General features: G+C 38.9%; 2 protein-coding genes, 2 long non-coding RNA genes and 1 other non-coding gene across 8 annotated transcripts; 3 read left to right on the top strand and 2 right to left on the bottom strand.

Annotated features, from left to right (window-relative positions):
* Positions 1-21,722: 21,722 nt before the first annotated feature.
* LOC124161955 (zinc finger protein 593 homolog) lies at positions 21,723-22,744 on the top strand. Its single transcript, XM_046538234.1, has 3 exons — positions 21,723-21,812; positions 21,899-21,999; positions 22,079-22,744. The coding sequence occupies exons 1-3, from the start codon at positions 21,723-21,725 to the stop codon at positions 22,311-22,313; spliced, it is 426 nt and encodes a 141-aa protein (XP_046394190.1). The 3' UTR covers positions 22,314-22,744.
* A 59,781-nt stretch (positions 22,745-82,525) lies between these two features.
* On the top strand, positions 82,526-168,545 carry LOC124161954 (deoxyuridine 5'-triphosphate nucleotidohydrolase-like). Of its 4 annotated transcripts, XR_006865452.1 has the most exons (6): positions 82,526-83,618; positions 88,744-88,781; positions 108,910-109,004; positions 135,157-135,425; positions 136,016-136,067; positions 136,144-136,412. XR_006865452.1 is itself a non-coding variant. In XM_046538233.1 (4 exons), exons 1-3 carry the CDS (start codon positions 135,322-135,324, stop codon positions 136,021-136,023), a joined length of 534 nt encoding a protein of 177 aa, XP_046394189.1. In that variant the 3' UTR covers positions 136,024-136,067; positions 136,144-136,412. The 4 variants fall into 4 exon arrangements, 1 of the variants encoding a protein (XP_046394189.1); XR_006865453.1 differs by lacking the exons at positions 135,157-135,425; positions 136,016-136,067; positions 136,144-136,412 and adding exons at positions 167,988-168,069; positions 168,363-168,545; XR_006865454.1 differs by lacking the exons at positions 108,910-109,004; positions 135,157-135,425; positions 136,016-136,067; positions 136,144-136,412 and adding exons at positions 167,988-168,069; positions 168,363-168,545.
* Positions 135,338-137,819, bottom strand: LOC124161957. Its single transcript, XR_006865455.1, has 3 exons — positions 137,583-137,819; positions 136,444-136,796; positions 135,338-135,416 (listed from the first exon to the last, which is right to left on the bottom strand). It is a non-coding gene; the product is annotated as an uncharacterized LOC124161957 (long non-coding RNA).
* Positions 168,546-171,883: 3,338 nt separating the features above from the next.
* LOC124162406 lies at positions 171,884-196,509 on the top strand. Its single transcript, XR_006865553.1, has 3 exons — positions 171,884-172,134; positions 172,552-172,737; positions 196,143-196,509. It is a non-coding gene; the product is annotated as an uncharacterized LOC124162406 (long non-coding RNA).
* Positions 196,510-279,209: 82,700 nt separating this feature from the next.
* LOC124163111 lies at positions 279,210-279,316 on the bottom strand. Its single transcript, XR_006865720.1, has one exon. It is a non-coding gene; the product is annotated as a U6 spliceosomal RNA (small nuclear RNA).
* Between the last annotated feature and the right edge of the window lie 9,042 nt (positions 279,317-288,358).

Below are 288,358 nucleotides of genomic sequence, written 5' to 3' on the forward strand. Positions count from 1 at the left end.
TACCGTCAGTGCCATGACTTCTTAAATACTTCACAGTAGAAAAAAACCTCAAGTTGAAACTCCTGGTAGACAGCATGGCAGCTGGGAACTAGGCGTCAAAAACAAAAAGAAACTCGTTGCGTGCGTGCGTGTCCGCATGTGTAATAAAAGGAATATTTAAATTCAAATTTGAGCGTTCATCAATAGATTTTTAATTTCCACAGCACTAAGCTCAGATATAGCCGAAGGAACCGGAGTGTCTCCCTAATATATCATCAGCGGGTAGTCCTTGAAGTCGATATTAAAATACAGCAATTAAAAAAATCTCGGATTGATCGCCGAGCGCATCCTTGCAGCAACGCAAATTGGGTCCCTAGGGGTGCGTTCCGAATCACGCATCATGTGCATCGATGCGCATCAGGCCGTTCCGAATTAAGCATTGATGCGCATCGATGCGGCCCTGCATCGAGCATATTTCGAGGTTTCGGAAGCATCAACTCGCATCGGCTCGCATCAGAAATTCTTGATGCAGTTGATGCGAAGGCGAAAATGGGCGCAACTTTTAAAATTGTGACTGTTGTTTTGTGTTTGTATAGGGTGTTTACACGACTCTATTGTGCTTCTACGATCATAGGAAAGAGTTGAAGGAGTTATAGTTATTAGTTTTTGAAATAATATGTCCATATAAAATGGAAAATGGTGAAACCTATATCCGATGCGTTGAAGTCTTCGTGTATTTAACTTGTTTACAACCGTTATTAATTTAATTGGTGGTAAAAAATGCAAAATACGATCTATAATTTCACACATTGATATGCAGGCGTGGTAGTTTTAACCGTAATTTTGCTTCTGTACCCTAACTTGTGGAAATTTTCGACACTTTAACGTTATATTGTGAGAAGATTAGTTGAAAAGCTACATCAGGGAGTGTTTATAGCACAGAGACTGTGGTTTATAGTATTATAGTATCTTCAAAATAGCTATATAAGACTTTGTTCGTCGGAATATTAGAATTGCTTACGCTTTGCAGAATCTCACTGGTCTATCATTTGAAGGCATATATGTTGCAAATTATTGCTATTTTGCCAAACGTTTATTAGCTATTTAATATGCGAAACTATACATTCATTGCAAGTGAATTTGCTCGGTAGGTACTAAAATTATTTTCCCCTGCTAAAGAGATTAGTTCACGTTATGGTACCACAAGTAAAGGGACACTCAGGGTAGTGATGCCGTGATAAATTTAACATCATCAATTAATTTATTTACGCATTTGTGCTAGGATCATGGATGTGTGCTTGATTTACAGTGATGTGTGCTTGAAGAATCCCATCGAGTTGATTGAGTATTCAGTGCAATTATTTTTTTATAGCGTGTGATTTGGTAAGCCCGCATAAATACGTACTGCAGTTAGTTTATAAATTGGCTCCAAATACTCTTTAATCGACGCATTGATGACGCGGCCAACTTATTTTCAGTGTCCTCCTAAATGCTATCCAACTAAAGGCACACTTCTATCAATGATATCAAAAGTAATGGGTTTTCAAAATGGTTCTCGCTTGAACTTGGGTATTTGTCTTAAGAAGCTGCATCATCAAGCATTGGAAAGTAAACAAAATTATTGAAAATCGGAAATCGCCATAACTAAATATAGTGATTACCGGTTTTCAATGTTTACGTTCAATTTTCAGTCATAATTACACCATATAAAATTTTGTAAGATCAGAAGGAAATGCTAAATTCTATTTGATGAATGCCACTCCGTAAATGGCCAGTGCCCAACTATCCAATCCACAAAATGTACTTAATTTTATTGTGATTTAGGCTTGTTTATGGACTCGGAACAGTTAAATATGTACCTATGTTGAAAAATGAGACATTGACCTACACTCCAAGAACTATTTTAACATGTAGCTATTTATTCCTTAACTTTGCCATTAGGTTACAAGCACAACAACCTCCCTTCAACTAGTTGCTTCCATCAGCTACAAAATTCTATTCATTAATGCAGTTCAAATGCTTACCATTGTTAAGCCCATTTGGAAGCACATTTATATTTTAATTATTATAAAAATTAAAAGCAAATTTGCTACCGTATATTTTGGCATGTAATCAGAAAATATTTTTTCCTTTGGCAACAGAGTTTTTAACAAAATGATGTCTAACCTCTGTTCTTTGACCTTCCATCTCCACTTTGTATTTTTTACTGCAGACTGGTCATCATTGCATACATGCACCTCATCAGTACCAAGTTTTTAAATGCAGTTCTTTCCAATGATTTCTTTTATAATTCTCTGGAGATTACAGTACCATTTTTTGCTCCAGCTGCCTAACTAACATACTCGCCTTCTATTGTATACATGGCCACTGCTCAGCACTACTTTTTGTTTTCCCAAGCTACTGCTCCATGAACTAACTTGTCGTATATCCAGTACGGGACACTCAATCTATTTTGTCGATGGCAAAGTCAGCATTTGTGTATCCCTCCAAAAACTTTCTTGATTAAGAATAAGAAATAAGATACTTTATAGTTCCCTTAAGGGATTCAATTGAATTCAAATATCTTAATATACTCTTTGCATATGCCCAGTATTGCATTGTTCAATCATCAATAAACTTCTTAACTTTGACACTGCAAAGACAAGATCTGGTCTTGTACAAATCATTGCATACGTAAGACAACCAATCAAAACTAGAAATGGAACATCAGGAAATGTTTTTGGGTCACCAGGAGCTACATTAATACCTGCTTCTATGAGACAAAGGTTGATTGCAGGTCAAGTTAGTAGATGACAAGGAGATTATGTGATCTGGTAATTTTCGAGCCACTCCATTTTTTTAAAGAAAACATCTCTTCTGCTTCTCCTCCCTCGCTTCCAAACACTAACTCATTTTCTTGATTACTCTCAAAACTAGTGTCTACATTAGTTGGAACTTTGTCATTATCCTCACAACTTGATTCAGGGATGGAGTCTTCATTACTTGATATTCTGATATTCTCCTCACTACTTGGGCACCTTTGTGAGTTCAGCACTGCCATTCTCTCCACTGTCAGGTTGAGGCTAGTACCTAATTATCCCTTATCCCCCTAAGAGTCTAGGTAGAATAAAAGAGTTACCAAGAGTTTGAGGTCCCTAAACATATTTACAAAGAATACTACATCACATGCTACGATGAATCTTCCCGATATATCAGGGTCAGCCAAAAGATACCACTCCTCACAATTGCCAATACTCTTTGGATTTGGCATCCAGCATCTTTCATTGCTCTTTAGCCACATAAGCATAGAAAATACATCCAAATACTTTTAGATGTCTTCGATTAAATTTTCGTTCAGACCATCTCTCCTCAGGTAATGCATTCCCTCCTGCTTTGGATGGTACTGTTTTGAGATATACAGCTGCTCAACAAGCTTCAACCCAATAATATTTTAGTAAATTGGTGCCAGAGAGTTTGTACCTAGCTTTCTATTTGCTCAGCTAATCATTTCTGCTTGAATATTATAAGATTTTATAGTTTAATCTTTTATCGCTCATGCCCTTAACCTTCCCTGTTATGCCTGACCCATATATTCACCCCCATAATCTGTATGCAGGCATTTCATATTGTTCCCTGTCTCATTCTCCATGCTTGTCTTAAAAATTGTATAGCATTGTAGGACTAAATGAGACTCCTTACTTTTAATAAAGAAAACAAAAACCTTTCTTGTGCAGTAATCGGTGAAGGTGAGCATATATTTTACATAAATAGTAGACATATATTTTCACCTATAATACCATCAGACCACACAATTATGAGAGGGTCAGCCTTAATTTATTACATACAGCTTCCATTCTAGCACTTATCTCGAATCATTTCTTTGCTAACTTGCCATCAACATATGCTGCACAAGGCTGAAATTTATTATTAGGGGGACAATCCACACCACTGACAACCACATTATAACCTGCATGTTACTCTGTAACAAGTCTGCTACTCTTGTGCCACAGACTTAGTAAACATTCCTCTGCTACTTTGACAGTCAATCCTAAGTAACAAGTTGCATTACCTTTACTTTCTGAATTGTTTCAAATCTTGACAACATATGCCATTTTCTTCAAAACTAGTGACTAGATCACTCCTTTTACTTCCAAAGATCTGGCATCAAATAAGCTGTACCCAGATTCATTAAACAAGACAGCTGTGTCTTTTTAACTAGCTTGCTTACAGACAGTACATCGGTTGATAAATTTGTAACATTTTGATTTGGAGTATAGCACTTTACAGTGTGGGAACATGGGCACTTAGGGAGGAGGATGGGAGAGACTGGAGGTGTTTGAGATGTTGGTTAGGAGAAAGTGAAGTGGACTGAGAGAAGAAAGAAGGTCAAAGTGCGAGACATGTTGAGTGAAGAGAGGCACTGGATAGAATTCAAAGGAGACAGGAGGTATGGATTAGGCGAGTACTGAGCTGGGAGTGGATGTTGAAAACACTATTAGAGAATAGAATGTTGGGTAAACAAAGGAGAGGATAGGATTTTTAGATAGCATGAAAAGGGTGAAGCTGTTAATTCCGGAGGGAAGTCCATGAGGGCAGGGGGGACTTTTGGAATGCTCCATGCAAACCTACCTTAATACCAAAAATACTAAAATAGAAATGTCTTGGAGTTTATTTTTAAGCATTATATATGCAGTATGAAAAAGCGTTTGTGAAAATTTTACCGAGCTTTTAAGTATTTGTTCCCGGTTTTTATGAAAAAATTTGTTTTCAAGTCGTATATCTTATCGGAAAGCCATAAATTGATGTCTAGCAGCTAAATCTACGTACTATTGATCGTAAAAATCGTCTCTTCAAAACAATTTAACCCGTAAAACTCACTGATGGCTGAGATATACTATACACTACGCTTCCTTATTGACCGTTTTTCGAGTTAGCTGCACGAATTCCCGTCAATTCGCTCAGTCTATCACTATTTTAAGTAAAAATGAGTTGCAAGTTACGGCTTGGAACTTGCGAACGACCGTAATGAACATAATAAAGTATTAATATACGCATCAATAAACGTTTTTCATCATCATATGTACTATGCATATTAAATTTCGGCATATCAATCATTGTGTTATCGCTTAACCCGAACTATCTTCCAGCACTGGTGCCTGCGGGTATTTTGAACGGCGGAATACTTCCCGCTCATATCGCATCAAGCCGTTCCGAATCACGCATCAGCATCAGCGCATCAATGCCTTGATGCAATTTCGGAACGGCTGCATCAAGGTCATGCTTTGATGCGCATGATGCGTGATTCGGAACGCACCCTAGATTACCCTCCCAATGTTCATGTCGCAAATCTAATCCAACGTAGTGCAATTAGCAAATAGACCACTGTAAGGGATGAAATGCGATTTGGTGCTTTCCTAGCGAATGATGTGGGTAAACTCTTCTCGGGATTCAACGTAATTTATCCCTGAGGATGAGTAACGAGTCGGAGCTTGAAAAGTTGGCCATTATGGAAAAATTAACCCGGTGGGAATCCCGAGAAGAGTTTACTCACACAGCAAGGGATGTTGGAATTATGCTTATATCAAAGGGATGATGCCTCCTTTTTGGGCGGTATTCGCTTGGTTCCATCATAATAAAATCCTTTTTAATTTTGTGTGTATACTTTTCACTCGGAAAGGAATCGTTAATCGCAAATTTTATAACTTAAGCTGATCCTCCGACTCCGAGAGGAATGTGTTTTTTTGGGCTCGTTGAAGGAAGCTGGGTTCGTGGATGGTGCTGCCTCTAGTGCTGAGTGGTGGTCGGAGGGGGATACGGCTGGCAGGCGAGGAGCGAAGGGGGGACGCTGGGTAAAGGGCTCAAGATGACGGCAAGAATGATTCTTTTGCTTTTATTCGGAGGATGGGGCCACTCTTTCCCTTTCCCTGCAGGCGGGTGCGCGAGCCGTTAGCGCGAAAACAGGGTTTGGGAGGGGGGTGAGGGAGACGAAGGACGACGGGGTGCTGAGAAATGTTCGCTCTTCGAGGATGAATGCGCGGGAGGCCATCTTGTCGGGAGTTTGAGTGGGTAGCGGAGGGGAGGGGGGGGGGTGCGCTCGGTGAATGGACGACGAGGAGGACACTTGAGCGTCAAGAATCTGCCGTGTCATTCGTTGACGGATTTCCCGGAATCCAGTCATTATACTTTTAAGTTTTTTATTTGGATTTTGTTTTATTTCTCTCTCTTTGAAACCTATTTCGACTTTTCGGAGTAAAATGACGAACTGACGCATTAAATTGAGCAAAAATGTTTCGTTTTGTTGATTGTTTCAAATTTTCATCTTGGTACTCCACGATATGTGCATAAAAAGGAGGAAATCTCTGGAGAGTGTGGGGGCGCATGGAGGGAAGCAGCCATCTCGAGAACTCAATCGATGCAGTGTTTCCTTTTTCCGATATCGCTGAATAAGTGCGTTCCTGTGTTGCAGCCCCGCCCACAGTGATTATGGTAAATGATGATCTTCTTCCAACCCTTCTCTCTCTCATTCCCTTCCCCGGATCAACACTTTTCTCCCGGGAGCGTCGAAGGGATTGCCGCCAATCACGCTGTCTGCACCCGCCTCGGCGGAATCTTTACCGCCCACATTTCTTTCCGCTTTTTCTCTTTTTTTTATTTTGGGAATCATATGCGTATTTAGGTGGGAAGAGAGGGAGGAGAGATAAAGTAGAACCCTTCTAAACGACTCTGCCGCCTCAGCGAGTGTTTTACATTTAGGGTACATCCGGACTAATCCGTAAAGTCCGCAATTTTACGGTTTCGTATTACCGCGGCGGCGACGGCATCACTTGATTCAATTCCGATCTCTTCCCTCCTCTCGCGTTTGATGCGAGCGCCGCGCGCTTTTTTCCCTTCATGTTTTCACTTTATCGTCATCCCGCCCCTCTCCACTTGACCGCCATTGACCTTGTGTCTTCCTATTTCCTCTCCCCGTGTTCTGCAGTTTCTTGAATACGACCGCACATCCCGTCTCACATTTTTTTTTCGCCCTTAAATATTTTCAGCATTTACTGACCTCTATTCTTAGAGGACATTCCGTTACAATTGCGCGATTAAAAATATTATATTAAAAATTATTTTATATCTTCTTTCCTGTTCGATTTGAATGATATTGATTTTTTATGAGGTTTTCTTCAGTATTATATTACAAAGTTACGGTGTACATCACGCGCTTGCAAGAACGTCGTGTTGGTATTTCCAAGAGGTCATGAAAAAAAGTGTTCTGTATTTTTTGGTCGAATAATAGTGAAGTTAGGAAGTAATTGCTGTGCGAGTCGCTTCATTGTAGAAGTCTCAAAGAAAGTAGAACAGCCGTATATAGTTGGCCGAATGTGGTCTCTGTCGGAGAGAGTTGTGAAATGTAAAATAATTCTCTGATTTATAAGAGAAGGATATTGATGGCAATGCGAAAAAGAATGAAGATTTTAAGTATTGAGCTCTCTGCTCTCGGAAATGTAGGCTAATTTAATTTTTAGTCAAAACTGTGCAATCGTATTTGCAGTGCGCGCTTAACCTCTTCAGACCTGAGATCAAAGTATCGCCTAAAAAATATTATTTACTGAAATATGGCCATGCAAGGAGTACTGAAAACCAAATTTACAAAAAAATGTTTTTCACCAGCCTATTTCGGCATAATGGTAGGTCCTCATTTGTGGACCTCAGGGCTCTAATAACACAAAGAATGGTCAAAGCAAAATCATCCATTTTATTTTTTGCGTCACTTCTTTATGGTTCATTGTGAGGGTTTTTCAAATAATTACTATTTTTTAAACTGGCGTTAGATAACAATTTATTTTTTGTGATATTTTTCAAAACAATTATTTTTAACTATACACAAATACAAATGACATTTTTTGCACATCGTCCTGGTTTTAGAAGTACAGCCTGGCATTTTACATTTGGAGGCATTTTTCGCTTCTATATAAGTGGGTATATGCCCAATATTGTCCATCCGAACGTCTGGAATGGCATGCGAGACAATCTTTCTCGGTAGCTCAGCCATTGGCTCTTCTATTTCGCCGGTAGCCTCCACATTGGGTGATGGCGAGTGTGATCGTGGTCGTCCTCGACTTCGCTGGGTGTCTTCAGTTCTGTCATACAGGGTCAGTGCTCTTCCTAAATGCATTTTGTAATCTAATAACGATGTTGTTTCCTATTTTGGAGTGTCTTCCTTTTTGTAGTGCCTTTGGTTCAATATCCAACAGTTTACAGTCACCAAATCAACAAAATGGTTGAAAAGTCTCACGGGCCACTTTCTAGTGCGCACATTGCATCTATAGTACGACATGTACCTATCGCATAAATCTACACCTCCCATTTTTTCATTGTAAATTTTTACAACGTATGGCTGGGGTACCTCAATCTTTTTCTTCTCCTCCTTACTCCACCTTTTACAAGTAGAGAGTGGTTGACTACCAGCACAGGATGACAGCATTAAAACACATTAATTATCTTTCCACTTCACGAGGCAAGTGCTATCCATCTCCTCTACTAATTCGTCCCATTCTCCTCTTTTGAGTTTTTTTTCAGTTTCACTTGTTTATCACTGGTCCGATTCTGTTCCTCATTACTGTTTCTACTTGAAAGATATTATTTTTCCTGAGGTATTTGATGGATTTAATGCTGGTAAAAAATCTATCGGTGTAACGCAGTGCCTTCCATCTTGCGGTACACTTTGGGTAAGTAGCTTTACCACGGAAGATCCCAGACCCATTTCTTTCAAGTCATTTCAGTATACATATGGAAATCCAACACCAACCCATCTGAGGCTGCAAGTACAAAACACTTCAATCCGAGTGGATTCGGTTTAGAAGGGACATACTGTCGAAACAAACATCTGCCAGAAAATGGTACCATTTGTTCATCCAATGACATGTGAGCTGGCCTGGGTAAAGCTACACATTTAATTTTTACAAAATCAAAAAATGGACGCACTTTCCACATTCTATCATTGTGGTCGTGCTCACCTTGACTGTCCACAAAATGCAAATAATGTCTCAATTCAAAAAACCGGTCTCTTGACATACAATTAGATATCACTGGAACTTCGGTGCCCCGCTGCCAATACATTTTTACCTGAGGATATCCAAGACACCCCATTATTAAATGTATCCCAACAAAATGCATCAACTCCTCTGCGGTAGTCTTCACAGATCTTAGTTCTCTTTCCTGCACAGAATAGAGACACGTATTTTTTGCTGCATCTTCCCAAAACTCTAACGGCAAATACTCCAGAAAAGACGAAAATACTCCTTTCTTTTCATCATGTTCTGTGAGAAGACTTTCGTCCCCGGGAGGCACTTTCATTTGCATTCTGGGAATAAAGAAAATTTTGCAATAAGCGAAGGAGTATTGATCGGTGGAATAAGTTGAGAGAATATAGGGAAAACATATTTAGTTAATTCGTACATCCATTACTCAATTGATAACTCAAAATGAAGCCAGAGCGTTAATCAAATTTGATTTCAACTGGCAATCATTCCCATAGAACAGTTTTTGTACAAACAAAGTAGTTGTCAAATACAACTCCTGGGATTAATATTGGAAAATAAGTCTGTCAAAGGAGAGGTCATGAATCCGTAACCAAAGTAAGGGTGGAGAGGAGGACATTGGAGCAAAGAAAATGAAGGAGGAGTAAAAGGGAGAGGAAGATTAATGTTCCATTGTTACTTGGATTACCGCACCCCAAGTGAAAATAATATCTAATCAAAATCGATATAAAATTATCAGATATTGAAATCCAACCAAATTATTGCATATCATTGATATCATAACTGCGACTTGTTCTCAAATTTCAAAATTGACGGACAAATTTGTTGCTGTAAATAATAGTTGAAAATCATCTCCAATAAGTGAAAATGTGTTTAGATCTTCACGGTGGTTATTTCAAAATCTCACTCACCTTGCTCTTTTCCATAAAAGTGGTCTCTTACGCCCAGGAGGTAATGAAGGTATCTCAATTTGGACTTCCTCATGTCCTAAAAAATTGTCTTCGTCTCCATTTTCTTCCCCACTGGTACTGTTATTTATGCTATTAGATTCCATCTCATCGCCACTTGACAGATCAGCATCACTGTCGTCCTAAAATGCACGTATTTCTTTGTCAGTTTGTAACTTTCGACCTGAAACAAATCCACTTCAAAAATTAAGGATATCTCAGTTGAGACCCGAGGTCCACACATGAGGACCATTCTTTAAACAGCTGGTATGATCGTGAAAATAATTTAAACTATAAATAAGCGGTGAATATTTATTGAACATGATTCAGTTTTTAATTATAAAAATCATAAGCACCAAGACTGAATTACTTTGCTGAATAATAAGCACTTGCCACGACGAAGTCCGGAAGATGAAGCCATTTTGCACGTTGACCAGGACAAGACTGAGAGAACACGTTGTACTTTGAAAACGGTGAGCTGAATGGCACTCCGGTCTCTATTACATTGAGGAAAAAGGTTGGTCGAAGCGGAACACGCGTCAAAATTGTTACTTTGTAGCACAATGCTCGGAAGAAAAAATAGTGAAATGAGGTCCTCAAATGTGGACCTCCGGACTGAAGAGGTTAAACACCTGATAAGTACTTTTACGAAAGAAAATAATATTTGCTTGATTTGAATAGCTCAGTCCACGGATTATTACGCCACTTTGGTTGCGTAATAGGAAGAAATATAATGCCCTCGGCGCTGTCTTCTACGCTTTGATATACGGTATTTATCCTTTTCGGTATTTTTACCGCTTGCCGAAAGAATTACTAGCGTACAATCTAGCACTTCCGGGAGCAAATCGGTCTGACAGCCGGGACCTCTTGTCCCTTTTGTGTCGCCTTAAAAGTCCTTGACGTGCCTAGAATGGACGAATTTCACAGTTTTCACTCCAAAGCCAGCAGTTCTCTCGATAGATCTTTTTTTATCCCCATACTTGGGCAACGGGGTCCGCGTGAGCGATGATCGATCATCCCAGACGGACGTAATCCCTAACCGAGAGAACAGTAATATAACCCTCCCCTGCCAATCTCCCGCCGGCTGCCTTCACTCCGCCCTGCGAACCATTGTCTCGGTGGGAGCGGCGAGAATCGAAAGTGGGGTATGTGATAAGGAGGATCAGGTGAACGCGCGTAAAGCTCAGCTGGGAGAGAGGGTCATTTGGCAGTGGCTTTGTTTTTGTGTTTGACGTTTGTGTGTGCAACCATGTGATGCGCCAATATCTATCGATTTAAGGGGTATAACTTTGGTCAACAGATCCCCATTGTCTTCCTACTCCGTGAGAAATGAGTATTTCTTCCGTGGGTGGGTGGTAGGTTTGCGCACCGAGTGACCGTGAGGTGGTTATTACTGTCTGGGATATTCACACATTGCCGATTTCTTTTGCATATCACATCAGTTAATCTGGCATAAATGGGTGACCTCGATTGAATGAGGAGTGTTACCCCTTCGTGGAGGGAAGTTATTGAGGCCTCATTTCATATATTTTAGTGTCAACAACTGCCAGTATCGATCGCCGAGAACCGAGATTTGTTTAAAGTATACCGGTATACTTTAAACTAGTCTAGAGCGAACACCTATATGTGTTCTATGTCCGGGCCTGCTCTCCGGCTGTGGCGCTGTGCGCACGATTTGGACTGCTTGTGGCATCATATGCTCAGCAGTCCAGCAACACCTTGTCCGGTAGTGTCCGAAAATATCCACAGGGAAGAATGACGCCTCGGTAGCTTAACTGGCTAAAGCACTCGACCGGAAATCGGGGGATCCGGGTTCGAATCCCGGTCAAGGCGAATGATTTTTTCTCTGTGGATCTTTCGCCGAGATTTGTGTCTTAAGCGATGTTTGCAGAAGAGCTAGGGCCTGAAATCCCATTCTCCTGGGCTTGTAAATAGACCAGCTTGGACTTTTGCGGATCAGGATTTGGTAGTAACCTTTTATTAAATGAAGGTATTACCATTATCTACTTTTACCCGTCAAAGAAAAAAATCTTTCTGATTTGCTATCATTCTCCCGTCTTTTTCCTGAATGGAAGCTACTTTTTCTGATAATATGTTTTGAAATTGATTATGCGGCTTATTAAAATACTTTGTCGAACTATAATGTCCTCTTCATTACACCGGCATCAAGCAAATCAATTTTTACTCATTGCTTGGGCCAACATTTGCTTTATTTCACAGTCGTGGGATAATGAGATACAATTATAACCCTCTTTCTATGGTTTGTGGGTGGAGCGTAACACACCTTATGCGGAACTGGGGAAAAGAATGGCCATATGAGGACGGATACGGGTGGTGATTATAGGTAATCATGTGCATTGTTATCGATGTAAACCTATTTTACCCTGTATATTTTTTGAAGTAACACTGTGCACGGGTAATTAATGGAATAGATAAATAACATTTTTACTTAGAACTCGCTTCACTTGCCCTGTAACTGAACCACACCCCGCAGTAGATTTCTCGCAGGATTTCTCCCTCTCTGCTTTCCCCACCCTCCTTCTCCTCCTCCCTCCCCACAGTAATAATACTCTCCTCTCTCTGCTGTGTTTTGGGGGAGGGGGGGAGAGGGTGAAGATACTGAAGGGTTCGTAATAGGGGTTCATCTCTCACTCTCCTCCGCTATAGCCTCTCATTCGTCTTTCCCCTCGACCCCCACAGCTCCCAAATGCTTCTTAATCGCCACTTTCCTCTCTTGCCATTTGAGCCAAAAGATTTTTTTTCTGGATCACATTTTTGCCTGTATCTCTCTTTGAGTAATTTTCTCTTTTTTTCCGTTTGGCCACTCACTTATTGGTTCCCTCTCCCATCCTCGTTTGAATATCCACCGCATTCCGCCGGGGCCCGGTCGTTTTATTTGCAGAGACCGACTTCTTGGCCTTCTCTTTATCAAATTCAATTTCTCTCCTCCTATCTTTGGTCTATTATTATCGCTTCATCCACGTTCAGGGTTTTTAAATAAATCCTATTCTTGAATTATATCCATTAATGTCCTAACTTTATTTCCCTCTTGTCAATATTGTCAGGTGTAATTCGGATTTTTGTGCATTGCAATGCTTCTGTTTTAGTCTTGTTGTTTTTTCATAAATTCCTTGGGATAGATAATCCACTTACATCTCTGAGTTCCAGAAGGAGACAATTATTTAAGTCTTGTTTTCTTTACTAATCTTAATCTGCAATATTTTTCTCCCTATTAGTGCGGATGCTATTGGTCTTCACTTTCCCCAATCCATTGGGAATTGTGTGACACTTTCTTCAATGCTTTCTTGTCGTGTTACCTGTCGTTATTCTTGGTTAAATAGGCATCCGTGAGCACACCTTGATAAGCGTGGTTGACAATAAGGCGCATGGGCATCTTCGCTGCTGTTTGAGACTTCCGGAATAGTCCTCATTGAAACGAGTTGCTATACGAGAGAATAAAATGCCGAGTTTCGTGGCTTGGACTCTTCGATCGTGTGTCGTCCTTTGCGCTTTCTAGCGTGGGACTCCATGCGCTTGGCTTTATGTCCGTCACCGAACTTACTCCCCTTTGTTTGCGACGTAGCCCTTCCAACTTTCAATTCAGCGGGTTCTCGAGGTTTTCTTCACGCTGCTACTCAGACCTCTGGTCTGCCTTCCTTCTCATCTTCTCTTTCTCTCTTTTTCCCCCCTACCCGACCTCCCCCCGCCCGCATAACCCTTTCCGAGACACTCGCCTCCGTTGCTTCTTTTCACCCTTCACCTTTTCCTTTGTCCTTTTCCAGCGACCCTCTGCTTTTCGGGGCATCCTTTGGTTTTCATCTGTGGCGCAATCAACTTGTAAAAAGACAATCAGGTTCCCCATCCCCACACACACCTTCAGGTTCGATGAGAACGCCGTTGGGGTCTATTTTTCTAGTGACCCCTCCCTCTTCGAAATATGATCCCAAAGAAATAGGCCCATGTAGTCGAGTATCAATATCTTTTGGTATTTACTTCTCTTGCCTGTCATCGTTTTATTTCCAGCCCAGAAATGCTATACATACCAGCGATTTGTCGGAGGTGAAGGATTGATGGGATGGAATCTTTCACCATTTGAGTAGCCTCATGAGAAACTTTAATTCTTCAAAATTTGTTTCGATATTTATATTCTGGCTTTTTGACATGAATAGGTTCAAAGGCATTGCCATTTCACCCAGGTTTTTGGTGCAAGCTAGTGGAAAATACTCATACAAGCCATACTGTTCCATTCGCAAATTAGTGGCTCGATCAGAAGATGGTGAAATAACCTTTGCCTTTATTAATTTAAATTAAAACCTACATTTCGAGGATTCTTCCTGATTAAATAGTAATTTATGTTTTTTCACGGTGATTTCTGTTATATTTGCTTTCTAAACTTTTTATATTAGTAATTCAGTCTGTGTGTATTACACTGTTACAAGCATGGAAATTTTTCGGTACAAACTTTTTCCAATGTGTCCTAATTCAGAAATAGCGAGAGATGTCAATTTGTTCAAGCAAGGTACCATTGAGTTGAATTTATTGCTTGGCCTCAGAGAAAGCTATCTTACTCACTAGGTTATAAAACCAGTGTTGTTTTTCATAAATATTTTAACAGTGAGGTTTACAAAAGTTGATTGAATACCCATTCCACTTATCTAATTTCACGAAGTTGTTGTTCCGTCCATAGTTCGTTGATGTGTAGTTACTTTCCCTCTTTCTTTCCATACGAAGCGGTGGTCACGCTCAATCGCTTTTGACCGCACGTATCCTTCAATATCCACCGCCGTGACGTTTACTCCGTTTTATTCCCTCCTCGAAATCTTTCCTCTTTTGTTCCATTAACCATCAGAATTCCTCACTCGGATTTCCTTTTCGATTGTGTTTCTTTGCTGCATCACTCCTCTTTTTACGTATAAATGTGCTCCTCTTCCCCTCCATCGTCCAACCCTTTTCCCTCGAATCAAAACCTCCCCCTCCCCCAACAACCCTCGTCGCAGCCCTCCCTTCCTTCTCTAACCGAGCTTTAACCGTCCGTGCAGACGTTTCCTCGGAGATATTGGCTCCCTCTAATTCCCTTCTACCTCTTTACTCTCTCCTCCCCTCCCGCCCATCCACGCACGCTCACTTTCCCTCTCGACTCGGGAGGGAAGGACACCCGTATCCCGTCTCCGCCCTGCGTTTCATAGTCATCCTCCTTCATTCATCTCGTACACATTCTCGGTTAAAAAAATTAAGCAAACGAAAATTATGGATTAAACTATTTAAGTTTTCTTTAAAGTCGTACTTCAAACAAGAAAATAAGGGAAGGCACACCACCTATTTTTAGAGATTGTAAAACCATGCTCATAAAATACAAGCAGCTGAATTTAGAGAAGTGAATAAAAACAAATGAAACCATTCAGGTGGGTGTTACACCACCCTTTAAACTATCATTTTTAAAGGGTTCAATGAACTATTTCTGATGTAGAATTGGAATTCTGCCGATCCATGCTCTCATACCAGATTTTGCGGAGCAGGCGGAAATGATATGGCACTGTTTTTGTTATATTAGTGATTTGCTGCTATGGTTGTGCTTTTATTTTTTCTAATCCATTGGAAAAAACATAATCGACGTGCATACGCAGGTGATTGAAATGGAAAACCGCTGTGCTTTTTAAATCTGCACATCTTATTTTTTTACAATGACCGATATTAACTCTTAAGTTATTTTCTCGGAAAAATGTTCATTTTAACATATGCGTTCGACTTGAAAGCTGCCACGTTAGCTCTCTTTCAGCTGGTCTTTCCCCCACCCCGTCCATATCTAACATGCCACTCGAATGTGTCGTCCTCTTCCATTGTGACCGCCCCAGAATCCCGAGTGATATGAGTGTGGCCTCTCAAGCCGTATTCCACTGACCAACGCTAAGGTTTGTGTGCGAGCTTGGTGGTTTGAGGGGGCGAAGGGGCGTGGGAAGGACGAGGCCTCTAGTCTCATGGGAAGGGTGAGTCGTCCAACAATTAAATATTTATCTTCCATCCCCTTCTTGCTCCTACCCGGCCTCACCTCCTCCAGTGAGCCACCGAGGAAAGCCAGTCTGGCTTACTGTTTTCCTCTTCCTATTTCTTCGCTCTCTGGTTCACCTTAGTCTCTTTCACCTTCCACACGTTCATTCCCTTCACAACCTTGAAAAAACGGGATCGTTTGCTCCACCTGGAGTCACATATTAATGTTTTAGGACCGTTGCTTATAATTACAAGTACAATTTACCCAGCAGCAAGTTAAATTTACGTGTGATGCGACTCTTCATCCTTTATTGATCACCACCAACATACAATTTCCCTCGTTGTATTTCTTTCTCCATTCCGGTATGCCTTGCTCTCTCCCACCCTATCCCTGCTTGGTTAGTCCTCTCCCCGTTGGCACGCTTTTTTTAAGATTAATTGCAGAATTATTCTTTGAACACGACACCCCCTTTCCTCCCGATGGAGCGACGGCAATGCGGTCCGCCGTCCACCACCACATCGTCGTCATCATCATCATCGTCGTGGGGGCACTTGCATATATCCGCACTTCGGGTGCCAATGAGGGAATAATATCGTGGCGGAAGTTTTTTCGCGGCGGGAAGCAAGTCGGTGTGAAATAACCAGAGACATTCCGCTGGCCGCGGCGCCTCCGGCTGGAAGGCGTCGGCGGCACCGAGACTCCTTCGGGGACAGGAAGTAGTAGGTTTTGAAGGAGGAGGAGGAAAAAACGAAGGGGAAATGGCCAATTTTCTTTTCTCTCCCCTTCTCGGTCATTTCCACGCGGGAATGGACTCTCTCGACCATCCTAACCTCAGTCACACTGTGGGAGCAGTAGAACCGACATTCTCTGGGGCAATCTTAAGCATCTGAAAGGATTAAGTGGCCGTATATATGCTCAGACGATTGTCTTATAGGGACATTAGCTAACTTTCGGAAAGATTTTCCAGGAAAAAGGACCAAATTAAAGTAAGTAAGGGGAAAAAGTGAAGTTATATCGGAACACGAACGCACTCGGTCGGTGCTCAGCAAAATGGAGCGTGAATTGTTTATTCCTACACTCATGGAACAGAGCAAGTTGAAAATAGTCACTCCAAATAGATTGATTAGAACAGAAGAATGATTCATATGTGAGATAAATGAAAATGTTAGCTGGATTCTGAAACTATTTATCTTCTGAGAGAAACACGACTTGCATACCTAATAAAACGGATCCCACTTTTTCCGGGCATGGAGGAGAAGAAAATGACATTTTTGCAAAATCCACCTCGAATGCGCTAACTTTAGAATCAAGATTGTACCGTACACCAGTTTCACAATTACTTCAATAAAACAGGTAATTCATGTAATTTAAAGTAACGAGAGCACTTGTCTATTTAAACACTTCTTTAATACTACCGACCCAGGTTTGGGTACATGATGTCATTTTTCCCTTGAGAGTGGTTCAAGTCCGGAAATAGACAAGTGCTTTCACTGCGTTAAACATCATAGATTGGCACATAATTATTCCGGAAACTCTAGCTTTAATCCAAGTCATTCATAAAAAAAATGTCCACCAGATTTCTCACCCATACTAGTCAGAACATCTCGATCGCGTTTTCCGCAGCAAAAACTGCAATGACGATTCCCAGCCAGGCACGCATCGGCCGCCGCCTTCACCTGCGCAACCGCAATGCCGATAACTTTCACCCCACCCCTCAGTGGGCGGAATACCCAATCTAGGCGGAAAAAAATATTTTTTTCTAAATTTGGGCAAAATATGAACTATCTTCATGTTTTTGTTAATTTTTTAGTGAAAATTATTAGCCAATAATATTTTCATATATAAATTCGCTTTACTACTAATGTGGACACTTTGGGGCACTTTTACCCAGATGACGTAACCCCACCCCTAGCCATGGGTGTGACCCAACCCAACCCTCGTGGGACTCTTTGGGGCACCCACCCCCACCCCTACCGCCCCCACCCCCTCCATACCACCCCCTCCCGCCCTAAACCATCCCCCTCCCACCTTAAACCACCCCCACCCATAGGTGTGTCGTCAACCCATGGGCAAGCATTGGCCGAGGTGTGAGGCAAGGCTTTCCTCTATCGCCGCTGCTCTTTAACGTGTACGCTGAAGAGATGGTAAGGGAAGCGTGGGATGAGTTAGAAGCTGGGATAAAAGTGGGAGGAATGATTTTCAAATCAGTGAGATTCGCGGATGACCAAGCGTTGATCAGCCAGTCAGCGAGGGGGCTTCAGGCTCTAGTGGATGCGTTATACAAACGTTGCGAGGAGTATGGGATGAGGTTTAATCACAAGAAAACTAAGGTTATGCGGTTTTGTAAAGCATCACGAGCGAGGAATGTGAGACTCAAGATAAAGGTGGGTGGTGAAAAACTTGAGCAGGTTGAGCAATTCAACTATTTAGGCAGTACGTTAGAGGAAAACGGATACAGTAGTAAGGACATCAGGAAGAGAATAGCATTAGCGAAGGAGGCGTTCATGAACAGGAAGGAGCTTCTGAGAGGATCGTTGTGTAAAAGTTTAAAGAAAAGGCTGGTGAAGAGTTTGATTTGGAGTGTAGCTCTCTACGGTGCGGAAACGTGGACACTGAGGAAAGAAGACGAGAGAAGATTGGAGGCATTCGAGATGTGGGTATGGAGAAGAATGGAGAGGGTGAAATGGACGGAGAGGAAAAGGAACGACGAAGTGCTGGATATGGTTGGCGAGGAGAGGCAGCTTTTAGATGAGATACGCAGGAGACAGAAGGTATGGATGGAGTTAGTGCTTAGTGGTGAGGGGATGCTGAAAATGGTGTTGGAGGGTAGAATGTTAGGTAAACGAGGGAGGGGAAGGAAAAGAATAGGGTTTTTAGATAGATTGAAAGAGAGTAGGCCTTACAGTGAATTAAAGAAGGCAGTGCTGGAAGGAAAGGGAGGCTCCCAGATCGCTTCTCGAATACTCCATGGAAACCTACCTTAATCGGTAGAATACTATAATATATATTAATATAAATTAAACTTTTAGCCACCTTTACCACTTGTTAAAAACTATTATTTTGCTCTTCTTCGCTTATACTGAGTGAATTTTTTTAGCCTTGCTCTGCTCATATTTGTTTTTGTTTTTTCTTTGGGGAATGCTTTGAATACCTGATCGTATGCAATAAAAGCATTTACATCTCTTTTCTATATTTTACTCCTGCCTCAGTCAAAATCAACAAAATTTGGGCGGAATCGAATTTGTGGAGGCGGGTGATCACGGTAAGTTTCTTTGTTAGCCGCACGTAGGCTGTAGCATTTACTGCCATAAACTGCCTCCCCCCGCAAACAAAAGTGCCATTATTTTCTACGATTTGGAATATATATTTGGAGACGATCAAAATTCCTGGGCAAGTAAAAGGAAATACCATTATCGGATGTGCATGCAAGGTTGCCATTGTCAAACCGCTAGTTTAGGTCTAGTCCCTAAATACCGTTAAATGGTATTGAATGGCTAAAATTGAGTTTAAAGCGACTACTAATGTGGACACTTTGGGGCACTTTTACCCAGATGACGTAACCCCACCCCTAGCCATGGGTGTGACCCAACCCAACCCTCGTGGGACTCTTTGGGGCACCCACCCCCACCCCTACCGCCCCCACCCCCTCCATACCACCCCCTCCCGCCCTAAACCATCCCCCTCCCACCTTAAACCACCCCCACCCATAGGTGTGTCGTCAACCCAACCCGCGTGGGACGGTTCAGGGCACCCACCCCCAACCCACCCAGAATGGACACTTTGGGGCATATACCCACCCCCCACCCATAGGTATGTCATTGACCGTGCGTCCTTACGCCACCCGCCCACCTGTCGCCGCCCCGTCTATCCCCTATTGTCGAATAAATTTTGATATTAGAATAGAATGACTTGTAGTGGCCTCGAACTCGGGCATCACCGCTTGGCGTACCCCACGGCTTCTAAATCTCTTGGATGAGGAAAATTATGAGGTTGGTATGGGGAATCGCTGTTCCTCCCGTATTAATTTATTAAAGGCTTTAAAAGGGATGATTTCGTTGGTTGGGCGGGTTGATGATATTGGATATTGTGACAATGCGACAATTAATACAAACGTGCCGTCACACACACACACACACAGAGGATTACAGGTATGACAATGGAAATAAAGAAGGCGGTTTATTTCCTTTTATAAATTATTTTATTGCAGGTATCACCGATACAATTATATATATATCCTGTTCATGAATACAGAAATAAATAATGAATCACTCTTTGAATTTAATATACATAACAATCAAGTCTTCATCGCTCTTCACCACGATTATTCTAAACATTATCTTTTTCAGTAACTAACCAATATTGATTCACTCAATGAAAATAATATACTTAATATTTATGTCTTTGCCACTTTTCACATTGATTTTTCGTTTACAGAGTCACTATTTTGTCTTATTGTCTCTTGAAGAATATCCTTTCCGTCTCGACTATTTAGGATAGATTTAATTTCTTCCGAGAGTGCTTGCACATTCAAGGAAGGTGGCGTACTGCCAAGCTCCCTGAGGTCTATTAGGGCACTGTTTACATGTTCCCACGGTACACATTCAATTTCACCAGCTTCACATTCACGTTCGTATGCAAGGATCACAGAATTCAGGTAGAGATTCAAAAGTTTTCGCGCACACGAGGACCACTCACTTCGCTCTTCCCAGCGGAGACGAATGCATTCGGCATAGTTCAAAAGTCCGAACCACGAAGATTCAGCTAGATACACGCAGGGTGGGTCACTTTTATGATTCACTTCCTCCAGCATCACTGACTTGACGCCGTATATAGTTTTGAATTTAAGAATGCACTTGCCAACGGGGATGCTATGTGGTACGACGTCGTTCCAAAAATATGATGAAATCAGTTTTTCACTTTTCACTAGTTCGCACCAATCTACGTATTCCAGTTTCACACATGACCCACCGACCTTGCCAATTGTGATGAAAGGGAGACAACTATTTCTCACATCCACTCCGACTGTAATTCTTTTCGTGTTACTGGGGTTCACTTTGAATATGCATTCAACGATGGCAAGGGGACCAGGGTGAGATCCATGCGATGGTTGGGCCGTAGGTTTGTCCTCTTCTTCAGCGGTGCGTTCGACGGAGGGTTCGTATGCCGGGCGACGATATCTCCCACTGGTCGGCGGTCGGGGTGAATACGGCCGTGTCGTGGCTGACTTGCCGCCGGTCCTTTTGTCGGTTCTCCTCGAGGTCCGAAAGTCCTTTCCTTTCACTTCCATGGCTGTTGATGTGGTACTGGCGGCGTGAAGAGGAGCGCTTTTAAATGCTTTCCCAAAAGGTGGATGGGGGGTGAGAGGAGAGGTGAAAGGGGCGGACAAGAATTTAAAATAACTCAAATCAAATATACGGGCTCACTAACAAAATCTGGTGTGTAATAATAATTCATAGTTCTTATTTCGGTGGGAAAAACTTTTGCGTAGTGCGTTTAATAGTGCGTTATCTCGTGAGCGCAATTTTAACTATTATGCCGATCCATGATTAGAGCATAAGGTGGAGCCTAAATATTTTGAATTTGCTCCTACGATTCTCCTCATCATAATATTTCCATGGAAATATGAAGGTCAGTAATTGAGTGATAAAAACTTAGAAACGGCTAGAGCATTGGTGTATGATTTCTCCAAAAACCGGGTGATTCGGCCATTAAGATTCAAGGTAGGTGGCGTTAGCTATCAACTACCCATTTAAAAAATAGTTCCTAACACACACGTGGAAATTAAGAATTATTCTCCTGAAAATCATGCCTTATAGAAGAAAGAAGTATCATGATGGAGATACGCACTTGAAGAAACAATGGAGAACGAAAAGGAGAAGGAAAGATTTGGATGAGGTGCGTAACCTTAAATAGCAGACGAATCTTCATTTATGGGACAAAGAATATTTATTTTGTTAACTGACCAATTGTTTTCTCTTCAGATTGATGAGGATATGAAACCACAGAATGCTGAAAAGTTATTAAATCAAGTAGTAGATTTAGATAAACCTGGAGGAGCTCAGTTTTATTGTCTTCATTGCGCGTAAGTAGAGCCGTGAATGATATTTCTCGATCCTTCACTTTTATCTACTGGCGCTTGGCTTAATGTGTGTTCATTTCAGGCGTTACTTCATCGATGATCATGCATTACAAGACCATTTTAAAACTAAAGTTCATAAAAGACGCTTGAAAGCGTTAGAACTAGAACCCTACAGCATAGAAGAATCGGAAAGAGCAGCAGGGAAAGGAAATTATGAACCCATTAAGAGGAGGAGAGTAGAGACCCAGCCAACTGGTGGTATTGTCTCGGCTATGGACGCAATTGAGATGGAGAAAAAAGACGTGCTTTCGGACTGATTCCGGGTTTGTTGATTTGTTTGTGATATTGTCAAGAAAGCAGGATCGAAATGGCCCTTCGTACCATTTCCTCCGCGTTAGTAAGAACTAAAACCAGGCGTTTTGTTAAGATTTATTATGTTACACAAAGACGTTATTTAAGCTCTGCATTATTTATGACGGGAGATCAAGCGAAAAATAATTACGCATTCCTATCCCCTGTGCTAGATTTTGATAAAAAATTTCAAAATATATCCCAATTAGAGAGAAATGTGCAGCTTAGGGGCATACCTGTGAATGTGCATTCTTTGAAGAGGATGTGGGATTTCCAGGAAGGCATTCGAATGACTAGGAATAAAATTGACCAAAGGCGCTCAGAAATAACGAAATCAATTAAGGAGCTACAGAAAAGTGATGACCAAGTGGCCCGCAGTGAAGTGGAAAAGTTAATGTTACTATCTCAAAAATTACGACATGAATATAAGGTTGTGACCGCGGCACTCTGGGATATTGAGGGAAAAGTAGTTCCCAAGTGCCTATCAATTCCAAATGTTTTGCATGATCGTACTCCCGACAGCGTTGAAGAAGAGATATATAGGTTCATGGAGTCAACTGGGAGGATTCAGGAGTTAAGTCATATTGACATAGGAAGTAGTATAGGTGTGCTGAAGTGCATTGGACCTCTATGTTGTTATTTGAAAAATGAGGCAGTTGAATTTGAGAGGAAATCAATCAAGTTTTTTGGATGTTTTATGCATTCCAATGTCCTTATGAATTTCCAAGGATTTTACTGTTGAATAAATGATATGATCAACTGAAATTTGATCGCAGAACCGTTCCCTCAACAGCCAGGCACTGATCGTAAATAAAACAATCCGGGGGAGAGTGCCTGGATGATGGCGGAATGTTCCTACGATCATATTTCAGTCATCACGTTTCAACAATTTTTCTTAGCATAGAACCTACGCATTGAAACACGGTATTTCCACTGTAGTAAAAACTCTGCACATTATAATTACAAAATTTCATGGATGAGCACGTAATATGCTTGAAGTGCTAAGAAAATTACTCCTGAGGAAATCAATAGTAAATTAAATGAACTCATGTTTGAAAACTGTCGCTTAGGAATCATCCTACGCGTGAGAAAAGCACGAAAAAATCCACAGAAGTAAGAGTTCATTAAATTAAAATCACACGAGAAATTTCATTGATGAGCACTTAATATGCCGTAAATTACTGAAACACCATTCGCTTTGAAATCTTCGTTTTCAATAATTTCGATCTTCAAGAATTTCGCTTGGCATTCTACCTTGCAGGGAAAAACACTGCTTCCTCCGAAATCACACCTCCACGTTTTAAGTGCACACAAATTTCCTTGATGACCACGTAATATAATAAAAGTTATTCAAACATTCTTCAACGAGTTTTCATAATCTCATTCTTCACAACTTTCGCTAATACTCAACCAACGCGCAACAAACACAAGAAATTTCCACCGAAGTTAGAACTCTCTAAAATATACCAGCTCACCAGCTTGCAATTACGAGCATGTAATATATTTGAAGTTACTTGAACTTTCTTCCCGTGAGAGTTTCAGAGAATTTCAATGATGTACGGCTCAAAAAGTTCATTCAGCATAGAACCGTCGCATGGAAAAGCACGATATTTCCACTAAAAATAAGATCCCTCTCGAGTTTAGATAAAAACGAAATTCCATTGATGAGCACAAAAAATTAGAAGTCATTATACATACTTCCCTTTGACATCAAGAATTTTCGGTATCTCACACTTCAAAAATTTCACTTGACATAGAAACTTGGCACGAAAACACGAAATTTTCGCTATATAAGACCTCTCTTAATCACAATTACGAACCGAGTAAATGATGATGACTGCGTATTAATATATCAGAAGTTATTCAAACGTCTATCTATACGAGGTGTCTGCAAGTCGCCATCAGGGTGCGTAGAACGGGTGATTCCACACCAGGCACGCAGCACTCCATCTAGCCTTAATCAGAAACGCGTTCGCTTGCCGAGCACAGGCCAAGCACATAGGACAACGGCACACGGTCAGACCAGAAACCATGAGAATGCTAAGGACACGAACGTGCTACCATGTGAATAAAACTATTAGCTAGTAAAAGAAATCATTGGCATGGTGAGTAACAATAATCATACACGTCTCGTAAAATAAATCCGTGTCCAAAAGGAGAAAAGAAAAAGCGCATCACTATTTTAAAATTAGATGGATACTCAGTGTTTAATAGAGACTGTGATACGTCGCATAAAATATGCATTAATAATAACTTCGATGGCGCCGGGCCATATCCTCAATGAAATTTGTTGATGCTGATAGAACGATTTGATGCCTTTTGAACTCAACTGAATCTACGTCATCATTTGCTAAATTCTGGAAACACAAGGCAGAAATGTATGCTCAAGTGATTCGATGAATCTATCATGTATTCCTCCAATGAAAACTTTGGATTTAGGAAGTGGTGCTTACTTTATACTTTACTTATGAATCCTTTCAGTAACAAATTGCTGAACGCCATTGAAACCAAAAGTCGTCGGTGAAGTGACGCAAATAAAAAAATCTTCTTACCCGCTACCGCGAGGCAGAATTTTGGGATCATATTAAGGTTATCGAATTTATAATTTGCGAATAAGCATTAAACTTCGTTTCGGTTGGCGAAAAACGCGCGCTATTTTCGCGTTAAGTGGAACCAAGCCACACAAGTGAGGAATTTTTCCGATTAACATGCTTATTTCTGCTCCCGAGGAAACACTGCATACAGTTAACGGCTACGTATACACATCGCACTGTTACGATGCCACGAAAGTTTCTAGCAGAAAACGAAAAGTGTTTACGGGAAAAAAAGTGTAGCGTGTAAGCGAACTTGTCGCATTGACCAAGAGTAGGATGAGGGCGCCGAAAACATGAGTTACAGGATTATTGCGAATACACCTTGAGACGCTAAGGTTGACAACACGTATTGGCAGCAGAGAACCAGCACATGGTGAAACCACCCGAGTTTGACCATCGGGTATGAAAGAGACTTGAAGAGGGTCTACCGTTGCCTAATTAGCTGAGGACCGATGTCTTATAATAGCTTGACTGCAGTCCCATGAAGGGGGAGGCGCAGAGAAGCGAAGTTGAGGAGACAAAATTACCTCACCAACCGATAATCGCGAATTTTGAACGGAGAGACGAGGAGAAAGGGAAGAGTTTTGAATTGATAAACACGTAAATAAATATTGAGGAATAAGTTTTGATGGAATAGTGCTAAAAGGCCGGAACTTGACAAAATTGTAATGTCAATGCACCTAATATTTAGCGGAAATAATGACTCCGCCTATTTAAATCCAGAGAACCGAGGGTGAGATGGAGGGGGTATTAGTAGTCAGTAATATTACGTCAGGTAGTAGTGACTTTAAGGATGATAAAAAATTCCTCGAATGAGCCATTTTAATACATTGTTATACTTGTAATCGATATTTTCCCATTTTTCAATATTATGACACACTAATGTAACACAAAATTATTTACGTTAGCCATTACCGTCTCAAAGATACTCGTAAATCTCTAACAGAAAATAGCAATGCAGAAATTATAGCAGCTTCTCGCTAAGAAGAATTATACTACCGCCACTAATCGTGGATTTCATACATTCCCCCATTATGAATTCAAATCGTGGTGGTGCGAAATCAAACATCTCCATAGTGGTGCGATATTTACTCGTTCGCATTCCTAGCGTTTCAATCCATTGCGTACGATTTTCCATGGCGAAGTGCACTACGTATTATCCTCAGTCGTTTTACGCTGCTTGGGAGAGACATGTGAATTCCGAGCGGTAGAGCGAAACAATAATCTTTTCTCACTACTGCGACGAGACGAAACCTTACCCTACCCCTCCCGTGTTTGCAAAGCGTTTGCAAGGCTGGTAGGTCTTGGTCACTAATGAATGATCACTCGTCATATGGTGATGCCCCTCAGTTTTATTTCCCCCACTATCGTGTTTTGGTACGCCCTCCCCTTCCTCTGGAGAATGGACAATGGGACACGTCTCACTTGACGCTCGCTCGCTGGTCGGAAAATATCCATCTATGACACACAAAGATCACCATTTACTGCAAAGAATAGAAGCCAATCAGAGACTTACCCCTTTGCGGAGAAGTAACGTGAGGTTAGCATTCTGTCGTTTCTTTTCTTCCAATCAGTGTTTCTCATAAATCTTCGTTTCTGATGTTCATTCACTCCCGCAAGTCCTGAGTTTAAAATTTATGTGCCTTCATTTCAGATTCTGATAGTCGACCGTTATCGCAGGGATAATGACAACTTGGATATGGCGATTTAATAGCCCCAGCTAAAAATGAGGTACATTGGTTAACGCCCGGTATGGCAGGCAGGGAATTTCCATCTGGCTTCTGGTCACAGGATCACGAAGGGCTTACGATTCCAACTATTACGGAGGATATCAACTGTGCGGCGGAAACAGAAATTGTCAGCACTGCTCCATGAGCTGAGGCATTTTTCTCGGAATGAGTGCCGGCAGCCTAGCTAGTCTTCTACCCTCATTTGAGCTTTCAGAATCATTTCCCGGTGATAACTGTGTGAGTGTAGTCTCTGTAATAATTGTGCTAGGAATATTACGTGTGATGCTCTCGGTGACAATGCCGAAATAAATCAAAATTTCTCGGATACGTTTGAGTGCGATAAAACCAGACTCCTGGATTACCCTGAATGTAGATGTGTGCGTAACATGTGATAAATTCCTGAGCCCAATATTACGAAAAATAATTTTGAATTACAGAATTATTTTCATAGAAAGAAGCAAGTAATCCCTTAACTAAGTTTTCCTATGCAATAATTCCTGTAAATCTGGTCTCCATCTGGAATTTGGTACCAATAAATGACGATATGAAATGGCAATCCTCTAAAACTCTCACGGGAAGAAAGTTCAAGTAACTTCAAATATATTACGTGCTCGTAATTGCAAGCTGGTGAGCTGGTATATTTTAGAGAGTTCTAACTTCGGTGGAAATTTCTTGTGTTTGTTATGCGTTGGTTGAGTATTAGCGAAAGTTTTTCCCACCGAAATAAGAACTATGAATTATTATTACACACCAGATTTTGTTAGTGAGCCCGTATATTTGATTTGAGTTATTTTAAATTCTTGTCCGCCCCTTTCACCTCTCCTCTCACCCCCCATCCACCTTTTGGGAAAGCATTTAAAAGCGCTCCTCTTCACGCCGCCAGTACCACATCAACAGCCATGGAAGTGAAAGGAAAGGACTTTCGGACCTCGAGGAGAACCGACAAAAGGACCGGCGGCAAGTCAGCCACGACACGGCCGTATTCACCCCGACCGCCGACCAGTGGGAGATATCGTCGCCCGGCATACGAACCCTCCGTCGAACGCACCGCTGAAGAAGAGGACAAACCTACGGCCCAACCATCGCATGGATCTCACCCTGGTCCCCTTGCCATCGTTGAATGCATATTCAAAGTGAACCCCAGTAACACGAAAAGAATTACAGTCGGAGTGGATGTGAGAAATAGTTGTCTCCCTTTCATCACAATTGGCAAGGTCGGTGGGTCATGTGTGAAACTGGAATACGTAGATTGGTGCGAACTAGTGAAAAGTGAAAAACTGATTTCATCATATTTTTGGAACGACGTCGTACCACATAGCATCCCCGTTGGCAAGTGCATTCTTAAATTCAAAACTATATACGGCGTCAAGTCAGTGATGCTGGAGGAAGTGAATCATAAAAGTGACCCACCCTGCGTGTATCTAGCTGAATCTTCGTGGTTCGGACTTTTGAACTATGCCGAATGCATTCGTCTCCGCTGGGAAGAGCGAAGTGAGTGGTCCTCGTGTGCGCGAAAACTTTTGAATCTCTACCTGAATTCTGTGATCCTTGCATACGAACGTGAATGTGAAGCTGGTGAAATTGAATGTGTACCGTGGGAACATGTAAACAGTGCCCTAATAGACCTCAGGGAGCTTGGCAGTACGCCACCTTCCTTGAATGTGCAAGCACTCTCGGAAGAAATTAAATCTATCCTAAATAGTCGAGACGGAAAGGATATTCTTCAAGAGACAATAAGACAAAATAGTGACTCTGTAAACGAAAAATCAATGTGAAAAGTGGCAAAGACATAAATATTAAGTATATTATTTTCATTGAGTGAATCAATATTGGTTAGTTACTGAAAAAGATAATGTTTAGAATAATCGTGGTGAAGAGCGATGAAGACTTGATTGTTATGTATATTAAATTCAAAGAGTGATTCATTATTTATTTCTGTATTCATGAACAGGATATATATATAATTGTATCGGTGATACCTGCAATAAAATAATTTATAAAAGGAAATAAACCGCCTTCTTTATTTCCATTGTCATACCTGTAATCCTCTGTGTGTGTGTGTGTGACGGCACGTTTGTATTAATTGTCGCATTGTCACAATATCCAATATCATCAACCCGCCCAACCAACGAAATCATCCCTTTTAAAGCCTTTAATAAATTAATACGGGAGGAACAGCGATTCCCCATACCAACCTCATAATTTTCCTCATCCAAGAGATTTAGAAGCCGTGGGGTACGCCAAGCGGTGATGCCCGAGTTCGAGGCCACTACAAGTCATTCTATTCTAATATCAAAATTTATTCGACAATAGGGGATAGACGGGGCGGCGACAGGTGGGCGGGTGGCGTAAGGACGCACGGTCAATGACATACCTATGGGTGGGGGGTGGGTATATGCCCCAAAGTGTCCATTCTGGGTGGGTTGGGGGTGGGTGCCCTGAACCGTCCCACGCGGGTTGGGTTGACGACACACCTATGGGTGGGGGTGGTTTAAGGTGGGAGGGGGATGGTTTAGGGCGGGAGGGGGTGGTATGGAGGGGGTGGGGGCGGTAGGGGTGGGGGTGGGTGCCCCAAAGAGTCCCACGAGGGTTGGGTTGGGTCACACCCATGGCTAGGGGTGGGGTTACGTCATCTGGGTAAAAGTGCCCCAAAGTGTCCACATTAGTAGTCGCTTTAACCCATTTACGGCCAAAGGTGCGAAAACGCACCATTTTTTAATTAGTTCGTGAAAAAATATTTACTTCGTTATTTAATAGTTTTTCCACGGTAAATTACCCTTTAGATGGTAAACTTATTTTTAAAACCATTTTCTTTAATAATTTTGACTTGATTTTTTAGTTATAATTTTTCTAGTTTACTAAATTTCATGCTCATCGAGGGCTATCAAGTTAATATTTTTTTACGAAAGCACTAAGAATATTTATGAATATTATTACTAGAATTATAAGTGTACTAATAATGCTTAATTACTCAGATTTTTTTAAACCAAATAATATATTTAGAGATGTACAATTTTGACACTTGTATATAATGGTGCGTTTTCGCACCTTTGGCGTTTGGGGGTATGGCGGATTAGGACTGAGGCACCGTACCGAGAGACAAATGTAGCAAGCCTTGGTCACTACTATTGTACGCCGCCCTGTAATTATTCGGTGAATCAATTTAATCCCTGTTGGGTTTTAAATACCATAAAATGTACTTTCTTATCTTATTGGTCTCACAGCTGTCGTCTTCTAAAATGTGGCTTCTTTTAGCCTTGTGTACTAATTAGCAACTTGATTACCCGCCACGAGACCTATCGGTTTTCAGCTGTGTGTAATGTACTGTTTCTCAAACAGCGCTGGTCAATCAGAAACGGATCACTGCTATGTATAGTTCAATGGATCTTGCCTTCTAGCGCTAGAAGAAAGCTTCAAGAAGTTAGTCTCATTGGTCTATTCGCATTTGTTAGGTATGACGGGTGTAACTGGGTGATCCTACATCTTCAATATCAACGTTTCAGGCAACGTAGGAGTGAAAAAAATTATCTTTTTCATTTCATCAAATTTGCCAAGACTACTGTAGGTGGATAATAAAAGAAGGTATCTTGACCACTTTAGAGGAAACCCTGGATTCTGTGGATGACGCCACGGATGTTGTCGTAATACCGCCAGACGTTAAGAACTTGACTGATGAAGACGTCGATGATAACATTTGAACTGCGAAGCCGATTAACAGTGACATCGCGGTAACATTGCAAACGCATCGAGGCGATGGCATAGTTGAGCACCGACTGAGTGCGCAAGAAGAAGAAGGAAAGCCATCAGAGTACCAAAAAAGAAACCCAGTCGTCTGATAAAACGCACTAATTTTCCAAAATGGAAAAAGGATATTGATGCTAAGTTTTTGTGTCGTCCAATATCAAAAGAGAAGGAATATGACGAAAAAATAAGACGTGAATTTGGAGGTATGTCTCCATCTGACATTTTCCTCCGGTTTCTTGATGAAGAGGTTTGGGAGGGAATGGTATATTTTTCAAAAAAATAATATATGTTACTTATAGCAGTGCGCATCAGTTACAATTAGTATTGTTGACTTGAGAAGTGTCTTGAGATTTTGATTCTCTCTAGGTATCAAATGGAATGAAACCTCTGTTACAATTGTGGCCAGCAACAAATAGCCAATTTACCATTTGAAAGAAAAGGCATAACTATTCCCCAGCTTCTGTCATTCCAATAATCCCATAGGTGGATTATACATCACGATTATGCAAACTCGAATTATAGAATCAAAATCAGAGGGAAAAAAAGGTGGTGGCTATTGTTTACCAATTTACTGGAAAGTGTGTTAGCTAATTCATTGAAAATCTATAGGATGGCAAAAAATGTCATCAATTGATATTTCAAAGATCATATTACGCGCTAACGTCAATCAAAGGTGACCGATTCAGTTATGGCGATCACTAAGAAATACATGCAGAAGGACCATCAAATCCGAAAAAAGACAAACCTTCTCGTAATTCTTTACTAGCAGGCACTAAAAAAGATAATGCAGGTCATATTATCGAAAAAAGGTAACAAGGAAAGGTGTAGGTAATGTAATAGGCACAGTGTATGTTTTTGGGTAAAATTTAATGTGCCCTTATATTCAAATAATTTTCATTAATAAAAGGGATTTTTTATGGTATGAACACTTACTTAATGATTTTAAATACTAAATTATGCGTTTCTATGTGTTTATAAATTAAAAAGGTGGAAAAGAATAAGATTTTAGTTTTTCACGGTACATTAACCGAAGTACCCACATTCCGCCAAAGGTGCGAAAACGCATCATTATTTTTTTGGTATAAATACATTTTTTAGAGCCTCAAATTTTTCAAAACTTCTTTTCTAGCATCTATTCAGACTAAATATGATGATAAATTCAAATATTTCTACCGAATATTAGCATTGGCCGTTAATGGGTTAAACTCAATTTTAGCCATTCAATACCATTTAACGGTATTTAGGGACTAGACCTAAACTAGCGGTTTGACAATGGCAACCTTGCATGCACATCCGATAATGGTATTTCCTTTTACTTGCCCAGGAATTTTGATCGTCTCCAAATATATATTCCAAATCGTAGAAAATAATGGCACTTTTGTTTGCGGGGGGAGGCAGTTTATGGCAGTAAATGCTACAGCCTACGTGCGGCTAACAAAGAAACTTACCGTGATCACCCGCCTCCACAAATTCGATTCCGCCCAAATTTTGTTGATTTTGACTGAGGCAGGAGTAAAATATAGAAAAGAGATGTAAATGCTTTTATTGCATACGATCAGGTATTCAAAGCATTCCCCAAAGAAAAAACAAAAACAAATATGAGCAGAGCAAGGCTAAAAAAATTCACTCAGTATAAGCGAAGAAGAGCAAAATAATAGTTTTTAACAAGTGGTAAAGGTGGCTAAAAGTTTAATTTATATTAATATATATTATAGTATTCTACCGATTAAGGTAGGTTTCCATGGAGTATTCGAGAAGCGATCTGGGAGCCTCCCTTTCCTTCCAGCACTGCCTTCTTTAATTCACTGTAAGGCCTACTCTCTTTCAATCTATCTAAAAAACCCTATTCTTTTCCTTCCCCTCCCTCGTTTACCTAACATTCTACCCTCCAACACCATTTTCAGCATCCCCTCACCACTAAGCACTAACTCCATCCATACCTTCTGTCTCCTGCGTATCTCATCTAAAAGCTGCCTCTCCTCGCCAACCATATCCAGCACTTCGTCGTTCCTTTTCCTCTCCGTCCATTTCACCCTCTCCATTCTTCTCCATACCCACATCTCGAATGCCTCCAATCTTCTCTCGTCTTCTTTCCTCAGTGTCCACGTTTCCGCACCGTAGAGAGCTACACTCCAAATCAAACTCTTCACCAGCCTTTTCTTTAAACTTTTACACAACGATCCTCTCAGAAGCTCCTTCCTGTTCATGAACGCCTCCTTCGCTAATGCTATTCTCTTCCTGATGTCCTTACTACTGTATCCGTTTTCCTCTAACGTACTGCCTAAATAGTTGAATTGCTCAACCTGCTCAAGTTTTTCACCACCCACCTTTATCTTGAGTCTCACATTCCTCGCTCGTGATGCTTTACAAAACCGCATAACCTTAGTTTTCTTGTGATTAAACCTCATCCCATACTCCTCGCAACGTTTGTATAACGCATCCACTAGAGCCTGAAGCCCCCTCGCTGACTGGCTGATCAACGCTTGGTCATCCGCGAATCTCACTGATTTGAAAATCATTCCTCCCACTTTTATCCCAGCTTCTAACTCATCCCACGCTTCCCTTACCATCTCTTCAGCGTACACGTTAAAGAGCAGCGGCGATAGAGGAAAGCCTTGCCTCACACCTCGGCCAATGCTTGCCCACCCGGATTCTCCGTCCGCTATCCTCACTTGCGCAGTAGGGCGGATCGCAAAAATCGATTTTTTTGAAATCCATCTGGCCCAATGAAAAAAGTTGTGGGACCGATCAAAAATAAGGCCTGAAAAATTTTAGACCTGTACATGAACCCCTGACCCTCGCTCAAATGCAATTTAGGGGGGGAAGGTCAAAATTCGAAAAATATAATATTTTATGGTCATTCCCTAAAGATTTTACCGAGTTACTGCTCTTATAGGGCATAATTTCGTGCATTTTGACGTATCTGCTACCGTTTAGCCACAAAATGCCTAATTTGAGTCCGCGTCCGCGAAGAAAATATTCCAACGCCCACGCAGCGTCGCGGATACCAGAGCCGCAGGCCGATCCCTTCCCCTCCACGCTCGCTTCTCCCCCTCCCACGCCTCTAATACAGCAAAATTCATCCCGCGCATGCTGCTAGGAGGTCTTTTATCTTTGATAATATAAATAAGAAGATGGTAGAAGGTAAAAAACGATGCGTAGTGAGACGACTTGTCCCTTATTTGGCGCCTCGTCGGCGTTAAACAAATCGATGTTACCAACTTTTAGAGAAGTGATGAAATATTTTTAGATCTGCGCACGCAGAAAGGAGACTACGATCTATGAAGACGCCTCTCGAGTGGCTATGAAGGTTTGGGAACTTAGGTTATGCACTTCTATTCCGTTATTGTGCGACAGCTGTGACTAAATGGATGAATAAGGTTGAAGGCCGCCGGCGTACCCTCCGAACGCCCCAGATGCACCAAAATTCACACCAAGTGCGTCTTTCTTCGTTAGTCTGTTAAACTGTTCATTCCGTCATACAGGTAATATTAATATACGAGTCAAAATTTTGCTATGCATGTAATTTTCTCTGCGGCAGAATGATAATATTCACAATAATGTTATCATATTATTTGTCACTGTCTGACGTTTCGATTTCACTGCTATCATCAACCTCACTTTCTCCTGGTATGAACTCACATGGCTCTTGTAATAATTACAAAACTTCAACAGAAATACCATTACTTTTCTTTGTACTTTGTTGACGTTTGGATGAAATCAGAGGATCTGAAGAAATTAGCAACCTAATGAAGACATCCTCAATATTTGCGGAAAGAAAAATCTTCCAAGAATGCCCACTCCTAATTTTTAAAAATCCTTGTCTCTTGGCTCCTGTGCCTCTTCTGACAACTGTCCAATAGGAAGAATGGCTGATTCTATTATGGAAGCATCATGTATTACTTTTACTGGCCGGCAGAATTTAGTGGACGACGGTTGTGGATTTTTCCACAGTATCGTTTAATTCCTCCCTAGTCCCTGCATTTCGTATAATTCTAGAGGTACGATAGAGATGGCAAACACAGATGAATCATTCTGAACATCCTCATAACTTTGATAGCGCTGTTTATATACGCTTTGACCACTGCTACCATCACACCCCCATTTCAATATTAAATGCAGTTCTCTCTCAATAGTGCACTTCATGAGAACATTCTTTTGCTCTATTGCAATGCGTTCGATTGTGTGGTCCAAAAGAGCTTGTAATTTTATTTCTGCACACCTTTCTGTTACTTTTAAAGTTACCTTAGGAGGATAGCACTGCAATTGACAATTTTAACACATCATAAGACGGGTAAATGTTGCTTAATCTGTCCTTTGCTCCTGTCCTGATTCTCGTGTACTGCGCCTTTGTCAATCCAGTGTCAATCAGAAGCGCTAGCGCCTCCTCCCTAGGTATTGTGGGTTATGGGGGCGATTTGTAGGCTTTCTTTATTGTATTAGCCCTACTTAGTATTTTGGGTAACTTCTCTCACCATAGCTGCAGCGTCTCGGTTCCCAGAAGAATGGAGAGTATACTGGGCCGCGAACACGATTTCATCCTCTGCGTGCAACTTAATCAACGGCTGCACTCTAGTCCGTTTCGCTCTATTCGTGCAGTGTTCGAACACTTTTCTGGGTCTTCCCTTGGAGGTTGATGACTCAGCTTCAGCACTAAAGTTAATTCTGAGACGTTTTTCGGTCACTTATTTGGGCAGGAGCAATGGGTTTTGAAGCCACGTGTTATGTTTTGTAAGAAAATATTCATATTTTCTTCCACTTTTTTTTAAACGCCTGGCGTAATTATTTAAAAAATTCCTAATATCTACACTTATACACTGTCACTCAACTCAAATTTCTTCATTAAATAATCTGGTAATGAATCTTATGTCTCGATGTTGTCGTGAAGTAGGCTACATAGCTCTCCGTGCGTCACGACAGCGCTCTCCATGTCGCCTGAAAAAAACCCAAAACTATATTTTCGTACTTTTCCGCACCAAATCCCTTTATGGCCTCATTTTTAAATACATTCACTTGACATTTTTACTTTAATGAGCTTGACATCCCTAGAACATTTTTTATAAATCAAACCAAACATTTGGTATCACAAAAAATCAAGTATTTTTGCAATGTTTATTTAAAAAAAAAGTGAAAAATTTGAAATGATAAATGTAACAATATATATCATGAAAAACGGTAAAATATACCATAAAAAATGATAATCCAAATTCTATATAAATGCCTTGTGCACTGGTCACCTTACGGCAAGCTCTTCACTTCACTGTCAAAACACATCTGAGCCTGGTCGGAAATGCGTCTCCGTAGAAAGTGTGCCTCTAAATGGCCATAGCGGCGCTATGTGCCGAGGGTTGTGACCTTAGTGGTGAAAAAGGGTGCTCCAACTATCCCAGGATAAGGCTAACGGCAAAAATTGTCCCAACTGTAAAGTCGGTTTTTGGACTTTTTTCCGCCTAGATCCTGGATTCCGCCCACTGTGTGCACCCCTTGGACCTCTCACCCCAACCCCTCTCATCGTCTCCTTAAACAGGAGAACGTGATGTCGAGGCCATCGCGCTCCGTTCGCCGCGTTACACTATTTCCTTTCCTCTCTCCCCCACAAAATCTCCCGACGACCCCTCGGGCTCAGCCCACCAATGAAATCACGCCCGATTCTGCGAGGAGGGAAGATGATGGCGACGGCAGATATATTATGCGGGGAAGGGCGAGGGGGATGGGCTGAGGTGTGTGGCTTGCCGGGGGGGGGGGGGGGGTAGTGCGCGCCTTGTTCGGGAGGACCTTCGGTTGGACGACATAGCAGCGAAGAGGTTAATTTCATCGAAAAAATAATGATAAAAATAGCGGACTGGGAAAAACATTAAACTAAGAAAACATTGGCTTGAATTAGTGAAGAAATTTTGTTACTTTAATGGCCGATGAACCAGCGACGGAGGAAACAAGAAAGAAATAGTGTGTACAATAAAACAGGCAAACGGGCAATCAAACTATACTTAAATAGATACTAGCAATGTCTCATGATTATGGTATTTATAGTCACTAGGTTTAAAAATGCGGCTACTCACTCTTCGCACGGTGGGGCTGCGGGAGAGAGCTGGGAGGATGCTACAGGTGTTCCCCTGGATGGAGGAAATGGAGGTTTTCTTTTTAGGGGAAAGGGTAGTTGAGGCTAGACATGACGATGGAAGAACTGAATTTCACATATTTTTACGGGGGGTATGTTTGCCCCTTTTCGTTTTTCCGCAGTCAGCTGTTTTCTTGTCCGGCCTTGCGAAAAGACCATGCATTATCGCTTGAGATATCGCAATTAAATAACATATTATATTTATTATTAGTAACGGATAGAATAGACTCTTACTTCCTAATGCTCTGAAAATTCCCATTACTTTACTTTACAAATAATGATATCGGATGTAAAAACTACCTCCCGTATTTGTGCCTTCAGTGTAATGTAATTATTATATTTATCAGGAATTTAAAGAATCTCAAAAAACCTTCAGCCAATCGGACGACGCTTGAATCTTATTGTCTTGCTCGCTAAGCGGTCGATTCGGTTCTGTGTGAAAATGGGACTTTCATTGAGTAACACGCCTTGAAAATGGAAGACAAATCGTCTTCCGAAACGTCTGTCTATTTGAGACTCGAATCACTTATGGCGGCGCTCGTGTAATTTTCCAATTTGGCCGACGCACAGTGGGGCCAAATGCTTAAAAGTTGGTCATAATTATTAAATATCATGTAATTTGCTTGAAATTTGGAATATAACAGTTTTCGAGGTCGCTAATTCCGAATATGATATTGAAATATAAAGAAAATTTATATTTTGCCAAAATATTGGAATTTTTGCTAAAATAAGACAGTAATTGTTCCATATGTCCAGTAAAAAGGGGGAATATTTTTTATTATATTATATTACGAATATAAAACTGATTTTGAAAATTATATGAAATACATTTCAAAGCTTAAAGGCAACCGATAAATAATTTTACGAATTATTTTAAATGAATATCATTTTATGGCTATTTTTAATTTTCAAACATTCTAAACGAATTAATTTCGGATATTGTTACATGTATCTTATTGTTTGTACACGTTATAAGCATGTATGCATACTTATGGCTTAAAAATACATCCTGGAACATAATAAGGTAGCAAAGAAATTATAAAACATTATTATATAACAGTCAGTCTGCGTAGAATATGAATAGGCCCGCGACCACTCACTTAAAAAAATGCAAACACTAAATATAATCCGTCTCTAATTCGTCCCATGAATAATTATATAAGCCCAAAACTGCATTATTGAATAAACCCACTTATTATTTTAAATATTAAATGAAAACTAATAACTTAAATGTCTTTTTAAGAATATATAACAAGTTAACAAACACATTTACATCATACATTATTATATAGTAGGTTTTCTACGTTGAATATGAAAAGAGCTGCGCACACAGGCTTATAAACGTAAACACAAATTTCAATCAGACTTCGTTCTATCCAAAGAATTGTTTACCGATTCCGATGAAGATCCTGATTCTATCGGGTAGGATTCATACAAAATATTCATGGCTCCGGAACATAAAACTGTCGATGACTTGGACCGCATCACAATCTGACTTACAATAATCGAGTCGGAATGTAACATCAATCTCACGACCAAGTCCACTACATTTTTTTCCTCGAGCTCTTTCGGGTAAAATCTTCCCTGAATTTCCTCAACAATTTGTTGTACGCTTCCTGCGCTTCCTCTTACATTTTTCCGATTGGTAACAATAAATTTTGAATGACATTCCTTTCGTGCAACAGTATTTAGGGTAAACATTGTTGGCATGCAAAACCAGTGATATAATTCAACAATAGCCGTGCTGTTTAGATAGAATACACTTCGCAGATATCTATATTACATAATAATTTATTCTATAGCCAGAATACAGCTTGTTAAACAGTATTAAATGTCTGGATAAGCTCCAAATTGAGGCTTGTTATATTGGCGGAAATTTTAGAGTTCTCGAGCTTTTTTCTCGTCGTTATTAATACCATACACCTGCTTTGGCCGGTTAAAACTAAGCTCCTGTTTAAGTCCTTCTCCTTCTTCGGCTCCTCCACCCATTTTTTGGCGTTTGTATTGCAGATCTGCCAGGTTTTAACTTACATTCTGAAAGCCACTTGCAAGCAGCATTCGAAATTACGAATCCATGCATGCAACGTGGTACAACTACATTAGGCATATCATTCTTTACTGGACGAGATATTATAGCATTAACTTTGTACATACTTTGTCTTGAGTCTTTGTTGCGGCAATTTATTGCAAAAGAACTGATTTTGTTACGCCGATTATAAATTAAGTGCTCCCTCTTGCATGCAACGTGTCAACGAGCTGCGCGCTTCGGCGTCCATACGGTTGGAGGTTACTTACGTATTTCTTCATTAATTCAAGAAGGGGCGGGTTGGGGCGGTTAATTTTTTTTGTTTTGATAGCCGAGAGTTGTGGCTACAATAATATAACTATATAAGAGCACTACAGAGCACTGCTATATAACTTAATGATGTTCGTATTTTTATTTTTGAATAAAATTTGTGCAATTTATTGGTTAATATTTATGTTAATCATCATCATCACTGGTCAACAATCCTAGGATTGGTTTGACGCAGCTCTCCACTCAGTTCTCCTATCAGCTAATCTTTTCACTCCTCCGTATTTCTTCTCTTTCACATCTCTCTTTACTTGTTCCATATATTTTGTTCGAGGTCTTCCTTTTCCATTCTTGCCTTCCACCTGTCCTTCGACGATTGTCTTCATCAGGCCATCATGTCTCAAGATGTGGCCTATAAGGTTGTTCCGTCTTCTTATTAAGGTTTTCATGAGGCTTCTCTTCTCTCCTACTCTTCTTAGGACTTCCTCGTTACTAACTCGGTCGATCCATTTGATTTTCATCATTCTTCTGTAGCACCACATTTCAAAGGCCTCTATCCTTGCTTTCTCCGCTGCGGTCATTGTCCATGCCTCACTTCCGTATAGGAGCATACTCCAGCTGTAGGTTCTTATAAATTGTTTCTTTACATCCATATATAAGTTTCCCGCTGTAAGCAGGTCTCTCTTTTGGTGGAATGCTTTCTTCGCCTGGGCTATTCTGCTGACAATTTCTTTCTTACTTCTACCGTCACTAGTAATCTTGCTTCCCAAATAACAGAATTCATCCACCTCTATCAGTTTTTGTCTCCCTATTTAAATGTTAGTCTTGACTTCTTCTCTTCTGCTGCATACTAAGATCTTGGTTTTCTTCTTGCTTATTTTCAGTTGATATCTACCCATTACCCTACCCATATTAACCAGAATATTTTTCAAATCCTTCTCTGTTTCTGCTATAACGGCTATGTCGTCGGCAAATCTTAGCATGCTTATTTTTTCTCCATGGATATTCACTCCCAATGCCTTTTCTTTGATTTCCTTAATGGCTTTTTCAATGTAAACGTTGAAAATTACGGGTGACAATGTACAGCCTTGTCGCACTCCTTTCTTAATTCTTGCTTCTTCACAGCTGGGCCCTGATTTTATCACGGCTACTTGGTTTTTGTATAAACTGTGGATGATTCTTCTGTCATTATAAAGAACCCCAATTTCCTTTAGGATTCCAAGCATTGTGCTCCAATCCACGTTATAAAATGCTTTCTCTAAGTCCACAAACGCAACGAATGTTGGCTTGCTCTTTTCCATTCTCTTCTCTATGGGGTCTTAGGGCCAATATTGCTTCCCTTGTGCCTTTGTTTTTTCTGAATCCAAACTGGTCCTCATCCAAGAACTCTTCCGCTTTTCGTTCTATTCTTCTATGGATGATCCTTGTCAGTATCTTTGATGCATGTGTAGTAAGGCTTATGGTCCTAAAATCTTCGCACTTCTCCGCTCGTTTCTTCTTAGGAATAGGGATTATAATGATCCTCTCGAAATCCTTTGGTATCTCACCTGTCGTATACATTTCACTAATGATTTTGTATAGCTGGCTCAACGTCTTCTCTCCTGAATTTTTGATTATTTCTGCAGGAATGTCATCAATGCCAGACGCTATATTTATCCTGAGGTCTCTTACAGCCGCATCAAATTCCGATCTTAAAATTGGGGCTCCCATGTCATCCGCATCCACTTCCCTCTCGTTTTCGATAGCATTCGTTCTGAGGCGACTTCCTTTGTACAAATCTTCCAGATATTCCTTCCATCTCTTCCCTTTTTCTTCGTTTTCATCAATAGTTCTCCGTTTTTGTCCATAAGGGTATTACATCTTACGCCCGTTTCCTTAAAGTGGTTCCTCACTATCCTATAAGCGGCCTCTACTTTTCCATGTTTAAGATTGTTTTGCACGTCTTCGCAAATGCTTTTCATCCACGTTTCTCTAGCCTTCCGCGCTTTACGACATATTTCGTTCCTTATCCTCTGGTAACGATTCTGTCCTTCTTCTGTTTTCGCAGCCTTGTATTTTCTTCTTTCTTCAGTGAGATCTAATACTTCCTGCGTGATCCATGGTTTTTTCATAACGACTCTTCTTTTACCAAGAACTTCCTCAGCTGCCGCCTGCAGACCACTTCTAATGGTTTTCCAACTCTCTTCAATTAGTTTGTTTGTCGGATCCTCCCCTATTTTATTTTCTACGGCCTATTTAAAAGCCAGTTGATGCTGAACCTCCCTCAATTATTCAACCTGCCATATGTTTTTCACGGCTTTCTTCAACTTTTTAAATTTAAGGTGGCATTTCATCATAACTAGGTTATGGTCACTATCGATATCTGCCCTGGATAGCTTTTGCAGTCCTTCACCTGGTTCCTGAATCTTTGTTTCACTAGAATGTAGTCGATTTGGAATCTTCTACGGTCTCCTGGCATCTTCCACGTGTATCTTCTTCGCAGGGGATTTTTTAATAAAGTGTTGGCAACCACTAGGCTGTGCTCCGTGCAGAATTCAAGTAGCCTTTCTCCTCTTTCATTTCGGTTACCCAACCTATATTTCCCAGTTATTATTCCGTCTTGACCTTCGACGACGACAGCGTTCCAGTCACCTAAAATAATAAGATTTTCTTCCCCTCTTACCTGCTTGATAACTTCCGCTAATGTTAATGTTATGTTAATTTATGTTAATAATAATTTTAATATTGTTTCAATGTTATGGTAAACCAACATTTTTTATCTTTGCACATTGCTGCGTTGATTCTATTTTTTTAAATTTAGCCAATTGGGTAGCTGAGGAGGAGTCTAGAAGATGAGGGTATTTCGAAGCTAGAGGGAGGCGATGTATCCCAGCATCGCACATGTCACTTTGAAAGTGATTTTTACGAAGAGGTGCGCACTTACCTGCTTCATGAACTTATTTCTCAGCAGCTCAAATAAGTGTCTTCCCAACCATGTATAAAGAAATCATAACCCCAAACTTTTATTTTTCTAATTATGGCCACCTTTTATGGATTTGGCCCCACTGTGCGACGTATCGAGGATATTGTTGTGACAATAACATTGTTCTAATAAGATGAATTGCGGATCAACTGCAAAAAAATGAAGTAGAAAATGTCTAGGAAGATTTTTATAGGTCGCAAAAAGAATTTGATAGCTAGGAACAACGAAAAATAGTAATACCGATTCAGGAAGTTTTAAATCCTTAAGTTAAGTGCTGGTTTGGCTCGAACCCTGGCTTTTCAAAACGAAAATGCGATGCGGTACTACTAGGCCTAATCGGCATTAAAACAATGGGTGAAAATTTAAATTAAATTGAACGTGACCGTATTTTTAAAATTGTAAATGCTTTTTTCTCTCAGACCCGGTCGTATAGTAACAAAACCGTTCAGCAGTATTTTTACCTACGTGTCTACTTTCAAACAAAATAGGTTGCTTCTCTGTTCTAGACATCAGTTGGGCAAAGTCTCCTTGTCTGCGGCGTAACTAGGAATAGACTTTGGGGGGACTTTAGAGGTGGGGGGAAGAGGGGGATGAGTGGAGGCTACCCCCTCAGGGGTCTCAGGAAAATTTGTGAAAAATAACATGCCTGAAAATACAATTTACATCATTTCGGGACTTAAAATTTAAATTTTAGCAGATGCTGTTATTATATACTAAATCGGACAAGATTTTTAAATCATTTTTTGATTTCTCTGTGGCTTTGGGGGGGGGGGAATACGTCCCCTCATCCCCCCCATAGTAATGCTACTGATTAGACGTTTACTATGCGTAGGTAAAAAAACACTCTTTCACCTCTTGAAGCATATATTTTTCCTAAAGTAACATTTTTCCTAGCCTGCTCTATTTTGCTCCATGCCTTAGTCTTTAGATTAGACCTGAGTCTTATTGTGGTCGACATCCTGCCGAACTTTCAAACATTAATTTCTCATTACTTACTCTGTCAATACATTTTATCTTCATCATTGTTCGGTGGCACACATTTCGAATTCTTCCACTCTTGACTTCTCTGTGCTGCTGTCGACGTCCAAGCTTCGCTTCCATAGAGAAACATATTTCATGTGAATCATCTGATGAATTTTTTTCTCTCCCCTTAGGAGACTTTGGAAGATAGTTCAATTCAAATTCTCTGAGTATATTGCTGATGGGTTAAGTTTCAGAGCCAACGACAGTGGTGTACAAAAGTGAATTTAAAAAATGTTTTGAGTCATGTCTTTAATATTAAATTCTAATAAAGCTTTCCGAGGACAGTTTTTGTGTGCAATGTTAATCGTTAAAGTCCTTGAGTTTTGGTCATTACGGAATAAAGCAATATGATAGTTTCCTTAATCAAATAAAACGGAAGGCATTGATTGAGATTCGTTACCTACCATTTGTGTATTCATATTATACAAACTATTTTGTTTTAGAAATCCCAGTTTAGAGAAATTGTAATTGTCAATTTTATCCTCATTAGAAAATGGCTAGCTATTATTAACTTTTTTATTAGCTTTATTATTAAATATCATGAATATTAATTACTTTTCTATGTATGCCATTTACCGTGATATATTAATTACAATATTTGGAATTGTTGTAGTTAACCAACAGATATTTTTGCAAAAATTCGTTTAGTGAATCTTCAACGGTCTTGACCCTGGTTAACTATAAAATATTGTTCCATATTTTTTAACGTTCGGAATAATATTGCGACATTAAGGGATATTTTCCGACAGTAAAGTCACCCATATGGATCGCAAATTTTCGGCCGAACTTAGACTCCAATGAACCTTGACCTTAAAAAAGTGTGTAATAAATAACGTAAAAGAAGTGTAAAAGAACTTATCATTGACTAACCACTCCTCTTGTAACTTCTTTCTCTTCCCAAAACAAAACTTTTTGAGTCCCGGACAAAAGTCGAGAGAAAGATAAAAAGTAACATCGGGTCACTTTGGAAGAAGATATTAAAAAGAGCAGTTTATCAACATTGGAAAAAAACTTATGAAGGATTAATTGAAAGGCGCAAAATTTATGCAAGGGATAAATTTATCCCAGGGTAAAAACTTTGGACGTAAACTTCCTTAATTTTTATGCCCAAAAAACTTTCATTTTCGAACTTTTTCTCATGGATAAAGGGTTTAAAATTATGCAAATCAAACTTCTACGCCGATTTTTAAAGGAAAGAGATATATTCTTTGAAAACCAAGGAACTGATGATTTATTGTTATCCTTAATATTTCAATAAATCTTCTTGTGTTCGTCGTACACAGTCACAATAGGACGTTGAATGATATGGTATTCTGTTTTTACCGAGTTAGAATTGTCTTAAAACTCTAGAGCTTAATATTAATATTTTGGTTTAACATAAAGTCACGACCTTAATCAGTAATTTACATTAAAATCAAATAAATATGATTTCCTTAACAATCAGCGACAAAATTATTTATATTTGTTATTCCCTGCAATTAGTTAGTACGAAAATTTTACCTTTATTTTAAGATGGAACCTAATGATTTTGAAGTAGAAGCAATCGTAAGATAAGATTGGGAAATAAGACTACATAATCAATAGATATTCGATGTTTTTTTCCGCTTACAGTCACGGACCATAATGGACCTGCAGGGCTATTCAGGTACTCTTTACGCGGTCGCGAAGACGAAAGATTCCGTTTACGTGGTTACGCCGCGTAAACATTCGAAGACGCGTAATTTGCTATTCAGTAGGCTTCACGAAAACAATTTCGTGCCTTCCCCTCCGCGGTAGTGGGGAAGTCGAAGATACCCGAAGTTTTCCTGCAATACGTCACTGCGAGCCAATCAGAGAAAATCGGCATGCAATTGTCCTCGACAATCAAAAATAGAGCGAGATTCAGCTGGTAAGTGCAATGCTATTGAATTATAACGTTGATTAATGAAAAGTATGTTGTACACTTTTAAATACAAGTGAGAGCTCAACGTGTATATTAATATTGAAGGTGAGTGCGTTGGAAATATGTATGCGATTAGACACCTAAGATTACAGTGAGTAATTGGGATAAAAACTTGTAAATGAGAGGAATTTGGCGTTATTATGCATTTGCTTATGCCAGATTTGGTTATGCCTTTGCTTTGATGGACCCATTTTAATGATAATACAAGTATTTGAATTGAAGTAGTCAGTTTCGTCATATCGTTTATCGCAGAATTGGCCGGATAATTAGTTATAGGTAATGAAAATGGTAATGTAAACAGTCCTCATGAGTGTGGTAAAATGTTTTGAAAATTATTATCAACCGCAAGCGATGTCCTAAGATTAGTTTGCTTAATTATTGGAAGACTGTAGATAAGAAAGGATAATTTTACGGGATAAGAGCTGGTAACAGGGTGCTAAGAAGACGGAAAATAAGGTGAACAAAACCCCTCAAAATAGATAAAAATAAGAATCTATTTACAACGGACTGCCTATCATTACGTTGCAACCCTGAATTCAATGTTCACAATTTGTATCCTGGCATTAATATTTAAGAGTTATGGTACTGACGAAATGCACCTCAACATTTGTCGCTAACGTATATAAGTACACCTAACTTTTTAGAATAGAAGTGACATTAAGTTCATATTTTTATTGAATAAATTCAAATCTTCTTCATTTTGTAGTAGTTTCAATTTAAGAGATACCTTGGGAATTTTTAAATTATGTACAAAGTCAAGTGAAGGAGTTTCTACCTCATAATTTTGGATCTTCTTAAAAATCAATCACGCTATAATATTATATAGGTAGCAAATTTGCAGCATCTAAAGTCATCAGCACACCTAAAAATATCACTTTCTTACTACCGTTCCTAAGAAAAAGGAAGCACAGCCTGAATGGGTGGCAATTGATATGAACTGAGCTATAGTGATGACTGTTATACTTTTATCCTGAAGTACCTCACAATCAAGAAGGTTAAGAGACCCAAGCAGAGATAATTGTTAAGGGAAATATCTACCTAGTGAAAGAAATTATATGTCTTATGCAAGTAACAGAAAAATGCATGAAAAAATAATGGATGAAACATGACCCATTCGTAATATTTCTTTTCTCATTTTAGTCCATTCTGATGAGGTTGGTGGCAACTACAGGGTATCCCTTCTACGAGGGATCCCATGATTAATTTTAAGGTGGAAAACCGTAGTTTGACCACCAACAAAAGCAATGGTAGTGTATCAATTGGTGATTTACCAATGCATTAGGTAACCTGTTAATAATCGCTTGTATAATAGTTCTGGACTTGTTTAATATGCCTCTTCCAAGAATTAGGGACTCTGCAAGAGCTGGAATCTCCATAATAATCAGCCTCGTCTGGGAAGGGAAAACCAGCCCCTACACACATATTATGAAGTACAACACAAGAATAAACTATCAATCCTGATTTTATTGGTGTACACTCCAGCACTCAATGCCTCAGCAATGATATGAACCTAGAGTTAAGAACCCCCATGCACCTCTCAATAGACTTCATAATTTGCTTATGGGCTTCAGTTTAATAAGTTTCAGGGGTACCTACTTGGCCTGCCACATAGTATTCCAGTCTGGGGCCAGTGGTGGTGTGGGTTACCTAAGCCACCTATCATTCATTACACTGTTTTTAATATATTCGGTGCTCAAGGATACAGATATGATATAAAATTATTCTTTCTTTTCGATGCAAGGAGTTTACTTTTAAAAAATCAAGGTCATTACTTCCAATATATTATTAATATCATATAATGTATGCTAAATTATGTACCAGATGATTATTTTTCTAAATTTATACCAAACAACGAACACTGATATCCACTCTCCCAAGTACATTTCATTTCCCAATGCATGGCTGATTGATTCCATATGTGTATCGACATAACTGATAATCTGGAAAAATTGATGCTTGCAAATTACTGTTAAATAAAATAGGAATGACTTAGAAATGATACTCTCTTACTTTATTTCCTTTGAGCTTACCTGTAATTATTTAGTAACTATAAAGAATAGCGAAATGCAACCGTTGTTCTGGAGGTGGTATCAGTTACCACCACGTTTCAAATTGTTTAAGAGCTTGTTTCACAAGCATGTTATTAATATGCTTCTGAGTGGGTTTTCATAGCATATGGAATGAGAGTAGTTACAAGAGACATAAGCTGTGGATGTAGAATGGGTTTCATGATATAGCGAATATGAATCATTAAATTACAGGGGGTGGTGAGCTGTAATTTGGTAAAAGTTTGTAATATGAATAGAAGTGTGGCATTATCACCAAATTCTTTTCAATGCTACATTTCTGATCCCATACTAATGGAAACAGCCTAGGTAAAGTTGATGAACATCCAGAGCAACATCTCCATTAATCGGTTACTTACATCATGCCATATTATAATGCAGGAAATTTAACGAAAGGAACTGGATCCTTTATTGTGAATGCATAAATACCTATTAACTGTGTTAGGCCTATTTGTAGGAATACCTCGACTATCACCAATTAATTTGAGAAGGACTGGCATGTAAGGTAATGATGATTTAGAAACACTCAAGAGAATAGTTTTCAGAGTCAAGGTCTAATCCATGATAAATTATTAAAATAAATTACAATGTTGGTTTGATTATTCTCCAACAGTATAAATTTGTTGGAAAATGCTATGTAGACAGTAATGGGCTCATCACAATTTGTTCCAAAAATTCATGGGCATCTACATCAGCAGCAATTCATGCTTAATTTTATATTACTCTACTCTGCTCATTTTCTATTGATGGGAATTATATATCTTTGGTCAATATGGGAGGAGAATTCTATGCTTCTGTAACCTCTTCAACTTCTCTGCTGACAGAGGGATGGCCAAGTCCCAAATTATTGTCACTACCAGTAGCTGCCACGCCCATAAAATTGCAGTGCACAATATATCTAGATTTAGGTAGGTATTCCATGTACAATTTTCACTAACTTACATAAGGATAGTGGTTGATGTGGTTTAGTAATATACCTTCAAATGCATTCGTACTACAAGAGCTCTTTGAGCTGGAATCATGTGGGGACATAAAATATTTATTAGCTTCCAAGCTCAATCTTTATCCAATATTTTCCCTGAAATACTTCTTATGTTAATACAAAAGGGTCATATACAGTGAGTCCTCGTTTAACGTCACTTACCGTTCCTGAAAAATGTGACGATAAACGAAATGACGTTAATCGAAGCACATTATCCCATAAGAAACAATGTAAAAAGTGAATATCGGGTCCTGGACCTCACAATTCCTACGTGAAAAAATTTTAGCGTATCATATTTGGGCCATTTTTTACGATGGGAATGCCAAACTATGGCATAAATACGAGTCCCTGTCTTCATCGACGGCAATACCAGCAGCGACGTACATCCTTCTCCATTTTTGTATCTTCCCGCATTTGTTTTTTCGGCTTCGCTATGGTGGTCACCCGTTCGAGCGTCGCTTGGGCATCATCATCGCTGAAACATCGTCGCAGTTACAGGAACCAAGGTTATTGAGAACACGGCGAAAAAGTGACGACAAATACTCCGAGTTCTACACGGAAAAATTCCTAGAAATCACTTTTCAGGTTCCAGAAAACCGTTATGTCAAGTAAAATTTGCTAAAACTTTACTTGACATTTACGCACTTAACATTTGCGCGCCTACCCAAGAATTCATTTTGCAGAAAATTAGCTATAAACGTAATCGAAATTGACAATAAACACACCGTTTTACACTTCGTTTAGACTGACTGTATTACCGCCCACAAAACAATACGCCCGCAACGCCCGCCGCTTCGCCTTTTTTCTCGCGCGAAATTTAAAAGACCTGACCAGACCTGACGTTATCGCGAAGCGAAGGGACGATAAACGAATCACGGTCGTAAAATTTTCGTGACGTTATCGCGAAATGACGTTAAACGGGGTGACGTTGAACGAGGACTCACTGTACATTCATTAGTTCCCTCACACAAGACTGACTCTTTCATCTCTCTCCTCCTCCTAAGTATTTCTAGGGCTCTCACACCAATAATTTTCAATCAGATTCGATCGTTACATAAATTAACGATACACATTCAAATGAAAATAGGTTAGCCTCACCTCACCTTATGAGAACATTAAAATTGTAATCACCGAAACAATAAATGGTCTCAAAATGTTATATGGAACAATATATATATCTATAGCACATTAAGAAGTAATTGGCTGTCTTATTTCATAGATTTACAATGAGTCATTTCACATAAAAGCATAAATACCTTAGCTAGGGTTCTGAGTGGCTAGAATGTGGGAGTCAATTCCTTTATACAATCATGGTACTGCAGCAGGCACAAACAGGTATCTGGCTCTCAGACAATATCCTCTCACCACTATCCACAATCAATACAAATAAGATGATTGACTTGCCTCAATTCTTTAATAGGGACCATCACACTAATGGCCATTGAATAAATACTCTTGCTCTCTCTTCCATAATAATCGTAGTCATGCGATGGACTCATAGGCTTAATCGAAAGGAAACATCCTGTATGATAGATATCACAAAAACGACACTTGTCCCCAATGTATATACTAACCATTTTGAACAAAACAAATCTCTTATGCCAAGAAATACTTACAGTCATCTTTTGTCGCAAGACAGATGACACTGAAAACAGTAGTGTACTCAATGATGACTACTTGGTAAAATAATTTAAGTTGTTTCCACTATGCTATGTACATAAATAACATGCCTACAAACGTCTATCTATCATAAAAGCATCTACCTATCCACAGTTTAGACATGGATCCAGCCACAGCAGCTGCACATTTCATTTGCGAAAAGGACCTAATGTAAACACACAAAATCGATTCACCTATCAGTTATATCCTTTCAGTGCCAATATCTTGTATTTGATTAGTGAAAACAATAGCCATCACAACGTAGAGAAAAAATATACATCCACTATACGGCAATAATTGTGAATATTTACACATCGCCAGCCTGAGTAAACACATTGATCAGCAGAGGAGCTGTCTTTCTGCTAGTTATGTCCCTCCAACTTCATCATCCAAAAATGTCTTATACAACTGTATATGCAGACTGTAGAGCGCAGTATTCATTCATGTTATTTTAGCATTGATGTTGAACATGAGCCCTTTCAAACCAGAAGAAACAAAATAATCTTATGATCATACTACGAGTTGTTTACCTTCTTAGTGGTTATTAAAAGTAGCATTTGTACTTTATCCTAAGTTCTTGAATCCCGCTAAATACTCCTTTTGCATATACACTATTATTCATAGAGTAACACTGCATTCCGAAGTGGGAAAGCACTGACTAACGCCACAAAGATGACTCGCAGCAGCAAATTCATGAATGGAACACATACGTTTCCTCTTAACCAACAAATATCTTCCTAACTTTGTAACCGTCCCGGGGAAAAGTAGAACAAAGCATTTAAAATATCTACGCTCATACATCATCTACACTCATAGTGAAACAGACGACGGGAAAATGTCTTGTAAACGCGGCTTAAAAACAAGATGCTACGACACATTTTCAACTTAAGTATTCACTTTGATAAACGGTTGAAAATAAATAGAGTACCATTGAGATATGCAATTAAGCGGGCGATGACGATAAATATGAAAAATATAAAACATTTCCTCAATAACAGATAACAACACCTCCAACTCCAATAGGTATGTATTCCGAAAAGAGAATATGAGAAGCATATACAAGACAAGAATAATTTAAAATTCATGAAATTAACAGTTAAATATGCAAAAATATTACTTGCACGAAATGAAATTACGTCCACAACTACAATGAACACCGCTGTTTACATGCCCAAGCAAATACTTGACATATATTAACAGCATGTGGCCCCGTCGTCTACCGCGGTCTGCTGTTTACGCGGCGGAAACTGAGTTTTCGTTGACAACTCTCGTCGCGTAAACTGAAGCACGAAACTTACGTGGCGGAATGTTCGAAATGGCTTACAGAATAGCAACAATGTGATTTTCGCGATCCCGTCACGAAATCTTTCGTCTTCGCGACCGCGTAAACAGGTACTGAATAGCCCTGCTGGTATAGTCTATCTCTAGGATAGCTTGAGAAAAGACTTATAAATTACAAAGAAAGTAACGGTTACATCGAAATTAACTATTCTTCTTCCAACGTAAGGAGTAAAATACTAATAAAAATTTCATTTCGTAAAAAGTGATAGTTGCAAGAAATCAAATAACTTTTGCTACGGATAAAGTTATTCCAGGGTAAAAACTTTTTACATAACATTCCTCAATTTCTATGCCCAAAACACTTTCATTGTGGAAATCTTTATCTTCGATAAGAGGTAAGAAAGTTATGCAAGGATAACTTCTGCACCAAACTTATAAAGAGACGAGAAATATTCTCTGGAAATCAAGGAATAGGTATATATCATGACAAAAATCCATTGCAATTTAATATCTTTATTATTGTAGTATCGAAGGCAAGGAATAGATCAACCTAATTAAATCCTTTATTTAACCCTTAACTGCTGGCGCGGTTTTTTGAGCGGTTGGCACTGGCTTGGGGACATACCAGATTATTTTTAAATTACTTAATAACTCTTGGTATTTTGTCAAATTTTGTCGTTTTTGAAAGTTTATATTACTAAAATAAATGTTTCCTGAACAGTAAATATTTTTCTATCTATCTCACTATCCATATTTTTCCATTAAAATCACCATGTTAACCAATATTCTATTATCATTTGAAATCGACGAAATTGATTTTCTTTACAAAGAATGAGGATACAATTTACATCTGTATCACGATATCCTAAAGAGTATCCCAAAAATAACCCCACCCAATTTAAAAAAAAATCATCATATTCATAAGTCAGCGATATTAAGATTTGTGTGACGTAGCTCTCTATTCTCTCTCCTATCCGCTAGTCTTTTCATAGCGACATATCTTTTCTATTTCACCGTTTACAACTTGGTAACCAATGCACCTCATTCATTTCATCATACCTTATTCATCATTCATGCCTTGTCCTATGTAAATTATTCAAGGCCGTCCCTTGCCCTTCTTCCCTTCCACCTGTCCTTCTACGATTATCTCCATCAGGCCATCATGTCTCATAATGTGGCCAACTAAGTTGTCCCGTCTTCTGCGTAAGGTTCTTTAAAAGACTTCTTTTTTCTCCCCAATTCTTCTTAGCACTTCCTCATTACTTACTCCACGGTCGATCTGTTTTATCTCCATCATTCTTATGTATAGCACCACATTTCGAATGCTTCCACTCTTGACTTCTCTCCTACTGTCAACGTCCAAGCCTCGCTTCCATTGAGAAACATGCTCCATATCCATGGCTAAGTTTAACGACACGTATCTCAAAAATGGCAACTTTTTAGGAGAGCAAAAAAGGCAATTAATTTCATTTAATTGTACTCTCAAATTTAAAACCAAAAGTTCATAAAACTGAAAAACAAGCATTCATTTGCTAACCAAGGGTTGTTTTTTGTTGTATTTTAATTTTTTAAATGTTATTTCACTTCGTTTAATATACCTACCGCAAACCGGCCGAATTTGAGATTCGTGTTGTTAGAACTTAGCCATCGATTAGTATCATCTGATTAACTGTTTCCTTACTTCTATGATTCTATTCTCAACTGTTGGAAGGTTCTTGTTTTTGAAGAAAGGGTTCTTCAATTTTTGTTTTTTGTGTAACAAACGTGGGGCACCTTTGAAGTACTCTTCGTAGATGCTGACACATCGGTTCCAACTTTTTCTCGACTTTGCGAAACAGGGTTGATACTCGTATACCTTTCAACGTCACCTTCGATTCTATTTTCTCCAATTGGATTAAGCCAAAAGCTCAGACTGCTGTCAAAACTTAAAAGAAAATCTAAGATTTTCGTTGGGAACTGTTTGACCACACACCGTACAGTCTTTATCCTGCACCTAGCGACTACTTCCTCGTCTCCCGATTGAAACAACGGCTCGGTGGACGCCATATCGAAACCGAGGGGCAACTCTATAACGGCGATGTCTATAGGGTGGTTTCCTATTTGTATTTAATAGGGTAGTGTCCTCTATCAAAGAAATCGAAAGCCTTTGATTGCGTTTCGTTACCCACCATTAATGTACTCATTATATGCAAATTATTTGGTTTTAAAAATCCCAGTTTAGACGAATGTTCATGGTGAATTTTTAACCGCATTTGAGAAAGACCAAATTGGCGCCCATAGCTCTCAAAGCCTCGCTTTAAGGTAGCGGGAACCAGAAATACGTCACACGGACTTTTCCCATCATTCCTACTTGGCCACCGCGTTTTCGTGCCCTTTTAAATTTTCAATTTTCATTTAATCGCGAAAAATAGATGTCGTCATTCGAAAATCTAAGAGCGTGAAATTCGTAGTGAAATACATACTCCAGGAGTATAATAACCTTTCGATTTAAGCAATTAAAAATAATAGGAAACCACCCTGTTGCTTATATGGAAAGGTTATTACTCCTGGAGTACGTATTTCACGGTTTTAGATTTTTAAATTACGACATCTACTTTTAGCGGTTAAATGAAAAGTGAAAAATTTCAACCGCGCGAAAACGCGACGGCTATGTAAGAATGCTGGGAAAAGGCCGTGTGACGTCTGGCTAATGTTGTGTGAGGCCAACTGGGGGCGAAGCTATTAATGCCGCTACGATGCAGGCTGCTTGATACCGACCATGGTGGTAGCGTTGAGGACCCTGCTAGCAGGTAGTGCTTGGCTTGAATAAGGATTATAATCTAAGATTGTAAACGACAGCATCCAGTTCAGCTTCGGTTGCATAATTTATTTCTGTCGGCGTCGTTGAATTTTAAATTCTATCTCTGATTTCACCGTGTAAATCCATTTCATAGGTTATACAATCGTCGGGTAGTAGTGTATTAAGAAGTAAGTTAGCCTCTTCTTTGAGACTTGTTGTAAACTCACCATAAGGCAACCTTAGAGTGGCTGGTATGGTAGCTTTTTGTTTATATGCAATTATTTGATAAGCCCTGCCCCAGGGATCATCTTTGCAATCGTCTATTGTCTCGATCCATATTTTTCTTTCGCTATTTTAATAATTTTATTGTAAATGTTCCGTAGAGTGGCGAATTCTAGTTTTTGTTTTCGGACCATGGCAGTTTCTCCTGATTTTTTAAGTTTCCTACCAGCTTCCATTTTTTTCGCAGTCTTCTTCTCTCGCTGTCAAGGTCTTCGTTCCACCACCTGACCTTTTTTTCTTGTCCCGTTGCTTTCGGAATTGCGGACTTGTAAGCATGAGTTATCAATTCCTCTAAGTTTCTTCTTTCATTATTTTCACTTAAGGTACTTTTCACTTCCAAAAACTTTCATTTTTCAACTTTGTATCGTCTATAAAGTGTAGGAAATATATGCAAAGTGAGTTCTTCTTCCAACTGTTTAAGGGAAGATATATTTTCTTTGGAAAACAACTAATAGATGAGCTTCATTTATCTTTCACATTGATTCACAACTTTTTTTCAAGTCGTACAGGGTCATTGGTCCATTTTTATGCATTCGTGTTCAGATTATACCGTTGAAGGTATGTCATAAAGTCAAACTAACGGCATATGAAAACATTATTTTCCCTTAGTATCACCATATTAGCAGACTAAGTCTCAAATTTACTTTAATACCAGCGAAATGTGAATTCCTTGATACCCGGTTAATATTAGTGTGTGCGACACCATATCCTTCCTAATGGGATGTGTAGATCAGTGTTATGTTTTTATTAAAGTCAACATTATGGATAACATATCTTAAATTTCCATTGAAATCAATCCCATTCGTTCAAGTCCCTTACATAAAAAGGAGGTTTAATTTTATTGAAGTATACCGGGACTAGCCACGGTGATAACTTTTACGGAGTTACCCGCATTGCACAAATTGTGCGAGAAATCCACAGTGGAATAATCAATCACCATGTGCGGTATAGTCCACAAATTTCCACAGGGAATAATGACGCCTCGGTAGCTTAACTGGCTAAAGCTTTCGGCCGGAAATCGAGGGATCTGGGTTCGTATCCCGGTCAAGGCGAATGATTTTTCCTCTGTAGATTTTTCGCACAATCGAAGGCTTAAAAATATACAGTGGGTCACTTTGAAAGAAGATGCAGAAAATATGAGATTATCAGCTTTAGAAAATAGAATACGTTCGAATGATTCAAAGAATAAATATATAATGCAAGGGATGTATTTTTTCCGGGTTGAAAACTTGGAACATTACCTACCACCATTTCTTATTTAATGATGGTAATTTTTGGGTGTCAGAACTTCCATTTTTTAATCATTTTTGTTAGAAAAATAGAAGAAAATATCAAGCATTACTTTTACAAGTCCAAGTTTATCGCTGAAGCAGCTTTTTTTACCTTCTCTGTTTCAACACAAGTATTTGATTATGTCCTGTGGGGTCGTTCTGTCCCCAAAATGAGTTGTTATTCGGTTTTACCCCCTAAGGTTTGTCTGAAAATCGATAGATGTGTACATCAATGTATTTGTTTCCCCTAAATATTGTAACGGAAAAATCGCAATTTTGCTCTGAAATAAACTAAACATGACTTCCTTGACGATAATATTAACATATGTATCACCATTTACTTTAATTTGAGTTGATTAGGATTAATTGTATAATCATTTCTCTTTATCAGTAAAACAGGAAGATTACCTATGTACTTACATTAATGTGTGGATGAAAATTGTATAATTGAATTGAGTCCTTTTGGAATGACGTACGAAACAGGACAGTCTGAGAATAACTTCCGATGAATAAATGGAAAGGCGAAGATTTTATGCAAGAGATAAAGTTCTCCAGAATAAATACTTTTGGATATAACCTATCCCAATTCCTTTTTAATTTCTGCATATTTAATCCTGGTAACTTTCCAATTTAAACATTTTTATATTCGCAAAGGATGCGAGAAATTGTGAAAGGATAAACTGCCGACCAAATTTTTTAACAGGTAAACAGGTAACAGGTTTTATCACTTGGAAACTATGTGGTAATTAAATACCATAAATTATTTTCGCCAAAACATTTTAATGACAATTAAAGCCATTCAGCCGCAAAGAAGGCATGACTAATTTGATTGCATTTAATTTTCATGTGGTAAATAGTGGAATTGTTTTCATCCTCAATAAATCCTGCGAGCCACCTCTAGGGTGCTTGGCAGGGAGTGATCAATACCAATATGCAGGATGCAAATAACCACCTCTTGCACACCACATGGTAATAAAAAAGCTAGCCTTAACAACTAAAAAATACGTTCACTTTCACGAAATTGCAAAACTTGTCAACGGAGGAATTCTAAATTATATCTATGCAAGGTTATGACAATGGTAAAAGAAAAACTACGTCGTAGCGAGTGACGTAATTAATTTTATTAATAGGGTAGTTTCATTCCATCAATGAAAACTGAAGACCTTGATTGCGATTCTTTACCCAGCATCAGTGTATTCATAAAATGCAAATTATTTTGTTTTAGAAATCCCAGTTTAGACGACTGTTAATGGTGAATTTTTAACCTCATTTGAAAAAGGCTAGATTGACGCCCATGCGATGCCACTCCACGTTTCGTAGAAACGGGACATAGTTTCTATACGAGTAGATGGGATTTTTACATCGTCTGAGGTTACCAATGCATGCATGAGGCACAGAGCTCAGGGAAACATCTCTAAATAAGCCCCTATTAAAACTGCCTAAGGTCGGCCTTCGTTTGATAGGGTATTAACAATACTTATTTAATCCAAGCGCTACGTGCTACCAGGGTACTCTTCCACCTCCTAGCAGCCTGCATCAAAGCGGCGCACATATCCTCGCCCCATGGTCACCTCACATGGCGATGCCGGGAACCAAAATGACGTCACACAGGCTTTTGCCAGCATTCATACTTAGCCGTCACGTTATCGTACACTTGAAAATGTTCACTTTTCCTTAAATGGAGAAAAATAGATAACGTCATGTAAGTATTTAAAAGAAAGAAATAAGTATTCCCGAAGAAATCCTTCGATTTAGGCAGTGAAAAAAATAATAGCAAAGCACCCTCTTGTATAATAATTTCATGCACAAGAGCAGATGTGGCGTGAACTTTATAATACTCAGAATTTAATCCTTTTTGGCATCAACCTCTTTTAAAACAACTGTTTGATCACCTCACAAAACTAGCTTTCCTCCATTTTTCTTAACGAACGAAAGCTGTTCACAACAATCGGCAGCAACAATAAAATTATCGCATGGATACAGCTGAAACAGTGACAGCTGACTATAAAAGTGCTGCTTTCTGAAAAAAACAATATTTTTTTATCTGTAGAGTGCATTCTCTAAGAAGTTCTAAGGACTTATTGAACGACGTATTTGTCGAACGAGAATTAAAGATTACGAAATTGCATCTATTCCTTGGCTTACAGAAAATATTTATTTCTCTACCCTTTAAAACTTCTGAGGATAAGTCATTTATACATAAAATTTTTTTTAACCCTTTATCGATGATAAAGGGTTAAAAAATTCGAAAAGTTCGAAAATGAAAGTATTTGGGCACAAAAATGGAAGGAGGAAAGTTATGTCCAAAGTTTTTACCCTTGTATAAGTTTATCCCTTGCATTAATTTTGTGTCTTTAAATTATTCATTCTGAAGATTTTTTTGCTATAATTCGATGAAGAAGTCACCCTTACGTAACTTTGTTACACATTTTCGAAGATAAAGGTTTCCGCAAAGTTTTTTGGCCATGTAAATTAAGGCAGGTTCATCGGCATCATTGGTCAACAATCCTAGGATTGGTTTGACGCAGGTCTCCACTCTATTCTCCTATCAGGTAATCATTTCACACCTACGTATATCTTCTCTTTCACATCTCTCTTTACTTGTTCCATATATTTTGTTCGGGGTCTTCCTTTTCCATTCTTGCCTTCCACTTGTCCTTCGACGATTGTCTTCATCATGCCATCATGTCTCAAGATGTGGCCTATAAGGTTGTTCCGTCTTCTTATTAAGGTTTTCATGAGGCTTCTCTTCTCTCCTACTCTTCTCAGGACTTCCTCGTTACTAACTCGGTCGATCCATTTTATTATCATCATTATTCTGTCGCACCACATTTCGAAGGCGTTTATCCTTTCTTCCTCCGCTGCGGTCATTGTCCATGCCTCACTTCCGTATAGGAGCATACTCCAGATAATAGGTTCTTATAAATTGTTTCTTTACATCCATATTTAAATTTCCCGCTGTAATCAGGTCTCTCTTTTGGTGGAATGCTTTCTTCTCCTGGGCTATTCTGCTGATAATTTCTTTCTTACTTCTACCGTCACTAGTAATCTTGCTTCCCAAATAACAGAATTCATCCACCTCTATCAGTTTTTGCCTCCCTATTTTAATGTTAGTCTTGACTTCTTCTCTTCTGCTGCATACTAAGATCTTGGTTTTCTTCTTGCTTATTTTCAGTTGATATCTACCCATTACCCTACCCATATTAACCAGAATATTTTTCAAATCCGTCTCTGTTTCTGCTATAACGGCTATGTCATCGGCAAATCTTAGCATGCTAATTTTTTCTCCATGGATATTCACTCCCAATGCCTTTTCTTTGATTCCATTAATGGCTTTCTCAATGTAAAGATTGAAAATTACGGGCGACAATGAACAGCCTTGTCGCACTCCTTTCCTTATTCTTGCCTTTTCACAACTGTGCCCTGATTTTATCACCGCTACTTGGTTTTTGTGTATGATTGTGTGTGATTCTTCTGTCATTATAAAGAACCCCAATTTCCTTTAGGATTCCAAGCATTTTGCTCCAATCCACGCTGTCAAAAGCTTTCTAAGTCCACAAACGCAACTAACGTTGGCTTGTCCTTTTCAATTCTCTTCTCTATGGGGTCTTAGGGCCAATATTGCTTCCCTTGTGCCTTTGTTTTTTCTGAATCCAAACTGGTCCTCATCCAAGAACTCTTCCGCTTTTCGTTCTATTTTCTATGGATGATCCTTGTCAGTATCTTTGATGCATGTGTAGTAAGGCTTATGGTCCTAAAATCTTCGCACTTCTCCGCTCGTTTCTTCTTAGGAATAGGGATTATAATGTTCCTCTCGAAATCCTTTGGTATCTCACCTGTCGTATACATTTCACTAATGATTTTGTATAGCTGGCTCAACGTCTTCTCTCCTGAATTTTTGATTATTTCTGCAGGAATGTCATCAATGCCAGACGCTATATTTATCCTGAGGTCTCTTACAGCCGCATCAAATTCCGATCTTAAAATTGGGGCTCCCATGTCATCCGCATCCACTTCCCTCTCGTTTTCGATAGCATTCGTTCTGAGGCGACTTCCTTTGTACAAATCTTCCAGATATTCCTTCCATCTCTTCCCTTTTTCTTCGTTTTCATCAATAGTTCTCCGTTTTTGTCCATAAGGGTATTACATCTTACGCCCGTTTCCTTAAAGTGGTTCCTCACTATCCTATAAGCGGCCTCTACTTTTCCATGTTTAAGATTGTTTTGCACGTCTTCGCAAATGCTTTTCATCCACGTTTCTCTAGCCTTCCGTGCTTTACGACATATTTCGTTCCTTATCCTCTGGTAACGATTCTGTCCTTCTTCTGTTTTCGCAGCCTTGTATTTTCTTCTTTTTTCAATGAGGTCTAATACTTCCTACGTGATCCATGGTTTTTTCATAACGACTCTTTTTTTTACCAAGAACTTCCTCAGCTGCTGCCTGCCGACCACTTGTAATGATTTTCCAACTCTCTTCCATTGGTTTGTTGGTCGTATCATCCCCTATTTTATTTTATACAACCACTTTTAAAGCCAGTTGATGCTGAATCTCCCTCAATTTTTCAATCTACCATATGTTTCTCACGGCTTTCTTCAACTTTTAAATTTAAGGTAGCAATTCATCAAAACTAAGTTATGATCACTATCGATATTTACCCCTGGATAACTTTTGCAGTCCTTCACCTGGTTCCTGAATCTTTGTTTCACTAGAATGCAGTCGATTTGGAATCTTCCAAGGTCTCCTGGCATCTTCCACGTGTATTTTCTTCGCAGGGGATTTTTGAATGAAGTGTTGGCAACCACTAGCATGTGCTCCGTGCAGAATTCAAGTAGCCTTTCTCCTCTTTAATTTCGGTTACCTAACCCATATTTCCCAGTTATTATTCCGTCTTGACCTCCGCCGACGACGGCGTTTCAGTCGCCTAAAATAATAAGATATGCTTCCCCTCTTACCTGCTTGATAACTTCCGCTATTATTTGGTGGACATCTTCTACTTCTTCATCTTCAGTATTTGTCGTAGGAATTTAAATCTGTACCACTACAGTAGCTACGGGTTTTCACCATTATTATCCTTTCATTAAACTGTAGGTAGCTTTTATCACGCATCCCGACGCTCCATCTAAGCATTATACATACTCCAGCATTATCATTTAGCGATCCTGTGTGTATCGTTCTTTAGCTTCCACTCCTAAGGTCTCCTTCCTGGGGCCACTTCATTCCGCTAATGCCTAATACATCGAGGTTCATTCTTCGCATCTCCACCTTCAAGTTCTGTAGCTTACCGCAGGTGCGAGGCTATGAACGCTGCTACAATGCAGGCTGCTTGTGCCGAGCATGGCGGTAGCGTAGAGTACGCTGCCAGCAGGTAGCGCTTGGCTTAAATAAGGATTATTAACACCCTATCAAACAAAAAAAAATTTCCGACCATATTCAATTTTAATAGGTGTTTATTAAGAGATTTTTCCCTGATCTCTGAGCATCATGCATGCATTGGTAACCCCAGAATGTAAAAATCCTGACTACTCGTATAAAAACTAGGTCCCTGTGACGTCTCGTGGAGTGGCATTACATGGGCGCCAATCTGGACTTTTTAAAATGAGTCATTCGTCTAAACTGGGAATTCTGAAACCGAACAATTTGTATAATATGTATGCAGGAATGGTGGGTAAAGAATCGCAATCAATGACTTTCGTTTTCTTTTATGAAGAAAACCTTATTATTCAGTGCCCCGTGTAAAACGGCCGTAAGAATCGATGTCTCCTTCGAGAATTCGTCGTATAGTATGTGGTTATGGTTCCCGCAGCCGCAGGTGAGGTGACCTTGGGGCGAGGCTTTGAGCGCTGATGCGACACAGGATGCTAGCAGGTAGCAGAGTGCCCTGCTAGCTGGTAGCGCTTATCTTAAATAAGGATAATTAATACCTTATTAAAAGAAAAAAACATTCAGACCTTAATCATTTATAATGGATGATTATTAAGAGATGTTTCCCTGAGGTCTGTGCCTCATGCATGCATTGGTAATCTTTTACGATGTGAAACTCCTACCTACTCGTATTGAATCAAAACTGGGTCCCTGTGACGTCACGTGGAGTGGCATCGCATTGGTGCCAATCTGGCCTTTTTCAAATGACGATAAAAATTGACCATTGCCATTCGTCTAAACCGGTATTCCTAGAACACATCTAATTTGTATAATATGAATACATGGTGGGTAACGAATTGCAATCAATTTTATCCTCATTTGAAAAAGGCCAGATTGGCCCCCATGCGATGCCACTCCACGTGACGTCACAAGGACCCAGTTTTTATTCAATACGAGTAGGTAGGAGTTTAGCACAAACGTAAAGTATGCGGTAAAGGTAACCGTTAACTTGGATTTGTTAAAAGAATTCTCGGTAAATGCCCAAAAAAGGTGAAAGAAATAAGCTACCTGACTCCGGTGAGGCCTCACTTGGAATATGCTGCTAGCGTGTGGGACCCTTACGAGGTAGGAATAATAGGTGAAATCCATCGAGTACAGCGCAGGGCGGCCAGATTTGTGATGAGTAAGCATAGGCTTAACTTACTTAGGAAACTCGAAGAAGATATTTTCTCATACGACGTGAATCATATCCTTCGTTTACCATCGTACTATAGTAGACGCGATCATGAGAAAAAATAAAAGAAATAGACTGCAAAACAAAGAGATTTAAAATGTCATTCTTCCCTCGTACTATTAAGGATAGCAACGTTGTCTCAATTGAAAGGATTAATGGCAACGCTCGCTAGGATCACTCATTGCATGTTTTTTTTCGTAGTTTTAACTTTGCATGTATTTGCTCTGGGAATTACTAACCATTAGATTTTTTGGTATGAATAAGCATGTATATTTTTCTAGTGTGCGTAATATTTCTATGACCGTGTGGTGTGCATGTGGCGGTCCTCTTGCATGCTGCATGTTGGTGATTGGTCACCCCCTGCCAAACACCCTATAGGTGGTTCGCAGGGTATCATGTAGATGTATTGCGAGGTATTTTTCGCAATCCATGGCTTTATTTTTGACACCCACGACAGCTTATAAATGGAGTTTGTTCGACGTCCTGCGGAGGACATGTACCTCTGATTATTCGCTCATAGTAAGTTCCAGTCCCCAGTTATAGCTAATCATATGAACGTTGTTTTAATCCGATTGTAAAATTTCGAAATAGGTGACAGCGTCGTCAGCGATTGAACGTATTTCACTGCAAATTCGGGAGTAGGTAACTCATGAATACATTGGAGAAAAGGGGGCCATTATCTGTAAATAATTTTCCCGAAGGAAAACCCTCAATTTCCTCCATTGTTAGGGACTTTTTTGAAAACTAGTAAAATGTTTTCAGACGTTAAAAAAAACTTCTAATAGAGGAAAAACATTTTGCAAGAGTGTGTGTGATCGTTTATTTTAGAATTTGTCCGAAAATACCCTATTTTCAGCGTATATAAAAAACATCTGTTCGCAGGAGAATGTTTGAGTTAATCAAACGGATTGAGATGGAAAACTGTTTTGTGTCATTCTTTTCGCATGTTGTTGTGCGCCAACGTTTACGTTTTATATGCTCCTCATTCCTGAAATAAGAAACTCCGAACGAAAGATTCCTACTTTCATAAATGTGTCTCCACTTTTGCGACAACTTATCAGCGGGGAATATTTAATTGCCTCATTTAACCCTTAGGTGCATGCACCTGCAAGTATAGCGCCAGTGCACGCTAGCGGCTTTTTTGCCGCACTTTTACATTTTTGATTTTTCTAAATATACATTCAAATTTGAGGGTGTTTTAACGTATTTGGGTAACTTTTAATAAATCAAAGCACTTCAAATATTTTTTCCATTCATTTATAAACAAAAGTATGGCATAATTATATGAAAATTTCTTGATAAATACTCACAATAATTTTTTAAAGGAATTGCACACGATAATCTAGACACTATCAAGTCAAAAAACACACAAAAAAAGGAAATTGATATGCCAAATCGTTAATGCAATTATTAAAATTATAAAAATAACAAACTTTATAAAAAAATTAATTTTTTCAACCTTATTGACCATCACTGTCTCTGTAATGACATTCATGGCATTTTTTGACGCAGGTGAAATGATTATTGCATATAAATCGAAAACATTCGCATATTTGCTGTTTTATAAACTTTATATTTTCCACGTTTAAAACAATCACCCGCCCTACATTGAGTTTCACCTGTAGAAGCAGATACTTCAGGAATTTTCCCAAGTCTCATTGCTAGAAAAGCCTTTATGTCTGCTGGAAGATTACCTTTTTACCCTGGACTTCAAACGGTCATCTACAGAGCTTAACGCGAGAGCTTCCTTGAACTCCATTCTTGATCTTCGATGGATTTTTTCAATATTATTAGCTACAAAAATCACGTGGTCGCTAAGAGTAGCCATATAAAATAACCGGAGAAATTGTGATAGAGTCCACCTTCGTGTTCGTCTTGAAGGGGAGTAATTTACACACTTCTGGTCCACGGAATCGACACCTCCCTTGGTTGAGTTGTAGCTCAGGATCATTTCAGGTTTCGCAGTTTCTAGATCGATGTCCACATTGCAGTGCAACATAGAAAGCAGAATTTCACATTTGTTTGGTTTAGTGAAGTACGAAACAAGTGCAGGTATCCTGGAAACCAAGAAATGAAGTTCCAGCCTATAGAATTTTGCAGGGTAGAAACTCTCTGCGGATTTAAGTTTTTTTTTCCACGGTACCTAAGAAAGTTAGACCATTTTATAGCAAATATATAGCTAAATCAAGGCTTGAATAGTAATGTTTTGCTGTTATTTTCCCATTCGAATTCCTGTATTCCCGTAGCTAACCTGAACGCTGTTCTGCAAATCATTGGGCCTGTTCCATCTGTTTTTCTTCTCTAGCATCTGTCTAGCAACTTTTATTTATAGAGAGAGTGTTAATTCCAAATAAAGATATTATTTCTACACGGGCAGTAGTGATGCAATATCTGATTCTCGAGTACACATGAGATACCAGTTTTCCTTCAACATACAATTTGGTATTCTCGACACTTTTTTCAATCACGTTCAGTGAAATCATTTTCGGCAACAATTCGGGTTCAGTTGCGGCATTCTTAGGAAATGATGTTGGCCCTGGTGAAACACGAAAAATGTCTTTAGCTTTTGTTTTGGTGTTAGCAAATTGTATCTAAGAGTTCAGCCAAAACGTTTAACCGTTTCCGTTGAACTAGATAGACGTTGAAATTATGTGGGTTGCTAACAATATTATTATCATAAGACTGCTAACTATCGCTGAAATGTAATGCATCTTCAAGAAAATTCTTCCTCCCCTTTACTTTCATGTGAGAAATCAAAAAAATATTCTCCATATCGTGGTTGACCTGCTCTTCCCTCCCATCTTCATTATCAATCTTTTGAAGCACTCGTTTGAACTCATCAGGGTAATAAATACGTTCTAACTTCAGAATATCATATACTCTACATTAGTCACCACCGACTCAATTTGTTCAGAATTCAATAAAATCATAATACAATTTACGCCCATAAGGAGGTTACGATTCCTAAATCTTTTTATAATGCCTTTGCAGCATTATGTTCTTTTCCCGCAGGTAGATACACCAAGTGCCGACTCTTTGCTTTCAAAATCCAATGCATAATACATTATAAATAACATGCATAACTTATTTTTCGGTCACTAGTAAGGTGTAAATAACGCATTTTTACACAAATGTAATTCATATTTGAGTATGAAGATGAAATTTTTAAATTACGACATGTGGTTTGAGGTTGAGATATGTTATATAAATAATAATAACAGCAAAATAATACTGCAAATGTTTACAAAAAATATAATAAATACGAAACAACATATTAACATATTATTGAAAAAAGAATTATGCTTCCAAGTTTCCACGGTAGCGACAGATAATCATAATTTCCTTAGTATCGTGTGAACGCCATCTAGCGGCAAATCACCCGAAGTTGTCGTCGTTCTCACTTTGTAACATTCTAACGCAATAGTTGGTCGTCACACTGACGCAAACATATGTTCTTGTTAGAGGGAAAAGCACAGAAATAGAATACCAAAATGTACCACCAGTGATCCATGCGCAATAAACGCGCTATTTCGAATTTTTGAAAAATGCAGCAAAATCCGCGCTTAGCGTGCACCTAAGGGTTAATGGAACCCAATAAGTTTCACAAAGTGGCTTACCTCTTCCGACAAAATACTATAGACGTTATTATCTTTCAAATTTGCCTTTGTGCCAGTACCGTATTGCGGAAGGCTGCAGAACTTCGTCTAAGGACTCATTGAGTCTCACATTGCTGAATATAATATCCTCTGTTAAATGAAATAAAATAACTGTTTTATTTCATTTAACATGAAGCAATTCCATAAAATAACGCCTGAGACCTTGTCTTATATTGAAATCCTCTGAACGTCCATTCGATATTTGTGCATATCTCCTCCCAAAATTTCATCAAAATCATTGGAGGTCGAGTGGATACTTCCCTGAAGTTTTCTCACGGATAGCGTATTCGTTTAGTTTATCAATATAGAACAAAATTCCCTGGAGGAATATGACCCGGAATGGAGAAGCATTCAGAATTTAAGAATTTGTTCTTTCGGACAGATGGATAATATTTTTGCGGAAGCGATGATTAATTTAAGGTTAGATTACATAATTTTAAGTTTTCAATAATGAAGGATGCTTCATTTTTCACTTGTAACCATCAAATTGGGGGTCCCGGTGCCATGAAAATTTTTTCTCTCTTGCCTTCGGTCCACATTCTTTGAACTGTATGAGACTTTTTCAACAGTTATTCACAGCTGCATGTTGTAAAATTGTTTTCAGTAGTAACGGGAGAGCAGAGAGAAGAGGGAAGGATTCGTGGAAGACGCAGCTCGCCTGGCGATAAAAAAATCCCTCCTATCCACGCTTCTTTTGTCCCAACAGCTCTCTCCCACACACAGCCCGATCTGATTTCGTCTCCCGTCGGACAGAGGTGTCGACGGTGTCGACTGTTTTTGGATGGGAAAGAGGGGAGGGAGAGGACCCAAGGTCAGCTTATGCCCCGTTTACACATCGATCGTCGTGACGTTGATCCGTACGATCGTAACCTCAAAACGTCGTGTAAACGCGCAGAGTTACCATCGTAGGCCTTAGTACCTAACACTGCCGAACTTACGATGGTTAGCGCTAGTGTGCCAAGAAAAAAAGTTAGGAAATGAAGATCGAAGCATATACGATTCTTTCGAGCCGTTGCAATCTTGATACAATAATTGATATTTCATAATTAACTCTAATATATCTAAGATATATGGCAACGATTGAAGGCATTATTGAGCAGGTAATGGAAGGACGTGTGGGAAAGTTTTTTCTGCTGTTCTATTTAGCAAATGATATCGGATATTCTATACTATACCAGTTTTATGTATTTCTTTATTTACAGGTTAACCCATAACCATTTACCCTTACATTATACTTCACAGATGGTGTAAAATAACAAACATACTCAAAATATTAACCGATTGAAATCGATGTATACAGGATTTCACGATAAAATTCGCCACATATATCTATAACATTTAGACGAAGACATGGAGAAATCAATACATGTGCCGAATGAAGACGAAATCTTAGCCTTTTGTTGTTAAATACTAAGAGCAATGTGTACTGTCTTTAATGCGTGAATATTCTTAAATTTTTTGACGTATTCTCCCGAAGAATCTAGATTCTTATAGGCTTCACGGACTGTTATGACTACTTATAGTTAGTTATATATCATCATTCTTAATAGCTGGGAGTTGAAGACATAATTTGCTTCATGGTAATTTAAAACGAGCAGGTGAGGATTTGTGTAGTTATGACGGGATCCATTCAAATTTACTAATAAAGGAGATAAGAACAATCTAAATTGGCATTGATAATTGTATAGAAGAATAAGGCGTTGTAGAATGATCGTATGTCGTGCAAGAGTTTTCACATTAACAAGGGATTGAAGATATGAAGTGTTGTAATCAGACAGTGAGATCCCTATATCGTAATTATTTAATTTGAGAAATTTATTTTGGACACGTTTAAGCCGGATTGAGTCGATATTGTAATAATATGACCAGTTGATATATTCCAATTTGGAACGTAGCAAAGCGACATATCTACTGTCTTTACCGCATGAATATTGTTAAACTTTGGACAGTTTCCCATAATGAATCCTACATTCTTTATATTTTTACCGGCAGCTCGGTCTAGCTTTAGTTTTAGCACATTAAAACATTAATATTACGGACTTCTCGTAAAAGTCCGAGAAAAAAGCAATTAAAAATCGTAAAAAATGAAGGTCTGGAATATAAGACCTGTTTTGAACGCCAATGTTTACCAAGTGGGCGACAGCCATACCGGACGGACGTGTTTAGAGAGAGCTCCGAGAGTCCGACCCGAGTGAGGACTCCCGGCAGGGAGGCCTGCCTCGGCCGCCCGAGCGAGGCGACGATCGCCCGTCCCGGCGATCGCCATTTGTCTTTTTCCGATCGCCTAACGTAGCAAGATCGCGAAATGTGACGTGTTTCATTAGATTCAGTGGGCAATTTGCCGAGCTTTTTTAGTTAAGAGCAAACAGTGATAATTGTGTCCTCCTTTGTGTTATTGAATTGTGTTTAATTAATCTTGTGTTGTGAAGTGTAGGGTAGCGGGTGTGTGCCCTTCGTGGGCTGGGGGCATTTTTGTGCCCCTCTCCTTGTGTCCCTCTTGTGTTGTTTGTGCAGTTATTCGTACGTCCGTGGCCCCACCATGGTGGTCCTACGTACGAACACGATCATAATTAATACGGAAGAGAGTTTTCGCTTCGCTGCGCCGCTTGAGGTCCACCTGTTCATTCGAACAACGTTGGGCCTCGCGGCGGAGGATATAGAGGGCGTGCAAATTGGCTACAATCGGCGTCAAATTTTTTTGAAATTGAAATCCGCGGAAACGAAGAATCAGTTACTAGAAAATAATGTGTCCCCCCTTCCCTTCCCTACAAAGGACGAGAAGATAATGACGGCAACACTGTCTTCCACAGAAGACGCCCCTAAACTGGTTAAAGTAATGTGCCTTCCATTTGAGATGCCTATAGCGGTGATTATTGACGAGCTGAGACGCTTTGGGGAAGTGCGTTCGTGCTGGGAGGCGGTGTGGAGGGGGAGAGACCTCCTCGCTGGCACGAAGACGGGCACCTTCATGGCAAGAATGGTGATAAAGAAAAACATCCCCTCGTACATGACCTTTAGGGGTCACCAAGGCCTCATCCTGTTCGAGGGACAAAGGAAGACGTGTGCCCGATGCAGCGAGGAGGGGCACGTTCGACGGGACTGCCCGCGCAATACCACTGGCAGGCGTTTCGCGGACGTGGCAGCTCCCCCCCTCCCCACGCCTAAGCAGGATGAGGACGTCGCAGCAGGGATCGCCCAGCAGCTGGCAGATATCGAAACAGAGATGGAAGTAGGTATTTCCCCCACTCAAAAAAGACGCCCCAATGACTCCGAATCCTCTTCCCTGTCAAATCAGCCAGAGAAGACGAAAAAACAGAGGACGGCCGACATAGAATTAGAGGCTATGGGAGTTGAGACGCATAAATCACCCCCCCCCCCTCGCCCGACCCCGCCTCTTCGGCGAAAGCTAGCCCCGTACGGTCTGGGGAGTGATGGGGAAGACATACTAAATACAAAAAGACGAATAATGGAAGCTAGAGGAATGGAAACCCTTTGGGGGGATAGGGACTACTCTGCGACACTTTGTCTAGACTTCCCCAAATATGAAAATTCATATGATGATGATATTAAACTAGAGAGAGAGAACGTAAATTCCTTTATTTTTGGACATTACAGATTTTATAGGGGACATAGAGTCAGGGGTGATCCTCCCTACACGGATACAGAAAATGATACCGACGATGAGATTAAAAACCGCTTCAAGACACAGGTAATAAGAAAGTACCGAGTATGGCGGAAAGGTAATGAATATAGAAGTTGGAAAAAATGGATAGAAAAGAATAGAAATAAAAAAGTTGAAGTTGATGTCTCCAGTGACGAGGGGAGAACAATTAGCGTTAGCTCTTCCTCGTCCATTGCCCCTACAGAAGTCCTCAGTTCCCCCGAACCCCCTTCTCCCAGAATCCCTCACAGGAAAAAAGATAACTCCACCTATTCCCCGTCCCCGTCCCCGTCACCAGGGAAGTATGAAGATCAACAGTCGCCGGCTCCATCCCCCCACCGGCCGTTTCATGCGGTCGACCCTCGCGGCGGAGGGCCAGCCGGCGGCGCGGGCCAAGCAGCACACCGGCCGACTCGAGGCGAGGGCTCCGGCAGCGGCAACACGCGGAGGGGCAGCCCCCGAGCCGGTTCGGCCAAGAGAAGGGCGCGAGCCTAAACGGCGACGATAGAATAAACCAAGTGTCAGATGAAAAGCTCTTAGAGCGTATATTTTGATTGTGTGTTCAGAAAGTTACGGTGGCCTGGTGGATCGGCGCCCGCCCAGTAAGGAGAAGATGATATTGTTGTCCGGGTGTTCGAGTCCCCAGGCTCCCATATGTATTTTTTCTGTTAGAAAATGGTAATTGCAGAATTGAATAAGGAGAAATCTTTAAAATTTAATGATACAAATGTCTTAATTTGAATTTAAAAAGTAATATTCAATTTGTTTCATTTAGGGAGAAAAAGAAAAATAATTTGTAACCAGATAAAATGTGAATTTTTGAAGTTATATTTGTCTATTTTCATATGTCGAGTGCAAGTGCAGTGTGGCCTGGTGGATCGACGTCCGGCTAGTGAGTGGAGAGGCTGCAGTGTTTGGCCGGACGTTCGAGTCCTCAGGCCTCCAAGATTTTTTTTGAAGGAATGAAAATATAATTTAAAGGACAAAAATGGTTAAAAAAATTTATGTTGTAGTATGTTCTTTAATTTTTGTTAAAAAAATGGTATATTTTTCAAGATCTAAATTTTAAATGTATTTCTTTTATGACTGACAATAAATATATAAAAAAAACAGCCCAGTGGATACGGTATCCGACTGTAGAGGAGAAAGTAGCGAATTCGATGCTCACTCAGGGAACTTTTTTTGCGTTAATTTTTAAAAATTTTACTGTTTAAAATTTTAAAGGTCGTTTTCTTATCTTCTTTACTACTATGGAATATATTTTTAAAAGAGTTTTCTTAATATTTAAATCAGGAATGGATCAGCTTGGGATTAGGAACTGAGGATGAAGGGTGGATAGAAACCCGGCGACGGAATTAGCCTGCTCTAAACGAAAGGCGCCAAGGGGACCACGACTTAACGTCCCACCCGACGGACGGAGTACTGTACAACTAGAATAATCCACATTACACGCAGGGATTGAATTTAGCAATGCGCCTTAATTCTTTACCAAGATATGGATGTGGAAGGCCAGTACACTGCCTCACCACTCCAGTTAATCCTTTATTTGCAATTTTCAGGATGGAACTCAAGCCATGCAAAGCAAAGTGATTTGCGGCACCACGAACAAGCAGAAAAGGCTTTTTTTCCACAACCGCAACGACTCTCCATAATTTTTGAAGGAAAACACACGTCATTTACAATTACGAAAAATTGTCTCGTGCAAGCGAGCTTCGAAGCATACCATGCATAGTTTAACATGTTTTGGAAAATCGGAGCACTTGATTGGTTATGAATTAATGCATGTATTTTTATTGCGTCTTCTCTTTACGCCATATCCCGGTTTCCCTCTAATAGAATCGAGGAATTCTGTAAATGTTTTATAAATATTTTCACTTGCCTGAAAAAATACACGTCGCATGGCTGGCATAATGGGGTACATTTTGGAGGTATCACTTTCAGAGTGCACGATGCCTCTCCCTTGTCATCCGCAAAAATGTTATCGTAAATTGCGGGGTTCGTCTGCCCTCCCCACGAATCTATTAAAAGTAGAAACTTCTCTCCGTTAACATGTGGTTTCATCACATTTTATAAAAAGGTTTTCTAAATAGGTAAATCTTTTGGTCAAATGATCGACATTTCTTTTCACTATTGGTCCAAATTTTCCACCAGGTTCTTCAAGGCACAAAAACACCTTGGGTAATAGCTTTCCTGACAGAATCATGCCATACTGGGCTGTGTACGACTGAGTTAACTTATTCAAGCTTTTCTTCTTCAGCAGAACCGTTTTAACTCCCTTCAGGTCGAGAGACCTATCGAATGAAGACTGATACTGGCAGCCCGTTTGGTCAGTATTAATAACCAGGTCAACATCGAAACGGGGTATTAGGGATCTCATCTGCGTCCTGAACGTCTCTTCACTTTGCAGAGTTTCCTCAAGTGTTGGTGCGTCTCTTGCGCTGATGAATTTTGTTATCTTCCTTTGCTGTATGTTAAATGTTGATTTAAACTTTGCTGCCCAAGAAATACTGGCAGTTAAACGAAAATTTTCAGATTGAAGTGGCGATGCTGCTACGATGGCCCACTGCATTAAAGTTCTCGTCGTCACTGGCTCGTAATTGTCCCTAGCCTCCTAAAACCTCTCATGTGTCCATGCATTGATGGCAGCGAACTTGTCGTGCCTCGTTCCACCTTTTCTTATGTCTTCCTCCCATTTTCTAATATCACCCTTCCGTTTGAGACGGGATGCCCCCTTCTTCTGCAGAGTTGTTAAACTGCATGATGGATACAGCTTTGCGAGGGCCACCACTTTCTTCTCATATTCAAGAGAAATATTTTGGACTGGAGAGGCTTCCTCTCCCTCGGTATCAAAGGACTCCGAGTCTTCTCCGTCTTCAGTCCCGGACTCCACTTCAGAAACACTCGAATACAATTCATTGTCGTCACCAATGTCCCGAACTACCAGTTCATCCTCTTCAACCAATTGATACTCTTCCAGCATCTCCATTTATCTGCGAAATATTTCATTTCCAATAGCGTCTGATCTATCGGAATGTTGAACGCGTGGTTCGCAGGTAATATAACTTTATCGATGAGCAGCTCCCAGAATAGTGCCACGCACACGTTAACTCATCCGTAGGAATATCCAAGGATAGAGTCTCCTTGTTCAAAAGAAGTGTATACCCCTATCGTATCAAAGCGATTAAACAAAAGGAAAATATCACTTGACACACTGTATCTTATGTACATTCACTCCAAGGCCGCTCTCTGCCTAACGATATACTATTTATCTCTCATCACCATAGCATCAAATCAGCAAAAAGAAATCAAAACAAAAACAAACATGGTCACAGACAAATAAAACACAACAAATATACTCAAAAACAGAAAACAAACCAAACACATACAAAAATGATTCCGGTCATTAATACACATACATCACCCCTTTCCGCTCATGCCCGTCGACCGCGAAAAAGGGAACAAATTTCCAACACTTTCACCAAATATTCGATTCTTCTATTAAAAGTTAATCAAGTACCCACATAACATTGTATATTTTCGGGAAAATTATTGAACATACATGGTTGATTTGAAGCTCGCTGGCACGAGACAATTTTTCGTAATTGTAAATGACGTGTGTTTTCCTTAAAAATTATGGAGAGTCGTTGCGGTTGTGGAAAAAACGCCTTTTCTGCTTGTTCGTGGTGCCGCAAATCACTTTGCTTTGCATGGCTTGAGTACATCCTGAAAATTGCAAATAAAGGATTAACTGGAGTGGTGAGGCAGTGTACTGGCCTTCCACATCCAAATCTTGGTAAAGAATTAAGGCGCATTGCTAAATTCAATCCCTGCGTGTAATGTGGATTATTCTAGTTGTGCAGTACACCGTCCGTCGGATGGGACGTTAAGCCGTGGTCCCCTTGGCGCCTTTCGTTTAGAGCAGGCTAATTCCGACGCCGAATTTCTATCCACCCTTCATCCTCAGTTCCTAATCCCAAGCTGATCCATTCCTGATTTAAATATTTAAAAAAACTCTTTTAAAAATGTATTCCATAGTAGTAACGAAGATAAGAAAACGAACTTTAAAAATTTAAACGGTAAAATTCTGAACAATTAACACAAAAAAAGGTCCTTGAGTGAGCATCGAATTCGCTACTTCTCCTCCACAGTCGGATACCGTATCCACTGGGCTGTCGCCCACTCGGTAAACATAGGTGTTCAAAACAGGTCATATTGCGTACTTTCATTTTTTACGATTTTTAATTGCTTTTTTCTCGGAATTTTACGAGAAGTGCGTCGTCTCGCTTTGGCATATTACATTTCTACCCATAAACTACCGAATCGCAAAATTTTGAGCTCGATCAGTGACGCGAAGGTCTTGTATTCCCCTTGTGAGTTATGAGTCTTTAAAAATAAATCGTCATCGGCTGCTGGAAAACACGACGTCATCGGAGCGTGACGTCACGGTACGGTATCTACTGAAAACAGTAAGGGTGCCTTCATAGCTCGGCGTTGCGTACTTGGGGGCGGAGCTAACTCAACGCAGCAAGTTGGAGCCCTTCACAGCTCTGCGTTGCGAAAACAAATGAAAGGCAAAAAGCGTCGGCTCCTAAAAAATCAGCCTGTGAGCATATCATCTTATGATTTCGAACTAAACGCACAATACATACGTTGTTTTCTGCATGTTAACGCAGTTTCATTTCTTAAAATATTCTTCTTAACTATAAATAGCATTTGAAGTTAATATGGCGACCATAAAGTCGATAATAATGCATGTAGTGATGGCCCTTGCCTATATATTATAATGACCTTTAAATTTTATTTCCTAACTCGGAATATTCGAAAGATAGCTAATTACATGCACTCAATGAACATGAGTAACGTGGAATGTTATCAGGAATATTTATTTATGATATCTATTGTTCAAAAAGATTGTCCTAGTCATGTTATCTAAATAGCTCTGAGTAGATCATGAGGGCACAATTATTGGATATAAAGTGGAATTTTAACGACCTTATTTCTGCATGTTTACCCAATTTCATTTCTTAAAATGTTCTTCTTAACTATAAATAGCATTTGAAGTTAATATGGCGACCATAAAGTCGATAATAATGCATGTAGTGATGGCCCTTGCCTATATGTATTATTATGACCTTTGAATTTTACTTCCTAACTCGGACTATTCGAAAAATAGCTAATTACATACTTTCAATGAACATGAGTAACGTGGAATGTTATCAGGAATATTTATTTATGATATCTATTGTTCAAACAGATTGTCCTAGTCATGTTATCTAAATAGCTCTAACTGAGTAGATCATGAGGGCACAATTATTGGATATAAAATTGAATTTTAACTACCTCAGCTTCCAAAAAGCACCTCTCACGCTGTATTTAGCTTTTGATACCATTTACGGGTATGAGTTACGCTAATCTATGCTGCTCAGTGATTGTAATCTAATTTAGGGTTAACATTTGTCTTATGTTTAGGAAAGATACGAAATATCTACGCTGAACACTTCAAAATAATAGTAAATAATGAAATAAATAGCATTTGCCTCTCCCATTAGAGCTAATCTTGCATATTTGTATACCCAGTAACAAACACCAATTCGAAATCGTCGGCGTACTGCCGCCTTGACGCAGAGAAAATCTGACAGGTTCAGCTTTTCTGCGACGACGGAGCGAGCTGGAGACGTGACGTCATCAATTCTCAAAGACGGGCTCTGATTGGCTTGCTAGCCGCGGCGTCAACGCAACGCCGAACTGTGAAGGCCCACTAAGGAAGTGGATAGAAAATCGGTCTATGCTGAGAATTAAACGCAAATTTGGCGAAAATAATTGCAATTTTTTTCGACAACTTGCATTCAAGGCTTTACCGCTCTACTCTCTTGGCGAACCCGTGTACCGTCCGATGACGTCAAAGGCGTTTCAGGTTACGTGACTTCAAGCGATGTTCGAGCACTTTCAATTAGCATTTAATGACGTTAGTGGAGTACTAGGTTAGTCTTGGCTTATACATTTGAGCTCGTGAGACAATTGTCTATTCAGTGAGACTTACTACTATGATGAACAAATTTCATGCATGTTCCCCATTATACGTGTGACACGAAGTTTCTTCTTTCATTATCCATTACTAATGGAAAGGTTTCACACAGCTAAGGCTGAAGTCATCAGTTAATACTAACACGTTTTGGGAACCACCACATCGTCACTGATTGGTGTATGCAGTGGCCTGGAAAGACAGACGTCTGTGGTTCGATCCCTTCTTGAGGGGAATTTTTTTCCACTGCGTTTTAAGGTCAATTACAACGCCGCGAACGCGGTGTACTTGGCAAAATATGGCATTGCATATACTTGTCATTTGCGTTGGACAACATTTGGATGCAAATTTTAGAAAACTGAGATTCATTGCAGGTGGCGATCTGGTTTTGTCGACAGAAGCCATTTAAGTGATTCAACAGGAGCTTTGTAGTAGATAAAAAGGGGAGCTCTACGGTCTCAAGGTCAACTGGGGAAAGAAATGCTCCAATGGCCGTAACAGGGGGCTCGTCTTACGTCCTTACGCCCAACCACAATTCCCCCCCTCTCCTCTTCCACCCTCAACTCCACAACCATTCACCCTCCCTCTCTAGCTATATATTTCAGCGGTATCTATTGTTTTTTTTATCACTCAACTTTGTTGAAGTGAAGCCTAAAACCTCAGTTGAGTTGAGATGGAAATATTGAATTCCGAAACCGGTATTACCCCTGTTACGGCCATTTGAGTGTTTCATTCCCCAATTGCTTAGTAGTGTTTGAATCTTCAGCTGGCGAAGAATCGAGCGTCTCTCATTAAAAATAATGCTATACTTATCTAAAAATTTCCAGTGTATTTGATGAAGAGAAATACTTTAGGTACTTTGTAAGAATAAAAAACTTTATCCGTGAATAGTGATTGGGCTTGTTCACCGAGTTCTTGTTTTTGCCGATGGTCGCAGGTTTTGAAAGTCCCGCATTTTTACAATTTTCGATTCATCGCTTACTTCTCGAAACATTCACGGGGAATTATGGATTTTTCTAACCCTTTCGCAGGTAAGTTGATGTCGTCACCGACTCCCGACGAAGGAGCAACCGTATCTGTTCTACTTCTTGGTATTTTGTATGCAAGCCCAGCGTTTTTTGTTTTTTGTCTTGTGAGTGGTTCCTTCATTCGATAAAATTTCACCGTGAGCGAGTGAATGGGCTATATCTCTAATTAAGTAAGTATGTAATCGACTCGTGAGAAGTCGGTGAATACCCGGAAGAATTGAGTATAATTTATCGTTACCACGCAGCAGACACCTTTTCGTAAATTCATGTTTTGTACTTCGAATGGAAATCTCATTTTGATTGTATTAAAAGCTCTCTCAGAGGGAAAAGTATTTTGATTGCAGTACAGTCTCTATATGGTCATTAAGCAAGGGTGTTTAAAATATCTGGAGGGGGGACCACTGGTTTCGAGCGTGGAGCGAAGTATGGCCGAAATGGGGGTGCTTGGGTAGGATAAGCCACGCCTCACAGTGGGCGGAAATCGAAAAAAGCTGGCCAAAACCCCAATTTTTCACTATTTTTTTTTAATCCAAAAGTTACGTAGTATTGTTCTAGAATGTCTAGACACCCAAATACGTTAACTTTTTAAAATTTATTTATGCTCTTTATATGTGTAATATCCTTCGAAAAGCGATAAAAAATCGCGAAGTTCCAAATCTACGTTTTTTTCAAAAAATCTCTATGTTTGTTGCCCTGGTGTGTGAACAAAACATAAATATTGTTCTATTGGCGAATACAAAACGATAATATATATCTTTTAGATACTACAACGCTATTCATCGTGGAAAATAACACTTTCCGAATGGCCATTATATATTAATTAAAAATTAACTGTTTTTCGTTCAAATTTTAACTAAATCAGAGATAAACTTACTTATCTCCGCTTATCTCCACGGAGATATTATCATCAACAGTTAGAGCGAGGTTTATTCTATGTAACGGAACGATAAAATCCTGCGCATACTTGCAACTTTTCCACTTTTGTTGATAAATGTAAAATAACGCACGGCGCGTAGTGGAGCGGCGTCGCAGCGCTCGGAACAGAGGGTGTTCTGATTGTCTAATTCTTTGGAAAACTAGGATTGTAATCACACTGGCCATTCACTTTGCATTTTTCACATATTCCCTTTAATGCTTTTTGGGCGATTCCCAGCAACTGCGTTTTAATCCTTTCCTAGAACTCCGCAGTGTTCAGACCCTGTCCGCGGTTCACCCAGACGGCAATAAATAGCCCTTATCACTGTCCCTTGCCGTCTTTTGTGTACAGCGGCAACTGGTTCCTGTGCGTAAAAGCTTTTAGGGGCACGTGCAAAGAGTATTGGTCATAAAATGCATTTTCCTAAAATTAATTCCTGAATATTGGTTACGAGTGGAGGCCTCGAGGAAGACCATTGACGCTTTTTGAGAGAGCAAGTGATAGGTCCAAAAGAAGAAAAACAGAATGATGTGAGAAGCAGCACTTCGAAAAAAGAATTATGTGTGGAAACTTCAATTCAGTTACGTGCCACAGGAGATGATGCTGCAGAAAAAAATTTTAAATTAGCAACAAAAATCACACCAATCAGGGCCAAGAGAAAACACACACAAATGGAGAAGGAAATAAATAGCTCAATCAGAATTATCGGGAGAAGAGGCTATTTCCCTTATTGTAACGGGCCATCTGACAAAGACGCAGTATATATTAATTCGTGAAATGGCGAGAAAACATGGCCACAAATTATACCCAAGTTACGACCAAATCAGTTTGGCAAAAAGTGCAGCATATCCTGAGGGATATCTATTTCTGAAGAAAAATGTGAAGTTAACTTGCAGTCTCTATTAAATCACACAGCCTCTAGAATAATATGTAAATGGGGTTTTAAGAGAAGTTCTGGCCATTCCCAGTACAAGCAAACATGTGAGACTCCTAATGAAAGATACGAAAGCTTGTTCGCGACCTCTCTTGTACCACTACACTGTTAAACACTACATCAGGTAAGCACATTCAGAAATAGTAGTATTAGCACCACGCAACGTTCTCATTCTGAAACGTAAATAATAGTTTTTTTGATACAGGCAAATCTTTATGGTCTAATCCTCGCCCATCATCGACCAGATTTTGTAGATCAATAAGAATTCGATGGACCCGAGTAACGAGAGAGGTTTCCGTGGAAGAAGAAAGGTATATTAGTGAGCAGATAAAGAATCTTTGACCAATTCAGATCGAAATTATTTTGGTGACTATCAAATTATTGCTTACAGATATTGATGGAAAGATATGGCATAAAAAGAAAATGATAATAACTCGTTTTTATCAATTATTTACTCTTCAATTTATATCTAAATTCTTTCATTGCTTGGTTTTGTAGGTATGCTATGCATTGGCAGAAACGAGCAGCATGAAACGCTATCTGTCAGCTGCAAATATATGAGGCTGTCTTTACTAAATATTGTGTTCCACGGCCAAATTTTATGTCAAATTTATTCGTGGTTCTATATGCCACCTACTGTGCATTAAGTTTTCACGGTGCGGCAGTTATTAAGGACGCAATTATTCGTTTTGGCCAGCTTTCCGAGGAGGCTTTGGAAGAAAGGAATAAAGATATTCGACGATTTAGAGAGCATCACTCGCGAAAAATAGCCATACTAGCCACTAATCACGAACTTTTTCACGGAATACTTATTACGTGCGACCCATAAATTTCATCTACTCCAAAATTTGGTAAAAATACAAAGAAGAATGTACCTGAACTAGTCAGAAAACTTCCTTTGACGAAGAAATTGATTCAGATGCTGAAGATGAAGATTCTGGATAAGATCTGGATTTTGACTTTTCATGCGCCTACTTGATTTTTTATCGTTAATATCATATTTATTTCATTCATAAAAATAAAAACTCAAATACGATAATGCGTTTAATAACTTTAAGCCTCCCCATTCTCTATAGATATAAATAAGCTTATCCTCGAATATTTAAGATTTTACTAAATTGTGTTCGTGAGAAAGTATTAAACTGCTAATTCGTATTGAAAATAGAAGACTTATGAAGTAAATATCAAAATATTACACTGATGGAAAAATATTTGGGGTAAATTACCAAAAATTAGACCAACCCATCTGATGACGCAAAAACGGCCTCTCCGCCATTTTGTTTTTAGAGCATCTTCTTGTAGAGATAGAGTCCAAAAAACACTAAAATTGGATTCTTCAGATCAAAAACTTCTAGAATCACCACAAATTAGCCATAAATTAGCCAAAAATTCTTCCACAGAGGTTTTGGCCAGCTTTTTTCGATTTCCGCCCACTGTGCGCCTACTTTGACCAAAACATTGACAACCACATAATGCTTAATATTAGGTGAAATTTTGGGTCATAACTTGTCAAAACAGGTAAAATAAACTATGTCACGCGCAATGTAAACGTTTTTTTCTTTCTTCATCGATAGACTTCGTGAAATTATTTCTCAAACAACTTTTCCCAAGGAAAATTTATTATCAACCACCACGGTTACGTTTTACAACCGGCTCAGTTGAAAATGAAATTTTTAGAGTGTAAGATAATCATTTCCCTGCGCTTTTACTGGTAACCAATTTTTTTATAGCCGACCGGAATGTAATAAGTACGCCACGCGCCCGGTCGTGTAAAAATATTCGGGATAGGGAAGGAAGGGATGGGACGAGGAATCCCGCACTGCAAAAGCGTGCGGGTCCTACCGTCAGCGAATCAAGGAAACCATTTCTGTGCCAGCGATTTTAAAGGATAATTCTATGAGGAAGACCTTAATCGCTAGAATCGTACTATGAACAGTCAGAGTACATTATAAGAATACACGTGGCCGTTCTAAACCAGAATGATATCCTTTGAATCCTGAATGAAAAAAAAGTGTTGAAATCCTTTGATTTCGAAGATTGGAGTACTTTATACGCCAGCGCACCAGATGGAGGGTTAACAGTTGCTAATGATTTAATTGGTTGATGTTTTACTATTAGCTGTCTGTCACTGTATCATCGAAACTCTTCAAAGGTGGAACTTGTGGTATGCAATCATTGGAGAAACTGTGACGTAGGAACCAGGTGACCCCTTGCTCACTTTTCTTGGGGTGAATGCGTCAAACTTCAAACGGCCTCTCCCTGCAAACATCCGCGTTCTCCTCAGACCACACAAACGGGCAGTTTCGTCCACCCTCCCCCACACCCATACATCCTACCCCCCCAATTACGGCCCTCATTTCCACCCCAAATGGATGGCCCGAAAAATATTTGACCCCAGGCTCCCGCCCTGGCCCACCTCCAATCACTCTTTCCTCGTCAAAACCAAACGCGTCATCTTCCCCCCTCAATATTTTAATCATTGTCTCACTTTCGAGTCCCTCTACTGAGGTTGACGAGTGTTTTATTCCCCTCAATTTATACTTCGAAATAACCGTCTCCTGCCCAATTCTTTGACATGAATTCTCTCGCCTGCAAAGATCCGTTATCGCTTTGGAAACTACTACGTTGAATGTATGATTTAACTCTTTCCCGGCGAATAACTTTTGAAAAATCTTCTCGGGACACCGCGCGGGTAAGATTATATGAGAGCGCTGACGTTTCGGGTACCGACTCGCTACCCATTCTCGCAGCTACTGCAATCCGGAAACTTCGGCGCTCTCATATAATCTTACTCGCGCGGTATCCCTAGAAGATTTTTCAAATATTATGTTGAAGTTACTCATAGTATTTTTATTTCTAAAAATTGATTTATAAAAGATGAATTTGACTCTTGCGTCCGTAAATATTTGTTCCTAGCCGCTCGGTTGTGTGTGATGATATTCAATTCATTCAAAGCTAGTGAAAATCAAGGTTGATTTGAGGTTAAGAGCCGTCTTTTCTGTGGTGACCAGCGCGCTTACAAATGGTGAATGGATAAAAATGGGTTACATTATTAATCAAGGCATCATAAGCCACATGAGTTAGAATGTTATGCAATCAGTGTAGGATGGGAATAATTCTGAGAAAATTTTCCTCGTAACATTCTAACTTCCTCAATAATTCCGGCATAGGAATTTAACTCGGTCATAATGAACTATCAAAGTAAGAGCATTTCTACTTCATAGGATGAAAATGTATGAGCAGAACTACTCCTACGTTTTCATCCCTTTCCGTTCTCTACCCATCCGTTAGATGGCTCGCACACATTTTGAAATATCGTGAACATCCGCGGATGCGTCATCCTACACTTTTATCATTTGACCTCTGTCCTCTTTCTACCCAAACTTTAAGACCCAGTGCGAAAGATCCACAGAGAAAAAATCATTCGCCTTGACCGGGATGATTTTTTCTCTGTGGATCTTTCGCACGATTGTGCATTGCGGGTGACTCCCGTATAAGTTATCACCGTGGCTAGTCCCGGTATACTTTAAACTTTAAGACCCAGGTTAATACTAGTTTTGCTTCCTCTAAAAAATACTATAAAAATATTGGAATAAATATTTTGAACAAGGATAGTAAGTGAAACGAAACGGAAATGTCTCGTTTCGAACGAATATACGAGACCTAAGTTTAGTCTCGTTCACGCACGGAATTAAAATCACCAAGGGGTTTAGTTTCGACCCGGGACGAAACTTTACTCTCAGCACGAAACTGAATTAATCGAAGCTCTGCTGCTCATATTGAATTTTCTATCCGTTCCCATTTCCATCCGTTCGGCAAAGGATCTCTCTCAATTTATCGCTTCTGTCGGATCTGGAGACCGAAGACCAAATGGGTGTGGGGCTGAAACCTTCTTCCCCAAAATCAGAAGATACTGATAGAATCTGATCTCTAAAAAAAAATGTATCCACCTGTCCCGAAATGCCTTAAAGAGAATCCCGAACAGTTTTTCTGGCTCAGGTCCTACATAAACACATGTCTTTCACTCATTCCTTGTAGAAATTTCTTAGGTTATTTCAACACTGAAATTTTTATGTCTATGAATGCAGTTTTTTATGCCAGCTTAACGCACGAGAAAATGAAGAGTAAAATTTAAACTGACCTGGGTCAACATTAGCGAGGTATCCGGAAAATTTAAAGACGAAAGCATTAGGTTTTAAACGTGTAATTTGCGAACTCTTTGCAAAAAATAACGGGTGAAGTGGGTTTGACTTCTCCTGTGAACGCGTGTCTCCTGCCTGGGAATATGCCGAGTTACTTAGGGGTGCATTTTTTAAGCGTTTGCGTCTCATTCCCCACTTATCCGCCCTTCACCCCTCTCTTCCCCTCCTCCCCCGCCCCTCACATCGCAACCCCTCACCTCCTTTCTCTCCCATCATCACCACTATTTCTCTCGCCGTTCGGCAGTTCACTCGACCGGCTCCGGCCGTGCGTTACCACTCGCTCCCCCCCCCTTCCCCAACCCTCTGAAGTTGGACTCACACGTGTCTCCCGATTCCCCGCCGAGGAAGATGCATTCGCGATGACGAGCGACCCTCCGCCGCCGTAATACCTGAAGCCACTCGCCGGCCGGCCGTTGGACGCGCCCGTATGATAACCGATTCCTCTGCCGCTGCCGCATTATTTTTTACTTATCCTCTCGAGTCAGTGACTCTGCTACGTAGAGTGTTTTCCCCGCCGTCTGACTTCTCCGGAACGTGGTTTTTTTTTAAGATTACCGCACTGTGAGTTTTCGCCGCTTCGCGTATTGTTGTCGGCCAACAGTGACCGTGGCATCTCTATGCAGCACTGCCAGCTCCTTTCTTCTGACCGTCACTCTTATCTATCGCCTCGTACACTAAATATTGCGAGACAACCACTACTCTGTGTTACTGTCTCGTCAAAGTGTCTCCTTCCATACTACGTCACTTTGCACCTAAGCTTCCCATTTTCCCCTAAACTGGAATGAAGAGTGGATCTGGAAAAATAGGACTGATATCGACTTAGTGGGGAGAGTTTATGACAGCTGTCATCTCGAAGTATGTGCGTTAGAATATTTCCCGTGGTGAATGACTCATATTAATATTTGTGTCTTTGGGTGTTGTGCCAACTTCTCTATGTCTCGCAGACAATCGTGTGAGACGGAATTCGGTAGTATTGTGGTTTTCAAAGACATCCTAGTAAGGCAAGGAATGCCATTCAACATTCTTCCTCGCTAATGTTACCGGCGTGTGTTTTAACCTACTGCGGCAAGTCGCGGGCCTTGTAGTGGAGGGCGCTGGGGACTGCAGCCAGGGTCTTTTGAAGCCACGACACTCCAGCTGCGACTGCGAACCTTTATTTTATTTTTTACGAGCCGGTGAAAAAGTTAAGTAGAGCTACAGAAAACTGCGATTTTGGCCTAAAATCGTCGTGATTTAAGCTTTTGTTTAACGACATATACTCCTGTGCTGCGATTAGTGACTTAGCAGGCAAAGTTAGGAATTTATCCCTTAAAGTGACAATGGACGAAATGAACACCAATTGCAGAGATCTGTGCAAGTGATTGATATGATGAAGCAGTTGATTCACCAAGTGCTGTCACAACCTTATATATCTCGTCTCGTCTTTGAATTTCCAGCCCTCCCTCCGGCCTGAAGCAGTCCTACATTTCGACATACATCATCTCCAAGTGGTTCGGGACATTTTGTATAGTCTGTCAACTCCGTTACTCTGGTAAGTCACATTTATTTTCATTTTGTCGTTTAAGTAATCATGTTATTCCATTTATTCGTCTGTATTTAGTTTCTTGAAGCGCTTTAAAAGTTCTTACTGAGTGTAGATATTTGTAATTTTGTAAGAGATAACCTCGATCTCTGGATCAACGTTTTTAAACGAATCAGACAGACTGTCGACAAGTTGAATGTGTAGAATTCCATGGCTAATAATAATTGAGGCGGCTGTGGTAACTTTCCTCACTTTTTTAATCTTACACGACCGGTTTCAATGCTTACGCATCATTCTCGAGAGCTGTTTTTAAATGAAACTGGTGAAAGACAAAGAGAGGAGATTGAAAAATAGTATATCAGCAACATTTTTTGTAACAAACTGTTACTAAGGTATTACCTTGGGGGTCGGATGCCAAAAGAATTTCAATTGGTTATTTTTTATTATTTTTTATATTGGTCGTATTATTTACTCAAATATTGGACCGGATTTGGTAAAATAAGTACATCTGGAGCGGGATTTGTACAGTCCGCCTTGTTTAAGTACGTACTCTCAATAATCCATGCATATGGATTTAAATTAACCGTTATAATTTTCCCTGAAACCATGTGCTGACAGTATTTTTATATGACGGGGTGCGAAGCCAAGGGGTACAAGTGATTTATTTCTTGTCGAAGTTTGGTAAAGTTAATTTTTAAAAGAAATGCACTAAAACTTGGATGCCAAGGGATTCGAGTGAGTGTATATTCTGGGCTGGCATCGAGTAGAAAATCAAATACACTACTAAATATATAGTTCAACTCATTTGTTTTCTTTGCGTGATATCTGCTCATAACTCTGTTTAAAAAAGAAATCATTTGTTCCCCTTGGCTTCTCACCCACTCCTATACTAAGTATTTTTGTTGAAAGTTATTCATCTCACTTGTTGAGAGATGGCCAGAACGATGGTTAGGATCACCAAGCTCTCTTCTCGAATTGTTTGAATGTCCAGTACGCAGTAATTACATAATACTTTAGAGATGAATAATGAATTTGTACAAGAAATATTAACGGATATGTTCACTCGAATTTAATGTAAAATGATGATAGCTGTAACGTAAGTTTCATGGCAGGGGAATACTGAACGGAGAGGGGAAGTTAAAAACCGTGTTCGGGGTGAGATTGTGGGGTAAGCGAGAGACAGAATGGGAACTTGGAAAATGGAAAAAATTAATGGGTCTTACCCCGAATGGAAGAAGAAAGTCATAGTTGGGAGGGAAGACAGGGGGAAGACAGGTTTCTGCAAAACACTCCACCTTAACTGGTAGAATACTTAGATTAAATTCGCAAAAAAGTTATCATACCGCCAATTTATCTCATCTGCTAAAATATGAAAAGCAATCAGTGCTTTGAAATGTGAGGGTATTGCGGACCTCCGTCACGGAAATTCAAGCAGTAAGAAGGCTTGCACTTAATTACCGATTTTCTTTTCGCTCTATTGTATGCCCTATATTTGTACAAAAACAATTGTTTACTTCGTATTATAAATGATTAAGCAAGGTCAAAACTTATCATGACTCATGAAAGTCAATCAGGAACAGTTCAGTTGGCATAGCCTACCCTGTCTAACGCTTGCTGTAGAAGACTCACCAATGTAAATGCAGTACCAAGCATCATTCGTGTGAATCATAAATATTCTAGTACAGTGGCGGAAAAAATTAACGCAAAGCTCGTTGGCGTCTGAGAGCGGCCAGTTCAGGAACTACTTGTCTACCAAAATTTTGCCCTCGTAATGCTCTCATACAACCGGGAGTTTTAAAAGCAATATATCCCTTATACCGGGGAAATAATCATACCCGTCGCATTATCACAAGGCGCAAAAGATCCAGCTACGAATTCTTCGCCATATTCTCCGAAGTATGCTTCGCCCTCGACTCACCTACAATGGAATCCACTCTCGTCGGGACATAGTGGACACAGCCGACATATTGGGCATTGAGACTGCCATAACACCCAATCGTTCGGGTGGTCTAGTGGGTAAAGGCTTCATGCTTCGAATCAGGGGTTCCACGGATCGAGCCCCAGTGACGGATGACTTGATGCTGCTCACAAACACACTGTAAATATTTTTCTGATCTTAAAACTTCGCAATATCTATCAATAGGTCCATAGGACGTTGTATGGCTATTGAATTCTTACGCGCTTATTTATTTGTTGAAATTCAACCACCATATTGCATAACCATTTGGGCAGTTGACTGTGGAGTGAATTTTGACTACCATTTCCGCGTCGTCCAGCACCGCTTCAAGGTCCCTAACCATTTGCTGCATGTGTGATGTGTCACGGCTTGCTACTCCTCCCTCATTTCAAGGGAAAATTCCTCGGAAGTTCTGCAGAGCTGAGCGAAGGAAGAACATCAAGCCGCCCAAACTCAATAGTTCTCAATCGGGTAATTTTTGGCGTCTGCGCATGTATTTCATCAGAAACATCCAATCCAATTCAGTCGTCTTTTTAATTATACCTTCGCTTACGACTTACCCCACCATATGCTGCTTCCCACCCACACTCTGCCTTTTATTCCTGTTCAATATCACGGCTTCCACATTTACCTCACTGCCAGCGAAATAAACCCCATTCCCCTTTCTTCCAGAAAAATCTAAATTTACATCGCAGATTATTTTCTTATCTTCCGTTTGTATAGGTCAATGCCTGCCATGAGAATCTATAGGGCATTTTAAGCATCCGCTGTAAGGACGGTAGAGAAAGCAATTGCGTTATGTGTGTGCTTGAGCGATTTATCGTGATGAAACGATTTAACTCTCTTTCTTTTGCTGGAACATGTAGACGTATATTCGTCGCTTATTGAACGGCACAGATAAGGTCGCCTTGTCCGAGAAATAGCCTCCCATTGAGCCAATCCTCTTACGCTTTCAATCTGTCTTAGACCTCCAAGAACTCCGCGATATGATCTAATGAAGTCGTTGCCTTTGTTCTCGGGTGAAGCTTGAGGTACAAATGGCGTAATTAAGTGGCGATGGAATTAATTGTGGGTAATTACGTTTCGTTTTCACGCACATTTGGTCGTTCGTAGCGGTTATGGGTGATTTTTTTACTCTTCGTAGGTGTATCATAGATTTTTATCGAAGACAAGAAGTGATATATTTATGGCTGCTCATCTTATTTGCCTCATTCTAAGCGTTGCAAAGGGGACCTACGTGTGGTACATTTCTTGTGGGAAATGCAGAAAACAATGATTTTCTCCCTATTTTCCCCGGAATAATTTTTCGTTTCCGTCCAGTCCTACAAGGTTTTCACCGTTAAATATTAATACAATAACCAGCAGGGAATGCTTGTGAATTTTAATCTTAGGAGATATTCTATCCTATTGAAATAATAATTTGTTGAGTTAAAATCCACGGGATTTTTGTTGCATTAGATGAATTGCATTTGTTGCAGGGTGAAGCTCCTGGTAGATTATTAGACCCACACATACCTGGAACATCCCTTATGTCTTCTTTTTGATGTCGTATTTTTTAGCTTGGCTTTTATGTCCTGCACCTAAAATTCTTTTTCTCTCCTATTCGCCTGCTTAATATAGACTTCTCCCGTTTCCTCGCATATGACGTTCATTTCGGTTCTAAAAACATAGGTCCGAAATCGAGCATATTTTTCAGGACGCTGACGTGGTCATGGGGACAGACAGTTGGCTTACGGAAGATATTAGCGAAAGCGAAGTTTTTCCTCCAGAGTATAAAATTTACAGATGCGATCTACGCAATAGAACAGGTAGCGGAGTTTTTATAGCAGTTAAATTACATTTACACAGCGCCACCCACGAAATAATTGACAACGAAATAGAAAGCGTATGGTGTACAATTAAACAACGAAACAAAAGGAGTTTTCATATTTGCTCTTTTTATAGACCGCCGAACTCCGAAGTCGATATTATGTACCTTCTAGAAAATCAAATATCCGCATTTACTCAGGGAGATAGTAAAAGTGTAATAGTAATCGGGGGAGATTTTAATCTTCCATCCATAAACTGGGATACTTACACTGTAAAACCGAATTCAAGGAATAGTGAAATCAGCGAGGTATTACTCAACATACTTGCAAATCAATCTCCCGCCCAAGAAGTTGACAAGCCTACGAGACGAAATAAGATATTAGACCTTATAGCAGTAAGCCATCCTAAGTTGATAAAACAACTCGATATTATTGACGGTATAAGCGATCACAGAGTGATATTTGCAACGTTAAAAATTGGTGTAGCGTCAGCCGTATAACCTGGACGCAATATTTATTTATTTGATAAATGCAACTTAACAAAATTTGGCGAGATTCTTAATGACTCCTGCAAAAAATTTGTAGTTACATCGAAGGACCAAAGCACAGACGTAACATGGAAACACTTCTTAGAAATTCTGCGCCAAGGAATCAACGAACATATTCCGCAAAAATTGAAATGTGATAATAAGGAACCTCGCTGGTACAACAACGACGTGAGAAGGGAACTTAGGAAACAGAGAAAACTATACAACTTGTACAGAAAGTCCATTACGACACGTAATAAATTGAAGGAACCTGAAGCTTAAGAAAGTTACGCTGCACAACTCTCAGTAACCAAGAACGACCTGCAATCTGAACAATTTTTTTTGTCGACCTCGGGGGCATTGGAGTAAAATTCTCACGTGTCAAATCTAAGGACAAAGGTCCGAATCTTGGCTGCGTAAATTGCCAGTTTTCCACGTCATACGAGTATGTGATCGTCCATTGTTATAAGTTGCCAACTATCCCGATGTGAAGGACTTATTATGATGTTTTGGGGGATATGTGTATAAATGAAGCAATAAAACCAGTGAAGCTTTAATCTGGGTTTTCATCTGTAACCTACGCGATCAGACAACCAGTAGCCCGAGTACATGGTTGAAAGAGGCTATTTTTTGTTTTCTTACGAAGTGGGAAGTTTGATAAATGATGAAGTTATAGGCGTAAAGCAGTGAGTGATGGGATTAAAATTATCATACACACTTCAATCTTTTAACTAAATACCTCATTTCTAGTTATTGGCTCTTCCGTAAAACAATAATTTTACGTTTACAAGAAGAGGGCTATTATATTTTATTTTCTAATTTTAAATGTAATTTTATTTCAGGTCGGCCCAATGAATGCATCGATCTGGTGAAGGAATAGGTGAGTCGCTTTTTTCTCTCATGAAACCCTTAAAATAAGTCAAGCCAAGCGAAGAAGGTTCTCTGATTGATCGTTAATTTTATTTTTACCTCACCACTTCACGCCAGATATATTTATGGCATATTTTACTTTTTTAAACATTTAATTGGCTTTCCAACATCGGCAACTGTATATTGATATCTCCTCAAGCAGTAAAAATAGTAAAAATTATATTGCAGGAATAGAAAGATCAGCAACTTTGCAATTTCCTCATAGTAATTTATTGAGACCGACCATGCTTTGGTCACAGAGTAACATTATCAACTCTGTAAAATCATCCACCTTGATATGTTCCACCTAATGGAAACAGCAAAGTTGTTGATCCTTCTATTCCTGCGATTATGGATTTCCAACAAGTTACGCCCGTGACTATTAATTATGAAAATTATATTATTACATGGTACAAAATATAATTTTTCTACCGTAGTTCAACATGAAGGCGGATCCGTGGTTGGATTGAAAATTATGGAACGTTATTTCTTCTTTATTTATGTGTTGTGATTCGGTCTCTCAGTCTAGCTCATGAGCATCTAGTGATTATCAATTAGGAGCCTAATGGTGGCGCTATGCGGTGATACTGGTTGTACGGTAGAAAAAACGTTTGTTGAAAATGAACCGAAAATCGCCATGAAACAAGATTATTTCGCGTAGTCACGCCTAGTGTGTTTGATTATATGCTTTCATTAACTGCACCAATTCAGCAAACTATGAGGGGAAGAGGGTAGTTTCCTTTATCAAAGAAAACGAAAGGCATTGATTGCGAATCGGTATCCACCATTAGTGTATTCATAATATACAAATTATTTGGTTTTAGAAATCCCAGTTTAGACGAATGGCAACGGTAAATTTTAACCTCATTTGAAAAAGGCCAGATTGGCGATTAACCGCGATTGAGGCGATTCCAATCTACGTGACGTCACTGGGACCTAGTATCTATACGAGTAGATAGGAGTTCCGCACATCAAATATCTCTCTAATAGTCTGAAACTTATCTTTGCCTCTGTTTTTCCTCATTTCTGTCGCTTCATCAAATCGAATAACCCGCAGTGTTATTTTGAATTAATTCCTCCCCATTATACTGTTGAAAATTAGACGCCCGTCTAGTTTACTCCAAAGTTGTGAAATATTTTCATTTTGTACTTGTAAAAACGATAACTATTAGCAATCCCAGGTCCTTATCTATTTGTGAGTATCCTTCTTCATTCTTGAAAGCTTGCAAAACTATATGCTTTACAATTGTGGTCCATTTTCTAACAACATCAAAAATATTAGGACGCAAAATTATCAACAGAGCAGAAGAAAGAATAAAAATTTCGCACGGCGCACAGGATATGACGCAAAATATTATGCCTTCGAGTTCTACCCTTTTTAGTGGCATGAGGTTTTGTTTACCACTCCTCTTTCAGATTGCGTGAACAGATTGAACAGTTGTTAACTTGAAACTAGAACAGTTGTCTTAAGTAATTTGAAAATAAAACTTTTTTCTTTTCATTAAACTTTACTAACTACGAAATTACCGGATTACTGCATCTTTTTCATACTCCCCGAATTGACTCATAAAACTTAAATTTAGTTTCATAAAATTAGGTAGCATCATTTTTTAAGTCCCAGTTTATGATTTGTTAATCTTCCTCGCAGATTTTTGTAATTAACAATCTGGTAATAGGGTGGTTTCTATTATTTTTTCATTGCCTTAATCAAAAGACTATTACTCCTGGAGTACTTATTTCACGCATTTAGATTTTTAAATTGCAATATCTATTTTTCGCGATGAAATAAACCGAAAAAATATTCAAGCGCGCGAACACGTGACGGCTTAGTATGAATGCTGGGATAAAGCCCTTGTGACGTCATTCTGGTTCCCTCTGCCGCCGTGTGAGGTGACCTTGGAGCGAGGGTGTGTGCTTCGCTCCGATGCAGACTTCTAGCAGGTAGCTGAGTACCATGCTAGCAGGTAACGCTTGGCTTAAATAAGGATCATTATTCCCCTATCAAAGGAAGGAAACTTTCCGAACTTGGGTATTTTTAACACTAGAACTACCGATGGAGTCATTTTGACTCCTCGCGATTTTTATTTCTCTGCCGTGACTAAACTTTTCCGAATTCCGGCCTGAAATTTCGTGACTTTTATTCATTTTTGACACGAAATAAAACTTTGCGATCAAAATAGTTCTATAAAGTAAAATAGTACTCATTTTTTTAAATTTACCTTCGACTACCAAAGGGAGTCATTTTGACTCCATATTGTATTTTGCTCGTATTTTCACCAAATAGTAATATTTGTTCAAGAGTTCATTTCTTCTTATGTTAATAATTAATTTAAATCAATCGATGGCTTAAATATATAATTATTTCGCTTTTAGGCCAATATTTGCGAGAATTTGAAGGCATTTCTAATTTTACGGGTCCGTGTATCGAACTACAAACCATATGAATGTCCTGATATAATTTTATCCTGCGATAAAGTGGAGAATATGGCATTCATATTGAGCATTTTCAATTCATGTGTTTAGAAGCCGTCGTGTCTTGCCCTCATCCCTTACCCCTCCCTTCTCCCCGCCTATCAGGCTCGCTACAGCTCCATACTGTATACGCAGTATTGCACTGCAGCGCTTTTATTTCACCCTTGACCTCGTGGAAGTTCATTTTCAAACCTGAAAAGGTACCTTTGTATCCTTCCATTGATATAAGGAAGAATGAAATAAAGTTATTGTCCTAGCATTGTCGGCACTGACAGCGCTGGCTGTCGCGCGCCGCACAGGAAAATCGTGCGCTGTCCTTCGCATTAGTGAATCCAGTGAACTCTGGAGTGGACTGCAGAACTCTAGTGAAGTAAGGCTTTCATTTTTCCTGACTGGCAGTATGACCAGTAGAAGTAGGCTAAAGCGTTAAAAAGTCCTTTCTATGTTGCATTCTATACCGGAAGGTAAATCGGAATGCGGAAAGGAAGATCATTTCGTCTCTGACGAAGTCAAAGATTTTATTCCTCAAAACGTTTCTAGCTAGTCTGAAGATTCAGACATAATACGTGCAAAAGGCATGCAGTAATTTACATTTACTTTCCCTTTCATAAGGAGTTACAAAACAAAGATATTATCTACAATTATTTATCGATTCGTGTATACTGACTCACATGAAGTGATGTAAAATTGTAGAAGCACGCAAACAAAATTATGAAGATTTTACTCTTTTTGGTGGGGAGCTAGATGCATGTATAGCCATATTTTATGCCCGTTGAATATCAGGTACAAATGATCTCTCTATTGCAAGTATTTGGTCAAACGACTGGGGAATACCATTATCTAAAATGAACGACTGGGAAAAGGTTTGTAAAAATTTTGCATTATCTAAGATTTGATGAGAAATCTAATCGATTCCCGGCTCAAAACTGTCAATTATGCCATCTTTTCAATTGTAGGATAGATTCACAGATAATTACATTCCTTGTTACAAACCTGGTCCATACATCACGGTTGTTGAACAAATTCTCCCCAGTAAAATCAGGTGTATTTTACTCAGTACATTCCATCTAAGCCGGACAGATACGGCCATGAATATTGGCTACCTGTTAACAATGATAGCAAATATCTTGCAAATACCTTCCCTAATGATGGAAAAGATTATTCACTTCATGCAGATTGCCGTTTTATTAGTACTGAAACTAATGCAAACGTTTCTGAAAAAGGGTGAAATGTTACCGGAGATAATTACATTACCTCAGTCAAACTCGCCGAACAGCGAAAAAGCTAGGGTACTAGCATTATGGGAAAGGTAAATAATTCGAATAGAATTATCAAAAGAAATGAAATCACATTATTACCACAAGAACATATACTCAGCGATGGCCGATCCACTCGTTGTAAAATACTTCCGACTTAGCAGGTATCCATGGATAGTGTACAAGGAGACTACCTAAAACATTTCGCGCAAGACGCTTTTGAAAAAGCTCGATACAGAGTTGGCTGATACTCATATTAGATCTCGACAAAAGCAAAGCGTGTCCAATGCTGCATATTCTTCTGACGGGATTCTGCAAAAAAATATTTCCAGGCAATACCAAAGTGCAGAAAGAATCGCTCAGTTTGGAATTGTATGACCTGCCAAAAGTATTTCTGTGGGCAACTGTGGACAATGAACGACAATGCTTGAACTGTAAAGCACCTTAGCCAAATGCGTGGCTTATCAAATGCAGTTTTTTTGCTGTATTTAATTATCTTCCCAACTTCCATGTAGCCTAGGTAATATTTTTGATCATTCAAACATGATGATAAAATGTGTTTAAATGTCTATGTTTGCTGTTTTATCCAATTACTGTGTGAAAATCCTATTAAAACAACATAACATGTAGGAAAAAAGAATTTCAAAGCAATACCGTCGAAACTCGCATTTAAAAAAATATGATTTTTTGTTTAAATAACGTTTGAAATAATGCAATAATAAACAATTATGATAAACTAAAGCAAATTATGAATAAAAACATAGGTAAACTGGAAAAATAAACAATTATAAGGTAGGAGTCAAAATGACTCCATTTGGTAGTTCTAGGAGGGGTGTCAAGTCCGGTATTCCTAGTGTTAATGAGTGAATATTAAGAGATGTTTCCCTGAACTCTGTGCCTCATGCATGCATTGGTTATCTCAGACCATGTAAAACTCCTATCTACTCGTATAGAAACTAAGTCCCTGTGACGTCACGTGGAAAGGCATCGCATGGGCGCCAATCTGGCCTTTTTTGAATGAGAATGAAATTGACCGATATCATTCGTCTAAACTGGGATTTCTAAAACCAAATAATGTGGATTTTATGAATACATTAATGGACATGGTGGGTAACGAATCGCAATCAATACCTTTCGTTTTCTTTGATGGAGGAAACTACCCTATTATTTAAAGCAAACTGTCCTTTAATTCTTTTAGTGATAGATGGATAAGGGCATACATGGGGAAGGTTTTAAACTGAAAAATGCAGAGGGATGTATGGCATTTGGCCTTTTTCTATTTCGGAGGCAGACCGATAAATCTTTTCTCAGAACGTATCCGATGTCATTCCTCGGAGAATTGAAATCGCCTTGAAGGGAGAACGGAGGTGACGCCTCTGATGGCGACTCGCCTATTTATAGATTAATCACTAATCATTCTGGATGGGATTGCTTGCTTGAGTTTACTCGGACCACTCCCATCCCGCCTCGATTCCCTTTGTCGCCGTATTTTGTCTTCGTATTTGATTCTTTGCGAAGAAAACAGATGTATGAATAATGTGTTGGTATGTTAGAGCGTAGGTTTCCGCGGCGATGGTCTGATCTCTGCATTTCTCTAGGGTTTTCTTCCGCGTCAGGTTGTTGGTTGATTGACAACAGTTTCGCTGGCTGTCCTGCCAGCGTCTTCAGGTCGAATGTGTCGGCTGTTGGTTTCTGCCTCGCTTATATACTGTAGGCTGGATGGGAGCTGCACTGTGATTGGCTGTCTGACTGGGTGCTTCTCTCTGATTGGCTGTCTCTTTGATGACTGTTTTCCATGCGCTGTGAAGGAAGTATCCGTCTTCTCTATTGAAATTCAAAGGTGTTTTTTGAATTTCTATCGCTTCCCTGATTTGTCTAGGGAAGTAGCGGCACTCCTTAACTAAAAGTTTCTTCTCCTCAAATTTTGTGTCGTGGCCAGGTTCCGACCATACATGTTCGGCGATGGCAGAGAGCTGAAACTGCTTGTTATTGGTCGCCCTTTGATGTTCTTTAATCCTCACATGCATGGAGCGGCAAGTTTTCCCTATGTAGGATTTTCCGCAAGAGCAGGGCACCTTGTATACCCCCTCATACAGTTCTTGGTCGTCAAGGAAGCTATCCTCACACTATCCCTTTCATTGCTGGAACGTCAGAGAGGATCGCCAGAATATTAAAAAAGCATGACGTGGTCACCAGATACAACTGTGTGACCAAGATAAGAGACTTCCTCCCCGGGCCCAAGGATATCATTCCCCAAGAACTGTATGATAAAATGGCTGATGGATGAGGAAGACTTTTTTTTCCCGTTATGACTTATCTTTCCCAGCCCTCTAATGAAATTATCTTCATGAATTGCGAAATTGGGTTTGACAATGAGTTAACCCCATTATGATAGAATAGCGGAGCTATAAATAATAGTTTTTCGGTTGTAATCTATCTTTCCATTTCGTAAACCTAATTCTTTTAATGAAGTGAGAATTCAAATCTGATGGAACGATTCCACTGTCCTAATTTGGGCGGTTTCTTTTAGGCTATGGAGATACTGTATGACTAAAAGGCATTAAATTTGTTTCGCGACGAATCAGACTGAATGATGATGAATAAAATAACTGAGATTTCGTGATTAAATTATATTTTTTAACGTAAGCGTATCGTAACTATATTTTCCTTCACCACTTTTGGAATATCGTTTCATGTTCTTACAATTTTAAAGTTGGAGAAAAATCTCTCATGGAAAAAATAGCGGTAATTTAGAATTACTAAAACCCCCTTTCAAATTTTCTCCATAGTACTCATTCGTTTTTGTAAGTGATCTCTCAAAAGTAAGAAAGTACGCTAACATTCCTTACATCTAATTTTTTTGTTATAAATTTAATGTCAAACATTCTATGATGTCTAGGAACTCCATTTCTGGATTAGGAGAAGGATTGGGTTCAGCAAATATTTTCCTTTTTAACATATGTGTAGTTAATGGGCTCTTTACATATCCGATCGAATTCACAGTTATACCCCTCTGACTCCGCTCATATTTGTTCCATTAAAATCTTCTTATCTTCCGTTCAACGAAGTTGATGGTGTAGTTACCACAGTTTCCCGCGATCAGTAATTTTTCTGGTCTATCATTTGTTTTCTAAGGTTAGAAATTAAATACTAATTTCATTCCACTGCTGTTCCGAAATTCTTGCAATTCATTCGGTTTACCGATTTAAAAATGATTCCAACGTTTTTTTTGTGCTGATACCAGTACTTGTACAATGTTTGTTTGTAATTGTGTTTGTCGCAAATGATGGTGATGTTTAAGACAGAAACCACATTTGTTTGCTACAGTATGTTTTGTCGCAATCTGAAGAATTTCCTCTGAGCACAGTTTGACCGAAGAAATGTTATTGAAGTATCATCGGTTTCAATATCTCGACCACGCTCCTACATTACCATGCTGGTAATAAAGAATTTGTTGATTGAAAAATGTCCGTACCACATAATGAAAGCAATTCCTTGTATAGTGCGCACTTAAGTATCTTTATATAACGTCAATATTTAGTGCTATTATTATAAATAAAAGACACTGTTACTTCCACAGTATATTTATTTTAATCTATTTTTTTACCGGTTTCGGCTGTTACACCATTACCAAGTACAGAAAATGTTTTATGTACTTTTTAATAGCGTAACAGCCAAAATCGGTCGAAATTAAAAAAAAATATATCGTGGAAGTAACAAAGTGTGTTTTATGCATAATATGGAGCCCTTCCACCACGTGCAACCTCCAAGTTTGCATTTAATTTACTGGAGTATTTAATTCTTGATGGTTCGAAATGTAGCGTGTAAGCGTCAACTAATATGAATTATGCAGGATCGTTAATGGCCTCATGAGTTCGAAAGAGCTCTTCTCCCGATGAGTCGTGTGCTGTGTAATTAGAAAAATAATGTAGTTTTCTAAACGATCAACAAGTGGTAATTTAACATGATTCAACTTGTATTTCGCTCCATATGTTCAGTCACCAGTGAATAGGAACAATGAATGCTATTTAAATGCTCCACTTGCATATCCTAGTGAACAAGAGTGTAGGAGTTGATTTCATTCTTTAAAACTGTGCAACCGTAAACAGCTGGGAGCTATCAAGCAAAAGAACTACAGGAAAAACTGTTTCTTTTTTTGCCTCTATTTCCTTGAGGTATCTTACCATGCCCTTTTGGATTGACCCACGTGTAATGAATAATGAAGAAGGCAGTCTATTTGGGGAAATAGTATTTTTTTATTCCTTTTATCCTTTTAAAAGCTCTCGGTCCTTACATTAGCAACTTGACTGGACGTTGTAAATGGAGACTTCATCCCCTTTGAAAAATGTATACCGACGTATAAAGGATACGCCAATTAAGACTTCTCCTACGCGTTTGTTTGCACTGAATAACACGGGAAAAATTCAGCTAATTGGAATTGTTTGCTTAAAAAATATTTTACTTTCATTTACCTCCCGACCAAAACCTGTTACTTAACTTAGTATTATATAAAATGTGTATATTCAGAAAGTTAAGGGGAAAATTGATGATTTCGAGTCAGATAAGTTAATTTTAAAATGTCCAAATATCTGATGCATTAACTTCATCATGAATATAGAATTCATATCAGACAGTTTCTAGCTTTCATGGCTTACCGTTAGTGCATACCATTGTGCTCTTATTTTAAAATATCTAACAGTAGGAATTTTCTGAATGGAATATTTTTGCTCACCAGCCCCTGGTATCTTGTCATGCATTTCCATTTTAATAATATGTTGGGATTCAAAGGCGAATGTTTTTTGAAATACCTATTTAATGAATAAATATATCTATACTTCACGTTATTACTTCAAACCCAGGATCACCGAGCTACGTAGGTATATTTTAGTCAATCTACATGTTTCACATTTGTCAAATTGTCCTACTCCGGCGTTCACAACTTGTAGGAATCTATGTTATCAGGAGGAAACACCTTATTTGTCAATTCTGTCTCTTGTGAATAAATTTTTCGCAATTCAATTTATCCAATCCATCAATCAGTTCTTTTATGTAATCTCTCTCTGCTTTCGCAACTTCTAGTCTCTTTTAGCCACTGAAGGCGAATAGGTCGGCAAAATCTCATAGAAGATGGCCGAGGATTCGCCCATAATATCTCACCTGAAATATAAAAAGGGGAGTCGGAGTTTCGAGGTCGCGCTGAGCCGAGCCGGGCCGCGAAACGCGATCGAAAATTGGAATTTTTTCTCAGGGTCGCAAACTTTTTCCACAGATTTTTGCAGAATACTTTATAATTATTTTTACTTAATACCCTGACAAAAAATCATGATATACATTTTTCTAAAACCAGAGATAATGACTCCTTTATGTTAACTTTTGCCTAACAAAATGTCCGCCATTTTATGACCTAATGACCAATACTGCTTTCAAAATATCTTCGATATAGAACCTTAGGGAATCCACAAAAGTGTTTTTTGCTTGAAAAAGGCAAATTTGAGGAATTTAGGTGCAAACAACTTCAACCATCACACGCAATCGATATTACCGGAGTCCGCCACGTGGAGCCGGACCGCGACGCGCGGTCGAAAATTCGAATTTTCTCTCAGGGCCGCAAACTTTTTCCCAAACCTTTTGCAGACAAACGTTTAAATATGTTTTCTTAGTATTATTGCGAAATATCTCGACATACATATTTCTTATAAAAAAGATAATGACTGCTTTAAGTGAAATTTTGCTTGAAAAAAGCTTCCGCCATTTTGATACATTACAGCACACAAATATCAACAAAAATGTCTGAAACTTATGCAAAGTACTGGCAAGAAACTATAATGACAGATGAACATGTTTAAAATTTCATGAAAATCCATCCTCTGCTCTACCATCTGCGTAACTTTTTACATTTTCGAAGAAAAATGATAAATGGCAAGTTTTTCGAAATTTCGTCATGTTTAAGCCTCCGTAACTCCATAACGGCTGAGACTTAATAAAAATGACTTTCTATTTCAAAATCAGCAACTATTTCCCCGTATTTGCGCCAAATTTCAATTGTCTACCTCAAAAAAAGCCATTTCGGACTTTTGTCCGGCGTTTTTCGATATCCGACCACTGTGCGCCGCCGCGATAGGAGCCCGACGACGCCTCCTGGGAGGGGATAGGAAAGGAAGGGAGGGGACGAGGAATCCCGCACCGTCACAAGGCGGGCGGGTCCTACCATCAGCGAAACCAAGCATAAGCTATTAACGTTCTAACGACCTTGGGGGATTATTCTATGAGGAAGAATAATCCAACGATCAAATCGTTAGATTGTACTCGAGACACAATGGTAACTAAACCCTTGGGCCGGGTTCGCGGGATACACTCCTGAGGCGAGGACTATAAGCGATTAGCTTTTTTCCTCTGCCCCCAGAAGGGGAAGGACGAGAGGGAACAAGAAAAGGAGGCGCCGCCGCGATAGGAGCCCGACGACGCCTCCAAGGAAAGGACGGGGAAGGAAGGAAGGGACGAGGAATCTTGCACCGTCACAAAGGCGGGCAGGTCCTACCACTAACGAAACCAAGCAATACGCAATTAATATGCTACCAATTTTAGTAGATTTTCCTATAAGGAAGAAAAATCTATCGATCAAATCGGTAGATTGTACTCGAGACACAGTTGATTTGAATAAAATAAACAAAATAGCGAATCGTTTAGGGTATCAATCTCATTCGCTTGGTATTAGAACATTCTATCCCTCACGCCATTCTAACACTCTGCATCATACCTTGGCTGTTGCTCTTGTTGCGCTGCCTTTCCAATGCTAATATTCGTTCATGTTTGATTGATCGGTTGTCGTGTAAAAAAAGTTGGCAATGTATTTTCGCATCAATCCCTGAAAACCTCAAGTGTGCGCATCTTTTATGTCATTTTTTATCATCAATATATTTTAGTGCTCGTAATTGGCGAATTTGGGATCATACCTTATAATTGTTTGTTTCTGTTAGATTGCTAAATATTTTTATTCACTGACATTTCACAAGGATTTCCAGAAATATTTATTCTTAAGACAGAGCCATGAAATTGATGAGGTACATTTTTCACAATTTCATTAAAATGCACAGCAATAAGCATATCAACCGTATAATGTTTATTTCGATGACCGTTTCCGAATGTTGAATTTATTGCCCGTGAAACACTGATATAAGATTGTCATTGCTCCAATAATGTTTTTTCGTTGCTAATTACTGTGTTAATGAATACTCAGCCACTGACGAAATCTAATGATGTTTTTCTGTCATAAAATTTGAGCGCAACTGTTGGCGTAACGACTCATGATTTTTCCCACTCTCCACAAATATGGTGTTTTCACAACTTAGTCTCCAGATGATAAAAAATAAATGCTTTTCATCGGAAGAACTCACCTCTGACCGTATTACATCGTCTGTTTGGCGTAATGTACCAACGCGTAGGGAAAAAGGTTGGATACATGAACAGTTCCATTTTTCTAACCATACATATTTATTTCATATCAATACCATCCTCGCACTGGTTGTACTGAATCAACTTAAGCCTTAACCGGTGACGTGCGGTCTTACCCCCCATTAGTGTATTCATAAAAAACAAATTATTTGGTTTTAGAAATACCGGTTTAGACAAATGGCAATGGTCAATTTAATCCTCATTTGAAAAAGGCCAGATTGGCGCCCATGCGATGCCACTCCATGTGACGTCACAGGGACCTTATTTCTACACGAGAGGATAGGAGTTTCACGTCGTCTGGAGTTACCAATGCATGCATGAGGCACAGAGCTCAGGAAAACATGTCTTAATAATCTCCTATAAAAACTGGCTGGTCGGAAAGTTTCTTCGTTTGATAAGATATTAATAATCCTTATTTAACCCTTTCACTGCTCTGGACGTACCTAGTACGTCCGCACGGCAGACTGCTGTGGACGTACTTTTTCTTCGTCCCTGCCATGCGGTCAGCACTTTCGCCGAAGCACTCCGAAGGGTTGCTAATCCGGGACCCGGAATCCTCGACCAGCTCACTCACGTAAAACCGTCTCCTCGGCCCTACCAGCGGGGGGCCTCCCTCCCGAAAAGTGACCGCTCTGACTGCAATTTGAAAATCAATCGATTAATCCGATCATCAAATAATGATTGTTTTCATCGCACTTCTGCCAATCAAGCAATCAATCACGTCTTTGAACCGTGTTTCTGCAATGAAAAATAACGATTTTGTTAACTTTGCTAAAATAGCCATTTTCCCGTTGTCCGCACCCACGCAGACGGTCCTGCGTGGGTGAGCTGGTCGAGGATTGGGTCGCGGATTAGCGACCCTTCGGAGGGTGTACACACCCATCCTGGAAGTACCTGCTCCATGGGCCCACGAAACGCATTTTAACATTTTCGCCGCATGTGAGGAGTAGGTTTTCGGAGATTGAACAGCAGCGAAAGGGTTAAGCCAAGCGCTACCAGCTAGCATGGTACTCAGTAACCTGGTAGCATGGTACTCAGCTACCTGCTATCATCCTGCGTCGTATCAGCACTCAAGAGCCTCGCCCCAAGGTCACCTCACTTGCGGCAGCGAGAAGCAGAACGACGTCGCGTGGAGCTTTTCCCAGCATTCATACTTACCCGTCGCGTTTTCGTGCGCTTGGAAATTTTCACTTTTCATTTAATAGCAAAAAATAGAAAGCGTGAAATACGTACTCCAGGAGTAATAATCTTTCGATTTAGGCAATAAAAAATAATAGGAAAACACCCTACTGAACAAAGGATTGCTCGACTAAAAGGAGAAGGTGATTATTTTATGAATAACTTCACAGAGCTGATAAGGCCCTATTGATGAATCAATAAATTCACAGAGGAATGTAAGTCATACGTTAGTTTATTCAGTCTGACCAAGTAATACATTGTTCCACCTTATTGTTAAGTGCAACACAGTTGCAGCCACAATTGGAAAAGAGAGGTTTTTTGTAAAAGACAACACTCGTGTAAACTGAGATTAGTGCCGGACTTTTTTACGTCTATTTTTTGTATAAATGATCTCCTTAATCTAAATGTAAAATTAGTTTTTCCGTGATAGCTTTAGTTTTTGAGACAAAAAAATCGGCGTTTTACGTTACCAGAGTTAAGGGCGCCTATAAGATACAAAACAAATCTACAATGAGTTTATTATTTTTTATATTTTCCAGTAGAATGGAAGAAATACATTTTCCATTAAGATGTCGGGAGCGCGTATTTACAACTGCACTTGTAAAAAATAGCATCCTGTAAAAGAGTAAGTAGCCACTTCTGAAGCCTCGTTCCCGATATTTTGAAGAAGGACTTCGGCATAATTATATCTCGGAAGGTTGGAACAATAATCTGCCATCATTTGCGTACTTCATAGCCATTTGTAGCAGTCTTGCATAGTTTTTATATCCTAATTAAATTTATCACTTTATTCTTCACTCGTATTTGCAAAATTCTGTAAAATGCAGTTCATGAAGCTATGCTAATAGTGAATCTTAATACTCATATTGCCTGTCAGGCTTCCAATATTTTTTATCATCACGCGTACAAACCTTATGTAATAATTGCCTCTGTAACATAAAATTGTGTACAGTATCATCAGACGATCTTCAAGCATTTTTCTCAGCCTCATTCATTAACTTCACGAACTCTATCTAGCTGTCAAATTTGTGGGCCATCAAAAATCCCAGTATTAAGTTTCTCAGAACTAATTTGTGGCATTTTCCCATATTTATCCAGAGCCTTCAACAGCTGCTCCTAAAGGACTTCTTTCTTGAGCAGTGGAGGCAAAGTTATTTTTTGCGGTTTAACCAGATAATTGCTTAGTATGGTTTCTCTACCACAAAATGCTTTATTTCTCATGCCACTCTTTTCTCGACCAGAGGCTATCTCTGTCCTTGCTATCCCAAGCACGTCATAAATTAGGACATTTTGTACGGCTCTTAGTAGTCGAAAGAGAAAGATTTGCAATTTGAATCCACAGAAGTTATCCGTCGATGTTTTTGATAAATCTTCACTGCCACAGCAATGGTACGTATTCTCCTTTCATTTTTGTTGATGTGAAAATAAAACTGAGAAAACTTGTAGACAGTATTAATCACGACTCATTGCAAACTCGGCTTAGAACTGTAAATGAATAGATTGCCATTATCGGAAATGCAGTCGGGAAATTTCATTTTCTTCGGGATTTTCTTAACATCACTCACTCACTCACTCACATCACTTTCATAACTCACAGAGTGGAAGACTCTTGAGAACAGTAGGGAAGCAAATAATTTTCTCCTGTAAGATAAAAAGCAATATCTGTTCCATGTTCTAATATATTCCTATAATTTTACCGAAAGATAAGTAATTCAGATGCTGTGTCAGGAAGGTCAAGGTCTCGGGCGAGGGCATTTATGAACCGGTGGTTTTCTGCATCGATGTGACATCTGGATGCAATAAGTGAACGATTTATTTTTTAATTATTAATTTATAGGTTCCTTTGTTTAATAAAAGGAGTATTTTAGGTTCTATGAAACTGTAGAATTTCATTCCGAATCATATTTTAGTGTTTTTTTCTTCCTACAAGGCAGTTAAGTTTTGATATCTGAATGTATAACGAAGTTTGAAATCTATGCTTGGCCCCCTTTCGAACTTCTTCACAAGATTATGTGCCTCCGCAAAATCATTATTAGCTGGCCGCACTCTTCCGTTGTTTCCCTTCCCATCTTTCTTTCCCGACGAATATTCCTTCCCCGTAGCCACATGGTGTGGATCAGCTGGCAGTTGGAATTCCGATCCTCCCAACCCGCCTAATGCTACTATCGGCCAATCTAAACCATGACAGTCAGGTCGTATTGGACGGAAACATTTAATTTTAGCGTGCAAAGGAATCTTAAGAATTTGAGTTTTATCAGAAGCGTATTTCACAAGTTCTAAGTTATCCCGACCCTAGGTTTTCTTTAGGGAAATTGAGTTTAACACTAGGAATACCGGACTTGACACCCCCCCTAGAACTACCGAATGGAGTCATTTTGACTCCTGCCTTATAATTGTTTATTTTTGCTGTTTATGTCTGTTTTTATTGATAGATTGCATTAGTTTATCATTTTTGTTAATAATTGCAATATTTCAGACGTCGTTTTAACAAAAAAATATATTTTTTCAAAATGCGAAATTCGACAGTGTTGCTTTGAAATTCTTTTTTCTTACATGTTATGTTGTTTTAATAGAATTATAATGGAGGAATTGGATAAAATAGCAAACGTACACTTTTCAACACATTTTATCATATTGTTTGAATGATCGAAAATATTACTTAGGCTACATGGTAGTTGGGAAGATAATTAACTGAAGCAAAAAAATGCAGTTGATACGCCACGCATTTGTCTAAGGTGCTTTAGAGTTCAAGCATTGTCGTTAATTTTCATTGCCCACACAAAGACTTTTGGCAGGTCTTACAATTCCCAACTGATAGATTATTTTTGCACTTTGGTTTTGCCTGGAAATAATTTTTTTGCAGAAACCCATCAGAAGAATCTGCGGCATTGGACACGCAACGCTTTTATCTATATCTAACATGAGGATCAGCCAACTCTGTAACGAGCTTTTTCTAAAACGTCTTGCGTGAAATGTTTTAGGTAGTCTCATTGTACACTATCCATGAATACCTGCTAAGTCGGGAGTATTTTCCAACGAGTAGATAGGCTATCACTGAGTAGACGTTCTTGTGGTATATTTGTGATTTCATCTCTTTTGGTTATTCTATTCTCTTTTATTTACCTTTCCCACAATGCTAGTACCCTGGATTTTTTGCTGTTCAGCGAGTTTGACTGAGGTAAAGTAATTATATACAGTAACATTTCGCCCTTTTTCAGAAATGGTTGCATTAGTTTCAGTACTGCTAAACGGCAATCTGCATTAAGTGAATTACCTTTTCCAACATAAGGGAAGGCATTTGCAAGATATTTGCTCTCCTTGTCAACAGGTAGCCAATATTTATGGCCGTATTTGTCCGGATTAGAAGGAATGTACAGAGTGAAATATACCTAATTGCACTGGGAAAAAGTTGTTCATCAACTATAATGTACGGACCAGGTTTGTAACAAGCAATGTAATTCTCTATGAATCTATCGTACACTATTGAAAAGAGGGCAAACTTGACAGTTTTGAGCCGCTGGAATCAATTAGATTTCTCATCAACTCTTAGACATTGCAAAATGTTAACAAACCTAGTCGTTCGTTGTAGAAAATGGTATTCCCCAGTCGTTTGACCAAATATTCTCAATAGAGTAATCATTTGTACCTGATATTCCTCGGGCATAAAATATGGCTATACATGCAACTAGCTCCACATCGGAAAGTGTAAAATCTTCGTAATTTTGCCTGCGTGGTTCCACAATTGTACATCGCTTTATGTGAGTCAGTATAAACGAATCGATAAATAATCGTATATAATACCTTTTTTTGTAACTACCCATGAAAGGGAAAGTAAATGTAAATTACTGCTTATATTTCGCACGCGTTTTGTCTGAATCTTCAGACTCACTAGAAACGTTTTGAGGAATAAAATCCTCGACTTCGTCAAAGCCGAAATGATCTTTTGTTTCGCGTTCCGATTCACCTTCCGGTATAGAATGCAACATAGATAGGGCTTCTTCACGCTTTCGCCTACTTCTTCTAGCCATACTCCCAGTCAGGAAAAATGAAATCCTTGCTTCATAGGAGTTTTGCAGTCCACTCGAGAGTTCACTGGATTCACTAATGCAAAGGACAGCGCACGGTTTTCCTGTGCGGCACCCGGCAGCCAGCGCTGTCAGAGCCGAACGTGCTAGGACAGTAACTTTATTTCATTCTACTGATTTATTTTCCTGGTTCATCAGTATATCAATTTTTCTGGGGAATCGGTATATCAGAGGTACTTTTTCATATTTGAAAATCAACTTCCACGCAGTCAAGGCTGAAATAAAAGTGCTGCAGCGCAATGCACAGTATTTGCGGGCGGCAGCAAAGGTGGGCGGCGAGAAGGAGGGGAGGAGGGACAGACACAACGGATTCTAAACACATGGATTTGAAAATGCTATGAATCGCATATTCACCACTTTATCGCAAGGTAAAATAATACCAGGACATTCACATAGTTTGTAGATCCAAACACAGACCCGTAAAATAAGAAATGCTTTCAGTCTCGCAAATATGGGCCAAAAGGAAAATAATTGTATATTTAAACCTTTGATTGATTTATATTAATTAATATTGACATAAGAAGAGATAAAAACTTGTATAAATATTACTATTTGGTGAAAAGACAAGCAAAATACATTAGGGAGTCAAAATGACTCCCTTTGGTAGTTAAAGGTAAATTTTGAAAAACGTGCACTATTTTATTTTCTAGAATTATTTTAATCGCACAGCCTTATTTTGTGTCGAAAATGAATAAAAGTCACGGAATTTCAGGCCGGAATTCGGAAAATTTTAGACAGGGCAGAGAAATAAAAATGGCGAGGAGTCAAAATGACTCCATCGGTAGTTCTAGTGTTAATCTCTTTCCAACTTGAGTGTCATACATCAGTTTCTATCATCGCATTCGATATCCTTAAAATGAAAACATTAATTAAGAAATGAGATGATATAAATCTTTTCGTGTTAAGTGTGACAAAAGGACTGAAATAAGAATATTTTCGGAAGAATCTGTACACAAGGATGTGTGCCAATGATCAGTAACACATGTGTTCACATAAAGGCAGCCTTGTTTGAACATGTAGTATTTTTTTCAATTTTACATCCCAAAATAAATACAATTCCTAGAGTATGCCATAAATATTTTAAATGGAAAATTTTAAAATTTAAAATTACTTTCGCTCATTTAATATTACATACATTATTCATAACTTTTATGAGCCTAATTTTACCTTGCGGTAAGCTACGGCTGCACTTTAGGAATATTTCTAAATCAGTTTCAAACGACTCTGACTCTATTTCAGCAAAATTATAACGCAAAGAATTCAGCCGGTAAAAAAATTTCATTCCACAATATAATTATGAAGCTCTGGAGTCTATGATTTTCGGTGATTTGTGCTCGTTTAAATATTTACAAACCAATCTGTGCTGTAAATTTGTTCCACTCAAGTGAATCAACAGTAATGAAAGTATATTTGTTTTATTTCTGCAGCAATGTATACATCTTCAGATTTCAGACTCAGTTAGTGATCGGCTTGCAATTTTGCTCATTTATGTAGATCATACGTGAGAATTAAACCAAGTATGGAAAACTATAAGGTATTGTGTCTTGGTACTGGATCGGATTCATATCTCAAGGGTAGTGGAATCATATGTGGACCTTATAACAGTAGACGTATGTGTGTTACATGTTCGCCTATTACTACAACACGATGCCCCGTGCCGCTTTTGTGTTGACAACACTTCTCTTCTTGTCATTGAGTTGTGCTTCAATGGAGCAGCCAGTGGTTACTATCATTGACCCGCAGGGCGCAATTACATGTAATGAGATACAACTGTTGGCGCCCGCGACATAACGAAGTTGGAGCACGTAGGATCGGCAAATGCTTGATTGCGTAACTTGCTCACCGCAGCCCATCCTCCTTATGCGATTACACTAGCGATTCGATTTCTTGGCCCCCCATTGCGTTCGAACGACGCTCTATCCTCTCGTATCACGTGACAGTGGAAACGAGACACCCAGGGGGGGCTCGCGGGTTGCACTTCTGCGGCAGGGACTGTAAGCGCGGGCTTTTTTCCTCTTCCCGCAGGAGGGCAAGTACTAGAAGGAACAAGGAAGGAGGAGCCGCCGCGATAGGAGCCCGACGACGCCTCCTGGGAGGGGATAGGGAAGGAAGGGAAGGGACGAGGAATCCCGCACCGTCACATAGGCGGCCGGGTCCTACCATCAGCGAAACCAAGCTTACGCAATTAATGTTCTAACGGCCTTGGAGGATTATTCTATGAGGAAGAAAAATCCAACGATCAAATCTTTAGATACCGTGACAGTCTTCCGGCGTGCTTTTGGGCCTACGCCTCGGCTGAGGGCCCAACGGCGCGGCGTCCCCACGGGAGCGCTGGGCCCTCATGCGGCCGGGAACCGCTTCCCCGCACCGCGCCGCGCATCGCCGGGAGTAGACAGTCGCAACCCCCTCACCCCACTCCCCTCCCCCTCCTATCTTCACCACTATTTCCCTCGCAGTTCGGCAGTTCACTCGACCGGCTCCCGCCGCGCGTTACTACTCACTCCACTCCTCCCACCAACCCTCTGAAGTCGAACTCGGACGTGTCTCCCGATCCCCCGCCGAGGGAGACGCATTCGCCGATGACGAGCGACCCTCCGCCGCCGTAGTACCTGATGCCACTCGCCGGCCGGGCGTCGGACGCGCCCGCTTGAAAACCGATTCCTCTGCCGCTGCCGCATTATTTTTGACTTATCCTCTCGAGTCAGTGACTCTGCTACGTAGAGTGTTTTCCCTCCCATCTGACTTCTCCGGGACGTGGTTTTTTTTATGATTACCGCACTGTGAGTTTTCGCCGCTTCGCGTATTGTTGTCGGCCAACAGTGACCGTGGCATCTCTATGCAGCACTGCCAGCTCCTTTCTTCTGACCGTCACTCTTATCTATCGCCTCGTGCACTAAATATTGCGAGACAACCACTACTCTGTGTTACTGTCTCGTCAAAGTGTCTCCTTCCATACTACGTCACTTTGCACCTAAGCTTCCCATTTTCCCCTAAACTGGAATGAAGAGTGGATCTGGAAAAATAGGACTGATATCGACTTAGTGGGGAGAGTTTATGACAGCTGTCATCTCGAAGTATGTGCGTTAGAATATTTCCCGTGGTGAATGACTCATATTAATATTTGTGTCTTTGGGTGTTGTGCCAACTTCTCTATGTCTCGCAGACAATCGTGTGAGACGGAATTCGGTAGTATTGTGGTTTTCAAAGACATCCTAGTAAGGCAAGGAATGCCATTCAACATTCTTCCTCGCTAATGTTACCGGCGTGTGTTTTAACCTACTGCGGCAAGTCGCGGGCCTTGTAGTGGAGGGCGCTGGGGACTGCAGCCAGGGTCTTTTGAAGCCACGACACTCCAGCTGCGACTGCGAACCTTTATTTTATTTTTTACGAGCCGGTGAAAAAGTTAAGTAGAGCTACAGAAAACTGCGATTTTGGCCTAAAATCGTCGTGATTTAAGCTTTTGTTTAACGACATATACTCCTGTGCTGCGATTAGTGACTTAGCAGGCAAAGTTAGGAATTTATCCCTTAAAGTGACAATGGACGAAATGAACACCAATTGCAGAGATCTGTGCAAGTGATTGATATGATGAAGCAGTTGATTCACCAAGTGCTGTCACAACCTTATATATCTCGTCTCGTCTTTGAATTTCCAGCCCTCCCTCCGGCCTGAAGCAGTCCTACATTTCGACATACATCATCTCCAAGTGGTTCGGGACATTTTGTATAGTCTGTCAACTCCGTTACTCTGGTAAGTCACATTTATTTTCATTTTGTCGTTTAAGTAATCATGTTATTCCATTTATTCGTCTGTATTTAGTTTCTTGAAGCGCTTTAAAAGTTCTTACTGAGTGTAGATATTTGTAATTTTGTAAGAGATAACCTCGTTCTCTGGATCAACGTTTTTAAACGAATCAGACAGACTGTCGACAAGTTGAATGTGTAGAATTCCATGGCTAATAATAATTGAGGCGGCTGTGGTAACTTTCCTCACTTTTTTAATCTTACACGACCGGTTTCAATGCTTACGCATCATTCTCGAGAGCTGTTTTTAAATGAAACTGGTGAAAGACAAAGAGAGGAGATTGAAAAATAGTATATCAGCAACATTTTTTGTAACAAACTGTTACTAAGGTATTACCTTGGGGGTCGGATGCCAAAAGAATTTCAATTGGTTATTTTTTATTATTTTTTATATTGGTCGTATTATTTACTCAAATATTGGACCGGATTTGGTAAAATAAGTACATCTGGAGCGGGATTTGTACAGTCCGCCTTGTTTAAGTACGTACTCTCAATAATCCATGCATATGGATTTAAATTAACCGTTATAATTTTCCCTGAAACCATGTGCTGACAGTATTTTTATATGACGGGGTGCGAAGCCAAGGGGTACAAGTGATTTATTTCTTGTCGAAGTTTGGTAAAGTTAATTTTTAAAAGAAATGCACTAAAACTTGGATGCCAAGGGATTCGAGTGAGTGTATATTCTGGGCTGGCATCGAGTAGAAAATCAAATACACTACTAAATATATAGTTCAACTCGTTTGTTTTCTTTGCGTGATATCTGCACATAACTCTGTTTAAAAAAGAAATCATTTGTTCCCCTTGGCTTCTCACCCACTCCTATACTAAGTATTTTTGTTGAAAGTTATTCATCTCACTTGTTGAGAGATGGCCAGAACGATGGTTAGGATCACCAAGCTCTCTTCTCGAATTGTTTGAATGTCCAGTACGCAGTAATTACATAATACTTTAGAGATGAATAATGAATTTGTACAAGAAATATTAACGGATAGGTTCACTCGAATTCAATGTAAAATGATGATAGCTGTATCGTAAGTTTCATGGCAGGGGGATACTGAACGGAGAGGGGAAGTTAAAAACCGTGTTCGGGGTGAGATTGTGGGGTAAGCGAGAGACAGAATGGGAACTTGGAAAATGGAAAAAATGAATGGGTCTTACCCCGAATGGAAGAAGAAAGTCAAAGTTGGGAGGGAAGACAGGGGGAAGACAGGTTTCTGCAAAACACTCCACCTTAACTGGTAGAAAACTTAGATTAAATTCGCAAAAAAGTTATCATACCGCTAATTTATCTCATCTGCTAAAATATGAAAAGCAATCAGTGCTTTGAAATGTGAGGGTATTGCGGACCTCCGTCACGGAAATTAAAGCAGTAAGAAGGCTTGCACTTAATTACCGATTTTCTCTTCGCTCTATTGTATGCTCTATATTTGTACAAAAACAATTGTTTTCTTCGTATTATAAATGATTAAGCAAGGCAAAACTTATCATGACTCATGAAAGTCAATCAGGAACAGTTCAGTTGGCATAGCCTACCCTGTCTAACGCTTGCTGTAGAAGACTCACCAATGTAAATGCAGTACCAAGCATCATTCGTGTGAATCATAAATATTCTAGTACAGTGGCGGAAAAAATTAACGCAAAGCTCGTTGGCGTCTGAGAGCGGCCAGTTCAGGAACTACTTGTCTACCAAAATTTTGCCCTCGTAATGCTCTCATACAACCGGGAGTTTTAAAAGCAATATATCCCTTATACCGGGGAAATAATCATACCCGTCGCATTATCACAAGGCGCAAAAGATCCAGCTACGAATTCTTCGCCATATTCTCCGAAGTATGCTTCGCCCTCGACTCACCTACAATGGAATCCACTCTCGTCGGGACATAGTGGACACAGCCGACATATTGGGCATTGAGACTGCCCTAAAACCCAATCGTTCGGGTGGTGTAGTGGGTAAAGGCTTCATGCTTCGAATCAGGGGTTCCACGGATCAAGTCCCAGTGACGGATGACTTGATGCTGCTCACAAACACACTGTAAATATTTTTCTGATCTTAAAACTTCGCAATATCTATCAATAGGTCCATAGGACGTTGCATGGCTATTGAATTCTTACGCGCTTATTTATTTGTTGAAATTCAACCACCATATTGCATAACCATTTGGGCAGTTGACTGTGGAGTGAATTTTGACTACCATTTCCGCGTCGTCCAGCACCGCTTCAAGGCCCCTAACCATTTGCTGCATGTGTGATGTGTCACGGCCTGCTACTCCTCCCTCATTTCAAGGGAAAATTCCTCGGAAGTTCTGCAGAGCTGAGCGAAGGAAGAACATCAAGCCGCCCAAACTCAGTAGTTCTCAATCGGGTAATTTTTGGCGTCTGCGCATGTATTTCATCAGAAACATTGAGCAAATGGTTAAGTTAACAGAGGTTAGACTTACCCTTAAATTTTTCAACAAAATGAGCATTACGCACACATTAAAAAAATATTTTATCATTATTATGGAACTAATGTTATTTCGAAATCATAGAAATATTGGACTGTCCCCGTTTTTAGCTATTTATTTATTCCCTACTTCGAACTTGTGATTACTTTTAGCTCTCAACATAGGTTAAGGAATAGAGTAAATCTCACAATGAATTATTCGAGGTAATTTCGCGTCAGAAAGGCGGTTGTCAGACATTTATGTTAATTTACAAACTAACTTTTTAAAAATAAAAATGATTTTTCATTACCTTCACCTATCAATGAAGAAATTTTATTCTTGTAATCACATGAATTACCATTCATTTTTACATCTTCATTTTATGGCCGAATTTCCAGTATTCTCTATTCATTGAAGAGGAGCGATAGAGTTTTTTTGACCATCCCGTGAATTATAGTGTGTGGTCGAATTTTCCCATTGTCTTAGCAAAAAATATATTTCCAATAAGCCACATAATGATTACAAAAAATTTACCTCATATACAGCAGGCGTTTTCTTTTCACTTTCTTACGAAGGATTTACTCCCATGATTGTTGCATAATTGAAATGTGCATCAAAGATGGACTTCTGAAACAGTCTACGTAGCAAAAGAAAAGTAAATGAGTTTAATTGTGGACATTAAATATTTTGCGGAAAAGGATTCGGACACAAAAACGGAGTAGACCGGTAAATGACTGCAAGGTAAAGCATTTGTGTTTCAGAGAAGACGGGAATTATGCAGGAATTGATAAAGAAAACTAGCATCAAAGATCGGATTTGAACAAAAGTAATATTCACTGGGTTTAGAAGAAATAAATTCGAGAATCAATTGATTGATTATGCCTGAACGAGAAATTCACAAGGAAAAATATATCAGTCCATGAAATGTATCAACTTGTAGCAAGGAAATATTAATCATAATTCGATTACCACGGAAACAAATTCTAGATAAAATTCATTCCCTTCTATTAACTAAATACAATTAAATTCCTTTACGTTCCTTTCCAACCATTCAAATTTCAGTATTATCTCCAGTTTCCTAAATAACTTTTCAATAAGTGAAAATTATAATACTTTTCTGATTCTCATTTTATGTCAGTTTATAAAATTTAAAAACATATAACGCTTAGTTCAGATACATCTATTTTAATAAAGATCTAATTTTTAGTTGATGTTGTTAATCAAATACGCGTTCATATGGATCATCATTGAGATTAAAAATCAAGTTTTAAAGACATTATGAAGTTCAAAAAGCTCTATTTACTCCTCTCATTTCACTATGAAAGAAATCGTTTACTGACCAAATTAATCAATTTCTTTGGATAACTACATGAAAGAAATTATTAAACCTTAAAATGGCCATAACATATTGCGTTACCTAAATCAATTCGGCTTCGCATTTCTTTTCAATTGCAGTATGTTACAAGTTGTTCCAATATAATCCTCGGGAAACTTATTGGGCGTAGAATATTGAGCAAAGCATTGCAATACTGAACTGAAAACAAACAACTGATTTCTCGGAGGTGGCTCAAAAAGTGCTTTCATTCTGTTTTGAGGAACTCTATAGGAGTTTTCCCTTGAAGGGGAGGAGTAGCAGGCCGTGACACATCACACATGCAGCAAATGGTTAGGGGCCTTGAAGCGGTGCTGGACGACGCGGAAATGGTAGTCAAAATTCACTCCACAGTCAACTGCCCAAATGGTTATGCAATATGGTGGTTGAATTTCAACAAATAAATAAGCGCGTAAGAATTCAATAGCCATGCAACGTCCTATGGACCTATTGATAGATATTGCGAAGTTTTAAGATCAGAAAAATATTTACAGTGTGTTTGTGAGCAGCATCAAGTCATCCGTCACTGGGGCTCGATCCGTGGAACCCCTGATTCGAAGCATGAAGCCTTTACCCACTAGACCACCCGAACGATTGGGTGTTAGGGCAGTCTCAATGCCCAATATGTCGGCTGTGTCCACTATGTCCCGACGAGAGTGGATTCCATTGTAGGTGAGTCGAGGGCGAAGCATACTTCGGAGAATATGGCGAAGAATTCGTAGCTGGATCTTTTGCGCCTTGTGATAATGCGACGGGTATGATTATTTCCCCGGTATAAGGGATATATTGCTTTTAAAACTCCCGGTTGTATGAGAGCATTACGAGGGCAAAATTTTGGTAGACAAGTAGTTCCTGAACTGGCCGCTCTCAGACGCCAACGAGCTTTGCGTTAATTTTTTCCGCCACTGTACATGTGAAGATGTAACTAGAATTTTAATTTTCCTTTCGTCCAATTTGGACTTGTGGCCCAGAATATCTCGATTTTTTAATAGAGCGCATTTTATTCAGTTTGACTTTCTACGGCATTTTGTTGTCAATGCCCTTTCTTTTCTAATTTCATATGCTACTTTTTTTCAATGCCACTATGCATTTGTCGCTTCAAATGGATTTGCTGTGTTGGTCGTCTCTTTACAGACTGCTGAATTTAAAGAGAAACGAGCGATTTTACTTTTTTGCATGAAACGGGGATTGAAACGGAAAAATCACCAATCGCATAGTTGATAAAGTATGACGAGAGCGTTTCTTTTCATGTATTTTTGCGATTTTAAAATTTTATTATTTCAGTGCAACGTAAATTAAAGTACAATCGTGGAAATGAATAGGTATGAAGTTTGCAGTGGTGTCCATCTGTACATATTTCGCATTCTTTCTTTTAAGTTGCTCTCTAGCAGTGCCGTGGGAGTTGGGAGAGCCTTATTTCGGTCAGGCATGGGTGCCTTATCGGGTAAATCGGTTTCCGTTTATGAGAATTCGTTTATTTCGGGATACGTATTCTTGAAAACCATCATTTTAAATTCATGTTAATCTGATGACAAATGCTGAAAAAAACCACCCGGGGACCTAAGTTGGTCCTAACACCGAGGTAATGGGAAAACCGCGAAATTCAAAAGACTTTCCTAGAGGTGTACCCTGGTTTTCGGTAGAAGTCGCCAAATCATGTTTCACCTTGAGAACTGTACAAACGATGAGAATAATTCATTTTTCGTGGCTACGAGGTGAAAATATGTCGATATGTATGTTTTTTTTGAATAAAAATCGACGTAAAATATGATTTTTTTCGCAATAAAATTATCATCGGCTTAGATGTTTTTTGTATAAATACCGTTGAAAATAGCTAACTATACAGCTCTCCGTGAGAGCTAGCTGCTTGAGAAAAATCGTTTACATTTCATGGAGTCGTGGCCGTAAACACGGAAAAACAAAAAACGTGGGACAGATGTAAGTGAAAATACATTGCATATTAATGTAGTGAAACACCAAAGCACGGAAAAATTGTCCTTCAATGACATTTGGGTGGCACCGCCCTGCTCTGTGGACCTGTTCTCAATGTCATTTGGTTGTAATGCTGCAATACTGGCTATGCCCAATGAGCCAGACCTGACTACGGAGCAGGCAGCATTGGGGGGCTACTCTGGGTATTTATTATTAATTAAGTAGGAAATGCTTCATTTGGTATCCATTCCCGTTTATCACTATGGAACTGAAATTGCGCGTTTCCCAATTTTCCACTTGACACTTGAGCGCTCTTTTTGGTTTCTCTGTCCTCTAATGTCAACAGGCGTACTCGGAGTGGGGTCGGATGTCATGGGCGGACGCGTCATGCTTGTGACCGGCAGCGGTGGACGTCAAATGACTGCTCGATCGAGATTCACAGCGCGCGTAGCGTATATTCCGACGCGGCCTGCATTCTTGGAGACGTTCCGTGCGGTGAGCGATATGTGGTTTTGTTGACCGTCACGGATACGCCACGTCTCCTGCGGGCGTTTATGAACTCTCTCCCACGGAGTTATATCTTTTTAGAGTTGATGCGTAGTTTTCCGTGGCGTTGTCTACATGGTGTCTCCATGCTTCTGGGTGTCACCACGGATTTTATATTCGACGACTGTTTCTACGGTATTCAAACCGGCGTCTCCAGGTCGACCCGTCGTCACAAAGAAACTGTCGTCGCTAAGAAAATCCATGTGGTGAAACCCAGAAGCATGGATACGAACTTTTTAGAGTTTTGTCCTCGGCGTTTATCCGAAATAATCCCTAATCCCGGATAAAAATCGTAGAGAGCCTATATAGCCAATGCATAAAGGTGGCCCTACTAACCTACGCATAACTAAATGCATGTCTTTTAATTTTCCCAGTATTCCTAACAGCATGTTTCGCATTTTTAGCTTTATAGAAATTTTGACTTGATGTGAGGTCGGCAAATGTTGTCTTTTGCATGAATGTGGATGCATAATTAGATCGAGGCGCAACGTTTTTATGACCGTGTGGTGTGAATCTGGGAATCCTCTTGCATACTGCATGCTAGAGATTGATCACCCCCTTCCACACACCCTAGAGGTGGCTCGCAGGTTATTATGTAGACGTAGTGCGTCACTGGTAAGCTCTATCTGTGCTTACCCTCGGCTCCCTTATCAACGGGTTTTAAAAAATGACCGCTCTCTGGCGATTGTTGCATATTAATCCTCAATATCGATGGCTACGTTTTTACATTACGTATCTCAAAATTTGGCCGGTTTGAGACGAATATTAAGAAAAAAGTGTAATGACAACCTCTGCAAGAGCTTTCAAACAAAACGGTTCATGAGTAGGACGGCGCATTCGAAGATAGAATCGGAACTCTTTCCACCCTTATGCATTCAATAAAGCTATTATTTAAAATCTTTATGATCCACATCCGATGTCTTCCGCAACTTTTGATCCGATGTATCTGATGAAGGGCAATATCCGCGGATATTTGGATCCGCGGTATCCGATCTGACCATCCCTAGAATAAATACATCGCTATATGACGATCGCCGCAAAATCATTGGGATAATTTGTACCGCACCCTTAAGAAGAATGTCTGATATGTCCGGTTTTTTCCTTGCGAATAATGGCGAAGTGTAGAATTCTCTGGTAAGATTTCCCAAATCTCCCTCCGACGCTTCGTTGATCGAATAGATTTTCATTGGATTGCATTGCACCTCTGAATCCGTGAGTGCGATGGAAGGCTCATCGAAAAGTTGGAAGGATTTTTGGGAAATCTTACCCGTTTTTAAACGCGAGACTATTCTTCACTGCCAAATATCTTCTTTTTTTCATTTTGAGGTCGATTTATGGATTCATAAAAATGCAGTATTATTCCGTTTCCTCGCTCATTAACTCAGCGAATCAACGCAAAGGTTGTTTAGGATAGGGGATAGGGATCTCGCATCATTGCACATCGCGGACATTGAATGTCGCACGCACAATAAGGAACACTAGTTAACAGGTCATTCTTAATGCCGCGACGATAACTTGGCTCTTGAAAATGGCCTGAAGAAAGCGGTTTCACTATCAGTTTACTTTTTACCTCCGAAATGGTGATGTTTGATTTGTCTTGAGCCACCAGAATAGTTTAAATAAACACTTGCAATTTTTCACGATTGTTAAATATATGCCAACCAAGGTTTCAATATTACTTCATCATCTTCAAGGTACAAAATGGTTGAAAGGTACAAAACATTTTTATCTTGAAGATGATGTACTTACCATGCGCGCAGCTAGGAATTAAGGATAGGGGGGGGGGGAACGGAGCAACTAATACTTGGGGGTATGGAATACGGGAGGTGCGGCCGCCTTCCGCAAGAAATGTTTTAGGATAATTGGTTCAAAATTGTGAGTTTTACGGCTTTCTGAGGGACATTTTATCAATCCTTACACTATTCCTAAAGTAATATTTATCGAATTAATTAAAACGGATTAAATTTTAAAATTTCACTGAGTTCTGGGGGGTATTTATCCCCCAAAAACCCCCTCCCTTGCTGCGCCACTGGTAGTAACAACGAATTCTAGGTCGGAATAAATTTCATAATTGCGGAAATTGTGTTTATTTCAATATGGAACAATTCCACTCCATCAGGCTTTGATCTTGGGATTTTACACTATCCGAATGGGTAGCTTCGGATAAGCTTTGACAAACTGTGGTCCAAGTGTGGGCCCCTGAGGAGACACAGTGGGCGATAGTTCAAACGATAAACTCCGGTTGGAGTGACGTTATTGGACCGTTGTTTCTGAATGGAATCCCACTTAGACCCAAGTCCCGAGGGTCGTAAATATTATGGCGGTCTTCACGCCACCTACCCTCGTTTGTACGTCCCCAGATATTATTTCCCACGACCCTCTTCATTGTTGCCGTCCAGAAGGATTCTTTATTCCCCTTGAATGTCTTGCTCTTATATTCACGAGTCCCTTTTATTTATTTGCCACAACACGGTGAGCCGAGGGTGTATACATGAATACCTCCATGGCACCAAAGCTCAACAATCACCCACAGAATCAAATCCGCTCATCTAGTATTACAAGGTCTACGTACTATATGAGCGGATTTGATTCGGTTGCTGTTTGTTTAGCGTTTATGCAGTGAAGGTATCGATTTACCACAAAAGAAAACTGTAAAAAATCTCTGTGTAATGTTTCAGTGAACCTTAGATGTACGCCTTAAACCCATTATGCGAGGCCTTTGTTTCTTAAGATCTCTACATCGACTCATCAAAGCTAAAGAAATACTCACACCCGATAAACGCATTTCTCCTGTAAAGACAGAAGCCTTCCTCACCTGGATCGTGCAGCCTTGTTCTGTAATTCCCATAATTATTGACTTTGTTGTCCCTACATTCAAATTCAAATGATTAGTCTGCGCCCAACTGTTAATTCTCTCGATATTCTCATTGACAAGTAAGATTAAGGCTATAATGATCTATTTAAAGTACAACGCCAATGAAATTTAAATGAGAAATTATTGTATTGTTCATTTTTTCTATGGCACTGTCAAGATAAGAAATTAGCGCCATTCTTTAATCCGCGTCGCCTATCTCCTGTATCCGCCTGCAGCCATGACAATAACTATCTCATCGCTTCTTTTGTGCTGCTATTTTTATGGGCTTGTACAGAGTTATTTTTTCGGTATAAAAAAGTCCTCTTCGAAGTACTTGAAAAAACTTCAAAACTCTTGATGAATGAAAAAAATTCCTTCATTCCTCGTTCATTATTTAAGTAGTTGCATACATTTTTGAAAGATTTCCCTCTCCTTTCCGTACACTATGGGCCGGTTTTATAATGTCTGGTTAAACCTCACGTTAACTAACGTGAAGATTACGGTAACGTGGAGTTTAACGAGAGGTTGTGTTTTATAAAGCAAATCCTACCGCCGCACAGTGGGCTAGAATAGAAAAAAGCTGGCCAAAAGTCGCTAGAGTCTAATTTATTAGTAAATTAACGAAACATTTTACAAATTGTGTATTGTAAATGTGCAATTTAACTTGTTTAGGATTATGCAGGCCAAAATGTTGTTTAGAAGGGCGATAACAATTAAAATAGGCGAATGTGCTGCGGGAAGCAAACTCTACAGGGGCACGCCTATCTTCTGCTCAGGAAATATCAAGGGAAAAATTGAATTTTTTCTACTGCTAACAACGTTAAAGCTATCAAATAGTTTTGCATAAGGTAAATTTTGAGTCAAAAAGTCAACTTTTCTGGTATGTTTTACCCGATTTTTTCTAATCTTCTAATGTTCTAATCCTTGTGTCGGGCTTCCAATGCCTCTTCGGAAAGCTGCCCAATAAGAAGAATGTCATATTTCACGATTCCTGCTCCATTTATAAAAACTTTGTGAATAGTTCCCTCACTATTTGCCAAGACGACACTATGTAAATCTTGACTAGTCACTGTCGTTGTATCCATAACTGAGCAACTACTCTGTGGACGTCCTTCGGCAATTCGACAAGGAATACTGAAAGGAAACTGACTCGGCTAGAAATGAGCGAGCCAATCGCTTAGACGGCTTATTTTGGGAAAATTAAATTTCTAGATTGGAAAAATTTGCACGTGTTCAAAGTAAAAGAACAAATCTGGGGACACAAGTGGGCAGCCGCCGAGTGAAAAGGGCTAGGAAAGCGCGCGAACCGTTAGGTTTATTACCGTCCGCACGCGGCCTCCGCGCGAAGACCCAAGGGTAAAACCGTCAGATAAGGGTACATACCATTAAGTCACCGCAAATAATAAGTAGTTGAGTGCAATGCAACATAAACGTAGACCAGTGGTAGAGACCATAATAATTTATAATTTTAATATTGAATAAATACTAGCTAATAATTTCACTGTCAAAAACTTGAATCAAAAAGACATTAAAAAATATCAGGTAATCAGTTCCATCGAAAACCGAACTATCATCATTCTTACATGGGTAGCCAAAAAAATTGCGGACTACAACTACGAATCATTTTAAAAATTTTGCTTAACTTCGAACTGCTTCTTGCTACAATGGAAAGTAAAATCTTTTTCGATGGATGCGACGAACACTTACTGAAGTCACAACGAAACGGAGGCGGGTGCAAGGAGGCTTTGGTTCCCAGGAACAAGTAGGTAACTATATCCTCTTTTAAAGCGCTTCTGACGTTGAACAGATCAATCCAGTGTTATAGTGGATGTTCACTCGACACTCTCTCTAGGACAACTGATGGATGTGGTACGCAAAAACAACCGAAAACCCCTAACTAAGAATTCCATTTGTCGGAACAAGTGGCGGTAAGGGTCGGCAAAAAGAGACAAAAAAGTGTAAAAAGCATAACATGGGATAGCTACCGATGAACTAGGGGAAGTAGAAAAGAGTCATTACTGGTAAGGTTCTAAAACCAGCATTGTCGGGCCAGTAAGTGCGGAGGGTCGCAAATCCTCAACCATTCGGCGTGGGCGCCTGTCGCTGCACGTGCATGACCTTCCTAAACCCCTCGACCGCAGCCTGCCCATGATGCTTTAGGGAAATCCGAAATTCTGAGAAAATCCTTTCAAATATATTTTAGCCATAACTCTGCCGAGGAACCTTCCAATGACCTAATTGTAGAATTGCCAGTCACCAATATAGCAATAAATTGTTATTTGCGACAAGATGTTAGTTGAATTTAGCCATTTACAGTATAATGTGCAAAAACAAGATGACAATTATTCATAAAATATGTATTCAAGTGCCAAATGTCATTGGACTTTTAGTATTCCGTAGTCTTTATGCACGGATATCATATCCTTTCTTCGCTTAGTCCCGCCGCCGTTTCGTGGCCGCCACAGTGGACCGTGCGGCCGGGGTGGAAGTAGTTAGCTTTTGTATGTTTTGCAACAATTGAGGTCAATTATCCATTAAAGGAGTCATTAATTACGATATCACCAGACGGACTTTCACAGCGACCTCTCCCCTCCCCCCTCCTGTCCTCCTCAGCTTTCTCAAGCTCTTCCATTCTCGGCTCCGAGAGGACAACACCGAGCCAACTCCCTACCCCCCCCCCCCCCCCTCCTCATCAGTCTTGCGAGACATGTAAAGGTGTCATGCTACCCACCCTTTCCACCTAACGGTATAAAAAGTAACAACTGTTCAAGAAGTATGTGAGTTTCTGGATGTGTTCTCATTGAACATGAACTCAAGAGCCGTTGAATTGCAAAGAGCTCCCACGGCTCGATTAGGGAATACAAACCTGCGGGTGGAAAAACAGTTAGATGGGGATACATACAACATAATTATCCCCCGCGATCTATTGAAGATTAACTGTACTGATTTCGTGCTGACTGTCTACTTCCGAAAGACCTACTACTGTGTTTTTAGTCATCAACATCAACAGTTTGACGTAGTCGGGGAGAGGGTGGAATTCTCCGGCTTTGAAGACGAGAATGGAAGAGTGGAGCGATTCAACATATGTCTACTGGCTAACATCACTGATTCGGAAAAGAGACGTGTGGCAGAAGAGCAGCACCCAATCATCTGGTGTGATGTGTACGAATGCATCAGGCCTCGAGTCTACGCAAAAGGAGGAGGAGGAATGATTCAAAGTGATTGTACTGACGGTCCAAAACCTGTGTGTTATACAGACCATAGACAATCAAAAGTGGATTATGGTACCACAGAGGCTACTAAAGGTACCCGTCTGAGAGTGATAAAGTTTATACTCAAAATTGAAGATGATATGTATATTTATTAACAATAAATATATTAAATACTATATTATGTGTTTTTTATTTCCAAATGAAACACCAGGGTAAATTTTAACAACAAAAGTTTATTTTCTTCAACCACACACAGATGAGTTTGTTACATTGTTCACCATATACATGGTTTCATAGTTCATTTCCCCACTCATACTTATGTTATAATCCTCTTGAAACAATTGAACAGCACGTCTGAGCGCAGACAGTTCTCTAGCACTCTCGTTTAAATAACCACATTCGATTAAATATCCCCAGATACAATCATATTGTCTCAATTGTATAGCATCGTAAATTATCAAAGTGAACATGATGATGTAAAACAATAAAATGATACATTTGACTAGAAAATCTAACATATTTTATTTCGTATACACCAATCAGCTAGCTTAAAACAATTTTTTCTGGCACACTGTAGATTACCATCCATATGAATTTCAATTAAACATCCCTCGTTTGTGGTTAATTTATTGAGAGAGGGACAACCATAAAGTTCCAGATTAGCCACACAAATACCCTTGGGAAGAAGACTGGTTAAGAAGGCAGCTTTTTGTGCACCCTTTGTGAATAGATATTTAAAATTTTTAGTATAATTGTGAAGTATGCTCTCCAATTCAGAATAATCTACATCCCCATAATATTCTGTCAAGCCGTGATAATTATTTCTCAACCAAGCAGACTCTTTTGTAAAGAGCAAATTCTGTGGTGATTTAAATAACCACGAATTACAGCATTTATTCTGAACAGCAATGATTGTCAATTCTTTGACAATGAATTTTCCATTGCTACCAGTAAATCCTTGAAACTCGAGAATGGCGCTCATCGTGATATGTGATCAGCTTACAAAGCCGTTAAGCTCAAATGCCAGGGGTTGATCGCATATCAAGATAAACTAACTTACGGAACTTTCATTCACGCCAGAGGTTAGCTTATCTTTCATCCACACTCAAGCTGACAACTTTTGATTATCAGCCGAACCAAACGCTATGAGTTCCATCTCTAATTCAAGTCGTTCATAATCACAATCTGTGATATTCTTTGTTAGTTTGGTGGCGAGAAAATGTCTCACTTTGTCACGACTGACAGACAGTCTCTGAAGGAAAAGATTAATCAACTTGGAGAGTTTCATCAATGCATCCCATTCATCCTTCTTTAAGTTAAAAGATTTTTTGATAACCAAATGTGTCTTCCCAAAGTAATTTGCATACACCAAACAGGAAGTTAAAAAATGCTTTTCCCCTTTGTAAAAGAACAAATCCACATCCTTTTCACACTTCAAGATGTTTACCCACTCGCTTTGTGAAACATTTACACTTTTTTTTCCAACTTGATTAAATTGCACCACTGAATCAAAGTCACTGCTGGGATCATATCCAAGACATACAGTCTTTGTTTTTGCCCTGTTCAAGTAATACACAGTTTGAAGCACTAAATTGTTAAAGTTGTGGAATGAAGTAGGAATGGGGAGTTCAGCTGGTCTCTTTCTCTTCACCGGTGGAGGATGTACATCCGGTGTCCCCAACGTCTGCATGACGACTGATGCATGGTGACGTGATTGTCTTTATTTAGAGGTAGATGTAGGTGGAGGGATGGGGGAGCAGTCATCGGGGCAAGGATCAACTTCCACCTTTAGACGGTTGTATTGAAACCATTGCGCTAATGAATGTGCATCTCTCAATGCACAAGTGCTGTTGCGCAACTTGTGACAGGGATTGAGGCAGGTAAAGGCAAGAAAGGAACATTTTTCGGGAGGGGGGCAGTTTAGCTCTTTTTCGAGAGAGATGAAAGTGCGTCCCGTGAGATCTGTCAGGAACTCACACTCTGCTTCGCTGAATGCGTAGAGAGCGGTTGCATCCTCAGTCATAGCTTCCAAGGTAGATGAAAGTTCGGCGTGAGAAATGAATCCCTCATTGAATGAAGTCTCATCCCGTTGTAGGGGGTCTGGGAAACGTAGCTTCTTTCCTCCAGCGGTGAGCTTCCCATGTTTCTTGAAACTGCCCCAAAATAGACGATTTGAATCAACGTCGACGGCTGCAAGCTCCGTCACCCCGCCTTGGCTATAAGTCACAGATACCACGATCTGCATTCTGCAACAGACTCTTCTCAAATAATCACCTCCTCTTTCTGCTCATCATATTTATTCGGGAACAGCACTGCTGAGCTCTGGGATGACATTTGGCTCGCCTCACCCGCTTGAAGGTCTGATGAAACAAATTCAGGGCTCGGCAGTCGTTGAGATGAGGAGTGGTGTGATGAAAGTGTCTGAGGAATTTGTGTAGTGTTTGACCTACTGATTTACTAACGGTATAGAGGCAGCAGTATTCACCGCAAATATCCGAATGAAAACTTTGAATTTGAACGTGATTGCGAGTGACTGAGAATGGCTTTAAAAATTTTCTTACATTTGAGACGAAAGGAGGTAATCCGTACGAATCAAAGTACTCGGCAAAATATTTGTTTAAATATACCACCACCCAGTGTGAACCCGGTAAATTTGATGGATCTAAATTTATTATGTAAACTCCATTTTGAGGTGATTTTGGTAACTTATCAGAGGCGTAAACTCCACGGAATATACTGAGTGGTCTTAGTACCGTGTTAATTTGAATTCCATCCATGACTAAAAGTTTGTGATAATGTTTCTATTTTTATCAATTTCTAACGTTGCATCATACTCTGAGAAAATAAGACACGTAACCGTTCTCGATAATTCGTTCTCGAATCTCGCCTCTATTCTCACAACTCCTCTATCACCCAGACTTATATAATCTTCGTTACCCGAATCATCGGGTGTTAGATCGAAGACTAGCATAAAATAACCGTGTCCAAACATGTCGTAAGTGATTTGATTACCTCTATTGTAATGCTTTATCCCACTACCTGAGAATATCGTGTCATACGCTCGTGCCCAATACTTTTTACTTGAAAAATTGCATTGTAATCCCTCGGATGGAATTTGCACACCGTTCACGAAGAGTGAAAAATTCTCGAGCGAATAATGAGAGAGAGCAAATGGGTTCTTATTCAAACTTCCCGCGTAAGCCTCATTATCAACCATTGCAAAAATAATTGTATTCGGTATTCGTCCCACGATCGCATTGTCGAGGCTCAAAGTTCGTCCACCAGAGGGAACAGTAAAGGTTTTCAGTTCCGTACGTTTGTAGTGATATTTAGCATTGTTGTTTTCCAGGATTTTATTATGTGCAACTAAAATGGATGGGTTAATATCGAAATGTTGAACGTATAATGTTGCGTCTAAAATTTTCAATAGTCCATCATCACTTCCTCCCATAAGATAGAAAGCATGATTAGATAGCAATAGTCTTATACCTATGTCTACTCGATCCATCATTAATTGAACCTGGTTGAAAATATCTACATGCAGTTTACCATACAACTCAACCTCTGCACTGTTCTTAAACCAACCTTTGCGCCTTGTATAGCCGGAATTTGATGCATCTGTCATGTTAATATCGTCTCCCGAGTCCAACTCCCACCCCACATTTCGTAAATGTGTTTTGCTCGCATCAGTACCATAATTTAATACATTTTCCAGGTAGCTTCTATAATGGTAATTATCCTCTGATGGTGTGACCAACGTTCCATTGAAATAAACGTTACACTGCTCGAAGAGAGAGTGCAAAATATTATTTACTACTCCTGGTTGATTAGTAGCTGATTCATTGTAATCAGTCCCGTCTTTTTTACAAAGTTTCACTTTAAGTCTAAGATATATACTATTCAAATCCTTGTACGCATCCCCAGAGTCTTTGATCACGAATTCTATAACCGATCTATTATCTAGCGAAGATATGGGTTTGTAGGACACAAGTCTTTTTGCTAAGATGTTAGTTTGAATCGGTGGATTGGGTTGGAATAAATCCAACGAAGTCAGCATATGCTCCGCCATTATCACGAAAAAATATCTCCTCCAACGACCTTCTTTCCTCTTCGACTTCTCATTGACTGTCGCTTTTTTCTCACATCACTAGGTTTTATTTTATTTAACCGTGGACGTTTCACGATTCTCAACCCTCCTCCAGACATGCCTTTTATCTTTTCCTCGGCCTTACGTTTCAAGTTCTGACCTGCCTCGTTTATTCTACTGCGCATTATCTCCTTCACCGGTTTTGTACCAAGGTCTCCAAGAGCTGATGCTCCAGCGCTCGCGACCTCCTTACCTACGGTCTTCAACCCACTAAATAGCAAAGGTTTGGCAAATCTCCATAGACCAGCGAGAAAACTTCCGATACCCCGTCCCTTTTGCACCCTATAAGAAGCCCTATACAGGGGTCCTATCTCTCCTCCCACCTGTTTAGAATAATAACTATAATATCGATCCGACACCGGCGCCATCTCTCCGTAAAATGATGTATTATTGTTAATCAGTTCTTTTTTATAAAGTGTAGCACCACTATCGAGCTTTGCTCTCCACTATGAAAAAAAATTGATTCACCGAATTTATCCGCCAAAAGAATTTCGATACTCTCAATATTGTTTTTCTCGACAGGGTAATAGTAAATAGGATTGAATGTTTGATATTCCCCAGCTTTTGAATTCATGATACGAATGCAACGACTTAAGCTGTCTCCGACTAGCTGAGGTTTTATTATATCTGTGTAAACGTAAAGATTAGTTGATGAGGTTGCAATGCTTCTTTTTTCTCTTTTTCCTATGCTACCTTCAGCGTTAATCTCTACCCTGGCACTATCGATGATTTCAGTTAGCTCATCATCTGTCAACGTTGAGTCTTTAAATGGTAATCTAATAAGAACAGACGATAATAACGATAGGTCATTTTTTATCTTTTCCTTGCCTTTTCCACTAAAGCCTGACAAAGTTTCATTAAATAATCTGGCAAACGAATCATACGTCCCCGGAGACAACGAGTATTTTACTCCGCTCGCAAAAATTTGCACAGACCGTGGTAATATGCGTTCATGAACTCCAACCTGATTAATCCTTACACTCAGTCTATCAATATAACGCATTACTTCATTGGAAATGTAAGTTTGTTTTTGTGTACTGGTGGTAATATATGGTCTTGCAAATGCAGCCGCAATACTGCCGTAAGTACCAATGGGAATTGTAAAGTATGAACCATCTTGAAGTTTCACATTTATAACATCTTTATCCCCTCGAACTAATCCCTCTTCAGTCCGGGTCCTATTATCCTTCGGAGGTAATTCGTATGCTCCGCGAGACGCTGGGGTAAAGTTATCGATAACTGCAGGTGTGTCTTCGGGAACTTTTTTTACCTCAATAGAAGGAATCGAAATTTCCGCAGGTGTGTCTTCGGGAGCTTTTTTTACCTCAATAGAAGGAATCGAAATCTCAGCAAGACCGACATACCACTTATTGTTTTCCAAATCAATTCGATGACTCAACTTTGTTCGATAATGAGCGATTGTATTTCTCGGGAAAAATTCCCTCGAGCTATCGCTGGGTAGTGTGAGATAAAATTCGTTCATATTTTACGTACTGAAGAAGCTGATATCCATGAGTTAAAAGATGATGGGTATCCGTCCCATTTGATAAAGTACTCCAAATTAGGACCACTCCCTCGATGTCTCAAAATTTTCTCGATCCTGTACTCCGTGTCAGGAGACACGTTAACTCTGACTAATTCTTCCGCATAGAAACTACCCTTTATATCCTCCCCGTTAAAATCCACCAATTCATACGTTGGTAGGGATCTCGATTGATCTACGTTTGTAACTTGAAATATTTCCTTCGTATAATTTGGTGTGTATCCTTTGGTGAATGGAAGCCTCTCTTTGCTAATCCTTACGTAATCACCTTTATTAAATTTTGCATCCGTCTTCTTTAAGCATTTTCTCCGAGTAGCAATGATAAATGCATTTTTTGCATTCACTTTAGAGGGAGCGATCTCAATGCTAGAATGCGTACTATGGTTATAAGAACTAATGAGTTTTGGAAGCACATCGATATATTTGTAAGTTGCGTATTTTGTAAAATATTTATACATTTTTGTCTTGAGAGTTCGATTAAAGCGTTCCACGAGGCTAGCCTTAATTTCCGGGTTATTTGAGGTGTAAAACTTTACACCTTGATTCGAGAGAAAACTTTTAAACTTGTTATTAACAAATTCCCCTCCCTTATCGCTCTGAATTTTCAATGGTTTGCGCTCGTGAAATATGACCTTAAATGATTCTATAATTTCCTCTGGTCTCTTTGACTTGAGAGGACTAGCCCACGCATAACGGGAAAAAATGTCTATTACGGTTAAAATGTAACAGAACCCATTGTTGTATTTTTTCAAACTTCTCAAATCATTTAAATCGCACTGCCAACACTCATCTATATAGTTTACTTCGTAACGGTTTCTAACAAACTTTTTTCTCACCGGCTTGTGACGCGTGTACGCTTCTTGAGATTCCAACCACTCGCGAATTGTTTTTATCGGTACTCCAGTCGCTTTATTTAATTTTTTATCTGTGGAAAAACCAGCAGGATGTGCGGGGTTGTTGTACACGCTAGCTATTACGTCGTGTCCCACTCTGGTCCGAACATTTTTGGTACCCTTTTTCGCTTGGTTCGCCATGGAATTGCTCTCGGAGATGTCCATCGCTCCTTTGGAGATATTCTTTGCTCCCTTGGAGGTGTGCTTGGCTCTCTTGGAGTTGCTATTATTCGCTTCATTTTTCTCGGTGGAGAATCGCTTTCGATTTGTTCCTTTATTCGTGCCCATGTCGAATCCAACTCTGAATTTGTCCTCTTAATTTCGGCTAACCGCCTTCTCATTGCATCGCTACCCTCAACTAGTCGTGCTGGTGGTGAGTGTTTCACTATCGGAACGTGTACGGGAGATTTAAAGTCTGACACTGAGTCGAGATATTTATCGAGTATTCTTTTATACAAATGCCACTTGTCAATGTCCTTGAGTCCTTTCCTCGCCAACACACCTTTCATTTGCTTGTCCAATGTACTTAGCCTAGCCTTTGCATGGCTTCGATCAAAGACTTCGGGACTCACTACGAGCATTTTTTTTAAACTCATTTTCCCAGCAGGCTACCGATCACACCGCTTAAAATAGAACCTAATAATAATGGTAGAAATCCACCTTTTTGTACGAGAAGCAATCTTTTTCTCTTTAAACTCGTTCCCCGTTCAGCCAACGTTCTCAGCGTTTTTCGATGCTTGGATAATTTATGTTTCAATCTAATATCAATCTTATGGTTTCCGTTCAGCGTATTCAGGCAACAATCACAGATGGCTTTAATCAATTCGTTGTCGGAAGATTTTAATATCGCAGCGCGCAATTTCGGTCTTGCACACTTTAATGCATGGAGCAAATGTTTATTGTTCTTCAATCTTTTCATCGTGTTGGGGCATGTAAATGACGGTGGCCCCGTCTTCGGGAAATATTTTTGTTCTAAAACGGAATCTTTCGTCTGTATCCTGTCCGAGGTCCAAAACTAAATAACCAAATGGTTCTTGCGTAGCCTGTTTATATACTCTCTCCAATTCCCCCGATTTTTCCGGATATACCTGCCTAGCCAAATGTCCAAATTGTAACTTATCTCTAGGATTTTTGAACGCAACAATATACTTTGAATTCAAAGAAATATTTCTCGAATGAGAGCTTTGATAAAAAATGTTCTGTGTTATGAGAAATACTGAAACGTTAAAATGATGACTTCCTCTGGTGAATAATTTACACACATCTTTGCTGTAGGCTCCCTCACTCATCAAATCATCTATAACGTACAAAGTTGGAACGCCTTCAAATTCTTCAAAAGGCGGTATTTCAGAGTAAAATTGAACTGGTATTCGTATTTTAGGTTCACTTCCTGGGCTACAACACCAAACTATTGTATGTATAGGACTATTTAACATATGATTCAAGTTTTCTAAAAACCTTGTCACAAATGTAGTCTTCCCACAACCTGATGGTCCTGCGCAGATGCAGGTAAAAGGATGTTTCCAGGCTAACGTCATGATTAACACTGAAAATTATCATTTGTGAAAATGTATTTAACATGTCTCAAGGGACACCAAACGCTTCATCATGGGTTCGTTTTCGAGGTATTTTATAGTGACCCCAAGGAAGGGTATTAATACCATCTTCACAAATGTATCTTTTGTCATCAGTGGCCGTGAGAGTAACTTTATTCATTTCCATAGTGTAAATTTGATGTAATTTACTGCGGATAACGCACATTTTTCGAAATTCTGTAGAGTTTTCTTGTAAACAGTGGATATAATCATCGAAATTGATGCTTTTTGCAATAACTGATTTTGTGATTCCTTTTGCCTTCTTTTTATCGTTAGATCCGTGAACTTTGTACGAGTACAGTTTACTTCGCAACCCCACAAAATGGGTCATAATTTGTCCATCACATTCATCTTTAAATTTTCCTAACACTTTCTTGTTCTTTTCCGAATAACAGGGGTGGTTTTTTGGATAATTCGATGTATCAAATGTGTCTAGGTTTCCGAGCATATCACTGTAAAAGTCAGAAGTTTCTATGTCATATATGAAACTATCTGTGTCACTATAGGCTAGGGAAATTTTTCTATCGTACATGGGAAGCATTGTCCGGTAGTGAAAATCATACATTAAAGTTTTGCTGAGGTCTAGAACGCAAAAACCAATGTAAAGGGGAATATTCATTTTAATAGCAGTTTTTCTCAAATGAACACCGACAAGAGACTCAGTAAAGATTGTCCTGTCCAAAAACTGTGATTTATTGATTAGTTTCTCCAATATTTTTTGACTAGATACTAATTTCATGTTTATATGTTTGCGTACATTCAATAGAGTACGTCCGTAAAGGGAATTTGACATGTACTTATAGAAATCCTTTTCAAAGTCACTTGTCGCCATTTTTCTACGATTTGTATTGAGATCAATGTATGGTTTCAACCATGGGGACTGGTTAAACTCTATAACTCTATGCACTTTTACAAGTTTCATACCTAACGAGAGAGCCTGTTTCAGATTTACGTAGTGAATTACATATTTTGACTTGTCATGAAGAGTAGTCAGGAGTTTTTCATGTTTTCCACCGGGTGGAATCTTATTTTCAGGACAAAGAGGAAAATCAGAATGTAAGTCGTGAAGGTTTTGTGGGTAATTGAGATCGACTTCGAGTACATATCCGACTTCAGCCTCATCTGAAATATCCAGAATTTTTAAGCTTTCAATTTCCTTCGATGTTAACCATCTAAAATTTGAGCAAGGTAGTGGTCTAGACAATGCCCAACCGTAAAGATTGTTAGCATCCAGATATGTCAAATAATTCGTTTCTTTTACAGATTTATAATTATCCATATACCTATTGTTAGCATCACAATATCTCTTACAGCATTGCGAAATTCCACCTCGGATTCCCTTTTCAAACATTAACAACATATCATAGTCCGTCAACAATTCCAATTCTATTCTCGTGTATTTCAACATTGCATCAAAGGTTAATGATGGTGCCGTGTAATACCATGTAGGATCTAATTTGTACATGCTATAGCAGACGTTGCGAAAATTTTCAAAGACGTCGGCTAAAAGTGTCACATCGCTTTTCAGGTAGATATCACTATATTGTCCGAGAGTGTTACAGTTGAAGGTATTCCACACATTGATTGCATGTTCATAATCTTCGTTTGAAATATGTTCCATCGTAAGCCTACTAAAAAATTTTTCTATCGTTGGCAATTGTTTTTCATCGAGTTTTTCCCAAGAATCAGTGTATTCGTAGGGGTAAACTCCCTTTCGAGCGACAAGAGGTGTTTTTTCACCAAATATTTTCTTAGTAAATTTTAACTCTTTCAAATTTGTAACCAATGAGGCTAAAGATGCTGACATGAAGCGATAGGTATCGATAAATCTGATGCTGAAATTGTCATTAATAGATTTCCCGAAAGAAATATACTTTTCTTCTGAATTTGGAATAACGAATATCTGTCTCTCATCATAGTCCAGCTCTCGTACAATGAAATGACCATCATATGCTGTCAAGTTATGTACAAAGATTGATAGAAATTTTGGCATTTTATAATTGATGTTACAATTATTGTGTGCAGGTCCTCTATACATTCCTGTCAAATGGTCGTGATCCTTAACCCTATCCTCGTGCAATTCTTTTTCGCAAATGTGACACGTGTTAGCAGTTTTAAATTCTAATTCTTCCTCTCGAGTGAGAGGATTTATAGGAATTGTTTTTTTGTAAATAGAATATACTTTTTCAGCCTCCTGTTTCATGCACTGAATAAAAACTCGCGCTGCGTTTGGACCACGATAGAGCTGAGGTTCCTCGCATCCTTCTGGTGTCATTAACAAGTAGCAGAAGCTGAACGGCTCGTGTTTTTGTACGTTGAGTGTGAAAGAGGCATGGGGATTTGGTTCGCACGTGCTAACATTCTCGAGGAGACATTCAAAGTCTGCGTAAATCACATAAGGTACTCTAAAGGAATGATTGACATGCGTAAATTTCAAAGTTTTATCCTCTTCGCTAGGCATTACAATTTTTGTGGGTTCACCCGTACCTCGACATAATTCTTTGTGAGCTTCGAGTCTCGCTTCGTCACTGTAATGAATGAAGCAGCGTTTGCAAATAAAGATTCTACTACAATGTTTTGTAATTTGGGAGCGTACCAGTCTTTCAAAGTCCTTGATCCAACAATAATGAGCCGTAGTCTCGTTGGTGATATAAAGTAGGTTGCGATGGTCTTCTAGCTCTTGATCTACAATTTTAATTGGGTAAACGTTATTTTTATCGTCCAGTCCAAATAAATTTATGGAAATATTGTTCACACGTTCGAAAGTGGGGATATCTTTCAATTGGACAGGGTATGTAATACAATTCCAGTCGTATGCCTCATTACATTCATTCGTTTTATACAAACTAACACGATGAGGGTTTGTGATAATATTATTTGCCCAAATTGCATACTTGAAACATAAATGATCTTTGTTTTTAACGTTAATTACAGCCTTTTTCCTACTGATCTTTGTTGGGAGTGGAATGTAACTAGAACCTCTTAACGGTTTATACTTGTTGATTCGCAATTCCATTCCAATTACTTGATTCAATGTCCAACCGGAACCTTTGCCCTGAAACTCAGATTTCTCCTTCATTAATTTTGAAAAGGCCTCGTTAATTATTTCGTCAATATCATCAGACACGAGCACGCGACGATTTTGTGTTTTGAATGATGTTTCCATTTGCTCTCCCTCACCCTTTTTAAATTGACAAATAAGAACTATATTAAACTTTAATGAATTATTTTGATTAACAGAGTCACTTAATTGTTCAACTGTTGGTAGCTTAATGTCGTCTAAAAAGGAAACTACGTCACAAGCACCGTCTTCTTCGGGGGTAATCCAAAATGTTTTTACTCGCGATCCAACTGCTGATTCAATTTCCTTAAAACCCCTTCCTAGTTGCACAGTTACATTACGCCTATGTTCGTTAGTATTTTCATGCGGTAAGACTTCGTTCAAGCTATAAAAATTTTCACAATATATACAAAAACGCCTTCTTTTTAGTTGATCTAGTTTATCTTTCATTAAACTAAAGGATTCCATATCATCTATGACATCATTGTTAAATACAATTCGTTCATAAATATTAATAATAGCCTGCTCTAGGTCTTCTTTTGTTTTATATGTATTGTTTTTGAAATTGTTTATAATGTCTTGAATGTTTGACATGATTAATGTAGAAAATCTGGAAAGATAAAGAAACCCTTATCAAAACCTTATTCCCAATAGCCTACTGCTTTGATTATGTGCTATTCATTATACTCACGGTTGTAGATGGATTGAGGATACGGGTTCTCTCTCACAAAGTATCTGTTGGTTTGAGAATGCACGATTCTTTGGTTCACAGAGCAACGCAGAGATACTCAATTATTAAAAGCTGAACTGCAACTGATAACACCTCTCTTCAAATTGTAATATTTATACAAAAAAAGCTAGCATTCCCCCATTGCTATGACTGGAAGCTATCGCGTTGCGTTCGTTCCACTCGGTGATTATCTTACGAATGATTCTCTCACCTTCCCAGATTCAATGTGCAGGGAGTGGTAATTGGGGTATTCGAGGTTATTGGTCCTACCTTTTTGGTATATCGAAAGCAGAGTGAAAGTAGCGTTATTCGAGGTTAATTATCTTTCCTTTCTGATCGAATGAGTGCGAGGTGAGAGTAACGTTATTCGTGATTTAGGATCTATCCTTTCTGACTGAATGAGCGCGAGGTAAGAGTAACGTTATTCGAGATTTATGATCTACCCTTTCTAGTCGAATGAGCGGGAGGTGAGAGTAACGTTATTCGAGATTTATGACCTATCCTTTCTGGCCGAATGAGCGCGAGGTGAGAGTAACGTTATTCGAGGTTAATTATCTATCCTTTCTGAGCGAAGGAGTGCGAGTATGATATTAGCGTTATTCTATAACCACCATGTGAACTAGTTTCAATCGGATGAAGCCTGCTTTAACGCATCACTCGGAGTATGCATATAAAGAGCATGCATCGACCTGCAATTTTACCATTACGCTTTGAGATGTATACCATTTTGAATCGTGAGCAATTTGAGGAGGTGAATACTTCCTCATCAGCTATTTACAGACGAGGATATTATTCTGGTATTAGATTTCAATCGCTATACCAACTTTGTCTATCGGTGTTAACATCTTGTGTCGATAAAAAAACAGATATTTATAAGTTAGAAATACCTCGAACTATTCAGACTGATGCGGTGTATTTTATTGAATTATATAGGATGATTCTATGGAAAAATTGGTTAACATACTTGTCAGATGACTCAAAAGATCAATATGAATTAGAAATTTACAATTTTGGACTTGATTTTGAATCGCGTCTATCTCAGTATGCATTTCAACTGCTTCTTCAAACACCAATTAATTTTCTTCACATTCTGGAAAGTTGTATCGGAAATCCTATTCATGTCGTAATTATGAGTTATTACTTCTTGTGCAATTCTGGAAGGCTTATGTTTTGTAGGAATTGTGCTAGTAGAATTCGCCCACATAAACCGATGAGTGTATACGTTTATTCTCATCATACAGTTATATATTCATTAACTTCATTGGTAGAATTAATTGAAAAGGAAGATAATTGGTGCTCGAATTGTATTCGAAAACCTTTGTTTATTTTAATGGATCACTCAGAGTGTGCATATAGTTTTCAAGAACACAAGCCCTCGTCATTATTTGATTCATCATCTAATGATTCTATACCAAGAGAAACAAATCATTCATTTACATTCGCGTTTAACACGCATAGAAGAAGGCGACATCTGTGTCACGTGAAGGAATTTAATCTAGCTAGAAAGAGAAGACTCGTTCACTCATACAATTCAAGCGATACCTTTTACGATTCATCCTGCTCTTCAGACTGATGTTATGGCTGTACCCCCTCTCCATTTTTTCTACGCCATGCATTACTGTTCTTAACCCTTCACCTAGTATAAATACCTGCATTGCTTCCTTGGTTAATCACACTCGTCGTTCCACTGCAATCGTACTCTGACTTCGCTGCTACCGCCACCTCATACTGTGAAGAAGCTGCTCATCTGTTGACGTGTTCCTTCTTCATCACCAACTTTCCACGCAGTTCGTCAGCTCCTGCGACACCTAGTTCCCGCACCGTCTCTGCTGCCGCCTTCTACCGTGAAAAAGCTGCTCATCTGTTGACGTGTTCCTTCTTCACCACCAACTTCCACGCAGATCGTCATTTTCTCCAGCTCCTGCGTCTCCTGGTCCCCGCACCGCCTCCGCAATGGATACTGCTGCTGCCTTTAACGACGTCTCCTCCGCTTCTGTGACCTCCGCTGCAGACGCTGGCATCAATATTCCCTTGGACAGGGACTCCACCTTAATGGGGTACATATTATTTAGTTTATTTTGAATTTTATATGATATTATTTATATTGGAGGTAAGAATCCTTTCTTTATTTTTCTTGCTTCAGAATATCCATCAACGTCAGAAAATTACATCCACTCGCCACACTACCTTACGCTTCTTACTCAATGCCTGCTGGGTTTGATTTAACCGCTATCGAGGAAAGCATTATCCCTATGGGGGGTCGGGGTTTAGTCAGAACTGGACTCTGTTTTGAGATTCCAAAAGGATTGTACGGTCACCTAGCATCTCGTTCCGGGTTAGCGGTTAAGTTTGGGATTGCTGTCGGGGCGGGTATAATAGACGCTGATTTCCGTGGGGAAATAATGGTACTTCTATTCAATCATGGTGGCATGGATTTTTCCATTTCTCCTGGTGATCGGATATGTCAGATTATATTTGAAAAGATTGCCACGGGGGTTACGTTTAAGGTGACCAATGAAACCCTTTCAATGACTTCACGAGATAAAGGAGGATTTGGAAGTTCTGGTAATACCACTTAGTTTATTGTAATTCAATGTGTCTATTTACATGTCTACTTTTTTAAATTATTTCTTTCTTTTTCCATTAGATTGCTGACCTGTTCAACATCGTCGTCTCCTTCTACCTCTTCCACCTCTTCAGTAAGTATTTTATCAATTAGTAGACTTTTTAGCTGTATAGTTGAATCCCTAAAATTTTTTCCATTCTTTTTTAAAGGTTCGCCAGAAATTATTGGACACCCAATCGTCCAATGAATTTCTGAAGAAGGAGGAAATGGAAGATGGTGTTAAATTCAAAATCCTAAAGGTCGAGAAAATAGGCACTCGCTTTGGGGAGAAACTGATGGGAAAGGTAATTGTTAACGGAAGAATGAGAAAGTTAATTCTTCCCAGTATTTTTACTTTGACAGAGAAGGAAATAATGATGTATAATTATGGAGGGGACGAAGTTTATGTATTTAAAAAAAACAATTTAATTAAAATTGAGTAAAGAATTTATGTTGTATTTTTTACTTACCTTCCTTCCCGCTCACTCTCCTCTTCCATTTGCATCACACATTGAAGATAAATCAGCACCATCCATCCGTATTACATCTAGGGATGAATTAGCTGCATCAGTAATTGTGATGTCTCTCTGACTGGTATAGTTCCAAAAGTGATTACTGCTTCAGCATCTTTTCTGGTTCCGTAGCAGATGTAAATATTGAAGTAGTCTCCATATGATATCTGATGCATTTCTAGGCCTCTCCCGACATATTCCATATCTTCTACGTATGTAATTGAATCCACAGCTAATGTAAGATGTTCTATGCAAATCCAATATATGCAGTAACTTTCTTCTACTTCCCACAGAATAATCTGTATCATGATCTAAAAGAAAAAAAAACTTACTATTACTCAAATTCTATTATCTAACTCATAACGGAGATAATATAAAACTATAAGGTTTGAAATAAAAGTTGATTCAAAGAATTATTTGCATTAACTTATTTAAATTAGTATTTGCTACCGTCACATACACACTCATCAATTCATAGCTAAATCAATCGAATTATCGTGATGCGATCTGATACAGGGATGCACTTAAATTGTTACCTAACTTGTTACGGTTGTGTCGATGGATTTGTGATTTTGAATTCGTCGTAAGACATCAGATTTCTGGACGTCAGAACGAGACGTAAGAAGGAATAATAATTCCACGCGTAATCGGAATGGTGACAATACCCCTGCTGAAAGAATCACGTCGGCGATCAAACTATTTCCTTTCATCACCGGGAATATGGAGTAAAAAAAAAGCTATGATAGCATTAACGTAAGAAATGATAACCGTCATATACATGAAATTATAAGGTTTGAAATAAAATTTGGTTCAAAGAAATATTCACATTAACTTTTTTAAATTAATATTTCCCTCTGTTACATGAATGTACAGTAATACACTGGTAAATAAAGTACAGCATTCTCGTTTCTAATTTCATTTCGTCATCCCATTGTATAAAATGGTATCGCACCTTTTTCTCCTAGTTCCCCATTCCATACTTGAAGATATCCTCCGAAGGAATAACGACATGCAATAATATTACTGAACATAAATGGTTTATTCAATTTATTCTAACTTTGCTAAAATATACCTTAAAATAATGGAAAAAATCTTACCTTTGAGTCCTATCATGACGGTTGTATCTCCGACAATCCAGCTCGTATGTATCCATCGGGAAGAATGAGTTCTTCTTTGTCGCTGACGAGAGGATAAGTGGAGGTATCTTCCTTTGCTTCTTGGTAAGAAGCTTTAACACGTAAGGGGCTAGTCGTAAAATTGCTCGTAAACCTCGCTTGGGTGATCATAAATCTGAGGTGCGGAAGTCCATTGTTACAGCGGTGAGTGGAGGGTCCCTTTTGAGCGGTGCCGTACGTGACACGCAAGAGAGATGAGTGGGGGGGGGGGGGGGGGTAGGGAGTTGGCTCGGTGTTGTCCTCTCGGAGCCGAGAATGGAAGAGCTTGAGAAAGCTGAGGAGGACAGGAGGGGGGAGGGGAGAGGTCGCTGTGAAAGTCCGTCTGGTGATATCGTAATTAATGACTCCTTTAATGGATAATTGACCTCAATTGTTGCAAAACATACAAAAGCTAACTACTGGTGGATTCACAGAAATATGGTTGTTAAAATTAGGATCGCAAGTTATCGCAAAAACTGCATTCTGGACATTATTCTATATGCTTTTGTCTATCTCACAGTGCAAATAACTCCGTGTATTCTGATGTATAAACAAACGATAATTGCCGTTAAAAATAAAATTCAATGAAAAATCAACACAGTTTTTGAAAAATTATAAAAATATGAATTAACTAGTAAAATCAAACAAACACTGTCCATATTCATTTTATGAAGACCAATTTAATGTATAAAAATACATTGAAACCAATATTCGTAACAACGACACTGTAATGAAGCTACAAATTTAGCTATTTTCAACGGAAAAAATTTGGTCGCTAAAATCACTCCGACATGCTCTACTTTAAACAGCTGTAAAACTTATATTAACGTATTCCATGCTCTGTATGGTATCCTATCTTATAGAGTACATGCTTAATAATGAATACCAACTGTTTTTGGTTGATTTGCGCAAACTTCATTTTTCGACTTTTGGCCAGCTTTTTTGGATTTTGGCCCACTGTGCGCCGGTTGGCTGATGGGAACTTTAACGAGAGGAAATCACAGCTACTGTAATTCTCATACCAACAATTGATCGCGAAAAGTGAAACAGACGAAAGTCAAAATTTAAAAAATCGAGTTGGAGTATGGTGAAAGAATTGTTTACGTTTGTTTTGAAGTGATGGTTAGCTTTGAAAACGAAGATGAGCCAATATTTTCGGTTTTAATCATTGACGATCTAATGGTCAATCATCAGTGTGTCGTTAAAATAAAAATACTCGCCTCGAATTGTGAATATTTGGCAAGTACAAGCGTTAATTGTATGAGTGCTGATATACGTGTAAACCATAAATTACACGGAGATAATAAATGACTATTTGTGAATGGATTGAATCAAGGTCGAGTCCCTTTGCAAGAAATAGTGGTAAATTAACCTTGTTTGTGCTTATTTCACGAGAACGAAGATTCACATTTGTATTGTGAAACCAATCGAAATGGTTTTCTATTTAGTAGGCCACCAGAGATTTTAGGAACATTTTGAGGCTACTATGTAATCATAATGACGATAAATTTTAATCATACTTTTGCAGTAAGATATATCTTCTTGGCGTTAGTATGGCCCCCTAGCTAATTTATCATCATCTCTGCGTTCCCTACGGAATTAGGAACAACTTGCAAGTTGTGAATAATCAAAGCCTTTCCCGTTTTCAAAGTACTCACCATGGCCATAATTTAAATAACAGAATTTATAACCAACCACCGTCTAATAGAAAAATTCATCAGTGTTCATTAAAACGATAACGAGGCTTCTATCACTATGATGTCATTGTTATGATCAATTAATTTATGGTAATTCCTTTGATGATTTTTGTGTTTTTATAGAATCATTTTTAGTTTTATTAAAATGTTCACAATAAGGAGGTAAATTCAGTCATGTGCCACTCGTGTAACAGACTCGAAAAGCATTGAGCCATATAATTGTCAGCTAGCAGCAGATATTTCATAACTTTAAATTATCTCATCTTATTTATGACGACATCTTATATATGACTATATACTGTTGAGAAGCAATACGTTTCATGAAATCCATAATCTCTGGCAAATAAATTTTCAATAAGGGACACAACTAAGTTTAAATTTCTTCATTTGAGAGATCAACACCTATTGGATGACACCAAGTAACCCTTACCTTTGAAGTATAAAGTAAAACATATTTTGATACTGGCTGTCAATAGTGTAGTTGCTACTGTAATAGGGATGACCGTGAGTCTTTATGATAATGCCATCGAAAATGTATTCATTGCCTTCATAAAATTGAATGGATGTTCAGAAATCACTGATCATGTACATAGCTTCACAGTCGAAAATTTAAATTAGGGAAGAATGAATAAAGCTTGAATAACTTGTGCATAACCCTACCACAGTTACTTCAAGGGCTCTTGCCATCCAATTATTAAATAAATGTACAGTTTGCAGCAAACCTTACGTACTTTACAAGTAGGCTGCATGTTGTTATGACAGTATGCATCTGCAACAAAATATTGCAACTCTTTTTGGCTCATAGCTTATGATGGGGGATCTATTCTTTATGTAAATACTATTTTTGCAAACCTTGTGTGAGAATAAGTTTTAAGTGCTAATGTAACTAACTTCATATCTAATCAACAGCAAGGCTTGTATTGTATTTAAGATTTAAGGAAATGAAATGGGTGTAAAGATAATAAAGTTGCTGGGTTCAATTTGTAAAGAATCTGTTGAAAAACATATCTAATCAGAATAAAAGCATGAAATTTCGACTCTCAGTGGTGTTTATGAATTCCTTACTATACATGAGATAGGTATTTTCTTTTATTCTCAGCCCATTAAATATGAAGCTTTCATTGAACATGTTTTAAATATTTAGCAGAGTACTAAATTATACAAAGACAGTAGTGGATCCAGGATAGGGACAAGGGGGTGGGCTAGGTGAGGTTCAAATTCCAGCTGTAGTGGGGGCCGGAAATATACCACCATTCTATCTAGTGTAAATTGGATATCCAAGGTTAGTAAATTGGATACCCTCCTTAGCTCCCCCCCCATGGATACATCACTGTACAAAGATACAGTTATTTATAGAGCATTTAAAGAATTTATTTGTATCAATTGCAAAGCATAAGGATTCCATCATGATGACTCCTTTATTGCAACTGTCTTTTTGGGATATGGGTTTTCAATGTAATTATGTTGTTACATGCTGTCACTGTAAGTAATTTTTTTACAACCTACTTCTGGGGTAATCCTTTTGAATGCTGTACCAAGTAATCTCGGAATGCACCTCACTGACATCACTCACTTATAATTAACCCTTTCGCGCCGGACCTTCGTTGAGGGAAATTCTTCCTCAATACGAGTCTCTTGAAAGTTTTCTTTACTCCACTGTACGAAGCTTTTTCGCGTCGACTGAAGGCAGTGGTTCCCTCCCTAACCATTTTTGGACCCAACTCAGTGGGGTGCCGATCCCTTTCCTCGGCCTCCGTCCCAGACCCTAGAGGGATTAAAAGCCCCTTCCTAGGACGAGTCCGCGATCAACTGGCTAAAATATTAGTGCAAAATATATAAAAATATTTGTTGTTCGCATCGATTTTTTACATTCAAAATGAATTTGGTGTTTCTTTTCTGAGCGTGCAGAAATTGTAAACGAAGTTCTAACGTTGATATAGACGAATTTAGTATATTTACTAGTTGGTCTATAACTTCGTTGATATTAACGTTAGAATTTTGTTTGAAACTTCCATGTGTTCGGCAAAAAAAGGTGAATTCATTTATAGCAATAGATATGAAAAGTAAGCAACAAATATAGTTTTGGAAAACACACTGCAAATAACAGTAGTTGACCGCATGGAGAAGATAAGAAAGGGTCGACCTGAGCGGCCGAAGATTGGACTGGGCTCGCACTAAGGCGGATCACGAGGGGCGACCGCGTCCGTGGGTCTATTGTGTCCACCACGGTCACTTTTTTCGACCTGTGCCGCACAGGCGTGGTATTCGTTGCTTAGGTTAGGAAAATTAACGCCGCACAGGTGTGGCATTCGTTGTTCATGGAAAAAAATCGTCGCCGCACTGGTGTGGCATTCGGCGCGAAAGGGTTAACGTATGTGCTTCCATTATCATAAACGCAATAATATGACTTCCTCACATAATTTTATCGTACCATGTTCTATTTATGAAGTGATTATTAAAGCAATTTCCCTTACATCCACTCCACTTTCATAAATCTATTAAGAAATTTGCCTTTGTGACATGAACATTCTCATAGACTGTTTCTCATTACATACGTTGCAGCTATGCATGTTAAAATATATCTCTAGTGATGCAGATCGGAGCAAGACAGATGAGATAGAGATAATCCTTGGAATAAATAAAAAGAGGAGAATTAAAGGGAAAATCACAGCACCAAAGTGCAAATAGAGTCTAGTTAAGATATATGGAGTAAGATTTGCTATGGAACTCGTATTTCTGACCCAGAAGGAGGATAAGAATAGAGGTATACAGGAATGTATAGATAATATTGACAGAGGAAAAGGAAGTAGAAAGTGAGGTGAGGGAATTATTACAGGAGATAAATTAAATATAAATGATGTAGATGAAGTGAATATCAAGATTGAAATGCTGAAAACTGTGATTAAGGTATGGATTTTGAGTAAAAAGAAAGGGCAGGGACAAGCCCTTGGATAGAATTGACTTTGCAGCATCGCTTAGCCGTTCGTCTGTTAGGTTCACGATAGTACGATGGTCCTTTTTAGGGCCTTGGACCTCATCTAAGGGATGCTGTCTGCTCTTGAGTTTGTAGTACTTCTTAATTTGTTTCTCCTGGATTGAAGAAAACTTCTTGCGGGATGATTCAGACGTAATTCGGTCCAGAGTATCCCAGTCAGATGCTGTCAGCGAGGAGCTCAATTCTAGGTGTAGTCTGTATAATTCTTCTGAACAGTGGTGAATGGAGCGGCGGTTGTTGTGGATTCTCTCTCTCAATATCGCTTCGCTGGTTCGGCGAAGAATTCTCATTGCTGTTGGTGTCTTTAGATGATGTTTCACTGTGACACAGGGTGGCAGAGTGTCAGAATCACGGCATCTTTGAAGAAACGCCAAGGAGGAGAGAAACTTTGCCATTGCTCCAAGCATAATTCCCAAGGAAATGATCGTGACTGGAGTAGAGGCTGCCATTCGCGGTCTCCCCAAGAATTTTGCTGATGAGATTCGAGAGGACGTGTCGCGGATCCTGAGGAAAACACGGCCACCTAAACCAAACACCACAGCAGCGGAGAGGAAGGCATTACAGGAGCTAAAGAATAACGAGGACCTCCTCATTATCCCCGCGGACAAGGGCAACGCTACTGTGATCATGAAGAGATCAGACTATAATGACAAGATCACTACTTTGCTGAGTAGTGCCACCTACAAAGAGTTAAAATCCGATCCGACAGCCAAATTAGAACGATCTACTAGGAGTATCATCAAAACTTCCTCCATACCTGCAGAAGTACAAAGGAAACTCCTGCCATCAGCGTCCAAGCCACCTAGACTCTATGGACTCCCTAAAGTCCATAAAGAAGGCATTCCACTCAGGCCTATCGTCAGCAATATCGGCGCACCCACCTACCTCTTGGCTCAATACCTGGCTGAAGCACTTCAACCCTTCACCGGAAACTCGTCGTCCTTCGTGAAGAATTCAACGCACTTCATTGAACGACTTCAGGAAACTACTGTGAAGAATGGAGATCTGCTAGTAAGCTTTGACATCGTGTCTCTTTTTACCAACGTACCCATTAACGACTCCATCAAGATCGTGGAAAAGCTCATCGATAACGGATTACCCAAAGATTTTCCCAGGCTTGTGGAGCATTGTCTTCGAAATTCATTCTTTTTATGGAATGACCGTTACTACGAACAGAGTGATGGCGCTGCTATGGGATCTCCATTGTCCCCTGTGATCGCCAACCTGTTTATGGAGGAATTTGAGAATTAGTGCTGACTTCTTACAAAAAGAAACCTACCCTCTGGATCCGATACGTGGACGACACATTTGTCATCTGGCCACATGGAGAGCAAGAATTGGAGAATTTTCTACGACACCTCAACAACCAACATGATTCAATCAAGTTCACCATGGTTGTGGAAAAGGACGGCTGCCTACCCTTTCTTGACGTACTGGTGACGAAGAAACCCAATGGAAAACTCGGCCATGGAGTCTACCGTAAGGCGACACATACGGACCGATATCTGCACGCCTCCTCACACCACCACCCTACTCAGAAGGCAGCTCTAATCTCGACATTAGTGCACAGAGCATACTCCATCTCTGACCAACTCTCACTTCCCGCCGAAAAACAACATTTGGTGACGGCCCTGGCCAGCAATGGATATCACAGTGACATGGTCCTTAAAAGGACCGCAAAGATGGAAAGAAAACTCAAGAATAAGACACCAAGTCCAAAAACGGAGAAACCCAAGGCAGCGGGTTATGCGACAATCCCCTATGTGGCTGGCACCAGTGAAAAAATCGCGAGACTCCTCAAAAAATTCGACGTAACAACACGCTTCAACTGTGTTAAGAAGACTGGAGAACTTCTTCCGACTCCTAAGGACCGTATCTCTCCTCACGCCTACGAAGGAGTTTATGAAATTGAATGCAGTTGCGGTATGTCATACATCGGACAGACCGGGAGAGCCGTGAAGTGCCGCATTCAAGAATATAGAAGAGCGGTGAAAAACAAACAATTCCATTTGTCGGCTGTGGCCGAGCACACTCTCAGTGAACCTGGACACGACATCAACTGGGAAGAAACAAAAGTTATCGCCAGAGAATCCCGATATTTTCCGAGGATCATCCGAGAGGCGATTAAAATATCCAAACATCCTCATAATTTCAATCGAGAGGATAGCTACGCACTCCACAGCACATGGAAGAGACTCTTCGCCCCATACCCCCACGCTATTGGCCGCAAGGCGACCAATCAGGGCGAACCTACACCACTGGGGTGCCTATATAACGGCAGCCAAAACACGGCATAATCACATCGACCTGAAGACGCCTGCTGGAATGCAGGAGAAACTGTTGTCACCAACACAACCACGACGCGGTGAAACCCGGAAGATGCAGCCTACAGTACAATATACACTGTTGGTGAAATGATAAAAAAGGTTAACAAGTACGTGTGAAATTTTTTGTGGGAAAACATAAAAATAAGGGTGTAGTATCCTTCAGCGAAAACATCCACTGCAGGAATACGCCCACACAAGAAGGGGGGCGTGAAAAACCTGTGAAAAACTACTACATATCACTTTGTCGTAGGCGCTGCTCAGTGTCATGTATATTTACCAGCTAGTTGTTTAAGTGAAAAGTGCTTTGTGTAACCTCCTCTTAAAGGATGCCAATGGTGATGAGTTTCTAATTGAAACTTTAGGATTATTACATTCCCTACGTGCTGTAACGGTAAATGATTTGTTGTAAAGTGGAATGTCTATATATTGAAGTTAATAGTGATATTTAATGTAAATATTATAAGTACTAGCATTACATTAATATTGCGGCATACAACAGTGCCAATGAAAATTCAATTGGCCCATTGGCTCAGAAGTTAGTAGATGTTTGCGTTGCTTGCATGAAGTCCATCCATTTTAGTGGTGTAAACAACTTGATTTACACTTACTGTCAAAACCGTATTTGTCTTCATTATATCTAAAATAAAAGTTATTGGAACGGAAACCACGGGGAAACCCAGCGGTGAAATTCCAACAACTAGATTTTGCGCATAAAAACGAGTGCTTTTTTTGAGAAAAAATATTGTACAGGAAATAATATGGAGCCAAAGATTTTTTTAGTAAATGATTCGACGTAGAAATAAATTCTCTTTCGTATGCTTTTTGCTGAATTGAAATTGACTGCCTGGTTTAAGACGATAGAGATCCTAAAAACTCGGGAGTTTTGCTTTCTTTTCAATGACGGTAGTCACTGTGCGCCTACATCAGCATATTTAGCACTCTTTCCAATACCCATCCTGCCATCCCGGGGTTGGTTGACTCGATGGACTTTGTCAGGATACAGAGAAGGAGACTGTGGGGCAGGAGTTGGTTGGCATTCCTGGGATAAGACGTCCGTCTTTCATCCTCTTCGGCATTCATTCTTGGAAGACATGCTCGATAGAAGGGAAAGGGATGTGGAGGCTGCCTTCACGAGAGACAAGACTCCAAATCGATTTCCCATCCACGGACGACACTTCGCTTGTCGCGCAGGTATCGAGTCGAGGGATTGAGGCGATCATGATACTTCCTTACGTGTCCTTTCCCTCTCGTCCTCAAATCTTATCTTCCTGACCCATGGTCCCTCACCTACATCTCGAAAATAGCGTCGGGCGTGCCGAATTTCCTCTCATTTTCCCGCGTCTAACCAAATCGACCACATCGCCCATCGTCAACACAATGTCAACAGGAAATAAAAAAATTCAGTTTTACTTTGGGGCAAAATTAATAAATCGTCCGCATAGTTAGTTGCCATATGATACGTTTTACGACTTAGTCGTAATCTTTATTTGGCCCAGACTGCGCAAGTGAGGGTAGCGGACGGAGAATATGGGTGGGCAGGCATTGGCCGAGGTGTAAGGCAAGGCTGTCCTGTATTGCCGCTTTTTTTAACGTATACGCTGAGGAGATGGTAAGAGAAGCGTGGGACGATTTGGAAGCTGGAGTGAAGGTGGGAGGAATGATGTATATATCGGTAAGGTTCGCGGATGATTAAGCGCTGATAAGCCAGTCAGCGAGGGGACTACAGGCTCTAGTGGGTGCGTTATACGAGCGGTGCGAGGAGTATGGGATGAGGATTAATCACAAGAAGACGAAGGTAATGCGGTTATTTAAAGTATCGCGAGCGATGGTTGTGAGACTCAAGATAAAAGTAGGTGGGGAAAAACTTGAACAGGTAGAACAGTTTAACTATTTGGGCAGCACATTAGAGGAAAACGGACACAGTTACAAGGACATCAGGAAGCGAATTGCACTAGCAAAGGAGGCGTTCATGAACAGATGAACAGGAAGGAGCTTCTGACAGGATCGTTATTTAAGAGTTTGATTTTGAGTGTAGCTCTCTACAGTGCGGTAACGTGGACACTGAGGAAAGAAGACGAGAGAAGATTGGAGGCATTCGAGATGTGGGAATTGAGAAGGATGGGGAGGGTGAAATGGATGGAGAGGAACAGGAACGACGAAGTACTGGACATGGTGGGTGAGGAGAGGCAGCTTTTAGATTACATACGGAGGAGACAGAAGGTATGAGAGAATGTTGAAAATGGTGTTAGAAGGTAGAATGTTGGGTAAACGAGGGAGGGGAAGGGAAAGAATAGGATTTTTAGATAGATTGAAAGAGAGTAGGCGTTACAGTGAATTAAAGAAGGCAGTGCTGGAAGGAAAGGGAGGCTTCCAGATCACTTCTTGAACACTCCATGGAAACCTACCTTCATCGGTAGAATACCAGAATCTTATAGTAATTTTTTATAACTTTTAATGCATTTTAATTATAATTTATTTGTGATTCATGTCAATTAATGGCTGATTGAGTACATTCTCTGTTAAAACACTGGCGGACGTTTATTTTCTTTATTAAGTGTAATGTGAAATGGTTTCTGTTACATCACAGTTTGATCTTTCCCTTTTGTTGACGATATTGTTACACTGCTCTGTCTACATACTGTCGCCGGCCCGCGCAGAATTCGTTTGTTAGGATTACTATTTTCTTTCTTTTATTTTATTCATGAATCGTTTCTGAAACAGTTCATTGTGATGTACAGTTATTTTCTCAAAGACCTGCAGCTCGATTCTGTAAATTTGATATGACCGTCACAAGCGGATTTCGTCAATGTATACACGGCTTTGACGCTGGAGCGAATCGGAAACTTTTTAGTGACATCACTATCACTTCCGCGTCCGTGAAAGTATTCACGCCCGAGAGAGCCTGTGGTAGCTTCGTCGCGGCTAATTTTTCCTCATGAATTTTCGCTGTGATTGATAATTAATAGCACATTATTCATTCATTACGATGGTGGCTATTTTATATTGTCACTTCCCATGTATAATATGTATTAAAAACAAATAAAAGAAAATCGTTAAGTTAAATTTACATACGCCTACTATTTTAATTGGTTGGCCTTTATTGCAATTGAAGTTGGTGAGAAGTTAAACCCTGCGCTGAGGGTTTGACAATTATCTTATATTTGTGCATCTGCTAGAATGTACAAGTCAAATACTCACAACTTATAATGTTCATAATAATTTGGAGTAGAACCAATTGTAAAAGTATTGTACGGTATTGAATGCTAACAGATGTATTTAATATTGGTTTCGTAAGTTCAAGCCTTCGATTTGTTTTTATTAAGGAGAATGGAGGCTCTTCACATAACTCCGCTACTTTTGCATGAGCATCGATGTCGATGGAGGCAACAGATGCACATACTTCGGCGGCAGTAACGCGATATCAACAATCCCTTCGAGATGCGGGAAGAGCATTTAAGAAGTGTTTGTCCCACGTATCTCGAGGATTGGCGATGAATATTGTCACTGAGCTCACACCACGATTAATTCTTAGACGTTTAGATGGCTTGCCGGGGCATGCTTCAGTACGTTAAGGTAAAAAATAATCATCTATTCCATATCTTCCATGCATTCTTGCTGCCGTTCAGTAATAAGGCCAACGTGATACTTTTTTCTGTTGACACAATAGAAATACTAAGACACGTAAACATCTCGTCCTCTAACAGAAACTGTTAATAATCAACTCGTATTCGCGCCAGAAACATTTTCACCAGTATAAATCGTGAATAGTGGCATGTGCTTGCACTATCAGACATATAAACGCAGATATCACATTTACAGAATCGAGCTGCAGATGCCTCAGAAAATACAGGAAATTATTAGTTTGGCAAGGTGTTTTTATGTGAGCTGGATAACATTTTTAAAAGTTTGTTCCTGATTCACCCAAAGAATTTTTCCAAGATTTTGCTTCTGATCAAAAATTTGTACTGAAAGTTTCTTTCTCAAACCGTTCAAAGTATAATTTGAATAGTGCTGTGAGAGTAATGAGTTTCATTCAGCTAAGTGACGAAGTTCGTTTTTAAGATAGTTTTGGAACTCAGTTAAGAGGCTCCCAGTTAAGTCGGTGCCTCTCAGTCTCAGAGCTCTCTGGATTGTTGATAACACACTACAAAGTTGAGGGACCCTATGAGGGAGTAGTGCAGAAAACTGCCATCCAGAGGACTCTGCTCAGTCTGACGTGGTTTGTTTGTTATCCCGGCGCACAGTGGTCTGGGGAGCGCTTTTTTCCGGACAAAAGTCGACTGTCCCATTTGTAGAGGTATATGATGGTGTTACACAACTTTAATATATCTTCTAATGCATGTATAATGACTTTCTCAAAAAATAAATACGCATTCGCTTTTTTTCTGAATAATTATACTACAACGACGTGTGATGCAATGGTGGTCTGAAAAACACTTACGCATTTATAAGTCGCCAAATCCAGTTTTACACGAATGAATGGATGTTTTCTCACTTAGAGATAATTACATGACCATTATGCTTTGGGGGGAGATATCTTTAATGAAAGTATTTCGTGGAATAATTAATTAATGAATCAATAATTATAGGAAGCAAATAGATATGAGGAAGTAAAACAATTACTCCTCATCATTAGTTTCTTCACTGTCTTTGTACGCGGGTGCCGAGTCTACGTTTGGGGATGAAAGCAGTCGTAGCACCAAAAGGATAGCACAGTTTTTTTTTACAGAAAGAATTTCTTCTTAAGGAGGTTAAAGACTTGCTGCCATTAGAGATCTGGCCCCTTTCCTGATGGACATAGTATACTGATGTTTAGTCAACTTTGCCTCAATCACTAAGCCTAATGCCTCGTCTGCATTGTAGGGAAGAACTATGTACCTTGGTGTCAGATCTATGGATATAACAAGCTTGCCTTATATTTCTGGCTCTACTGGGGCTTATATGAATTGCCTCATCTACCATATGAGCTGCATCGCTTTGTTTGTTTGCCCGAAGACTTCCGTTCGACGCATAAACCAGCTCTTCAGTTGTTTTTGTGTCGAGCCTTAGACCATTTAAGTAAGTAGACCTGCCATTCGGGTGGAACGCTGTGGCCAACATCGCACGGCGGAGAAGTGAGTGGGATGAGGGAGCGTGACGTCACGGTTGGGACTGCAGACGATATTCCGTATGCGCGCTTGAGATATTTTAACGCTCATACGCTGCAAAGTCGCTGAAAAGTGACGATATTGGGCACGTAAAATGATTATACACTTAATAAATATATTTTTACGATGAACTAAGGCATTTTATAGCCTTGACTCTGCGCAAAAAGCTAAATAAATCAAGATAAACCGAGAAGCGATCGTGTAAAATAAATTGATTAAGAATGTCATATGTAAACATGGGCGTACCCAGCGAGGGGCAGGGGGAGCAGCTGACCCCCTGGAAGCAAAAATCGCAAAAGTGTTTAAGCAAAATCAGTACTCAATTGAAACGAAAGTATTCAACAAATTTTCTTCAAACCATGAACGAAAAATGATATGTATTATTATAAGTTAAGTAACTGAAATAAAACTATTTTTTCAATGAAATAATCTCATAAACTAAAAAAGCGCTGTTATAATGTTCTTATAATGTTGGTTTCATTCATCTTTTCCATGCTAAAATGTCACAACTTGGCTTGCCCCCCCCTCCTAGATCATGGCTTCCCCCCTAGACCATGGCTTTCCTCCCCCTAGACCATGGCTTCCCCCCTAAAAGGAAGGGGTCTGGCAAGTATCACGTAATTTTTTCCACAAAAACCAGTTTATTGCGATCTCGGTAATCTTTAATAAAGATAATTAAAGAAATCATTTTATTTATAAATCCAACACAATTAAGCCTAGATTAACGCATTTACCCTGAAAATACGCATTTTGAAAAATCTTTAGTGAGATTAGAAAGAAGGCGTGGAGCAAAATCGCACGATATCTCACAAAGGGTGAAGGGAGTGATCCATAAAAAGCAAAATTATTTCAGAAATATTACTTATTTACAAGTAGATTAACCTAACGGTGACATTCCTAGAAAATGAATATACAGACTGTCCCAAGGGTCGTGTGTCATTTTTGACTTGTAATTTTAGTAACTTTGCATCGAGCAATATTCATGAAAATTGGCACACTTATGGGGATAGGTCCTAAGTTTTGTTGAGTGTAAGCGAAATTTTACAATTTTGACCTTTTGACCTCACAATGTCCAAACCAAACATTTTAATTTGCCTTATGTGGTTTTAATGTAAAAAAAATCGAGATAGAAAAAGGTCTACATTTCATTGACCAAGATGTCAATTCTTAGGTTTTCGGAACCGAGAAACCCGAAAATAACACTTTCATCTAGGAAAATTCAACCGTTGACCCAGTAAGGTCACCGTCAAGGTCATAAGGGTGGCAAAAAGAATAGCAAATATGATGCATGAAAAATTAAGTCTAGTATAATTTTTTCTTTGGCATATTTCTTATATTTGAGTGATTTTTTTCTTCATTTCTTTTGCGGAAAAGGTCGTGAAATTTTCACACGAATTTGTTTAGTTATATTTCACACATTGAATTGCTTTTCTGATGCACGCACTTCATTTACAGTAGAAAAAACGCGTTCAGTCGCAGCAATTGCTTGTGGTAAGGGCAAAGAATATTCCTTAATTTTAGGGCAATATTGTATGGAATATGCCTTTCAAATGATTAAATATTAATAACCATTTGTACTCTATCACGATTTGTGCAGAAGCCCAAGATTTTACCCTTTTCTAACCAATATATTTTTTTAAATAATGATATGTCATTAAAAAGTTCGTTTTTGGAAATATTATTATATGGAAAATTTTATGCACAATGATCGAATGATTTTAGAACATCATTCCAATTAAGTTCATCTTTTAATGTAATCCAATGAAAATGTTCAATATAATTTAATATAGCGTCCACTCTTCTAAATAATCTTTGCAGTTACTTTAGAAATTTTTAACGTGATTCATGATATCTGCATGATTTATTGCACCCACTTCGAGCTCGCTTAAACTCTTACAGATGGTTAATGGAAGAAAATTACTTTCTGACCGCTTTTGATTCAGATATTTTTAACTTCATTCGCTACTTCGATTACCAAAAATTTTATCACCTTCAATAACTTTAATAGCATTTTGAAAAAGAGGTGATTGATTGTTTTTAAACTCAAGCTAAATTTGAGGAATCTTTTTTAAAACTCTCTTCTACAATTTTAGGACATTAAACCTGATATAGAAAGTAGGAATACATAGAGTGGTATAATTTAAAAATTCTATCTACAGCTGACGAATAAAGAGGTAACTAGTGCGTTTTACAGTAACCAAGTATTTTCTTATACATGCGACTTCCGCAGTTTCACAAAGTTATTTCAGCATTTGAAGACGCACAGTGTAATGTAGAAATAAAAATATATTTTAATGACAATATTTTCCACATCTGCGGGCAACAAAACAGCAGCCGTTTGAACGGCGTTATGTATCATGTGCGCTGCAAAACCGATTTGATAACTTGTGATGTACAGGCGTTAGATATGAAGGAATGACTATGAAAAATAGCATGGAAAGACATCCTACTGCTAATGCTAGTTTATTTCTTCGTCTCCATAAATTGTTTTTACTAAAAATTCCGGATTTTGGAGGAAGATGCAGCAGTATTTAAATATCTATTATGCTCTTGCGTCTCCAAGTGCTTCGAAATATCATACTGCCGTGAAAAATAGAAAATTATCCATTACATTTCACACATTTCACAGAGTCGGTAATCGCTTCTGGATTTTTTATTAAAATGAAATTCACTTCTTAGATCATCTTTGAATCCGCATCCTCTTTTCTTACGTATTGTGACAAGCAGGGTTTGGGAGTTTTTATTTCCTCTCAATACATTCACCTCCTCAAGGAGGAACTCCGAGAGGAAATCTGAGATCCTCCTCCGAGAGGGGAGAATAGGAGAAGGGAGAAAGACGAAAAACTCGCACGCGTTTCTGAAGCCAGAATACTCCCTCCCGATCGAGGAAGAGGACATTTTGTCGTGGAGGAAGAGCTATTTTGAGGATTATTTCAGGTAACCAAATGTTCTCCTCTTGTTAGAGCTATGCTGTGAGGACTCTGAGAGGAAATGAAAAGTGGGTCCCAACCGCCATTAGGGTCCCTCGGCGTGAGAGGTCCGATCCTTTCCTATTGTCCGCGTGGGGATTACCTCGGCCCATTCCGGCTCTCAGTGTCCCACTCAACGAAGGTGCTCATGGTCACTTATTTGTTTATGAGTTAAAATAACTAAAAACGCTCATGTTGCATTTATTGAAAATCAATGCGAGGAATTACATTCTGTTTGTTCTGCTGATTGGTTCCAAATTTTAAACGGAATTCTAGCGTTCATATTAACGGAGTTGATCATCACCTAGAACAATTTTTGGAGACGCTAAGGTTAGATGTTTAATTGTTATTTTTATAACTTACTGGCAAGTTTATAGGAGCGATATTGTAATGGTTTACATCTAAAAATATACGTTACTCTGTTAGCTACATTCTAAGTGTACATTTGCGGTGAAATTCGATAGAATATCCGATTTAACTTCTAAGAAAAAAGCCCTCGTAATGTAATAAAATATGATTCTCTCAGTTCTTTGTCGTGAGCCAAAATTACAGCGACTATTTTTTATAACCTCTTGCCAACCTTTGAATACAAAGATATTACAAACGATTTTCGCTATAAATACTGATTATTGCATATCCTAAAAAATCGTAAATTTAACCCATTTCTTCCCAACGTTGCGTGAACGCAACGCAAACTTTGCGATTTTTTCTCTCCGTATTTGTTATTGATAAGTAGTTAATGTTTTTAGTATAGGTAGTTCAATGCTTTCTTAAATGCTATGAATTTTTTCACGGAAGAAATTTTGTAACTTTTGTTCTTACAATGGCCTTTTCATTTATATGTAAGTTGTTATTTTAGGTTATCTTCAAAGTTTACATATTATGTTAAATCTGAGACACTCGATGATTATAACTCTCTGCAAATACAATGATGCATTTGTATTCTAGGCCATTGCAACAGATTGGGTGAATTTGACTATGTGGTTCTCAAATTATTTAACAATAAAGCAAGTGTTGCGTTAACGCAACGTTGGGAGGACCCCGGTAATCTAGGGAAACGGCGCGCCGCGGCGGTAGTCGTGTAGAGCGTTTCTTTTTGGACTGAAAAATGAAAAGCTTATCAAGAATATGTTACCTTTTTATGGCGAAACTTTAGTTTCAGGCAATTGTACAGTATTTTAGTCCTAAATATACATCTATATAAGTGTTGAAGGGTCTTTACTAGGATGTTTGGCAGGTGGTGAGTTTTTACCGAGTTGTGACTGTTTGATATTTTTGACTTCACGTATCGAGCAAGATTAAATCAGCGTTTACTTGTGCTATAGTGGAAATTTACTGTGACCTAAACAAAGGATGCATAAAAACTTTGCTATACAGTTCTCCAGAAAAATGTCCAGATTTCTGTAGGCGTCTGCAATTCCAAGACATACTGGCATTCTAAGTTAAGAACGATCTGTTTACCACAGTTGACAAGTATGTTAAAAGCAAGTGAGTATGTGAGGGTTAGCAAATAGATCGTAAAGTCGTATTTACGTGGTGTTGTTGACTAGGATTCAAAGGGAAGGTAGTGGGAGGGTAAAATGCATAGTTAGGCTGGGCGGGGATATCCCGGCACCAATGGGTCTCCGTGCACAGCAGGGGTTGGCGAATGAGCAAAATGAATGGAGAGATAAGAGGGATCACATTATCGCATTATTTTCTGAGAAATTCATGCCCACTGGCTGCTGACGATAATGAGCTGGTAAGGCTCCAAATGAGGGTGCAGGTTATTTCGAAAGAAATTTTTTGAGAACTATGAGTGACTATGAATGCATTGGGATACCAAGAAAAATATTTCTTGGTATTTTGACTCAGGTAAAGGGCTTTCTGGGTATTACGGTATATAGAAGGGGCGATGTTCCGTTCCATCTGCTTCTACTGTATCTGTGGTTGTCTGTTGAACAATCGTTCCCTCCAAAGAACCTGAACTCACATATGCAGCCTAAGTTGTTCACTATCGCCAGTGATCATAGTGCGTGAAATTCTCAGAAAAGATTCCAAAAGCGTGGTATTTCTTCCGTTCTGATGTTTAGTGGTTATAACACCTTAGCATAAAATATTACTGGAGTAAGGACGTGTTCCTAATGTGCGTCAAACGATGTTCCGGAAGCGTTTTGTTGAACCTAAAATGTTCTTACGCCTGACTGGTAACAAAAGTTTGGACCAGGGGGATAAGTTTTCTAAGATACGTCCATACTTTGCGAGCTCAACCAAATATTTCTACGGTTTGATCCAATTTCTCATAAATTATCTTTTGACGAGAAGATGATGCCATATTTTGGCGAAAGTGAAGGAGCAATTACTCATTATTAGCAGTCACATGTTTAGTGATTACCAAAAGTGCTATATTCATTTACATACTGATTGGTCCTCTAAAATTCATGAACAATACCAAGTTTAATCTATATTTTGGGTTAATTATATATTTGGGTTACAATAAAAGCAAATTATTTGCAAAATAAAAGAGTTCCGAAATAAAAGCAAAACGGCTCATATTTTATTCATGCACACAAACATTCTTGAATAAATTTTAATACAATGCAAAGAAAGAAAATGTTGTTTTACATCGAAAAAACTGACATATTATGTTTTTTTCACTTTCCGATAATCTTAACGTACAGAGAGCGAAAGAAGAAAGTGTAAGGAAGAGAAAAGAGAAAAGTACAGGTCATAAGTGGTTCTGATTTTTAGTAGTTTTTAGTGTTAGTCATCGGAGAATTTCGCAGTTGTTCACAGCCCTGCGTGTCTATGCCAAAAATTTCTCCAAAAACTATCCCGCATGGCCCAAAAACTGCGCGGAATAATTTATAAGTGCTCTCCAAAAATGTTTCAAATATAGTTAAAGTTACTAGTCATTTTATATTCAAAGTTTTGCCATTTCTATCACTTCTACAGTTAACTCTTTCGCTGCTGTTCAATCTCCGGAAACCTTCTCCTCACATGCGGCGAATATGTTAAAATGCGTTTCGTGGGCCCATGGAGCAGGTACTTCCAGGATGGGTGTGGTGCACACTCCGAAGGGTCGCTAATCCACGGCCCTATCCTGGACGAGCTCAATCACGCAGGACTGTCTCTTCGACCCTACCAGCGGGGGGCCTACCTCCGGAAAAGTGACCACTCTGACTGCGATTTCAAATTCAATCAATCAATCTGATCATCAAAAAATAATTGTTTTCATCGCACTCCCGCCAATCAAGCACGTCTTTGAACCGTGTTTCTACGATGAAAAATAACGATTTTGTTAACTCTTCTAGAGACGTGGCTGCGGACAACCGGAAAAATGGCCATTTTAGCAAAGTTAGTAACAAAATCGTTATTTTTCATCGATGAAACACGGTTCAAAGACGTACTTGATTGCATGATTAGCGGGAGTGCGATGAAAACAATCATTCTTTCATGATCGGGTTGAGTGATTGATTTTCAACTTGCAGTCGGAGAGGTCACTTTTCGGGACGTAGGCTGCCTGCTCGTAGGGTCGAGGAGACGGTCCTGCGTGGGTGAGCTGGTCGCGGATTAGCGACCCTTCGAAGTGCTTCGGCGAAAGAACTGACCGCATGTCTCCACTCTGTCCAGAGCTCTGCCACATGTGCCGTAAATACTTTTTTGTATTGCTCTAGCTCTTTTGGGAGGAAACTCTTTTCGGAGGAAAGCCTTTTCATTCACCTCTTGACATATGCTGGAGGAGAAAAAAGCTCTGAGTTTTTTTATTTCCTCTGAACAGAGTTCTCCTCCCAAGAGTTTCGGAGGTAAGGAGTTGGGAGGAATACCTCCTGAGTTTCCCCCAAGGAGGACTCCCAAACCCTGGTGACAAGAATATAAAAAATTAAATTATGTCGTAAATTGTTTAAAAAAATTTAATTGAAGTATGTACAGTGTAAGTACACACGTACAACATTAGATGAAAATATTTAATAAGTTATTCAATATATTAAATATAATTGATTGTTATAAAGCAAATTTATTTTTAAAATTATTTTAATTCAATCCTCTCTTTCTTTCTAATTATAAATATGTTGATAGGCATTATTTGTTCCCAGAATTTTCCGTAGCGTACGTAAATCGTAGTTGTCACTTGCAAAGCCGGCGCTGGACCTTTTTCCACCATCACAAAATATAAATAACACGAGAGCTGTCTGCTAAGTAAAAAATTATGCATTTATGAAATAACTAAATTACTTACCTAAATAATATGAATGCTGATTTGTTGACATCCCTTTTTAATAGCACTAGCGCGCAGTTCAATTTGCATCGCATAATTGACCGTTTAAAAATTACTATATGCGAAGGCGTTGCCGCGTTACTTCGTGGACGACCGGCAAATTCTTTACACCATGAACCTTTTCCTTTCTAAATTTCCCCCCGTTTACAACTCTTGTGTAATATTTCATGCTTTTATAACGATGTTCTGAATGATGCTAGATCGCTAACGGGATAAGAAAAAAATCTGCGGAAGTTTACCAAGGGCTTTGTCTTCATTTTACTGCCACAATATTTTTTCGTCGCTGCCAATGCCGAAAAATGCCACTGTTCATTAATTGTAAGTCCACCAATCCAACCATGGCTGAGAGAATACTTCTCATACATAACGCAATAAATATTAGTACTTCTAATTGAAAAATCGCGAAGAAAATTGTCAGAATACCGCAGTGATACAGTGAATCCCGATTCGTAGCAATGCGCTACGACGATGAGCGTCCCAACCGTGTCGTCACGCCGCTTTAAAAGTGGGCGGGGAAGGAAGGGAGCCGAGGGGAGATGTTGGCCACACGGCGAGACATGGGTAGGGGTGGGGAATGGCGGGTCTAGTTCTTATATGGTCTAAGTGTCGAGCCTTAGACCATTTAAGTAAGTAGACCTGCCATTCGGGCGGAACGCTGTGGCCAACATCGCACGGCGTGGAAGTGGGTGGGATGAGGGAGCGTGACGTCACGGTTGGGACTGCAGACGATATTCCGTATGCGCGCTTGAGATATTTTAACGCTCATCCGCTGCAAAGTCGCTGAAAAGTGACGATATTGGGCACGCAAAATGATTATTCACTTAATAAATATATTTTTACGATGAACTAAGGCATTTAATAACATTGACTGTGCGCAAAAAGCTAAGTAAATCAAGATAAAGCGAGAAGCGATCGTATTAAATAAATTGATTAAGAATGTCATATGTAAACATGACCGTACCCAGCGAAGGGCAGGGGGAGCAGCTGTCCCCCTAGAAGCAAAAATCGCAAAAGTCCTTAAGCAAAATCAGTACTGAATTAAAACGAAAGTATTCAACAAATTTTCTTCAAACCATGAACGAAAAATGATATGTATTATTATAAGTTAAGTAACTGAAATAAAACTATTTTTTCAATGAAATAATCTCATAAACTAAAAAAGCGCTGTTATAATGTTCTTATAATGTTGGTTTAATTCATCTTTTTCATGCTAAAATGTCACAACTTGGCTTGCCCCCCCTCGTAGATCATGGCTTCCCGCCCTAGACCATGGCTTTCCTCCCCCTAGACCATGGCTTCACCCCCTCTAGGTAAAAAGTAGGGGTTCTGGAATGTATCACGTAATTTTTTCCGCAAAAACCAGTTTATTGCGATCTCGGTAATCTTCAATAAAAATAATTAAACAAATCGTTTTATTTATGAGCCCAAAACAATTAAGCCTAGATTAACGTATTTACACTGAAAATACGAATTTTGAAAAATCCTACGTGAGATTAGAAAGAAGGCGAGGAGTAAAATCCTACGATATCTCATATAGGATGAAGGGAGGGGTCCATAAAAAGGCAAAATTATTTTAGAAATATTACTTATTACTAGTAGATTAACCTAACGGTGACATTCCTAGAAAATGAATATTAAGACTGTCCCAACGGTCGTGTGTCATTTTTAACCCGTAATTTTAGTAACTTTGCATCGAGCAATATTCATGAGAATTGGCACACTTATACGGGGAAAGGTCCTAAGTTTTGTTGAGTTTAAGCAAAATTTTACAATTATGACCTTTTGACCTCACAATGTGGGTCCAAACCAAAAATTTTAATTTGCCTTATGTGGTTTTAATGTACAAAATCGATATTGAAAAATGTCTGAATTTCATTGACCAAAATGTTAATTCTTGGGTTTTCGGACACATGAAACCCGAAAAAAACACTTTCATTTACGAAAATTCAGCCTTTGACCCAGTAAGGTCACCGTCAAGGTCATAAGGGTGGCAAAAAGAATAGCATATACCAACAAAGGTGTCGATCCATGGATTTTATAGGGCACCCAAGTCATTGGTATTGTCCAAATACCCGTATTATTCACTAATTGACCTCCAAAGTTAATACGTAGGTCAAAGGCCATAGAGGTAAACGTCCGGCCATCGTGACACACAGGTTTCGAACCATATGTTTTGAAGGGTGCCAAAGTCGATTTTTCAGTTAATAGATCCGTGTTGTTGATTTTTTGACCACCGAGGTCTCAATGGGGGTCAAAGGTCATAGAGTTAAATGTCTGGCCATCATGACAACCAACGTGTCAAACCATAGGTTTTGAACGGTGCCAAAGTCGGTTACGCAGTTCATTCTTCGTACAACAATTTACTTTGACCTCCGAAAGTCATATTGGGGGTCAAAGTCGTAGAGATTTTAGTCGACCGCTTTGACTTTCTGACCACTTTTGATTAAGATATTTTAAACTTCATTCGCTACTTCGATTACCAAAATTTTATCACCCTCAATAACTTCAATAGCATTTTAAAAAAAGGTGATTGATTGTTTTTAAACTCTAGCTAAATTTGAGGATTCTTTTTCAAAACTCTCCTCTACAATTCTAGGACATTAAACCTGATATAGAAAGTAGGAATTCATGGTGTGGTATAATTTAAAAATTCTATCTACTGCTGACGAAAGAGATAACTAGCGCGTTTTACAGTAACCAAGTATTTTCTTATACATGCGACTTCCGCAGTTTCACAAAATTCTTTCAGCATTTGAAGACGCACAGTGTAATGTAGAAATAGAAATATATTTTAATGAAAATATTTTCCTCACCTGCGGGCAACAAAACAGCAGCTTTTTGAACGGCGTTGTTTATCATGTGCGCAGCAAAACCGTTTTGATAACTTGTGATGTACAGGCCTTAGATCTGAAGGAATGACTCTGAAAAATGGCATGGAAAGACATCCTTCTGCTGATGCAAGTTTCTTTTCTTCGTTTTTATTATAAATTTCTGTATTTTGGAGGAAGATGCAGAAGTATTTAAATATCTTTTATGCTCTTGCGTCTCCAAGTGCTTTGAAATATCATTCCTACTGCCGTGAAAAATAGAAAACTACCCGTACATTTCACACATTAGACAAAGTAATCGCTCCTGGATTTTTTTAATGAAATGTGATTCACTTCTTAAATGATCTTTGAATTTGCATCCTCTTTTGTTACGCATTATGACAAAAATCTAAAAAATAAATTATGTCATAAAGAGTTTTAAAAAATACATGCGTACAAAATTACAAGAATTTATTTATTAAGTTATTCAATGAATATATATAATTGATTTTTTAAAGCAAATTTATCTCTAAAATTATTTTAATCCAATCCTCTCTTTCTTTCTAATTATAAATATGTTAATAGGTATTATTTATTCCCAGAATTTTCCGTAGCGTATGTAAATCGTGGGTGTCACTTGCAATGCCGGCGCTAGACCTTTTTCCACCATCACAAAATATAAATAACACGAGAGCTGTCTGCTAAGTAAAAAATTATGCATTTATGAAATAACTAAATTACTTACCTAAATAATATGAATTCTGACTTGTTGACATCCCTTTTTAGTAGCGCTAGCGCGCAGTTCAATTTGCATCGCATAATTGACCGTTTAATAATTACTATATGCGAAGGCGTTGCCGCGTTACTTCGTGGACGACCGGCAAATTCTTTACACCATGACCCTTTTCTTATATAAAATTCCACCCGTTTACAATTTTTGTGCAAGATTTCATGTTTTTATAACGATGTTCCGAATGATGCTAGATCGCTAACGAGATAAGAAAAAAATCTGCGGAAGTTTACAAAAGGCTTTGTCTTCATTTTACTGCCACAATATTTTTTCGTCGCTGCCAATGCCGAAAAATGCCACTGTTCATTAATTGTAAGTTCACCAATCCAACCATGGCTGAGAGAATACTTCTTGTACATAACGCAATAAATATTAGTACTTCTAATTGAAAAATCGCGAAGAAAATTGTCAGAATACCGCAGTGATACAGTGAATCCCGATTCGTAGCAATGCGCTACGACGATGAGCGTCCCAACCGTGACGTCACGTCGCTTTAAAAGTGGGTGGGGAAGGAAGGGAGCGGAGGGGAGATGTTGGCCACACGGCGAGATATGGGTAGGGGTGGGGAATGGCGGGTCTAGTTCTTATATGGTCTAAGTGTCGAGCAATTCCGTGGTTCTCCTCCGCTTTGATCGCTCGCACAACGTTTGAAAATTCTTACACGGACGACTGAATGGACTACACACCTAAATAAAATCAATCATTTGATAGGTAATACTCTCATTTACGTAAATGCTATAATATATGCCATCGATAACATTGAACTTACCCGAGGTAGAGGGTTGAGAAGTTTCCGAGCTCGTTATCTGGGGCTTGATTTTTTCCCGCCAAAAAAATCAATATCTGAATTAACCCACATATTTTTGTTCTGCAAAAACACGTTTATTGTTCTACGGCTCTTTTACCATCTCAGTGTCGCCCGAGTAATGAAAGAAAACAGCCAGTTTTGAATTCTTAGCTTCCTGTCATCTTTCACGTTCGACCTTCCTTGTGGCCTTAGAATACGACACAAAAATGATATGATACGCCAACTATGGGTTAATGAATCACCTTAGTATGTTGCACCTCGGAATTAAATCACTTTCACCTACCTTAAAATGTACTCATATAGATGCTTGTAACGAACGCTGTCCTTCTCGGCCCACTTCTCTCGTAAATTGAAAAAAATATTCCTTCACGAGTGCCATATCCGAAGACTGGTTCATAGAAAATAAGTATTCAATTTTCACTGAACAATTAGAGGAATCTTAACAATAGCTGGAGTTGTCGCACACTGGAAGAAGCCTAGTGGCAGCCGAATTGTTAGTTTAAGCCGTGTCAAATGGGCTATATTGTTCCTGATATGGTCACTGAATCATGTAGTGTTTAGGCATGGATAAAATTGGTGCTGATAATGCTAATAAATGAACCAATTGCGTCTGATAGAGAGACTCAAAACGGAGGATTTTATCAGCGAAAGCGACTTGCCGAGAGATAGCGCGCCATGGCGTTAGGATAGCCAGGCGTCTCTGTAACACATTTCGGCTTATAAATTTAAAAAAGGCAACTAAAGGTAGATAATTCTTTCTAAATTGCTTCAAGGATAGTGTTTTCTTTGCATCCTATTACATGAGAACACAGTGGTAGAGCGTGGTTTTTTTTATATCTCTAACTGTGCATAATTAAAAAAAATATTTGCATATGATATTATAGCGCGCTATCCTGACACCCCGGACGCTTTCATAACATTAATAATTAGGTTTATGGATCATAAAAAAGGTGAGTTTGCTGAAATAAACTCAAAAGAAAACAAAAAAATGGCAATTGGTTATGGTATTTATCAAGTTAAAAAGCCGTCAAAAATTTGAGAAATTACACTCAAACAACTTTCGCTAAAAATCACTCCTGTAATTCGAAAAATGGGCAGTAAAGGAAGATATAAAGATCTATTTACAATGGAATGATGTTTTAGCTTCACATATTTAGCATTTTTGGATGGTTTGAACGCAATCGAAAAATCGACTTTTGTCCGCCGAAAAGGGCATCTCAGACCACTGTGCGGCGTATCGCTCGTTTAACTCAAGTGATGTCCCCTTAAAAGTATTCTATAAAATAGCTTAATACTCTAAATTAAAATGCGTATAGATGAGTATTTGCGACGCAAAATCCCACAATGACAAGTTATGCGAGTTACTGAATTGAACTTGTATGTTACCTAGGCATAGCCCAGACCTGGTGAACGTAGGTAGAGATGGGGCGGTTCCCCAAAACCTTGGTTGAGAGGTAGACAATTTATATTTATATTTTTATTAATAGAGCGCCAGGTGCATGCATTAGATGCACCACCAAGGAAGATAAGTCACCACCTTTTATGACGAGATGAAGTATAACAGATACAAGTTTTATTTTCACCAGGATTTAATATAAATTCACCAACATTCTGGGAATAGTAAGGAGTTTCCCCAATTCACAATTATGCCTCCAATCATGAAGTTTCCTCAAAGTTAAAACACGCTCACTCAGGTCACACTCCGCGAAAACATTTACTCTTCATCTTACCACACTTTGTAAGATAAAATAAAACAAAACAAAAATATAACTCCTGTCATTTCAAAATAAATATTCTGCTGCTTTCACCCATAAACTTGGGAGAGGAAGACAAAATCCACTCTGCAGCCATATGGCGATGTACGCCATCGAGAGAAAAACAGCTGGCTGCACTAAAATGGGACCCGATGCGGGCGAAGTGGGAGGCATGGCGGAGAGGACTGCGTCGGAGCGTGTCTGTTCAAACCAAGGGGGCGACAAACCCCTAAGGATAATGTGTATAGGTTTTGATACATCAGTGCCATCTATGCCAGTGGTCCAAGGCTGCCGCGAAGTTTGAATGCCCATCTCAGCGCGTTTCAAACTTTTTTTACGCGTCACGATAGGGCATGCTGTTCAGGTTTAATAATGCTACTGCAATTGCGAGAAACTTAAAAGAAATGAATGTAGGAAAATCATCCCGATGAACTTCCCCAGGTTACTTAACTAGTAACCATAATATAAGATTAATGTACAAGGTCAACTGACGATCTGGTGGTTGGTAAGAATAATGATCATGGAAACTTAGTTCAGTGGACGTTGGTATTTATTGATACAATAACTGGTAAAAGAAATACAACAATAACAATTTAAATATGGCATTCTATAGATGAAATCTGTGGAAGTTAACAATTTTACAAGCACATGAGATTCACAAGCAACAAATATCAATGACAGCAGTACGTTGCAATGAGATATGAGCAGTCTTTGCGTAATAGGAGTAAGATTCCATTACTTAAGTAAACACACGATAGTTATAGACAATGAGGGTGACCCAATTTTCTTTGAGGTAGATGTATCTCGCAATAGCTCTGGTACAGGGAATATAATGCTAATTCTGAAACCATAGACCATAACAACACTTCACTAGAAATAAGTATGCAAGTTTGGATATCATTTCATGGAAGATAATTATTTAATTATGAAAGGACATTATTTCGTATAAAGTTGTTCATGATGAGTACCCATTAAGATATACAACATATCTTGGCAGAGTAGTCTTAAAATGAAAGGTTCTTATAAGTTAATAACCATCACTTATACGAAAGAAAGCATTCCAAATGTGGAAAACGAGAAAAGCGAAGAATATTTTACAACAATGTAGTATATAGGTTCTTACTTCAAAATAAAAGACATTAAAGTTTTAAGAAATGTAAATATCGTAGAACACTTAATGAATAATGCTCAATTAATGACAATTAAACAGTTGGAAGGACAGAGTTGAAATAGCAAATTACATACATAACCAACAAAATGGTAAGGTTAAACAAACCAAAGCGAAGCAGTAGCGATAAATGAGTAGTTTGAACACTACAAGTACTGCAAGTACAATGAAAAATACATTGAAATATAAGGAATACAAGACACCATGAAATTTTGAAAACATGAGAAAAAGTTAGCTAATCACAGGTTGAAATCAAAATGGAATAATGGAGGAAACAGAATTACTCACATTTTCATCTCCAAATACATTTCATACCCACGCAATTTAGCAATAGTCAAGATCATTGAGTCTCGTAGCCTTCTTCAAGCAACTTCCAAAATCGTAAGGGACAATGTCAGCAATAAAAAGTCTGCAGTTAACACTAATATCTATCAATAAGCCTCAATACCACCTTTGTTTACAACGAGATTCAATATGGCAGCCCCCAGTTTATTACTGCCCAGCAGACTGCCCAGAAAAACAGGCTACACCAGCGCCTCTATGTTGGATAGGCCGTTGGACCACTGGGGCTCCAGAAAATCAAAACTAGAGGTTTTCTAAACGATATATTACAGTTCTGTCGCCCCCTTGGTTGTTCAGACTGCGCACGTCGCCGGGTTGGGAGGGCTCCCGGGAGGGGAGGCGAGGAGGGGGAGTAGGGGGTCAGAGGTCTGCGGGACGCCAGAGCCTGTTTTTTCGGACGCAAGTCGGATCGCGAAGAGTCCCTGTAACTAAAATTTTCCCTCAGCTGGTGGGCATGCACAGAAATCGCGGCGGAGACCGTGACAGATTTCTTAACACTGGAATGGTCAGGGTAATGGTTACCTGGATGCAGTGATACAATGGTAATTTTTGTTCGAACCCGCAATACTTCATCTGCAACTACATCTACATAATACCCCTTAAGCCGCCTAAAAGGCGTGTGGCAGGGGGTGTTAGGACACCAGTTTTTTACAGCTGCAAAAAATGAAGAACTCTAAAGAAGTTTGGACTAGCGTTTATTAAAGTCCTTCATGGTTCGGGGGAAACTCGAATTACCATATCTATCCGTTCAGCAAAACATTTCGCTTAATTTATCGCTTCTGTCGCACCTGGAAATATAGTGTGGCTCTAATATTATGTTCCCCATGTCGCCCTTAAAGATATCCATTCGCAATTGTTCAAGCTATCTAAGGCTATCGCGCAGCCTCCGAGTCTCCAGCGGCTCCCAGCCTCATTCGCATAAAATTTGGGTAACACTGTCTGTACGCCCCTTACAGTTTTTGACGATACGTACAGTCTTCCTTTGTATTTTATTCAGTTCGCGGATTAAGTCTTTCTGCATCCTGATTCAATCCATTCTGATCCCATACGCTCGCTGCATATTCAAGATGCAGTCGGACGAGTACGAAATCGCAACTTTCTTTTGCTTTTTCATGCGAAAATATTCCCACAATACGCTTGACGAATCCTAATTTCTTCAGGGCTATGCCGCAAATATTCTTTTTATGCGTTCCCCATGTGAGGTTCGAGGTTATCGTAACTCTCAGGTATTTCACTTCGTCTGTTGCCTTTATTTTAATACCATCCACTGCATAAACATGGTTAGAGTTGGGAAAATTCCGGAAGAAATGTACCACCATGCATTTGCTCATATTAAGTTCCAATCCCCACTCCGGGCTCCATAATTGAACGTAGTTTAGGTCAGATAATAGAATTTCATTGTCAGAGTGATCACTAATTTCGCGATAAATGACCGCGTCGTCAGCAAATAAACGTATTTTAAATCTAATACGGGAACGAGATCATTAATGTATGTAATGAACAACAGGGGCCCTTTTACGCTTTCTCGTGGAACATCAAATGTAACATATACAACGTCAGAGGTAATACCGTCAAGAACTACTTCTTTTTACGATCACTGAGAAAGTATCCTATCCAGTTTAAAACTGTTTCGTTTAATCCGAATGGCTGTAATTTGTATGAAAGTTTATGTGAGGTACAGTCTCGAGAGCTTTCTTAAAATATAGAAAAAAACGTCGCCAGATTTTATAACGTCGCGAAGGAAGAACGCTATCTGTGGTTCGCATGATCTACCTTTTGGAATTCGTGCTGACAGTCATGGAGGAAGTTACGTTTGTCTAAGAAAGTCATCATATTGCAACATCAAAATGGCAAGACGTAAAGCAATGCAGTGATTTCTTGATAAAAAGCTCGCGTTACCATTACAAGTGAAATAGAAACGCCTCACCTGTCATTTTAACGGGCGTTGGTCTTTTAACACATTCAAGCCGGCGGACGCGAATACGCGTCCGGAGTGTTTTGCCAGGAAGCCTATGGACGCGCATTCGCGTCCCGTAACGATTCCGTTTCGTCGCCTTCCCCTACAATAGGGTTTTATTGTGTTCATTCTCTTCCGACGCCAGTTCCATAGTACCACTTGTGCCTTCGTGTTGGTGAGAATAGTTTTCGAAAATTACATTTTATTCCGTTCCTTCAAGGCATATTATGGTGAGCACTATTTGTAGCTTTTTTTTTCAATTTGCCATTACCAATTCGTGACATTACCGTTTTATTTTATATTACATTACGTCCCTGTTCTCTTTATTCTAGTGAGCACAGTATCTAACTTCTTTTCAATTTATCGTGACATTACAATTTTATTTTATATTGTATTTCGTCCATGTTGTCAATTTCTTACTAAAGGCATTTAACCCTCGAGCGGGCATGCCTGATATTTTTACACGACCGGGAGCGTGGCGTACTCTGTCCACGATGTATGCATTTATACGATAATACTTGATTTTTGTTGAAATTTATCTTTATTTGTAGAAATTAGTTCAAGCTCGTGCATTTATAGGTAATAAAAATTTAAAGGCACACTGTTGATACGAGGCTGGTTGTGCGGCGTAATGTATACGCCCCGGGGGTCGGGTTTCCTTGCCAATCTAAAAACAATTGCTGCAATACTTTTTGCTTTAAAAACTCGCGCTTTTGACAGAAAAAATGACATTGTAAGAATAAGCGAGGCCATTCAAGAATAGCAAAGGATGATATACACGGTCGCGCAGCATACTTTGTACGTCTTGACGTTGACGTAGTTCCTCTTGCCGATCTATATTTAAATTAGCTTCATTACCTAGACCTTTGAAAACTCGCACTATCGACAGTCAAAACTACATTGTAAGAATACACGAGGCCATTCCAGACAAGAATGTACGCACAATACTGAAATCCTTGGTTTTCGAAGATTGGCGCGCTTTATACGCCAACGTGCCCTCTCGAGGATATTGTAGAGGACGAGGAGGTAATCAGAAATATTGATCGATCCGACGAAGACTCGGATGATGAAGAGCAAGTAAATACCCTAAGTGAGGGAGATAAGGGTATTTTTTGGTTCTTGGAGCCTTTCCACCGCGATAAGGTTGTAGCCCAAGGGAAAGGAATCTTTCCATTAAGGCAATAAAAATATAGGAAAAAACTTTATTGTCCTTTTCAATCTTTTTCGCCTTTTTGCTAATTTAACGTACGCAATATGCATTCTGCAATTTAGAAAACGGAAACAAGAATGTGAATATTATTACTATATCATAATTTTCTCTTGATACAGGTGGCTAAATATTCATAGTGACTACAATCAAGATATCTTCAACGAGGGTACTAAAAAAAGATTTGCCTCTAGACCGCGAGCGGTAAGTATTATCAGTGCTTTACGCATCTAAATTGAGAATACACCAAATCATAACCAAAGATCACCAAATCTCGTGTTCTACCTCATAAATATCTAAGTCTTAGACAGAGTCAAAACTATTATGCTGCATGTGGGTAGAATAGGAACTTGTATGTTAATGTTTTAAAGAAGAATTGATACTTGTAAACACTGCCTGAAAATGATATTTGATACCTGTAAAAAATCCTGCCGGAAGACTGTATTCTGTGTTAACTAACTTTCACTATTATTAAAATATTCTACCGATTTATGTAGGTTTCCATGGAGTGATTAAGAAGGAATCATGGATCCTCCCCGTACATCATGCGCATCCCTCTTCATGCACAATAAGACCAACTACCTTTCATTCTATCCAAAAATCCTAATATCCTTCCCCTTCGTTTAGCACTAGCGGGTAATACGCTCGCAGCCACTATGGTTCAGAGAGCTGGCACGGGAGGGGACGTCATTTCACACTGATCATACGCTCGCGTCTTCAGCACTAGCGGCTGATACGCTCGCAGCAAGCTCGCGTCTTTACCACTAGCGGGTAATACGCTCGCAGCCACAATGGTCCAGAAAGCTAGCACGGGAGGGGACGTCATTTCACACTGACCATACGCTCGCGTCTTCAGCACTAGCGGCTGATACGCTCGCAGCAAGCTCGCGTCTTTACCACTAGCGGGTAATACGCTCGCAGCCACAATGGTCCAGAAAGCTAGCACGGGAGGGGACGTCATTTCACACTGACCATACGCTCGCGTCTTCAGCAGTAGCGGCTGATACGCTCGCAGCAAGCTCGCGTCTTTACCACTAGCGGGTAATACGCTCGCAGCCACAATGGTCCAGAAAGCTAGCACGGGAGGGGACGTCATTTCACACTGACCACACGCTCGCGTCTTCAGCACTAGCGGCTGATACGCTCGCAGCAAGCTCGCGTCTTTACCACTAGCGGGTAATACGCTCGCAGCCACAATGGTCCAGAAAGCTAGCACGGGAGGGGACGTCATTTCACACTGACCATACGCTCGCGTCTTCAGCACTAGCGGCTGATACGCTCGCAGCAAGTTCGCGTCTTTACCACTAGCGGGTAATACGCTCGCAGCCACAATGGTCCAGAAAGCTAGCACGGGAGGGGACGTCATTTCACACTGACCACACGCTCGCGTCTTCAGCACTAGCGGCTGATACGCTCGCAGCAAGCTCGCGTCTATACCACTAGCTGGTAATACGCTCGCAGCCACAATGGTCCAGAAAGCAAGCACGGGAGGGGACGTCATTTCACACTGACCATACGCTCGCGTCTTCAGCACTAGCGGCTGATACGCTCGCAGCAAGCTCGCGTCTTTACCACTAGCGGGTAATACGCTCGCAGCCACAATGGTCCAGAAAGGTAGCACGGGAGGGGACGTCATTTCACACTGACCATACGCTCGCGTCTTCAGCACTAGCGGCTGATACGCTCGCAGCAAGCTCGCGTCTTTACCACTAGCGGGTAATACGCTCGAAGCCACAATGGTCCAGAAAGCTAGCACGGGAGGGGACGTCATTTCACACTGACCATACGCTCGCGTCTTCAGCACTAGCGGCCAATACGCTCGCAGCAAGCTCGCGTCTTTACCACTAGCGGGTAATACGCTCGCAGCCACAATGGTCCAGAAAGCTAGCACGGGAGGGGACGTCATTTCACACTGACCATACGCTCGCGTCTTCAGCACTAGCGGCTGATACGCTCGCAGCAAGCTCGCGTCTTTACCACTAGCGGGTAATACGCTCGCAGCCACAATGGTCCAGAAAGCTAGCAGGGGAGGGGACGTCATTTCACACTGATCACACGCTCGCGTCTTCAGCACTAGCGGCTGATACGCTCGCAGCAAGCTCGCGTCTTTACCACTAGCGGGTAATACGCTCGCAGCCACAATGGTCCAGAAAGCTAGCACGTGAGGGGACGTTATTTCACACTGACCACACGCTCGCGTCTTCAGCACTAGCGGCTGATACGCTCGCAGCAAGCTCGCGTCTTTACCACTAGCGGGTAATACGCTCGCAGCCACAATATTCCAGAAAGCTAGCACGGGAGGGGACGTCATTTTACACTGACCACACGCTCGCGTCTTCAGCACTAGCGGCTGATACGCTCGCAGCAAGCTCGCGTCTTTACCACTAGCGGGTAATACGCTCGCAGCCACAATGGTCCAGAAAGCTAGCACGGGAGGGGACGTCATTTCACACTGACCATACGCTCGCGTCTTCAGCACTAGCGGCTGATACGCTCGCAGCAAGCTCGCGTCTTTACCACTAGCGGGTAATACGCTCGCAGCCACAATGGTCCAGAAAGCTAGCACGGGAGGGGACGTCTTTTCACACTGACCATACGCTCGCGTCTTCAGCACTAGCGGCTAATACGCTCGCAGCAAGCTCGCGTCTTTACCACTAGCGGGTAATACGCTCGCAGCCACAATGAGCTAGAAAAGTAGCACGGGAGGGGACGTCATTTCACACTGATCATACGCTCGCGTCTTCAGCACTAGCGGCTGATACGCTCGCAGCAAGCTCGCGTCTTTACCACTAGCGGGTAATACGCTCGCAGCCACAATGGTCCAGAAAGCTAGCACGGGAGGGGACGTCATTTCACACTGACCATACGCACGCGTCTTCAGCACTAGCGGCTGATACGCTCGCAGCAAGCTCGCGTCTTTACCACTAGCGGGTAATACGCTCGCAGCCACAATGGTCCAGAAAGCTAGCACGGGAGGGGACGTCATTTCACACTGACCACACGCTCGCGTCTTAATCACTAGCGGCTGATACGCTCGCTGCAAGCTCGCGTCTTTACAACTAGCGGGTAATACGCTCGCCGCCACAATGGTCCAGAAAGCTAGCACGGGAGGGGACGTCATTTCACACTGACCATACGCTCGCGTCTTCAGCACTAGCGGCTGATACGCTCGCAGCAAGCTCGCGTCTTTACCACTAGCGGGTAATACGCTCGCAGCCACAATGGTCCAGAAAGTTAGCACGGGAGGGGACGTCATTTCACAGTGACCACACGCTCGCGTCTTCAGCACTAGCGGCTGATACGCTCGCAATACGCTCGCGTCTTTACCACTAGCGGGTAATACGGTCGCAGCCACAATGGTCCAGAAAGCTAGCACGGGAGGGGACGTCATTTCACACTGACCACACGCTCGCGTCTTCAGCACTAGCGGCTGATACGCTCGCAGCAAGCTCGCGTCTTTACCACTAGCTGGTAATACGCTCGCAGCCACAATGGTCCAGAAAGCAAGCACGGGTGGGGACGTCATTTCACACTGACCATACGCTCGCGTCTTCAGCACTAGCGGCTGATACGCTCGCAGCAAGCTCGCGTCTTTACCACTAGCGGGTAATACGCTCGCATCCACAATGGTCCAGAAAGCTAGCACGGGAGGGGACGTCATTTCACACTGACCACACGCTCGCGTCTTCAGCACTAGCGGCTGATACGCTCGCAGCAAGCTCGCGCCTTTACCACTAGCGGGTAATACGCTCGCAGCCACAATGGTCCAGAAAGCTAGCACGGGAGGGGACGTCATTTCACACTGACCATACGCTCGCGTCTTCAGCACTTGCGGCTAATACACTCTCAGCCACCATGGGTCATAAAGGTAGCACAGGATTTGACGAAGCCGCTCTCGCTCACCATGAAAAGAGTCGCCTTCTCCGACCTTTGTCCCCAAGACATCCCCATCGGGATCTCACATGTCCTCCTTTCCATCCAGTCTGCTCAACACGCGAGTCCAGCCGCCTACGTCGGAAGAGCCACCCTCCATGCTCCCTATCCCCCTTGATCCCATTACTGAGTCCAGGGCCCTGGGGATGGTCAGAGACATCTAGCCGCTGCCAGCGCTGCAACCGTAGTTCCAGACCCTGGCCCCAGGTCCAGCCACGGCATTCCTCTGACACAACATGAGCTGATATCGGAGACCACTCCTCTGGTCTCCTTCCCATCCCTGAATCCCAAGTTGTGCCACAGGACCACCACACGTTGGGGCCAAATGCTTCAAAGGTGATGTTAATTATTAAATTTCATGTAATTTGTTTGAATTTTGGAGTATAACAGTTTTCGACGTCACATATTCCGTACATAATATTGAAATATAAAGAAAACTTATATTTTTCCGAGAACTTGGAATTTTTGCGAAAATTAGACAGTAATTGTTCCTTATGTCCAGTAATTAGGGGGGATATTTTAATATATTATATTACGAATATGAAATTGATTTTGTACACGTTTTAAGCATGTATACATAGTTATGGCTTAAAAATATATCTAGGAACATAATAAGGTAGCAAAGAAATTATGAAACATTATTGTGTAACAGTCAATCTGTGTAGAATGAGAACAGGCCTACGACCACTGACTTAAAAAATGCTAACTCTAAATATAATCCGTCTCTAATTCGTGATTTCTCATATACAACAGTGACGACGAGGACACTGCTTCATTCTCAACTCAGCGCAGTGGATCACCCGTGGACCCTTATCACGTTGACGCCCCGGAGGACACCGTTTCCGGGGACCCGGATTCGGATACGTAGCTCCTGTCGACGGACCAGACACCCTTCCGCTGGAGGAGCTACTGGCTCGCCCTCCGTAACAACAGCTGGCGGTGAGTGTTGAATTCTAAATTTACCCAGGGTGAAGATATACCCAAATGGCGATGAATCAGTGCTTGATTTGGTATTGTCCGGTGCAAACATCCCAAAACCCACAAATACTCTTTGTTTTCTTAAGATCAACGCCCTCAGAAGAGTTAATTTCAGTTCTAGAATCAATGGTGTCCCGCAGAATTTTGATACGTGAAATACCGAAGTGTGGGTTTAAAGCGAATTTAATCCCTAAGTCCTCTGGTGGTTGCCGTTCAATTCACGACTTGAGTCCATGGACCGAATTTTATTATAGGCCAAAATCCCGCCTGAAATACGCCACCCAGGCGGTCAGCATAATTCAGTTAAACGCCTTTGTCTGCGAGCTCGACCTCTAAGACGCATTTTACCAGCGCTCTGTTCGTGCAGGCCACTGGCGGTTTTATGGAAATGCGTGCAATGATAAATACTTCGGTTTTACAAGGCTTCCTATGGGCCACTGTCTTGCTCCTGCTACCATGCAGCGGTGGGCGCGAGCGGTGGCCACGAAGTATATTCCTGGTTCCAGACTGTCCTCGTACCTTACTTAGACGACTGGTTAATTGTCTTCACCTGCGACCAGCATACTCCAAGGACCTTAGTGTTTGATATAGTGAAATTCCTGGTTGATGACGTGGGCATCAGCCTAAACAGCAGAAAATCATAATCAAATTTGTTTCAACTCCTGTAGAGGTCTTACCGTACCTCGGCGTGAAAATAGACAAGCATCAACTGTGCGACTGACGCCATATCACACGCTTTCACGCTCGAATTTAGCAATTAAGAAAATTCCTCGCCTTCGGGAACTTGATATTCCTAAATTAGCTGGTTATATTAGTTGGATTGGTTATATTATGTATTTTCTTATTATTAATGTGTACCGTCGCAAGACAATGTGGTTAGAAAAGTGTTACGAGGAAGGAATTTTCCATCAAGTGTGCCGGTGCCCGGCATTTAGTTTCTTCTTATGTTGGCTACGTCGACGCTACGCCCTTTCAGTGGGCTGCTGTATCCCCAATTGGGAATCGAAGTGATTGAACAGTTCTGAGCCCTGATGATATTTTTAAATAAACTGAAACGTTAGATAAATGCCTTATTGCATCGTATACATTTGATCTATACTCTGAGCAGTATTTTATCATTAATGGTGTTAGAGAAAGTTAAGGAAAAAATTTTTTGATACAGATAAGTGTGATAATACTCGGTGCAATTGCCATTTTCATTGAAAAATAAATGGACTCCTGAAGTGCCGGCATCGGTGGCGGCCGGGTATTGTCCACGACTGCCGAACATAAGGTCTTACGTTCGAGTCCCGCGTGTGTAAGTTTCCCCTATTCAGGGCATGGTTGTTCGTGTACGTTTAATTGTTAGATTTGTCGAATACCCTGATATAACATGGCCTAGGTGAGCTGTATTCGGTGGTTTGGGAATACAATTTAAAAAAATAAATAAAGTGTGGTTGCCAATAATACAAAATTTTATTCATATGTGTCTGATTTGGATCCAGGGCATATTCCATTGGAATGTGCCCTGCCCTGGAAGTTTTATTTTTTCCGACGCTGCTATTAGCATTCTTACTCTTAGCCATTTTACACGTTACAGTTCCCCCGAATTTCCCCGGGTGAGATTTCGTAAACTACACTAAACGAATTCACACGGAGCAGACATCAGGTAACGCGGGGCAGTGGCGTAGCCAGGGGAGGTCCGGGGGGTCCGGAGCCCCCCAAAATATAAGAACAAAATTATTATCCATCATAAAAGAAAATGAAAATTTGAAAAATCGTGAATTTACCACATATTTCTTTGGCAAATGGAGTTTTTTTTGCATAAAATGTTAAAATTAGTTTAAACTCTCTGCTTAGTAGGTAGGGGAGACCGGGGCAGGCTTTCGCATTTTTTTATTTTGTTCCCCTGCATATTATATTAAGAAAGGTGTTTATAATGCCGCGTTTATGAATACGTCTCGAAATTCTTCGGATATGGCGTGGGAAAATATAACCTTACGGCGTTACGAGTAACAGAATCGTCTAGACCGTAATATTTATTAGCAGCGGATTTTCGAATAAAGTGTTGGCAACGACTAGCCTGTGCTCCGTGAAGAATTCCAGTAGCCTTTCTCCTCTTTCATTTCGGTTAGCTAACCCATATTTCCCAGTTATTATTCGGTCTTGACCTTCGCCGACGACGGCGTTCCTGTCACCTAAAATAATTAGATTTTCTCCCCCTCTTACCCGCTTGTTAACTTCCGCTATATCTTGGTAGACATCTTATACTTCTTCATCTTCATATTCTGATGTAGGCTTGTAAACCTGCACGACTACAGTAGCTACATGTTTAGTATCTATCTTCATCATTACTATCCTTTCATTAAACTGCAGGTAGCTTTTAACACGCATCCCGGCACTCTTTCTAAGCATTATGCCTACTCTAGAATTACCATTTAGCGATCCTGTGTGTATAATTCTGTAGCTTCCGCTCCAAAAGTCTCCTTCCTGGGGCCATTTCATTTCGCTGATGCCTAATACATCGAGGTTCATTCTTCGCATCTCCACCTTCAAGTTCTCTAGCTTACCGCAGGTACGAAGTGATCTGACGTTCCATGTTCCTATCCGTAACTTTCTATCTCGTTTGACCGATGTACCCTCTCGAGTAGTCTCCGCCCGGAGATCCGAATGGGGGACTAGTTTACCTCCGGAATATTTAACCCGAGAGAATACCATCGTGTCATTATATAAATTGAGTGGAGTAGCTGTATAAGTAGATTGGAGTACTAGTTCATATTCTGATATAGGCTTGTAAACCTGCACGACTACAGTAGCTACGGGTTTAGTATCTATCTTCATCATTACTATCCTTTCATTAAACTGCAGGTAGCTTTTAACACGCACATCGGCAATTTTTCTAAGCATTATCCCTACTCCAACATTACTATTTAGTGATCATGCGTGTATCATTATGTAGCTTCCACTCCAAAATTTCGCTGATGCCTAATGCGTTGAGGTTCATTCTTCGCATCTCCACCCTTTAGTTCTCTAGCCTACCGCAGGTACGAAGTGATCTGACGTTCCATGTTCCTATCCGTACTATTCTATCACCTTTGACCGATGTACCCTCTCGAGTAGTCCCCGCTCGGAGATCCGAATGGGGGACTAGTTTACCTCCGATTTAACCCGAGAGAATTCCATCGTGTCATTATATAAATTGAGTTGGAGTAGCTGCGACTCCTCGGGATGATAATGTGGTGGTTTCCCCTTGCCTTCCACATGGCAGTACTATAGCCGTTAAAGTAAATGTTACCACGCCCGTAGTGAAATGTGTGTCGCTGTACCGACCAGTATGGTCTCCACCTTTGCACATGTGAAGAAGAGCTGCTGCCCTCTCCCCCGGGTGATGAGAGGCATAATTGTTGGCGGCTCCCAGTCGCCAAGTAACGGTATCTTAACAGGTTTCGGTATCATTTAAATGGTCTACCTTACCCAAAGGTAGCCGAATACCCACTCAGAACACCGCCGCTTTTTGTCCGTGACAGCTTTTTCGACGAGAGAACTTGCTCATCTCGCAGTTAACCTCTATATCAAGTTGATAGTCTGAGGCGTTACTTTATGGAAGTTGCTCATGATGAATGAAAAATTTTTTACTTTGTTTTTCCACATATTTATTAACACGCGACCATGGTTTCGACGCACTGCGTCATCATCCGGCGATGAGTACAATGAAGATTCTTCCTATATATAAACCAGAGTAGTGGGTGGGGGGTAATCAAGAGGTAGGGGAGAGAGGAAAGGATACAAAGGACATTAACCGAGTACAAAATTTCCCACGTTTGTGAGCATAGGCGGGGGTGGGAGTGGGTGACGGTTGAGGGAAAGGGAAACCACTAATTAGTAAGGGTCTCAGCACGATTAAAATGACTGCATGGTTTCTCAGATTGGAGGGATATATTCTCCATAAACTATATTAATGGTAACATTTATTCCTTTTCAGCTCATAGCGAATTTTTTATGGCAAGATCTGCCGGAATAAGTTAAAATGTGAGCATTTTGGCAATAAACTATCTCTCAGCACTGTTGCGAAACGGAAGTTAGTTTCGATAGGTGAGCGTAGAACTCAACACAGATCAATAAGCTGCAAGGCTAGTGAATTTCACGAATTCTTTTCAGGGAAATCTGTTCCTTCTTCTAGATCGCGTTGCATCGCATTTGTTTTTAATTTTGGGGCGTTCAAAGGCTAAAATATGATAAGTGTGTATCAACTAGCAAATCCGATTTTCGTAGTCTGCGGAAAGAAACGCAATGTAGTTCTTGGTATGTGATAAACCATACAGTTCAGCACAAGTTCACCTCTATTAACCTTACTTATTTTTACGTAATTTTTTATGATATTAGATGAGAAATTATTTATTAGAAAAATTAATTCTAAAATTTTAATATTTGCTGGCCTTGATGAAGTCCTCGCCTGTCACAGAGGAGGTCGCGGGTTCGCCTACCGCCGACATGGGTTGCTCTTACACAGGACGTGGATATTCGTGCATGTTTAACTGTCAACTCATTCAAAAACCCCGATTTTAAGAGCCAAATTAGTGCGGTTTTCGGTGGTAAGGCGGATAAATGATAAAAAAGAGAACGAAATTCGTGTAATCAGTTGACCATGGTGATCGGTCTCCATTCCTTTCGCGATAAGCTCATCGTGGCAATTGCAATCGTGATATCTTTCCGCATTTCAGTCACGCGTCGCCTTTGAACTGGACCCATTTCCTTCTTCCTCACAGTTTCGCTTACTTAACTTGCTAGACTTACGACAAGATTGCTTTCGGCAAGGAGGCGCGTGGTGGACGCTCTGAGGTCGGTAGTCTTCACGTTGTTAAGCAAGTGGACTCCGTCGAATTGGAGGTGCCACCGAAAAACTTATTCTTGTGTGTTTTGTTTTTACTGGAGTGGCAAGGCTTTAATCTGGGGTGTCATTAAAAACTTACCGACTTTTTTTTAAAACAATTAATAACATTTTCGTGTGGGTATTATGATCACTGTGTCTCCATGGTTGTGCGGCAATTTTCCTTGCTTTTACTGATGATGAGCTGATATTTATTCCCTCAAAGGCACTAAGGTGGAGAAACTGTAATTTCCTATTTTAAGAGTCACGTGCCTACAACAAAATCAAATTGGCACCGACCCTAGTTCGTGGAAATAAAAATAAAAAATTGCAGTAATTAAATACCTGATATGGTTTGACGCTGTATGATCGCTGTTGAAACGATGGAAAAATTTCTTCCTCGTAAGCTGCTAAATTTTTTTCGATGTTAAATTTCCGTACTCAGGATAAATATTAAGAACAGGCAGTTACTGGTTATACATTCCTGAAAATTGCCTCATGATATTCAAGTTTCAAACTATTGATAGGTCAAAACTCACCAAATACTAGCAGTTTTGCGGGTATGTTGCGTTCTCTTTACCCATTTCACCCTACCATTCTGAGCATTTAAGGCTCTTGAAGAAATACTGCTACTGTTTTTGTTTATTTTTGAAGCTGCTAGATAATAATAATAATCCCTCTTCCCTGAAAGAGACTAGTGCAAGTCGTAATATCAATATATACACCTAATGATTATGCAAATATTGTTTACCATGCAAAATTTTATTGAATTTTGCATGGTAAACATTCCCCGTTATATATTTTAATGCGTTCGTTCGTTCCCTCATTGACTGGGCTTTTGGCCCTTGCATTTAGCTTGCTGCCTTTGTGCGTCTTCAGACCACATTTTCAGCATTTTGGAGCGTGCCCTTGGCACTTAATTAGCATTGGAGAATTAGTCTTTAATTTGCATTGGAGAATAAATCTCGACATACGGGACATGACTTTTCAAGCGTGTAAGGGACCAGTATTTACCTTTCCAGTGTAAGTGAAGGAGAAAAGGAAAGAAAGTCTTCTAGTGAGCGTGTGCATTGCACTCTTAAAATTAGGAAGAATAAAAATTAATTACCTGATGATGAATTTCCCTAAGGTTTTATAGTTCTAAAATTAAACTTAAAAACTAATCGGCTTTACATGGCGCCGGCAGTGGGCATCTTAAAGCTTTTATAACGGGCAGTGCGAGGCCAAGAAACACAAACGCCCAGGATGAAGCCACATGTAATCTTCGTCTAGGGCAGTGATCGTCAACCTTTTTTAATTCAAGGGTAAAAAATCGATTTCACAGCGTATGGAGGGCCATATTAATCCAATTAACATCATTGAAATAAATAAAAACGTGCAATTTCAACGTGCAATATTAATTATTGGTTAAAAATTTTAATCAATGAATTTGTCGATTTTTGGCATTTTTTAATTTTTGACGAGTGTGTCGATATACATTTTATATTCTGTGTGACTACATAATATTTTCTTTAACTCTTAAGGGCCGCAAATATTTATCCGCCGGGCAGCGTGTTTATGACCCTTGGTCTGGAGTTCGTTGCGCGAAGCATCTGCTCCCTATGGTGGACTCGGGGGGGTGTGCGGCAGCTACTATTGTGCGCTCCTCAAGGTCGTCCCTGGCGACAAGTCTAGTGCCTTCCAATCCCCCCCCCTTTTCTCCACCCTTTCTCCCGGAAATCTTGGCCCCGAGTGCAACGCCTTGTCTTCCAGCTCCACAGACATCTCTTGCTTTCTCCGCCGACGGATCACAGACTCCGCACAGTGGGCTAGAATCAAAAAAAGCTGGCCAAAAGTCGCTAGAGTCCAAAGAATTGGAAAATTAACGAAACTTTTTACAAATTGTGTATTGTAAAAATACAACTTATTTAGGATTATTTAGGCCACAATATTGTTTAGAAGGGCGATAACAATTAAAATAGGCGAATGTGATACGGGAAGCAAACTCTACAGGGGCATGCCTACCTTCTGCTATGGAAATATCAAGGGAAAAACAGAATTTTTCTGCCGTTGAAGCTGTCAAATAGTTGTGCATAAGGTAAATTTTGAGTCCAAAAACAAACTTTTCTGGTATGTTTTTCCCGATATGTTATGGTCTTCTAACTTCCTCGTGTCGGGCTCCCAATGTCTCCTCGGAAAGCTGTCCTATAGGAAGAATGTAATGTTTCACAATTCCCGCTCCATGTATTAAAACTTTGTGAATAGTCCCCTCTCTATTTGCCAAGACCACATTATGTAAATCTTGACTAGTCACTTTCGTTGTATCCATAACTGAGCAACTACTCTGTGAACGTCATTCGGCAATTCGACTAGGAATACTGAAAGGAGACTGACTCGGCTAGAAATGAGCGAGCCAATCGCATAGGCGGCTTATTTCGGGAAAACTAAATTTCTCTACTGGAAATATTTGCACGTTTTCAAAGTAAAAGAACAAATTTGGGTGCACAAATGGGCAGCCGACGAGTGAAAAGGGCTTGGGGAGCGCGCGAACCGTTAGGTTTCTTACCGTTTGCACGCGGCCTCCGCGCGAAGGCTCAAGGGTAAAACCGTCATGAAAGGGTACATACCATAAAGGCACCGCATATAATTAGTAGTTGAGTGCAATGCAACATAAATTTTAACCAGTGACAGAGACCATGATAATTTATAATTTGAATATTGAATAAATATTAGCCAATAATTTCATTGTCAAAAACTTGAATCAATATTTTTAATCAATTAATACATAAAATAAAAGTGGTCACTCATCCTCTGATGACTCGTCATCACTCTCATCTTCATATTCATCATTCCCGTTGTCAATAAGTTTTTTCACTTCTGGATCTAAATCTTCCTTCAATTTACTATTGCGAAATGAAATCGAAGATATCAAGGGATCAGAGGTGAGCAGCAACCTCCGAAATAAATCTTCATTAGTCGCCTCTCTTGATATCTTCCGCGTATTGTGTTGCCGGAATTTCCTAATATCTTTATTTCTCGATTCCAAGGCATCTTCTGAAAGCTGCCCGATGGGTAGAATAGCTTCCTTGGATATACCTGCACCATGAAATTAAAGCTTGTGCACCGTTGGCGGCATATAATACCAAGGGTATTTTTTCACATACAATTTTGCTGTCGCTAGACAGTATTTTCTGAACTCACTGTGTTTGAGTGCTCGACAGCTTGAGATTGCTTTCAAAATATTTGAAAGCCTTGAAATCAGTTGTTCATGTAGTCCTGAAAAATATTTAATTGACTAAAACATCTCTCTTAATTTCAGCACCGAAGATTTTCAAATTTTGTAGCTGTCGTCAGACTCTCTTACCGGTAATTTTTGCTGATAATTTTGGGTTCGAAAAGAAGCGTCTAGCTGTGTTACCATCGTTTGTGGTGCCGTATCCTGGTTTTGGTACATGTATTATCAGGCCCATTTTTTTTAAATAACCTCTGAATCCTTTCTCTCCTAGCCTACATTTTCTGTTTACTCCCATCACTAACCTTTGCCTTAAATATGAAGTTTCAAAATGAAATCAGAATTAAAATACACGGACAGACACATTACTAATGTATTACAAGCAATAAAAGCTTCACGTAGGTTTAAAATACACTCACTTTCCACTGCTTTATGTCCAAGCGATAGGATATGCGTTAAAGACACTCCAAGCACCGAATATAGCAATGGAGAGGGGATAAGCCAAATGAAAATCTTAAGGTACTGATTGTAGTCCTCAAGTTCTCCAGATTGTTCATTTCGGATATCCTTGCCCCACAAATATAACACTTCATTGAACTGGCATTAGTAAGAGCATTGCACACCTAAAATAGATAATCATGAGCTCCTGTAGTACACTCAAACCAGGCCACAAGAGAAAAACAAAATGATGTCAATGATAGAGGTCTATTACTCGTACTAACCTTTCCGTCTATCATTGTGAGTACCATACAAAATTTTACTGAACATTTTTCAATCTCTAGATTCTTAAGCGTCTTTATTTGCCTTTCTATATACTTTTCTTCCTCAATTGAAAGCTTTTTACTTTCATTAGCCCATTGAAGACGAATCGGTCGGCAATATCTTACCGATGAAGGGCAAAAATTTCCTGGAATAAAGTCTTTCATGAAGGAGGTTTATCCGATAGAGCAGACTACATTATTTAAAGAAATAATTTCTCTTACCAGAAATATTGCTTTTCAAATGGAGAGGAACCAATGAACTTGCAAATAAATATTCATCATTCAGTTCATCCCTCGTCCATTTTTGCTTATATTGAGAATGTCCCGCACTGCCGTCGAAGCCGTACTTGCAGATCAACGTGCATTCATGTGGAATGGCGATATGTTCCATAGAATCATTTGTCATGGATTCAATGATCCATTGTGCCGTATGGTTAAGTAACTCTTATGTGCCCACCTCACACGTTTCCTCGCTGATATGTATTCCATTTGGATAAGTTGATTTTTTTGCGGAAAACACCTGATTGTAGCTGGGAAACAACTTATGCCCGTGATTTTTTGACACATGCCGGATGAGGTTGTACTGGAATTTTGCCATATTCACTGAAATAAAAAGGGAAAGTGCCGTTTCTGGTGTCATTTCCCTCTGAGAATGGTCCTTTTTCCTCCATTTGGAAAGAATTCTAGTAGCTCTTGTGGGAGTCGTCATTGTCACTTCTCTAATTACTTTGGCAGTTGATTCCTCTCCTCGCTCGCGGAATTTCATGGACGCGGCGAATGATAACTCCTTTACTGATGTAACAGCTCTTAGCTGCTCCGTTTTCCTTAGTTTTGATCTTTCACTAGAAACTTCAAAGTGTAATGCAGGTCTACCAAACACGGTGTCCTGCGGTGAATCTGTAAAAATACGAATTAGTGACATAGAAAAGTGATTCTATCTAAAAAAAACTATTTATTAAACATTTTAATGAACGCACCGTAGGTAGCAGGAAGATATTTGTACACTACTTCAGGGAATTTGATTTCTTCCTCTAGCCATTTGCTATTTATTATTAGCTCTAAAGTAGCTTTCCCTTCGCTGCGCCTTCTTCCATTTCTCAAAATATCTTGCGAAAAAGTATGCTTGTAGGCACTTCGTCAAAATACCTTTTAAATTAGCATTCAATCGATATTTTTCAATCAAAAAATCTATCACAACATTTTTTATCTCACGTGCCGTGGTACTTTTTTTCTCTCCACAATTTTGTCATGAAGCTGTAACCGCGTCACTTCTCTACTCTCCATGGTTTATATCAAATTTAGTATCAAACACTACTATATGAAATAAAAAATATCAGGTAATCAGTTCCATCGACAACCCAACTATCATCAGTCATACATGGGTAGCAAAAAAAAATGCGGACTCTAACGAGGAATCCATTTTAAAAATGAACATTTTGCTTACCATTAGCACTCTTCTCACCACAATGGAGAGTAAAATCGTTTTCGATGGATGAGGAGTACACTTATTGTAGTCACAACGAAACGGAGGCGGGTGCAAGGAGGCTTTGCTTCCCAGGTACAACTATATCCTCCTTTGAAGTGCTTCTAACGTTGACAGATCAATCCAGTGTTATCACACAGCACAGTCACTTACAGTGGATGTTCACTCGACACTCTCTAGGACAACTGATGCATGTGGTGGGCAAAAACAACCGGAAAACCCCTAGGGACACTAACTGAGAATTCCATTTGTCGGAACAAGTGGCGGAAAGGGTCGGCAAGAGGCGAAAACGTGTAAAAAGCATAACTTGGGATAGCTACCATAGAATTAGGGGAAGTAGAAAAGAGTCATTACCAGCAAGGTTGTAAAACCAGCATTGCCGGGCCAGTAAGTACGGAGGGTCGCAAATCCTCAACCAGCCGGCGCGGGCGCCTGCCGCTGCATGTGCATGACCTTCCCTAAACCCCTCGACCACAGCCTGCTCATGATGCTTGAGGGAAATCCGAAATTCTGGAAAAATCTTTTCAAAGATTTTAGCCCATAACTCTGCTGAGAAACCTCCCAATTACCTCCTAATCGTAGAATTGCCAGTCACCAATTTAGCAAGAAACTGTTATCTGCGCCAAGATGTACGTTGAATTTAGCCATTTATAGTATAATATGCAAAAATCTAGGTTATTAGTATTCATAAAATATGTATTCAAGTGACTTATGTCATTGAACAGGCATTCCGTCGTCTTTATGCACGGATATCATATCCTTTCCTCGCTTAGTCCCGCCGCCGTTTCGTGGCCGCCACAGTGGTCCGAGTGGCCGGGGTGGATTCACATAAATATGGTTGTTAAAATTAGGATCGCAAGTTATCGCAAAAACTGCATTCTGTAAATTGTTCTACATGCTTTTTTCTATCTCACAGTATAAATAACTCTGTGTAGCCTGATGTACATATAAACGATAATTACCGTTAAACATAAAATTTCATGGAAAATCAACACAGTTTTTGAAAAATTATAAAAATATTAATTAGCAAGTAAAATCAAACAAAAACTCTCTCCATTCATTTAATAAAGATCAATGTTATGGATAAAAATACTTTGAAACCAATATTCTTAACAACGACTCTGTAATGAAGCCACAAATTTAGCTATTTTCAACGGAAAAAATCAGGTCACTAAAGTCTCTCTGACATGCTCTACTTTGACCAGCTGTAAAAATTATATTAACACATTCTATGCTCTGTATGGCACCCTATCTTAAAGAGTAAATGCTTAATAATAAATATCAACTGTTTTTGGTTGATTTGCGCTAACTTCATTTTTCGACTTTTGGCCAGTTTTTTTCGGTTTTGGCCCACTGTGCGCCGTACAGTGGTCTGAAATCGGAAAAAGCCGGACAAAAGTCCCAAATGGCTTTTATTGAGATAGGGACCTAAAACTTGGCACAAATACTCACAAATGATGGTTAATTATGGACTTGTATGCCATTTTTCATAATTTTGATCCGTTGTTGAGATGCAGCAGCTCAAACATGACCAATTTCCAAAAACTCGGGCGAACTCGCTTTTCTCCGAAAATCTTTGAACTTATGCAGGTGGTGTTGCAGTTGTATGATATTTATGGAATAAAAAACACTAAATTCCTTTGAGCAAATGCTTTGGCCATATTGTTCATGATTTTTGAAGATTTTGGTTTACATTTACATGGTTTTACAACACAAAATGGCGTACCCATTTTTCGCGTGAAATTTCAAATATAGTAGATATTATCTTCCGTTTACGAAATATGGTAATCGGGAAATTTACATCACAGTGTGAAGTAGACATTTATTAAGAATACTGCGAAGAAATCTTGGGAAAATGTTTGCGAGCACGAATATGAGAGCGATTTTTCGATCGCGCGTCAAGTGAGAGCTACGCCACGCGGGACTCAGAGGCTCGGTAACTGCGGGCGATTTATCAGTTTTTTTTCAGAATTGCTTCTTAAAAATCACCATTTGAAGCATGACACATAGTAAGCATTGACTTTAAACACTATTACCAAGATAATGGATCAATAGATTAACCGGTTAACGCATTACTCTAGTGAAGATGGTAAGGATTAGATTTTTGTCCGTACCATTCTACGTTCACGAAGTATGCTTCGGATATTGAAGTATTGTTAAGAGATTCAGTTGGCATGCGAAATAAAGAGAGAAGTAAACAGCTTCTGGGGAAGGCAACGACCTATATTCTTTGTCCCTACCACTAGCTACCCTCCCTTTTCAACCCTCGCAGAGGAGGGTCGCGCGGATAGTGGCGTTTAATGACCACGCAAGGCCTTTAAAGGCAAAGGTATGTAAAGGGTCCTTCTACACGGGTTTTTCCTTTTTGATATCACCATACAATAGGAGAATGTTTGAGGGAGAAAGAAAAGATAACTTTTATCCTTGAATTCATAATTAAATATTATATTAATATGGTAAATAAAGAGTTAAATTGATTTTCTCAAATTTAACTTTTCATCCATCGTTATGCAGCATACAAGAAACACGTTTGATAAATGCAAAAATCATTATGAAATCAAACATTTGCGTTAATGAAGTTTGGAAACTGTTTTTTAAATTCGTAGTGGAATATTTCAATAATAAAAGAATGTAGAATTAGCGGATTACCAATCATTAGCTCTAAATCTTACGAATTAATTTAATGTGGAGTTATAAACAAGAATATAAAGAGAATACGTACTTCGGAATTCATCTTTTACATCACTTTTTTAATGAGGTTTTAGATTGTCTTTTTTCTAGAGATGTGCGAATAGTATCCGCGAATACTCGAATACCTCGAATACTAGAAAGTATTCGATATTCGAGATTTCGAATAGTTATGCGAAAAGTACCGCCTCGAATACCTCGAATACTTTGAATTTCGCGTCATACACTGTCGCACGCACGTCGTTGGTAGTGACTCGGAAAAATGTAGAGAACTGTAGTCATTTAGTGCTCGCAGCGCCGTTTTACGCAAGTTGACGAATTGCATCAAATTCGTGGATTTTAGCGGTGAAAAGTGTTCGACGAGGGGAACCGAAAATAGTCGGGTGAAAAAATCCGAAAATCCCCCATTCCCCCCACCAGGAGAAACTCAGTGCCGTGGGATAGCAACCTTAGGGCATTTCCCACGATCCTCTATCCCCCTCCATTCAGCACTCGCCTCAACCACTCTGACGCTTTCCTCTTCTCCGAAATCAAACATAAGGTCCCAGCTCGCGCAGGGATCGCATTACGAAGACCCCTGCTTCGAAAAAAATATCGAGTTACGAGAACAATAAAAACGTGTTTCACGCCCTCCCCCCTTTTCTCACCCACTGACCTTTTTCTGGCTACCTGCTTCGAAGTTCCCCATTTCTGGAGGTCAACTGCTGTGTGAGTACCGTGGGATACTTACATTAGCGCATTTCCCAAGGTCCGGTATCCCTCTCCATTCAGCACTAGCCCCCCTCTGAGGCTTTCCTCTTCTTCAAAATAAAAAAAAGGTCACAGCTCGCGCAGGGATCATATTACGAAGACCTTAGCTTCGAAAAAATACGCGAGAACAATAGAAACGTGTTTCGGGCCCTCCCTTTCCTCCCCCACTGACCTTTTTTTTCCTACCAGCTTCGAAGTTCCCCATTTCTGTGGAGGTCAACCGCTGCATGAGTCATCTATTAACACAAAGGGTGTCTAAGAATGACTTTCGTCAATTGATGTTACACCTTTATTGAATTGAAATATTAGTAATGTGCGCGTAATTTCAAAAAGAATAAGACCAAACACGACGTATTTCTGAGTTTATTTAAGCATTTTACGCAAAGAAATAAATGTCAAAACACGACGGAGACTTAGCATTCTGGCGAAACTCGATATGAGCAGCAGAGCTTCTCGGAAGTTGATGCGGTATTTTTTTCCAAAAACATATATCAAGTTACAATTTATGAGTGGTGCTATAAATCTTTATTGTTACAGTCACAGACAAAAGGATACTTTCTCAGAATATTTGGTTTTTCCCTGATAGCAATTCCAATTCATCTTCTTATCTCGTGAGAACTCCCAAAGATGGACTGAAAATAATTGAAGAAAATCCGGTGGAAAAGAGCTTGTATTTTGCAAAATGCCTCAGATTGTCAGCTAGCACTTGGCAGCAGGAGTGGGGGTAAAGCGATGTTAGTTGAATTAATTATATGCCCAATTGTTTCCATAAAATTAAATTATTCATTAATCAGCTAAATTCCTGTTCGAATCATTTTAAGGAAATCAAAATTACTCCCCAAAATCTTGTGTTGCCTGCTGCATAGGCAACCGAGTCAAACATTCCAGCATTCATCATTTAGTATTCGAGGTATTCGAAATTCGAGGTATTCGAATATTCGAGCTATGATTTAATATTCGAATTCGATAATCGAATTCGAGAAATCTGCTATTCGACCCATCTCTACTTTTTTCATTAACGGTAATTCAACTTTCAATCCCCGAATGAACTGTCGTCACTGATGTCTGAGTCCTCTTCTTCAACATCATCCAAAATCAGCAGATATCTTAAATCTTTTGGCATTTCTTTTGGTCTTCTCCGAGTTGATGTCAGTGTAGAGGAAAGAAACGGATCAGACGTTAACAGCAGTCTTTTGAATAGGTCGTCGTTTGTGGCCTCTCTGGAGTGCTTCCTACGAAATCTCATGCGGAATGTACGTGTGTTCTTATTCCGAGCTTCCAGTGCCTCTTCTGAAAGTTGCCCCAAGGAAAGAATCGCTACTTTTGCAATTTCGCTTCCATGCAGCAGTACCTTATGCACCGTGGTTGGCATATAATACCACGGATACAGGTAAACATATAGCTCTGCAGTTCTCTGGCAATAGTCCGAGAAAGCTATATAATTTAGTGTTATGCCACTTGATACTGCCCTCAGAATGATGGAAGTTTTTTATTAGATCAACATTATTATTATTATTATAGTATTCTACCGATTAAGGTAGGTTTTCATGGAGTATCTCCCTTTCCTTCCAGCACTGCCTTCTTTAATTCACTGTAAGGCCTACTCTCCTTCAATCTATCTAAAAATTCTATTCTTTTCCTTCCCCTCCCTCGTTTACCTAACATTCTACCCTCTAATACCATTTTCAACATCCCCTCACCGCTAAGCACTAACTCCATCCATACCTTCTGTCTCCTGCGTATCTCATCTAAAAGCTGCCTCTCCTCGCCAACCATATCCAGCACTTCGTCGTTCCTTTTCCTCCCCGTCCATTTCACCCTCTCCATTCTTCTCCACACCCACATCTCGAATGTCTCCAATCTTCTCTCGTCTTCTTTCCTCAGTGTCCACGTTTCCGCACCGTAGAGAGCTACCCTCCAAATCAAACTCTTCACTAACCTTTTCTTTAAACTCTTACACAACGATCCTCTCAGAAGCTCCTTCCTGTTCATGAACGCCTCCTTTGCTAATGCTATTCTCTTCCTGATGTCCTTACTACTGTATCCGTTTTCCTCTAACGTACTGCCTAAATAGTTGAATTGTTCAACCTGCTCAAGTTTTTCACCACCCACCTTTATCTTGAGTCTCACATTCCTCGCTCGAGATGCTTTACAAAACCGCATAACCTTAGTTTTCTTGTGATTAATCCTCATCCCATACTCCTCGCAACGTTCGTATAACGCATCCACTAGAGCCTGAAGCCCCCTCGCTGACTGGCTGGTCAACGCCTGGTCATCCGCGAATCTCACTGATTTGAACATCATTCCTCCCACTTTTATCCCAGCTTCTAACTCATCCCACGCTTCCCTTACCATCTCCTCAGCGTACACGTTAAAGAGCAGCGGCGATAGAGGACAGCCTTGCCTCACACCTCGGCCGATGCTTGCCCACCCAGATTCTCCGTCCGCTACCCTCACTTGCGCCGTCTGGGCCATATAAAGATTACGAATCAGTCGTCTATCCCTCTAATCTACACCTATTCTCTTCAGAATATCCATCAACTTTGCCCAGTTCACCCTATCAAACGCTTTCTCAAAATCTACGAAACACGCATATACGTCCTGGTCGTATTCTAGGTTCCTCTCGACGAGGGACCTCATTATTGCTATCGCATCTCTAGTTGACTTCCCTTTTCTGAAACCAAATTGATCTTCGCCCAAATACTCATTTGCCCTCGCCTCCATTCGTCTGTTCAATATCCTCAGTACCACTTTCGCCGCATGCAATATTAGGCTGATAGTCCTATAATCTCCGCATTCCACAGCTTTCTTCTTTTTCGGAAGCGGAATTAAAACCGTCTTCACGAAATCTTCCGGCCAACATCCCTCCTCGTAGATCCTGCGCACTAGTTCGAAAAACCTTTTCTTACCTTCCTTCCCTAGATTCTTCAGAAGCTCACACGGAATATTGTCCACGCCTACTGCTTTCCTAGCCTTCATATCACGAAGTGCTCTCTCTATTTCTGAATCTAATATCTCCGGTCCAAGATTATCATCCTCCACTGCACTTTCCTCCTCTAGAGTCAATCTCTCTGGTCTGTTCCCTCCGTCATACAGGTCCTCCACGTATTCCTTCCATCTACTCTTTACCTCTTCTTGCTCGGTTAGCATCCTCCCATCTTTAGCCTTAATTTTAGACATGCCTTGTCCTCTTTTGCCGCCCAACAGCAACTTAACTTTGGCGTACAACGCGTCTACTTCTCCATCCTTCTGGAACTTTTCCATTTCCTCGCACTGTCCTTTCCACCAAGCCTCCCTTGCCCTCTTAGTTTCACGTCGTAATCGATTATTCAGTTCCCTGTACATTCTTTTTCCCTGTTCTGTGTCCACGTTCTTCCACTTCCTCCTCTCCTCCATTTCCCTTATCATCTTCTCCGTTATCCACGGCTTCTTTATCCTTCTACTGTTCACGTAGCCAATTGACTTCTCCGCCGCTTTGACTATTCCCGTTTTTATATTATCCCATCTTACCTCAACAGTCTTGGTGTTGTCAATGTCCCGCATACTAATGTCCACTAGTTCATGATATTCTCTCCTCATGCTCCCTTTCTGGGCTTCTACGTTCCATTTCTTCGTCTTCCTAACTCTTATAAGTCTTTTGAATCTTACGTTGCATTTCATGAGCACTAGATTGTGGTCCGAATCCGCATCCGCTGCAGGGAAGCTGCGCGAGTTTTTCACACTATTCCTAAACCTCTGTCTTACCATAATGTAGTCTATTTGATATCTCCCCGCATCCCCTGGACTTTTCCACGTGTACCTTCGCCCTTTATGATGATTGAACCACGTGTTTGTGATGAATAATTTGTTTCTCCTACAAAATTCTGCTGCTTTCTCTCCCCTGTCGTTCCGTTTTCCTAGACCAAAATCTCCTATTTCGTTTCCATCCCTGCCTTCCCCGACTGAGGCGTTCCAGTCCCCCATTACTACCAGATTTTTCTTACCCGGTGTGTCTCTAATTATTTCCTCGAGCTGTTCATACACCTCATGTACTTCTTCCTCCCCATGATTGCTAGTGGGCATGTAAACTTGGACCACCACAAGGTTGGTGGGCCGCGCCTCAATTTCTACCACCAGAATCCTATCGCTTACCTGGTCTATACCTACCACACGCTTACCCATCTTCCCGTTTAGTACTAAAGCTACCCCCCGCTGGCTTTCTTCCCCTCCACTATATATAACCCTATACCCATCACTCCAATAGTCCTCGCCATCCCTCCACCTCACCTCGCATAATCCTAAGATATCTATCCTCCCTTTATCCATTTCCCTTTTGATATTTTCTAACTTCCCCGCCCTCATCATAGTCCTCACATTCCATGTCCCTATATTCATCGATGCCTTCTTCTTCCCCATCCACTTAGTCTTCTTGTCCTGCTCCTGGGATGCTACTGCTGATGCTGAAAAAGATGATGATGATATATTTCTGCAAGGATTTCGCATGATACGGACCCCGAGGACCTTGCCAATCTCGTTGCCACCTACGACACCCGCCCTTAAGGGCTGGGTCTCGTGATTAGACTATCCGGGGCTAGTTTGATCAAACTCCATGTTTTCAGGGAATAGATAGTTGGTAGGGTTTCCCACTTCCATTCCAGCAGTGTTTTTCACGTGACACCATCACGTGGACTACCTTTCGTCTGGCTCCTACCCTTCGACCTCTCTGGCTTGGGTGGCCCTACAGGGACTAATTTCGAATTAATCCCGCCAGTGCAGCTCTTAGGGTCATAGGAACGCACAAGCCTTTCCACCGTGACAAGGTTGTAGCCCAAGGGAAAGGATCAACATTGATACCTGTAATTAAAACAAGATAATTAATTTACTGCTAATGTCACATTATACTTTCCCATTTTTATATGCAAACATATGCGTGAAGTTATGCTATTACATATGTTTTCCTAATACAGAGCACGTTCACTCAATTACCTGTCAAATCAGCGGCCAATTCTGGGGAATCGAAGAAGCGCCTGGCCGAATTACCGTCATTTGTGTTACCAGATCCAGGTCTGGGAACATCAACGATTATCCCCATCCTTTCCTTGAAAACCTTCTGAATTCTTATTTTCCTCTTCGTAAGTAGCGTTTTGAGATTACCTCGAGCCTGTAAAGAGTTTTTTTCTCGTAATTTAATGGCATTTTCACCATTGAACTATATTCAAGCTTGTTTGTATTCTTTCTTACCTGCCACTTTCTGAACTCCAGCCTGTACGATATGTGTAGCAAACATTCAAAAAACCGGATATAGCAATGCAAGGTCAATATTCCGAAGGAATATTTGGTCACATCTACAGGTCGATTCCTTAAATCCATCAAATTATTCATCTCCGCAGCTGTTGCTCCGCAGATGTAGCACCTCATACTCGGGTTGCCAGTCAATGCATTGCATACCTAAAATAATCGTCATTCATTAATTTTAATCCATAAACTTTAAAATATTCCAGTCCATCACGATATAAGCATGAATTTTTCTTACCTTTCCATTTATCACTGTTAGCAACAAGCTGAAGTTGACCGAGTAATTTCTATTGCTCCAATTTTTCAGGCCGTCAATCTGCCTTTGTATATATTTGCTTTCCTCAACAGCAACTTCCGTAGTTTCCTTCAACCACCGGAGGCGGATAGGCCGGCAAAATCTTGTTGACGATGGGCGAGGATTTTTCCATATTATTTCATCTAAAAGAGCAGAGTTGGAATAGAGTTATCAATTTTATTACAGTCTTATTTAACATTAATAAGCAAGATATGGAATTTAAAACGCCTTAAACTCATACCATTTTCGTCATTTACCAAACGAAGTGACACCACGGAGCTCATGAATAAATATTCATCCGAAGTATCCGCCTTTACCCAACCCTGTTTGTATTGGGAATGGCCCGAACTCCCATCAAATCCATATTTGCATATCAACGTGCAGTTCACCTTGCTGGACGCAGGAACAGTTGATTCGCACTCCAATATCCTCGATACTGTGTGGTTTAGCAAGGATTGTAGGCTAACTTCGCACTCGTTCTCTGTTATGCGTATATCTTGTGGGTATGCAGCTATTTTTGCTGTCAACACCCGTGTGTAGCTGGGGTACAAAAAATGTTTGTGAGTGCGAGCGGAGAATTTTAACGCATTATATTGACTTTTGGTCAGCCCAATGGTGATGAAAAGAGATAATGGAGACATTTGTTTTTGCGCCTCATCACTTTTCTCTACTTACTTAGAACTTTCTTAGCTCTTGTTGGAGTTGTTGTAGTAACTTCCGTTATGAAATCCGCGGCTGCAGTATTTCCTTCCTCCCTTAAACCAAGGGTGATGGCTAATGCCAGCTCAGCTACCGAAGAAGTACTTTTTATGTTCTGAACTTTTCTTCTCTTGGATCTGTAACACGAAGAAGTAAAGTCTTTCTCGGGCCGCCCTAATGAACCTAACAAAGCAATAATAGTAGGATATAGAGTGGTATATAGAATGCATTGCATATGGAATAAGTTTAGATATTCAGAAATTAAATTTACTAAAAACGTTCAAAACATACGTAAATATAATACATACCTGTTGCCTTTGAGGAACCAGGAAAGTATTGCCGGACAGCTTCAAGGATAATTATTGGCTCCGCGAGCCATTCCTTACATCGCAATAAAAATCGTTTATTATTACGGTAACATTTGTTCCATAATTTTTCGTAATATAGCCAAAATTCCAACCTGAGAAATTCTCGGAGACCATCAACAGCTTCCTCATAGCTCTGGACATTTAGTCTCCGCGACAAAAAATCCAGTAAGAGTATTTTTTTCTCGCCTGATGTTTTACACTTTATTTCTAATATTTCATTATGCAACACAGAACGATTTATTTGATATGAATCCATTACCACCCTTGAAAACAAATCAAAATGATAATTGCCATGATGATAATCTAAAAGTGATATAACACATTGTTTAAGAAGTAGGCAAACACACCTATATTTGGTATGGAAATTGGTACAACTTACCTTAAACATTTTCAAGCTGAAGAATCACAGTTCCGTCCAACTCCGAGAAAAGATAGTAATTATTAGTGATAATTCAATAAAGGTCGAACGAAATCACTAGGCAAGATGAATTTAAGAATTACACTAGAGCACGACACGTCACTAGGGCAACAAACACGGCCTTTCTTCACCGATTCCAAAATAAAACTGCAAGTTGACGTACGTCTTTGCCTTGAAATTCACCCCACCAATGAATTTACTATAACCTAACACACAAACAGACTTCCGAGTCTCTTTTTTGCCTTTCAATACTATTGCCTTTTCGTAGGATCCCCAATTATAAAAAATACCACACACTTGAAGTACACCCGATGAGAATTTCAACACACTGCCTGAAAGAACACCACATAGCATGAATGACTCTAGTGGACTGAAGCTCGTGGTTTATAAGGCTCCTCAAGAGACGAGAAAATATCTCGAAGGAGTCCTGCTATACGCTGACTGTATATATGGAATCATATATTCGTTGATTACTGTCCAGAAAAAATAAAAAAAATAAATGCAGAGCGAAGCACATGGCCCCTTCGCTTAGGACGCTAAGGATTAATGAGGCGGACCAAACACACTTGGGGCTCGAGGTGACGACAAACAAAGAGAAGACGGAGAGAAGGCATTGAGCTTAGAAGATACCGTATCTCAAGCTAAAGTAGCTGACCTAGCTAAAGATTTAAGACTGCTAGATTTTGGATGATGTTGAAGAAGAGGACTCAGACATCAGTGACGACAGTTCATTCGGGGATTGAAAGTTGAATTACCGTTAATGAAAAAAGACAATCTAAAATCTCATAAAAAAGCGATGTATAATTTATCTGTATTATTTGTGTCTGTAACTTATTTTTATTGCACTGTTGGCGCAGTATAAGGGAGCATAAACGGAATGACAGAGAAATACCTTCTCGTTTTAATGTATAAGATAAAGGCATGTGAGCTCCTTTAAAGTAAATTTAATCCGACAGGAAAAATAGGCCAAGCGGACTGGAATGTCGCAGGAGTTGATGTGCTCTAGTCGGAGGACAGAACGAGAGAGAGCGAACGAAAGCTCGAAGGGGTAACTTTGCAGGTGCGCTAACAAGTTTCGCAGAAGACAGCTTCTCTAGCGGCAAGTGCTAGGACTAAAAGTTACGTAACTGCGCACATTAAAAAATATTCTCAACATTACCCATTACCTAAGGCAGTCATAACATATCTGATTTTTTTTAATTGGAGTGGCTGCGACTCTCCGGGGTAATTATGCGGCGGTTTCCCATTACCTTCCACATCGCAGCACTACAGCCGTTAAAGTAAATGTTACCGCGTCCACAGTGAAATTAGTGTCCTAGGACTAACCACTGTGGTCTTCTCCACTCATGTGAAGAAGAGCTGCTGCCCTCACCCCCGGGTGATGTGAGGCGTTATTGTTGGTGCCCTCTCATTGCCAAGTCACGGAATTTTCACAGGTTTATTGTAACATTAAGATGGCCAAATTTACCCTGGGATGGACCCATACCACTTCTGAATGCCATCAATTTTTGTCCACGAATGCTTATTATTTGAGTAAACTCGTTAATAGCGCAGTTTAGCTCTATATCTAGAGGTCGACTCACCATCCGAAACTGGTGGAGGCATTTGGTGGCTTTCAGCTCAGCGGATAATTACAGTCCCTTAAAAAACTTGGTGACTTCTGCACCTATGATAACGTATGGGTGTAGGTTAAATTTTTATATAAATGTTGAAAGAAATATTTTACTTGTAAAAATATTTCACGTACCTATTTCTTCCATTTTTGCTGTCCTGAGATATCACGCGATGATATCTAGTCATTTTCCGAAACTTCGGCAGGTATGGAAAGCCTAACCTGATGCATTGTTTGAGAAACATTTTTGAACGTTGGACACCGAAAAAATGTGTATTCTTAAATATATTCCCGGGGTGAGCTCTACCCCCATCTTCCCGATCCAACCCTTGGGTTTAATCCCTAAATGAGTGACTTTATGTGAAGTTTATGCAGGCCTCGGTGGCTGCGGGCTAAAGTCGTTTCATTCTGTTGGGCAGTTACTTCCCAGTGGATATTGTGATTTTTCTGAACACAGTGTTCAGCAATGGCCGATTTTTCAAACTGTCCGAGTCGGAGGTGGCGTCGATGCTCCTTCACCCTCGTCTCAATGGTCCTCTCCGTCTCTCCAATACACACTTTACCACATTCGCATGGAATGCGGTAAATGCCGGCTGTCTTCAGACCAATAGGGTCCTTAGCTCGGACTAACTGATCCCGGAGTTTGCCAGGAGGAAGGTGAATGCTACGAATATTGTGTTTAGCAACGTCGGCCTACACCATGCAGACCCTGACCCGGTTGGAAACCCGAGAAGCTTTCATCCACGCTATTCACCGGGAAAATCTCAGATTCTTCATTACCAAATAGCGTTGTTCTCGGGGGTGTGGCAATGAATAAATTAAACAAAAAAGTGATAGATTGCCCAGGGATCTGGATTTCCCCATTTCTTCCCTAACTCTGTGATTTCCATGCACCTTTGGCTTTGCTCAGGACGAGCTCTCCCCGAGCATTCACTGATGTGTTTCTCTTTCTCTCTTTCAGTGTCCACACTCTTTCCTCCGATGGGCATCGGACTGCTCGTGGTGAACACGACGGATGCCTCGCCTGCGGAGGTGCACCATCCGCAGTCGGTGGAGCTCGAGCCTCCCGCTCGGAGGAACCTGAGCATGGGGAGCCGTCCAGCAACCTGCACGTCATGGAGCACGTGCGACCCGCCAAATTGCCCTCGGCCACCGAGGCGCCATTGGACGAGGCATCTGCTAATGCAATGGACGAAACGATCGCCAAACTAAGGTTTGTACTACGTCTGAAAAAAACATGGATAAATGCACTGTATTCACTGGAATAGCTCTTTTCAGCATTCCTTCAGTAGGCGAAGTGCTTCCTCGGAAGGTTGCAGTGCTATAAATTTGAGAAAGAAGTCAATAATAGTGTTCGGAGGTAAATATATTAACGCAATAAAACTAAAATCTGTCCATTTGCGTCGCAAGATGTTTTCATCGTGGCAAAAGAATCGCCAGATAATTTGTTTTGCTCATTTTAGGTATTTTGCTGAAAAATATTAAAAATTAATTTTTCTCAATTTTCTAAAATTAGGTCATTATTAATTCGTACAAGATGTTAATCTCTAACGCAATCAGCTCCTTCATCAGCGTCCACGTTCCACGCTATAATCTTTTCCAGCCTATTCTTTTCAATTTTAACCTGCAATTCTATCAATAACTCTCTTCTGTTTATCAAGATCTCCCTTTACATTGGTATTCCCTTCCTTGTATCTTTATAGCTCCATTTAGTTATTTGTTATTCCTACATTGCAATTTTTAACGGGGAGTTTGCTTCTGATGAGTAAATTTGGTCGTTCTATATTAACTTCTTGGAAACAGTACTTCTCATTAATGTTTCTGCGGAGAATGGAAAGCTGCGCCTTATCCACTGACAACTGAAAAAGAGATACCTTATCCCTTATTCTTTTCCTCCCTCCCCTCTGTGGCGTCGTGTACAGGTATGTTTGCTAGCGATTTGTATGGGTGGCATGTAAAGACTACATTGTCATCACAGATTCATTAAATGCATTTAAAATCCATATTGACATGCTGTAGTGCCGACAAATTGATTTAAAAACAATGGCTGTGGTAATTCGCAAATTTCTCCTGCTCCCTGTTATCGTAATTAAATACGCAGTGCTATTCGCTTGCTTCTTTGGAGTTCATTGTTTGGAGTTATATCCTCTTAAGACCCAGTGCATCATATATGATACATCTGATTTAAAAAAATCATACCCTGATCTAAGAATGTCTCCAAGTGATCATTGCCGCTGGTATCGTATTCTACGCGTTGTTCGCTTGAACATGTTCAACTGTTTTCCATCTCTCTCATGAAACCCAAGCGTGGTTCATCACGAGAGTTTCTAGTTTTGGGGTTATTCTACAATGAGTGGCGTTAAGAGAGGTGCGCACCATTTATTGGTACTATTTTACTTAATTTCAATAATATGACCTTATGTAACATCAATACTATGCAATTTATTCTTTCATGCAAAAAACACTTCTTGTGATTACCTCATTATGTTTACGTACTGTAATTGATACGTTCATTATTGCTTAGTGATTTTTTCTAAAAGATTTTAATATAGTAAAAATCATTTTGAACATAACAATTTCTGAAGTGGATTAATATTTTTCGGTTCTATTTCTGTAGAAAAATGAGGAAAACGAAAATTTTCTGCGGAAAATACACTTTCAGGTCTGAGAAGGTTATCCTACCTCTGCACTGTGTCTTTCAAGCATATCCGAACGCCTTCTCACATAAAAAAGTGGAACCGTCCCGTGGAGAAATGAAATCGCTCTTGGCGTGATTTACAAGTTCCGTGATAGCGGATACCGTAACAATACCTTGATACTTCGAGGATAATAAAGGCATCGCGTGACATCACCTGATCGCCATTGAGTGGTCGGTTAGGTTATTGCGGCGGGAAGGTCGTTAATCTAGCTTACACCATTGAACATGGGAGTCATCAATCTTGCATTAAGCCTCAGTCAGAAAACCCATTCACCCGCCTTCGAGTGCTCATTTACTCTCTTTCAAGGTGGTAATGCTTGGAGCACTTAGTTGCCGTAAAATTGCTTCGATTCCGAACGAGAGTACCACCCAGGAATAAGACCGATCACCACACGGTGGCGTTTCCTGATTTTAGCTGTTGCCCGTTTCCGGTTCAGATTTATGAATGTATTTCATATTGCGAGCATTTATTATTGTTTCCAAAGGAAGAAAAGCTCTTTTATTGAGATGACTCCTCTCTTAAGACCTCTATATACAAAACGTCAAGTGTTATTTCTTTCCCTGGAATTTTCTTCGCTATCCCTTATACATATTTATTTACCTATATGATTTATTATTATACACTTAAAGGACACAAGTTGATCATCCCTTACTTTTAGTTGGAAAGAATTATCCAAAAATGTTTTAATAACAGGGAAACAGGTTGCAGTAATTTATCAAATAAAGTGATGAAAAATTGAAAGGGTTTAATTTTAATCTGAAGTAAATTCCTCCTCCTAACACTGTCCATTCTGTTCTTTTTCATCTCTAAAGACTTGCTACCGTTGACATTAGTTGGTCAGAGTGAGAATAGCAATCATTATTTCTATTGTCGTCAATGCTATTATTACCTTGAGTTAGCAACTACTAATGATGATTGGAATAAACGCCCGTTTGAAATAGCTGGTAACCTCTATCCTGCAAAAGAATGTTCTTTTTTCGAGTTAATACAATAAAACACGATCATGCACGTATCGAAATCCCACCTATAAAGAGGTGAGTTCACGGTCCATTTGGCTTTCCTATTATCGCCAAAAAACGACTTCGGATGATACGAATTCCCACCTATTACGAACTATTCTTTGTTCTTGAGGATTTATTTCCTCGTTTATAAAGAAATAAAAGCCATCTTCGTTACTTAACCATTACTTACCTTATTATCAGTTTTTCTCACGTGTGGCCATCACCACATAGTTTTCCGTTAATCTTGAAATCCTTCTATATACAACCATTTGATGGTAAGTGTGGGACATTGGTTTATTTTTACGAATTTTTTGCTTAAATAAGGACAATTTACGGAATATTAGCCGGCAATACAGTTATGGATACAGCAAAATCCTTTATCTTCGATGTACCGAAATCCCATTTATAACAAAATAGAAAGACGGTCCCCTGAAATTTGTTATAAGTGAGTTTTACTGTAGTTTTTTTCTGAATATTTGTATGAGGAGAGGCGTTTTCAAGTGGGTTAACAAAATTCAGATATCAGGACAACATCGCTAAGCAAGGTGACCGTGTCATTCGCCGCTCTTTTAAAAGGGGGAGGTGTCCAGCAGTTGGGAAATCTCTCCAGCCATAAATTGCCTTTTCTCCGTCAGAGAAGGATATTCACATAATTTGCCCTGTTTTTTGAGCCCACATTGTTATTTATTTGGACCTAGTGTTTCGGAGACCTGGTAGCGAGTGGTTTGCGTGACTGGAAAACTTGACATATTGTAATTGACGATCGGGAGTCTTTATGGAACGTTAGGAGCCGGAATGTCCCGAGGAAATAATTATATAACGCGTCGGGGATAGCGAATAAAATATGCTCGTGGATTTTCTTTTAAAGTGTCGAGACTGACCGCTGTGCCACACCTTGACATTACCCTTTGCCCGCCCAATAAGGAATAAGCTACTGTACTCGGCTGCACTTTCTACTAATGAGTGGCAAGTATATGCAAATGTATTAGATTGGGGTTGCGTAACTGACCGTCGGGAAATAAAGTAGCTGATTATTAGTTTTTTTTCTATAGTCCTTTGGAGTGTTTTATTTAGCGTTCTAAGTCGGCAAGAATAAAGGACTCTGGAACCATCTACTTCTTCCCGAAAATGTGTCGCTTTTCTCTTACATGCATCGCTTAGCAACCCTGTGATTGGTTTTTCTTAGCTCTCCACAGAAGTGTCATCTAATCAAAAGCTCTGTAATGTCGGACATTATTTTTTTCATGATAAGCTATTTTTCCCCTTACATTACTTTCTCTTGATATGTTGATAAATCGAATCTTTTGTAATTAAAATATTCCGTCAGTTAAGCTACGTTTCCTTAAAGCATTTAACGATTCTCTTCCTCTTACCCCACATCTCTCATTGAACTTCCCTCTTCAGTTCACAATAAGACCCTTTCTCTTTCAATCTTCTATTTAAAATATCTCTTAGCTTCATCACCATACTCCAATAACTCAGGATTTCCTAATCCTCGTCTCTTTTCCTCTCTATGGATTACATACTTTCCACTATTCCAGTAATGTAGGCTGCAGAGTATTTATTTGATTCAATAAATGAAGAAAAAGATAGAATGAAGGTGCGTCCTTTGGGTCGACGCGTGCTAAAGGAAGATGCACGATTCCTGTGGAGTGGAGTGAGTTTTACTCTGTGGAGAAAGTGAGGAGAACTGTCGGATTTCAAGCAAGGAATTATTGAGCTGCTGATGAAGAGCACATTTTTTATTAGCACGAATACAGAAAGTAATTTATTACGCTTTCTTTGATAGAAAACATCAACTTCAAAGCAGGGAAACAAACAAACGTTTGACTTACTTCTAGTGGAGGTCTACCCTGGCATTTATATTGAAGTGATAACTTGCTGTCGATGAACTGTGATATAAATTGTCAATGTAATTGGCTTCATAAACTCAGACCATAAAAGACATTTACACCGGCAAATTATATTACAATTCACTTGCAGCAAGTTACCGGCGCAGTTTATTTCTCAGAGTAATCTCTACCGTCTCGGATGAGGCCTTTCTAGGCTTATCTCGACTCCTTCGCCATGAATCAACAATGCAGCAATGTCAATTCCGTTTCATAATTTATACTTCCAATATATAAACGAGTCCCAAACAAAGTTATCGCGGTATATGCTGCATCGCTGCATGTGTAAATGTCCTGAGATTTACGACGGAAAATCCCGCGGAGACAAAAGAGCTAAAAGAGCAGGAGCACCATCCATCCGCCTGCCAAGGCCGAGGGAATGCTAAGGGTCGCTCATAAAAGATTAAATCCGTAATTACGTGCTTATATAAGATCCCGCTATGATAGTCGAACCAGGTCGTAAATCGAGTCGAGCTGTTACCCTGAGATGTGCTCAGAGGTCAGGAATGTGATAAGAGTGAGAAGGAATGAATGCAGGGAGAAAGGGGCTCATCCGATCTGAGAATGGTAAACGTTGGAGATAATAGCTCTTTTTTAATCAAGTTTTCAAAATATCAGTCTACAAGACAATTCCATTGTAGTTTTTAATCGGGAATTTATGTATATAAAATGTCCTTTTCTTAGAATCTTGGAAATGACTTAACTAACTGGTAGCCATTTGCGAAATTCTCCTCGTTTACAGTTTTGTTTGTTCTCGGAAATAAATTAACATAATATTTCGAGTCGTGGCGCTAATGTATTCTAGTGATGTCTAACTTTTTATTTCCTTTAATGGCTTACTGTCAAGCTAAGTTTTGACTGTGAATAATGTGCTTATATAGAAGCTCTTAGGCTTCCTACATTAAAAGAGTATCTGCATTTTCAAAATGACTCTTCGATTGCGTAGCTCTATGTGAATAGTTATCGGAATACTCGTACTTGTGTAAAAACCTCCTGGATATTCATTTACTGTTATGATGAGTGGACCGACAGCTCAGGTTATTTGCGCCGTGCGTAAGGGTAATGGCGGAATAGAGAATGAGTAGAAACTCGGCGTCGGCCTAGCCTGCTCGTAACGAAAGGCACCGACCGAGAGGACCACACAGTGTGAATGACTCATTCGACGGAGCGCTGTTATAAGTGCCCTCCAAAAATCTCTCGTATTGAATAATCACTCCACAGCCAATTTTTATTCGATGTGTCATTAATTACGAATTTACTTATTGAATTATTTCGTAAATGTGATGCTGCCCTTTCATAAAATATTTCATTGTTAGAGTGTGCTTATTTTACATGATAAAGGTCACTTCAATGTGACGGCCTCGATGGAGGGTAAAGACCTAATCTGAAGGTCGCGGGTTAGAGTCCCGCTTGTGGAAGTTACCTTTATGCAAAGCATGGACATTTGTTTTTGTAGTGCTGTTCATTGATGACATCCTCCGGGTCAGGTTCTCCATGAGGGCCGACGTTTCGATGAACGAGTCGTTCATCGAAACGTCGTTCACACACAAATACGTGCTTCGTGTCGATCACTGGAATTCCAATTAACAGGGTTCCCACTCAACCGTGAAAACCTTAAAACCGTGAATAAGCCGTGAATTTCTTTTACCTTGAAAATACCTGGAAAAAGCCGTGAATTTCGTCATATGATCTTAAAAATTTCTCAAACTTCATTTCAGAAATACGATTGAAAGAGCAAAAGAAGAATCAAAAATGTGGATCATGTTTCAAGGTCAGTCATGCGCAGGCACTGTCCACACATTTATCTGCAAAAATATATTCTAAGCGCAGTTGTTGGTCCGTGTGCCATGGTTACGCATTGACCTTAAGCCTGTACCAAAGCCTGAATAATAGTAACCAAAAACCCTGTCGAAAATTCAGACACTTCTGAATTCTCCTGGCACCCTGGTCCCTCCATTTTCCCGCTCACAAACTTTACCCGGAGATGATTTTGTAAGCAACGACAAAGCACTTCCATTGCTGCGTTTGCATTCACAGCGTCTGTCGCGTTTGTAAAATTTTTAGTAAACATGCGGTCGATGATCGTTACGCGATCGATATATCTGCCTAAAATAGTTTATCTTAAAACCGTGAATTTGACGACATCTAGACCGTGAAAACCTGGAAAAAACCGTGAATTTTTTATTTCAGTTAGTGTGAGAACCATGAATTAACTAATCAATGATGAAGCGTATGGCTTGTTTAACGATCAAAGCAAATGAATGCATTAATTGACATGCGTTGATGAGGAGGGACGACTCGTTTATCGGAACATAGGCCGTGATGGAGAACCAGACCCGGTGGAAACCCCGAATATCCTTCTGCGATGCATTAATATGCAATAAGTATCCTAGATATAATCAGGGATGACAGTTTCTAATCGACTAATAGTCTCGTTAATCCACTATAAAAATTCTCTATGATAAAAATGGGTAAAAAATTCCCTTTGAGTGGTCTATGAAACAAGTGAAGGCAAAATTACGACTTCAATTGTATCTTGCCTATATTCTTTGGCTGAAAATGATCCAGAATGTAGTATTATGACGATTCATATTCATGCCGTATTTCTCCCATTGCCTACCCTTTTCGTTTCACTTTCAAGCACGTGAGGAACTCGAAGAATTTGGGTCCCGACTCGGCGCGTCTGCCTTTAAGGATTTTTCTCACGCCTCCCTTCCTTCGGCCATTGGTCGTGTGAGGTACAGCCGATTGCGTTGCGACACGATGTCTCCCGGACGTGCCAAAGATGATGCCGCGAATTAACGGCGACGCGGCTTTGTAATCGCGGACACCCTAAACCTCTCGGATTGGACAGTGGAGACATTAAATCCTACATGGGTGGCAATTTGGAGGGATGAGATAGCGATTATCAGATGGCGGCTTCGGATGAGGTGGGAAGGACCATGGGATGTGCCATGAAGACTCACGAATATTTTTCGAGTACCCTATCAAAATATTGCTCTGTCAATCGCAAGTCCTTAGTTACCTGTTGAACTATCGTGTTTGCATCCATGGGACGTGCCCCCGTGTCTTCCCTCCAGGATTAATTAGATAAGATTTTAATACGGTTTCCATGACGATCGTTTTATGTTGCTTAGTACGGAGCCTCAATCATTTAGTTTAATATTAATAACTTTTATATAAAAATAAAAATATATCATAGAGTAGTTGTTGTACTTCGTTTTTTATCACAAATACATGAGGACCTGTCAGGCCCCTTGTGCCCCCATAAAAAATCCTGGATCCTTCCCTGTTACTATATTATCTATCACTATTACTTTGGAACTGGTACCTCCTAAGTTCGTTTCCGTGTTAAAAAAATAAGGGTTGAGATAAAGACTGGATATTTCTATGCATACTCTATGTTGTCACATAGTCTTCCGTGACGTTATTGATTCGTGGATATCTCCGTCTTCCGGGTTTTCTTCACGTTGGTTGTCAGAGGTTTACAAACGTTTCGCCGGGATTCCTCCGGGCGTCTTCAGCTGGAAGAGCCAATGTTGGCATTTCCACCGCTTTTTCAAAACCATCGTCCCTCGCTGCTGTGCTGTGCAACGCACTCTTCAAAGTTTCTGCTACGCTCTCTTCCAAGCATTTGTCAGATGGAATCCGTCTTTCCTTCTATATTTCTTGGCGTTTTTGTGATTTCAATTGACTCTATTATCAATCTGGGATAATATCTTCTTTCCTTGGTGATGATTCTGGCTTCGCAACATTTTATTTCGTGTCCAGATTCGCTTCAGGCATGCCTGGCCACTGCTGATAGCCTGAATTTCTTATTCTGTGTGGCCGTCTTGTATATCAAATAAGTAATTTACAAAAAGACTGGAAAATTTTCAAATTTCAGGCACAGAAAATCGTTGAACAATGGGCACTTTCCGTACTTTAATTACCTTTTAAGACTGTGTGGAACGTGTAATACCTGGAGTGGAATAGAGGCACCACGCAATCGAAACTCAGGATTTTATTGCATCTTTCATTCCAAAGTGGCTGTTGCAGGTCACCTTCTTTGATTTCACCTTTAAATGCATTTCCGACACCGTACAGATAGGCATTTATGTTGGAAAAGAAAAATGATACCTTCACCCGCAACCTTTAACCGTATCCACACCTGCTTAAGTAGCACCGTTCGAATATCCATTATTATAAACTTTGAATAAAGTTGTTTATCGTACATATCGGATGTGTCTTTCAGGAAATCATTACTATCGTGCTTGATTCAATTAATTTATATTATATTAAGCTTATTTAATTAGTATTAAGCTTAATTTCTTTAAGACATGAGAATAAATTGAACAAATATTAAAAAAAAGGTGAACTTTCCGGGTGACAAGATCAAGAAAATAGCCTGACACAGTTTCGAATTTTTTTACTCGCAATTTTGTTTTGCAACAATGAACCTCTGAAGGGCCTATTACGAACGAGCGGGCGGTACGCTACCGCCGGGCGGAGTTTTCGTTCGGTATACGGTATCATACCGTCCCTTGCGATTACGAATGGGACGGTCGGAAAGTCACCGCTGGGCGGAGAGTACGTGTCAGGGGGTCGGTAAGGAGCGATGCGGCGGAAGTGACGTTTGTATGAATAATTCTGAGCTCCTTCAGCCTGAAAATGGTGTAGCCAATGGCAAGGGCGTGCGGTGTTCCAATACCGCAGCAACTGTTCCTAGCAGACGAATATTTCGGCAAGAGTTGTTGGCAGTGGATAAAGACAATCAGTGGTATTTATGGATTAATAAGGATGTGTTCTTCGTTGATTCACCTTAAAAGTTTGACAAATGAACGAATTTTGCTCCTCAATTCTTACTTATAGGATAAAAAGTTGAATAAAACAATAATTAGCAGTGACTTGCGGAAGATATCATCAAAAAATCACGTATGAGCAGACGCAGGTAATGACAAATTGCATGGCAGACCATCGAAAAATTACGATATAAGTACTTTTAGGGCCAACGGGCAAGGTGAACCACCAATTCCATTAGAGCTTTGACCGAAATGTCGATTCTTAAAAAATATATGAAAATCCACCACGAATACTTAGCTGGAGACCCTTAATCACAGACAATATAACACTCAACATCTGTGAAATGACAAAATATCTCCCACACAGCACAAAGTGAATAATATGCACATAATATTCAAATTTTATGCGAATATTATGCCACCACAATGGTATAAATGGTGCATAATATGTACATAATATGTGCATATAAATGGTATAATGTCCTCATAAATTGCGATATATGCGCATAATATGCGGAATATATGCACTGATGGAATGGTATAATGTTTGCATATATACGGAATATATGAGGATATTATACCATTTATATTATTCACTTAGAGCATATAAATGGTATAATGTCCTCATATATTCCGTATATATGCAAACATTATGCCATTCCATCAGTGCATATATTCCGCATATTATGCGCATATATCGCAATTTATGAGGACATTATACCATTTATATGCTCCTTTTATGTACATATTATGCACGATTTATACCATTGATGTGGCTATTAATATGCACATATTATACCCTTATATGCACCTTTTATGTACATATTATGCACAATTTATACCATGGTTGTGGCCTAAAATATATGCGCATATTATACCATTTATATGCTCCTTTTATGTACATTTAATGCACGATTTATACAATTGATGTGGCTATATATACGCACATATTATACCCATATATACCATTTATATGCACCTTTTAAGTACATATTATGCACATTTTATACCATCGATGTGGGCTGCCATATAGTTGCATATTATGCACATATATACCATATCTACGTACCTTTATCTATTCGAAAATTACATAAATAAAAAGTGATTTCTGGAAACGAGGAGAAATTTAATGAATCATTCATCTAGAGACAGCATAGGTACATTGCACTAAAACAGGGCACAATCCTCCTACCTTCAGCGTTGTATCACAAATTTACAAATATTCAGTTAGGAGTCCTATATCATCGCAAATTTTGTTGAAATATCATGTGAATTACATCTAAAGACAAACATTCACCCTTCCATAATCGTTACTCATGAAATTGCGATTAGAAAGCACAAAGTAAGTCACACGAATGCACAATCACAACACTCGCGATGATTCCTTCCATGACATCCGCATGGTTGAACATCTACGGTCTTTTCTTAACGAATGTATTATAAATGGTCCAAAATGTGATTCCAAGCCACAAAAAGGTCTTCTAATCGCATAATTATCTCTGTTTTAGTCATAGAGTTCTGGCGCGCAATCACGCAAACGATGTAAGCAAGCCGTTCTTGAAAATGCACTCCGAAACAATAAAGATAATATTGTCATTAATAATCACAAATTAAAATAATTATATGCATATATGATCAAGTATGTGATATCTTCAGGGCGAAAATGCAGCTCACAACCTGGATCAGTACCTTAGTGCCAAAACTTCGTCTTTCCTTGGAATAGCCTTCCTTCACTATTCAAGCTGGGACTCTGACTGAAAAAGTACCGTCATAATATATACATTTAGGTAATTAGAAAATAATTAAAAACTGGGAATAACTCAAAATTACGAGCGTAATAATTTCAGATTTGCTTGCAAACCCTATGACAAACGACAACGACTCACGTGTACTTACTTTGATTTTAAATAAAGTCCTGTTCTTCATACCATGAAGTTTATTATTCCTTATCGTATATGCGTTACCAGAATAGTACTGTGACATAAAATAGCTCCGTAAACCCATCTTTTCCTCATTAATCTTAGATTTTTCAATATACGTTCAATTCACCCAACTACGGCAATAAGGCTACGGCAACAACTAACAATGACTAACAACTGCTAACAATGCTAACAACAATGCAACGTGACGCAACGGCAATATGGCTACCAAGCTGCCTACCTCGCGAGACCGGAGTATGCCGGTGTGGAAAATAAAAAAAATAATAATAATGATTGTGAAGTATTCATCGAACGATACAAAATTGTTAATGATATATTAAAACATAATTTTTCACATTTTTTTATACAGAGGATGTATGATCATCGATTTTTACGGATACAATCACAGTTTACGACGGCATAATATTTAAATATAATGTGCATATTATTCGCATATTATGTGCATAATCGACGGAATATTATTTGCATTTTATGCGTATCCATTTATGCTACTTTTATACTGAATAGATTTTGAGTTTGCTGGGTGGCTGTTAATTAATGATTCTTATAAGAATCATAATTAATGATGAAATTTTACTAACAACGAAATAATATACATGCTATGTCAATATTATTAATAGTTTACGGCGGCATAATATTTAAATATAATGTGCATATTATTCGCATATTATGTGCATAATCGACGGAATATTATTTGCATTTTATGCGTATCCATTTATGCAACTTTTATACTGAATAGGATTTTTGAGTTTGCTGGGTGGCCGCTGATTTATGATTCTTATATGAATCATAACGAACGATGAAATGTTACTAACAATGTAATAATATACATATTATTTCAATATTATATTAATAGTTTACGGCGGCATAATATTTAAATATTACCCAGACGGCACAGAACCCTCCGTATCTAATTCGTATGTACATAGTATCCATTGACTATGGGGATACTGTGCCGCTCCGTCGCTTTTCGTCAATGGATAATTTCCATTCGCGGCCTGTTGACAAAGCGCGTACGCAGCATGTGAATGTCCGCTACGAAGTACGTACGATAGGATACGAAGCGCGCAGGAACACAGCACTCAGGCTAATCTCAATCGATTAGGTCGAAAATTAGATATATATAGTAACTCGCACGATCGAAAAATGTGTCGAATGCAACACAATCGATAGCTACCGACCGTAGCGAGAACCTTAATACGAATCATTATGAATTGTAAGTTCTCAACAGGTAAATAATACTATATCATGGTATTTAGAATTCATGATACAGTATTATTTACCTATTGAGAACTTACAAAACTTATTCGGCCACTTAAATAACTGCGAAAAATGAGATTCTCAAGGCTAATTCACGCATCTAGCACTGTTAAGTGGCTCGTACTTACTTGGAAACCTTGAGATGTTAATAAGAGTAAATTCTTATTAATTTTGACACTAAATAAGACATCACATAGCCCACGAGCATTAAAATGCTTACCCTAAAGCCTGACGAAATAAAATTTTTAAATAAAAATTGCCGATGAAACAGGATAGCTGACACATCTGCTATTAGTACGATCGAATTCATCAAAATGCAAGCAAAAATTAACGTATAGTTCAGTCTCAGCTACTAAACTTACCCATATCAGGCGCTCAAGTATTTGAAAAATTATTTGGGATGAGTAAAAGTCTCTAGGTCACTGCAGTAAATGTATCAACCTATTAAAAATATGAAAGTCCTGCCAAATCACCAGCATAAACACTTGTAATATAAAACATGTTATCTCTTAGATCACACCTCCGATTTTATACTTGCTTTGCATGAAGTCACCACCACAAGAAATTTTAACGAGGCAGGAAAGAAAAAACCCACAGAAATACAATACATATATTATGTATTTTCTATTGTCAACCACAATAATATTTCCAATTTTCTCTTCTATCCCACATCTAATTTAGCGAAACAATTACTCTTATTCTCTTTCGAATAGAAAATTATTTAAAAGAGGACTGGTCGATACATAAAAACTATCTTCAATACTTTCTCCGATGAACGTCCACTATCACAGCATCAACTTGCACAAATCAAATCCACATCCACAAATATGTCACTTCTGCCACAATGTCTGTCTTCTTGGCGACAGGTAACAGTGAAGCAATGGTACCTTCCTCCAATCTGGGCACCTTCAATTCAGCAAGAATTTTCTCCTCGTCTTCTCGTCCAAGGCCACAGATTATTATCTGATATCACAAGGTGCGATGTGAAGCTCACACACCTAAAATTAATAAATAATAAAATACCATGTAACTTATTAGGTCAAATCATTTCCAATTTTTGGTATTTCTGCATGAGAAATCAAATTACTAGGCTCGTAAATATAGTAAATATTTGTATGCCTGATATTTTTATTGTTTTAAACTATAGCATAAGATAATTTGAAATGATGAAAGCCGACGTGTAATACACCATAGGGCAAGCTAAGAAGCAATATTCGATCCTATAAACTTGGCAGCTTATTCCTAGTTTCTCCTTTAACCACACGTTTACCGAATGAATTAATACAAAAAGACAACTAAAATGCAAGAATTTTCAAAAGAAATGCTGCTACAATATTTTGAATCACCATTTTTAGTACTGAATAGTACTATAGTACTTCAGTACTGAATAGTTCGGGATGTTGATGCATCAACATCCCGAAGACACTTCTGACTTAAAATTACATCTAAATAATTACAGCGAGAAAGAGTACATACCTCACAGTTTTTCGTAGGGGTGAAATGTTTTCTTCTTATCGCCCAAATGCACTTCTTCTTCAACTCAGGATCTTTTGGAGAGCTAAAAAGTTGAAACATGTCCCGGAGTTCCCATTACATCCCGACAATACACACACGAAAGGCATTTTTAACAAAAAAATCTCACAAACACGTTTCTGAAGCCCAGTGAATGAAATTTAAGAATAAGGGAAACTTCACCATTGCCAGACACTCTATTTTTCACAAACTTAACCACAAAAATCCCTGAAATGTGGTGGGACGTGACGTAAGCCATGCCATCTCCAACGGCTTGTGAAGGCATGTGATCTTTCTAGGAGGATATGGCACGATGGCACCAGATGGCACCACCCGCGAAAGAAAATAGTCCCAGACCGAATACAGTTTTATCGATGAGATACAATTTTATCGATGCATATGAATTTGCCAGTCCTCTTGCATCTTTTTTCGTCATTAAAGGAAATAAAGAAACAAAACCTTTTTAGTAACTTCCTAAGCGCGATTTTTGTATCTTGATGGTCCACCCTCGTATTCAGGTACGAAAACTTCCTGTGCCGTCTGGGTATGTGCATATTATTCGCATATTATGTGCATAATCGACGGAATATTATTTGCATATTATACATATCTATTTATGCAACTTTTATACGGTATAAATTTTGAGTGTACTGTGTGGGCTGTTGCTCTGCATTCATTTCGTGTTAGTAACGGGGTTTGGAAACCTAATGCAAATTCAGAGAACAAGAAAGGCACTTTTGAAAATAATGAAAAATAACTTTTTGGCTGTTATCTATGAAAAGCAATGGAGAATTAAAAAACACAAGATATTCACTTCTGGTTACAATAAAATTTTATTTCAATATAATGTGACAGAGTTTCACCATTTCTTTGGTTTAATCACGGGTACACAACCACAGCAAAACAGTCTGCCCACAATAAACATGTGAGATCGCGAATCGGTTCCGCGGCAATCACACACACAGGCTACAACTTATTTCAATATTTCAGGTAAAATCCACAATCGATACAAGCTCACACCATTATAAATAATGGTAAATAGGCAAATACGATCATCAAAAACTGGAAGTCACTACCATTCTTATATTCATCACGTAAACATTACAATCAAGAGCTCGCTATGATGAAAACAACTATTTAATCACTGATTTTAAGCCTCACATTATCCTACGCAAGTGGCACAGGTGACTTTTCTCACTACAACTCCTTGGTACGAAATTGATATACTACTATAAACAAATTTCACACACGGCTTTGAACTTGATAGCTTGATCGTGAAATGTTATCTCTGCGGTGAATGACGAAGGTATAAACGCCACTGAAAATCTTTACATTACTATGAGACACTTCTCGATAGCGTAAACCACTGTTTAAAAACCAACCACAATGGAACAGTGATAACTACAGCTCTTGGCAGATGTTTGTCAACCTCGTCAAACTTTGTGCATTACAACCACTGGCACTGTGATTAACGGTAGTTGTCAAATTGAAAATAACACTATTTTGAAACAAAAGATGTTCGTAGAAATCTCCAAGCAGCGAGAAAAAGTTACATTCAACTCTGATTCAACTCACAATTCAAGCAGTTATAACGTTGAAAATAACACTACTTTGGCACAGAAGATGTTCGTAGAAATCTCCAAGCAGCGAGCAAAAGTAGTATTCACCTTGCAATACAAGAAGTGTCACATTGAAAAAATAATATTTTGCCACAAAAGATGTTCGTAGAAATCTCCAAGCGGCGAGCAACAGCTGTATTCACCATACAATACGAGCGCAGGCAGTCCTTAACGACGAATTTTCCGGCACCTATCAAGAAATGGAAGAAGTTTTTGCATATAAAAACATAGCGGACATTAAAAAACATCCAAATTGTTCCAATTAAATAAATGAAAGAGGGTCAACTTACAATCAACGTATCCATCTCCTACGGCCGTGGCTCAGACGGCTAAAACGTTGTTGTATGGGTATTATAAATTTTTTGTTCAACTGCTCCAGTCGGCTCCAGTTTTATATTTTATACGCTTACTCAGACATTAATATTGTAAATAACACAAAATATGATAGCTTCCGAGTTTCTATCGTCGGATATTTTGTTTTAAAAACGCCAGCTCGACCCGAAAAATGTAAACAGACGTCCGCCATTAGGGGGTCGGTATCTCACCACCGGGGTAGCTGGCCGTGGTATCATACCGACCCCTAAGCCGTGGTATGATACCGACCGGTGGCCACTCGTAATCGCTCAGGGGCGGTAAACGCGCTTCGGGGCGGTATCTCACCGCATGCGGTGAGCCGTTCGTAATAGGCCTCTTAGATTTCTTTAGGTATACTAGGAAGGTACCTGTCAGGTAAAATGGTGAATTAGCGTAGCTGTGAACTGGTAACACCTTCAACTAACCTGACATTAATAAATTACATCAAATTCCCCTATTTTTGTATTTAAGTTCTATAAAAATTTTAGTATCCCGTTTTTGCTGTTGAATTTGTATTGCTGTTTGAATATAGGATGTAATATAAATGTTATGCTTGCCATATGCCACTGTGTTGAATAACTGGACCCTTATGACAAGCCTTATAGTGTAGAAATACCAAGTTGTTTGTGAAATTAGGCCAATTAGTATTATGAAGTATTCTGGACCGCCTGGCCGCCACCGACAACTATGGCGTCGTGAACGCCGCGCCGCGCCGGCCCAATGGATGCCGCTCTCGTGTTATGGCGGCGGCTCTCTTGCCGCGATTCTCTCAGCCGATCTGCTCTCACTGCTCTCTATTCCCGTGTGTTTGCCTTTCTCGGCTTGAGGTGTCCCGTCGCCCAAAATAGGGAATTTGATCACGCCCTCCCACCCTTCTTTTGTTTCGTCGTTTGCGGACCACGTGACCGGCATTGTTCCTCACAGGCGTCGTTTCTCCTCCCTTTTGTGACGTCATCCGTGAAATGTACACACGATGGGGCTGGATAATAGATATCCGGGCCGGGATATTAAATGACATTGATATCCGCGGGTGATGTCAGATACGGGAAGAGAGCAAGCGAGGCCGTTGGGGGCGTCAGCTATTCTGGGCATGTGCGTCTGTCCTCCGCTGCAATGTTCGCCGTTGTCGAAGAAGTCTTCCTTCCTTCCTTCGTGGAGACGATCCCTTTTGGTTGGCCGGCCCCGATCTTCGGCGCTATTGATCTTGGAAGGCCGTGGCACAGCCAGAGGGCTAAATTAAGGGCGGAGCAGAGCCCGCTTTGGAACTTCAGTGGCCATAAGGCGGGGAACGATTGCTCGTCCCTTGCCAAAATTCTGACTGATAATGATTTATGTCTCATTGATTGATCTTCTCGCGAATATCGCAAATGAAGTTTTAGCATCGCGAATATCGGACGTATGATCCTCCATGAGAAGTGCGTTGGCCTAGTGGGTGGTGCGATGGGTTAGGTACAGACCAAAGGGTCCCGAGGTCTAATAACGGCTGAGACGCTCGCACACTTAAGAAAAAATCCTGCAAGTGCCACGGAGAGGAATTCGCTATCGCACCATGCATTTCTGGCTTTCGCGCACCTCTGCCATATGCCTATGTTCATGTAAATTAAGTAAAAAACCCAGATATTAAAGGCCAATGGTGCTATTTTAAGTGGTACAGGAATAAATAAATACATGCTGTCAATCTATTAACGAAGAGAAAGATGTGAATTATTAATGCCGTGCAAGGGTGAATGTAAGGAGGGACAGGGTCCTTGGCCCAAATGAGGACATTTATGAAGCAATAATAAAGTGACGTCTTAATTGAGATAATTAAACAAGTGCGTGGGTATAGCTGCAGATTACAATAATACTCCGTCATTTTTTTCATCTGTTTATGCATAAAATATCATGAAGTTAGCAAACGAATACCAGGAGCGATAGACCGGGTGATTCGGACGGCGATATACCTCTACGGAATACTACATTTGTACTGAGGAAAGATCGTTTGCCTCGCTTGAGGTCGAACCTAAGTACCTACCCTCAATCCTCGGCGAGTGCTGTGGCCAAGTTCAACTTAATATTAACTTAAGTGGACGGGACTGATTATTAAGGCCGATTTACACGGGGCACGTACCTGCACAATCTGACGTGTGTTTGAAGGCGCAGTCGAAATTGCGTCGTGTAAAGCGGTGAATTGCTGAAACACATGTGAGAATGCGTGGACGTGAGATGGCAGAATAGCCCCTGTTCTAAGTTCGTTCATGCATTTGCGCAATTCCACGTCATTTTAGAAATTAATGCAGCTCAAACCTGCGCAATTCCGTGTCCCGTGTAAAACGGTCTTTAGTTCCTATCGTGCCGCCGTCGCCGAGTTTGCTGAAAATAAGATCTTTTGTCTCAAAAACTTGAACATTTGGAGTGATTTGGAGTATTCGCGAAAATTTTGAGTTTTTTTAATCCGAGTTTAAATTTGTAATTAGGGACCCCAAAAACCTGTACATGCATTACTACGGTTTCGACATTTTACCGTGCCGCACTTTCCAACATTCTGGTCTAGAGTGCGCTGTCCTCGTTGAATTTTCACTGCGTATGATGGAAGGGCGTGTGAAAGGGAAGAAGGGCAAGGGACGGCTCCGAATGAGTCACCCAGGACAGGCTGTAAATTATGTAAAAGAGAAGAAATGCGTCTCTAAGAAAAGTCTAGTGGATAGGAGCGAGGAATGGAGAGCTGCGTCTAACCAACCATAGGATTTTTGTTGATTTATGATTGTGACGCATCACACTTCTGGTTTGTACCAATTTGAAGATTGATGGTGTGGTCTATAACGAAGATAACCATTCACACGTACTGTGCCGTTACTCTTGGATGTTTAGTTGTAAAAAATGTAAATCTTCATTTGAATATTTTCTCTTTTTCGAGATTTGGAAAACGTTAGGGATGAGACGAGGTCATTGCTCTGCGACCGATCCATTGATTCCCCAATTCTCATTTTATTTCTGTCTTTTCACGCCTCGGAAGCGTTTGAATTTCCGTGTTTCCACTGACGACGCGAGGAGCCCCTTCAATGTTCTCTCCGTCACGTGACCCGTCCCGCCGTAAAACATGAGGGATCCGTGAATTTAGTGGAGTAAATTTTTTATAACTTGCCAGTTGACAGATGCGCTATAAAAGAGCCGAGAAAATTGCCCAAATTTCCAGATGGTCCATGTAGAGAGGACTCTTTCCACTCTTCAACGTTTGGCAGGCCATAAAACGTAAGTTCAGCCATAAAACGACTCTGTTCGGGCATCCGATTGCAGTTACTGTAATAAAGCGAGCGGTCATCGCAGGATCGCTTGCTGCCAGATACGCATGAATTACGCTGATTCCTTTCTTTGGGTTGGTTTGAGGTGCGAAGTATCCTTATATTCATGAAAATACTAATATGAATAGTCTTCTGATTATACTGCATTTACTGGCGGTCCGAAAATATAAATTCACCATTTTATTTTCCAAAAATTGCATTTGTAATGGCAATTTTTATGCAAGCTTTCTGGCTTCTGCGGTACTTGTCTAAGGGCCGGTTGCAGGAATGATACATATGTATTCAATAAAGTTATGGGACTCATAAGCCATAGCAACCAAACAATTTGCGTTGCAGGAACGTTCAATAACTTTATGAGTCCCATAAACCATTTCATAACTTATCGGGCCGAATGAGCGGGGTTAAATAGTTATGAGTTCCATAACTCTTGAAAATGGCGGACGACTAATCAGCTGGTTGGATGATTTCTGAGGTAAGAGTAGAATTTAGCAAGAGAAACTGATTTTTACCATGCTCATAAAATCTCTAACTATCATTATATTGCAGTTTTTTGCTTTTGAATGAGTTTTGTCATAATAGAAGGCGTGTGGCGTACAATTTGAAATAAATACTGTGAGAACTTCTTGTAACTTGCAATATTACACTTGAATCTGCTGCGCTATGAAAAAAAGATAATCGACGTGTGCAAGAACGTATCAACGAGCATCGCCTGTTATTTGTCGTCTTTGTCGTCCGTGAAGGGATGTAATTTCCATTAATTTGAGTTAAACAGGGGTAATCTGTGTCCTGAATTGTAAATTCATCCTGTGGAATTGAGTTATTTTTTTATTGTACTTCGTCAGTTATCAGGTATGGGCAAGGCAAGGTTGCAGTATTTAGCTAGCATTCCATCATTTTTAGATTTTAAAGATTATGATATCACTCATCTTCTATTTGTATTGATATTACATATCCTTGAGATAGTCGCAGTGTTTTATGTTCACTTTATCGACTGTAAGTTTTACTATGAAGGAGGGCAAATAGTAAAATTCAGTCAGAGTGTAAACTTTGTGGTATGAAAGTTGTCGTTTATTTTACGAACATTGAACATTAATTATCCGGGTCATCTCGAGTAAACTTGAAAAAGTGTATTTTAGAATGTTCCTGGAGCAGAATTTTGTGATAGCTGTGTGTAATTGAGGGATTACTTAACTTTGATAGAAGCATTGAGGACAACACGGAAAACTTCCTTTATTATTTAAATTTGGGTTGTCTCAAATTCTTTTTTGACCGATAAAGTTTACAATAGCAGAGTATGGAGAATAATAAAATAATGAAAGAGTGATTAACCTGAAAAACACGTTACAATTGGCATGAAATGTGACAATATTTAGTCCTAACAGTAATTGCCTCAGCTACACAATAATAAAGTATTTTGTTTGGGCAGTGGCAAGTGCTAAGATCCAGGCAATCATATACTTATGTGAAGTATCTTCAATAGTAATAAATTCATAAGTGTTTGACGGAGCAGCTACAATAATTCTGTTGTTAGAGAACCTGTGAGGACAGAGTGCTGAAGGTGTATTTAGTGATTTTCAGCTAATTGGAATTCATTTGATTTCTATAGCTCCTGTGCTTAATAAAAAAATGATCATTACATAATTAGAAAGTAACCTTGTTTCATACTATCCATTGATGAAACTATCACAAATGTTAGAGGTCCTTAAATCAGCATTTCACTTTTAATTTAGTGTAATATACCAATGCCATGGATGCATGGAACTTATTCTCTTCAGAATAAAATAGCAATTACTATTGAATGATTGATTTTCTGTGTAAGTTATAGTAATGTTGAGAGGTATTTTCAAACACCATGCCGAATTGTTGTGCATTCTGTTTTCATCTTCCTTAAAAGAAAAGTCAAACATATTTAAAAAATACTCATGATGACTGGTAAAATCACATTCATCCAACAGGTTTGTAATGTTCCTTAGAATTTATCAGCACTTTTTCATGGTCTTCTAAAGATGATCATACAATTATATGTCTTGCATTTAGCATTTATGATTGAAGGAAAAAAAGTGTGCATAGAAGTTGGTGTACTACTATGAGGACATTAGTATTCATTCTTTTGAGTTGTAGCTACAACTGCTGCAATTTTGCTTATGCCTGTGGACTTTCTTAATATTTTTAAGAGTAAATATTGTGATAACTTTTTATAATTTCAATTTTGGAGAGAATATCAGTGATAAACCACGTTAATGCCTCTTGAAATTGCTGTGATAGTTTATGGATATGCTTCATGAATTTTCTGGTCGGAACATGTCACCTCAGTTACAGGATTTCATTTCCAAATATTTTTCCTAATAGCTTGTAATGCTGATTTTAAAAAAATTAAAATATCTCCATAGCCATAAAAACACCATTAACTATTGGTGCGTATGGGTTTCCGGGCGCTCCAGCCGCGTTCGTCGGTTTTGGGTGACGACGGTTTCGAGAGCCATCCTGCTCCCGTCTTCAGGTCGAAGTGGAGAAGCTTAATTTTCCGCCGAGTTATATAGGCAGGCCCCTGGGCGCTGATTGGCCAGGACCCTCTTCCATGTCTTGTCGATTGGGTAGCCGTGGTCTCTATTGAAGTTCTTCGTTTTGTATATCTCCAGGGCTTCTCTTATTTGCCGTGGGTAGTAACGGCTCTCCTTTACCAGTATTCTTGCCTTGTCGAACTCAATGGTATGTCCCGGCTCACTCCATGCGTGTTCTGCGATGGCCGACAAGTTGAACTGCTTCTGTCTCATGGCTCGGGCGTGTCCCTTCATCCTTGTGGCCATCCCTCGACACGTCTCTCCTGCATATGATTTCCCACATGAGCAGGGCACTTGGTAGACACCCTCTTGGATGGATCTTGGTCACGGTCATGACGCTGTGCCCGGGCCGAAAGACCAAATCCCACAGGAGCTATACGAAATACTATACGGAGCTATACGACAGGAGTCCCCTACATGCTATCTTTTGTTTTAGCGCTTAGGTGGTGTAAGGCTAAGAAATTAGCTTCAAATGGGTTGATATCAGTGAAATAGTCCTACAAAATTCCTTTTTATCTCTCTTTTGGTAATTATATCGATAATACTGCAATATTATTTTCTCGGCTTGTTGTAAGAAACTTGATCCAGGGGTTTCATCCCGCTGAAAAAGTGAGGAAAAATTTATGCCTTATTTCTACGCCTCAGAAGTTTACTTTGGAGGAAGTGTAGTGAATAATAATTTACAAGAGAGGTCGTTTATATTGTAAATTTATGGTTTTTAGGGAATATCCCGCGTCAGGTTATTAAAATGGCCGACGTTTCTTCTCCTATGAGAAAAAACGTCGGCCATTTTAATAACCTGACGCGGGATATTCCCAAAAAACCATAAATCTACAAACATGGACCGCGAAACCTTTAGTAATTTGTCGTTTATAATGTTTTCTAGACTTGGGAACTGCAATAAAAATTACATTATGTTAGTATTTCACATCTGGGTGTTTTCAGGAGGTGTACCACGGCCGAAAAATACTGGATGCAGTGGAATAACTTAGCGCAGAAAGTGATGAGGTCGATGCGTTGATACCGTTGATACTCTCCTCTGAAGTTCGTGACCTCACCGTCGAAGAAATACCGGCGATGGGGAGATAGTCATAAATGAGAGCGGTATTCCGCTACCTTCAGGCATTTCTGGGACTTTTGAAATTAATTTAAACGCGCTGAGATTGAGATCTTTCGCTTATTTCTCACTAAAGGATTACTTCAATTAGTTTCGAACTATTCTAATAAGTACGCTGAGGATAAAAATAAGCAAATGTATACTCCAAGTATGGCAGATCTAATAAAAATCATTGGGATCCTAATATTGTCGGAGTACAATACATTACCACGCACTAATATGTACTGGACAAAAGAAAGAGGATATGTATGTTCCAATTCTGAGACTTTGTATGACGTAGGATAGGTTTGATAAGATTAAAAAATATCTACGCCTCTCCGATGTTTGACAACTAGACAAAAGGGAAACATTTTCAAAAGTCAGGCCTTTTCCCAAAAGTCTAAACCAAAATTTTATTCACTTTGGAATTATTCAAAATAAATTGTGCATTGATTAGCAAATGGTTCCATATTTCGGGCGACACGCAGCTTAAATGTTCATCCGTGGGAAAAAATTAGACTTGGTTGTAAATTGTAGTGCCTAGCCCCATCTACAGACTATCTCCATCAGTTTTTGCCATATGGAGGCGCCGAGCCAGGAAGAGATAGTTCAATACCACTTGGAGAAAGGATTGCTCTAAACTTTTTGAATTTTTATAAATATCCGAAACACCATGCCGTGCATTTTGATAATTTCTTCACCAGTTTGTCTAATAGCCACTCAAAGTAGCAATGGTGTTTTTGCCATGGGAACAGATAAAGAAAATGAAACCGGACACTCCACACTCAAGTCTCCGAGGGATTGGACAAAAAACCTTGAGGATTTTGACTGTTTCTTGGGCAAGTCAAAAAATATTCTATTAGTGCGATAGTATAATAATTCTGTAGACGCCTTTGCTTCAACTTACGAGAATATTGAACCCATAGTAAGGACGAAAAGGTACAAATGGAGGCTGAATAAGAGTGATCTGATTCCGCAATCAAATGTCATCAACGATTACATTTAGGGAATGGTAGGGGTAAACGATAACTCTGTAGCATTTTTTTCAGTAGCCGTGAGAATGGGTAGCGAGTCGGTACCCGAAACGTCGGCGCTCTTAAATAATCTAACCCGCGCGGTATCCTGAGAAGATTTTTCTAAAGTTGTTCGCCGGGAAAGTGTAAAATCATATATAACTCTGTAGCATGTTACCTTATCCAGATTAGGGGCAATGGTTGTGGACTCTATTCATAAATGAGCTAGATAGAGCAATGGTGATTGCGTAACGATTTTACAAATTAGTCGCGGGTAAAGCCATTCCCTAGAGACTTCCGGTCTGAGATCGTAAGAATTTTACTGTAGCAGAAAGAAGTTTCCAAAAGAAAGACTGATGAAGTTTGGCATAAAAATCGGAGCGCATATGCGGGACGCCCTCGGACAAAGGACAAACCCCAGCATGTTCGTCAAGACAGAATAAAGCATTTTATCAAAGGAATACTGATTACTCCCGGCGAAGATGTTGAGTATGCAAATCACGGTAAAAAATAAAATATAAAACCTAAGTTTTAAAAACCTTTTTGAATATTTTTACCGGAGTTTTCCCAGCGTTGCGTAAACGCAACATTATGAAAATCATTTAATATGTTGATAATAATTTATTTTATTGAATATATATCTTAATTAGGCCTAAATAAACTAGAAAATACGAAAAAACTAAAGTTAAAACCGCTACACACAGTCTGGGGAATAATGGGTTAAGTTACCTTGAATATCGGATCAAATCCTGGTTCTTGGATAATGTTAGCCCCAAATGAAGTCATTTGAAAACAGCCATTGTATTTTTAGGTGTTCGCAGGAAAACTCCGTGATTATGGTGTTTCACCGGAAAGCAATGAACGTAATGGCTCAGGTGGCGAAGTCAATAATGGGAGTTTAACTTTGCCATTAAGGCAGCACAATCCATGCGTTTCTCCAGCGAACTTTAAAGCACCACAATGCTCGCAAGCAACGTCCATTTGACCAATGCGAACGAAAGGATAATCAATTGTGCAATCGTAAAGAAACGCTGCTCGATTCAAATCAACACTTGAAGCAACTTGCCGAAGATTATGTCGCTGTTGGTCTCTACGTTGAGCTCGACAATTTCTCATTGCCATCCGGGCCGTTTCACGGGTCTCCTCTCGCTCCTCTTCTGTTTGAAAAGATCGAAGCCGGTCTTAATAGCGCGACTTTCTTCGCGTGCGTTTTCTCTTTCTTCGGCGATGGATTCATTCATAATGTTTCGGAGCCTCATTGCAGTAAGGGTTTGCTGGGAAAGATGAGATCTTCTGCGTCGAGGCATTATAATACGCAGCAAAAAAACTGACCGGTAATCTAGGGTGCGTTCCGAAATTAACTGGCAGTACTGCCAAACCGTTCCGAAATAAACTGACATCACGGTGCAGTAATCGATGATGTCAGTCAATTGAATTACGTTTTCTACTATGAAATCTACTGTGACTACTGCAAGATTACTGATAATCAACAATTGCTTGGAGATTTGTTTACACACACGGTAGTTATGTTTTTGTTGGCAACTCAATTTGAGCTGATCTTACCTCTAATTAAATTATTTTAATATTACTTTAATATATTTAACATGTTTGATCATTGAATTTTTTTAAATATTGTCAAAAAGATCAGTCAATACATTAGTAAAAACAAAATAAATCACAAACAAAATAAATCTTATTTTTTTGACCGTCTTAACAATCAACTCCTAAAAACATATCTCAAAGATAAAGATGAATTTTTTTTGAGAATTTTTCCAATTTTTAATAGTCTATATGTTATCCGGCGCTGAGACGAACCCAAAGAGCCCAATATCACTAAGATCGGTGCAGCCGTTCTCGAGTTGTAAGTGTTCTAACCAACGCGATTTTCGACTTTAAGCTAATATAAGATGGCAAATCGATTGACTGACTGACTCATTGATACAATTTCGCAGCCCAAACTATGATAGGCGTGGGTATTTGGCTTAATGAACGTAAAAGTAAAAAAAATTCATCGGGACAAAAATTCTGAAAACTTGAAAAAGTCGATTTGTTTTCGAGATATATCGACTTGAAATAACATGGGAGCCTTATGGAACTAAAACATTTTCGCTCTTATTTTGTACTTTATCAAGTCTGAGGAACATGATATTCAATGGACGTAAAGTAGATTTTTTGGTCGATTTTTTGGTACGGTTGTCATAGCGACGAATTCATATTTAGTATTTTTTATAATTTTTTGAACGTTTTCTATGCTTTTCTTATGGAAAAAGTTTAGGAATTTTTTTGACCAACTTGCAATAATCGTAGGACAAATTCCTTGAAATATAAGGTGCAGGATTTTTTGGTTGATTTTTTGGCTATCTTGTAATTTTCATGTGTCGAAACCATTCCGAGGAATAAACGATTTCGATTTTACATTGTCGTGATGGGCGAATTTTCAAACTCGGATTTTGGCCTTGAGACATGTGCCATGTGAAAATTTGGAATCTTCTAGAAAAACCGTTTAGGGTTCTTTGAACCCTAACGTTTCAGATTACTTTCTCCGTATCCCTCTTGGATAATTCATATTTAAATTCCGAAAAATATCCTGCTCGCGAAAAATCATTGTCGCCATTTTTTTGTGGAGCATACAACCTTAAATATCTTAGAAATCATTTCAGCTAGATGAATGAAATTTTCAGGGCAATAGCATCATTACAATAGTCAACTTTTTTAATGGTGATAATTCCGCTCGATCGATTCATGTGCGAGTTATATCGATACCAATCTCCTTGGATACGCTTTAATCGCTAATAACTTTTTGTTAATCAAGTTTTGAACATGAAAGTCTTACACAATGCAACTGATAATGTCATTCATCCGACAAAAGTTAAATCAAGCGGGTCGATTGATTAGAGTCGAAGTTATGATCGATACAAGGTTGCATTCGATGGAGCCATTTTTCAGACCTATTTACATAGTTACGGGGATAAAAATTTTAACAATACGTAAGGGAAGGAATGAATTATGCGTACACATAAATTATTTAGATGAGTAATGTTTCCTAATGCAGACATATCAATATGAATTTAAATCTTTTTGTAATAGGCCCCCGTAAGAAATACTCGCATCGCGTCTATCAAGGTCACCAATATAAGAACATAGGCTAAATTTTGAAAGCTGGGATAGTAGAGAAGGCAGGGATAACAGAGTGACCATAGAATGGAAGGGATACAATAGGATTGCGGATTTTACAGTACAGATGTCAGTATAGTCGAAAGTACGATTCGATTAGTATAGCAAATACATACGCAAATTGGCATAACTTGATTAGTGTATACGTTGGACCAATGAAACTTGGTGAACGGGAACATCTTGGTATTCCTCACAATGGTCAATGGTAATATGTTTTGTATACAGTCTCACGTTCGATATATATCGAATCAACTATTTCTTAAAATATATCGAATTGCTATAACATGTAGGATTTTACATCCAAGGACATGGTTGACTAGGGATTAAATAGTAGATACCCATAGACTGGATTTTAAACCAATAGCATAGCGGATTTTACAGTACAGATGTCAGTATGATCGAAAAATTGATTCAGTTATTATAGCAAATACACAAATTGGTATAACTTGAAAAGTATACCCGTTGGACCAATGAAATTTGGCGAATGTGCACATCTTGGTATTCTTCAGAATGCCCAACAGAAAATTTTTTTGTACGTAGTCTAACGTGCGATATATATCGAATATGCTTTTTCTTCAAATATATCGAACTGCTATAACATATAGGATTTTATATCCATGGGCATAGTTGACCAGGTATTATATAGTAGATACCCATAGACTGAAAGTTAAACCAATAGCATTGCGGATTTTACAGTACAGATGTCAGTAAGATCGAAAAATCGATTTGATTATTACAGCAAATACGTAAATTGGCATAACTTCAATAGCTTTTCCGTTGGACCAATGACATTTGGTGAATAAGTACAGTCGGATTCAAAAGTATTGCAACAAATGGTGCGGCGCCACTTTCGCCACAGTTTTGAAATCGAGTTTCGGTATTTTCTATTGCACCAGTGGGAGGGAAATTTGAACAATACATGGCTCCGTAGCCGAGTGGGTCTATACTGTGCGCTGTAACTTAATGAAAATTTTGCGAGGGTTCAAGTCCGAAGTAATCAATTTTTTCTCTATCTCTCTCTCATATCTCTCTCAATTTGTCGTTTCTGTCGGACCCGGAAATGTAGTGGTATTCTAATATTATGTTCTTCATCCAACATCTATTGAGTGTAAGGTAAGGGGAAAAAATCAGCTCCTGTTCGAGAGCTCATGTTCATTTCCTATGGGGTCCTTCAGTCAGACCCAACATTACAATTCTACCAGGCAATTCTGTTCGTGGATGGAAAAGATAAGTCATGACAAAAAAGGTATTTCTCATTCAGTCATTTTCTCATAACTTTTAAGTGAAAAAATGCAAAATTTACCACTTATTTTTCATGAGTTAGTGATGTTGTTAAGCTCTGGTTCATTAATTCATTTAGATAAAAAGGTAGATTTTACTGTTAATTTTCATCCTTTTCAGTAAAAAGAGCGATTCTTGATGAACATATTACAGTTGAGGACCTCAAATCCGGAATCCAGAAATCCAGAACATTTGAAAATTCCTCTGCGTAGTGTTTTGACTTGCCACTCCAAGTGGCTTCACTTTATGACCATCAAATGATTCTAATATTTATGACGTGGGTTTCAATTCCACCTTCATCAAATTATCACTTTTACAATGTGTCAGTATTCTGTGAGGCAAAACATTCACTTGAGCACCGATATCTAGGTTAAATTTGACGTTTACACCATTAACATTAATAGTCTCAGACCAGACATTCGAATCATCTTTCATTCTTAAACTGTTCACAACACTTTCAATTACAAAATCATTAAGATCGTGTTCAACAATTACGTCTGGGGCAGATAAGTCAACTGATTTTACTTTAGTATTATTATACAATTTTCTAAATTTACATGCAATTGCAAAATGATTTTGCTTTCCACAATTATTGAAAATTTTACCAAATGCTCGACATTCTCCTTTTTTATGCTTAAAATTGCACGTTTTACACAAATTCACCACTGTCTCAGGTAGGTACTTATCAGTATGCCTCACTGAATCCTTCAATGCTTCAGCTCTCGTTCTTTTCCTGCTGACTGCATCCACGGATTTGGCTCCTTGCAGGGTCTCAGCCTGATGTTTCCCCATCTCAGCTGGCTTGCAGATCTCTTTTATGCACCCTGAAAATTCCAAGTTGGTACATGAGTTTTAAGCTAGTAATCCGTCACAAAAAAGACCGACTGAGCTCGAGGTATGCGTCCTCTTAAAAACTAAAACTGAATATCAGCGCTGATGTTGGGCACTACGTGATAGTTTTTGTATGAGCACATTTTTTTCGCATAATAAATCGAAGCTGTTAACTAGGGCTGGCAACTGATAAGCAACGGAGCTGTGGCAAGGCGACGTCACTGAAAATGAGTTCTAAGAGGTGTGTAAGGAGTTGTAGAAGACCGATAGCTGCTTTGCAAAAGTTAGGCAAGGAAAACAAACCTGTCTAGAGACAAAAGAAAAACCAAAGCTTAAAATATAGGAGTTATTCGAAGATAAGATCCTAGTTTAGGCCGAGAAGTTCATTTCTTGTCCTGGTTGGTTAGTGCAGGCCGAAGCAAGGACAAGAGGTGGGATCTTAAAGGTTAGGAGGTAGAATGGTATGTATTGGTATATGGGCACTTTACTCGAGCAGAGAGGTTCAGATCCAGTTGAGTCTACCTGATTCACCCCAAAAAGAGGTAATGCGAAGTTGGATCTAACCGGTCATATCAACGTGTGGAAAATAGCTGGAGATTTATTGTGAGTGGTAAATAGGTCTAACGCCTCAACAGATGAAAGTTAGTAGGAAATAAGTTACATTTATAAATGTAACTTATTTCCTACTAACTACTGCATAAATACAAACTGAAGGTTTTAATTGAAGAAAATTGGCCACACCATTCCCCTGCAGTTAATTTCATGCCCTAGAGAAACATTTCCGCCCCCCAGTATTTACGGGAATAGCAATTGATATGCCATGAATTTTTCTCGGACTTCCGACATACTGTTAGTGAGACGCGTCCATCGAAACGTCGGCAGAAATTGGGGAGCCTAACCCGGACGGAAACCCAGAGAGAAAAAGACATCGCTGCAGCTCAACAGGAAAGCAGCAGCAGAAAAAATACTTCTCAGGCACTATAAATTTCATCGTTTAGCCCAACTTGTTGAAATTGTTGCGGTCTCGAAAATATTCACGCAAATGGCAGAAAATAATCATCAAGATGGACAGAGAATTTTGAATGATTTGTGGAATGTTATGTGAATTGGCATAGAAAATAGAGTAATTCGACACTTGAATAAACACTTGAAGAGGCATCGCATTGGTGTGAGCCATGCGTGAGAGAGTTACTATATTACCTTTACCGTTATTCAAATCTAGGCCGCAGTCGTAACATAGTGGGGATAGAACCACCCATGAAATTTCTGGGAAAATTGAAAATATTGCAATTGCTTTTAGGTGGCTTACCAATGAAAATTTTCGCATGACCAGATCATTGAACAATGTTTTAAAATAATTTATGAAAACCACAAAGTCACTCGTCAGCGTATATCAGGCTTCATACGTAATATCACTAACAGGTATTGCACACCACCAAGTCGCGGTATGGAAGTTAATGAACCCCCTAAACAACGATGTACAACGACTGCTCCAGCCATACACATAAAATTTCCGGGTAGGAGGGGTTCATTATGAGGGATTTCGCATATGATCATTCTCTCCTGAATTTCGATAGGAAGAGGAATTGAGAACTCCCTGACTTTCCCATCGCTACCACGCCAATGCCCTTAAGCTATTACCATTATTTCATTGAAAAAACATTACGAAAATACATGCAAATGCGGATGAGTTGATCTTTACCATTAAGTTCTTAATGTACTATGTGGAACTACCGAAACCGTAAATATATGGAAAGTGATAAGCAACACAAAAACAGCAATCCGATTGAATCTTAACGTACAACTCAACCACCCACTTAAAAGTGCGGCAAATTATCTCATTTAAATAATAATTTTAATGCTTTCAACACTGTCATGGAGATCAGTTAGCGACCGATTTTTACGTCCTTTAATTGCACTGCTATTTTGACGAAAAAATCACACCTCAAATAGCGAGATTTTACAAATGCCTATTACTTTTTTTTCGATTCTTCCCACCCTACAAATACAACCAGTAAAATAATTACGAACATTATCGTAAAATAGATCGCATGACTTTTTCAAAGTAAGTTTGTCCTATGAATTGTTCTACCGCCAGTAAAACATTCTCGTACTCACGTAAATGGCCATCCGAAGAGTTATTATGTTTCTTTCGTAGTCTCCTTCGCACTGTCTTCTTACACTAACTCCGTAACTGCTGAGAAAGAAGGCGATCTTGACGAAGAGGGTTGGTTTGTATATCAGCTGTCTAATCAAGAAATAAGTTGCTTGAAATGGCACCAAGGTTTGTGACGAGTTGACTAGAGGGGGGAAAGACCTGATAGGAGGCGGGGTAGGGCAGTTACTGAGGCCGTCGAATTAAGGCAGGCTCGACATTAAACAGCCATGACTACTGCCCAATTTTACGTCGCGGAGCAGGCTGTTACGATAGGCAATGGAATAATGCAATACTTTCGTGAAATGATGATAATCTTGCGGATGATGTCTTTGAATGACCTTTGAAGCAGATTTTCCCCCTCCCACAATGGGATGATTTTTCTAGAAGGCGCGAAAAAAGGTTGGAAAAATTGCATCGAGACCCTCGCGGAAGGATACTGTTTTCCGCTAAAGTTATTCCGCGAAGACTTAAAATTAAATTCATTCTTCCGCGTAACGAATCAATTTTCTAATCGCACCTAAACGTATTATTAAATTAATAAGCAACATCAAATATTAAAATTAATAGATTTTAATATTTTATAAGTTATTTATGTTATGCTGTAGCTTGCTTTTTACTGTTTTTTTTAATTTATCGGAACTGTTTCTAGTGGTGGCTAGTTGTCACGTGACACTCGAAGAGGCCCACAATAGGGCGGATCGCAAAAATCGATTTTTTTCAAATCCATCTTGCCCAATGAAAAAAAGTTGTGCGACCGATCAAAAATAAGGCCTGAAAAATTTGAGACCTGTACGTGAACCCCTGACCCTCGCTCAAATGCAATTTAGGGGGGGAGGGTCAAAATTCGAAAAATACAATATTTTATGGCCATTCCCTATAGATTTTGCCGAGATTCTGTTCTTCTAGGGCATAAATTTCGTGAATTTTGACGTATCTGCCACCGTTTAGCCACAAAATGCCTAATTTGAGTCCGCGTCCGCGAAGAAAATATTCCAACGCCCACGCAGCGTCGCGGATACCAGTGCCGCAGGCCGATCCCTTCCCCTCCACGCTCGCTTCTCCCCCTCCCACGCCTCTAACACAGCAAAATTCATCCCGCGTATGCTGCTAGGAGGTCGTTTATCTTTGATAATATAAATCAGAAGATGGTAGAAGGTAAAAAGCGATGCGTAGTGAGACGACTTGTCCCTTATTTGGCGCCTCGTCGGCGTTAAACAAATCGATGTTACCAACTTCTGGAGAAGTTATGAAATAATTTTAGACCTGCGCACGCAGGAAAGGAGACTACGGTCTATGAAGACGCCTCTCGAGTGGCTATGAAGGTGTGCGAACTATGGTGACGCGCTTCTCTTCCATTATGAATGTGACTAAATGGATTTAGCGGTACCACAGGAAGTACTAAAACTTACGGAAAATCGTAATAGGCCAAAAGTGGGTTTTATTGAAGTATAAGACTCAAACAATTTTAAAGGAACATTTTAAATTGTGCGATATTTTTGCGTGTAAGTGCATGGAGGAGCATAAGGTTCCCCCAATGAGAGGTATTTTGAGAGACAATCTGACGAAAAGAAAGATGATGGCTGCTGGATTGAACCCTAAAGAAACTCGGCAACTGAGGAAAAAAGGGAATCAAAGGAGAGTGTTGAGTCGACATCGTCAATTCTTGTACGGGAAAATAGTATCAAAAATTTTCTTCATCAATTCATCCGAAGAAAATTAAACTGGCGAGAAATTAGCCGATTTGTATCTCTACTTTCCTCATGAAATAAACATTAAGGACTATAACCTCAAATTGGAACTTCTTCGGGGAAAATGCGTCTGCCAACTGTGATAGAGGTATATGCAAGAACTAAGCAACAGCAATGCTCGTTCCCGCAACTTTAGCTAACGCAAAAGTCATAACTTCGTAAGATACAAAGCTAGTGTACCAGAATTACTTACGTATACAGAAAAAGATGCTAAATCCTGTAAATAAGAAAAGAGGGGCGTCATCAAAGGGTTCCATTTCATTGGAATGAAAGACTATACTCTTGCCTGATGAAAAAAGGCAAGATGACTTATCAATACAAGTTTAGAGGGGAATGTGTGGTGTTAGTTGAAGAAACAGGGTCCCACTTTTGGAGGTTTGCCTCCCCCGTCGGAGGATTAGCAAAAGTTATAAAATCTGCGATTATCGATTCCTTTCAGAGTGAAAATTAGATACACAGAATTAAAAAGGATTTGATTATGATGGTACCAAGCGAATACCGCCCAAAAAGGAGGCATCATCCCTTTGCTATAAGCATAATTCCAACATCCCTTGCAGTGTGGGTAAACTCTTCTCGGGATTCCCACCGGGTTAATTTTTCCATAATGGCCAACATTTCAAGCTCCGACTGGGGACTCATCCTAAGGGATACATTTTGTTGAACCCCGAAAAGAGTTTACCCACATCATTCGCCGGGAAAGCATCAAATCGTATTTCATCCCTTACAGTGGTCTTTTTGCTAATTGCACTATGTTGACTTGGATTTGCGACATGAACGTTGGGAGGGTAATCTAGGGACCCAATTTGCGTTTCTGCAAGGATGCGTTTCGCGACCAATCCGAGATTTTTTTAATTGCTGGATTTTAATATCGACATAAAGGCTGATGATATATTGGAGAGAGACTCCGGTTCCTTCGGCTATATCTGAGCTTAGCGCTGTGGAATTTAAAAATCTATTGATGAAAGTTCAAATTTAAATTTCAATATTCCTTTTATTATACATAGGGACGAGAGATTCGTGTAAGAATTTACCAAAACTTTGTTGACAGCAGCAAAAGACGAGGAATGACACTAACATAAGAAATACAGACTGGAAAGCAGGTAATTGAGTAATTCCTTCGTGATTGTTCTTCACTGGACGATGCTGATACACCAAATATTAGTAAGACTAACGAAGAAAGACGCACTTGGTGTGAATTTTGTTGCATCTGGGGCGTTCGAGAGGAGAGCGGGGAGGGTACACCGGCGGCCTTCACCCTTATTCATCAATTTAGTCACAGCTGTCGGACAATACCGGAATAGAAATGCATAACCTAAGTTCCCAAACCTTCATAGCTACTCGAGAGGTGTCTTCAAGACCATAGTCTCCTTTCCTGCGTGCGCAGGTCTAAAATTATTTCATAACTTCTCTACAAGTTGGTAACATCGATTTGTTTAACGCCGACGAGGCGCCAAATAAGGGACAAGTCGTCTCACTACGCATCGCTTTTTACCTTCTACCATCTTCTGATTTATATTATCAAAGATAAACGACCTCCTAGCAGCATACGCGGGATGAATTTTGCTGTATTAGAGGCGTGGGAGGGGGAGAAGCGAGCGTGGAGGGGAAGGGATCGGCCTGCGGCACTGGTATCCGCGACGCTGCGTGGGCGTTGGAATATTTTCTTCGCGGACGCGGACTCAAATTAGGCATTTTGTGGCTAAACGGTGGCAGATACGTCAAAATTCACGAAATTTATGCCCTAGAAGGACAGTAACTCGGCAAAATCTATAGGGAATGGCCATAAAATATTGTATTTTTCGAATTTTGACCCTCCCCCCCTAAATTGCATTTGAGCGAGGGTCAGGGGTTCACGTACAGGTCTCAAATTTTTCAGGCCTTATTTTTGATCGGTCCCACAACTTTTTTTCATTGGGCCAGATGGATTTGAAAAAAATCGACTTTTGCGATCCGCCCTAGCCCACAATGCTTCTCCTGAAAATCTTTCATCAGTCTGGCGGCAACTTGCATTGAGTTTAGAGGTGAGTACGGGAGTGTTCCCAAAAAAGTTAACAACTTGGATTTTGTAAGTTTTCTTCACTGTTGATTGTGTGTGATTTCGACTTAAGGCATGTGAAATAATTGTTGTAGCGACTGACTATGGAACCCGTGAAGTAAATTAATTTTGCGGAAAATCGTGTTCAACGAAGTGCTGAGAACCAGTGACCCCATATAGTCTTCAAGCTTATCAAGAGTAATTCTCATATATTATTCGATGTTTGAGGCTACGTAATGTAATCGTTATCGATATGATGGTCGTGAATATATTTTTCGGAGGAAAGTTTCCATCGTTCGTTTACCTGAACCGTTCTCGTTTGGTCATGATTTGGGACTTGCAAAATACTTGCAACGTATGAAATATCTATTTTTGTGTGTGGTGAATTTCTCTCGCCTCTCAAATTTTAAATTCACTATTTCTCGGCAAGCGTGAACCAAGGTCGTAGGAAGTGCTCCAGAAATTTTTAGACCGGGGTTTCAATGTAAGCTTTTGAATCGGCGATTCTCGGGACTATGCATTGCTATAAACCGTCATAATCAGTTGGTACTGACGTTGTCTTTTCAAGTTTTCACCGGTGTATTATATTGGTTGCGTCAAAAATTGTTAATCAAAGTATTCGTATATTCCATAACTATGTAGTGATGTTAATCAGAATCTGTGACATCATATATTTTGTCAATCTTAATTGGTATATTCCACCTTGCTGCCACTTATTCCACGGATTGGTCTAGGAAATGAATACATTTATACATAATGTGGAACGCTTCTTTGAAACTAAGGTTGGGCCATAATTCTGAGGGAGTTGGAAATAAGAATTAGAAATTAGACCACAAGAAGTTAGAAATTCTTTCCCTGTATCATTGGTTCCATCTGAACGGTTAAATTTACCGGAGATGTAATGACGTCATCAAATTGTGAAATGTGGGCGTTAGCTTCGCATGTTTTTCATTTTAAACTGAGAATGGCTTAGTTATGAAGATTATTATTCCTCGTAACTTAATAATCTTCGGACTTTCCTCTTAACTAATACAATGTCCCCACTTCCATTTACCGAATACGTATAATGAATTGCGGTTCGGGTCTTAAAAATCTACCCTACTGTGGCATTTTGCCTCCTAAACACTGCCACGAAATACATGGGTGACTACTGGTGACTACTAGTAGCGCTTGGTTCACTATTAGGCACAAATTTTTTTTAAATTCTCAGTCGGTAGGGATCGAATTCCAATAAATTTCTTTAATTTCGTTTATTTCTACTTGAAAAATGTATCAATATGGCTCACTCAGACATTCTCGCATATTTTAATTCTTTCTAGTGATAATATTTATAGTGTGGCTAGAGGTTTACAAAGGATAGTAATCGTTTGAATCGAGCACTAAGTCGAGGCGAAATTTAATTTGTTATTTTTCTTTCTTTACAGCAATTCAAATCCGTTGTCGCTGTCGATTGCGTGAAGTGAAATCAGATTTTGCGGGAAATCCTTACAAGATCACATGGGAGAGGTGTGCTGATTAAGATATGGTAAGTCAGTCAAATTTTCGTTCATTTTAATTTTATATATCCTTGGTGGTTCATTCGCTTCCTTTAGCCTTTGCTTCATTTACATTTTGCTTTTACTTCACATTGTCTCAATGCACTCGCAAAGTAGAACTATTTAACGACGTAGTGACCATTCATTTGGTGATTCACGGGCATTGTAAACTTTTTCTCGACATAGATTCCTCTGTCTGCTTTGTTCCTCCGTGAGGGAGACTCCCAGGAAAAAATATCCAAAATATACTAAAAACTTTTATGCAATGAGGTGGCATTAGGTAGGGTCATGTATCACGAGAACATTCAAGAAACCTTTTTAGAATTATGTTTCAATCATCAACGAATGAAACGTATGTTTCAGCTTCACAGTGATAAGTTAATAGTCGTCATGTTAATCCATTGCGAGGATTTACAGTTTTGTTCAGCTTCATTCAGATAAATAGGTTTACCTATAACCATGAATAATCATCATTATAGGTTAATTTTAATGACTTGCGCACTGCGATTTGCCCAGCTTACTTGTCCCCTTTGCCTCCTATGCACCATTCTTAATTCGATCTATTTCTCAGCTCGAGTGATACGTCTTTATTTGAGCTCACACTTGTTTTTGACACAATAGACCAGTTTGGGACTTTCTTTTATCGTCGATTTTGATAATGGCACGGACAAATTTTTCCGTTTACAACCCGTCGTCCACTTATCGAGCAATTCTCGGTGAAAAATCGAAGGTGTCGAGACTTTGGCAGAAAATTTAATACCGTCACAAATTAATGCGGAGCGAGTCACCGCCCCTAGATACTCCCAAGCATCTCTCGCGTAACAAGCGAAGTTAATTGCCGCTTATTTTAATTATTTCTTCCGACGATAACACTTTCATTACATGAATGAAAACAGTAGAAATATAGTAAGATGCGGATCAGCAGTGGCGGATCCAGAATAGGGAAAAGTGGGGAGGCTAAGTGGGGGTTAGCCGACCAGCAGTAGTGGGGGTCCGAATAAAATAACTATTTTATCTAAAGTGAATTGGACACCCAAGGGGGGGGGGCTATGGTCCCCTTAGCCCCCCCCCATAGATTCACCACTGTGCGTACAATTAAAATATAACTGCTTACAAAATAAATACAACAATTATTAGTCTCGCAAGGTTAGGCTTTCATTATAAGAGAGCAACTAGACGGTTCTCTAGTTAGAAATGCTTTCCCTCTCTGATCGGTTCTGATTTATCAGAGATGTAATGGCATCACCAACTCATGATATGTGGGGGTACCTTCTCGTATCTTTTCATTTTAAACAGAGAATGGCTGAGTGAAGAAAATCATTTTTCCTCGTAAGTAATCTTCCCACTTCATCAACCGAATTCTAATAATGAATTGCGGTTCCTTGTCTGAGTAATCGACCCTATTGTGACATTTTGCCTTCTAAGGGCTGCAGCGAAATACTTAGCGGCGTGGGTCTCTAGTGCTTGGTTCACTGTTGGGCAGTCCAGGCTCTCCTTTCACTTCGTGATAATTTTTTCAATTTCAAAATCAATTTCAATTTCAAAAAGTCAAATAAGTGTCTTAAGAGCCGTTTATTTATAATTGCCCAATGCGTGATTTTAGCTTACTATGACTGACTTGCGCACAACGACCCGGCCTGTTCTCGTATTTCTCATCGTGGCTAAAACTAAATTCCTTGTTATCATACACATGAGTAGGGTTCCTTTCCCCCAAATTAGGCGTGAAAATGCTTAAGACCTCTTATCTCTGCTGCCTAAGGGAATAGGAGGCAATCTATAAGGATATCTGTAAGAAAAAGAAATTCTTGATACTGATATAAATTCATTGATCTAGGACACGTCACAAAATACCAAGTACACTTCTTCCACATCTATGCAAGGATGCACAATAGTTTCCACCAATTATTAGCATGTTTCAATCAATTACAGGTCAACATTGACTAATGATAATGACTCGTCATTTTCATTTGTTACAAAATGTGATTTTCTTTTCTTTTCTCTCGAATGCCTGAAATTATAACTATGTCGAACCAACCGCAACTCAAATTTCGTTCTTTCAATAAATGCTAGCATAACTTTAGTTTTGAAAGACATATCAAATGAATGTCGTTTCAAAATCTTGAAAGGGAAGACTTAAGGGATGTAGTATGGAATGTGAGGTGAGGGTTGGTGGTGTGATGACAGGGGAGACCTTAGAGGCCTGGATTTGATCCCGTGAAACCAATCAGGAGTTTTCCTGTGAAAACATTTGTGGTGGTAGATCGGTTACTTTGCGAATTTTTTCCATTGACCTCCCACATAGGGTCTAGACTACGAGCAGACTTTCGTGCACAATATATTAGGCGAAGCTTCCCCCCTTTACTTCTTCTCAGTACCTACTCTTCTACATATGTATACTACGCAGGAAGCCGCGTCAATAAGCGTGTGGCAGGGGGTGTTAGGAAACCAGCCGTCAACGAATAAAAAGGAAAGGCTGTGACGAAGTCCTACCCAGAATTTATTAAATTCTTTTATCGTGCGGGAGGAAAACAAATTCAATTATTCATCCATTCGAAAAAATATCTCTTATTATCGTTTCTGAGGGAACTGGAAATACAGTGTTGTTCAAATATGATTTTCTCTGAGTCTTCCTCTTCTTGTCGTGCCTGTTTTCCAAAGTGGAAAAATGTCAAGCGAATTATGCCTACTATCTGTGGCCTGTCGCAACTAGACATTTACTTATGAAGCCAATTGTACAATAGTGAGTCGATTATTCAGTCATCTTTTTCTCCTACGGTTTTATTCATACCTGTCGCCATATTAATGCAAGCGTCTAAAACCCAAATGTACGAGCTCGTAATAAAACGTGTTTATCGTTTTTAAGTTTCCCGTTGATTTTAACCATTGGCTTTGACTTGCAATGGTGAAATGCCTACCTTTTATTTTTATCATCAGTCCTCCATAATAGTTACATGTATTTCTCCTTAAACAATTTAAAAAGTTAAATATCATACATACATAAATAATTTTGGAGCTATTGTTGACATAGAGTCTATTGTCTGTTGGAGGGATCACCTTCAGAAATACAGTCGTAATTCTTTACATATTGCTGCGAAACAAGAAATGCCTTCCAGATGAACTTTTGATACATTATAAACACACAGTAAATATAAACTAAAAATGGAATTAACAATAAAAAAGGAATATGGTTTGAAAATAGTTCTATTAGATATCCCCTATAATATTTTTTTAGTATACAGCCAGGTTCACTTGCTTAAGGATGGTATATATGTTGTTACTCTCGTAGTCGTATACATGTTGTTACTCTCATTGATTGTTTTTCGCAAACTAGTGCAAATTTTTGGTCCCAAGAAAATAAAGCTGCCTTTAATAAAATAACATTGAGTTTGGGCAATTCATATGAAGTATTTGTTCGTAGATAGTATTATTGGGGCTCATCCAAGACTTTTGGACTACCTCCACCACCACGAAGGTAGAAAACCTTAGCATCTAATAGATGTATCAGTGTCTCAGGGGTAGTAAGTACCTGCAGTTTAAAAATTATAGGAAAAGAGAGTGAAAGGCCATCTGCTCCGGCTGCAGGAGCAAGTGTGATTGCTCTTAGAGCTGTATGTGTACGTTTGAGCGAATTTTAAATGCACTAGCCTAGCTCAACATACCATAATTTACCCCAGAATATACGATAGCATAATAAATACTGTAAATCACAGTTAAAGAACACTTATTACGAATAAAGTAGTGTTTCGTTCTACAATTTTTCAAACTATTTGCAATGTTATTTGTATAATGCTTCCATTTTAGATGCTCATCAATTGCTAATCCATGGTATTCCTCAACTTGAACCAGTGTGAAACTGTCAGCATGTCATTTTAGTATGCTTGGAAGAACGTTACAGAACATTAGTCAATGGGGAAGCTGTTGTATAAATTTTAACATAATTTAGGTTTTCTCGCTTAATTTAAGTTTTTTCGATGCAAACCATTGGTTGATATCGTTTATATCACATTTTATGTATGCTTTGCTGTAAATCAATCCGGTTCATACTTTTGTAAGACAGGACTAGGTTATCCGCAAAGGCGGTGAGTTTACCACCGAAATTTAGATTACACAGATGATTGATTTACAATAAAAATCATATTGGACCTAACGCTGATCCTTGAACCACTCCAGAACAAATATTTTCGGAACTTCTATGACTATTGTAGTACCTTAAAAACTTTAAGCGAGCAGTCAAGAAACTTTCGAAATGACTTTATAGAAATGCTACGAATTTCTGCAAGATGTTGTTTATCCAAAAACATCTTGTATTTTATTGTATCAAAGGCTTTTTTATAACTATGTATACAGCAGTGGTCTATTTATTACATTTAATGGACTGAAAAATTGGAGTGATTAAGTTTTTCAAGCGTCCTGAGTACTTTTACCTATCCTAATACGAGGTTCGTTCTATAAGTCCTTAGAATTTCCGAATAATTGCTCTCTTAGTTTCCAAAATTAATATAAGTCAGAAATTAGCACTTGTGACTCGTCAACAGTTGAAGTTTGAACTTTATCCATCCCATAGTTTCTTTGTTGTTACCGATTGTAGAGAACAACTTTTGCTTACAAAAAAGTATAGAGCTGAAAGGAAACTAAAATCAAACATATATAATAATTGGTCCAATACAATTTGTTCTTATACCTTTTTCTAAAGACTTATTGAACGACCCTCGAACTATATTGATTGTCACACAACTACTTCCTATTCCGGAAAATTTACCAGTATTCTTTTCACAAGTTTTTCAAGTACGTTAGAATAAATTTAGAGCAAAGAAATCGGACGGTAATTGTGAATACCGCGTAGTACGAATTTTTCGTGAACGGGAACAATAATTTCTTGCTTCAAGGATGCAGGGAATCTCACATTTGGCAAGCTTTCACTGAAGAAATGGCAGAGTACATCTGCAATGTCCTATATGATAATTTTATCAATCCAGCATTTATTTGATCCGGACGGGCAGCTTTTTTAAAGATTGGCTATTGGCAATTTTTAATACATCAGGCGTAGTGACTGGTTCCAAAAAGGAGTTTAGGCTTAGATGATTTTTACTATTTGATGAATTATCCATCATTGAATTATTTTTTACAAATGGATACAATTTAGGAGACTCAAATGTGATTATGAACTCCTTCTTGAAGTCTATATCAATAATAACTGGGTCATTTAAGGTCCGATTTCCTTGTATTAGTTCATGCACTGTTCCTTTTTATTTCGATTTACTTTGTCCAATTGTTCCATGTAATAGGAGTTAGCCGCATTCCGGACACATATACACAGTTTATTCTTATCTTTACGTACTCTTTTCTCAAGCCGTTATTGTGCGGGTGATGGCGTAATTTTAGAAAAAGATTTTTTTACGCGCAACTTTGCACATCGAGGAGTCAGTCATCCAGGGCTTTAATTTTACGGCACGTTCATTCCTGACCATACTTAAGACTCATTGACACATGTTAACAGTATCTTTGAAAATGAATTAAAAGTTTAGGAAATTTCATGTTCTTCATACAATACTTCCCAAGAATACAGTCGAACATTTTCATTTAATGATTTACGGCAGTGACATTAGATGGTGTACTTTCGTTTTCTTTGCGAGCAGAAAGATTGGAATTGGGTTGGACTCGAGAGTGATGCGTTATACCTATATGCATAAACTTGGCTTTGAGGTCTACATTAAGTGTGTTAAACCACCGAGTGATTACATGATCTGAACAGGTGGCTCATTGTCTAGTCATTCTGGTTGCTTCATTGATTAAGGTAGTCAAGCCACATCAACTCATGACATTTGTCAACTGCTTGGAGTCGCAGCTGGGCATTAGTAACTGAACATTCATATCACTGACCATTACTAATTTTTGATATATGCACCTTGATTAGGGTTCAAAATCGGAAACAAATTGATCAATAGAAATTTTGTCCCTGTAGACGACAAAGAGATGAAATATACAAAACTTGCATGAAACATTGATCAACAAGCAATCAGTAGGGTTTATATGACAAGGCCTCAGTACGGTTGTTATGTCATGTCTTATAAACGCTAACACACCTCTTGCTCTTTCAGAAGTATTACAACTTCCATAAGAATAGTACCTACCCACTCACTGTATATACATTAATTTAATCAGATTGTATTCCTATTTCATTCAAAGCTATAATATCGGGTTATTGTGAAATGCTATTTAAATGTGAAAGTAGTAAATTAAAGTTGCGTCTAACACTTCGGATATTTTGATGGACGATCAATAGGGAATTCATTCCATTAAAGGCATTTACAGTACTATTCATATCCATAAAATTGGCTTATAGTCAAGGTATACCTTCTATATCATTGAATTACGAATCACAAAATCAACGATCAAAGATGTTTTACATCATCCATGATGCTAACTACAAATGCTGGCTCCTTTTCTACTTTTCTCAAATAAATTTTACCTCCGCGAATCCATAGATGCTTACAGTGCTTATCATGCCGCGCCACCCCACCTTTCTACCAGCACAAAGGGTCTCATTGATGCAAACAAGTATTATCGCTTTCAATAATGTGCAGACACCTACCAGTCCCATTTCATTGATGGGGCCGTGTTGGTGACCACTTACGGGTTGGCACTCAATGCGAGCTGCTTCCTTTGCCTTTACGTCGCCGACGAGGTCGGACGCGGATGCAGCCTGGCTAGCGAAATGGGAGTCGAACTCCCGGGGCAAAAACCCTAGCGGTTGCAATGCGCTGAGGAAACTCACGCACACGTTGGGCCATCGGAGTGTTTTCTTTCGGGCTCAGCGGCAAGTACAAACTATGATGTGACTCACTTGAGGGGGTGTATATCGGCCACACTGGGAGGAACTTCTTTACTCGTGTGTCCGAACGCAAAAGGTGCTTGGAGAACCGTGACCCAACTTTTCAAAGCGCCGAATGGCACACAAACATGCATCAAATTTTCGATATTAAATTATTCAGTTCCAAGAAAAACGGCTTATTTTAGGTGCGGCCGAAAAGTGGGAAATGGTGAAAAAGAAAAGGAAGAAATATGACTTACTGAACGGAAATGGGTTTTTTAGTCACTCCCCCATCTTATATGTACTCCCCTGACTGCTACCTAACCCCACTTCCTTCCCCAAAACCTTTTTTACCACGTGACATGACGCAAGTCCGGAATTTAGGTTGTCTGTATGATGAATTCTTCTTGACTTACCGTCCTACAACCCCTCCGCCTACTTCCTTCTGATCCTTCACCCTCACTACTTTTCAGTTACGGATACAGAAAAAACTCAAGGGGGAGGGCAAAAGATATTTTGAGCCTCCTGTACTTTAATCGTAATGAAGAATAATCAAGTCACATGCAAAGATTAAGATAGTTTTATTCAAAATGATTATATGCACATATACAAGACAATGCTATCTTATGGTATAAGAAAGTTACAATTTAGGTTCTCGAATATTAGGCGATGCGGGCGGTCCCGTAAGGGTAATATGTTTTCGCCACTGCTACTTTTGAAGATATATATTTCTGTCCGAAATAGTAATTTGTTTGTACCCGATTATGACTATATAGAAATCGAAACACGTGCTGTGAGGAGTGGAATGAAATTAGTGGGCAGTACGATATCTTTGCATCAATTCGATATTTTGTTCCGCGATATCTCCCCGGAAAAAGGTTGACTTCGCGGCATGGTATATCCTCTTTTCATTTTCATACGTGACTCACCGTTTCTGACTTACGAAGTTGTGGCTCTATAGCTTGCATGTGCGCTCTATATATTACATGTGCGGTTGTTGCGGTGAAATTTGGGAGGGTTTAAAATGGAATTAATTATTCTCTTTTACATTTTATATAATAATAGAGTATACAAGAGTCAATACTACATTTATAAAAATAATGCCTCTATCTACCTTAACATATTTCTTTCTAAACAGATTAAATCACTGAGGTAAAATAAGTCGGGGAGGTGGCAGTGGTTGTATCTTAATTTCCTTGCGGCTAATCACTGTCAAATATCCATTGAGTAAAATCCCGACTTATAGTATCGGCAATACTCGGTAACTAACCAGCTACATTCGTAGTTGAAATCATTTTATAGCCCTAGGGTATGAAAATTATTTTAACTCACTAAAATGGGACACGTGGATGTGTATGATATTATTGAAAACGATTGTACATCATTAGGAGGTAGGATTACAAGGTCAAGAGTCGAATAGAAAAAAAAATTACTTGGCACTTAGCTAACAGCTTATCATTTACGTGCTGATTCAGAATTCGGAGTTTAATTCCTCCTGTTTCCCAACTAGATTTCGTCTTAACCGGGTAGTAGTGGACAATTAGGATACTATTTATTTCTGCATCTAATGCAGCACAAACTTTATTCACTACTACTTCCATACTACATTCATCATCCGGCATTCATGGTGGTCGGACGTGTGTAGCTCTGTAGCCTAAAGCGTCTATACATGTGCCTTAAGTTGTCTGCATATTGTGATTAATACGTATCACGTAGCACTAATCAACAAACACTAACTATTTACGAACTCACAAAGTAATTTGAAATCTTCATGAAGTGCAACAAGTGTGAAGAAGATATTGTTGACGAGGAGTTCGTCAATTGTTACGGCTGCTCGTCAAGAATTCACTTCAACTGTGCCGGCATCAGAGAGTCGACATATAGGTCTATGTCCTCGAAGAAAAAAGAGGCTTGGAGATGTGTTACCTGTCGTTGTGCTGAGAATTCAAAGCAAAATGAGCAAAGCAGAAATCCACCAGCTGCATCCGTAGAGGCTCAGCCAGCTGAGGAACAACGAGAGAGCTGTTCCACTGATGCTGTTCTCACGAGGGAGGATGTACTACAAATTAAGAAGAGTCTTACCTTCCTCAGCCACGGCTATGATGAGTTTGTGAGTACCATAAATGCTTTTAAGAACACTGTGGGTGAGCTGAATAACACTATCAGTGACCTAAAAGAACAACTTAAACAGAAAGACACTCTTATTTGTGATCTCCAAAAGAAGGTTAACCGGTTGGAGCAAAAACAGCTAGAAAACCGCTTAGAAATTGTGGGTATTCCCTTGGGTGATAGTGATAGCAGTGAGCTCCTGACTGCTAAAGTTATCGATGTTGCCAAGGATGTTGGCGTTGTAATTGATAGCAGAACTATATCTGAGGTTTTCGTCCTTCCTAAGGCTAAAACAAAGCTACAAAAAATCGTTGTTGAGTTTAACAGCAAAGTTGTGAGGAAATCTCTTTTAATCAACAGAACCTCCTTGAACAGCCCTGAGAACAGGAAAAAGTACCCTAATGCAAAAATATACATCAATGAAAGTCTAACTCCTTATCTCAAAAACTTGATGTGGCAAGTTAGGACTAGGGCTAAAGAACTTGATTTCAAATTTGTCTGGTATAGAAATGGTGGAATACTTGTCAAAAAAAACGAAACCAGCCGAATAATTAAAGTGGAAAATGAAAATGACCTATGTAAATTGATATAATATATATTTCAATTGATTATATTCCCGTTTCTTATTACTGATTTTGTTATTGTCATTAAGTATTTAACACTATAAGACACATTAAGTGTTCTATCTGTTTGCTGTTGAAATTGAAAGATCTTTTGGCATCATGGATCCATTGTCATCAATAGCTAGTGATGTTGAATGCAAATCCTATGAGAGCACTGGTGGTTTCTTGAATAATGTAAATTTGATTAAAGGTTGTATTTTTTGTTCGTTGAATGTGAGGTCATTGAAGAAAGGTTGGGATGAAGTAAAAGTATTGCTCAATATGCTGAATAATAGGGGTCAGGTATTGGCATGTTTGTTGACTGAGGTCAATATAAAATCATCAGAAATGGGTCCTTACAACCTACTAGGTTTCAACTCTTTCCATAAACTGAGGGAAGAACGAAAGGGTGGAGGTATGATTGTCTTTCTGAGGGAGGTCTTGCCTGCAACGGTAGTTGATTTCGAGTTGGACGAATGCGAGTCATTGATCTTGAAAATGGTTTATGATTCTAACACAGTGTTATTAGTATGTGTTTACAGACCACCACATTGTAAGAAGAAGGATTTCCTCATTAGTCTGGAATCCTTCCTCGAAAGTAGATCAGAAAACCAGATAATATTGATTGGTGACTTTAATTTGAATCTAAAATCGAAAAAAGATACTAATGTGGACGCATACAAAAATTTACTTGCATCCAATGGGCTCACTGCTTGTATCACAAAAAGCACTAGAATAGAAATAAAAAAACGTAAAGTGACAGCTTCATGCTTGGATCACATTAACGTTAAAGGTTTCCACTCAAAACTTGATGGTTTCATTATCAAAACAAAAATATCTGATCACTTTCCTGTTGGTGTTTTCATACACACAGATAAGAGCTTACCTGAAGATAAGGTTATGGGACAATCTACTCATCTTTGCGACCGGAGGGTAACACAATTAATAAACAGAATAAACTGGTCGACACTACTTACACTCAATGATTCTGACAGCATTTATCAGCAACTGTGCGAAAAGTTAAATCATGTTTATTCATTATCTAAAATCAGGCAACGGGAAAATATCGGTAATAATACATTTAAACTTCCGTGGATGAATAATGCTATTTATTCAGAAATACAGATAAGAGACACACTATTCAAAAAATACAAATCCAATACAACAAACAAAGTGCACAGAAATAATTACAGAACCCAAAGAAATAAGGTAACTTCCTTGATAAGGCGATCTAAAATCTCTTATGTTCGCTCTAATCTCGAAAGGAACAAAGACGACATTAGGAAGACTTGGCTACTGATCAATAGCCTTAGGGGTGTCACCAGTAAGAAAAGCATTGATATGCAAATAAAATCAAATTTTAAGAATATTAATTTAAACTATGTCTGCGAATCCTTTGCATCTCAATTCACTAATGACATACAAAAAATACTGCCCCAATGCTCACAACACATTCTCAACCCTGGTGCTAAAAAAATAATTCCATCTACCTTTTTATTGTTGCCAGCAACTCCAGCTGATATCCAAAGTATATTACAGCAATCAAAAAATAAATGCCCAGGGCACGATAATATAAGAATGATCGATCTCAGTTGTAAACATGACATCATTGCTGCAACAACCCACTGGATAAACAAAAGCATAACTGAAGGTAAATTACATAACGATTTAAAGTTAGCGGTAATCAGACCGATATATAAACAAGGAAAGAAAAACGACACAAACAATTATCGTCCCATTTCTATTCTACCCTCCTTGGATAAAGTCATAGAAAGATATTTTGCGGTACAATTAATTAACTTCATAGAAAAATTCAACATTATCACTAAACATCAATATGGGTACCAAAGAAATAAAAGTGCACGATCGCTTCTGGAGTACTTCAGTGAAGATGTACGGAAAAGCCTAAATAAGAACTGGTCCGTTCTCGCTGTATATATCGACTTCACTAAAGCTTTCGATACTATCGATATCAACATCCTTTTTAAAAAACTGGAACGATGTGGAATACGAGGAATACCGCTTACATGGTTAGAAAGCTATCTCACCAATAGGAAATTACTTGTAAAATTATTTGAACATAAGAGCACGATTAAATCTGTCACCTCTGGTGTGCCACAAGGCTCTATATTAGGGCCAATACTCTTCTGTATATATGTAAACGACATACCAGAATATATTAATCATTCTAAAATATATATGTATGCTGATGATATAGCGCTAGTTTCAATCAGCAAATCTTTTGAAATGGCTAAGGAAAAAATGCAACAGGATTTCTATGCGATACAGTGCTGGTGCCATGACAATAAATTAGTAATAAATGATAAGAAAACGGTAACCATGCAATTCCGAAATGCCAAGGCAACGAGAAAACTAATAAAATTAAGATTTCATACGCATTTATGCCTTCATACTGGTAACCCTGGCCATAAAAAGAGTAACTGTCATTTATATTCCTGTTCATTTATTTCCCAAGTCAACTCCTTTAGATATTTAGGATTGACCGTAGACGAAAATTTTGACTTCAGTGAGCATATTAATCACTTGTGTAATAGACTTAGATGTATTTTGTACCAACTATATTGTGTGAAATATACCTTACCAATTAAATGTAAAAAAATGTTGTACTTAAGTCTCGGTGAAGCAGTACTCAGATATGGTTTAACGATCTGGGGCTCCACAAATAAAACCCTGTTGAGAAAGGTGGAAAAAATCCAAAACAATATGGTCTTACAATTGGATCCAAGAGAAAGAAATGTCTTTAAAATTTACAAAAATCTAAACATGCTTCCAATACGCGATTTATTACACTACATATTAATAACGGACAACTATTTTAACAATAGCTACAAAACTGTAAGAAATGTAACACACGATATAGGACTCCGAAGTACTAGAATATATAATGTACCTAGTTTCATCAACGCTCACGGGAAAAGAACCTTGGAACACGTAGTTCCTAAATTGTTTAATACGCTACCACAAAATTTGCAATCAATAGAAAATATTTCTCTACTAAAAACGCGTCTGAGACATTGGTTACTAGAGAAATATAATGATACCGATATATGAGAATTATGTTTGCTTATGTGATAATACATTTATTTCTTTGTCTTGTAGGTATGTTAAAAATATGTTATGTTATGTACACATGTTAAAAATTTAATGACATTATACTACTAAAAATGTTAAACATTGTTTTGTTAAAAACTAATCTAAATTTATGGTTTAAACATGTATAAAGAAAGATACATATATTTTGTCTTTATTTTGTCACATATATAATTTCTTTCTTCCAATACGAGAAATATCTCAAATGCAAACACGTTATATATTAAAAAAAAAAATTTAATACATATATTCCTATAATGTTAATGTGTATTTATGTATGTACTCTTGCTCCCTAATAATTTTATAATATGTTTTTGGCAATAGTGGAAACATTATTAGTGAGAATTCATGTTTGCTAATGTGATAATACATTTCTTTTCTTTTTTGCTTAAAGTTATAACCTTTTCTGCTACCATTTCTAATCTCTGCCATTAAATTTCTTATATTATAAAAAAGTCTATTGTTAAAACATTTTATTACATTATATTGCTAAACATTTTAAACATTGTTTTGTTAAAAATTAACCTAAATTTATGGTTTATACATGTATAAAGAAAGATACATATACTTTGTCTTTATTTTGTCATATATATTTTTTCTTTCTTCCAATACAAGAAATAACTCCAATGCAATCACGTTATATATAAAAAAAAAAATATTTGATACATATATTCCTGTAATGTTAATGTGTATTTATGTATGTACTCTTGCTTCCTAATAATTTTATAATATGTTTTTGGTAATAGTGGAAACATTATGAGATACACAATTTTAAAAGACAATGTACGACCACGAATAAAAAAAAAACTAATAGGCACCTGCTGACAAGCCTTGAAAGGCTTAGCGGGACCTAGAATTTTTTTTCACATTGTATTTTCTTGTAAATAAAAAAAAAAAAATAAAAAAAATAAAAAAAAAAAATATTTTCATCACATTGGCTGGGGATGCCATGAAATTTCGTCTTAATACTTAACATGCGTTTCGCAAGGCCATCAGAACGGTTTAGTGCGTCAGAAAGTTGCGTCTTCAGCACCACATTTTCACTTTGCAATTTGGATATTTGATCTAAAAATTTCTCTAATATTTTACCCTGCGATTCAATTAACTTCAACCTGTCTCCCAATTTATCGTATGGCTTATGAATAGTGTTCCCTAGTTTTTTTGATCCGTTACATTTAGTTATTTTATATTCCCTATGAACAAATAAAATATTTCCTGAAGGGATTTACCTTCCGATTTACTTCTGTCCATACGGGATGTCTTTCGTAAATTTTGGCAGTACACACATTTCAAGGATTGTCCTCTTGATTCAATCCCTTCGATGTCAGCGACTCCTGTAGAGAAAATCCATGGAAGGTTTAACGGCAGGTATCGCTATTGATGGAAGTTGTATTCCGTGTAGATGTGTTACACTTTGCACACGAGCTAATGCCAGAAAGATGTTGTAGGCATGGCGAATATAACTCCTGTAAGCTCGATTTAGCACACTTTTCTTTACACAAATAAGGCTTCCACTCAATGAAGGCAACTATTTTCACACAGTTAGCCGGAAACTAAATGGCTCGCAACCGGCGATGCATAGCGTTGAGTCAACCACACGGAGTGAGAACTCATCCATACCCGACGGGAGCGGAACACGAACTGAATGTAGCCAATCTTAGCACCGGACCTCGTTGCACTCACTGCCCTTTAGTTTACATCTACATACTACCCTGCAAGCCGCCTAAAAAGGCGTGCGGCAGGGGGTGTTAGGACAAAAGCCGTTTACACCAGAAAGAAAATGCTCTAACGAAATAACGGCTAGCATTTTTTTAAAGTCCTTTATGGTTCGGGGGAAAAACGAATTCACACATCTATCCGTTCGCCAAAATATCTCTTTTAATTTATTGCTTCTGTCGGACCTGGAAATATAGAGGGGCTCTAATACTATTATGTTCTCAATGTCACTCTTAAAGATATCTATTCTCAATTGTTCAAACAATCTTAGCCTATCGCGCAGCCACCGAGTCTTCGGTAGCTACTTCGCTGGGTAACGCTGTCTGTACGCCCGTAGGAGTTCTATTACGAATCGTGCAGCTTTTATTTGTACTTTGTTCAGCACGCGGATTATGTCTTTCTGCACCGCATCCCATATGCTTGCTGCATATTCAAGGTGTGGACATGAAGAGCGTAAAATAGCACCTCTCTTTCAGTTTTTCATCCGAAAATCTTCCCACAATACGCTTCACGAATCTTAACTTCTTTAGGACTCTGCCAGAAATATTCCTTATATGTGTTCCCCACGATTGTTGTAAGTTATCATAACTCCCAGGTACTTCACTTCGTCCGTTGCTTTAATGTTAATACCACAGTTTAATCAAGCGGAGGGGCACCGCGAAGTTTTCAGACACGGAAATGAACCTTTGATTACCGGAGTAACTAAAACAGTCGAACGTAATTAATTCCGTTACACAGAACGAAGGGAGTCTTATCAATATTAATTCGAGGCTGTAGAATCTCACCTGGTTAAGAAGCTCGGCTGCACGAATCTAGTGGTACCAAAATGACAATCAGCGAAATGGAAAATGAAGGCAGGTCTCACCAGATGTCAAATATTTCATATTGCTCCTCGGTAATCAATCACCTTCTCGGATGCCAGTGAAATTAACCCTCCACCACTTGCCCGTTATCGTATATTTATCCAATGGGCAGTGTTGGTAAAAGTGCTGAGAAAAAGAAACTCGGCTATATTGCAGTTACTTTTTAAAAGGTAATCATTCACGGGCATAAATTACTGATTTTAAAAGTAATCAGTAAAATCATATTAACTTCTTCTAAATTGTCCACTCTAAAGACCACTTGGCAATTAATGTCGAATATTGGAGTAAAAATATGGAAAACTAGAATCAGAAATGGCTAAAGTTGCACTTTAACTCGCGATGCATACAATGATAACTATTGTACCCATTTGTGTTGTTGGCTACAACATAAGAGTGGCTGAACCTAAGCAAGGAAATTATGACACTCAAGGATTAGAAGTTATACGTAGGCCTAGGCAAATCAGTAAAACCTATAATGTTAGCGTCGATTAGGAGAAATTAACGATTACATCGATAGTACCGATTCCTCTTCCAACGTAAGTAGTAAATTAAAAATAAAACTTGCATTTCGTAAAAGTAATTGCTACAATTTACTACAAATTACTGCAAAAGTAATCGTTTCAAGAATGCCGACGAGTTTTACTCGATTGCCAACCAAAAATTCCGATGAGGTACACTTACGGTAATTATTCCATGTTGGGTTATTCTCTGCATAGTGGAGGCATCAAATGAGATGAGACACGTTTTTCTCTGCCGTTCCAAGCACTCCAATACACACAATTCTACCGTTGAAACACAACAAAGTACTCTGTTAACATTAAATAGATTAGCTTAAAGCCAGAGGTATCACGCTGAATTATTTTTGAAGGCGGACGTGGAGATTCGCACACGACATACTCACCTCTCACACGCAACGGGCTGATAATGATTTTTCGGAGGACGAGGCATTCACACTGCGAATTGTCAAGTAGAAGAATGCTTGTGCCTTCATCCGTAACGGCCCACAATTATTTACAGAATATTAAATGCAATCTCTAGAAATGCAGCTGTTTTTCAGAAATCCACCTTTTTTAACGAAGTTCCATGACAGGCTATAAAAAAATGATTTTTTTCAACGATAAAGTTATTTTAATTTTCTCTATTTCAGAGGAAATAATTCTTTATGTAAAAACATTATTCCGTTATCCGAAATGTCACATTCGGGGACTTTCCTTGCCCTTCTTTCCTTCCACCTGTCCTTCTAAGATCGTTTTCATCAGATTATCATGGCTCATATTATTGCCAACTCAATTTTCCCGTCTTATTCTAAGGGTTTTAGAATATTTCTCTTTTCTCCCACTTTTCTTGGCACTTCCTCATTATACTTAAGTCATACTCATAACATCACTCATATCTCATACTTATATCATACATCATATCATATACTCATTAGTCGATCCATTTCACATTCATCATTCGTCTATAGCACCTATTCGCTTCATCAACTTTATCTTTATCATTCTCCGGTAGCACCGAATTTCGAATGCTTCCACTCTTGACTTCTTTGCTGCTGTCAACGTCCAAGTCTCACAACACGCCATAACGACACGAATTTGAAATATTTCACGATTATTATCAATCAGCGATTGCTAAATAGAATAGGTATTTACATCAACGTCGTCATGTGTGTAGATAGGCTACACCCTTTTGAATTCAATTTCGAAATATAGATACCACGACTACCAACACATATTAATATATTTTTAATAAAATGAACGCTAAAGTGAGAGTAATTTACGGTTTTTATTGATAATAGGAATTTCTATCAACGCCGTCATATACGTAGCCAAGCCACAAAATTTCCAATACACTCGCGAATAATCGTAAGATGGCACTATACATTGCACAGAAAATGTTAGAGGTGGTTTACATTAGGATTCATTTGGTTATCGCGCGATTACTTTTCGAAACTTTTCCATTCTCCCCTCATACGTAGAATGTATGTACTATCGTTTTCCAAACATGTGGACACCCAGTAGTCCTACTTTAAACTGATGGGGCTGGGTCGGTGAAAACTTGACAGGTTGGCACATAGAGCGACCTGCATCCCTCACTCGTAAGCAACCAAGAGCCGACGAGGACGGAGGTGGACGCGACCTAGCCACCGAATCTGGAGTTAAACTCCATTAGCATTAGCCCAATCAGAATTAAGATTAGCGGATGGAATGTACCGAGGTAACCCACGTCCACACTCACGTTGGGCTGTCGCAGTGTTTTCTTTCAGGCTCCTTGGCGAGGTTCTGCCTATCTTTAGACTCAAATTTGGACTCAACGTTTGTCTCTTACCACTTCGTGGCTCCGTCGCCGAGTACATCTTTACTGTGCGTGGTCGTGGCGGAAAAGTTGTGGGGTTATAACTGAGCTCATCAGAGGCTCCGAAGTCTTGTACTGCAAAATGTTTTCGATGCTGGTTATTCTTCTGTTAACTAGAGTCGCGTTGAGAACTCGGAGCTGACAGCTGTTGTTGAGTCCTAGTTTATAACCGATTATTTATACGGATATCAGCACTCCTTTTTTAAACCTTATTTAGGCTTTATATGACAGTTGTTACAGTTTTTATAAGGTGTTTAAGTGGGCGTTGAATGCTGATACGCTGTAGTGAATATATTGTTGATGACTTTGTATAGTGCAAGTAATACTATCTTAATATGGACGGGCTCTAGGAACCCTTTAACTATAAATGAAATACGGGATGGACAGACAGGGGTATGCGTCATAATTTAATAAAATGTAATAATTTCAAAGGAAATCGGGAAGTACTAACCATTGCCCAGGAAAATTACTGGAATATTTGTTGGAAAATTGCCAAAAATTTACAAAATTGATTCGAGTTCTTTGTATGCCGCCAATGAATAAATTCAGATTAATTTTATAGTGTCCGTGAGCGATAAATCATGCGAAGAAAGGAAGTTAGGACCCAAGGAACGCAGTAAATTACATTTTCAACGATAGTTTCATTTGAAATCACGGGCCAAACTCCTCTTACATTACTATCATGTTTCGTAAACATTTATGGAAGGTAGCTTACATGCTTGTGATAAACCAACCCTGCCAAACACCTTTTCAGTTTGCTGGCTGGATAAGTGTTTCTTTTTTTATAAGTATACCGGGACTAGCCACGGTGGTAACTTTACGAGAGTCACCCACAATGCACAAATTGTGCTAAAATCCACTGAGAAAAAATTTTTTTAGGGGGTATCTGGGTTCGAATCCTGGCGAATGATTTTTTTCTCCGTGGATTTTTCGCATAATGCTAGCTGGATATTATGCTGAGTTAGCATTTGACATAGGGATACATGTCTCACTCTCGTTGGCGCTAATTTAACTAAACCTTCATAGGGCATCGGAAAAAATGTCACATGAAGCACAAATAAGCAAAGCAGCCGATAAAGTGTAGAAATAGTCTCTCACGTACAGAAAGCTAGAACGTGATTCGATTCAGTGAATGAGTCTTATCATTTATGACATAAGTTAGAGGATAAGACCGTGCTTTAATTATTTTTTAATCATATACTTCACCACTGAAGTTGAAACGTTTGAAAAATTATGATGTATTTATTCAATATTTATCATTTCATACTTTCAATTTCATAATTTTTTCGCAGATGGAGTTTTCACGCTTATCTTTTACGTGTCCGTACTCGATACACAGGTGAAAAATAAGAGAACCGAGTATTATTATCATATTATTCTCAAAGTTCCTCTCATAATAAATTTATAGACCCTCCACTTTCCCCTCGACTTGTAGGCACAACAGAGTCATACTTTTCGGACGTTAATGTCAAATAATGCTTCGTTGGTTTACTTCTCCACCTTCCTTATTTCCTGAAAGGATTTTATTTTCTTATTTTTTTCAACATTCAAGCAAAATATACCAGTTTCGTCTGTCAACTATATATTTACTTTGTATCATACAAGCTAATTCTTACGAATATTACATCTTTGTGGGTATCCATTAACCCTTTCGACACCGTGGTGTTGTTTCCTTACCATGACTGTTGGACTGAGCCCCAAGGGTCCTTCTCTCTTCCGTCCCCTCTGTACGGACCATTTTTGCAGGACATTGGTTAAGAAGGGTCTCACGGATAATCACACTCTCTCAGCGCCAACCTTATTCGACTTTTCCTAGCGGGGACTCCGCATTATCTCGGACTCAAAGTATAATTGGTCTTCCTCCTTTCCGGGTTGACAGCCCTAGCAGCGGATTTAGTGCCGGGTCAACTCGTTGTTAGTTTTTGTAAATTAGCTACATGGATAATTGTTGTTTACCCGTATTTTGCAGATTTCGAATTCAATTCCTCGGTTTTTTTGTACATTGTCAACTTTTGAACGGAGATATACCGTCCTAATTAACGAATTTAATGCACCAACAATTTCTATGTTGATGTTTATATCAAAATCGAGATATAAGTTAATGATTATGGTAAAATTTCATTAAAAAATTGTAAGCGCTCCTTAAAAGACAAGAAAGAACTCAATAGGGTGGTTTCCTATTATTTTTTTATTGCCTGAATCGAAAGATTATTACTCCTGGGGTACGTATTTCACACTTTTAGATTTTTAAATGACGATACCTGTTTTTCGCGGTTAAATGAAAAGTGAAAATTTTCAAGCGCGCGAAAACGCGACGCGTAAGTATGAATGCCGGGAAATCTCTCCGTACGACGTATTTCAGGTTCCCGCTGCCGCCCTGTGAGGTGACCTTGAGGCGAGGCTTAGCGCTGATACGACGCAGGCTGCTAGCGGGTAGCTGAGTACCCTGCTGGCTGGTAGCGCTTGGCTTAAATAAGGATTATTAATACCTTATCAAACGAAGAAAACTTTCCGACCTAAGCCAGTTTTAATAAGTGATTACTGAGGCATGTTTCTCTGAGCTCTGCGCCTCATGCATGCAGTGGTAACCTCAGATGATGTATAACTCCTATCTTCTCCTATAGAAACTAGGTCCCTGTGATGTCACGTGGAGTGGCATCGCATGGGTACCAATCTGGCCCTTTTCAAATGAGGATAAAAATGGACCATAGCCATTCGTCTAAACCGGTATTTATAAAACGAAATAATTTATATATTATGAATACACTAATGGTGGGTAACGAATCGCAATCAATGCCTTTCGTTTTCTTTGACTAAGTAAACTACCCCATTATTAGTTTATATTTTTTGAGAAAGGAACTCAATAGGATTTCAAAAACTGACTAAATGATCGCTATCCCTTACCACAAAAAGGGTAATAGAAGGCGAGGTGTCCGGGTACCTGCTCCCGGATTTCGAGGGTACGGCCTATGTCCCCGCTTTGTTGGGTTCCGATAAGACTTCGCATAGCTGCGACCAGCATAAAAGGGCAACGAAAGAGATATTTGCGGCATTCATTCGCCTGCGTAGGAAAATGTTAGACGAAAATTTGTTGCTTTCGTCTTCCGCGTCAAAAACCGTCCGGGCGAATATTTACTTTGTTAGTAGCGAAAGGGTTAGTCAGATGTGGTGTTTAGGATGGGCGATGGGGTCAAGCCGATTCTTACCCAATCTCACGTCCTCGCAAGTATCACGTAATTTATTTTATAAAAAAAATGATAACACATTGTTTTTTAATAAATCTAACGAATGAAGGTTAGATTAACGTGTTTATACTGAAAATACGCATTCAATTCTGTCGCGATAACAACGCATGCTTATGGGGCATGGTTTTAAGTTATTGATTTTTCATTTTACCAGTAAGATAACCCGTGAAATATAGAAATAAGGTTCACTTGACTGCCCCCTTTGTTTCCAGTATCAATTCCAACGATTTATATGAAGAGAGAAGGAAATTTTTGTATAAATATTGACTGAGATTATTGATTAAAAATGAGCTTCCATACTCTGTATCCATAATAAATGTATCCAAAATAAACTAGATAAAGTTAAATCGTGATCTCGGTGGAACAAAGCGACTTTGAATTCCGATTTGTACAAATCCAATATAGATCAAGAATCTTGCTCAAGTTGTAATACACTAACATCAAGTGGTCAATAACTTCAATTTTTTAGTCATGAATTTAAATTTTGCTGTCTGCCTACTTTTTAAAACAAAATAGTTAATGCGATGTAATATTTCCCAAAATGTTTGTTTGCTATGTGTTTCTTGATACTGCTTATTCTACGAATTCCCTAGTGTTGCTATTGGAATAATTAAAGTAATATATTTCTAAGCCATTTTACATATTTATACAAATCTTTCACTGCTAAAATCAATTGGATATAAAGAATTTCACATTAAATTACAATAATTTAATCTGTTTAAGAGAGATTTTAATATACCTACCCTATTCAATATCACTTTAGCAAGCTCCCTAAAAAATAGCCTGTTGTTTAAAAGTCATTGAACAAATATGTGAATTTCTAGAGAATTTTTTGAGTATCCTTCTTTTTAAATAAACAGCCTTTGTTTTTGCATCCATTTCCACGAATTTTAAAGACAGACGGGTAAAATAGTTTGAGTCATTCCACCTCAATTCCAAAAAAGCTTGTCCCGTAGGGTCTCAGATTTTGATGAATTCATGGTTGATATTTTATAGTTGACGCTGTAGGTCATACTACTATGATATAGACTACCAGTCTATGAGTGCAGGTCTGTAGACTAGTATTAAAAGTAATCGGAAAGCCGCACGGGAGAAAAAGTAAACGTTTTAATATTCTCAAAAAATATCATTCAGGAGGTGATTTAAATTTAATTTTTGTAATTCTAAGGTAATGAATGAGCCTACATTCTAAATAATAAATGCGTGGGCCAATTCTGAGATGGATTATTTTGAGAAAAGTTGATTAACAATTTTTTTAAATTTAAATATAGCAATAATAGAGAAGTGCACTCTATAAATATTTTACTCTGAGTGACTGCCGAAAGGACTTAGCTGTAAAAAAAGCAATATAGAATGGCTATACGACAATTTGATAGTTAAATTGTGGGATTTATATGATTTAAGGCAATTTTTTGGAAAAAACCGATAACGTATTAAAACCACATAAAAAAAGATCTCAGGGTATTTAGTTTGAGGTTGATGTAGACCCATACAGATAACAAAATCTGAGACTCTTAGGGACAAACGCTTGTTGAATTTAGGCGGAGTGACCCTTATTTAATAATCTAACCCCCGAATTTAATTAAAAATTTTGCTCTCTCCTTAGGTGCAAGCCATCCCCGGACGTGAGGGGGAGAATGAAGGGTAGAGCAGGGAGAATGAAGAAGAGAAGAAGACGGTGGCCTCGCGGGACATCCAATGCTAATTCCTTCTTTGTTATTCGGAGAGATTTGACTCGAATTTTAATCCACATTTTTGCTTTTTCAATTTCAGAATGAATATTGAAGAATTGGAACATCATTCATCGACTTGAGTTGAATGCTGGGAAGAATGCAGTTTTCCTCGGACGTTGGTCATTGCCGTATCAGGTTTTCATCAGGTTATCTTGAACATGAAATGGTAAATTAGGGCCTACCTGAACCACACACCTGGAGTTATGAGAGACTCCTGGTGAATCCACACTCTATTATCAAAGCACGACCTCTAGGTAACAACAGTACACGAAAGGTAACGGCTCTAAGGAGCAAGTTCAAAAAGGTTTCGAAACACCGCTGAAACTAAGGTACCAGAAAGTGCACTTTAAAGTTATTTTCTACGAATGAGACTGGTCCTAGGAGACAAAGAATGCATTCTTAGGCAGGAAATCCATGTGGGTATTTTTGTGTGTGTAGTTTTTTTAAGGTATTTGGGTGGGTTTTGTACTAACACCATTTATTGCAGGAATGAAGAATGAAGAAAGAAGACGTAGCTGAGGCCCCAAAGATAGAAGACATCACAGGGGGCCTCGAAGAATGAAGAGTGAAGACAATGTGCAGGTGTATATCGGGAATGAGTGGACATTGATAATCCCTCTCCTGAAATGAGTGTATTTTTTGTACTTCATTGTAACATGTCTGTAACTCTTACCCTTCCAGCCATGAAGAATGAAGACATCAAATTGAGCTCGAAGAACGGCAAGGATCCGATTGCGTGTGTTTTTTAATCTATCATGTGATTTCGTGTGATATTTTTCTGCGTGTGATTATTTATATTTGCGTGTGCTGCAATTATTTTTCCGTTGCGTTACGTTAGGGCTTACATGTTAGTGTTATTTATTTATTTGTTTGTGCATGCACTAATCTTACCTCTTCACAGATTGAAGCCATCGCTGGACTTCAAGGAAGGAAGAGTGAAGACTGCATGAAGAAGAGAAGATTGATGACCCAAGTATTCACAGAAGAAAGAAGAGGAGCATCGTAAGAAGACGTGTGCGATATTTGCGGTTTAGTTTTGGGCCCTTCTGGTCAATGAACAAAAATTTTCGTAAGGCTAGGCGTTTTTCCGTGCGTTAGTTTTAGTTTTTTTGTGCCTTGGTTTTCCATTACGGATTCCATTGCGTCATGCAGGAATGTGGCTGTGGCTAGGTAGGAAATCTGTGGTTTCCTATTGATGCCATGGTCACGTTCTTGTGTGCTGCTTTGGAGTGGTGCAAATCCTCGGAAGGGTTATTTATTTGTGTATGCACTAACCCGCTCTCTCCCTAGGTCCGCAAGCCATCGCTGGATGTGAAGAGAAGAATGAAGATTCATCGGAAGAAGAGAAGACAGAAGAGGATGGCATCGCAGGACCAGAAGAAGACGACATCTTAGCTTTGGGCCCTTCTGGCCAGTTAACATAAATTTGCGTAAGGCTAGGCGTTTTTTTTGCGCGTTAGTTGTAGTTTTTTGTGCCGTGGTTTTGCATTACGGATTCCATTGCGTCATGCAGGAATGTGGCTGTGGCTAGGTAGGAAATTTATGATTTCCTATCGATGCCATTGTCACGTTCTTGTGTGCTGCTTTGGAGTGGTGCAAATCCTCGGAAGGGTTATTTATTTGTGTATGCACTAACCCGCTCTCTCCTTAGGCGCGATTCATCGCTGGACATGCTTATAAGGAGAAAGAAGGCACTTGGAAGAAGATTGGATGGTGCACATTACCGAGCTGGCTTCTTGCGGCTCTACATGAGTTGCAGCAGATAAGGAGCGGTATGATCTCAATACTCATTCAAATTTGGTTCATTTTTCCAATGCAAATTTTTAACTTGACGAGTTGCTTGAGAATGTTCAATTTTGCATTCATTAACGGAACTCAATTGTGCTCATGCTTATACTGAACTTCTAATTTGCCCATAATGCCATCAAAATTAACAAATAAACTTAATATCCCCCTCAATTTAGTCATTGACTACTTAGTTTGAAAATTGTACTTTGTACTAAGTAACTGGAAGTGATATTTCATTGACCAATTAACTTCGAAATGAATTGAAAACTTATGAAATATATTGCAATGGGCAAAATATTTTTTTGTGCCAACATTTTTCTGGATGACTCATAATCACCTATTAACGTATTTTCTTTACAAGTATTTTCAAGTCAAAATAATATATAATTTATTCCATTTACAATCAAATATTACATTTTAGAACATAGTTAAATAATTTTGGAATATATAGGTACCCCTTTGAGTAGTTTTGGGGCTACCATCTTAAACTTTTTACATGGGTCTGGTGCTAGCACACATGATAAGTAAAATTTCTTTGTATTCAGTTATTTGTTCTATTGCCGATTGCATTCACCCAGATAACACACACTTCTGTAATACAGCTGTAAGAATACACCAGTTATACATATGGATCTATACAGCTGTATTACACATGTATTACTCGCGTATTTTTACATGTGGAAATGATACACATGTAATACAGCTGTAAGAATACACCAGTTATACATATGTATCTATACAGCTGTATTACACATGTATTTTTCGTGTATTTCTACATGTGGAAATAATGTACATATGTAATACAGCTGTACGTATACACCAATTATACATATGTATTTATACAGCTGTATTACAGTTGTATTACATGTGTATTTTTACATATGTACAAATACAGCTGAATTACACGAGTATGAAGTCATCATCGCCTCTAATATTCTTGAACAAATATTCAGGTAATAATCATTTCATAATAGGATTTATTTTCGATCTATAATTGTATTTAAAATGCCGGTACCCTTTTTGGAACCCATATTTAAATATGAACGCTGATGGTAATGTTTTGTTGTTAATTAATATGCTTAACGTACTAACCTGCGCCATGGCCTCCTGCGCTCAATCGCCATATTATTATTAGTCCTCTTTTTTTTCTCCGCACTCGTTGTTTACGTTGTGAAAGTTAATGTGGCCGGCTGTTGCTCGGCAAGATTTTCCGTTAATTGTAGAAGAAATACGGCACAATATGTTGTAGCTCGGCTCCTAATTGCTCCATTAGCACCAAGGACGTGTTTAAAAATTTTAGTTTCCCTCAAAATACTGAGAGAAGAGCGAAATGGCTTCAAATATGCCGCAGGGACAAGTGGCACCCGACAACGTCTTCCCGCTTGCGTGAGGTAAGTTTTTCTACACATAATGGTTCCTTGAATATAATTACCTTAAATTTTTAATAGTGTTGATCCACGTATTTCAATCATTTGGTTTGAACTGTGCACAAGTAGTAATTTTTAAAAATGTATTCCGGTTCAGATAATCCGGCAAGGTTCTTGACGAGTGTTTTAATGCTTCTTTGTTTTCTATTCATCAATAGAATGTGTGAAATTTTGTGATTAAAATACAATATTTAGTCTAGGTTGCTGAGATGATTGTCGTAGTGTTTACTAAGTACCAGAAAGTGTAACAATAACTTTTTAATGATGCTACTTTTGTATTCAATAAAAATATTTGTTTGTGTCAATGCCGGTATGAAGTAATCTTTCGGTCATTTACAACAAATAAAGGCAATTACGTTTTTTGACTAGAATATGCATATCCCGATACATATTAATGGATGAAACTTCGCTTTTCATCGCTTTATTTGTGTGTTGTTCATGAGAAGATTGACTATCATATTTCGAAGTAGTATGGATGCTAAATTTTAAGATGCAATGAAAATCTCGACGAGTCGCTTTTGCGACGAATATTTTCCTTGATTCATTCCGAATTTTTTAATTCCAGTTTTGTATTAATAGGATTACATTCCTTCGGCTGGTTAAAACGGAAAAATACATCAACACCGAAATTTTGTCGTGGCCCAGGGCTGATGCTGCTGTCTGCTCCTGTGTACTTGAAATTTCAACATCTTTGGCCGAATAATTACTTGTGGTACGTATTCGAGCATAGTAACTAATTGTAAGATTTGAAATTTTACAGTTAATTAGGTTTTTTTAAAATGGTTTCAGTGATTATCAAAGAGGACGGTGCCATTCATGCCTAAAAATGTAGAGTCATTATAAAAATATGGCTTTGGAGAACTAGGAGTTTTTCATTATTTCTTCGTACATCATTATATTTCAAAACGTTATTGTCAGTGTATATTTTTCTAGGACTTATTGTTTTACTTATAGATTTCCTTTTACTAAGCCTATGTGTTTAAGTGTGCTTTTATAAATGCCATGTAAATAGTGATTGTGAAGAGTGGAAGCTTATTGTTAATGGTTAGATATAACTTATTCAAGACCTGATGTGGTGTTGTGTGAAAATATTATGGTTTTAATGATATTTTGGAGATTTCATGTGCAATTAAAACTTCTTAAGGCATTTCTTAGCGACATGTTGTGATAAACCTTGGATATTGTACTCCTAAATCCATTTATGGTGTTTATCCTTCCTTGTAGGGGGATTTTCTGCCATTTCATTTTGCATTGATCCTATATTCTAGTGATTAGTTATGTTTACCATTGGTATGCATTAATAAATTTGATTTGCATGATCACTTGCATGTTGTTGCTGCGAATGCAGGTTCCCAATTTTATGCATTGCTACTTCTGACCTGAAGATGCCAGCAGGATGGCTGGAGAAACTGTCGTCACCTATGGACAACTCAATGCGGAGGAATGCCCGGAAGCCAAGACTCTTATGATGTACCTACTTCAGTATATAATGAACTTTAAATTAATTGAAAATTTTTGAATGACAGAATATGCACAATTTGTGTGATATTTAATAATGTGTACATTGTACATTAAATGATAATTTTATATGAAAGAATTCGTATAGTTCCTGTTATATTTAATGATGTACATATTGTGCATTAAATGATAATTTTAAATGAAGGAATTTTTTGTCTTCACTATATTCTTAATTTGCATTACAAATGGTTATTGGATGCATTCCTTTCTCATGGAATTCAGGATTCCCAGCACGACATTCACTTTGTCATTGGTCAGGAATTGCTAGGATTGATTACTTCATTGTCCTAACCTCCACTCTTCCCTGTGCTAGTCCGCACTGCTTGATAACTCATCCTATGTACTTCCCTTTCTTTTATCTGTGAACTTCATGAAATGTTTTCCATTGAGAACTGTTCCATTTTCCCTTCAATCTTGCTATTCATGCACTCAGGGTTTTTCCAATCCATTTTATTCCTCTCTGGTATCTTATATGGTCCTCCTTTTTTACTACTCTGTAAAATTTGTTTCTGGCTGTCCATTTTATATTCTCAATGATGTTCGATCTTCAGGTTTTGAGGGCCATCACGTTTTATCAAGGAAGATTGAGGGCCTCTGCATTTGAACTAGTACAGCTGCTTCTTTGAGTAGCTATGGTAAGATGATGTGTGATCAAGTGAAATTAGAAATACAGAGCAAAAGTAAGGTTTAGTCAGATTAGTAATTTTTCCATTGACTGCATTTATAAGTCAGAGAAAATTCTTCTATTAATTCCCAGAGCAGCTAATATTATAGGAATCAGCATGTTTAAGATAATGAGGTCAGCTAATGAATACTATTGAGCAAGAAACATAATTTAGATGTATCCATACATCGGATATACAGCTACATACATGTGTATATGTACATGTACAGCTGTAATACACGTGTATATGTACATATACAGCTGTAATACATGTGTATATGTACATATACAGCTGTAATACACATGTATATTAGCTGTATATGTACATATACAGCTGTAATACACGTGTATTACAGCTGTATTTTCCAGAAAAATACAGCTGTAATACATGTGTATTACAGCTGTATGGCAGGACTTTTGAGCTACTTATACACGTGTAATACAGCTGTATTACAGATGTATACATCAGCTATACACCATGTATAATGCATGTAATACAGCTGTATTACAGGTGTATTACATGTTTTGTGTTATCTGGGCATTATTACAAAACGTATTTCAAATATTTGGACAAGGATAACTATTTTCATTATATAACGCATAATTACATACATAGAATATACAATATACCTTTTATTGTAGACTTTTTAACCCACCTTTCTTAGTAGAAACTCTACTTCCTCACACCTCATAAGCCATTTTTTTACTGCGGATGCAAATCCCCATCTTTTTTCCGAGTTTGCTACATTACTCGGCAACATGCTAAACAATTTAGGCCCTAAGTAATTGTACGACTGTCGATAAATTTCGGTCGTCGGCCTAGGTATATGGAAGTTTCTCCAAGCTCTAATGTCATAGTTTTGTGGTCGGGCCTTTTCACCACTACGGTTATAGAATATTCTAAGGACTTTATAAATGAATAAATGCCTTAGTGGGAGGATATCTAATTTTTTGAACAGAGGAAATGAGTGGCTTTTCCTATATGATCGTGTTATAACCCTGATAACCCTTTTTTGCGCCACTATCAATGGATTAATGTTGATAAAATATGCTCCACCCCAGCAGGCTATTCCGTATTGCAATCTTGAATTAACGAGAGCATAATATACCATTTTTAACACTGATTCAGGGCATATGTATCTGAGGAAGTAGAATTTTCTTACAATAGAAATCATTTCTGATTTTAATTTATTTATGTGAGACTTCCATTTACAATTTTGGTCAAAATATATACCTAAATATTTTATGTGACTAACCTGTTCTATCAAAATACATTTATCACAGGAAGTGACATTATCTTTTATACAATTTGCACATTGATAGTATAGTTTACTTTTGTTTGAGGTAGATTTACTCATGCTAAACATAATATATTTCGTTTTTTCACTTAACAACATATAATTAGCCGAAAACCACATATTGAGTGTTAATAGATCACTTTGTATGTGTTCATATAGATCATCAACACTATTAACAGAGTAACTTAGTGCAGTGTCATCTGCGAATGACGTTAATTGACCTTTAAACCTGCCAGCACATAAATTGTTTACATATATTAAAAACAGTATGGGTCCTAACACAGAACCCTGTGGCACACCACAGGTGAGTCGAATCTTTTCGCTGTAGCAATTTTTGAGACGCACACATTGATCTCGATCACAAAGATAGCTTTGAAACCAATCATATGCGGTTCCACGTATTCCCGCTTCCCATAATCGATTCATTAGTATATTATGATTAATGGAGTCGAAGGCTTTGGTAATGTCTACAAATAAGCCAGCAACTCTACAGTTCTTATTCAGTCCGTCGTTCAGCTCTGAACAGAATTTTAATAATGCATCCTCTGTACTCTTACCACTCATAAATCCAAATTGGTTTTTATTGAAAAAACTATGCTTATTTAGAAATTTAAGAAGTCTGACTTTAACAACTTTTTCTATTATTTTAGCAAATACAGATAATAGGGATATTGGTCTGTAATTATTTACGTTCATTTTATCACCTTTTTTAAAAATTGGTATCACTATTGCAGTTTTTAATTGTTTAGGAAATATTCCAGTATACATACTCTGGGAGGGGTGAATCAATTTGCACAGTTGTTCTCTGGGTATTGGAACTTTATTCCAAAAGACAAAAAAAAGAATGATACACCATACACGAATGCATCTAGCGAACTTCGCACCATGACTGCGGCCAACCGACCGAACCGACACACACGTACCGTCCAACTTGGACATACTCGACTGACTGCTCTAGCCCGAGCAGGCCACACACCTTCTCCCACACCGCAATATCGACAGTCAATTGTCAAAGCATATATGAGAAATTGTCTCAACTACAACACCCCTCCTCAATTTCTCATACATCTTAAATTTAACCTATGCTTGCAAAACACTTTTGCTGATAACCCTTTTGTCAGTACATCCGCCTCCTGTTCAGAGGAAGGCACATATTCAATGTAGATAACCTTAGAGTTATACAAGTCTTTTACAAACTGATATTTTATATCAATGTGTTTCATGCGTTTTCTCTTCCAATTTTCTACAGTCTGAATACATGATTGATTATCTTGGAAAATTGTTATTGGATCCTTCATATTAACATTCATTTCAGACATCAACACTTTAAACCATAACACTTCAGTCGCAGCTGCCGCTAAAGCAACATACTCAGCCTCAGTAGAAGACAATGCTACTGTACTTTGTTTCTTTGTGTTCCATACAACTAGATCACCATACATTTTCAATAAATAACCAGATGTTGATTTTCTATCACTACAATTTGCAAAAGCTGCATCGGCATAGCACAACAAAGGTGTACTTGAATTACCTTCATACTTTAAACCAAAATCAAGTGTCCCTTGAATGTACCTCAAGATTCTTTTTAAGCCTTTCCATTGTATTTCAGTGGCATTACTTTGAAATTGACTATAGAAATTCACTGCAGCACAAATATCAGGTCTTGTTCCTAGACATGCATACATCAAACTTCCCACTAGTTCTCTATATGGTTTAACACCAATGATACATTCTTGAGATGTCACATCGTTATCTGGTTGGAGTTCAATTGGAGTACTCACTGGTTTACATGATTCCATATTAAATTTAGTCAAAACTTTCTTTAAGTAATTTGTTTGATTAATAAACAGACCATCACTAGTAAAAGTTACCTTAATTCCCAAGAAATTACTGGTAACACCTAAGTCTCTCATTTTAAATTCACCCATTAACTTTTGTTTCACCTCATTTAACAAATCACTATTATTTCCTGCAATTAAGAAATCATCAACATAAAGCAGTAGGTACATTACATCCACTTCACTTCTCATTATGTATAAACATTCATCAGCTTTACTGCTTTCAAAACCCAGTGCTCTTATAAACTCATCAAACCTTTTATTCCACTCAAGGGGTGCTTGTTTTAAACCATATAATGTTTTTTTGAGTTTACACACTAAACCACTTTTGACATTCAAGCCTTCCGGTGGGTACATGTAAATTTCCTCTTTAAGATCACCATGTAGAAAAGCATTCTTTACATCTAATTGGTTGACAAATAATTTCTCTTTGTTTATGAGACATAGCAATGCACGAAAGGTTGACAAACGTGCTACAGGAGCATAAGTTTCCTCATAGTCTATCCCTCTTTTCTGTGCACAACCTTTAATTACCAGTCTTGCCTTAAGTCTTTCTACATTTCCATCACCATCTTCCTTAATGGTAAATACCCATCTACTTTTAATTGGTAATTTACCTTGCGGAAGAGAAACTAATTCCCAGGTATTGTTAAGTTCTAATGCACCAAGTTCATCATTAACTGCTGCAAACCATAAATCTTTATCATCCCTATGTTGTAGTTCAGTATAACAATTTGGAACATCATTGCAGTAATTTGTTGCAAAGAGTGACACATCACAATTATTTTTTAAGTTAAAGTTATCAAGAGTATCATCACTCTTTTCTTTCACAGTTACTTCATTTGCAAATTCAGTCTCGTTAGGATTAGTGGCTAAGGTTACGTAATCTTCTAGATATTTAGGTTTTAATTTCACTCTACTACTTCTCCTGAGTGGTTCCTCACTTTCACCACTTCCCTGTTCAATTGGTTCAATCAGCTCAGTACTCTCATCTAAAGATTTATCTTTCCATGCAATATCCCAATTTTCAGTTACTGAGTCATTGTTAGTTTCAACAAAGATTACATTCCTTCCCACAATAACTTTGTTATCTTCTAATGACCACAACCTATACCCATTATCACAGTATCCCAACATAATACATCTTTTGCTTCTTGAGTCAAATTTACTATGTGTTTGCTCCTTCGGTTTGTGAAGATAAGCCTCACACCCAAACACTCTCAATTTGCTTAAGTCAGGACGTTCACCATACCACATCTCTGCAGGGACTTTACTTTCATTAAGGGCTGTGGTAGGACTTCTATTTATTAAGTACACAGCTGTCATCACAGCTTCAAACCAAAAGGACTTTCTCAACCGACTACCAACAAGCATACATCGAGCCTTATCTAGAATTGTTCGATTCATTCTTTCAGCAACGCCATTATTCTCCGGAGTTCCTGGAATGGTTAGCTCAAATTTAATTCCTTTTTCTCTAAAGAATTTCTTTACTTGGCTGTTCACATATTCTGTACCATTGTCACATCTAAAGGCACATATTTTAGTTGAAAAACGACTCGTGACTCTAGCTTCGTACTGTTTTAAATATTCATACACATCAGATTTGGACTTTAGACCAAAAACAACAGTGAAATGTGTATAATCATCAATCAAAGTCAAAATATATTTAATACCATTATACGCAAGAGGAGTTATTGGCCCACAAACATCACTATGTATTCGTTCCAATGGTCTTGTGGTTTGAGATCTCGTTCTATTAAATGGTTGTTTCGTCTGTTTGCCCTGAATACATATTTTACACACATCTAAATTATCACATTTCAAATCACCAATACCATCAACAATTTTACAAAGATGTTTTAAATTTGCATTGCCAATATGACCTAACCTGGTATGCCAAACTTGATCACTTACACTTGAAAAAGCCTTTCTCTCAATGGCACACTCGTCAATGACAATAGGAAGTTTATAGATATTATCCATTCTATCACCAACAACAATATTTGCATTACCTTTCTTGACATAACATTTCTTATTTCGAAAATTAATTTCAAACCCTTTCTTTTCTAGTCTTGAAACAGAAATTAAATTGAACTTGAGATTTTCCACTAATAGCACATTATTCATTTCTATCTTGTTTACTTTTCCATTCACAACTGCAAATGCTTTTATATCTCCTACTTCTTTAGCAACAAGAAAAGTATCTGACTTTGCTACCGTTATTTTTATTGGATTGTCAAATTGTCTAATATTATAGATCGGAGTTCCCACCTTAACAAGATGATCTGATGCACCGGAGTCCAACACCCAGTCACTCTCAGGTGTTGCGGTTTCGCTTACCACCGCTGATGATACTGCCGTTGTTTGGAAGCTGTAGGCAGGTTCCACCTCCTCTTCTGCCACCAAACATGCATCATTTCTGCCTCCGTTGTTCCATGGTCTTCCTCTGCGACCAACTGCTCGTCCACCTCTTCCATTCGAGCGCCCATGAAACGCTCCTCCTCCAGGCTTCCAGCACTGCACCTTCCTATGTCCTCTCAAGCCGCAATTGTGACAATTGAATTTGAAGCTTTCTTTCTTCTCTCTTCCTTCACTTTGGGTCCTCTGGTTGCCCCTCCTGCAGCCAGCAAAGGCCATATTCGGGACATCTCGTTCCGAAGCGACTGAATCTCTTGTCTCTTTCTTGTGTGCCTCGTACTCCTCAATCCTCACTCTAACAAACTCCATTTTCAATTCTGTTGCAGCCAGCGATTGCAGACTAGTTACAACTGTCTCATACGATGATGGCATCGTCATCAGGAATCTTATTACGGCACCGTCATCGTCAATTTTCTCGCCGGTTTGTTTTAGGGAACGGATCAGTCTGTCGAATCTCAGGCAGTATTCGCTAAACGATTCCTCTGTTGGGTCATACACAAGCGTATGTAATTGTTTCGAAAGCATCATTCGACTCATCACAGACTTCTTCTCGAATCTATTCTCTAATGCTTTCCACACGTCAAAAGCGGTAACTTTGCTTTTGACTAGCTCCAGCTGACTATCTTGTATTCTCTGAATTATTAGACTTTTGCATTTCTTATCGTTCCTACGTAATTGCATAATGTCTTTCTGCTTCTTTTCTCGTGCGGACTCGTTGTCACTTGCTAATATTGCGTACGGTTCTGACAGGACATCGAACGACCTTTCAACATGTGACAGGACTTCCTTCTCATCTAAAAACACTTCCATTCTATATTTCCAGTCACTATAGTTCTTCCCGTCTAATAGCGGTATTCTATATCGCTCTTCTTCCATATTAGAAGTTCTAATCCACCACGTGGTCGCAAGTCACTTTCTCACTGTTTCCGGGATTTCTGGAGTTCCTGCGCTCGTAACCCCTGGGCTCCATAACCTCTGGGAGGGGTGAATCAATTTGCACAGTTGTTCTCTGGGTATTGGAACTTTATTCCAAAAGACAAAAAAAAGAATGATACACCATACACGAATGCATCTAGCGAACTTCGCACCATGACTGCGGCCAACCGACCGAACCGACACACACGTACCGTCCAACTTGGACATACTCGACTGACTGCTCTAGCCCGAGCAGGCCACACACCTTCTCCCACACCGCAATATCGACAGTCAATTGTCAAAGCATATATGAGAAATTGTCTCAACTACAACACATACTTAGATTAGCAATATGGGCAAGGACCTCCGAAATATTTGCATTTACTTCTTTTATAACTTGTGTAGAAATATTATCAACACCTTTAGATTTTTTAGACTTTAATTCCTTAATAATGCTGCTTATTTCTTTCGCATCAGTAGGAACAAAAAACAGTGAGTCAATTGAATTGGAGGTTGGGAATATTACTTTGTATTTATTCGTATTACTTTCAAAATAATTGTTCTGGGTCAATGCTTGAATTACTTTACCATAATGTGAACTAAATTCGTTTACAATGTCCTGGCACTTAGTGACAACGATACCATTACTAGTTCTCATTTTTACACAATTCTCATTTCCTTGCTTTCCTCCCGTGAGTGAATCTAAAATGCGCCATTGAGCAGCGGTATTATTGACATTACTATCAAATAGGTCCCTGTAATACTTTTCTTTGCGCTTTTTAATATCATATTCTAGTCTTTGCGTGTACGATACGTAGTACCTATTTAGCTTTTCATTTTCAGGGTGTTTCCTCATTTTTTTGTACAGAAAATTTCGCCTAGAAATTCTCCCGCATAAAGCGTAAGTCATCCATGGCCTCTTCATTCCTCCCGATCTGTTACTGTCTGACACGTATTCAGCTTTTTCAATGCAGCATTTCAATTTATTTATAAATATTTCATAGGCTTCATTGACATTTTGTTGTGAATAAACATCATTCCAGTCGCATCTTAGCAAACTATTATTTAGATGGTTAAAGTTTATCCGGCAATGGCTTCGATAAACTCGTTCGTACATATTAATGGGTACATTAATATTTAAAGAACATGATACAGCATGATGGTCTGTTAAACCCCAATCGTCCGCTCTTCCCTCATACTTATAGTTATCTCTACTTCTGCAAAAAATGTGATCTATACATGTACTACCCGTTTTGCTAATTCTAGTTGGTACTCGAATAAGCTGGTCCAGTCCATGACTAGCCATAAGGGTTTGATATTCAAAGGAAATATCGTTGGGTTGTAATATACATAAATTAATATCACCAATTACAATTAAATTCCTCTCACGAGAGATGGTTAATACATTCTCCAATTCACTCAAAAAATGTTCAACAGGGTTAAAATTAAGTCTATATGCACCAATAATGCTTATCCAAGAAGAGTCATTTATCCCTACTGATATTTTAACCATATCAGCAGTTTTTAATTCACCCAGATCAATAGAAAAACACTCATAAGTATCTGCTACATATGCAATAACTCCTCCAGCCCTGTAGTTATTATTACACACATCAAAACTCCGATAGCCACTTATTTGATACATAGATACTTCAGTGTCATTGACCCAAATTTCTGTCAAAACTATTACAGCGGGTTTTATATCGAGATTGATTAGTTGAAATACAAATTTATCAAAATTAGCTCTTAGACTTCTTATATTTTGGTGCAAGACAAGGAACCTGCCACCATTAAATCCACTATCATTAACAGTACTCTGCATTTTGTTAGTAAAGATAGGTTGAAGACATACGTAACTCACTCACAGAATGCTTACAGTTTCTCCAGGTCATCAGAGGATTTCAGAGTGATTACTTGATCATTCTCCTTTTTCCTCATGAGTATTGTCCCATGCCTTAGCCATAAATATTTGTATCCCTTTTCTTTCTTCGCAAGACGCGCAGCAGCGAAGAGTCTCCTCCGACCTGGACTCAGGCTCTCGTTTATGTACACCGGAGTATCGGTCGCCAAGCCCAGGTGCCGTGTGGAGAAGGTCCTTTTCACTCGCCTCTTTTGAAGAATTTCTTCTTTTGTATACCTACGGACGAATTTGACTATGATACCTCTCGTTCCGCCTTCGTGTCCCTTCTTTCCCAATCGGTGGCATGTGTTCACCATATCGTCGGTTATTTTTACACCAAGGGCGTCCCCCACACTTTTCACGATTTCTAAGGTATTTTCATTTGGTTGCTGGGGAATGCCGTGTATTTCAAGGTCATTAACGCGAGAATATTGCTCTTGGTCGTCTAACCTCTTTTCTAATTCACTCACTCGAGATTTTAAGCCAACATTTTCTTGCCTAAGCAAGTCTATTGTCGCTAAATATTCAGCAATCTGCGTTGAGTTTTCTTGAAGCACTTTAGTATTTTCATCTAATCTATTGTGCACAAACTCAATAGCCTTGTTCAAGTCCAATTCCATGCGTTTCCTGTCCTCTTTAGCTTCTTCTAGAAGGTTTATAATATGAGAGATACTAGCAGTGTCCGTATCCGCCAGTGGAACTACTGACATGCTCTTACGTTTTTCCGCAGCACAGGTAGGACAACGCCAACTTTGCTTTTCAGCGCCAATATACTCGATATCCTCTTTGGACAAGTGAACACAAGTAGCGTGACACTGAGTTTGACATTCACTGCAGGTAATCCTTAGCTGGCGCTTAAGAACATTCACATTACATACACTGCAATTAGCCATTTTAAACTGCGGTTTCCACTTAATATTAGTAACTCGAGCTTCTAAATTGAGTAGGAAGTTATCCTCGTAATTGAATGCACTTATACTCTGGACGCAACTGAACACATCACTGAGGCTACTGCCTGTCTCGAGCGAAGCACCAGCCCACGTCTGTCTCGCGTGGAAGCTCAACCATGACCGTGTAATATCACCTCAACAGTTTCCGCAAAATATTTTCACATTATAAAGCAGTCCGAAATACTTTTATTTGTAATCAGTTTGTAATTATATGTTTATTCATTATAAATTTTATTTTGATTTTTCATTCTGAATTATTTAACCATTTTTATCCTGTGAAAGGTTACCCACTTCAAAATCAATCCTTAATTTTTCCTATTTAAACAAATATATAGTTCCATTTAATTGGAATTAATTTTTTATTTTAATAAGTATTATAAATTAATTGAATATTATTTTAATTTCCCCTGCACTACGGGAAATGTTATTTTTCACTCGAAGTTTTTTTAAATCTAATTTAAAGGTGAGCCTTATTACTCTCTAACGTCTATGCGCCATAAGAAAATTTATTGATTGATTCAGCCATGAGGCCTATTTTCTAGGACATTGATTTGTCTCTTTATGAGTGTTCGTTTTTTTCCATTGCAGAGTTCGTTGGATTGTCTTGTGTGAGTTGACTACTCGAGGCCTCGGTGAAAGCACGTGCAAAAAGATCGAAAGAATGCAGCTCGTTGCCGCAGGCAGACGGTAAGATTTCATTCATTCCTCTTCCAAGTTTTGAGTTCAGTTCAGAACCATTATTTAGTGATCACAAAGGTATACTATAATTTTTACATTCAGGAACCACGATGATAAAAGTAATGAATGCGTAATAAAATAAATAAATAAATTTCACTTTTCCAACGCGAAAATATTTAATTAAACCGCACCAAAAATTAAGATCTAGCGCTATTTTTGCTACACTCACAACACTTAACCCATTAATGCCCAGACGTATCTTTAGATACGTCATACTTTAAAAATTCCTAAATACTCTTTAGTATGTTGTTTTCGCAATTTATTTATGTAATATGAAAAAAGAAAGTCTTAAAATGGTATAAAAGTGATTTCGGTTATTTAAGCCAATATTTGCAATTGTTATGCTTAATTTCACATGGCTGATGATGAACTACTCTGAAATCGCTACGCTATGGTCATGTGAAAATTTAATTTTCGTACAAAGTATTTTAGTTATCTGAATCCAGTTTTTACCTGTTTTATCTTAAATATATAAGAAATATTATCTGTATAAAGAAATTCATTTTTCTTTCAAGCTCATTAGAAAACTAATCAGTAAAGTTTTGACGTATCTAAAGATACGTCTGGGCACTTGTGGCACTAAAAATTCAAGTTTTGACTTATTGGTATGTTTCATTTTATTTATTGATTAAATAAATAAATAATTATTTTACAAGCCTAATTATGTGATAGCTTGAAGACAATTTTATATTTCTGCCATTTCATGAAGTATAATATTGAACAATTAGGTAAATACAGCAAAAACAGGTATTTTCTCAGAATTGTGGTGTATCCTCATTTGAATTGTGATAAATTACCTTCAATGGAAGCATGAAATGATTGTATTGTAATGAATATCAGTATTGAATTTCTGGAGGCGCAAATGCTTGCAATATCAAGTTGCCTATCCTAGCACAGTAGCGGAAACATAAAAAAAATTTCAAGGGGGTGCAAAAGATATCTTGAGCTACCTATACTTGTATCGTAACGAAAAATAATCAAGTCACATTCAAAGTTTAGGAAAGTTATTTAAAATGATTATACACATATATGTACAAGGTAATGCTATCTTATGATGTGAAGGAGTTACAATTGTAGTTCTGCAATGTTAGACAATGCAGGCGGCCACGTAAGAGGGGGGCGCGCGCCCCCTTCCCCTATGTTTATCTGCCACTGTCGTGGCATCACTTGTATTCTTTATCGCCGACGGTGGAATGGATTGATTACTTTGCTTCTCGTTAAAATTTCCGCTGGCAATGAAATCCAATTGGCAAGCCAGAAATCGGTGTAGGAAATAAGTAAATTTAGTGAACATTGGTAAAGAAACTATGTACCACGCTATGTCACCCAAAAGTTTGTATTTTGTATTCGAGTCTCCGATGGATACACCCGACATAAGGAGGAATCGGTGCTTTAAAAACTTCTCTACCATCTCTTTTGTAAATGATTTTTTGTTACTTTTGTTGCACACCCCTTGCTATGTGAGTCAGGAAAACATCATAGGGGCTCCCATTTACCGCTGAGAAGAGAAGACGTAACTTCGTGTATGAGCAGAGGTGAAACATATCTGAAATAGCTCTACCATCAATGCTGTCAAAACAAAAATTCAAGGCAAGTTTTCTGAACAATTGTTAAAAATGTTAGTACATTCGAACCCACAAATCGAAGAAATTTATAAAGGAATATCGTTACTCTCAGGTTACCACCGTCTTCCTAGTCGATGGCTTTATCGGAGGTCATTTCCAGACTGCACCATTGGAATAGTTTCTCAATCAATGCGAAGGAACAAGTTTGAAGAAATTTTAAGGTTTCTGCATTTGTCAGATACTTATTATAATCGAAAGAATGATGGCAAGGATAGGCTACATAGAGTTCAACTTTTGTTTGAGATTTTAATCAAGACTTTTAAAATTGTAAGCCCTGGAGGATACTGTTTGGTGGATGAATCAATCAACCCCTACTATGGTAGATACGGCTGCAAGCAATGCATTAAAGGGAAAGGAGTAAGATTTGGGTTAAAATTATGGTGTATTTCTGAATCAAGTCAACCTTTACCATGCTGGAGCGAACCTTGAGAGAACAGATCTTGGTCAAGGATGAGATGTAGTTTTAGGACTCGTGGATGAGTGTAAATTACCACCAGGTACAAACATACTTGTTGACAACTTATTCACCTAAGAAAAGCTGCTTAGAAAGTTGACTGGAATGAGCTTGTGTGGCACTGGAACACTTCGTGAAAATAGAATCAATAATGTATATAACCTACCAGAAAAAGCAGAATTTCAAAAATCAAAAGCTGTAAAATTTCAAAATGCAAATGCAAATTGTTCACGCAAGAATACTATAATAATACTCAACATTATATTATTTGATGAATAAAAATTAAAATTCACAATAATTACTTCATTACTATATTAAGAAACTACTGATGAAGGCATTAGTAATGAATTATATAGCAAAAACGTGCATTAACACAATTAAATGATAATGTACATTTTTTTGACCCCTTAAGTGCCCAGACGTATCTTAAGATACATATAGGATTAAGTACTATGCAAATGTTAGAGATTTTTTGAAACATTTTTTTCCCGCATCAAATATGATGTCTAATCATAATTTAAGCAAAAAAAGTAAAATATTTTGAAAAAAATCTCCTGGGCATTAATGGGTTAAATCCCGCGCTGAATCTCAAGGCATTGATTGGTTGACGACGACGATAGCGTTTGCTTTCATATATTTCGGTTTGATACCTCATTTCCATTAAATTTAATAATTCGAATGAAGCACAATTATGGGGATTTTCGTGAATCTATCATAAGTATTTACTTTTCTCTTTAATTTTCTCATTGTAATGTGGAGGTCGAGGTTTCCATATTGGCCTTGCTTTTGGTAACTCAGTGACCGTCATGCGCGCTCAAGTAATTACTTCCTCGGAGACCCTACCTGGGGGAAACATGAGATTCCGGTAATATTTTCTACCTTTCTGAATTTTTCCATCAATTTAATGAGTATAAGTGACATATTTTACAAAAAGTCGCAACAATAATGTTACAATGATTGATACTCTTTTCTGTTTAATTTTGGGTACTTAATTTCTGGTGACGCGTTTTTCCTTGCTATTAAATATTTATTAAGCCAATGGTGTCGGAAAAAAATCAGTATATATTTTTCATTTTTTTTCGGCTGTTTTTTTCTGAAGTGATACTTTGACCTCTGGCTCTTTGCATGATCTTGAGAATTAACTTATATTATTTCTTTCGTATCAGAAGACTTAATTATTAAATTACATCCTAAAAGAAATTATTAAAATACATCCTCCTGGATAGGTGTTGTGTCCTTATTATGGATGCCATATTTGTAACTTTCGTCTTTTTAAATAATTTCATCGTATTGATTTTATAATTTCATTATTGTTTTCCAATTCATATAATAGTACATATATTAAATGCAGAATGGTGTATATTTGCTATCAATTTTTAGTAATACCAATGAAGTCCAAGTAAGTCGTAAAAAAGGTATATATATATAACAGACTCAGCTCACTGTAATGATTTCCGGGAAAATTTTTAATATTGCTTGATCATATCTTTAAAATGTTTAAAGAATAATGAAAATACATTGAAATATCGCCAATGAGATAAGCGTCAAATAATTTGGAATTACCCGCTCTTGCATTTTTTTAATTATAAAAATTTCTTGACAATTACAAAGTTAATATTTTCTCAACGCCTTCCTCGAAATGATATTTCTGAGCTGAGAGTCAACTTTTTAGGTCTCCCCTTCGTTGGATTTTCAGATTTTTTTTGTTATATTACCACAGGTCATGCTTGTGGACAACGACAGCGATTGCTTTTGGAGACAATTGTGGAGGTCCATGAAATGGACACCTGAAGGTTACTGCGCCGACAACTAGAGACCTGATTTATCGTGAGGAAGGGAAGAATGAAGATAGGAAGAAAGAAGACACCAAGCCTGAAGATAGTTGTTTTTTTTTGCATTTTTTTGTTGCAATTATTGTACAGGGTGTTTGTATATTTTTTATTTATGCATGTATTTTTTCCAGCTATAGATAGGATTTGCGGCAGGAGAGTAGGGACTTTATATTGCGTCCTACCGTGGAGTAGAAATAACTCAGATTAGGCAGGTCTTCGTATATCGTGGCCACGATTCCGTATTTAGGCGTTTAATTAATTCAGGCGTATAAAGAAGTATTTAGGTAGGCAGGGCTGTGCGAATGGATGAATGTGACTTTATGAATGAGTGAATGGAATGTGATTTTATGAATGAGTGAATGGAATGTGATTTTATGAATGAGAGGGTGGAATGTGATTTGATGAATGAGTGAATGGAATGTGGTTTATGAATGAATGAATGAATGATATTAGTAGTAGTAGTGCTTGATTGTTATGAATTGCTCATTCTTTTTTGTGTAGTTTTTTTATTCTTATTAATTTTGGTCGTAGTGTAGTGCATGCCCCCCTCAAATCCAAACTGTTCCCTCATCGTGGGGAGGGGGTGTAACAGGGATAAGTCATTAATTTACGCCAAATGCTTACAAAATTGCACCCTTATTGGGAATGTTATAGATTATTTTTTCTTTCAAAGTTTATGGTTTTTCCGCATCAGTTGCAAATTGTAAATGTTATTTGATAACATGCAAATATGACTTATCCCTGGCTAAAACAGTTGGTGCATTTGTGATTTGTATTTAAATATGTGAAATCATTGAATATAATATATTATATGACGCTGTGTTCTTTATTCCAGTGCTAAGTACTATTTGCATTACTGTTTTTGTGGTTTTTCGATAATATTGTACAGAGCCTTCTTTTATTTTTGTAACTATTGCTTGTATTTTTGCCAGCTATAGTTTAGACTTGGGGCAGGAGAGTAGGGATTTAATATTGCATCTGACAGTTGTTTAGAAATGACTCAGAATAGGCAGGTCTTCGTATTTGCGACCATGAAAATATAATTAAGTAACACCTTGACCAGAATAAATTGTAGCCATTGCTAAGGTCAATTTGTATTATTGTTGTTGATAATTTGTCTCAATTTTTTTAATGATATTATTTTAATAGCATTTAAAATTATTAATTTAAGAATTTTAAATACTATTAAATTGTGTGCATGTAATTTCTCCCAACTACTTTGTACAAGTAAAGGCAATAAAACTATTTTCTGTATACAATTGACTATGTTACAAAGGAGATGTTGTAAAAATAAAATATTTTATTGTTTATAAAAATAAAATATTGTGATTGGTGACATAAAATATTTTACATGTAATTTTTGTGAAAATTAAAGTGCTGGCACAAATCCAGTAAAATGGAATGTCTTTAAAGCATTGACAAAATTTTACATTCGCCAGTTGACAATTAACCTAAATAAAGTGAACATTTTCAGAAAGCATCCATCAAGTGCAATTACATTGGGCATATATTGTGTGCATAACTATATTTTAATTCATTCAACTGTATGCAAATAGGCAATTTGTTAGCATTGTTAATCCATTTTTGTGATGATAATAGGACATTGTTACACAAAAAGAATAATAACATGTATTTTTTTGGCTACAGTTTAGATTTGGAACGGGAGAATATGGGTTATATATTAATTATATAATGCTGTCGATGGTAAATAACTCAACTAGGCAGGCCTTTGGACATCGTGCAATGAGTCTATATTATGGCGTTAGTTAGTCTATATTCAGGCGTGCATGTTTAGGTATTTAGTTAGGTAGGGCTTTAACAATGGAGGAATGTAATTTTGTGAATAAGTGTAATAGTACTGGTAATGCTTGATCAGTATAAATTGATTTTAATAATGTATGTTTTAATTTTTTATAACCATAGGGGTGTTCTGGGGACATAAACATCCCTCATATTTCTCCCCTGGAGGTAACTGTCTGCAACGCATCTGCTGAAAAGACCACAAACCCTCCAGCACTCCAATTTTCAAATTATGTTGTTACATTTCGTATATGTAACGACTTACGTATTCCAGTAATCAATGAATTGTTATAATGCTGAAAGATTATTTCATCGTTAAGTAGCTGAAAAGTTTGTAACGAGTGTATCGTTGTCTGATACCTCCGAAGCGACAACGACAAAAGAGAATCAGTAAAGGCAAACCGCATAACACCCAAACTCTTAGTACCTTTCTGGTTATGTGGCTGATTGAGAACTCGGCAGCGATCTGCCACGTCAGTTCAACCATGGCAATCAGAGCCTCATTTGCATAGCAAATTTGTATTGTGTTTTTTTTAATATCTAACACTGTTTGACAGTAAGATGGAGGGGAAGGGGCTTTGGGATATTAGCCTCGAATATTTATACATATGAGATGAAAATATTCCAGGTTGGGCACGCACAGTACAAGACAATTTAATAAAAATCTTAACTAACTCTGAGGAAGGTGGTAGTTGCCCCTGAAAATTTATTTATTTTCATCTTTAAGTGTGTATTTTACTGTGTGCGCCCAACCTGGGACATTTTTGTGTAACACACATCATAGAGGAATATCCTGAAATATTTATACATATAATGGTAAGCAGGGGCGGATATAGGAATTTCTTTCTTGGGGGGGGAGGCACAAGCGTGACCGTATTCAGGATTTTGTTCTAGGGGGCACAAGGATACTTCGTAATACAAAGCGAACGCAATGATAATGGGACCGTATTAAAAATATTGCAAATTTTTTTGAGGGTCTGGGGGGGCACGGGCCCTCGTGCCCCCCTATGATGGTAAGTTATTAGTTATATTTATATATTGTCACTTCTTGGTAGGGTAAGGTAGGTACCCCAAAAAACCAGATGCAGTAATATCCAGTATTATATGTACATATTTGAGTGTGCAAGAGCAATCTCATATGGTCACTAAGTGTCATACATCGCCGTCGAGAGCGGCGAGACAATTCCCGCAGCCGCTCCCGTGCGAACTCCCGTCCCCCATCCAGCGACGGGCTATGCTGTTATCACGCGAGGTTTGCGGAGAAGGCGCATCGCTGTGTGTCCCCATGTAGCTTCGCGGAAAACATGTAGGGTAGTTGGTAAACGCGGCAAGCGCCCTGCAGTCAGCCGCCTTTTCATCACTGACGCCACCTCTGAACTGCAGCATCTCATCGACTCTGGATCGGACTTGTAGAATCCTGGAGGGAAAACTTCGCTGTCGCTTATATCCTTCATAAGTCAACTCTCTGTTCCTATGACCATGTCTGCGTCCTGAAATTTACACCCGATTTTAGCACTCTTGTTTATAACGCTATGACAGTTAATTGCGACAAAGTTAATGTCATAGTCATAATGTCAAAGTTATGTCATATGTCAAAGTTAATGTCATATGTTAGATTACCTTTCGGTCGGTTCTTTTCTTCACTGTTCATAAGATGAATGTATCACTATGAGAGTGCTAATCAATTTAGATATAATAGCTTTCCCTGAATTACTGCTCCTAAATTTACTTCATGTGATGTGAGGATTTACGCATGTGTGGATCACCTCGGGGTCTACATTTAGAAAACTTTACTCCTTAAAAAAAATCCAGTATTGAATTTTTCGTAGTCACCATCATTATTATGTTGATAAAATAAACTGCATTCTTTTGCAATAATATTGTTTAAAAAATGAAAAAAATTGATCACTTCGGACTTGATCCCTCGCAAAATTCTCATGAAGTTACAGCGCATAGTATAGACCTATGCGGCTACGGAGCCACGTATTGGTAACAGGTAAAAGGTGAGTCCAAATATGAATCCAAAGATAGGAAATGATATCTGCGGAAATCAAAAAGAGAATTTTCTCCATTAAAATTTTTATAACGACAGCAGTGTTAAATTAAGTTAATATGCGTTTAAATGGATTTAAAAAATTGTTACTGCCATCCCATGTAACTGAAAAAAAAAATTTTGCCGAGAGGTTCGAAACACCTACTTCGGATTACTACCGCGGTAAGTCTGCTCCTTCACCACTAGTCCATCTCACACGTTGACTCAGAAGCCTCGCCTCGCCGGAATTTCTGTTTTGATTATTATCACTAGCCCCAGCCTTCTGGCTGTCTCCAGTGGATTTCTGTAAATGTGGTTTCTGCTATTTAAATAGTCATTTTCTTTTCAGTATTTCTGATTGTTTTTTTTTTTTAATTATGGGGAAGGGATGTGGTTTGGGATTAGGGCCGAGATTGGCGTACGATGTCTGGAGCCTGGGTCCGGGGTATAGTCCCAGAGATCTACTAATTTGTCGTTTCCTGTGCGTGTCAGAGATTTCTTGAATACATGAATATTTGCTTAAAAATGTGGAACGCTTCACGATTTTGCGTGTCATCCTTGCGCAGGGTCCATGCTAATCTTCTCTGTATCGTTCCAATTTTAGTATATGTTCCGCCGAAGCGAGTACGTTGACTCAGAAGGGGATTCATTACGATCTTTGTCAGGAAAGGGAATGAACCAGTATTCTAGTGTCACTAAATCAAACTGAATTTTAACACTCAGTGGCATTATTTGCTGTGATATTGCGGCGGATATTTTATGTGTATGTTTTGTTCGCTATCGCTTATCGAAAAGCTTCAGCGTTAATTGTAAGACAACATACTTCGACGGATCGGCCAGCTTACGAGAGAAGGTAAATTGACTTTCTGGACGTAGATTTATTATCTAGCATGAGCTGCACAATTTATGTGGTATTAAACACTGCACATACCTCGCATACATTTCCCTTTAATGATGTTGTTATAAAAAATATTTCGGGAAGTGGGAATGTTGTTCAAATTTCCCTCCCACTATAGAAAATACGAAAACTCGATTTCAAAACTGCGGCGAAAGTGGCGCCGCTCCATTTGTTGCAATTCTTTTGAATCTGACTGTACATATTGGTATTCCTCACAATGCCCAATGGAAATATGTTTTGTATGTAGTCTCACGTTCGATATATATCGAATATGCTTTTTCTTCAAATATATCGAATTGCTAGAACATATAAGATTTTACATCCAAGGACATAGTTGACCAGGAATAATATAGTAGATACCCATAGACTGGAAGTTACACCAATAGGATTGCGGATTTTACAGTACAGATGGCAGTATTTTCGAAAGATCGATTCGATACTTATAGCAAATACGCAAATTTGCATAACTTGATTGCTATATAAGTTGGACCAAAGAAATTTTGGGAATGGGTATATCATGATATTCCTCACAATGCCCAATAGAAATATGTTCTGTATATGGTCTCACATGCGATATATATCGAATCTTCATTTTCCAAATTATATCGATTTGCCTTAACATTTAGGATTTTACATCCACAAGCATTGATGACCAGGAATTATAGAGTAGATGACGATTAACAGGAATTATAATGTACAGCATTGCGGATTTTACAGTGCTGATGGCATTTTAATCGAAAGATCGAATCGATTATTGTAGCAAATACGCAAATTGGCATAACTTGAATAGTATATGCGTTGGACCAATGAAATTTGGTGAATGGGTACAACTTGGTATTCCTCATAATTCCCAATGGAAACATTTTTTGTATATAGTCTCTCATTCAATATATATCGAATCTGCTTTTTCTTAAAATATATGGAATTGTTATAACACATAGGAATTTACATTAACGGGCAAAGTTGACCAGGAATTATATGGTAAATGGCCATAGACCGGAATTAAAATCAAAAGCATTGCGGATTTTACATTACAGATGCAGTATAGTCGAATGATCGAATCGATTATTATAGAAAATACGCAAATTGGCATAACTTGATTCGTATATCCTTTGGACCAATGAAATTTGGTGAATGTGTACATCCTGATATTCTTCACAAACCCCAATCGAAATATGTTTTGCATGTTGTGTCTCATTAGATATATATCAATTCAGCGTTTTCTTAAAATATATCGAATTGCTATAACATGCAGGATTTTACATCCGCGGGCGTATTTGACCATGAAATATAGGATAGATGACCAAACGGGAAGATAAATCAATAGGATTGCGAAATTTTAATTTCACGTGTCAGTATACTTGATAATTCGATATGATTATGGTAGCAAATATGCAAATTTTCGTATCTGTCTAACTAATGATGTTAAACCGAAGAAATTTTATGAATATGTTTATTATAGCATTGTTCATGCTGCACCAATTAAATATATTTGCTTTCCAAGCCCCCATTCGACACATATCAAATCTACGTTTTTGTGAAATATATCATAGAATTTAACATCAACGGGGACAGTTGAACATTCTTTGCTTCTTTCTCCAATTCAAGTTTCTTAACCGTATTCATATATTTATTGTAATCAATTCGTTTTCTTGTTATAAACCTTCCTTAGATATAAAAAATTAGAGCATTGAGAGACATACATCGTCAGTGGAATCCGAACATTACTTCATTATTTGAGACATATATATTCGGATAATCATTTCATTAGTCTCTGTTCGTTTATTTTCTAAAAAGATGTTTTTAATTTCATTTAGTTTGCTGTATTCAAACATCATAAATAAAAAATGGGTGAGAAAATCACGAGGTGATACAATCCTACGGTAAGGGCAGAAATACGAAAAATCGGCTACATTTCATAAGTTCATCTACCATACACTATATTTTTCTACACAACGTAAATCATTCACATCAAAACGGTTTCCCGAAGCATTTATCACCGTGGTTACTAAGAAGGTCTTAAGTAATGTTGACTGTGAATGAGAGTATTGCCCGCCTATTTCACTCATTTAAACGTTATTGTGAATGTTTTATTAGCCATTTAAACCACTCATGTGCACATGACTCGACAACACTTGACACAACTATGTTCCCACCCCCCGTTTGATGAATTCAAGCGCCTATATACTCGTTCTTTTATATATCTAGATAGATTTCATCAAACAATAAAATGAGCCAGATATCGAATTTTTTTATTAATCAAGTAATGTAATATGATGAATTTATTGTGGAAACGTGGTGGAAGATATTTCTTTTTAAGAATGGCCCATATTCACAAGTTTTTGATATTACGCGCAGTCAACAATTTTGTGTATGCCTGCTCTTTTTTCGATATCTTAAATTATTTGGACGAATTAACTTAATTTTCAGTGCAATAAAGAGGAGAAGTAGTAAAAGAAAGCTGTCGGCGTAGATGACAAGTGCTGTTTGTAAAAAATTGGCGTGAATTGTAGCAGAAAACGAGAGAAATGAGCGGTTCGCCGTTTCAGCACGTGCGAAATTGTTCCTTTTTTTTTTCATTCGCTTCAACCTCACGCCACACAGGTTCGAACGTCGACAAGTAGTAGAAAGGGTTAATATTTTAGGAAGAAACCATACCAAGGATCCCACTTAAGGCTTTGAAAGAGTTATTAGTAAAATTAGAAATTGCAATATTTCCACTGATTTTATTATAATAAAACTCAGTGGAAATACTGCAATGTTTTCCACTGAGTTTCCACTGCAATGAAACTTCCACTATATCTTGCCCAACATCATACAAGATACTTTGAAAGAGCTTATCGATGAAAAAATTTCAGTGGTCACTGATGAGCATGGAAAATAACGAATGGAATGGTGGTGAATGCGCAGTCATTTCCTGTAAATTCAACCTCATGAGCAAATACATATGTACGCAGACAACAGCTTTCCCCAATAGCAAGCAAGAGTAGCCCAGCTGGCTCAATATTGTAAGAAATACAACTGACTCTGTCTACCATCTAAATGCTAAGGGAATGCTAAAATCTAAATTGTCTGCTAAGGGAATGTTTGAAACAATCAGAGGAGAAAAATCAACAGTTTGAAACAAACAATATTGAGGTTCTCAAGCATTGTCTGCTAAGGGAATGTTTGAAACAATGCTTGAGAACCTCAATAAATATATTCCCTTAGCAGACAATGCTTAAGAACCTTAAAATAATATTTCTTTGATTAATCTGGCTTTGATGTTCCTCGGTCTTCAGGTGCAAGGGTCCAAATTCTCTCCTTGAATTAAGGCTCAAATGTGTGAAATAAAACCAATCTTTTTCAGGATAAAGTATCGAATTGTTTACTTTCACTATATTAAAATATTCAAACCTGAAATAGGATAAGTATTGGTAACAAAATTGGCACTCTTATATTTTAACATGAGGTATCTAGATGGGCACCACTGATTCTATGGCTCTGAAACAGCTTTTGATGGTAGATGCACCACTGATTCTATAGCTCTGAAGCTACTTTTGATGGTAGATAATTTGCTAGGAGGTTTTAATAGTACATAACCTGTGTTTGGCTACGAACAGCACTTAGGCAATAAAGTCGCAATTTTTTCCGTTGAAGGCTACACATCAGAACACACAGAGAAGAGAAGACTTCTCTTGCTTACGGTGCCTTTCCAAATCTTTTTCTATCAAAAGAATGAGAGGTCATTTTACTTTAGTCACAAAAAGTACAATGATTAGTAAACTTCCACATTCTAAAGGCTCATTTGCCTTACAAATTCATAAATATGTCATACCATCTTATGAGCAAATCAGTCATTCTCACTATTTTACCCACACGCGCTGTATTGGTTGCATCAATTTGCCTTTCTCAGCATCCAAAGAAAACTCAAACAGTATCTTGTATAGGGGAAACTGGGGCACAGTGGGACAGTTTTAGCATTTCATTTTTATTTCCCACAGAATTATTGGAAAATGGAAGATTTTGGTGCCATTGCTTAAATAGTATATTCCTCAACTTATTAAAAAATTCGCAAGTAATGCAACTAACTTAAAATAGTTGAAATACTCAAGTTTCTTCTTTGTTGAAAAGTGTCCCACTCTGCCCCAGGCTGGGGCAGAGTGGGACAGTGCACGGGGCAGAGTGGGACAGGCTTGCATTACTCAATAAAATACAAAGTTTAAATTAATTGAGGGTACAAATGAATTAATTAACATTAATAGGTGCAATATACATGCAAGCGAACATTTTAATCAAGAAATTTTTATTCAAGATACATGTGCAGATAAAAAATATTAAGTCATGTAATTATAAACTTTAAAACACTGCATGCAATGTTTTTCATCAACATTTAATTACGCTAATGGATGAAGTTCTGCCAACTGTCCTTGGTGGTAAATTTAGTCACTTTATTCTGAAACTGTAGCTATATCTTCCATTTCCAATCTTTTTTTTAGTTCTTTAATGTGAAAATGTTAAATTTTCTTGACATTTTATCGCTCATTTTTCAACATTTTCTTATGACCAAGCAGTTTTTTCTCTCTTTCCTTTGATGATATTATTTTATTTATTATTGATGATATTTTCCAGTCTCTTTTTAACTGGTGTTTCCGTAGGTATCTCCTATCTTTTCTTTTGTCTAGGATGTTTAGATATTAGCCTGCTAGATTTTGGACGTTATTCCTCAGGGGGGAAAACTCTGCTCTCTAAAACGAAGTTTCAACCCGGGTTGTCCTGGGCTTTCGAGATTTTACTCGGTTTCTAAGTGAAATTCTAAAGGTCCAACAAACTGATCTTTGACAGTTTCTTGGGCAAGGTCTTTGTCATTAAAAATACTTGGGTTAACAGGGCATATCCTGGTTGAACCGAAAGTAAAAATAATATGTATTATTAGATGTAAATGCTTTTTTATGTGCTGTATTCAACCAAGTTGCAAATTGTTATTCTCTCTCCTGGGTGGTTTATAGGCCATTTGCGGTCATTTCAATATTTTTTCAATAGGCCAAACAAACAATTATCTAATTGATTGCAGTGAGGTGACAAAGTAAAAAGTACCACCCATTCATTTTTACTAACTCAATAGTATCGGCAGAAATATATGATTCGTGGTTATGTAAAACTAGCAATGCAGGGTTTTCTTTAAAACATTTTGCGTGATCGATGAAATATTTTAAAAACAGTAAAAATAAATTGATAGCCATCCATTCAGAAGGACATGCGGCACCTACTGATCCTATGGGACACTTAAACAGTATTTTTTGGAGGAATTTCACTCTAGACAACATAAGAAATGGAGGAATTGTATTAACCTGAACCTTTATAATATAGCACAATGACATCGAGGAGTCTCTTTCAGAGGAGGTAACTTCACCTACTTGTTTTCACCTTTGAGGGCTATCACTTTTCCTGGAGTTGAACTGTAGTGGAACCACTTTCATCATGATTACACCTCCAGCGGAAAATACATGTTGACATAAAGAGCTGATAGATCGAAAAAAATGCACTCACAACCGTCCTATAGAAGCCCACGTCTCTGGCCAGTGAGGTTGCTTCTGGTTTTCGAAGGCTAATCGAAGGATTCCGCTTCAAAAAAACGTAAAATAAACCAACATCAGCGATGTCTTTCTGATCGTAAGATGGCGGGTATTTCTTTCTATTTCTCTGAGCTAACTCATATACTAATTTTTTCGTGCGCAGAGGAGACAGTCTATGGTGCAGTCGTGCTGCAGTTTTAAGTCACAGTTTACTTTGGTGGTAATTTATTTTATAAGCTATGAATCTCAAAAATTCAATTTATAAATAATTTGAATTAAATAGATAATACGTAATAAACAATCTTGCCTCAAAATTCTCTTCAAAAATAAAGTTTTATTGCCTGTTTTTCTTCCTTTCACGCAAATCACTGAATGTTCCCAGAGCAGGCTTGTAGAAAGGAGGAATGTGGCAGCAACTAATATTTATGAGACTCTCTCTTCTCACTACCTCAAGCTCGCTTCTGGCCAAGACTGAACTGTTCCTTACAAAGAGCACATCTATATAACAGATGTGGGATTCAGGAAATGTAGACAAATTGTCGCATACGATCGGGGTTCACACTAATTATTTACTCCGGCATTACTTTTCTCATGTTCATTGCTGTTGCCATTCTTTAGTTGCCATTCTCCTCACATTCACTAACTGAAATGTACTGCTTCAAATCCTAAAGCATCAATATGGAGCCAAAACATTATAAAGTAAGCATGATATGAAATTTGAGTGCGTTTAGGTAACGGATATTGATAGTACGAAGCTCCTGGGCTGTAATTCGGCATCAAACTGTGCCCCAATTCGAGTTGTCCCACTGTGCCCCAATCCAAGTTGTCCCACTGTGCCCCAATCCAAGTTGTCCCACTGTGCCCCAATTTCAGATGTCCCACTGTGCCCCGCATGTCCTGAAGTCTTGTATTTGTCAGCAAAAATTTTAAACATGTTACTTTCGAAAAATATGTTTAGAAAAATATTAATAAGTCTCTAAATAATGTATTCACCAAGTCATTCCTTATGAAACTTGCTATAATTAAGAGAATTGCATAAATATTCATAACATGAAAGTTACGAAAATTATAGCAAAAAACATAATTTATAACATTTACGCGAAGCTACATAAGATTAGGAAATAAGATTTTTGTGCATTATTCCTCGTGATATGACTTCCTTAATTTTAATGCATTTGCCCTTTGACCGAGTAAATTGTTTAAATAAATCAATTGTCCCACTGTGCCCCGTGTCCCACTGTGCCCCAGTCTCCCCTACATTACGTACGAAACTTGCTAAATCCTTTCTTTGTCACGCAATCTTTCACTTGCCTCACTTATTCCTATATATTTATCTCGAAGAAATACCAAGCCGTACACCAGATATTGTTAATGGACTTACCTACAATTTTTATTGTAGTACTTTGACCAACAAATCCTTTGGAAAAGGAAATACGAAAATATTTTCACCTCATAACATATATCCTCAGAATTAATTATGAATTCTATAGTGACATCACATGCTATTTAATCAGAATGCAATCAGTAGGTACGATCTCTTTCTCTCTTTCAATTGCCAAATAAGAAACTTGGCTGTTCTTCTAATTCAAACTGTCTTTGTAAACACCGACACATTTTAAATTCGTTGATGAAGTCAGCAAAACCAGGTAATAACAGATTTTTATACCTACACTCCTGTTACACCTCCTTCCTTCCCTCCGATATGTAATTCTAGTATTTTTCATCAACTCACTTGGCTGGCACAAATCATAACAAACTCCTAACTCTGCTTTTGTCATTTCGTGAGGTGAATTCGTGTTTCAAACAAAAAGAAACTATATCAAACTCTATTATTTAATTTTTCATTTCGAGTGAAAGTTCGTTTTGGTAACAAGAATATTCAGATCAATCTCACTTTTTTAACTTTTGCTTTGCGAGTGCTGATATCGCGTTTGTAGAAGAAAAAACATGTAAAACTCACTTTTTTAATATTTTCATATGAACTCATATGAAAGACACTATAATTTTTTTCATTTTTAGTAGTGAATTCACGTTTGTAACAAGAATATTCATATCAGACTCACCTTTTTAATTTTTTCATTTTGAGTGAAAAATTCGTATTTTTATCAAATTCACTTTCTTAATTTTTTCATTTCGAGCGGTGAATTTGTGTTTGTAACAAGAAAAACTCTATCAAACTCACTTTTTTAAATTTTTTATTTTGAGTAGTGAATTCGCGTTTGTTACAAGAATATTCTCATCAAACTCACTTTTTTTAATTTTTTCAATTCGAGAGGTGAAATTGCGTTTTTAACAAGATATACTGACTTTTTTATTACTTTCATTTTTAAAAATGAATTCGCCTTTGTAACAAGAATATCGAAATCACTTCTTTAATTTTTCCGTTTCGAGTGGTGAAATCGCGTTTGTAACACAAATAGTAATACCAAATTCACCTAAATGTTTTTATTTGGAGCGGTCAATTAGTGTTTGTAACAAGAAAAACCATATAAAACTCACTTTTTTAATGTTTTCATTTTGAGAAGTGAATTTGAGTTTGTAATAGGAATATTCATTCAATTTCACTTTTTTTAATTCTTTCAATTCGAGTGGTGTATTTGCGTTTGTAACAAAAAAATATTGATATCAATCTCACCTTTTTAATTTTTTCATTTCGAGTGTTGAATTCGTGTTTCTAAGAAGAACATTCATATAAAACTGACATTTTTCATTTTATCATTCCCGGTAGAGAACTAGCGTTTATTAGTAAGAATATTCATACCAAACTAACCTTTTTATATTTTAAAATTTAATTTTTTAAATGACCTTGAACGGTCAATAACCTTGAATGACCTTACCCGGTTAAGGACCTTGAAGGACCTTAAAGAGTCAATGACTTTGAATTACCTTCAACGGTAAATGACCTTGAATGACATTGAACGATCAATAGCCTTGAATGACCTTGAACGGTGAATGACCTTGAATGACCTTGAAAGGTCAATGACTTTGAATGACCTTGAAAGGTCAATGACCTTGAATGACATTGAACGATCAATAGCCTTGGGTGACCTTGAACGGTTAATGATCTTGAATGACCTTGAACGGTCAATGACCTTGAATGACCTTGAAAGGTCAATGACCTTGAATGACCTTAAAAAGGTCAATGATCTTGAATGGCCTTGAACGATCAATAGCCTTGAATGACCTTGAACGGTCAATGACCTAGAATGACATTGAA

Source organism: Ischnura elegans, chromosome 7 (assembly GCF_921293095.1).
Source record: "Ischnura elegans chromosome 7, ioIscEleg1.1, whole genome shotgun sequence".
Taxonomy (NCBI): domain Eukaryota; kingdom Metazoa; phylum Arthropoda; class Insecta; order Odonata; family Coenagrionidae; genus Ischnura; species Ischnura elegans.

Coding starts and splice junctions, on each gene's coding strand:
- LOC124161954 (XM_046538233.1), top strand. CDS start 135,322: ATGGATACTGCTGCTGCCTTTAACGACGTCTCCTCCGCTTCTGTGACC. Junction 135,426..135,511: donor AGGGACTCCACCTTAATGGG/GTACATATTATT, acceptor TTCTTGCTTCAG/AATATCCATCAACGTCAGAA.
- LOC124161955 (XM_046538234.1), top strand. CDS start 21,723: ATGCCTTATAGAAGAAAGAAGTATCATGATGGAGATACGCACTTGAAG. Junction 21,813..21,898: donor GAAGGAAAGATTTGGATGAG/GTGCGTAACCTT, acceptor TTTTCTCTTCAG/ATTGATGAGGATATGAAACC. Junction 22,000..22,078: donor TTTTATTGTCTTCATTGCGC/GTAAGTAGAGCC, acceptor TGTTCATTTCAG/GCGTTACTTCATCGATGATC.